Consider the following 260,038-nt stretch of genomic DNA (forward strand, 5'->3'; position numbering starts at 1 on the left):
CTGAGACAGAGACCCGCAAATGTCCAAAGCCGGAATCAATTTTCGAACATTAAATGGAATGCGCCAAAAACCTTCACCATCGACACTGTTTGCGAACTGGGACTTTGATGTAAGTGGAAGCAAAACTTTCCTTTTTTTTTTTATTTCTCCATGGAACCCTGAACTGACTGTGAAATCTTTAGTACGTTTATGAACTGGGAATGATTGTCAGTGAAAGAGAAGTTTTACTATTTTATATTCTCCTTGAAACCCAGAACTGATAGTGTATCTTAAGAGATTTTGAGGGGAAATAGACTTCTGATGAATGATCGAGCATGAGTTGTTTAATCTCTGCAGCATCTTGTGTTTCTGAGAAGTTGCCCAGGAGCTTTGAATTCTTTGAAGTGGGTCATGACTGATGAATCGTTTTAATGGATGATGTTGTTATTGGGATTTTGAGGGGCCACTGGACTGGATCTATGAAAATGATGCCTAACTGCCTGCCACCACCATCTGTTTGTCTTTATGTCTAGGAATAAATCTGATCTAGGTTCAATTTTCAAAAGAAAAAGAGAACAAAAGGACTTGCTGCCTTTTTCTGAAAGTTTCTTGGACATTTCAAGTTATTCATGAATATGCTTGTCAGAACACTTAGGCTAAGCTTTAGATATCAGAGAATCCTTACCCCAGTCTTATATTCCTTGCTTTCATCTTGTTTTAATACTCGAATTCTGAAATGGAAATGGTAGACTGGCAGTAATTTGGAGACAGATGTGTGATGAAAAGGGGGAGGGAAGATTCTGGTTACCAGTACCACCAATCAGCATGAATCTTTCTGAACAAGGAAAAGAGCAATGTCAAAAATCAGTGCCAACCTAATGGTGGACCGTCTCTGCATCCCAGTCTTTCTCTCAATCAGTCTCCTCATTCTTCAATATTCTTCACATTCTCTTATCTTTTGGCTTCCTCTCTTTTTCCCCACTAATGATAAAAGCTGTCCCATCTCAGTGGGTTTCAAGATGCACTTTCCTGAAGCATAAACATGGAGAGAGATGTACTTTCTTCAAATTCCAATTCAACAAAGATAGCAGCTTTTCTGTACAAGTCTGTTAGGTGGGAACTGAAGAAAGAAAAAAAGTGGATTATCTCTCTTTCATGCAAGGACTCGGGAGAAGATGGGAACAAGAAACAGTGTTCTAAATAAAAGAGTTGGGATTTGCAAGAAACAGTACCTGAGAAATCCATTTATAGGATTAAGAGAAAGGGTCCTATTCATGGAATCAGTCCCACAGGAACTCCAGTCTTGAGTACCGCAGATTATAAACTAAGTCCACAATCTTAAAATAGTGATTCCACATGAAATGGAGATTTCTACTTAGTGGGACACTTGGCTTTTCTCTTCTGGGAAGTTTCTTAATTCAGCAGTAGGTGGGTCATGACATTGAAGGATTTCAATGATGCCTTAACTGCATTTTGGGGGCACCTGCTTTCAGTAGAGATAAAGACAGAAAAGAGAAAGAAAGCAAAAAAGCAAACCCAGATCTTAACTCAAAGATCGTGAGTGCTCTAAAGAAAACTTTGCCATGCAATGATTTGTCCCATCCCAAGCCAAGAATAAACACCGAAACATTTGGCTTCCCTTTTTTGCTTTCAGAAATAAGAAAACTTGTCCATAGCTTGTTTCGGAATCTTCGGACTTTTGTTGACTGTTTCAATTTAGACGTTAAAAGCTAATTTACCCCTACATTATTTGGATACTACGATTTGACATCTCAACCTCATTGCGTCCACCGATCGAGCCCAAGTGATCCGGCAAGTGCAGGAAATTCTCGATCAGGCTCACTCGAATAATGACTGTGCGACTGGTTAGGGTTTTACAGTCTCTTCCCCTTCCGTTCGATTGCTTCTCTTCTGTAATCTCCGTGTTTGTGAAGAAGTCAAAAATTGCCACTGATTGTGTCGGGTAAGTTGAGCTCTATATAATTTAGCCTTCAATCCATTGTGTCATTTTCATTTTTTTCAGTTCTCTCTTCTTCGTCTTCTTATTGTTAATTCGATATGCTGATAGCAGCCGTCGTTCTTTGTTGGCTAGGCGGAGAACACCACCGCGTCAGAAGATGCTGCCGGTGCAGTAGTTTTCTCAATTTTCCCCCTCTTTTCTTTACCTAATCCGAACTCCGGAGCAAGGCAGATGGATCCGGAGGCTGCTCGCAATGCCCGCGAGATCCTGGACTTGGCGTTCCACATGTCCAACATTCTTGAGACGGGTCTCGATCGCCACACCGTCTCCATTCTGATAGCGCTTTGCGAGCGAGGTTTCAACCCGGAGGCGCTCGCGGCCGTAGTGAAAGAACTTCGGAAGGAGTCTCCCACGTCTCCTGCTCCGCTCCCCTTCTTCCCGTTAGATGCCCTCTGTTGTTTTTTGTTTTATTTGAATAAAAGGTGCAGCTTTCAGGTCGTGCTTGTTTAGGTTTCAGGTCGTGTCTTTGAACCTTCTTGTGTATGTGTGTGGGTGGGGTTGATTGGAGAACAAAAGAAGTTCAGAGGGATTCAAAGCAGCTTGTTGAAGGAAATTCAAGGTTTATCCTGATGCAAGTATTTGAAGAAACTGGAAGCAAATGCCCGACAGGGTTCTAGCTGCTCGATTCAATAGAGACCGAAGAGGCGAAGCAGGGCCGTTCTGCCTAAACAGACCTGCTAGTGCAAGCTGGGAACCTCTAACTGTGTTAGAGTGCTCCATTCCTCCAACAAGTCCATTTTTCTGTAATAATCATGTACCTGTGGGTGAAGTTGTGATTGCTGCTCTAACAAATGAGACTCTTTGAAAAGAGCTTTTGGATCAACAACCTCATGTTGTTTCCCCTTCGCTGAGTTTCCTTTAGCCAGATCAATCAAAGATTTATTTTCAGCTATCTAATTTTGAGGTTAGCTGACACCTCAAAAATTGATCATTAAGTCATCCATTCCTCTATTTCTTGAGGTAAATATTTTCTGTGATTTCTAATAAATTATTTCTAACAATTGGACAAGCCCGTGTTGCATGCCTGAAATATGTTGAAGATGCAAATGACCTGATGATCCAAAAATTTCAAAGACTTAAAAAAATTAAATTCTCAAGTTAACATGCGGTGGGATATTTACCTTAGCCAAACAACCCACTTCTTGCTTATTCACAAAAAGCGGACTAACAATCATAGATCATCGTAAATGCTTTGATCAATTAAATTATGTAATGGCTATAATTTTTGTTAGAACTAACTTCTAGTTAGGGAGACAACACTCAATTGAAAATGCCTCGCGCCCCCCCCCCCCCCCCCCCCCCCCCCCCTTTTCCGAAGTTTACAAAACCAAATATATCAAAAACTGAAAGAGTTTACAATCCATAAAAATCACTGATACTTTTATGAATTATCTCTCTCAGCATTTGTGTATTTCCATTTTGGATGTTCAATTTTTTTTTAAAATCCAAACATGAGTATGTAAAAAATTGAAAAATATAATAAATATAAGTAAAAAAAATATTTTCACGCACTAAAAATGTATACCAAAGTTTTGTTATCCATGTTTGGGAAATTCCACTAATACAACCCCTAATACCTTGGTGGAATTTTATAACAAAGAGATTTCTAATTGATCCTAACAATTTGACCTTAAAATTATTTCGAAATTTATCAAAAATACAAATAATTTCAGGGTTTTGATAGTATTATGTCTGGCAAGTCTGCTTGAGCAGTAATAAAAAAAGAAATATTCAGCTTAGTTGTCAATTGCCATGGTTGGGATTCCAGAACGGAAGTTTAAAATTAATTTGGCGGTTTAGTGTCTGGACTCTCTGGACAATCCTTTTGTTTTCTTTCATGGTGTATATGATGATTTTCCAGTTCCAGGCCTGCAGCCTCATTATTGTACAATATCAGTGTTTCCCAACCAGTGTTTACCGATCCTCAATTTTCATTTTTTTAATGATACCTTGGACTTTTTTGTTTGGTAGAGATGGACATTTTTTCCTATTAGAATTTTCTCTACCACTTCAAACTGTAGGGGCCGCAGAGAATGGACGACTTGGTCGCTTCTCTCGCAGTTGAAGAAAGAAACCAATCATCATGGACTTAACATACTCTATCGTCATCATCTCCAAACCTTCATATCATTTACCCTTTCTCCTGCTTACGGCAAAGAGAAAACAAAGGAACAGAAATTTCCTATGTGCTCTTCACAGCCCTTATTATCCATCAGTTGCAAACCGCTTAGAAAAGCCTTAAACTTCGTACCAGAGCTCAAACATTTGTATTTTCGAGGTTTCTTTGTTTGTTGAATTCGTTCATGGACTTGAGGCGTTTACTCACACGTTTCCTTCTGTTTTATGCCGTCTCCAAGGTGGCCCTGAATGATCAATTTCTCTGAGAAAAAAAAGTACTACTGTAAGCTAACTTAATGATCATTTTACTCACACTTTCCCGAGGGCATCCAAGAAACCAAAGAAAAAATATGTGCAAAATTCAAAACAGAAGATCTTGGACTACTTAAATATTTTTTGGGTATTGAAGTACTACTGTCCAAACATGGGATTGTACTATCTCAAAGGAAGTATGTCCTTGATCTACTGGAGGAGACATGAATGATGGGGTGTAGTCCAGTAGAAACCCCTATGGACTCAAATATAAAGGTCCGTGCAGGTACTGGAGAAGATATGGATATCAGAAAATATCAAAGGCTTGTGGGAAAACTTCTTTATCTCAGTGTAATAAGGCCAGATATATCATATGCAGTAAGTGTGGTGAGTCAATACATACACAAACAACAACTTAGTCACTGACAAGCATTAGAAAGGATATTATGATATTTGTAAAAACTAACTTTATATGCAATTCTAAGTTTCTCTACCTAAAGGGATAGAATCTATGAGTGTTTACCTAAGATTTGCTGATCTTCCCCGGAATTGGTCGGAAATTTTGCCAACTTCTCTCTACATTCTTCTTGCACCTCTTTAGCAGCTTTCCTTTCTGCACTTGGGATTGGAGGTATATCACCATCTGACCAGGTAGGCAAAGTTCGTGCAGCAGCTATTACAGATCCATCGACAAAAAGTCTTCGCCACTAGAATGCCAAGCTTCACATGTAACAAGAGACATGGTTATTCCACAGCATAATAGCCGCTTCTACTAGGGATAGGGGATACAGAACTTGATTAGTCAAACTCTGTGGATAGTTTATAATGTATTGCCCTTACTATTGTGATAAAACTCCTCAGGCAAGCCAGATATATTGAACACTGATAAAAAAGAGTCCAAGTGAATTTGTGCATTGCCAGAAAACTGTATGGTGTCCCATGGGTTCTGCATACATGTGGAAAATCCATGAGTGAATTCACATGAAAACTAGTCAATGACACACACGATGAAAGAATCTAGGAATTTGGCCTCCTAGTGTGCCTTATAATCTATACAACTCTCTTTTAAGCAAGCAGAGGCAATGATAATGCCAACTAGTTGAATAAATACACACAGCATATGGGTAGGACCTCCCCAGTTTCAACCTAAAATACAATGAAAATCATGAAGAGCAACAACTACTATCTGAGTTCAGTGTGCCTTCAGCTGGCAGACATTTACAAACAATGGTACAGGCATGTACCATCTGCTTCTTCACATCTAGTTAATGTTAGAGTGCAAACCTGCTAAACTAGCACACAAGTGATGGTGCAAGCAAAATAATTTTTGTCGAGGAGAAGCCCACAACAATGAAAGAGGATAACTGTTTCAATAAAATAAACAACTAATTTCATGGGGGATAATTCTTAAGTCTTCAATTTACAACTGCTCCTCTCAGTTGTCCAGAAGAAATACAGCTTTTACAGTTCAGAAGAAATAATTTTCTTTCGTGAGAGTGGGAAACAGAGGTAAAGAGTATTACTAAAGAAAAGGAACGCTCCACTTCAACAATTTCAGGGCTACACTACAAAGACTTATCCTGATCAAGGTGGGTTTCAGGAGCAAATACCGTTGATGATGAAAAGCCATATCTTTCCATGAACATGTTGCTCTTCTTCCCATTCATATAATTGATAGTCATCTGCAAAGAGTAGAATACAAAATTGATGTCAATCCTATGAAACAGGCACAATTATGCAAGACAAGAACAAAGGGACTAACAGGAGAAACATTAATCTTCATAAGAAAGTTACAACTTAAAAATAATCTGAAAGTGGATTTCACTTGCTGATGCTTTTGGTGTTTTAAGTGCTAAAATCATGACCACCACATCCCTAACCATGTTTTGAGTGAAAAAACAAAACCCTAGTTTCTTGAGGAATGAAAAGATAGTGGCCAAGACATTTTCAAATCACCCTCACTAGAATTTGTTACTATCGCCATTCCAAAAAATAAAATAAAATCAGCCACCAGTAAAGAAGATGGGTTGAACTTAGAAGGTAATGTGTACCTGATCTCCTTTCCTTATTCTCTGCCCAGCATTTATCATAACCTCAAGCATGCGGTCCTTGAAACGCCAGTGCAAGAAACAATTTGGCTGGAAGGAATGATTGAGCATATCTAACAAAACGAGACTTCTAATTTCAGATTCTTACCAATTATATGCAGCCAAAAACTTGTTCAGATGTTACACTGAAAAAACCTTTTTTGTTTCTAAAATACAGGAATGAGTATGCGACGTATCAAATATGAAAACAAGAAATCTGTTTCTGATAAATCACTAAAAAAGAGACATCCTAGTTATATATCACTTAGTGATGAAATATTCAGATTTATTAAGCCTTAAGTTACTACGAAAAGTTGAAAAATTTTAAGAGCAGAAAGCTTACCTGCATAAGGTATCAACATATTAGAATCTTGGATAAGAGCCCCAATCCTCATCTGCAAATTGATACAACGTGTTTGTACAATACCCACTGCCCAAATGAATCTTTCAGGATCACAAGCAAGTCTCTTTATCTTAAGAGGAACGGCAGAATGCTGAAGGAAGAGTACAGTATCGACTTATTGATGTTATTGGTAAGGAAGCAAGTACAATTAATTATGTGCATCATTACATACAAGAATAGTGCATAAAGCAAGCTAGTGCATTCATCTACACTAGGTAAGAAGTCCCCATAAAGCTGCCAGAAGTTACCCTCGCATGCCAATCTCAAGTCCCAATCTGTCTGATAGAGAAAGGGCTAGAAATTATTAAAAGGCAAGTACGAGAAACATTAAACTTAAAAAGGGGACTAAGGAAAGAAATTTTTTTTTGAAATATTTCTTTTTTCTACAACTCAGAAAACTAAAAATCAAAAAAAGAGAATTGATTATATAGTGATATAAAAGGCAGGAGCACGTTCTTCCATCAAATGCAGAGACGAGAACATTACCGCTGGATTGGTTGAGTTGATTATATCAAATATAGGATGACCTATAGGTGTCAGGGAAAAACATTCAGGGGAGCTTTTGACTAATGGTTAACATCAGCTCTAGTGGAATCTCCATGATAACCTGCATTTATGAAAAAGCAGACAGGATGCTCATGTTTCTCATATATTCACAAGGCCGAAACTTGCAGCATCTAAAAATCTTTACTTCTTTTTTTTTTTTTTAACTCTAATGGTGACTTAAAGCGATATGCATCTGTCCGCCAATTTAATAGTTAAGGAGAAAATTCACACTTTGTAGAGCAATTTTGGGAGGTTGGGAAACACAGTTTAGCATCAATGCACTCACTCGAGCTCTTCGAAGTGGTTCAACATCTTTTGAAGCGTACACTCCGAATTCACTGGGACCTTCCTTAAATTCAACACCGTAAGCTCGAAAACTTCGAGCATAGCCTATCTTGTAGAAGTCAGAATCAGCCGGTACCAACTGACAACAGCCAAACATCAAATACATCGAGAAACAGGGGCGACAGAGAGATAGAGCAAAAGAGAGATAGAATGAGAAATATAACGCTCATGGGTACCTCTGAAGATGAGTCGTCAACTTGAGGAGGCTCAAATAATCTGAACGGAGGCGCCTCAGCAGTTGCACAAATGGGTCTTACACTCTTTCCTCTGTCACTCAGCGAAGAACTCTTTGGTCGCTGCCAGCAATCTTTTCTGAAACCTTGACACTGTTCCAATTAAGAGCAAAAGAGCCCATTTGAATGAGGAAAGTAAGAGGAAGAAGAGTCGAGAAGAAAGTTCAGACAGAGAATGGAACCTTTTGGTGGAGGACGGCAGTTTGGCTGGCGTGCTGAAGAGGAAGAGGAGCCATATAGAGCAAACGACGAAGCGGGAATTGAAAGAGCTACCTCGAAAGCTTGGATGAACACGAGCGATGAGTCGGAAACGTTATCCTCTTCTGCAAAATGGTGCTTTCTGTTCGAATTCTCTGGGGAGGGGCATCAACAATTAACGAAGATCCATGCCATTTGGCATTTATGACCAAATTTTAATGGATTCTCAATTTAAAACAATGAATTAAAAGGAAAATATTATTATATTTATAATTTAAATATTATATAATATTTAAATATTACATTAAAGCAAGGGAAGGTCCTTGAGGAGTTGGTGCTTAGGGAGAGAGGGAGGGCTTCTCTAAAAACGTGAACTGAAGCCCTCCCTTACTTCCCTCCTCTTGGATTTCTTAGGGTTTTTTAAATATATTTTTTTAAATATTTTCAAAATTTTCTTTTAATTGTGAAATATTTAAAATATATGTAAGAGATGTTCTTTATTTTAATCTACATAACAAATACTATAATACCTCTTATAAGTAAACGATAGTTTTGTGAAGAGGTAGATAAGGATAGGTATGGCACCTAATGCCTTGATTTGACTATATATGAGCTTCATCTGCGAGCAATCTTCGTAAGGAGGATTTATGATCATCGAGTCATTTCATGCGTCTCTGGGATGACGGACGGTAGACGCCCTCCGGTGAATGACGAAGAAGGCTTCATCCGCGCTTTTAAATCTCTTTAGTGAGGGTGGGAAATGGCGGGAAGTCTTTTCACTCTATCATCGCATGAGAAGCGATGGGTTCCAACCCGATACATTCAGCTTCCCAGTTCTCCTGAAATCCTGCTCCGCCGACCCCTCCTTGATCCCCCTTGGCCGATCCGTCCATGCAAATGCTCTCAAGCGCGGCTTCGGCGTGGATCCTTACGTTAACAATGCGCTCATCACTATGTATGCGAAATGTGGTTACCTTCACAAGGCACTCCAAGTACTGGATGAAATCTCTGAACCAGGTCCCGCATTATGGAACACGGCCATATCGTGCTTTTTTCACGCCGGGGACTGCAACAGTGCTCGCCAGGTGTTTGAGCGGGTGAGGGAACCGAATGTTGTTACCTGGTCGGCGATGATTTCGGGTTATACCCAGAATGGTCGTGCAGATGAGGCTCTGCTCGTTTTCAAACGAATGAGAGGAGAATGGGCTGGAATCAGCGATGAAACGGGTATTTGCCTGTTACCCAATGCTAACACGGTTGCGGGTGTTCTAGCCGCTTGTGTACAGTTGAGGGATATAGGCTCTGGTATGCAAGTGCATGCATATGCAGAGAAGATAAGCACATTTACTGAAAGTGATACCTTTGTGGGTAGTATTCTAATTGATCTATTTGGCAGATGTGGGAAAATTGAGCTTGCCCAACGTGCTTTTGATTTCATGGTTGAAAAATGTGTTGTGGTTTGGTCTACATTAATTTCAGCTTATGTAAACAATGAGTGCCATTTTGGTGCAATTGAAGTTTTTAGGGGGATGACACGTGGGGAGATTAAGCCAAATTACTTTACCCATAGCATGCTGATCAATGCATGTGGATCCATTTTAAATTTGCAGTTAGGAAAAGAATTGCATGGTTTTATTGTCAGAAATCAGATTGGTCCTGACATTGTTGTTTCAACAGCTTTAATAGACATGTACAGCAAGTGTGGTTTGATTGAGTATGCTAAGCGGGTATTTCAAGTAGATAGCATGTTCTTCCAGTACAACAGAACTCCAATGTGGAATGCTTTGATGGTTGGACAAGTAGGGAATAACCGTCTTGTTGAAGCATGGGACCTTTTCCGATCTATGACACATTATACAAAACCCAATGAGGTGACCATGGCCATTGTTCTTCCGACATGTGCTCGTTCTTCTTTGCTACAATGTGGCAAGGAAGTTCATTGCTATTGTATCAAGTATGGTTTAGATGTAGAGATACTAGTAGGAAATGCATTGGTGGACATGTACTCAAAGTGTGGAAAGATTGAATTAGCCAAATTTCATTTTGACAGAATGCCCAGGAAAAACAGGATATCATGGACAACAATGATTGATGGATTTGGGATGAATGGAGATGGAGAAGGTGCAATTAGTATATTTTTAAGCATGGTGAGTGACAATCATGTTGAGCCTGACCAGATCACCTTCGTTGCTCTCATCTCTGCTTGTAGCCATGCAGGTCTTGTTGACAAGGGCTTAGAGTACTTCAAAATTATGACAGAAGATTTTGGTCTCATACCTTCAGATGAGAATTATGGCTGTGTAGTAGATCTTCTGGCTAGAGGAGGACGCATTGATGAGGCCAAGAACTTAATTGCTTCAATGCCCAAAAAGCCTGGTCCAAATGTTTGGGGAGCATTACTTAGTGCTTGTAGAATACATGGTGCTATAAATGAGGCTGAATTAGCATTAAAACATCTCTTAGAACTTGATGCAAATGAAGCTGGGTTTCAGGCCTTAATGTCAAATATATATGCTGACGTGGGGAGGATGGAAGGCGTTCAGAAGGTGAGAAAAGCAATGAAAGACATGGGAGTGGGGAAAAGGCCTGGATGCAGCTGGTTGGAGATTAGTAGTGGTACTCATGAAATTGATGGAGGAAGACATAGGTCTGTGGAAGGTGTTGGTTAGAGTTCAAATTCTAGATAGAAGACATTCTTCAGACAATCTAACAAGGAGAAGGAGTTGAGCAATTGGCCATCCAAAGGGAAATTGGGATCTTTTAAAAACAGTTGTTCAGTAAATGTATTGACTATAATTGGTCATCCAGTGAGCCCTAGGGTAATCGAGGAAACAGTTGATCATACTTGTAAATGTGTTCAGTGATTATCTCTGGCTCAAAACAGGGGACTTGTTTGCCTTTCTTGGGAAGGGTAGACCAGCAATATCTTTACTGGCATAAAGTTCATTCTTCTTGTTGCTGGAAATAAAACATGTTTGCCTTGTTCTCAATTCTTAATATACCAAGCATTCGGACTTGTCACTTGTTTTCGTTTTTATTCATTTAGTTCAGACCTGGTATTTAGATCTGAATTGTTCATGCTCCATACTCATTTGTGACTGAAGAAAGACGAATATCTAGTACAATTGCCTTGACTGAACAGAAGCTAGCATTTGTAATAGGCAACATGACCACCACTAGGTGACCATGGAAGTTCATTCCCTAAACATCTGTTTCCACTTTCTGCCCGTGATTGGCTCTTATTGTACCCAAACTGAAAGCCACTAAATTGGTGCTTTATTTTAACTTGTAAGTACCAAAATGTAGTATTTGAATAATAGACTCGCTTACAGGTGTTTCATGTCTCAAAATTTGAGTCCTAAAGCACATCAACACTGATGAAGGATCTCCAAATCCTAACCAAGTTACCTAGCAAAAGTTTTACATACCAAAGTATCTAATGGGCTTTATACTTCTTCTATTATATCGTATTGTACGTCGTCAGACATTTGCCCGAGTCACAGAACAGCCGAAGACCTACTTTTGGCGCTCGCCGGCGGATTCGCTTTGCTACACGTATCTTTCTAAGGGTGCGGCTACCTTCCATGGCACACCGCCTCCGGTGGCCTCAACTGGTCCGTCGCTTCTCTTCTTCTTCTCATTCCTCTGCCGCTCCTATCCTCTGGAAGCCTGCCGAACCAGAGCCTACAACCATTCTCCAGCTGCTGTCATGGGGACGAGGCAGCTCCGGCCAGCTCGGCGGCGGCGTCGAGGAGACGCGTTATTATCCCACCCCGGTTACGTCTCTCCATCTTCCTCCTGATTTCCGCTTCTCTCCGATCTCAGGTCGACTTCCTGAGGCCACAAAGGCAGAGGGGGGCGTGGAGGTTGGCATTTCATGTGGGCTCTTCCACTCGTCTCTTCTCGTCGATGGGCAATTTTGGATTTGGGGAAAAGGAGATGGGGGACGTCTTGGGTTTGGTCATGAGAGTTACGCTTTTGTGCCCACTCTAAATTCGAACCTTCATGGTGTCAGGAGCCTTGCGCTTGGTGGCCTCCACTCTGTGGCGCTAACTCGCGATGGCGAGGTCTTCACCTGGTCAGTAGGTTTCTGTTCCTTCGTGATTATTTTCTCTGTCATGAGTCAATTCTGGAAGAAAGCTTGTTTCTTTTTTCGCTTTACATTGTCCAATATGTTTTCGATACATCGATATGAAAAGTATTGCTTTTTTAGTCTTATTCGTCGTTCGAATTTATTTTTGAGGATAGTAGTGATTGGCTGCGTCCCTGTTTCTTCATAATATGATGGCTGCAGGTTTGAGCATATGAAGTAATACTGCATTTCGAATTCAGTTGCATCACATCTGCATTTGTGACAACGCTTTTCCTTTTGTGAAAGAATAAAAATGAAAACTTTGCATCAGAAAAAAATTCAGTTGTTGGCCAGTGGATTCATTGATCAGGGGTGACTAAGGAAAACTGGCAGCCATGAGCTGATCACTCAATTTCCTTCAGAATTGACCCCTCAGCCACTTGGCTTATTTGACTTCTTTAAATAAAACGAAATAAAATAAAATCTGGCATACGGATTCCCTTGATGGAGGGAGATCTTGAGCCCCAGACCGAGATAAGTTGGTTTTAGCTGCTTTTAGTTAAATTTGAACTCGCATTTTATTTTCTTAAAAGTGAACCTCAAATTAATTACCCATGTACTTTTCGAGATGTGGAAAATGCTTGAAGTAGGCAGTTAGTTGATTGAGGTGGTTTGGTCATTTCAATTGAAGAAAAACATGCACAGTTAAGAAGATATTGCCATTATTTGGGTTGGAAAGGCACAAAAAATAGAGGAAACCCAGAAATTATGTAGAAGGAAGTGGTGAAAAAAGGCTTAAAGAAGTGTGAACTTAGCAATAATGTTTTTAAGGATAAAGCTGGATGAGGAGATTCTTGTAGCCACTGCCTGCAGCATGGTTGGGAGGCTCCAATAATGATGATGGTGTTTTTTTTTTGAATATTCATGATGATGGTGTTAATGTAGCTATTTATGTAGTAGTTTCCCATCATGATGGGCTTGCTTGCCCACAGTCTTTAGTGAGGCTTGTTAGAGAGGGCCTTCTTATTTTTAGGAGGAGATTTGTAGAGAAAACTTGATGGAGAAGCGGTCACAAGTAAAGTAACTCAATGGAAAGCAATTTTTTTTCTTTTTCCTTTGACCAATGTAAGAGACTTGTCTTATTGTAGGTCATTCACTAAAGTTGAGTTAAAATCAGGAACCTGTTGCCTTTGGATGAAGTGAAAACAAACTGTGTGGAGACACTTAAATTGTAATTCTATTAAAGACTTGAATTTTTTCCTCTCTGATGGATCTTTTTCTTTTGTTTTTCGGTGGAACTTGTGATGTTTTATTAGAAGAAAAGTAATAGAATGTTAAACAAAGTCTCTCAAGGGAGAGCAATCTCCCCACTACAAGGCCTGGACAGGAAACCCCTTGGCTACTTTATTTGCAGTGCTATTGGCAGAACAAAACAAGTGCTGCCAAACAATTTGAAGAAGGATACAAATTTCTTTGATTTCATCCCGAGACATGCCTAAGCTTCCATTGGGAAGTTGTTCTTTTGAAACCAGTTTACTGCCAATGCTGAATCTCCTTTTATCATCACTGGGTCTGCGAAGTGCTGAACATATATTCTTAGACCAGCTAGAAGAGCTTTTATTCTGCTTCAACAGAATTGCAAAGATACGCTGGTCCAGAATAGGCCATGAGAAAGTCCACTACCCCAGCTGATCTGGGGTTTCCATCCGAGCTTCAGTCGAAGTCAAGGGAATTTTTCCCCCCTTTCTTGACTACCATGCTTTCCCAGTCTTTGGGCTTCTTTTTATTCATTTATTTAAGGAAATCATCATTATTTCAAAAATAAAAAAAGGAAGTCAAAGTTAAACACCTGTTTTCATGGAAAATCTCCCTTACTGTGCATATAAGAGCTCCTTTGCCCCAAAGATCTTAGGCTGTGCATGTTTAATTATTTTGGTCTTAGAAGGGAGATTTTCTGCTCTGACATTGATAAGTGGATGAACTCTGCATTAGTTGTCTCTCAGGGGATTGTGACTGTTAAATTAATTTCTGAAGGCATCCCATATTTATGCGGTGTTTGAACTAACAAAAGTAAAAATATTTTGCTTCTGTCTTACAGAGCTCTACTTCAAAATGAATAAGTGTCTCATACTTCACTTCAGTGACTTGTTCATTCTATTGACTGAAGTTTGCAGGGGTTATGGCGGATTTGGAGCCCTAGGGCATTCAGTTTACCACAGGGAATTGTTACCTAGACTTGTGATAGGTCCTTGGAATGGAAAAATCTGCCAGATTGCAACTAGTGGGACGCATACTGCTGCAATTTCAGATTCAGGTCGGTGCATTGCAATGCATTAACTAATGAATTTTCCATATTAGGCAGTTTGAGTGCATTTATGTATATACATGTAGCAAAAACACTTCTGCTGCAAGTTGCAATGTACTTACTATTATCAATTTTATGTACTTTCTACTTTTCAAGGTATCGTTAGTGCAAAGAAGAGAAAGAGAAATTTTAGGGAATATTCAGATCTGAGATTTGCTAATTCGTTAAATTCATTGATACATGATTAAATCTCATTTCTATGTGCTACATGTATGTTCATGATCAAAACATGGGTGACTCATGTAGGTGAGCTTTATACATGGGGCCGAGATCAAGGGGATGGTAGATTGGGACTAGGTGGTGGAGGTGGGCCAGGTGAAGGTGGTGCATTTAGCACTCCCACCAAAGTTAATGCATTACCAGTGCCTGTTGCTGCAGTTGCATGTGGTGGTTTTTTCACAATGGCTCTTACATTAGAGGGACAGGTTTGGAACTGGGGAGGTGAGTCCTGAAACTCTTTTATTTAGCACATGTTACTTCTAAATTATCTCTATTTGATTGATCACTTTTCACTTTTACTTAACAAAGTTCGATGTTAGATATCTCTTTATTTTAGTGAAATCTAGCATATTTTGTTTGTTGTGAATGCTAATCCCCTGGAATTCTTCTCTTCACATTTGTATGTTCAAATCTTTTTTGGCATTGACATGGTGAGAATACTAAGGCTATGTTTGGAACATAGAAAGTGGAGAGAGAAGAAAAGAAAGAGAAGAGAAGAGAAAGAGAAAGAGAAAAGAAAAGAAAAGAAAAAAGGTTTTTCTTCTCTTGTTTGGATGCCTATGGAAAATGAGAGAGAAAATGGAAGAGAAATGTAGTTTCTCTTGTTTGGATACACATGGAAAATGAATGAAAAAGAAAAGAAAATTAGTAATATTTTAAAATTTTCTCTCAAATTTTTATTTCTTTTCTTTTCTCCCCAAATTCTATCATTTTGTGAGAGAAAATTTATTAACTAAGCTTTCTCTTTTATTTTATTTTTTTTCAATGATTCTTTGCTGCCAAACAACAGAAAACATCTTTCTCTCCCCTTTTCTTTTCTGTGGATTCTAAACAGGCCCTAAGGAAATGTTGTATTAACTCACATGTCATTGTTGAGGGCGTGAGAGTTTGGCTCTGTTGGGGTATGTGCATATTAAGCTTGTCAGAAGCTCTGTATCTATTGGGCCTCCTCTGTCTTGGATTTTGTTGAAATTAATGTATCATATTTTGGTTTAATGTAGTATCCTGTTGACCTATTTGGCACGTTTAAAGTAGTAATATTTTCTTTAATATTTTACAGCCAACTCCAATTATGAACTTGGAAGAGGTGATAGGAATAGTAACTGGAGACCAAAACCTGTTCCCAGTCTTCAAGATGTTCGTATTATTCAGATAGCTGGTGGAGGATATCACACTCTTGCCTTAACAGGTAAAGTCCTATCCTGTAATATTGCTTCAGTTGATGGAACTCGTGTCCTCTTGTGAGGTTTGAATTAATTGCAGAACGTCGAGCACTTGATTTTAGTCCATCATAATAGAGAGAGAACTGTTGGAGCTCTTTTTTTTCCCCTCTTTGTGACATGTTCGTTATAATACTTGCCTCTATGTCAGATGAGGGTAAAGTTTTTTCATGGGGTCATGGGGGGCATGGTCAGTTGGGTCATGGTTCTCTAGAAAGTCAGAAGGTCCCACTAATGATCGATGCTTTATCTGGCGAACGTATTGTCTCCATTTCATGCGAAGGCTCGTCTTCGGCTGCAATCACAGGTAACTGTTTTGATTCAACTTATCTAGGTTTATTGGTATATTTTCTTTCAAAATACATTATTATTACTTCATATTCAGAATTTTCTTTTCTTTTTTTAATGTACTGCAACATTTTCATATTTAGATTATAAAGTCATGTTCTGCGAGATGTGTGCCATTATTTTTACCCATTGCAGCCACCAGTGCTTGTGAAGGATTACTTTTTAATCTTTTTTTAATTTTTTTTCAGGGAACCGGTAAATATTTTTAGATAAACAGTTATTTCACTGTCAAAGCAATGGTCCAAATTTATATATGATTAAGTTTTGATTCCTTGTGGTGTTATGAACTGTGATATGATACTCACTTTCTAGTGCTGGCGTTTGATATTCCTCAAGTGAAGGTTTAAACAAGTTTTTCAATAAAAAAGGAAAGATTTAATAGAAGATGAAAAATGTTCAAAACAAGATCGAATGAAATAACACTTCAAGAAATTATCAGAAATTTTCAAGTTGAGACTATGTAATCATCTCGTCTCTGTGCTCAATACACGAGTGTTCTTAGGCTCTCTGGTGTTATTTATTCTCTGCTTCTTCATGCAGCAACTTTATTGATCTCATAACCGGAATCTTATTTTCTTTGATTTTTGTACAGCATAGAGTTAATGATGATTATTTGTTGAAATGACAGATAAGGGGAAATTGTACATGTGGGGAAATTCGCAGGACTGCCAACTCGGTGTTCCTGGGCTCCCTGAAAAGCAACCGTCACCTGTTGAAGTAAAGTTTCTTATGGATGAGGAGGAGCTGGGTGAGCATCATGTGCTCGCAGTCATTGTTGGTGCATCTCATGCAATGTGTCTGGTGTCAAGGACTCCAGCCTAGATTCCAAAGCTTGTTTAAGCTTGTCCATGACCAAATTTTCAGTCCACATGAATTGAACTTCATAATGCAGCTATAAGGGCAAAAACAACAGTTGAAAAATAAGTATAGAGGTATTTTGGTTATCTTATCTTATCTTTATTTATATATTTTGATGTAATCTTGTTCCGTATGTCCACCTATGTCTATGGACCAAGTTTAATGTAAGAGGACATGTAGAATAGGAGATATAGAGATATTAGGGTTTACACTTATGTAATGGCATTTTTATGATTATACCAAACTTTTATTATAAATAGAGGTTGATTGGCATCCAAGTCCTTTGTCACATATCTGTTCCTACTTTTCTCTCATCTCAACTTTCTCTCCTTCTCATTTTCTTCAACCCTCTCTCTTCTTAATTTTTTCATGGTATTAGAGTAATAAATCACATCTGGGAAGACTTTTTGTCAAGTTTTTTTAATCATATTGAAGTAGACTTTTTACATAAAGGAAGAGTCTTTATCAAGGTTTTTGGCTACTGGTTAGTAAAATTCAATTTTTTTTCTCCTTTTTTCTTTGCTATAACCCTAGGGTTACTAGTTCTATTATTCTAAGAATGGGATTTTGATGTTCTAAAGTGACCAAATAAGGTTTTTTATGTTGATCTTGAGATGGGCACCAATTTCTAGACCTGTCATTATTGACATCACCTTTGGCATCTATTGATGTCAGCCCTAATGCTACTCTCAGTGCACCGTATCTTCTAGAATTTGATCTTTGTGTTAGATTTGTTTGGATCTCTTAACATGTGCACATCATCTATCGGCCCTAATTGTAATTTTATGTGGTGGGGCTCACTTAAGCTGGTTGATTTTGAACTTTTTGGAAGTTTTATTTGATCTATTTGGTATTCTTATATATATGATTTAATTGATTTTGGTGAGGTTTATAATCTATATAAAGAATCATATAATCCAAATGGTAAAAATATTCTTACTATCACCTCTAAAAAGTTGAATGGTGATAATTACCTTACTTGGTCTAGATCTGTTAGAATGTACTTAAAAAATAAAATTTATTAGGGATGACCTTCTTGTTCCTCAAAATGATGATTGTGAAGCTGAAGACAGTCAAGTGATGACTTGGATTGTCAACAACATATAATCTAATATCAGGAGCCAATTTTGAAACTGCTAAAGTCATGTGTTGTCTTTGGAAGTCCTTTGTAGACAAGAGAACAATCTTTCCAAGGTTTATGAACTATATACATATTTATTTAACTTTAAAAGGAGTAATAGAACTATGAAAAAATATTATAGTTCTTTACTAATGTCTTTCATCCATTTACTACGAATGAACGAGAACTCCGAAAACAACAAAGTCAACTCCTTATGGCAAAGTTTTTGGATGGTTTGGGTGTTGAATTTGACAACATAAAGGTACAAATTTTGGCCTTGAATGAAGTACCTAACCTCTCTACTACCTTGAATAGGGTATAGATACCTGAAAGACAGTTGTACTTAAAGCTGGAAAAGATACCAAAGTAGGTGAAGCTACAACTCTTAATACATCAGCTACAACATCTAATTTCATTGAGACATCCAGAGCACACACAAGGATTGCCAGAAGTAGAGGCAGAGGCAAAGATAACTCAGGCAAGAGACGAGGCCTAAGAGATGGTAAATCTGAGCGCAAGTGTGTTCATTGTGGATGCACAAATCATTACTCGTATATTGGATAAAGTTTGGGAAGGTTGTCTGGGCAAACATTATCGCATGGGTACAACCCCAGGGTCTGAAACTAGAACATCAGTCTCACTTGGTACTCAATATGAATTACAAAAATTAATCCAAGAACAACAACAGATCTCACAACAACAACAATAGATCTCACAATGTATCACACAGCTATCTTTTCTTTTTTTTTGCATCCTTGGTACGTACGAGTCCTCCCACTTGTATGTCTGCATTCTCAATGTCTCATTCCCCATCTTTGGATCCTTGGTTTTGGCGCCACAAAACACTTGTCAGGAATGTCCTCACTATTTTCTAACTTAAAAGAGTATAGTCTCATTAAGCATGGTAACCTTGTTGATGGATCAGTTTCACCAATACAAGCAGTGAGTAATGTTACTCCTACTCCTTTTCTTTTCCCTCAACCTGCACTGTTAGTTCCAAAATTTCCTTTAAATTTGTTGTTCATCAGTTAGGTGGCTAAGTCCATGAATTGCTATTTCACCTTTTATCCAACTCATTGTGTCTTTCAGGATCTCGTGACGAGGAAAATGATTGGTTTTACTCATGAGAGAGGGGGGTTTTACTATCTGGATATCCACAACCCAAACACTACTTTGTATGCTCTACTCACAATTGATTCACTTTTTTAGTGGCATCTCAAACTCAGTCATCCATCTCCTACAAAACCGATTCAAGTAATTCCAGACTTTCCTTCTAGTATTACTTTTCAATGCGAGTCATGTCAATTGGGCAAGGATCACCTGAGCTTTTTTCTGTTTCATCAAGTAAAATATTTGAGCTTGCACTCAAATGTCTTGGGTACTTGTCTTGGACTAGTCAGTTTGGTCATAGATATTTTATTTTTTTTATTGATGATTTTATCAGATGATCTTGTATTTATCTTATTCGAGAAAAATCTGAAGCCTTTGATGTATTTTAACTATTTTATAATGAAATAAAGAATCAGTTTGCAACCTTTATCCATATCTTGCGTACAAACAATGGTCTTGAATTTATAAACCATAAATTTGACTATTTTTGTCAATCACAAGGAATCATTCATCAAACTTCTTTTGTGTTCTCTCCACAACAAAATGGAGTTGTTGAATGCAAAAATCGTCACTTACTTGAGGTAGCTCGTACTATGTTATTTTATATGAATGTACCTAAGTCATATTTGGTGTGATGTTGTTCTTACTGCATTCTTTTTTATAAATAGAATGTCGCCTTCTGCTCTTGATGACAAGATTCTAATTCAGATTGTTTTACCCACCACACCTCTTTTTCTTATATTACTTTGTGTGTTTGAGTATGTATGTTTTGCACATATTTTTTATCATTCCAAGGATAAATTGTCTCCTCATTCTGTTAAATATATATTTCTGTGATATTCTCGGACACAAAAAGGATATGAATATTACTATCCAACTATGAGGAAAATATTTGTATTTGTGGATGTTACTTTCATCAAGGATGTTTCATTTTTTTAATCTTCCAGGTCTGAGTCGGTTCCTCCTGTACTTTATGTACTTAGTCCTATTATTCCTATTCTAGTTGATGAATGTGTTCTGATTTCACTCGATGCTCTTATTGAGAAACTACTACAGGTATATCAGCGCCGACAACAACCATCTCATCCTGGTCCAAATCCTCCATGCCCACCAAACCATGATTCTTCATTGTCTCCTAATCCTGGGCAAATGATCTCCACCATCCTATCGCTCTTCTGAAAGGTGTTCACAAATGTACTTGCCACCCTCTATCTCATTATGTTTCTTTTGATTTCTTTTCTGATAATTATCGTAAGTTTGTTTTGTCCATCTCCACTTACACTATTTCTTCTTCAGTGCAGGATGCTGCTCTATTGACTCCTCAATGAAAAAAATCATGGATGTTGAGATGGAAACACTAATTGATAGAGGGACTTGGGAGTTATGTGATTTACCTCTAGGTGATGCTATGGTTGGTTGTTGTTAAATATAACTCTGATGGATCTATTGAATGATATAAGGCTAGTCTTGCTGCCAAAGGATATACTTAGACTTTTGGTGTGGATATTTTTTAGACTTTTTCTCCAGTTGCCCGCTTGTCTTCTACTCGCATACTCATTTCTATTGTAATCCATCAAAGTTGGTCTTTGTTTCAACTGGATATTAAAAATATCTTTTTATATGGTGCAACCTCCAGGGTATGTTACTCAAGGGGGAGACACATAAGGTATGTCGACTCGAGAAGACCCTTCATGGCTTAAAACAGAATCCACGAGTGTGGTTTGAGAAATTTAGTTAAGTGGTTATATCGATAGGATTTTGTGGAAGCCACTGTGATCACTCACTATATATTATGAAATGAACATCTAGAATTATTATCTTATTGGTGTATATAGATGAGATCATCCTGTCAGGGAGTGACAGATCATGCATTAAAAAGTTAAATCTCATTTGACAAATCACTTTTAGACTATAGATTTGGTTCAACTAAAATATTTCTTGGATATTGAAGTTGCAAGAAACAAGGAGGGCATGGCTCTGACTTAGAGGAAATATGTCACTGATATAATTTAAGAGTATGAACATCTAGGAGCCAAACCAGCTGATACACATATGGAAGTAGGAGTTTATCTTCATGATGATCAAAATTCAGAATTGAAAGATAAAATAATGTATCAGAGACTAGTAGGCAATTTTGTTTATGCTATAGTTTCTAAACCAGATATCTCATTTGCAGTCAATGGATTGAGTCAGTTCATGGAGTATCCACGTAAGATTCACCTAAAGGGCTGCACGGAGAATAGTAGGATATCTTAAAGGATCACCAAGAAAAATGTCTCCTTTTTAAACCTAATAATCACTTGAAGATTGAGGCGTTATCTGATGCTGACTATGCAGGTTCCAAGCTTGACAAAAAATTAACCACTACATACTATGTATTTCTGGGAGAAAATCTAGTCAGCTGGATGAGTAAAAAGTAGAATGTTATTGCTTGGTCCAATGCAGTAGCTAAATATAGAGTAGTGGCACTGTTAGTGAGCTAATGTGGGTAAAATCTGTTATCCAGGAATTAAGCCTCTATCAAAAGGATCCTATGACTATGCATTATGATAACCAAACAACAATCTTCATTACAAACAATCCGGTATTTTATGAAAGGACAAAGCATATAGAGGTAGATTGTCATTTTATCTAAGATGCAGTAATGAAGAAAGATGTAACATTTTCATATGTTCGGTCTAGTGATCAATTCGGTGATACTTTAACTAAAACACTGGGAAAATATGAATTTCTGAACATCTAGAGAAAGCTAGGACCATTTGACATATAGACCCAAGTTTGAAGGGGAGTGTTGAAAAATAAGTACAAATGCATTTTGGTTATTTTGCCTTAACTTTATTTATATGTCTTGATGTAATGTTGTTTTGTATGCCCAACTATGTCTATGGACCAAGTTTTATGTAAAGAGGATACATAGAATACTCAAACTCTTATTACAAATAGAGATTGAAGGACATGCATGTCCTTCAACACAGATCGGTTTCTCCTTTTCTCTCATCTCCACTTTCTTTCCCCCTCATTCTCTCTTCATCCCTCTCTCTTCTTAACTTTTTTCAACAACTCTCGCCATACTAAACATTTACATGTTTTCTACAATTACTTGTGTTGCAGCAAACTCTGAGTAGGGAGTTTGTTGTGAAGCATGTAAAATAACTACTTTTGTTCTCTTTGAAAGTCGGCATTGGTGGCCTTGTCGAATTTTTTTTCCAAATGAATAATAGTGTATTCAACTTTTTCATGTTATATTAATTGACATGGTAGTAATAAATAGATATTGTTAACTTTGTAAAAAGTATTTCTATGAGAATTTTGGTGGTTATCCTTCCAACAGCTCTTCCCAATTTAATCCCTTCTTACTAAGTTTTTGAGAAATAGGGTGGAATGAAGGCAATTGGTGCTTTAGAACAAAAAAAATCTTTGTGAAATTCCGCAGGCAACATCATTCTCCCTCTTTATTAGCTTTTTGTAATAAGGTTTGTGAAGGAGCAATGCTTACCAAGAATTGCTCTATTCAGTTTGGATTTTTATGTTCTCAGTATGGGTTGCAAGAGTGACTATTATGAGTTTGATTGGTATGTGAGATTATACCTTTTTTCCAAGTTCATGCATTTTGCAAGGGTTTATAAGTTCATGAGACTTCCTGTAGATTTTAAAATTTGTTGTTAGTGAGAGTCTAAACTAAATTTGAGGATTTCAATCATCCACCGCCTATATTAAGTTGAACTAGCTGTTATAATAAATAAGAAGAAGTCAAAACTAGATGGTTCAACATCACTCATGTAGGTCTACATTGATCAACTCTTGTCCATTTTAGAGAGTCATAGTGTTTGTTTATAGAAGTGTCCTTTATATACTATTAGTGTTAGAATACTAGTACGAAGGTATTTTGGTAATTTCATTTATCTCATATGGGCGTCATATGTTTGCAACAAGCTAGACTATCTATCATGTTTTTATTGAGTGAGTTTAAGTGTTTTTGTTGTTATGATCATTGTTACCTTTTTACTCTAAACTCAGTTAAGTGAAATGATAAAAGGGAATTAAGCTTGAGTTGTTGAGACTGATTTCACGCAAGCCTCTTTTGGGTTGCTTCCCAATCTCTTCTTCTTTCTCTATTTTTCTCTTAATCTTACACCTTTTCGTGGTATCAGAGCAGTAAACATCGATTTTGGGAGGTTCTTGTCATCATCTTGGGTTCTCTCTACATATTTTGTCAACCCTATGGAAAGGGATCAAATCGAATTTTCTCTTGGTAGGTAAAACTCCATTTTTTTCCTTCTTTTATCCAACCATAACCAACTAGTTGATAGCCACTACTGTTAATTGAGCAATTATTATACCATATTGCCCTTAAGAGGTCCTCATTGAAGTTTTTTTCTTCCATCTTACATGTGCAACCATCATTGTCCCTGTGTCATCCCTTCCATGCCTATGTCATCATGCCAATTGATAATTATATCTTCTGTTATAATATTCAATGGCTAATTTGGAGATTATATGTGTTATTGTTGTTTGACGTGAGGTGGTTGTGCCCTAACTTCGTTGTGTGGGGCTCACATGACCTTATTTGGGTGGGTTTAGATTATTGATACTTTGGATTCAGAGTATCTTTGGGACATCTTCTATTTGGGATGTATTTGAAGGATTAAATGGCAGATTTCAAGAAACATGTTGCAGTCTTACTTGATTCTATTTGGATTTCTTCATAAGCCACGACTTCAGATCTTTTTGAGTGGGGAGATGGACGCATTCTGTGTAGTTTCCTTATTTCCTGTGTCAAATTTTTTTTTGGACCTTGAGGGTGGATTATAGAGATTTCCTAGGTGAAGCAGTATTTTGAAGTGTTTAGACTAATCTAACTATGGGTCTCGCCATTAGAGCCTCACTGATTCATTGATGTTGTAATTCTTCTTGTATTTACTATACATTATAAAGAATCTTAATCTCTCATTTTTCTCAAAATGGCTTATAGATATACGTTTGCTTTAATTGCGTCATGTGCATATATCAAATAAAAGGGGGTTTTAGTTTCAGTCATATATCAGATAAAAGGGGGTTTTAGTGATTGATTTTTAGCAACATGATGAGAGATAGGGCTTCATCTAGCCTGGTATAAAACCTCCCGACTCCAGGAATTTTAACCGTAGAAAACTAGGAGCTATAATAAAATTAAGAGGCATCTGAGAATTTATACTAGACAATTTATTCGGCTCCCTTTGTATAGTTTGAATTGAATTCCAAAATCCCTCGCATTTAAAAGCTCCTCTCAGTTCTCTCTTTCGATTGCATGTACAAAGGGAGTACCAAACAGATCACCACCCCAAAATCGCATTGATTAGGGAGTACCAGATAGATTATTCGTTGGAATGTCTTGGTCCCCATAGAGAGGAGGTGTTGATGCCATTTGGGTAAGTACCCAGTTTGTCAATAAGTTTTTTTATTGGAAGAAAGGCAGGCAACTTATTGGAATTTTTTTTTTTGGTGGTGGTGTTTTAGCCTTGGAGATATCGGGGCAGAGGTGACGGAAGGCAAAAGTTTTTGTTTGGTTGAATTTGTTGGTTGAAGCTTCGAAGTTGAATTACCACTCGCTTGAAGGTACTGACTAAATTTTTAAAAGGATCCTCATTTAATGATCAAGAATCAAGACTTAGGATAGTGTGCACTTAGGAATTTAAACTAGGAAGAATAACTAGCAGTTTTCAGTACTGATCAATTTTTTTGTATCTATCGGTTTCAATTGGGGCTTAAACACAGTTTACATGGAACTACTAATGTTGTTTGGATTTTTATTTTTTTTTAATTTGTAATTTTTTTTGAAGAAGTAAGAATGTCAACACCTCTTGCTCAATTGACATCAATAGTTAACACTAGTTCTAGTGTGGCCATAGATAGTTACTCAACTCCACTAGAGTCATATCCCTCTAGAACTAATAATGTAACAGAAGTGAGCCTAGATGAAGGTACACTAAATGAGGAAGAAGGTGACCCTACCCATGGTCCAAAAACACAAAAAAGGTCTCATGTGTGGTTGAAATTCAAAGAAGCCTCAGTGATAGATGATACAAAAATGGCTCAAAATGTTCATTCTAAAACCAATTTGAGTGTTACTAGTAGTGGAATGGCCACACATATGATTCGACATTTGAAACATTGTTCTAGTAGAAAAGTGACAATGAGAAAACAAAAAACTATAAACTTTAATTCGATGGGGTCTAATGTTGATCAGAGTCTATCTGGACTTCCTCTTATGGATTTTGGAGGCAAATATGATCAAGCTAAAATGAGAGTACTCATTTCTCATTGGATTCTTATGCATGAGCATCCATTCCTGATAGTAGAAAATGAGGGATTTAATTTTGTAATGAAGATGGCAAATGAGAATTATGAAAAAATATCACATAAGACCATTAAGAAGGAGTGTATGGAGGTGTATGAGGCAGAAATAAAGAAATTTAAAATTTTATTAAAAGATATTAACAAGATTAGTCTTACCAAAGATCTTTGGAAGTCCCAGAATCAAAAGATTGAATACCTGGTTATTATTGGGCATTTTATTGACAGTAACAGGAAGCTACAAAAATGAGTCCTGAGTTTTGTGCATGTTCCTCCTCCTCGTCGTGGTGGTGTCGACATAGCAGATGCTATTTAAAAGTCTTTGAAAGATTGGGAAATCGAAAATAAAATATTTAGTATCTCAGTTGATAATGTTGTATATAATGATGTTTGTCTAAGAGTTTTGACAGAAGATTTTTCAAGAAAAAAAAATTGGTTTGTGGTGGAAAGTTATTCCATGTGCGTTGTTGTGCTCATATTCTAAACTTATTATTCCAAGATGGTCTTGTTCAGATTAAGAATATCATTGAGAATTTGCGTGAGAGTGTCAAATTCATAAATCTGTTTGAGGCTAGACTTCACACTTTTTTTTAAATTGTACAACAACTACAACTAGGTGAAAAGAGGTTGGTTATTGATTGTCTAACTCGTTGGAACTCCACTTATGACATGTTGACTTTTGCATTAAAATTCAAAGATACATTCCCTATATTTCAAGATAGAGAACCAATTTATGTTTGTTGTTCAAGTCTTGATGAATGGGAAAATGTTGAAATGGTGTGTGAGATTGTAGAAGTTTCTAATGTAGTCACTAATATAATTTCTAGGAGTGACTACCCTACTTCTCTTTTGTACTTTAGTGAGGTATCTAGGGTAAAAGAAGTTCTGAATTTTCATTCTACAAATGAAAACGTTTTCATAGGACAATGGTTAATAGAATGAAAGAGAAAATTGAGAAGTACTAGGGTGAATGCAATTTGTTGATGATTGTTGCTTCAGTTTTGGATCCAAGGGTCAAATTAAGGTTGATCGAAATATGTTTTCCAGGGATATATTCTGAGGAAGAAGCTATAATGAATATAAACATAGTTCGACAAACCTTATATGAGATTTGCGATGAATATGTATCCATATATAATGTGGAGATTAGTAATGAAGGGATTGCTACATCTACTAGCTCTATGGGTGTTTCCACAAGTCTTAGGTCACATTCTTCATCAAGTTCAGGTTGGTCAAAGTTAATGACTTATGTGAAACAAGTGGAAGTAGTCAATTCACCAAGGTCAAAATTGGAAAATTATCTTGAAGAATGGGTGTATATTTGTGAGAAAACTTCACAATATGATTTTGATGTTTCAGAATGGTGGAAAGTGAATCATATGAAATTTCGGGTATTATCTAAGATTACAGCAGACATCCTTATAATTGTCACATTAGCTTTAGAGTCTACCTTTAATATTGTTGGCGGAGTAATAGACCCATATCATTCTTCCTCGGCACCAAATACAGTTCAACTTTTGATTTGTGCCAGTGATTGGGTTCAAGCTCTTCACGGTGTCAAGAAAAATCAAAAGGTGAACTTCTATTGAATAATTATTTATTATGATATTTTTTAGTTTTATTTATTAAAATTTTGTTTTATGACTACAGCCTGAGAAGAAGATTGTGGAGATAATGCTACAATTTACTTGATTTTTCAGTAGTTTTAATATTTTTAACTACATTAAGTAATTTGTGGTGGAAGAGTATTTTTTTATTAGACAATAATAAGTTTTATTTTTTGGTTTTTGCCATAGGTGGAGATTTTGCTCATATTAGGGGACTTCATATATTGTTTCCTTAGTACAAAAAGAAAGAGTAAGAGTTTATAAATTTATACTGGATGTATAATTTTTATTTGGGTGATTGCAAATTGATATTGATATTTCAATGATGTTTTTGTGTTTGATTATTGAATAAAGTTTATGTATAATTATGCAGCTTTTATAAATAATTTTATGCAGAATGTATAAATAATTTTATATACAACTTATTTGACATGTATTTTATGTAAAGTTTTAAATATAGGTGGAAGCTCGAACTCGGCTCGAGCTCAAGTTCAAAATATTTAAATCAAGCCCGACTCAAACATAAGCAGGTTCGGACTCAACTCGATTTTATGCCACCCCTATATTTGCAAGCACCCGCAATCAACATGTTACAAGAAGGTGTTTTAATTATGTTAGTGTTTTATTTATGTTCAATGCTTCAATTGTTCTAGGACTTATCTTTTAGTGTTTAACTTTGGGTATAATTGGGATAATGTTAGTTTAATTGTAATTGGATTCTACTTGTTTTCTCTATTATACATAGAGGCTCATATACTAAAATTACAACAAATTAGTGAAGTTTTTCTCTTTTCCAAAAATTTACCTCTTGTTGCCTAATCTCTTAATTTTTCTATTTTAGCGATTCTCAACCATCTGTATGCATATGAATTTCTTTGTAGTACCCTAATTTTGTGATTTCATATAAAACTAAGCATGTGGCTAAGTTGCTAATGAAAACAAAGTTCATCGTGGGATGTGCATTGGACATTATAAGTTTTTTTTCAACTTGAAACTAGTTGATGAATTGAATTGAGTAGGTTGAGAAGAAGTTGCTTATACGCTCGCTAACTTTTTGACAAACCATATGTTATATCTTCTAATACAACAATCATAGCATGCAATATTGACATGATTAAAACCATTACAATCATATGTTCTAAAAATTCTTACTCTTGTAATCTTTTACTTAATTAGATGATTCATGGGTCTAATATATATATACAAAACTGATCCAATACGAAAAACTATTTGGTGTGAAACATGTGAAACGGCTAACTCAGTTGTCCGATTAGATAGTCGTTGATCAAGATCAGATGGCTGAGATAGTTGTTGATCATAATCAGACGGTTGTGATAGTCGTTTCTCATGTTTCATACTAAATGGTTTTTCGTATTGAATCAGCCGTTTATATGTATATATATTATATAACCATCAATCTAATAACATAATTAATTAACACCATATTGTAAACAATCAAAACTATTAGTTCCATCAATTGAGTTTTCATTTTATGGGAAAACATTCATTATGACGTTAAAACTTATTTCATGTATCATTCTCATTGTTCTAAAAAGCATTTTTCTCGTATGAACTAATTTTGCTTCAATAGTTTATTGGCCCCTGTTTTCTCCATTAACGATTAAAATTCATGGTTAAACTTGGGTCATAAATAACCAATGCAATCACCCATCATCTAATCTCTTAGGCTTGAAGTAAAGGCCCTGAGAAATCTTTCCTTTCAAGATTTCTTGAGCCGTGTCTCAGCATAAAAGGGTATCAGATTCGACCTTGATGCTGATACAATCTCACTCCAAGACGCAGCTGGGAATCTCGAATCAGAATCCTTCTCTAAAATACCTCATTTCACGCTTGGAGATGGATCAAAGGGACGGGTAAGAACGGTTTTGAAGTGATCCTATGTTCAAGAAAATCATCATGTAATCACCATGTGGAAATCGAGAGAAAACGAAAGACGAAGTACTCTCACTTCTTTTTGTTCTCAAAGAGCAGTCGAAAAAATCTCTTGTTTCCCTTTTCTTTTCTGGTTTTTCCATTATGGAATAGTGATAAACCCAGAACATATACCAGAGAATGATCATATTGATCAGAAAATAACAAAGACAGATGAATTAAAGTAAAGGAAGCGAGCTGCGTCACTCATGATTTAAACCCAGGCCAGCTCTTTCGTGCCTCTAAAGCCGTGAAGAAAGAAAACCAGTCCCCAGTCCCCACTTAAGAAGCAAAAGCGAAGGAAAGAATTGGATGGACAAAAGAAGCTTCCCCACTGTACTTTCTTCGCCAACAAAATTTGTTACAGAACCAGCAGGGGAGTGCAGTGAAGGGACAGAATCCGAGGTGGGTTCTGCTTTTGCAAATGATTTTCGTCGGCAAAAGAGCCCTATCACACTTTGTTTTAGAGCCGTATTTACTCATGTGCATGGCCATGGTCTTTTAATACGGCTCTCTTCCTTCCCTCAGGCTGCTCTGCACTTCTGAAAGGCAGAAGCTTCCTCGATAACTGCACGCATGGGAGTGCGTAGTAGTATTCCTTACACTTTATCTTTTAAGCTCCCCTCTTTCTCTCTCACTCTTCCTCTCTCGATCTCTCGCTCTGTGTCCAACTTGCAGCTCTTGATTTCCCTGCAACCGATAAAGGCGGGCGCGGCACCACCATCTTTTCCCATAAAAGGAAGTCTTCTTCGTGGATCTGGGCAACAGATGGGCTATCCGTGGAGAAAGGGAATTCTCCCTCAACGTTCCTCCATTGGACAAGGAATAGGTTATGCATGAAAAAAGAAAAAGGAAGAGCAGATACTTCTTGTCGGATTCTCATGACAAAAAAAGCGGAAACCATTCATTTCTAGGGTTCTTCCAGACAAAACCCAAAATTTGCATGGCTCCATTTGTTTAACCTGGGCTGTGTCTCCATAGGGTTTTGTGTTGTAATGATGGGGGTAACTAACGATGAGCAACTAACTTAAAAGCAGCTCTGTTAAAGGTGACTGAGAAGGCAACAGTACTACCCCCAAAAAAATAAGCAGACCCACATGAAGAAATCTTCAAAGTAGCAGCAGATCACCCACATGCAGAAACCTCAGATATTCCAGAAATTGATCTAAGAGAAGTAGTACTACTACTTGATGTCTTTCCTTCTTTCTTATACACGTAAATGCTTCTCTAATATATAAGTGAGGTTTGAAATGCTTGAGAGCGGACTGTGTTAATAATAATTTGGTGAAGATTGGGTGAGTGTCAATTAAACAAAAACAAGAAAAGAAAAAAAAAAAAAAAAAAGAAAGAAGTTCTATCACCCATGTCTCGGAAATTTGATATAATGATGATTAATAGGCTTTGGGATTCACCCATAAGACAAATTTCTATTTGAAGGCAAAACACTCCCTTTGATCATTGAATTAATCCTGTCCACCTGAAGGGGAGGTCTTCTAGGGGATGGCTTCTCAAGCTTGTTTAAAACCTCGAACTTCTTCTCCCCCATCACTTCGCCTGATAAAATTGGTTTGGATTCATAAACATCTCCCATGGAGTCCATGTCGTTATCGGTTTCCATCCCTGCTGGTGCAAGTTGAATCTGCTCACTGTTGAAAGCATCCTCCTGGGAGCCCATACAGGCTGCCGCTGCTGCTGCTCCCAGCTCTTGCAGTCTGAGATCATCAACCCATATTAAGGGACTCTTGCCGTTGCAACTATAGGGGTGAGGCCTCTTCTTTCCCAGACTGATACTATCATCAGCTGGTATGATGCCTTCAAGGGCACACCGATCCATTTGCTGCTGCAAGTCGAGCTGATCCCCTCCAAACAAGTGCAGGTCTTGGAGAGAAGGGAAATTGAAGGGGGAACACATTTCAACCATGCCTTGGCTTCCCATGCCCTTATAGCTGGGAGGTCCCATGCTGTCTCCTGTAAGGGTATGACATGCTTTCTCCAGAATGGTCTGCATATACTTGCCTTGAGCCTCAATCCTTAGCTGGAGGTGTTTCTGCACCTGCTCGCCACAAACTATCTAGGGCTTAGCAGAAATTTACTCAAATTTATGTTCTGGGCGCTTTTGAAAGGAGGATAAACATGGTTTAATTTTCTGGGGGCGCTTTTGTTGGTTTTACCTCTAGTTGTTCATGTAATCTTCTCTGGACTTCCATCTGCATCCTAAGGGCTTCTGTGAGATGAGCGTTCCTACTGAGCAACCACAACAGGAAAACCCAAAACAACTTAGTTCAGCTCACTGTCCGAGCACATTTTTGTTGATCAGATAGTTATCTCAACATTGCAAACCCAGAGAGCATTATAAAGCGATCTAAGAAAAGAATACGATTCAAAGAAAACAAGAAATAAGAGACTACAGATATCTCTTACTCAATCATGCTCCGACCCATTATGCCAGAGGAAGAAGCAGCGTTTCTTTGCAGATCTAAAGCTGAAGCTGCCACGGAAGTTGCAGGAACGCTTCAGTTATCAAGAGAAACAAAGAAACACATAACAACTCTAAGAGCTCTCCTGATCAGTACCTCGCTCACCGTCTTTAATCGAGTGATCATTGAAATCCTTGTGTGGTTGCTTCCCAAGCCTAAATTTCTTCAACAAATTAAGCAACACCAACATCAAAAAAATCAGCAATAGCTGAAGAAATTAATCCAACCCCATACAAGAAACGATCAAAGAGTCTTATGTACATTAGGGAATGAAAAAGAAAGAAAAATCATTCACAGTTTTGAGTACATACTTGAAGGTGGCTCTTAAGATGATATAGAGTGAGACCCTTTACACCCATAACTCTCATGATTGTCTTTGGAGTTGCCTCTGCAAATTTAAACGCTTACGTAAGCAAATACTTCGTAAACAGATGAAAGTGGAATAAAGGAACCCAAAACATATGTAACAGTGAGAAGAAAGGAGGAGGAGGAGGGGAAGGAGCAGGGGGGAGAGAGGAGACGTACTGTCAGGGCCTCCTAGCTGGGTCACAGCATCAACGAATCGGTCATGAAGCTCGACAGTCCAGCGAAGGCGAGGCTTGGGGTCAGTGGTGAGCACGAGCCCGGAGTCGCCCTGAACACTCATGGGTCTGTCATGTGAATTCATAGGAGGCTTCTTGGGATGGAACATTCTCTTCAGAGCAGCTCAAGAGAATTGGAAGAGATTCAAGAACAAGAACAAAGGCGACGCATATAGGGAGGAATAGGGTGCGTTTTTGAAGGAGCGTAGCTCTCCTTCTGCCTCTTTCTCTCTCTACCAGAAAGCCATTCCATGGGTGGTCATCTCCTCACCTATAAAATTAGAAAAAAAAAGCCACCGACTGCAACTCACAAGAGACCATCCTTTGCCAAAAGATACTCGGCCCCTCAAGACACAGAGAAAGAAGAGAGAGAGAGCATAAATGTCTCTGTTAGATTATTCTTCGGTCATAAACAACCTTTCCCTTTCTTTTTTAGTCTTTTGTTATTTTTCCTGTTCTTTTTTTCGAATTAGGCCGTCTTTCCATCGTATTATTCTTCTGCAACGACTAACTTTTCCTTATTTTGAAATGGGGAAATGATCCATACAATCATGCATGATTTGTCCGTACGTTAAACACTGTTGGGTGACAATGAATCATTTATAAATCCCAGGGAACTTCAATCACTCGGACAAGGACAGGGACGTTTCAATTAAATAGCCCTAGTTCATCACGTCAATACTTGATTCCAACCACTTGTTTTCATCTTAAAAACTCTGATTATTTAATCCTAAACCACATAAAAGCATGAGTTCAAGACCCTAAAACCAAGCAAATGAAGTTCAAATGTGATCAAATAGTAGTAAGGGTGTCTAATCACCTCTATTTATATTTAATCCAAGCAAAAAAATGCAACTTGTAATTTCTTTTATTTATAAAAAAACTATAGAACTAGATTCTTAGTGATAAATGCTGCCAAACTCGGACTACCCATTGAGCCGGTTGTTCTTATGAGGTTCGAGTTCAACTAGGTTGATTAAATGGACTGCATCTTAATCTTGGATGAATCATGTTTCACATTAACTCTTTACACAAGTAAATAGAATTGGGTGACATTAAACAAGTTAGACCTCCAGTTCTAGTCCAACTTGGTTAAATTGACCAATCTTATTTAGTTTTTCACAACTTGCTTGTGAAAATTAGGGTTTTTCACCCTACCAGGTGAGAGTATACAAAAGAAAAATTAGGGTTTGTAATTAAGCTGTCTATAGTTTCATAGTATATTTAGGGTTTGCTTTTTTTTATTATTATTCAAAAGAAGAATTAGGGTTTGGAATTAGAACAGATGTAAAGCTAAATTTGGATTACTACATTGAAATGTTCAATCTACATTTCTTTGGATTAGAGAACAAACTCAACCTGTGTAACCCTATATTTGAAGGGGGAATAGCCAATTAGCCATGACAAGGGACCTCCTTTTTGCCTTCATGGTCTCATTTGTGTTGCTTTGCAATGATGAACCCAGCTATTTGTAATTTGGAAGTAGGGCACCAAACACAAGAAAATGCTTTATGTCTCTAGCACAAAAAGTTGCCCATAATGGCTGGGGCCAAAGACTAAGAGCAGGATATAGGCCCTGCATCTCCTGTAGATATCTTTGCTAATCAAAGCATTCCACTCCTTCCTCACTAATTTTCATGCACTTTATGAGTGAGAGAAACTATATATAACCAGATTAACATTCTCCAAGGTTGATCATGAAGATCTTAAACATGGAACTGGCGCGTGATGAAGTCCACTGTTGGTTGAAATGACAAATGTGTTTAATATTAATCTTTGTTTTGGGTGAATATCTGTGTATCTTCTTTTCATTTACTGAATGGGTTCTTAAACAAACACCTACATCATGTTGGTACTTATCTTTAAATCTTTGGGAAGCTTTAAAGAGGATGAAAGGAAGCATAGATATGTCGAGGATTCAAAACCCATTTTTTATTTAGATTTTCTTAACAGATCAGAACCTACAAATGGTTTGATTTAAATTCAAGTTCAGACGGTTTTAAAATCATTCACTTCAATGTTTGCAGGTTCTGTGAGTAATAATGAAAGACTTCTCTTGGGAGCTAATAAATATTATTTAGAGATATAAGCTTCTCTTTTCATAAAGGCCATATCTGTGGGAGCCATGACAGGTATTGCTACCTTTCTTCACTTAAAAGTCTGCTGGAGCTGTTCATTGGCTTTTGTAGAATAGAAGATTGTCTCTCCCTTGCATATGTCATCAAACCATTCCCATCTCAAAATCCAAACAAAATTTTCAAATATTAAGTCAAACCAATTTATCTCCACATCCAGGGCCCTCACCCATGACAAGAAAAAACAAAAACAAAAGTGGTATTCAAGATGAGTAGGAACAATTTAAAGCAAAATCAATCTCTCTCTCTCTCTCTCTCTCTCTCTCTCTCCATAGAAATCTGTCTGCTGAAGATGAAGGAAGAAATAGGAAACTGAAATTACCCAATTCCTCAAGGGAATAGATGCTTTCGTCTTTTACAATCAAGGGAAGATTCCCTTCTTCTAATTGCCTGAAACTCACCAGCTCTGCCTGGTTTATTTTACAAGAGCTTCTATTAGAAGCCTTTATGGACCCAACAAACACTGCAGAAAAAGGGATTTATAAAAAAAACTCCAACGGTTAGGATCATCTGTTGTTCATGGCGTCCACTGCAAAAAGGGGGAGAAGCTTCCTGTTGATCTGCATTTTCATCTTTGCTTATTAGTGTAAATGAGATTCCTCTAAAGCTTCACGTGCTGTTTATTTCTCCCCATTTAAATATCTTTCTAAAAGCTGATTCTTAACTCTTACACATTCCAAGTTCTATTAATCATAATTGTTGCTCAGGTGGGGAATGTCTGGTTTAGCCAAATCTTTTCCACCCAACCTGGAGAAGACTTAACATAAGAAGACTTAAAGAGTTATAAACATGGAAGGTTTTACAAGGGTTTAGGGTTAACTAGATCTTGATTATTCATTAATCAGTTTAAACAAGGTATTTCAGTACCCGATTACCCGAAATTGAGGCAAATATCGATTTGATTTCTTCTTATTCGGAATCAGATGCCATTTGTAAAGTTGGATCTTTGTATTAACACTAAATCAGATATTTTATCCTTTCTTTGTTTACTTTCTCTCTACTCAGGACCTTTATCATTCCCGTTAGGTTCCCATCTTGTCATTAACAATCTTGTGTTCGTACTAATCGGATCAAACGGGTATTCGGATATTCAGAACCATATATAGATTTACCCTAATGCATTTTTGCCTTCTCAACCAGGTTTCATGTACCTTCAAGGTATCTCGTCTCTGGCAAGATATACAAATAAGGGCCGGCACCCGGTCAGGTTTTACGAGGAACCCAACCTGATCTGAGCCCAAAAACCCGTGTTTGGTTTCTGATTTCACCTTGAGGGTCGAGGATGGGAAGGAAAAAAAATGACGGGTTTGGATCAAGGATGGGTTTTTATAAACCCAACCCGAACCAGAACAATAGACGAAATAAAGATATAAAAGAAGGTTGAGACGGGTGGAGTTTAAGTCGGATTTATGGGAATAGAGCATGGTTACTAAGACGGTGATTGAGTCTAGATTGGATTTGACAATTCAGATTTTTTGTAGGTTCAGGTTTTGGGATAAGAGATCAAGTTCAGATTTGGGTTTTGGTAAACCCAACCTCGATCTACCCCGTGCCCACCCTTAGAGATGACAAGGATGGACATATAAGCTTTACATAGGATGGTATGCCCTATACATCCACCTTGGAGTCCTTATTGAGGACCCTTAGCTTGAGGGAAAATGGAAACTAAAAATAGGATGGCATTTGTTGTAAATTTGTTGAAGAAAGTTAAGTGGGTGCAAATCAACACGTTTCATGGATGTGACAAGATGTGTTCCACGGTGAAGATGAGGGATTGTGCCAAGGGGTGGTGGTGTTAGCTTGGATTTCAAGCAAATTTGTGATTTGTCGAATAATTCTCTCTAGAAAGTTATTCCCTTTAGGTTAAGTTTGATCAGCTGGGCCCCCTCCCCCTGTTTTTTTTTTTTGTTTTTTCAAATGTTAAACTCTTTTGACTAGCTGAATGCATGCATGTGAGTCATGTACAATTCCATAGGGTGGTACTTGGCCTAAATTTTTCATGTGTTGCTTGTGCTAGTGTGGATAATGTGTAAATCATTGCTTTAAAAACTAAGACTTGAGTGAAGATTAAGATTTAATTAGGTGAAATAAGCTTGATTAATTACAATTTGGTTTAATTTGTTCAGATTAGTTAAGAATTACAATTTGTCTAATTTATTTATTTGCAGGATCCAAAGGCTTTGCTCCTTTAACCACAGGAGGCTATTTGTGAGGATGGGGTACCTTCCTCCTCATGGAAGGGCTTGCTGGTGCCCCTCTCTCCCTCACAAGATGAATAGGTTGTCACCTTTGTGGCCTATAAGTCCTCTAGGTCCGACTGTTACAACTTATTGGTTTCTCCTCATAGAAGGGCTTGTAGGTGCCCCTCTCTCCCTCACAAGATGAATAGGTTGTCCACCTTTGTGGCCTATAAGTCCTCTAGGTCCGACTGTTACAACTTATTGGTTTGTGGTTTTGGGTTGTACCCATTATACCTAGGGTTTGTTTGGAACCCCATAAAAAAATGAGAATTTAATCATTATTATTTAAAAAAGTATTTAATAAAAAAAATTATTATTATTACGTTTTTATTAACTATTTTTTGAATAATAATGGTCAAATTCTCGTTTCCTTTTCTTTTCCATGGGTTCAAACGAGAACTACTATGAACTATTGTTCCAAAATGCATAAAAAATTGGCTAGCCCATTAGCCCCTATCTTCTCCTGTTAAATTTATTATTAGTAGTTGTATTGTCTATAAATTTATTGATTAAAAATTATAATATATGACAGAAATTTCATTTAAAAATTAATCATAAATAGATTAGAAGGGTTTAAAAGTAATTTCACTAGTTTTCAGGGTGTAAATGGACTTCTTATGAGAAGTAGATTTCTTGCAACCTAAGTCTAATCTCGATAACCAAAAGTCAGAGTGGCGTCAACGGGCGTTATCCTCAGCTTCAGACGCCGGAAAACGGAGGACTCCATTTTCCTGTAATCCCTCTTTCGCTTTGTTTTGATAGACCGTTGGATTACGTATCGTACGCATTATGAAAGGCATCTATTTTGTTCAGTCAGTGCAACGCGAGTCCAGTGAATTGGTGTTCCACCACGGCGACACCTCATTTTTTCTTCGATACCGCTGCGACCAGCCACGGTTTTTTAAATGTCGGAAAGAGATGCTCCGGTAACCAAGGGAGCTCCCCTGCTCAACCTCCATTGTTTTTTCTCACTGCATTACGGTAAACAGAGAAATCAGCAGCTCCGTGGTTCGTCCTATCCCATTTTTTGTGCGAGTTTGGCTTCTGAGTATGTTATCAGATCCTTTTGTGCGAAATTGCTATTTTTCTCTGTTTCTTTTTTAATTTTTCAGCCGAAATTATGGTAAGTAGTTGAAAAGTATCAGGCTTGCTTTGTGGGTTTCTTTGATAGTGAAGTATTGTAGGCTTTACGGTGTATATGATGAGCTTGGGTTTTCTTTTTTGTGATGATTGTTTCCGGAGAGCTGAGTGTTCGTTGGAATGTCTGTGTTCTTCCTGCATGTACCTGGCATTGTTGTTTATTATGCTGAGGTTTCGATGCTGCTTCTTGCGAAATGGAATGCTTTAGCTTGAGTGCGGAGAGGCTTGGTTTGGATCTAGCTTCTGGATTGGATTTTGCCATCTGTTTGGAGTTTTGATTGTTGAAATCTAGCTGGACTCGTTTATGGGAAACTTATGATTTTAAATCCGTAGGAAGGTGGAAGTTGATTAACTGAAAGGATTGTTTCTTCAATTATTTTGTTTGAGAGTCCATGCTATGGTTTTCTTCTGGAGTCGAAGTTGGGGTGCTAAAAAAATTCTTATTTTGCAGCTTCCTCCTATTATTATTCTCTCTCTCTGTAGTGTGCTTAGAATGGGGAGCACTGGTAGAGGTGTTCACAAGCCTAACATATACTCGCCTAGTTATATGCCTTTAGTTAAACTATGCTCTGGATTTAAGTGAATAGCCATCATTTTAGAATGTCTGTAGAAAATGTTTTAGACAAGGAACGTCGTGCCTATACCCAAATGAGTCCATACACAACAATTAATTATAGGAAAGAGAAATACTAAGCAGAAACCTAATTGAAATTCCTCTACCGGTGCCTTCACTGCACAGCATGCAGAAGTTGGGTGACTTCTTTACTCTGTTTCCAGAGTTACTTCTGTTTTTGTAGGACAAAACTGCGACATCTTGAGCTTTGACTGTGATCAAGATTCAAGAGAGTATCTTCCTCGACTGCCTGTATCCAGTTTTGTTTCGCCATGGAACTACCTCATGCATTATTGGGCATCACAACTCTGATGACCTTGATACCTTATGTCATGTGATCCTTGTATAGTTGGAGTTGTTAGGCTTTATTTCTTTCAGACTTGAAGGTTCTTGTACTTTTATGAAGCAATTGTGGAGCTTTGCAACTATATGTTTGTGAGGAAGTGAAAGGTTTTATTATTTTAAAAGCATGGATCACTATACAAGCATGACTCTATTATAAGTAAAAATCACTCTCGAGTACATGGTACATGGATCCTCATTAGGAATTTGTACAGTGCAGGAATAGGAACTATTTCATATAAGAAAATGCTTTGGCATTGTTAATTGCATCCTGCTTTCATTTTCTCAAGGGCTCCATCAATTTTGTACGGGGTCTAATGTTAGCAAAGTTCCTTTATGTATGTTAGATTTTCCATTTATGCGTATACCTTCTAGAAAACAAAATGATAGCCTGTTGAGCTGTTTGGTGAAATTGAGTTTCAATTTTAAAATTTTGATCTGTGGGTAATGCAGATTTACTTGGCTTCAACATCTGATGGGCTGGTAACGGCTCATGACCTTATCTGAGCACTGGCTATGATCAGGTGAAGATTGTCTTTTTGTTTGGGATTTCCTCCTAAGAGTTACATATACTCTGTTATTTGCACATTACTAAAGTACTGGATTGCCAAGAAGTAGCAATACGATTGTTCCACTACAAATGTCACTTCTATCAAAGTTGCGTTGCATCACTGTTGATGTCACCGGCACCCTCATAGCATACAAAGGAGAACTTGGAGACTACTATTGCATGGCAGCTAAATCGGTAGGACTGCCATGTCCAGACTACAATCGTATGCATGAAGGCTTCAAAAGTGCATACACTGAAATGGCTAAAAAGTATCCTTGTTTTGGCCATGCCGAGAAAATGCCCAACATCAAGTGGTGGAAAATGTGCGTGAAAGACTCTTTCATTCGGGTAATAATGACCATATATTGCTGTGGTCCATGAACCCAAGTCTTTTCTGCTTGTTGGTTTTCCATTGTGTTAAAGACTGTAGGAAGTTAAATCAGTCCAGAATGTCTTGATAGTTATCAAGCTTCTGCTGAACCTGTCGGGCCACACTTGCTTGATTGAGCTATACCAGTTATGTACAACTCTAATGGTTTTCTTATGTACTATTCATTTCTTACGTTTGCTGCAGGCTGGCTATGATTATGATGAAGAAACATTTGAGAAGGTATTCAGGCGTATATTCTCGACTTTCGGCTCTTCAGCTCCATATACCATTTTCCCAGATTCACAGCCATTTTTGAGATGGGTGCGCAGAAAGGGCCTCAAAGTTGGAATTGTCAGCAATGCAGAGTACCGCTATCAAGATGTCATTCTTCCTGCTTTGGGACTGAATCAGGTATACCATTGGGCCGTTTGTCTGCTCCTAAATTTATTTTTCTGCAAACGTGAACAATTTTTGATCTGTCTGTTCAATGAAAGTGTGCAAGACTGGTAATTAGTATGGAGGATTTGCACACACATCACAAAAAACTTTGCTCTGATAGAAGAATGCTAACGATCTGTGCAATCAAATTATTCAAGAAAATCAGCTTTTTAAATTGGTTGCTTGTGATGGTGCTTTTATTCGAATTATTTGCACATTATTGCTCGATTTTTATTTTTTTTATTTTTTTTATTTTTTTGGCAGAGAGCATATCTGTGTCCAATTAGAGTTTACTTTCACTATTTTTTCGTAATGCAGGGATCTGAATGGGACTTTGGGGTGTTCTCTGGACTTGAAGGTGTAGAAAAGCCAAACCCAAGAATATATGAGATTGCACTGGAAAAGGCAGGAAATATAGCACCAGAAGAAACACTTCACATAGGAGACAGCATGCGCCAAGACTACATTCCTGCTAGAAAAGTGGGCATGCATGCCTTGCTGTTAGACAGATTCAAGACGCCTGACGCTGAGAACTGGCAGAAATCCGGTGCCATTGTCCTCCCTGATCTTGTAGCTGCAGAGGCCTGGCTTACCAGAGAGGAAGAAGAAGTCATTGAAAAGTAACATTAATATCTTTCAAAGTATAGAAGGAAAAGAATATAGTAGCCTCTTGCTGTTTTATAGAATACATGTTTCATTCAAATACACAATATTATATATGGCTCAAGAATGATCTTATACTTCAGGTGTACCATACTTAGATATCTGAGAGGGTAATCCGCACTTAAAAGAGTGAGGAACCTTAAAACTTTGCCATGTTGCTTGGGAGCAAACTTCAATTCCCAATTAACCATAGTATTAAATGTGACCCATTGAGTTGATTTTGGAGGCACTCAGCCTTGTCCCTTTCTGCCCTCACCGAAGTTTCAGGAAAATTTATGACTGATTGAACTACATTTGATTTGTGTGAATTAGATATGGATCATATGAGCTTTTAAGAGATCCAATATCAATACAGGTTAAAGGTTATTTTATTCCTTAATTAAATGAAATTTATTAATTTTTTTCCATCGATGAGGTTTTAATCCAAGATTTCATACTAGCTTTTTGCTTAAAAGAAAAAAAAATGATAAAAACGAAATTAGAAAACAGAAGGTGAGAACAATTTATCATGTTCCAAAGAGGAAGTGAAGATGGAGAGAGAGCTGGTTACTTTTGGAGGAGGAATATGAAATTCTCGTTAATGGTTTCACTGAGATGATCATAATGATAACAGAGTAAGTATCATCGGTTGAACATATGCTTCTCTCTCGTCATGGAGTTTGGATCCACCCCATTCAATTTCTTCCTACACTCTACAGTAACTGCGTTATTGCTCACGCTGGAGATCATCTCTGCCCTCTCATAAACGAAGAGTGCTGAATTTTACAGTAACTGACGTTTACACTAAAGTGATTGGGTGAGCTGGGTATAAAACTCTTAAAGGAAAGAATAGAGGAAGGTTACAAAATTGGAGAATTTTACGAAATGAAGACAGCTCAGTTACTCCATGGAAAATATGCATGGAGTTTGAAGGATACACAGCGTAAAGTCGGCACCTATTTGAGAAAGTAACTGATGATATTTTGTTTAATACTTTGCAGTTCAAACTATTATTTTTTGCTATTTTGTGCTAGAAATGGCTCGCAGTTTGTCATTATGTTTTTGGATTTGTCTTTGTTGTTTGGATTTTTATTTTTATTTATATTTTTATTTGTATTTTATGTTTTGTAAAAGTAGGAATGTCAACTTTTTCTGGTCATTTAACATCTATTAGCTAATACTAGTTTTAGTGTGGCCATAGATCATTACTCAACTCCACTAGAGTTTTGTCTATTTCAAACTACTAATACATTGGAAGAGATCCTAGATGAAGGTATAAAAAATGAGGAAGAATGTGACTCTATCCAGAGCACAAAAGATAGATAAAAAAACAAAAAGTTTCATATTTGGTTGGACTTCAAAGAAATCTCACTTCTAAATAATACAGAAAATGCTCAAAGTATTCATTGTAAATCATATCTGAGTTATAATAGTAATAGAGTGACCTCACATATGAGTCGGTATTTGAATCACTGTCCTAGTAGAAAAGTGACAATAAGAAAGTAAAAAATCATAAACTTTCAACCAGTGGGGTCAAATATTGATCATAGTTCAACTGACCTTCATTTTGTGAAATTTGAAGGGAAATATAATCAAAGCCCGTTCATGATAGTAGAAGATGAGGAATTTAATTTTTTTAATGAAAATAGCAGACGTGAATTCTGGAAAAATATCTTATAAAACCATTAAGAAGGAGTTTGTGGAGGTGTATGAGGCAGAAAAAAAAATTGAAAACTTTATTAAAATATATTAACAAGATTAGTCTTACCACGGATATTTGGAAGTCTAAAAATAAAAAAATTGAATACATAGTTGTTATTGGGCATTTCGTGGATAGTATTTGGAAGTTACAAAAACGAATCTTGAGTTTGTGCATGTTAGTTCTCCTCATCATGGTGTTGACATAGCATAGGCTATTTATAAGTGTTTGAAAGATTTAAAATTATAAATAAAATATTTAGTATCTCAATTTATAATGGTGTGTATAATAATGTTTGTTTGAGAGTTTTGAAAGATGATTTTATTAAGAAATATAAAATTATTTTTTGGTCAAAAATTGTTTCATGTGTGTTGTTGTACTCATATTCTAAATTTATTAGTCCAAAATGATTTTAGTGAGATTAAGGATATTATTGAGAATGTGAGTGAGAGTATCAAATTCATTAATCAATCTAAGGCAAGACTTCACATTTTTTTTCAAAAATTATGCAGTAACTACGATTAGGTGCAAAAAGGTTAATGAGTGATTGACCAACTCGGTGGAACTCTACTTTATGACATGTCTTGTGTATTGAAACTCAAATACACTTTTTAGACTTTGAGATAGAGAAACATCTTATGATTGTTTGCCAAGTCTTGATAAATGGGAAAAAGTTGACATAGTATATTCTGGAAATTTTTAATACAATCACTATTATCATTTCTAAGACTGACCATCATACTTCTAATTTGTACCTTGGTGGGATAAATAGAGTAAAAGAAGTTTTAAATCTTTAACATTTTCAGTAGGATAATGGTTAGTAAAATGAAAGGAAATTTTGATAACTATTAGGGTGAATGCAACTTGTTGATGATTGTTGCTTCTATTTTGGATCCAAGGGTTAAATTAAGATTGATTAAAAATATATTTTTCAAATATATATTTTGAGGTGGAAGCTAGAATCAAAATAAACTTAGTTTGTCAAACCTTATTTGAGATTTAGGATGAATATGTAGTCATATGTAGTGTGAGACTTTATAATGAAGAGACAATTTTGAGTATTAGATCTTTATTTGTTTCTACAAGTTGTAAAAAGTTAATGATTTATGTGAAACAAGTGGAAGTAGTAAATTCACCAAAGTCAAAATTGAATAATTATCGTGCAGATCAAGGTGTGCATATTTTTTAAGAAACTTTACAATGTGATTTTATTGTTTTAAAATGGTAAAAAGTGAATAACTTGAAATTTTGGATATTGTCTAAGATAGTAAAGTAATAGACACATATCATTCTTCCTTGGCATCATTTTATGGATAAAGCTTTGATTTATAGAGAGGATTGGATTTGGGTTCTTTATTGTGTCAAGAAAAATCAAAAGGTGAACTAATAATGAATAATTATTCATTATGATATTTTTCTTGTAAATATTTTAATTTTATTTATTAATTTTTTGTTTGATGATTGTAGCCTGATGAGAAACCTATGGAGTTAATGTTATCCCGTTACATGACTTTTAAAATTTTTCTCATCTTATAAATTTTAATATTTTTCATTACATGAAGTAATTAGTAGTGGAAGAGTATTTTTTATATTAGACAATAATCGGTTATGTTCTTTTGTTTTTGTCTTAGGTAAATATTTTGTTCATGCCTTTGAGGAACTGTTATTTGATTTAATATTTTATGTTTGATTATTAATAGTATTTATATACAATTTTATGCAAAGTTTATGCATAATCTTATGCACAATTTTGTCTAAAGTTTGTACAACTTATATGATATGGTATTTTAAGTACAGTTTTAAGTATAGGTTGGACATTGAACCTAGCTCGAGCTCAAGTTTAAACTCAGTTAAAAATTTTGAACTCGAGCTTGAGTCCAATTTATAGTCGAGAATGAGTTCAAACTCAGTCCAAATTCAAATCAAGCTAAGTTTAAACCTGTTTAGGTTTGAGCTTGGCTCGACTCGTGCCACCCCTACTTACCCTCCATACTCATTGATTCCTGAATTTCCTGAAATTTTCACAAATTTTTGGTCGGTCGAGGCTCGTTTTGCCCATTTAGCTGGATTTACACCAGGAAGGTTGTTTCAGCTACAGGTAACAAGATAAGACCAACAGACTGTTGATAATCCAATCCTCACTTAAATAAATTCAAACGAGGATGTTTCGATTCTCCGAACCTTTCCATAGTTCCTCTGAATCTTATCCTAACAAAAATCTCAACAGTTAATCCCCGGAAAAGCTGTTGCCGCCCCATTCAAATAGAACCCCAGTTGCTGATTCGTCTCCAAACATCCAATTTTAACACCACCCAGTAGGTTTCTCTTTGAGCCACAGTACTGGTTCAGATAGGAAAAATGAAAGTTGTTTCATGCTTTCTGCTAGCAATCGTGCTGGCAACATCCCATTTTGCAGTCTCCACTCCCCTTCCTCGTCGATCTGTGAAAGAGCATCGTAGGTTGTTTGAAGAGAGATCTGCAGGTCGAGACATCAGCTGGATCAAGAAGGTGACTGAAAATTTTATCCTAGTTTGTTTAATTCCTGGTTCTGGTTATCTGTTTTATGAGCTGCGTTAACAGAGTTTTCTTCTTCCTCTTCCTCTTCTTCTTTCTTCATGTTGTTGTTGATAGAATGGAAGAATTTTCTACCCAGTGGGCTATGGTGCAGACCCAAGTGGTAAGTTAGATAGCAGCGACGCCATTATCGGTGCTGTAAATGATGCATATAAGGCCAGAAGTGAGATCACTATGTTGCCAGGGATTAGTGATCTGGGTGGTGTTGTAATCGAATTACAAGGAGGACAATATAAGCTCAGCAAACCCATCAGGTTTCCTCCCAATGCTGGAAACATTGTGGTAATCTTTCTTTCTTTCTTTCTTCCTTCTTCATTCTGCAACTTGAAAAATCTCTTCAATCAGTATCTGAAAAAAAAAAAAAAAATCGCAAGAGTTTCATTAATCAAGCATCAGTCTGCACTACTCGATTTCCCATGGATTCAAGAACAGTTCATTTTCAGGTTCGTGGGGGAACTCTGCGAGCCTCAGAAGATTTCCCGACGGATAGGTTTCTCATCGAGCTCTGGGCGCCCAGCTCCAAACCTGTTGAGACAGTTGACCATGTCCACGCCACAGATGCCGGGAAAACCATCCCAGATCCTCTGCTGTACCACTACGAGGACATCACCTTCCAAGACATCCTCTTCGACGCCGGATACCGCGGCGGCGGTCTTTTCGTTATTGACGCTGTCCGCATCCGCATTGACAACTGCTTCGTCATCCACTTCGGAACAACGGGAATCCTGGTTGAGAAGGGTCACGAGACCTTCATCAGCAACTCCTTCTTGGGACAGCACATTACCGCCGGCGGGGACCCTCACGAGCGCAACTTCTCCGGCGTAGCCATCGACCTCGCCAGCAATGACAACGTGATCACAGATGTCGCCATCTTCTCCGCAGCCACGGGAGTGATCCTTAGCGGGCAGGCCAACATGTTGACCGGTGTCCACTGCTACAACAAGGCCACCTTCTTCGGCGGCGTCGGAGTGCTAATAAAACTGGCCGGATTGGGTCAGACGAGGATCTCCAACAGCTACATGGACTGGACAGGGATCGTGATGGAGGACCCAGTTCAGGTTCACGTCGCGGACGCATTTTTCCTGGGGAACGCTTACATCCTCCTGAAATCCATTAAAGGACAGATCTCGGGACTGAACATCGTCGACAACATGTTCACTGGAGATGGGAGTGGTGTTCCCATCATCCAGCTTGATGAATCCAACGGACCCTTTACAAATATCGACCAGGTGGTGATCGATAGAAACAATGTGGGAGGAATGCAGCTTAAATCGACTGTGGTTAGGAAATCCGTGGCAGCCAATGGATCGAAATGGGTGGCCAATTTCTCGTCGGAACTGGTCTTCCCTAACCGGATCAACCATGTGCAGTACTCTTTGTACGAGAGAGGTCAGCAGAGACTACTTCCAGAGTACGCAGTGACCAAGGTGAGCAATAACACAGTAACAGTAGAGAGCCGGAAGGAAGTAGATGGGGTAGTTTCAGTGGTGGTGGATCAAAACCTCATGTTGGGAGAGACTATGTTGATGTGAACTGCCATTTCTTCCATTACTACTTTCGACGACTGCCACGTTTAGTTAGTTTGAATTACCATTTTCTTTATGAATTACCACTTTAATGTAATTTCTTAATTTCTTTAATTCTCACATATATGTCTTTTATGCTTTAAATTAATCGGAATTTTTATTGTAATTTCTTAATCTTAGGAAAAAAGAGAAAGAAAAAAAAAACTTTCCCACACGGTTCATTGAACTTGGACAAGAAGGAAATATCTTGACTCAGTTATGTCAACTGGAATCGGGACAGGTGAGCCAGTCCTTCCGACTACTCCATCTCAACCCATCCGACCTGGAAATTTGAGAGACCACATGGCCAATACCCAACGAATTCGCCTGCCTCGAAAAACCAAGCCAACTCACCCGAGTGGCGACTCGACTCGGCGAGACGCGAACCGCCGAGCAACGGAGCAGGTCCATAGACCCCCCCAATTTTTTTTTCTGAAATCCCTTTCGACCATGGAAATCTGAAACTGGGCACAGCTCCAAATGGCTTTTCTTCTGCCTCATCTTTCGCCTTCTCTTCTTCTGCAAACCTCCGCTGTTAACAGACCCACCCTTTCAGTTATCCGCCGCGGTCCTCTCCCCTCCTCCGCCTGCGGAGCAGACCACTTTTTTTCTATCGCCCAACAGACCAAACTCGAGCCACCGACTGTTCGGAGTGCGCCCAATAAGGACCGCCCTGGCTCGCAGGATAAGCGTAAGGATGATTTTTACCTTAATCTTGGAACTGCCGTGCGGACGCTTAGAGAAGATTTGCCGCTCTTGTTCTTTAAAGAACTCAATTACGACATTTACAGGTACTAGTTCTCGTTATTAGATTGCAATTTTTCCTTCTTTAATGTCTGGCGCGTCTTTGATCGGGTGAAGGTTTCACCCGATAATTAAAAATTTAATAAGTTGAAAGGAAGACTAGCAGTTGCATAGTTAGTGTACTCTGAAAAATAAAAACTTGATATCTACAATATAATTATCCTTGTTCTTTAATGTTTATGATGTTAATTAAAAGATTGAAACTGTTGATGGGTCATTTTTTAGTTCGCTAAATTACTTTTGGACCTTGTTAGGGAAGCTAGGAAAATACCATTAATGGTCAACGGAGTTAAATTAATCTGTCTTCTGTGGGGCGTATCTATGTGGAAAGGTAAACTAGAAGTTGCATAGAAAGTGTATCCTGAAAAAGAAAAGCTCGATATCTACAACGTAATTATCCTTGTTCTTTAATGTCTATGATGTTAATTAAAAGATTGAAACTGTTGATGGATCATTTTTTAATTCGATAATTGTTTTTTTGGACCTTGTTAGAGAAGCTAGGAAAATACCATCAATGGTCAATGTGGAGTTAATTTAAGCTGTCTTCTGAGGGGCGTATCTATGTGGATTTCAGATTTCCTGAGGAATCATATGGCTTACACTGGTTTGGACTTGCTGGCACACTGTAATCACTAGAATCCAAACGTAATAAGTGAAAAGTCTTTTGCTTTCTTAATCAACTATATAAAGAAGGTCACACTGCTACTTTTCTAATATAATTTGATGGTAATGAATAAATAGGTTGATCCCAGAGGATCTATTTCCACAGAGGTGTTATGATCATTTTTAACTGAATGACAGTCCCTCTGCCGAATACCCTAAAGTGTCATTCATGTATGTTTACAAGTCCTTAGTTTTATTATTTGAGTTCACAGGAATGTGAAATGCAAAGAAACATGCATATGTGAGTTGGTGTCAAAAGCAAAAGAAATTTTATGAGTTGGCTAATCACGGTAGTTCATTGGGACAAATAGTTTGCAGGTAAGCTGTATGAGTACTAAAATCAAAGCCCAGATGTGTTTTCCGTTGAATTCATGCTAATCTGCCTTTGCTTATGCTAGGAGGTTTCAGCTTTAACCCTTACTGACTTGTGAACAATGTGATAAAGGGCTGAAAGGGCCAAAGCCTATGAACCTGCTCACTGTGATGTTCTCTGTCTTGCATCAGTCATGGGTTTCATATATGTTTTCCCAAACGAATGCAAAGATCTTTCAAATGAAGTATTCCTTTTGTCAGATTTTAAACTATTATTCAACTTTTGATGATTTTACTTTTTGCCCATTTTCATCTTTTCATATTTATTGCTGAGGCATAATGCTGTGTTGATTGATAAAAAGTATAAGAAGTATCTATTATCCTGGTACCACTCACATCTAAATTGTTATACAACTGGATATTTTATGTGGTCTTATGGTTGTTTTGCTGCCTCAGTATTTAATGATGCTTATCTGTCAACTGGAGTCATGAATGTGGTTGAATCTAGGCATCTATGCTGTTTTCTCATTGAATACAAAGCAATCCTCTGGACTCTGTTTTAATGTATCAATTGTTTTTCTTCTTGCTGTAGTGATGATATAACATTTTCTGACCCTTTGAACACCTTCCATGGAATTGAGAATTACAAATTGATATTTTGGGCATTGCGTTTTCATGGCCGAATTTTGTTTCGGGAGATCTCTCTTGAGGTGTATAGGGTCTGGCAACCATCAGAAAATGTAATTCTCATCAGATGGAATTTGCAAGGTGTCCCACGGGTCCCCTGGGAAGCAAGCGGGCAATTTCAGGGGACATCACGGTATAAACTAGATCGAAATGGTAAAATCTATGAGCACAAAGTCGATAATTTGGCATTTAATTTCCCTCGGTCACTCAGACCTGCAGCTTCTGTGTTGGACTTTATCACTGCCTGTCCCGCCAGCCCAAACATGTCATTCTTATGGGATTCATCCAATGTGTACTCGTCTTCTTGGCTGAAATTCTACCGTGCAGTGAGGGAAACCTTGGACCAAGAAGAATATGTGCTTGGCCAAGAAGGATTGGTCACTTGCTTGTAGTTATAGTGGTCTCATTTGTCAAAGAAACAACAATCATACAGTCACCCTTCATTTTTTGTTTATGTATTCGTAGAACATATTGTATATGTACAGCACCCTAGTGAGGGAAGGGGAAGTACAGAGGCAGGCAAAAGTGTTTGTATATGGGCTCCTTCAAAGTACTAGGTTTACTTGATAAGTCCTACAGTTGGAAAATATCTGTTATATTGTATATACAGGGACAGCTATTTACCGTTCACACATTTTGTAATGCTCAGTGTATGAGAATAATTAACCAAATTTTATTCCAGAATATCCTACATTATCATATATGGTAGGTTATTCTTTTTCTTCTTCTTGAGATACCAAATTTTGGGTAATGTTTCTCAGTTTGTAACTCAATCAAGTCTTGTGAATTTTTATTGGGCCTAATCAGTCATCTAGTATAGTGGTTATGCAAGTGTTTGCATTAGGTTATCTTGCTCATGAATCACATTTGAAGATGTTCCCACTTAAGAATGCTGTATGTAAGATCTTGATGGGACAAATAATGGCTTCATTGGCAGCAAACGTGGCAACTTTGCAGGTTTTGTGACTTGATCTTGTTTTATTGGGAAACAAAGGTTCATCTTTGTAGATTCCCTTATTTAAGTTGGTTATGAATACCTAAAACAAGAAAGCAAAAACTCGTGGGAGTTACACCAGTTAGATGCAAATATTATGTTCATGCACAGTAGTGGATTATAAATCAGGTAAACTGACTGAATAAGAATCAATAAGGACCTCTTCTTATTGTGCAGGCACTGCACGTTATAAATTTCCCAATCTCCAAAACTCAAAGTTATGTTCCTGATTTTATATATATATATATATATAAAAACAATAATCATTCTCTTTTTTTTGAATTTTTCCTTACGTTTTCTTCAACTGATAGTCGGTTTTCTTTAATTCTTAGATGGTCCACTTTAATGTAAATCTTGAATTTGCTTTTAAGATACTTTTAAGACATTTGGGGCTCTCTCATGGATTAGAATTTTTTCTCTGCAAACAGTTTTTCTGTAATTCATAGACTCCAACACAATAGAAGTCTATATTTCTTCTCTTGAACTCTTATGTAAATGCATTGGGTGTACTTGATAGTAAGTATTTATATCTTCTACTTACTCAAATATCCTATTTGAGGGTTGAATGGTTCCCATTAACTGAGCTCACCAGGACTCTTGTCCCTCTCCTTCATGTGTCCATATTTCAACTCTCCCCAGGTATTGCTTGCATTTGCCATGATTTTGAAACATCATCTTATACCTGCTCAATTATCCTATTGGGTTTAAATATTTCCATTAACTGAGCTCACCAAGAACTCGAGTTCCTGATAATTAACTGCATCTACCATGAATCCGACCTTAGAGAGCTTACTTACAAACTACTAAAATATGGTTCATAAGTTTATGATTTTCCATTTGCACTACTAACAGTACAGAATAGTGGTTATGATCTTGATAAAGCAACATAAAAAATAAAAATAAAAAGCCAACCCGGGTATTCTAATTAGTGGAAAATTCCTATGAAATTAAAAGAAAGTCTCTTTATTAAAGTCAACCCGGGCCTCTACTGAACCTCATTCGGGTCACCCACTAAAAGCCGAATTCTGGTCCACCCACACATATATCTTAGCCGGAACCGCAGAGTCCGTCTCCACCACAACCCGGTTCCCCGACGTGGCCCTCATCGCATGCCCAAAGAAAGCCGATGAGCTGGTCTCATCCGGCAGCAACGTGTATTGGGCATGCTTGATCATGTCAGGGAACAAGAGCACGTCCGAGAAATCGACAGCCATCATTGTACCATTCCCTTGCGCCCACCCCTTCCCAACCGTCGACCGAACCCTCATCCCCCGTGCACTGTTCCGGTCCACCACGACTTGGTTGACCGTCGAAAACGGCACCTTCGATTGGTCCAACTGCACAATGTCCACCCCCTTGTCACTCCCGGAGAACACATTGTCCACCACCGTGACACCACTGATCACACCCTTAACGGACTTGAGCAGTACAGAGGCGTCGTCCAGGAAGAACGAACCGGATATCACGAGCTGAACCGGGTCCTCTGCGACTACCCCGGTGTAATCCAAATAACAATTTAGAATCCGGGTCTGGCTCAACCCGGGCAACCGGACGTAAATCCCGGTTCCTCCCCAACCGGTGGCCTTGTTGTAACAGTGCACTCCGGTGAGAGTGTTGGCCTGGCCGGCCACCATGATCCCGACGGCAGCGGAGAAGATCACGACGTCGGTGACGACGTTGTCGTTGCCGGCGAGGGTGATTCCGACGCCGGAGAATTTTTTCTCTCCTGCGTCGCCCCCCGAGGTGATGTGCTGGCCGATGAATGAGTTCTTTATTAGAGTTTCGTGGCCGCCTTGGACGAGGATGCCGTCGGTGGTGAAGTGGGCGATGTAGCAGTTGTCGATGGTGGTCCGTAGGGAATTGATGACGGAGATGCCGCCGCCTCTGAAGTTCGAATCCAAGAGCAAGTCCTTGAGGGTGATGAATTCGTAGGAGGAAGAGAAGGATTCTTCTTGTGGAGATAGTGAGTCTTCGCCGTCGAGCTTCAGCTTTGAAGAAGAAGATGGCCAGAGCTCGATCAGATGCCGGTCTGTGGGGAAATCGTCTGACGCTCGTAGAGATCCTCCGTGAATCTGTTTTTTTTTTTTTTTTCACTAAATTAAATAATAAAAAACAGACCAGGCCCTGATCCCGCGTACCAAAACTCCAAAAGCCAAGTAATTTTTCCAATTACCACAAACTTATTGAGATCATGAACACAAAGAATTTTTGTGAATTTTTCAACTGATTAAATAGAAACATAAAAATTAAAAATTAAAATTAAAATAATTAAATAATTAAACTACCATGAAATTTCCACCCCCGGAGGAGGGGAGTCTGAGGGGCTGGCTGATCTTGTAGGTCCCACCTTCGAGGTGGACCTGAGAACCGCCAAGATCAGGGATGCCCGGCATGAGATATCGACCGTTGGGAGCTTGGAAAGCGTCCGAGATTGCTTTCAAGATCGCATCCGTGCTGTCCGATTGTCCACTGGGGTCCGCACCGTAAGACGTTACATGGTAGACGCATGGACTTGCTGGGGCCTACGGGAACAATTTTACTTAACATCAGCTCGGCGGTAATGGCGATCGTCGGAACCGGAAAAACCAGGCGAAGAGTTTACAGCAGAAATGAAGAATTTCGGATACTGAAGAGACTAAATGAACAGAAACTGTAAAAGCCGTTAGTACGGGTAAGGAAAAAGAATTTTTTTTTTCCAGAAATGATGATGAAAAGACAGAAGAACTAGTCCGAGTTTCATCCTTCATGGAACACCAGAAAAGCAGAAACGTGGAGCAGAGAGAAAAAGACGTGGCTGCAAGCGGAACCCTTCTTCACCCTTGTATTTCTCGGAGTCTTAGAAGCAACTGGAAATGGATAACAGATAAGAAGAGGAGATCGCAGAGAATAAGAAAGATTACCGTGGGCGAGCTCGCGGAAGGCGATACTGCATTCTGGGCAAGAAATGCGGCCTTTGTCGCCTCCAGTTTTCGTATTTTTTTATCAAGAAATCTGCAGCGGAGGTCTTTCCCACCTCTGGAACCCACTCCATAGCCATGAATCGGAGCCAAACCAGAGAAGAAGACAAGGAGGAGACACAACACGGCAGCGGCTCCCCCCATTGTTATTCCCATCCTTCGCTACTCTTCTTCTGGGTCTCGAAGAGAAGGAAGAGAAACGCGGGACTTAAAAAGAGCGAAAAGAGAACATGAGAAGAGAGTCTTCAATTTAGATTTTCAGACGAAACGAGTCACACGTACAGTACCGATTACTTCTTTATACGCGAGACGAGGAAGAAGAAGAAGAAGAATCCCCTTTCCCACTCTCAACACTTTTAAAATCTCTACACCATTAAAGCAGAATAAGAGAAAGAAATAAAGAATTTCCCGAAAACAAAGACGTCCTTACAACTGTCAAAAAGAAAAAAAACCTGTAAGAAAATGGGTAGAAACAAGGCATCAGGGAGTCGGTCGGCAACTGCTCCTACCCACCATGTAATTCTTCTCTCTGCCCCCTTATGTTTTTCTAGCCAAGCCACTGCGGAAAAACTAACCAGAATTACAGTCTCCGCAACCGCCCACTCATGGAAGAGGAAAGGGAGGTTCCTTTATTATTGGAAGATGTTCGTGAAATTCTTGTTAATGATGCAGGCAACCATGGAAAGTCTTGCTTGAAGAAAATGACTAATTTATTGAGGAGAAGGGAAAGGGTAAGAATCAATGCTTGAATTAGCTCGAGTTTTCAGTTGCTTCAGCTGGTGCTTTTAGAGGTTGGAAAGATGAGAAGGAAGCTTCCCTTGTGCCTGTAGCACGTGGCCATTCATTTCTTAATAAAGTCACTTGCATAATAAAGAAGATTGAAAAGAGGGAAAAAAGAAAAACGCTGAGAAAAGGCACAAAGAGCAATGCCAAAATAACTTCTGTTTGGGAGAAGGGGACACCATTGATGAAGTGACAGACATTCCCACATGGGAAGGCAACCAAAAGAGGTAATGCCAGAGGAAGTCAAGAACTTTCAGATTTAAGACTCCCAAAAAAAGTCAAAACCATCTTAAAATCACTACGACATCATCCAAAGAACGAAACGCAGTTAGGTCAATCGCCTAACTGGAATGCGAATTACAAACCCAGATAGATACCCTGAGATTTTAGAAGATGGGAAGATGTTGACCTGGAAGAACCCAGAGGAAACTGATGCCTGAGCTTCTTGCTTTGTCAAGCACATTAGCCATCTTTGCATCCCGGCCATACACCAAAGTAGAGCTGCGTTGTCGCAAAATTGTGCTACCCATCTGATGTTTCTTTGAAGCAAATATTTTTAAGGAGGATGAGCTACAGAGAGAGAAAGAGAGGGTCTTATGAATCAACATAGATACATGAAAGCAAACACATCAGTGTTTCGTAACAATCATCATCACCTCGCCCTTGTAATAGACCATTACTACAAAAAAAAACGAAATAATACATGGCCAATGGTGGTGGTGGTGGTGGAGGTGGTGGATAAGGAATTAGACCCCTGTACATACAAGATTAGTAAGGCTGGAAAAAGGGGACGACTAACACATATACATACCTCATGTTGGGTCCCCCCGTCACAAATGTACATATCAAAACAACATAAATTTGAAAACCCTCATCTTTTATCCTTCTAGTGGGATTGGCGGTGGCGACCAACTCGCACCACAACTTCATTTACAATATGAAGAACCCCATGAGAGAAAATTGTCAGCTTCCAACTGCAGAACCACAGTCCCTTTTTAATTTGTGAACTACGCACATCAACACAACAAGTTCTACTAAATCTTTTAACACAAATAAATATCCACATTGCATGATGAAAATACCGCTGTAAAGAAAAGAAATTTGAACAAAGATGTGACAAAGATAAATGCTTCTTGGATATCCGATCATAACAATAAATTATGCAAGCAGGTATAAAATTATAAAAACTTAAAGAACATCTAAATTACTGCAGAAATACATGAAGTAATTCAGGAACCAGAATCACATATCCCATTAATTTACATAAAAGCAGCAGAAATACTACCTGAGTCTGGATCTAGACTACACACAGCAGGTACATAACAACGACGTGAATCACCTATTTAATATTTGAATATGGAAAAAATGGTTACTTGTAAACAATCAGATGTCACCCACAAAATTGAGGAATTGGGAAAGAGAAGCTTTTTAAATAAGAAATATGGATAACACAAGTAATTATGTTTCTTATATTATTTCTTCATGCTCGTCTTACCTGGCATCAAGCTATATGCCCAAAAAATTCAGTAGCAATAATCAGAATATTAAAATCAATATGATCCTTAGAAGGATATGACAATATCATCAGTGCAACAGACACTATGCTAGCATTAGAGTAACAAAGACTATGCAAGCATTAAGCAGTGAGACATTCAACAAAGAATAGAATAAAGAAAGACACTGCAAAACTGATGAAAGCTCTAATATGGATTAGTAAAGTATCAATGGGGGTGGAAGCATAGAATATAGAAAGACACTGCATTGCTGATGGAAACGCCAATATAGATCAGTAAAGTTTCAATGAGGGTGGAAATAAGATGCTTCCCCAGAGACCTAAGCATGCAAATTCTGATTCAAAATCAAACTCTGAATACCACAACAATCTAAATAAACATTTTCAAGCGAGACTAGAAGAGCTTCAGCTAGATGCTTACCTATACACTAATTGTACACATGCATGAGAACACGAGCATTGCCCAAGCAGATTCTCCGCTGGATGCCACTCAACCTGGCCCCAAGTCTTAGCCTTGGCCAGAATTTGATGTCCGACTGTATAAATTTCCTTGTGCATGTCTCTGCTGTTGTTGCTGTTGCTGCTGCTGAGGTAGCTGCTGTTGTGGTGGGGTTTGTGGCTGTTGCTGCCACTGACCACCTATGTTGTTCCCATGTGCAGGCATTGTACCACCAGACAACTGTCTCTGAACCAATGGTTGGCATGGTTGCGGCCCGAGTTCAGACCCAGCAGAACTTGTTTGAGGTGAATTCCCCACACTTGTCAATTGAACCACAGGAGTACTACTATCATACAATGTTGGTTCTGCCTTCCATTGAGAGGGTGAGGTGGCAGAGGAGGAGACTGAGTGACTTATACTTGATGCATCAATACACTGAGAAACAGCTGAACTTGCTCCCATTTGGTTAACTTGAACTTGATCTGTTGGACCTTGAACTGAGGCCTCAGAAGAGGCCGATTGACGATTACTTTGTGGAAGCATTCTCTGCATTGACTGCTGTGACTGACTAGCCTGACGAGGCAATGGAGAAGGAACTGCTTGCTGGGTCCGTAAGGTCTGATTGGATGTAACTTGAGGAACCTGACCCTGATTGTTGCCATCCATATGAGGTGGAATTTGTGGATGCTGCTTTTGTGTAGTACGAGGAAACAGCTTTTGCTGTTGTGTACTTGGGTTTGAAAGTTGAGGTGCCAACTGTTTCCCAGGTTGAACAAGGCCTGGCCCTGAACCACCACCAGAATATAGCCCTTGGCTTTGCATCATGTGCATGGCTGGTTCACCTTTCTCAGACAATTGACTTCCAGGGGAAAGGCCATTTGCATGGGACGAATCCACAGTGAGATTTTGATGCATCATCACGCTACTTCCTCTGCCTAACCCTTTCACATGTTTAGGCTGCTGCTGGGGGTGTGACTGCTGCCGACTTTGTGGGTGTGGCCTCGGGTGCTGCTGTTGTTGCAGCTGCTGAAGTTGTTGTTGTTGTTGTTGTTGTTGTTGTTGTTGCTGCTGCTGCTGCTGCTGCTGCTGTTGCTGAAGTTGTTGCTGTCTCTGACGATGCTTCAACATCTGATTGGGGAGAGTCCCAGTAGGTGGAGAGTTCCGACTCAAGCTATGAGTATGTTTTGCCTGAACAACTTGAGACGGAATGGGATTCATTGGGGAAGAAGATGGGGTTAAAGGGTGTTGAATGTTTGGATGGGGAATTGATGCAGGCGGCACAGAGGCAGGAGACCCATTTTGTATAGGAGATATAGGGTGTTGAGACTGGGGAACAGAAGAAGTGGACGTAAACTGTTGCTGTTGTTGGTGCATGAGTCGCTGTTGCAGATGCCTTTCCTTGGCTAAACGAAATGCATAGGCCTGCTGCTGCGGACTTGATGAGTTAGAACCTTGGAGATGAGAGTGGTGGGGACTATTAAGAACATGTGGCTGCTGTGCCATCTGATGCTGAGGTGGATGTTGCACAGGGAAATTCTGGACTGCAGTAGCGACTGTTTGATTGGTGTAGGCAGTGCTAAGGCCGTTGAAATGAGTGGATACACTCTGACCAGTCACTTGTGGGACCTGCATTTGAAGCTCCTGCACCATCAAATGCCTCTGATCTTCTGCATTCTGACCAGGCTACAAACAGAAAAGAAGAAAACACATTCATTTTACATAAATGAAATCCACAAGGTAATTAATAGCAAGTAATAAATAAATGGAACAAAACACAGTATTAGGATAATAAGCTCACCCTGATCATCGCCAATGTGTCACGAGACCTCAACATTGAATTTGCTTGACCAGATATGGGCCCTGTATGCAGATTAACTGGGCTCGGGATTCCTACTCCTGAGGAGGAAATCATGCCTCCGGAGGAAACCATGTTCAGCATGCCTGGGGAGCCCATACCCTGAAACCCTGATCGTGGCATCCCCATGCTCCTATTCATTCCACACATCATGCCCATCCCATTTCCACCAGGTAGCATGCAAACCCCACGGTCATTTCCCACTTGCACTGCACCAGAAGTAGATATAGCAGGCTGTTGAATGTTCCTGCCAGAAATCATTTGGCTATACTGTTGAAGTCGTTGTTGTTCATCCATTGGTAAAGAGGCGGACCTTGGCACCCCAAACCTGTGAGCATCTCTGGCAAAAGCATGTTCTAGTTGCCTTAGCACTAATTAAAATATAGAAAGCACTCTTAAGTTCTGTTAACGTTAATACCTTGGAGACAGATTGAGTGAAGTTGATGAAGAGGGCACTCCATTTCCAAGAACCATACCAGATGTTCCTTGTATCATAGAATTAGCACCAGATGTAGGCAGCCCAGTCCCCACAGACCTTTGATTATTTGGAACTGCTAAGCTGTTAGGATGAGAACCCTGATACCCCAGGGAGAGAACATCTGGGCTTGATGCAGGTGCATCACAAAAATCAAGTGGCCTTCATCACATCAATAAGAACCAGTCACAGATTTCCAATCAGGAACATGTTAAATTCAAAACATGCAGGAAAAATAAGTAGCAGCAGAAAATGGGTACTTACGTTGGAATTGCATTTGAGTTATTCGAGCACACTTGAGAAAGAGTATGAAAATGTGAACTGTGGACTGGGGTCAATTGTTTCCCTTCCTGGTTATCATTCTGCACATCAAATAAAACTGTAAGCAGCACTTCAAAAATCTTAAGTAAAATACATAAAACAGTAAGCATAAAACTGAAATGCCTATGTAGAGTCTAACAGAAATCAACTGCTCAACCATTATTCTGACAAGAGAGAGAGAGAGAGAGGGGGGGGGGGGGGGGGGGGGGGGGGATGAGAATGAGAGAATTCATGGCCTCATGTTCAAACTTCCTTCTCATTTTTTTCTTTTCAAACAAGACACTCCCTTCTCATAAAACCAAATAAACAAATTGAAAAAAAAAAGCCAACTAAGAACTCAACCTAGTCAATTCTCTAATGGATTTTGATTCAAGAATCATGCAAACTAGATCTCGTCAATCCAACTTTGCTCCTTTTATGTTTTGAATGTTGATTACACAGGCACATATGAATACAATAACCTTCTCCTGCAGAAACTCAAACCGCCTTGCACTAGAAACCCTCCATGTGGCCATTGAGCCAACCGCTCAATCCACAAAATAACAATTAACACTTGTTTTTGGGTGGGGGGGGGGGGGGGGGGGGGGGGGGGAGAGCTCACTGGACGTAAAATTAATTAATGAATATTGCAGAAGATGTTTTGCAACTGAAAAAGAAGAAAAGAAAACGCATTAGACATAATCTAAAAAATAGCAAATCAGGAATTAACCTTGGTTCTACGAGTATGAAGTTGCTTTCCAATCAGAATAATTTTCTCAAAGTGAGCTTTAAGCATATCCTCTTCCATAGGTCCCTGCAAATGTTGAAACAACTGTCTTGCACTGCCCTGGTGTAGAGTGCCACCACCAACACAAGACTGGATGGATTAGTTTAACCAGGCAGGCAAATTATCAATTAGTGATATATAGAGCCTAACAACAAAAAATATTTTAGAAATATAAACAGAAGGGATTTAAAGAGTTATGAAAATAATTATAAACATGCCTTTGGGATGCCAGGAAGAGTGGATGGATAAGGTTGAGATGAGCCGGAATCTTCAACACTGTCGGCCCCATCACCAGAATTTTGATCCATTAGTATCTTGTGCCTCTCCTTGCATTCTTTAGGTTTACGGAATGTACACTGACAATTTCAGGAGGGAAATAATATCACTTACAATTTATTACCAAAAAATCCATACAAAAGATATAAACTACAAAAAGCCAAGAAGTTGAATAAATCCTTCATCACAGGCAAACAACCAAAAATTTGAAAAACTTCACCTTGAAATGCAGAGAACTATTCATAGCATCACTTACTAGCTCCCAGTTGGGACCCATATCATGCACTAGAACAACGAGTGCCTGAGAAGATACAACCAGACATTTAAGATGATTATAGTACATAAAAATATAATCTCAAAACAAAAGTAAGACAATAACCGTAGATCAGAAAAAAAGTGCTCAGTAACCTGATCCTCCAAATTTGACCATGGGCTTCCAGAGCCTGAAGGAGTTGTCGAGATTATCTGTGAAGTATCCACCGAAAGCAATTAAATGTAAAAATCATAATACCTCGACCATAGAAATATTGTGCTAGTTAAAAATTGGATCAATGACCAAAATGGAGTAAAATACCTTAAGTCCTTTAGCAGCTTTCCTCCCTGGCGCTCGATTAGCAATCATTCTGATAAGCTTATTGGGATTGGACATATTACTAATGTGAGAAGCAACAGGAGAAGGAAGTGACCCATTCAATGGACCAAAGGCCTCAGGAGATACTTCTGTCACTTGCTTCAAGAGCTTAGGCTTCTTAGCATGTGGACCATATATACCTTTAGAAACAAATACACAAAATTAGTAATAGAAATTGGAAGATTTTACATTGTTAGTTTGACATGCTCTATAGGTAGAAGGAAGACGAGATGTTTACCTATGCTCCCATTAGACTCAAACTGATGATTTTCCAGTTTTCTTTTTGAAAGATCTCTCTGCACATTCAAACGTAAATCATAAAGAAATTTAAACAACCACAATGATACATGTACAACACAAACTAGCATTTTTTTTTGAATGACAACACACTAAAATCTTTTTCATTTTTGACAGCCACAAACTAACAAGTGTGATCAAATAATTTAGATAAATTGCAATATCAATTAAGAAAACCAGCAAAATAATTTTTTTAAGTTTCTGCTGGAATATAATATTTGTCATATATTAGGTTATATACCCACTTTAACAAACAAAAGAAAAAAATTTAAGTCTCTGCTGAATAGTAATACATATGTAGTGTCTGTGAAGACAGAGAAAAGGAGAGAGAAAGAGAGAGACAGAGAGAGCAAACAGGAACAGTTAAACTATAGAACAGCACAAACACCCTTTACATGTTTGTAAACAACCAACACAAGAGTGGCTTTTAGTTCAACTGCAAGTACAGATCAGCAATTGTTTTTGGAATGGTAAATGGTCTTTCATAAAGGTTCATGTACACTTCCATTCACATCATGTGAGAAAAATAAATCCCAAATTAAGATCTTTGAAAGTCTTTGATACCACTTTGATTCTCAACGTTTTTGCACTCAATAGTTGCATACACTATTTCCTAGAAAAACATCAATAGTTGCTACCCTGTCTTAAAACTCACCAGATCTAACTGACCCAAACTGAAAAGAAAAAAAGACCGAATCCACACCAAGACATAATTAACATGTTGGACAATTTTAAGAAAAAAGAAGAGGACAAAAGCCAACCTGTTCGCGTTGAGCCGCATCCATCTGAAAGGTCTGGTCAAATGTAGATCCCTAAAATATAATAGACCTCAGGGAAACACTTACTACAAAAAGTAATAAATCAAATTCTGTAAAGAAAAATACATACTTTCCCAGACATAACAAATCCCCCAGACTCCGCTGAATTTAGAGAACTTCTATAGACCAAATGCTTGGACTTTTGCTTCTTCATAGCCTTTGGAGATGTATCAGCACCATCAAAAGGAAACTGCTTTCCAAACTCTCCAGTTGACTCAAGTTCTGAATTTTTCCTAAGCTGGGACACACCATGCAATGAACTCTGGTCATCTTGCAACGAACTAGTATCTCCACTTGATGCATCAGTTTTGCTTGCCACTTGTGCACCAGAAATTCCACCAACAATAAAAGGCCCCACAACCCTTTGCCTTGCTGCAGTTCGTACACGTTTTGTAGGGATGGATCCAACATTTAGAGCACTAGAAGGTCTTTTTCCAATTGAAACTTGTTGACTACCAAATCTATTCTCTACGCTGTGCCTGTAAGGTAATTCATGTCCCACATCATAAGATCTTGCAGTCGCAGCATATGATCTCGGCAAGTTTTTCTTTTTCTTTTGAACAAATTTAGACGACTTTATGCCTTCATAACCTCCAGGTAGGTAATAGCTGCCAGTTTCCCCCTCCTCTTCAAAAGGATTGTCTTGAGCTCCATACTCTAAAGTGAAGGGCAGAAGGGTGAGAAAAAGAGGTCATCAGGAACATCAAGTATAACAGCAGCTACAAGAACATAATTGATTCATTTGTACCTGATACAGAATCCATCAAAGATACTTCATATTCCTGCTGCCGTGCAGAATCACCAATTTTCTGAAATAAATTAAGTTCAAACGATCAATCATTATCATTCTATTTTTCTCAGTGACCGCTATTAATTACTGATAACATATTTAATCCATGTAGAACAGTTCAACCAACTGAATCAGATTATTTTCAGAAAATAACTCAGCAGACAAAGACATCTTAATAAAATTGGCATGACCTAGAAAAGAAAATTGAAAACTCAAGTTTACCTCATATTCAGCCCAAAGAGATTCCACAGATCTCCGGTAGTACTCCATTGCACCAACAGGGACGGTGTAGATGAAGCTTTCCTGTAAATAGAAAAAAAAATTATATTGCTTTCCAGGCATGTCCTCAAATAAATAGAGACAGACAAAAATTTGACTCATACTTCAGAAAGCTGATCCTCCCATGATACTTCCAAGATGCCTGCGTCCGATATCCTGTCAGGTGTTATAGGTGCTTCAGCTTGAAGGGGCTGATCAGAAGAACGACTAATGTATTTCAAGAATCTCACAGCATATCCCCGAATAGCCAAATTTTCTTGCCCAGACTTCTGCTCCTGAGAGGAATCGCTTGTCTGCTGCACAATCCACCAAGAGATATCGGATGAGTATAACATGTTCAGCTGTCTGACGAAACAATTGAATAAATTTAAACAAAGTATTGACGAGTAATTTTGTAATTTCCAAAAATTTGTGATTGAATGTAATTGTTAAGGAATAGTCCCACATGGATTAGTGAGATCAAAGATCTTAAGTTTATTAGTTGGCAGAAGAGGTTTCTTAAGTGGCTAGTCATTTTGGGATAGGCCTTGGACCAACTTAACAATAATCCTCCAAAAGGATTCAAATATTTAGAACACTAACAACATATTTGACATCCTACTGCCATAATATCAACTGATAAATATGGTACCAAGACATGCAAATAACCTGTTTAATGGCATCATCCTTGTCCTTGATGGCTTCATGAAAATGAACTTTCTGTGAATCAGACACGGCTGAATTACAATCATCACTGGTATCTTCTCTAAAAAGAACCTCAGCTGATTTCCAGAACTGGATGATAGCTTTTGCTAATGTACGAGCCACTTTTTTCTGTTTCCGGTGCAAATTCTCCTCATTAAATTTCTTAAAACCGCCAAAAGCAACCGAATGGGACATCTGGGCAGCAGTAGTTGACTTCCAAAGTCGCTCCTAATCATATTACCAATAGATTAATAAGTAAAAATAGATAGAGACAGTGGAAGTGACTGACAGATAAAGTGAATGACAGAAAACCTGCATAAAGTCATTCGCCAACCATGCCATTTCCTCGAGGACAAAGTCCCAGTGAGACTTTTTACATTTCTCTGGATGGAAAATACTAACAGATAGCTCGCCAAGTCTCTTACGGTTAGCCTGCTCAAAGAAATGCGAAAAATTTAGAGAATTCAGATAAGTGTATTCTTTGGTTAGCTGAATTCAGACCATTTAGGTAGGAGCAGTTAGATGCTAACCTCTATTATTCGAGCTTTTTCCAAAATCTCATCTTTATCAGCCTGGTTCACTATCTTCAGCATGTTCACTAAAGTGTTATGAACCTCAGGAGCAGTGGTGCCAGATTCCTTCCCAGAAGAAACAGCATCCACAACATTTCCACTGGACAAAACCAGACGGCTTGGAGATCTTGCCTGTGAACCCAAACTTGCCTTTCTGGAATTTGATTCATCACATAATGAAGTATCCAGTTTTCTATCTGACTTTGAAGAAAGTTGACCGCTAGATTCTGCTTCACTTTGGAGATCACATCTACTCCCATTGTTTTCCTCCATCTTCACCTCAGTAGCCTCATGATCATCTCGTCTGACACTGTTAACCTTGACAGTGATAGGGTCTTTAACCTCATTGTTGACAAGTGGAGTCTGCTGTTCTGTCGTAAGTGCCATAGGGTTCTCCAAGTAACCACCATTAACATTCCTCAATTTTGAACACTGATCCCCAGCAATAACCCTATCCAAGCTGGAAGACTCTGAATCTACACCTTCAGGATTAAAAAAACCATTTTCTTTATTTTTAAGTGGACTTGGAATAATGTTAGCATCGCTTTCCAAGAAACTACACCCATTTGGTTGATCTGCATTAGTATGTTGTACAGACTTCTCTTTTGCATCTGCATCTCCATATTCTAGACCAACTTTGACTTGCTCCTCTTTTTGGCTGGCCAAAGCAGCAGCACTAGAATCTTTCTCCAGCCCCACTTGAGATAATTTTCTTGGATCTTTGTCCTTGGTATCCGAACCCTTTTCTGGAGGTCCAACTGTCATGTGTTCAGCTGATGTCTGAGGGACCTGAATGGCATCTACCTCCATATCCAATTGATTTTCAGTAGCCGAGGTCCTAACAACTGCATTAACATTCAAACTTGTTGTTTTCGAGTGGCAGATAGAAGAACCAGTAGGTTCATTCTCCCTTTGTGACTCGTTAAATGACCCCTTAGCACCCCTCGAGTCACGACGAGAAGGCACAACTAAAGAAGTCCCAATGCCATGAGCGGATTGACCTAAATCAGTAGCGTTTCCATGACCACTATCACGATTTGATCTGGACCTGTTTCTTCGAGCATATGCCTGAGATTTACCAAGACGAAATACTGTTGAGTCTTCTGATTCTTTTGCATTAAGACTTCCATCCAGCTGAGATGATCGCTCTGATTGAGCAACTTTACTCCTTTTACTAGGATGCATGGAATTTCGATCTGCATTAACCACATCATTTTCACCGTCAAGAAGCAAAAGATTATCTGCAGAATTTGGATCTCTGGCAGGAGTAGGTCCTGGTCTCCCACTACTATCAACAGAGTCTCCATGAGGTGAGGCAGCCAATGCAAAGCTACCTTTTGCTTCACTGAGAGGCCATAAAAGAACTATTCAGCCCGTAAGTAAGACATTGCGCTTGCTCAGGATACTTTAAGTTTGAAATCAAGTCAACTGCTAATTACAGGGCATGCCAACAGAAAGTTCCAAAAATGATATACCTGACCACATACTGCTCTCCAAGCTGATCCGTGAAAGAAGTGGACTGGACACTGATTGAGATTGCAGGACCAAGTTTGAAATCCAAAGGATTGCCACCCTGAAAGAGAGAAGCAGTGATATCAAATTATGTATGAAGCATGGAGACCCAAATATGAGGCTGCAACTATTCTTACTTTTTCAAGGAATTCAAGCTCTCGTCTTCGTTCCTCACGCACATCAAACTCCTGTCTGTAATGACCAAAGAATAAGACGTCCTTCAAATAAGCTGGCCAAATGCCTACTAAATTAATAAGATGATGCCCATATTCCTCTGTAAACTTAGAGATCTTCCAATATCATTTCACATGAAAAGTACACTGTGAACATAAAAGGAAAAGAAATGGATGCCAGTGCTACCTAAGCTCTGCCTGAGCCTTCTCAATTGCTGCACGCCTAGGAGAGATCTTTGTATCAAGACTTATACCACCATCAACAACCCCTCCCATGGAATCCACCTCTGCATTTACTAAGAGAGCAGAGCCTGGGCTATGTCCATGCATAATTGTTTTATGAATATCTGTCAATATGAAAGTTTACTATCTCCATCCATTATTTTTGCAGCTGCCACAAATCCCTGAAGAAGTCAAAAGATGAAAGTAGTGAATTGCAATAAATTAGAACAGAGGTGGGTTCAAACAAATAAATAAGAAAAGAGGTAATTCTTTAGAAAACTAATAAACATATTTAGTCAAAAAAGTTAGATCATTCTTTTTTTTAAATGAAAATTAACTTAGCTAATTCTTAACAACTATGTCTATAGATGTGGAATGAGCCTTTAGCTTAATGGCCATGTCATACAGGTTTTCAGAGTGAAGTCTTAAGTTCAAGTCTCAATGAGGGAAAGGGGTGTAGAGTGTGTGTAATCAACATCTAGAATAATTAAACCCAAAATGAAAATGAAAATGAAAAGGCTGGTCCTGTTCTCATAGTTAAAGCAAATGTGCTTGTTGGTCAAAAATGCAAAATGCAAGTCATGCATCCCAATTTATCTTTATTTTTATTTTTTTACCAATTTGAGAATTTTCGGTCAAAGATCACTTAAGTCTATCCAACTAATGTACCAAAGACTTCATCAGTTGCTCCAAATGTGCTTTTGCAATAATATATAGAAAAAATGTTTGTCAATTGTAGTTTCTTTTGGAAACAATGAGGTAAAGGCTTTTGCTTTGGGCATTTAAAAGGAATATTAAATCTCAAACAAAGCTTCTTTTCGCCAATGAAGGAGATCTCCTCCAAGTAAAGTACGGTAACATATGACTAATGAGTTACGGTTACAGTAGTCTCCAGTGAAAGACCAATGACTAAAGTCCTTCTGTTCTAGTTACTTTGCATTATGGTAAAACATATTAATTTGATTTTTTTTGTTTCAAAATAATAAAATACTACTACCCAAGCACAACCTCGAAGTTGCCAATCCTCATAGATAGTGGACGGAATGTTTGTTGCTGCTTCGTATCAGGAATGCCATCAAATTAAACTGGTGTAGAATGATTCCAAACAATCTCAATGGAATGATAAGGACCGCATTCTATGAATGTGGAAATTTTAAGACACAAAATGAAAGCTAATAAAAAACCATAAAATGCAACGCGAACTCATGAACTGCAAAGACCCACACTCAGGACATAAACCGACCAAAATAAACAAAGAAAAGTGACAAAGTCCATATTTCATGTGTCGGTTAATGAAATGCTCACAAACAACAACAATTGCACTGCACAAGCAATGTGGGAAAAGTAATGGGCAAGTAAATGATACGGAATTCGACACTAAAAAGAAAGAAAACACCTCTAAAGTTATTATATTTCAATGGTACAAACAATTCGAATAGATTTCCTCCCAACTTCCCCTCCCCATTGTCTTCGAGTAATAATAAACACTCACAAATAGAAAACAAACATACAGTGGAGGAAGCTAAGCATAGAGACGAGGCACGAGTGGTGTTCAGCAGCTTATTCCTCAAAATTCACGTGGCCCGACAAAATTGAAGTTGCACTAACGGTGTTGAAACAGCTAAGTCTCCCTCAGGCGAGCAGTTCGCAGAGAATTTGAACGACTTTGAAAAAATCAACAATTCTCCCTCGAGTACACCATGTAAGAAGACCAACCCCACGAAAGCCCTCGTCCTGGCCACGTATTCGAACGCAGTTAGGGTTAGGGTTAGGGTTTTTAGAGAAGGGGGAGAAGACGTCCAGAGTGAAACCGGATGGTAGCGTTTGAATAGAAACGAGAGCGAAACGGAGAGATTTGCAGGGACCTGTTCCGTCCCCTAGGGTTTCGATCGATCGAAGACGGAGGTTTTCGTTTTTTCCTGTTCTGTATTTTTTTTTGTTTCAGTGAAGAAATTTTCGTCGTGCGTTTTGGTCGATCGTAATAATTGGAAAGCAGAAATTCAAAATAGTCCGGGAGGGGACATCGCCGTCATTTCTAATTTTTAGAACCGGGTCCACCAATAATTTGAATCCGCGAACTCCGCCATTCATCTGTGAAGATGATCAAACGAACCCACTGATGAAAGTCAACCAGATCTAATCTCTTCTTCTTTTTCGTAGAGGTGCCATATCAATCAGAAGATCCCAGCCGTAAAAAATAGCATCTGATCAAGGCATTTAAAAATAATTTACCAAAACACGACTTTCAAAATTCAAATACCACTGCCGTCGCTGCAAAAACCATTATGCATTTAATTCATATAAGATGCAATACACCTTCCCTTCAAAAATTTCAACTACTTTGATTTATCCATTCATTTAAATTTTTCTTATAATCAAAATTTCTCTTATATTTATTAAAATTTTAAAAATATATAATCTCGAAGCACGATTAATATTTATAATTTATAATTCATAATTATGAGTAATAAAAATATTATTATTAGAGTGATTTTCAACTATCATCCTCAACTTGCTATGAGATAATTCATACTTGATTCATGTTGATTTCTCTCATGCTTTTAAGAAATACTAAACAATATAAGAAAATGAATTTCCAAAATAAACCAAAAAACATTAAACTGATTTTTAATTATTTTATATATTACTTTTATTATATTTGTTACTAATAAAATTTATATTTTTTATAGTTTAAACACATAATATTATAACTATGTTTTCTATTATTTTCTATGGTCAAACAAATACAAGAAAATTGGTCAAGTGAATTTTTTCAATAAGAAAAATAGGTGAAGGGAAATTATTTCCCATCATTTTGTGTCTTATAGTGGTACAAATGGCTTGTCATAACTTAAAAGAGATAAAAACCGACAAGAGAAGAGTTAATTAATTTGGCATTTGTAACATAAAACCATTGTTATCATACTAGAACTTAACTTATTCGTTTGGACACGAAGCTTTTACTTAGGTACCATCAAAAGATTAATTTGAAACTAATTGATTACCTTGGGTTTGTAATTTTTTTAGTAGGATACTCTCTCCCTCAGGCTTCATTAAGAGTAATTGAGAGCCCATGAAGAGAGAGTGATGTCAGTGCTATCCCTCTGATATTTTTTATTTTTTATTTTTTATTTATTTTCATAATATCATAGTAATTACACATTGGTTTAATCATCAATTTTTTTTGCTATTAAATTTGACCTATATTTTGTAATCCACAAAATGAGTCGATTTAGTCAGGTCGAATTTGGATTTGATAAAAGGGTCAGACTTGCTCCTTACTAGAAGGGTTTAGTTATTATTTTAAAAAATATTTATTAAAAATGAGATAATGATCAATTGCTAACTATTTTTAGGAATAATAATGATTAAAATAGACAACCAAACCCAGTTTGGGTGATACTAGTCCAGCCCAAATTGTCATGCGCGCGAGTCGGTTCTGGTTCACGTTTAACAGCAGTCAGGTCCGGTTCGTTAAATTACTTTGGTCCAAAAGCCCTTGACATATTACTTATCTTTGATTCAAGATCAGTGACAGCATGACCTGTCGTCCACAACATTAGTTTCTGATTACATCCTTAAGCCTTAATTAGTAATTATAACCTCCAACGAGTCACGAGTGGCTGCTAAATCATGCAGCACTGGACAGTTTTTAGGAAAAGGCGACGCCTTCCATATAAATAGTATGACATCAGAGATTCAGAGTCAGTGTGCGTGAGAGCGCTGGCCATTTCGTCGTCATCCTCGAGAGGGAGCCTCGGCTGCTTGCTGCTGTTGTCCGCGGTATCAGCCATGGCTTCTCTTTGCTGGAAATCTCGAACTCTGTTGCGCTTTCTTCTTCTTGTTGTTCGATTATTCTCGTCGGGTTTGGTTTTACCTGTCGCTGCGGATCTGATTCATGGTTCGTTTTTCGTTCTCTGAGTTCGCTAATTCCTGGAGGAGGACTTTGTAGACGAAGTGTATTTTTTGGTGATAAAATCGACTACTGATATTTTTAGCTTATTTCTTCAAATCTCGTGCACGGTATGAAGTTATTGATTAAATAAATTATCCTACATAAGCGTCGAATTCGGTTTTGGTTTTAGCTGCTGCGGATCCGAGTTTTTGGTTCTTCTCTCATTTTGTGAGTTCCTGGTGTAGGACTTTGCAGAATGAAGTGTCGGTTTTGGTGACAAATTGTTTGCTTTTTTTTTTCAAATGCTATGTATGAAGCGATTGATTAGTTATCCTATCCCAAATAAGCATCGGATTCAGTTTTGATTTTAGCTGCAGCGAAACTGATTCCTGCTTCCTCTCTCATTCTCTGCGTTCCTTGAGTTACTGGTATTGGGTTTCTAGAGTCAGTGCATTTTTTAATGACAAGTATGCTGATTTAAAAATATATATATATTTTTTTTGTGGGGGGTGGTACATGAGCGTCGCACCGAGTGCATGATGTATACTTACTGCTTTTTTATTCATCAGTAAAGCCCTATGCCGTTAGCAATAACATATGACCGTCGTCATTAGGAATAGTCAGCGACTGATTTATCTCATGTCATTTAAAAGTTCTGGTCATACCTATTTGTTAAGTGAATTATACTTGCTTTACGGAACATGCATACCATGCTCCAATGGCAGAGAGTTAATTGTTTGCGGCGCTATTTAAAAGAAGCGACCTGAAAGATGTACTGCTTTTCCTGTTGTTGTCCTCATCGCTGTTCTGGTGTACGTGTATTTGTTAAATTTGATCACAACTTTTAATACTTGGATGCTTGTTCATTTGAACATTACGTTTCCTTATTATTATTCATGTATATACAATTGTCGAAACATTGTTGAACAAGTAGTTACTGGGACAGGAGATATTGAAGGTTGGAGAAGTGACTTGTTTCGAGAAATTGTGAGGGAGGAGGCTGTGACCAGATTGAATGAGCTGGGAAAGGTAACCAAAAAAACAAAAAAATCCTTTGTCTACTCCCTTGTTTGATGCACTCATCTCCATATATATTATGAACTCTGTCTAGCTTCCATTATGGATATTATTTCCCATATTACCTGTATTTGGTCTCATGTCCCTAGATCTGCAAACTTTGTTGCAGACAAGTGTGCTAAGCAGGGGGCCTCCCCCCTTGCCCCTCTTGTTAGGGGAAGGCCTGCCTAATCTTGTTTGTTTGTTTCTGGTTTAATGAATTCATCACTTTCTCAAAAAAAAAAAAAAAAAAAAAAAAAAAAAAAAAAAAAATTCTTTGAAAGTTTCATGGATTAACTTTTTCCTTTTCTTCACAGATGTCTGAAAATTTTGTCTTGATTCTGTATATAGTGGGAGGTCAAACTTAGTTTAGTAGTTGCCTTCTATTTCTGCAAGAAGCATAGTTGAGCTCTTAATTAGGAACCGAAATTAGGAACTATGGATAGTGTGTGGCTGGGTGGACCATCCCGTGGAACAATGAGAAGAAGATAAGGCAAACGGTAGTCTGAATTTTTTAAACAACCCAAGGTTGGTTTAGAGGAGAAAAACAATCTTAATCTTTCTGAACATCTTGGTAAACTTCCCATTCTTCTATGCTCTTCCAGATTTTCATGTATCCAAAATTCCTATTATAAAGTTAGATCAATGTATTCAAAGTGGAAAGAACCCTGGTCATGTTAACAGGCTCTGTAGTGAAAAGAGTATATCCATGTGATGGCTTGATATGGAGCAAGTAACTGGTATCTCTTCTTGGTTTGAAGACTTAAGACGATTCTGATTAAAAATTGATTGCCTCAATTGCAGAATACAGTAAAAAAATTGACTGCCAACAGTTCAAATCAGTCAAATTTTTTTAAATAACTCCAACGTTTTTTGCTCACAGTTAAGTGATGATGATGGTTTTCTTCAACGGACATTCTTGAGTCCTGCTTCTGTGAGGGCCAGTAGTGTTATCCTTGGTTGGATGCAGGATGCGGGATTGAGAACGTTAGCTTCTTACCCTTTCTGCCCTCTTGTAGCATTTGAAACTGTCATCTGATATTCCCTTTTGTTTCAGGTGGGTAGACCAAATGGGTAATGTACATGGTCGAGTGGAATCAACAAATTCATCTGCATCTGCTCTTTTAATTGGTTCTCATTTGGTGAGACTCTGATTCTGATTTTAGAATTCACAAAGAATGATTGGGGCAGTCAATGACACTTGGTTGCACCAGGACACAGTTGTTGATGCTGGAAAATTTGATGGGGCGCTGGGCATCGTTTCTGCAATTGCTGCTTTGAAGGTTTTTAAGACTAATGGGCAGTTGGCAAACCTTCAACGACCAGTGGAGGTTATTAGTTCTGTTAAATTTCACATTTCATATTAGAAGAAGGAATATTGCTCCTACCAAACAATATTAGAAAAATGTGGTGAACTTTGCCAAGAGTGGTCGTGGGTTTGTGGTTCCCATGGTAGTGTATATTAGTTCTATTATTTCCTCTGTTTACCCGCCAGGTGAAGTTTATTCACTTCCTTATGCTTGTTTTTGGTACTTGGGTATCTTCAGTGGCTCATCATTATATGAGATACCCACATCTGTACTGCTCTTCTAGTTCAAATCGTTTAGTCAGTAACAGTACTTGCATGAGTCGAGTTCAATCACACTGCTCTCCATTCTGTATCTGTAATGTAATTTCTTGTTTAATTAATTGGTATAAAGTGATTTCCTGGTTTTGCTTAATTATTTATGCTTATTGTGCACATTTTAATGTAATGTGTAATTATGGTGTTGAAAAACAAGAATAGGGACATTTTGTTTATTATACCTTTTTGTTATTTATATTTCTGATGTAATCTTATTCTACATGTCAAACTATGTCTATGGACCAAATTTATTGTAAAGGGGACTCGTAGAATAAGAGATATAGAGAATTAGGGTTTTCACTTAAAGTAAGGGCAATCTTGTAAATGGTATTCAACCCTCTCAACCCTAAGTTGTAAATAGAGGCTAGGGGACGTGCAAGTCCCCCATCTCAGTCTCTTTCTCAATTTCCTCTTCTCCACTTTCTCTCCCTCTCATTCTCTCTCCTCAACCTCCTTTCTTTTTACTTTTTTCAGCGGTAGATCACATTTGGGAAAGAATTTTGTACGTTTTTCCTCTTTGAAGCAGATGTCTACATAAAGGAAGGATCTTTTTCTAGATTTTCGATTACTGGTTAGCAAAAATCCAATTTTTTCTCTTTTCTTTCTGCCATAACCTTAGGGTTACTGGTCCTGTTTTAAGAACAAATTTTGGTGTTTTAAACTGCCAAAAGAGTTTTTTTTTTATGTTGATCTAGAGGTGTGTGCCAAAATTCCAGAACTATGTTTGTTGACATCATTTGTGCACTTGCTGACGTCAGTCCTAGTGCAGGTTCTAGTGCACTTTATCTTCTGAATTTGATCCTCTTGTTGATTTTTTGGATTGTTTGATCTGCACACATCTAGTATCTACCCTAATTGTGATTTTACGTTGTGGGGCCCACTTGAGCTGGTTGATTTGGAACTTTTTGGAAGTTTTATTCGATCTATTTGGTATTCTTATATATCTGGTATGACTGACTCTGGTGAGGTTTACACTCTAGCAAAGGAATCATATGGTAAAGATACTATTATTATCACCTCTAAAAAGTTGAATGGTGATAATTACCTTACTTGGTCCAGATCTATTAGAATGTACTTGAAGGATATTAAAGAACTGAATTTTTTTGAAGATGACCTTCCTGTTCCTCAAGATGATTATTGGGAGGCTGAAGACAGTCAAATGATGACTTGGCTTGTCAGCAGCATGAAATTTAATATCAGGAGCCAAATTATGAATTTTGAAACTGCCAAGCCTATGTGGCTGTCCTTGGAAATTTTTTATGGACAAGAGAATAATCTTTCTAGGGTTTATGAATTATACAAAAAATTTTGGCTTAAAAAAGGGTAACAGAACTGTAACAAATTATTATAGTTCTTTTTTGAGAATCTGGTAGGAAATTAATTTCTTCATCCTTTTACTACAGATGAAAGGGAACTCCGAAAATAATAGAGTCAATTTCTTGTGGTGAAATTTCTAGATGGATTGGGTGCTGAATTTGACACAGCATAAAGGCACAAATTTTGGTCTCAGATGAAATACCCAACCTCTCTACTACCTTTAATAGGGTACATAGAGCTGAAAAGACTATTGTGTTCGGAGCTGGAAAAAATACTAAAGTGGGTGAAGCTACTACTCTTAATACATCCGCTACAACTTTTGATTCTATTGATATGTCCAAGGGATGCACATGGATTGGTAGAGGCATAGGTAAAGATAATTCTGACAAAGGACGAGGCCGAGGAGATGCTAAATCTGAGCGGAAATGTATTCACTATGGACACACCAATCATTACTCAGATAGGTGTTGGATAAAATTTGGGAAGCCTGCGTGGGCAAACGCTATTACATATGAAGGTACAACACCATGGTCTGAAACTACAATCCTACCTGGTGCTCTAGATGAATTACAGAAATTGATTCAGCAGCAACAACAAATTTCCCAATGTATGGCACAACTATCTACTCCCTCTGCATCCTTTGCACATACAATTACTACTGCAGGTATGTTTGTACTCTCAGTGTCTCATACCCCATCTTGGGTTTTTGATTCCGGTGTCACAAAACACATGTCAGATATGTCCTTAAAGGAGTTGGTTCTCGTTAAGTATGTTAATCTTGCTGATGTGTCAGTTCACAAGTACAAGTTGTAGGAAATGTTACCCCTGCACTTTTTCTTTGCCCTCAATTTGCACTATTAGTTCCAAAATTTCCTTTAAATCTGTTGTCTATCAGTCAAGTGGCTAAGTCTATGAATTGTTCTCTAACTTTTTACCCTACTCATTGTGTCTTTCAGAATCTCGTGATGAGGAAGATGATTGGTTCCGTTCGTGAGAGAGGGGGACTATATTATCTGGACAACCACAACCTAGACAATACTTTACATGCACTACACACAGTTGATTCACCTCTTTAGTGGTATCTCAGACTTGGTCATCCATCTCTAGCAAAACTGATTCAAATAGTTCTAAATCTTCCTTCTTATATTACTTTTCAGTTCGAGTCATGTTAGCTGGGCAAACATCATCAAAGCTCTTTCCTGTTTCATCTCATATGACAAGTAAACTTATTGAGTTTGTCAACTTAGATGTCTAAGGTCCTTGTTCTATGACTAATCAGTTTGGTCATAGGTATTTTATTTCATTTATTGATGATTTCAGTAGAAGTACTTAGATTTATCTCATGTGAGAAAAATCCAAAGCCTTTAATGTATTTCAGCTATTTTATAATGAAATAAAGAATCAGTTTGCAACTTCTATTCATATTTTGCGTACAGACAATGGCCTTGAGTTTATGAATCGTAAATTTGACTATTTCTGTTCGTCACAAGGAATCATTCATCAGACTTTTTGTGTGTTCACTCCACTACAAAATGGAGTTGTTGAGCATAAGAATTGTCATTTACTTGATGTAGCTCGCACTATGCTGATTTACATGAATGTGCCTAAGCTTTATTGGGGTGATATTGTTCTTAATGTATGCTTTTTGATAAATAGAATGTAGTCTTCTGCTCTTGATGGCAAGATTCCTATTCAGATTGTTTTACTTACTACACCTTTGTTTCCAGTGTCACCTCGGGTCTTTGGGTGTGTATGTTTTGCACATGTATATGATCGGTCAAAGGAAAGTTGTCTCCAAGGTCTATTAAGTGTGTATTTTTTAACATAGAAAGGGTACAAATATTATTGTCTATCTATGAGAAAAACATTTGTATCTGCTGATTTTACCTTCTTTGAGGATGTTTTATTTTTTGAATCTGCTAAATCTGAGTCGGTTCTACCTGAACCCTCTGTAATTAGTCCTGTTATTCATCTTACAATTTATGAATGTGCTCCTCCCTTACAAGATGCTCCTATTGAAAAACCAATGCAGGTATACCAACGCCGACAATAACCATCTCATTCTAATCCATATCCCTTCCTCACATCCAACCGTGATTCTTCATCGTCTCCTGATCCTAAGGTAAGTGATCTGCACCTTCTTATTTCCCTTCAGAAAGTGTTCGCAAAGGTACCTGTCATTTGTTTTGTCCAATAACTATCGTAAGTTTGTTTTGTCCATCTCCACTTGCACTATTCTTTTTTTAGTGCAGGATGTCTTGTTGCAACCTCATTGGAAGAATGCCATGGATGTTGAGATAGAAACATTAATTGATAGAGGGACTTACCTCCAGGTGTTGCTGTAGTTAGGTGTCGATAGGTCTATACTATTAAATATAACTTTGATGGATCAATTAAATGGTATAAGGCTCGTCTTGTTGCCAAAAGGTATACACAAACATTTGGTGTGGATGTTTTTGAAACTTTTTCTCCAGTTGCTAGTTTGTCCTCTGTTCGTATACTTATTTCTGTTGCAGTCCATCAAAGCTAGTCACTTTTCCAATTGGACATTAAAAATCCCTTCTTCTATGGTGACCTTGAGGAGGAAGTCTATATGGAGCAACATCCAGGGTATTTTGCTCAAGGGGAGACACATAAGGTATGTCGACTCAAGAAGACTCTTTATGGCTTAAAACAGAGTCCGCGAGCTTGGTTTGAAAATTTTAGTTAAGTGGTTATATCCATGGGATTTTGTAGAATCCATTGTGATCACTCATTATTTACTTTGAAATGACCATCTCGAATTATTATCTTACTGGTATATGTAGATGATATCATCCTATCTGAGAGTGACAAATCAGGCATTGAAACAGTTAAATCCTGTTTGGCGAATCACTTTCAGACTAAGACCTGGGTTAGTTGAAATATTTTCTAGATATTGAGGTAGCGAGAAGCAATGAAGAAACAACACTGACTCAAAAGAAATATGTTACTGATATGCTTCAAGAATATGGTCTTCTGTGGGCTAAACCTACGAAATACACCTATGGAATTAGGATTTGATCTTCATGATGATCAAAGTTCAGAATTGAAAGATAAAACAATGTATCGAAGGCTAGTAGGCAAACTCATCTATGTTACAGTTACTTGACTGGATATTTCATTTGCAATGAGTGTCATAAGTCAGTTCATGGAACATCCACATAAGATTCACCTAGAGGCTGCACAAAAAATCTTGAGATATCTAAAGGGAGCACCAGGTAAAGGTCTCATTTTCAAATCTAATAATCACTTGAGGATTGAGGCTTTATCTGATGCTGACTATGCAGGCTCCAAGCTTGACAAAAAATCAACCATTGGTTACTGTGTATTTCTGGGAGGAAATCTAGTCAGCTAGAAAAGTAAAAAGTAGAATGTTGTTGCTTGATCCAGTGTTGAAGCTGAATATAAAGCAACGACTCACATCGTCAGTGAGCTAATGAGGATAAAATCTGTTGTCTAGGAATTTGGCTTCGATGAGAAAGATCCTATAATTATGTAGCATTCTTCATTGCAAACAATCCAATCTTTCATGAAAAATCAAAGCATATAGAGGTAGATTGTCATTTCACCCAAGATGCAGTAATGAGGAAAGAGGTAACTACTCCATTTGTTCGGTCTGGTGGTCAACTCGGTGATATCCTAATTAAAACATTGGGAAGGCGTGAATTTTTTAACTTTTGTGGCAAGTTGGGATTGTTCGACATGTACTCTCCAACTTGTGGGGGACTGTTGAAAAACAAGAACAGGGGTATTTTGGTCTTTTTATCTTGTTGTTATTATATTTCTTGATGCAATCTTTTTCTACATGTTAAACTATGTCTATGGACCCAATATCATGTAAAGGGGACGCGTAGAATAGGAGATAGAGATAGGGTTTTCACTTAAATTAGGGGCAATATTGTAAATTGTACTCAACCCTCTCAACCCTAAGCAATGAATAGAGGCTGGGGGACGTGCAGGTCCCCCATCTCATTTTCTTTCTCAGTTTTCTCTTGTCCACTCTCTCCCTCTCATTCTCTTTCTTCTACCTTCTTTCTTCTTACTTTTTTCAATTACTAATATTTGCTTCCTAATAATGGGTCTGCTTTCTTCAAGAACATCTGGAAAGCATACTAAAGTCCTTTATTTTTTGTAGTTGTCTCTTTTATTTTATTATGTTTCATATCAAAACATTAAAACTCCGTAGTTGAGTCCAAACCTCTGTTCAGCTCCGCCCCTCCGTTCTCGTCCTTGTAGTTTGTGGTACACATTGTCCTCTTCATCTGTATACATTGATCATGCACCACATAAGATTGTACCATATTGCAAAAATTAAGATATCCATGTACCATAGAAGGGGGGTATAAAGAAAAAACTTGTCAAGAAACGAGAAATAGAAGAATGAGAGAAGAAAGGAAGAAGAGAAAGGAGAAATGAGTGCTGGAAGAGAGTCTGAGAAGAGCTCTTGTTGGGGTTCTGAATTCGACCCCTAATCCTTCTTATTCACTTAAGAGGACAATTACACATTTACCCCTCTTACAATTAACTCCTTATAACTACCCTTCTACACCTCTAAACAACATAAAAATGGACAATAGACACATCTAAACATTCTGAACATGATAGTACTGTGACTGAAATATACAGACCATGTAAAAAGACCACACTGCCCCTTATATTACATTTTAACAACACTGTTAAAGGCAATGACAAAAAAATTCCATGGGCCTCTTGTTCAGTCTCCAGTTGCTGTACGCTCATGCTTGTATAGACTTGGAAAGAAGAATTCAATTAACTAAGGATGTTATGCTGAGGATCATTTTTGCAGAAGGTGCTTCAATGAAAATGAATCTGCTTCTCTGTTTCTAATTTCATATTTCCTACTGAAGGATGAATGATACTAACAGCTAAATCTTGTCCATGAGGATCATCTTTGTGTAGATGTTTTGAAGAAAATGAATCTGGTTGTCTTGAATACTAGGCTTGATTGAAAGGTAATTCTGACTTAGTACTTTACTTTTGCTTGGATGTTATAGGTAATTGCATTTAGTGATGAGGAAGGCGTTAGATTTCAATCCACCTTTCTAGGAAGTGCAGCCATTGCTGGTACTCTACCTGCATCAGCACTACAAATTTCTGACAAGAGGTTGTATTTATTTTCCCTTTTGTGATTAATTGTTCTCTGAGGTTTCTTGATAATGTTGTAAGTGCTATATTCATGATTTTAAGGGATATTTATCTAGTAACTGACATGTGAAGCCTTGGTCAGTGGTTTGACAGTAGAAGGCATTCTTAAGCTATCCTCCATTGAAATTACAGAAGAAAGCTTTCTTCAGCTTAAGTATGATCCAAAGACAGTCTGGGGTTATATAGAGGTTAGTGCTCCTAATTTTTACTAGCTGCTCCTGATTTTTACTTACTGTCTTATGATATTTGGCCCTTTTATATGTAACCATGGGATTCCATAGGTTCACATCGAGCAAGGCCCAGTCTTGGAGACACTTGGTTATCCTCTGGGAGTGGTGGCTGGAATTGCTGGTCAGACTCGGTTAAGGGTATATAACATCCAAAAACTTTCTTTTTCAACTATAGTTGGTGAGATGCATGTGAAGATAAGAAGAAACTGAGACTGCCAGCTGGAACAGTGGACAGAATGCTCACAAAACAATGACAAAAGGCTTAAGTCGAAATTTATAGTTGATTTTTTTATTATGTAATATTGGCCTCAGATGTGAAAATTGAGTTTCTCTACATGCCGATATTTAGAGACATTTTGTCATTAATACATGTGATTTACTTCTTTTATGACTTTGTCTCACATTATGAAGCATAAACTACTCTAAAGCTTGACGTTGAAAAAGCTTTCGATTGGATCAAATAGAACCTACTTGATTCAATGAAGATGGACTTTGGTGGAAAGTGGAGATTTTGGATGAAGAGCTGTGTCATGTCGGCATCCTTGTTTCTCCTCCTTAACAGCACGGGCTGTGGCTACGTCAAAGGTACTAGGGTCATAAGACAGCGTGACCTCCTTTCCCCCCTCTTCTTCAATGTCGTTGTGGAGTTTCTGAAAGGCTTGGTTCATGCAGCAATGTGAACTTGGTAGCTGCAGCCAACTTCATGGACTGCAAACATGGACATACAAATCGTCCAATTTGCATATGATACAATTGTTTTCTGTGTTGACATGAAGACCTAATTGTGAAGATGGAGGAGTTCTTGAACTGTTTGAACTTGCTTCCTGCTAGAAAGTCAATTGGATGAAGTCCTCTCTATTCAGATTTAACATTGATGAGGAAGAAGGAAGAAAACTGGCTGCAATCATTGGATGTCAGTATGGTACTGTCCTTGCAACTTATTTGGCACTTCCCTTTATTGCCTCTAGACCGGATAAGCATGTTTGGGCTCTGGTAGTTGAGAAGATGGAGCTTCGGCTCTCCACTCGTAAGGGTAACTCTTATTGAAGGCTGGAACATGTACACTATTTTAACTCCAGCTTTGGCGAGTCTCTTGATGTATTTCCTCTCCTTTCAGCCTTGCTCAGCTAGCAGCAAAATAGGATTGAGAGGATTAAGCGATGATTTCTTTGGAGGGGAGACTGTGGCAACTTTAAGCATCACCCTGCTAACTGACTGAGGTTTGCAAACCCAAGAGTGTGGGAGGGTTAGGAATCCGCATCATCAAGTGGACCGATCGTTATGTTGCTCAAATGGCTGGAAATTTAACATGTGCAATGAGGTTGGTTGGTGAGGCATTGTTGTGCAGAAGATGGGTGTCTTCACCAACTCCTGGTGGCTGGATGGCAGAAGGTGCGAGGGCTATCTGCTATTTGGTGCTCTCTTTTCTCTTGTCTGCCTCTTTTAAAAAAAGAATCAAATTCTATATTGGTAGGGGTTATTTTGTTCAATTTTGGGGGATTGGTGGCTGGATAGTTCCATTCAGGAGTCTTATCAGCTTCTCTTCAAACTATCCATGAAGCGCACCATGATGATTAATGAAACAAGAAGGCTAAAGGCTAGAGTCTCAAAATGTGTGCTAGGACCTCTGTATTCGTTGGGGCATGAATGATGAGGAGGCGGCTGAAGCTAGGAGACTCATGGGGAGCTGGATTGCTTTAACATGTCAAGATGGAGTGTCTGGATAGAATGATGTGAACCGTTGATGATAGCGGGGAAATTGCTGTATCATCAGCCTTTGCCAAGATCAAAGAAAGGGATCAGGCTGTGAGACGCCCTCTGTCTATTGCTAGAAACTTTCTGCCCTACCCCCCCTCCATAAAATTAAATGTTCATTTGGAGTACAGCTTGGCGGAGGATCCTCACGTTTGACAACATGAGGAAAAGGAGATTGAATATACCTCACACACTCTGTACCCTTTGTGGTTTTGAAGAAGAGAGTATTAATCATCTGCTAATCCATTACCCTTTGCCCTTAGAATTTGGGTGCACTTCCTTAATGAGCTGGGTATCCAGGCTTGCCTCCCCCAAGTGTATCAATGACCTTATTGTTTGGTCCTTTAGTTGTAGGTCTCTCCAAGCTTGATAAGGCTCTCCTCTCGGCTTGCATTTCCTGTATCCCCTAGGTGTTGTGGCTTTAGAGGAACTACAAAAGCTTTGAGAATAAGCGCAATATTCTGAAAGAGTTATTGAAACCATCTCTAATGTTATTCTTTCTGGGATCAGCACTTGGAAGCTCTTCAAAAAATTTACAGGAGTAATAATCAGAAACAACTGAGAGTATAATTCGGCAAATGTCGGCCCAACACTTTGCAAATGTCGATGTCCCAACACCGGAAACGTAGAATGGAGTCCTCCCCTAAGAGGAGTGATCAAGCAAATTTTGACAGCAGTGCCTTTGGGAATCTAGTTCTAGCAGGCATTGGCGGCACCTCTAGAAATCATGAAGGGATCTCCATTCCCTCCTACTTGAGACATCTGGGTACAATTGATTCTACCACTGCCCAGCTTCATAGCCTTTGGCAAGGTCTCATAATCCACAAAAACTCCATTGTTGGACCTTTTTGGATTGAAGGAGACTCTGTCAATGTCTTTAGTTGGTGCTGCACAGCCAAGGGGCTCCCTTGGAAGCACTAGCCAGTTTTTCGTGAGATAGTAGACATGATTCCTAGTTTTGTAGTTTCATAGCACAATGTATCAAGATTAGCTAATTGTGCTGCTGACTCTTTAGCTAAAGAAGGGGTTATCCTTGTAATCCCTTGTTGTAAGAGGACACCCTTAAGATTTTATTCTTGTAAGCTTTGCTCTTGAATAAATTTTTCACCTTCTTCTTCTTCTTAAAAAAAAAACATAAACTACTAAATAAACATAAAATATGGCAATGTGATGGAAATGTAATGCATTGGATAATATGTGGAAGGACTGTTTGCAGTTTTTTAGGTGAACCCCTTTCTGGAGGATGCTGTAAGAGAGTTCTCTCTCTCTCTCTCTCTCTCTCTCTCTCTCTCTCTCTCTCTATATATATATATATATATATGTGTGTGTGTGTGTGTGTGTGTGTGTGTGTGTGGTCCTCTCATTGTTTGATACATCATGGAAGTTTGTTGAGCATTTTTTTTTTGAAATGATGATAATTTTTTTTCAAAGAAAGGGAAGATACATCAAGGGAGACCTCTCCTAACAACAAGAGATTGAAGGGGGGGGGGGGGGGTGTGGCGGCGGCGAGCTTAGCACACTAATCAGTAGCTGAATTGGCTGATCTAATAACATGAGACCAAGTACACGAAATGGTGGAAGCAATGTCCAAAATATCAAGAAAAATCTGCCAGTGATGCCATGGGAGGAAGGATGAGGTTGACCACCATCCGAGGATCTACCAGTTAGAATACAAGCCTCAAGCCTTCTAATAGTCTTTCTCCTCTCTTTTCAAGCTCCTTTAAATTTTGCTAGCTAAACATTTTTAGTAACAGAGTGAGAAAGAGCAAAATTCATTTTTAGCTTAATCTTTTGGTTAAGTTGAGTCTAGGTCCATGCCAAAAGGGCCAGTAAATGTTAGACGATCATTTCCCAACTAATAATCACTTTTGTTTTCCAAAATTTACCTTTGTCGAATTATTCTAAGTAACATTCTTTCTCACATCCAGAGCTAAATAGACAGACAATAAGGCAGGAAACAATGAACCAACATAGATGATATCATGATATGAAATCATTTAAAGTTGGGTTTAAATCTACCCTAAATGACTAACAGAAGTTAAACGGCCTTTTTCCAACTAATTACCACATAATTCCAGATCTTAACCTTTTAACACTTGACTGGTAATTAGTTTTATCTGCTTCTTTGCTACAGGTAATTGTGAGAGGCACACAAGGTCACGCTGGAACCGTTCCTATGTCTATGCGCCAGGATCCCATGGCTGCAGCTGCTGAACTTATTGTATTATTGGAGAATCTATGCAAGCATCCAGACAACTTCATTACTTATGATGGAGAATGCAGAGGCTTCACCACAGAATCTCTTGCAGACTCTATTGTCTGTACAGTTGGAGAAATATCTTGCTGGCCAAGTGCGAGTAACGTCATTCCAGGCGAGGCAAGGGACATCCTTGATCGGTCTAAGAGTGGATGCTTTAGTTTTAAATTAGGGCATGAGTGTCATTTGGTTTGCATTTTGTGGGAGACTAGTTGCTTCCTTTGCTTTGGGCTCTAGGAGTCTTCTTTGGTGAAATAAACATGGGCTTCCTTCTTTTCATTCAGCTGTTATATAAAAGTTCGAACTCACACTTCCCTATAAGAAGATAAACAATCCTCTATACTTGCTTTTCATGCTTGCGTGTGTCATATGTTTCTGGAGACATATCTACCACTTGTTTTCTCAAACTTCTTCATATAACCTGTAACCCGTGGCTCATTGCAGGTGACATTCACAGTGGATTTACGTGCAAGGGATGACATGGCACGGGAAGCTATTCTCTACGAGTTATCAAATCGAATGTACCAAATATGTGATCAACGATCTGTGTCTTGCATCATTGAGCACAAGGTCTGGAATTCATACCCCAATTTTGGAGGAACATTGTTTTAAATGGTACTAATTACTGTTCCACACTGATGCTTGTGAGGGTGCATTATTGGTCCTATAGCTATTACTCATTGATGGTCTAAATGTTTCTCATGACTGATTATCTAGTCTGATTTCTTTTCTACGTTTCTGTTTTGGCCCCTTTCAGCATGATGCAGGAGCTGTCCACTGCGACGAAAATCTAACTTTGCAACTGAAATCTGCAGCTCATGGTGCAGTGAAGAGAATGGCCGGTGATGTCCATGTTGATGTGCCTGTACTGATGAGTGGTGCAGGGCATGATGCAATGGCCATGTCACATCTAACCAGGGTTAGATCACTTTGTATACTTCCTATATTTCCCCTATTACCAAATCATAAAGTTTTGCTTCTTAAACATGTATCTCTGTGTGGAACCACCACTCCCTGCTCTGAAATCACAGAAGTTTTGAATTAATGCTGCTAAGTTTTTTGTTAGAAGATAGGAAAATAGATAGGAGATGATGAAGAAGAAGGAAAAAGAGAGGAAGGATAGGGAGGAGAAACACAGTGTGAGAAAGGCTGCTCGATTAGGGGAAAGAGATCGACCCCTAATCTTATCTATTTAACTTAAGTGAGAAGGACTAAAAAGACAGAAATGTGCCTCTCCTACATTCTTGCATAATACACTTAAGACAAAGCAGAAAAAGAAAATAAAAAAGACCAGAGATGGAGATGGAGATATTTACTAACATTTTGATTGTTTTGGAGCATACCAAGTGAAAGTCAATGGAGCGAATGAAATGCAACTTTTAACCCTTGGGAAAATTTTGTCTCAAATTGAGTCATAAAAGGAGTCTTTATTCATTAGATTTTATCTACTGATGGAGCAGGTTGGGATGCTATTTGTCCGTTGCCGTGGTGGTATTAGCCATTCACCTGAGGAGCATGTTTCAGATGAAGATGTTTGGTCTGCTGGTTTGGCACTTGTGACATTTCTTGAGGCCAACTTGCTGTAAGTAATTATTTTGAAGCGGCCTAATAAATTATTGCAAACATTTATGTGTACAGTGTCATCGCTGATAGATGTAAATTGTAGGTGTAAATAATCCTAGTAATTGTAGGCCTTCGATGGGGTCGTCCAATGTCATGAGGCTGATTATCTATTGCTTTCTTATTGCGATTGCATTAAGGTGTTGAGAGGTAATTGTCAGGAGTTACCTAATAACCTTGGTCAGATGCATTAAACGCAAGTGCTGAGAGACAGATTTGCAACTTGCAAGTGCCTCAAAATCATCCACATGTATATTTGTTAAGTGGCAGCCCGATCTTAACCAGCTATGGAACGACTTTTTACAGTTCTTATATACCAATTATATTTAAGAGAGAACTTAGGGAAATAGCTTGAATGTTCTACCCAAAGCGAATGGCCTATATTTATAATTTTTTAGATGTACAATGTCCATAATGCCTTTAGAGTTACAAGCTTTACATAAGAAAAGACTTAACCATTGATTATTTACATAATTGTGCCATCTTTATAAGAAATCTTCTTATTTACAATGATGCCATATTTTTTGGACGTGTGGGCTTTCCTTAGTCAGGTGGGTTTGAACCCATCTTTTACACACTTGGATGCGTGGGCTCGGGCCCATCTTCCAACAACACTAGTTCTAGTGTGGTTATAGATAATGACTTAACTCCACTAGAGTCATATCCCTCTAGGATTACAAATGTAACAGAAGTGAGCCTAGATGAAGGTATTCTAAATGAGGAAGAAGGTGACTCTATCTATAGTTCAAAAAGACAAAAAATGTCTCATGTACTGGGGCGAATACAATTTGTTGATGGTTGTTGCTTCAGTTTTAGATCCAAGGGACAAATAAAGATTGATTGAAATGTGTTTTCAATATATATATATTTTGAGGTGGAAGCTACAATGAATATAAACTTAGTTCAATGGATCTTATGTGAAATTTATGGTGAATATGTATCCATATATAATGTGGAGATTAGTAATAAAGGGATTGGTTCAAGTATTTGCTATACGGGTATTTCTACAAGTCGTATGTCACATTCTTCATCAAGTTTAGGTTGGTCAAAGTTAATGACTTATGTGAAACAAGTGGATGAAGTGAATTAACAAAGACCAAAATTGGAAAATTATCTTGAAGATGGTGTGTATATTTGTGAGGATACTTTACAATATGATTTTGATGTTTTAGAATGGTGGAAAATGGATAATTTGAAATTTTAGATATTATCTAAGATGGCATGAGACATCCTTGTAATTCCCATATCCACATTAGATTTAGTGTCTACCTTTAGTGTTGGTGGTAGAGTAATAGATCCATATCGTTCTTCCTTGGCACCAAATACAATTCAAACTTTGATTTGGCGGTGATTAGGTTCGGGCTCTTCACGGTGTCAAGAAAAATTAAAATGTGAACTACTTTTGAATAATTATTTATTATGATATTTTTAAGTAATTTTTTAGTTTTATTTATTAAATTTTTGTTTGATGATTACAACCTGAAAAGAAGACTATGAAGATAATGCTACCAATTACTTGATTTGTCATCTTTTTCTCATCTTAGTAATTTTAATATTTTTTACTACATTAAGTAATTAGTAGTGGAAGAGTATTTTTTTATCAGACAATAATAAGTTTTATTCTTTTATTTTTGTCATACGAACGGGGACTTCGTATATTGTTTTATAGCATGAAGAGAAAGAGCTAGAGTTTATAAATTTATACAGGATGTATAATTTTTATTTGGGTCATTGTAAATTATTATTGATATTTCAATGATGTCTTTGTGTTTGATTATTGAATAAAATTTATGTATAATATTATGCAGTATTTATGAAAAATTTTGTGCACAGTATATAGACAATTTTATGTAAGGTTTATGTACAAAGGTCATGCCTATGTATAGGTCATGCCCAGTTTTATGTAAAATTTATGCATAATTATATATTAAGTTTATTTGATATATATTTTATACAAAGTTTTAAATTTAAGTTGGAGCTTGAACTTAGCTCGAGTTTGAGCTTGAACTTGGTTAATATTATTGGGTTTGAACTCAATTACAATTTTAGGCTCGAGGCTGGGCTTGACTAGTGCTCGAGTTCGAAATATTTAAATCAAGCCCAGCTTGAACATAGGTAGGTTCGAGCTCGGCTCGACTCGATGTCATCGCTATCCACAACGACCACTTATCTTATGTGACAACAAAAGTGCAATCTTCCTGAGCTCCACTCCAATTTCTAACAGGTAAACCAAACATGTTGAATTCGATTATCATTTCCTTCGCGAGCTTGTTGTTGTTGACAAATTTCGCATGCAATACACGTCATCTCACCTATAGGTTACCAACAATTTCACCAAAAGTATTCCATGCCCTCTTTTTGAAAATTTTCACTCCAAACTTCACGTTTGTTCTAATCCGATATTCAGCTTGCAGAGGTGTGTGGAAGATACCACACCCATAACAAAAGGCAAGGCAGAAGAGTAGTTCTAATTAGAAAATCACGTTGTAATTGAGGATACCAAATTTATATAAATTAAATACAAACTCACCATCAATTCTTGGTGATTACAAAGATTTAATTGAATCTTTATAGATTCATCATCCACCAAAGTTTCAATCACCTGAACGTTGTCTAATTTTTTCCATTTAAGACAATATTTTGAACAAGTTTCTTGCAACTACACAATAATCTTAATCCAATATTAAACTATTTAATTCCATAGAAATCTGTGAAAAAACTGATAAAAGAATCAACACCCGAGTTGCCTGCCTCCAAATGTCTCCGTTACTGATCTGACTCGCAAATAAACTTGAGAGGTTTCTGCTCTTGGGACGAAGTTTTCTGGGATCACTTCCAATCGCCATCTTCAAACAGTTGAGAAATTCAGTAAATGACGCTTTTGAGAGTTTCGAACTCCAGAGCCTGTCGTCACCGTGTGTCAAAGCTCTTTTTCCACTCTGAAACTCCTCCGGCTACGGGTCAACATTGACGATCTCAAGTCCAAAATGTTGACATTGTGGCGACACCCAAGTTTTCAAATCCGCAAAAATAGTTTCTGGATTAAGAACTAAATCATATAAAAAAAGAAGCTCTGCTGCCCTTTTTCTTTCTTCAATTCTTCTTAATCGAGCTTTTTGATAAAGTCTCTGCAATTTTCTCTCTCGCGCTCTGAGTCTTTTGTTTTTGTTTTTCTCTATAACTCTCAGACGTATTGCGTACTTTTTTTTTTTTTTGAGCTTTCCCTGTTTCGAAAATGAAGCTCGCGAGGTTCGTTCTGTTTGTTTGCACGTGTTCTTCTGTACTGCTCTCGGTTTTTGCAGAGGGGGAGTGTGACTCGGGAGATACGGACAGAAACAAGTCCGCGGCCCTTAAACTGAAGTTGGCTGCTATTGCGTCGATTTTGGTGGCCGGGTCGATTGGAGTGTCTCTACCGTTTCTGGGTCGGGTGATCCAGGCTTTGAGTCCAGAGAAAGATTTCTTCTTCATAATCAAAGCCTTTGCTGCAGGGGTGATTCTAGCTACTGCGTTGGTTCACATTCTTCCGGATGCGTTTGAGAACTTGAGTTCGCCCTGTTTGAATGAGATTCCGTGGGGGAAGTTCCCGTTCAGCGGCTTCATCGCCATGCTTTCCGCCATTGGAACGTTAATGGTGGATTCTTTTGCTACTGGGTATTTCAATAGGACCCACTTCAACCAGGCTTTACTAGTGAAGCAAGGAGAGGAGGAGCATGTGGGTCATGTTCATATGCATACACATGGGGCTCACGGCCATGGCTCCGTCTTGCCGTCCGATGGTGAGAATGCTCTCGCCGGCGGGAGTGATCTTACCCGTCACCGGGTTATCTCTCAGGTAAAAACCATTCTTTCTTCTTCCTTCTTAAACTAGTTTTGAGTAATGAATGAAAAATTCTATTTTCTTGTAATCAGAAATTAAATGTACTTGAAATTTGATGTTGTTGACAGGTGCTGGAGTTGGGGATTGTGGTGCATTCAGTGATAATTGGGATTTCACTGGGAGCTTCTGAGAGACCCGCCGACATTCGACCTCTTGTCGTAGCTTTGAGTTTTCATCAGTTCTTTGAAGGCATGGGACTTGGAGGGTGTATTGTTCAGGTAAAAATCTTAAACCAAGTAGTAATCTTGTTGGGTAACGGCCAAATAATTTTGAGTATTGAGTAAATATTTATGACGTTCTTGATTGGCAATGCAGGCAAAGTTCATGTCGCGAGCAGTAGCAACGATGGCTCTTTTCTTCTCCCTGACCACCCCACTTGGGATTGCAGTTGGCATCGGTATTTCTTCTGTTTACAACGAGAACAGTCCTACTGCTCTGATAATAGAAGGAATTTTCAATTCAGCAGCAGCAGGGATTCTGATCTACATGGCACTCGTTGACTTACTCGCCGCTGATTACATGAGCCAAAGACTACAAACACAGGGAAGGCTTCAGATCTGGGTCAGTCTTTCTCTCCTTCTCGGAGCAGTTTGCATGTCCCTCCTCGCCATATGGGCCTGATTTTCTACTCTTCTTCATCTTCTTCTTCTTTATTTGTGTATCTACATTTATGCCTGCAAATGCCAGTCTCTTCTCTCAAGGAGATTGTAAACAAGCTAGGAGATATTTTCTGCTGTAACGAAGAATATTTGCTTTACCAATACCAGTTGCAGAAGAATTGAAGTTATTAAAGAGTGTTCTCAAGGAAAAAAAGGGCTTAAAAGCAGCTGAAGGTGCTTGATCAAGTAAAAATGCTCTGAGAAAAACACCGTTGACAGAGAATATAATATGAGATCTGCAAGTGAAACCATATCCACCCTTCATTTGCAAAAGGAGACGGAGACAAATTCCAATTTTCAAAGCTTTTACTCTTGGAGCAATCGGAAGGATAAACTCTCAAAAATCTACTTTAAACTAATTATTCTCGAAAATATCTTAATTGATTGATATGAGGGAGGATATCGAGCATGGGCTGATACCTATGGGGTTTCAGCATGAATCCTTCTTAATCTCAAACTTTTAAATTTAAGCCTTATACAAAAATATTTAGCTATTTGAATTTTATTTTTCTGCAAATGATATTTTTACCAATTATTTTCCATTCTTTCCCTTTGGAACCCCAAGAAAAGAAAATAAAAGAAAGAGAAAAAGAAAAGAAAGAGAAAAGAAAAGAAAATAGGTTTTTTTTTTTCTTGTTTGGATGCCCATGGAAAATAAGGGAGAAAACAAGAGATAAATGTGGTTTCTCTTGTTTGGATGCACAAGGAAAATGGAGAAAGAAAAGAAAATTAATAATTTATTTTTTTGTAATAATTAAAAATATATACAATCCTAAGATATAATTATTGAAGTATTATCGATAAATTTTATTTATCAACTAAGATCAATATTATCTATAAAATGTTATTTATAATTTTATTATAATAGTAATAAAATTTATTATTCTAAAATATTATTCCTAAATAATATTTAGAGCCTCTATTTATAAAATACCTCGATCTAACCTAAAAAAATAAATACTACACATAAAAACGTTGCAAGTTCAAAGTTCGAGCCTACTCTCAAGCTCAAGTCTACTAGGCACATGTCAGGTTCCTCAAAAGCCTGAAAACGACCTCGATCCTTGATCCAAAAACCCAAACCCAATCACCATCCCTGCAAGGCTGCAACCCCGTCCCCCATGCTCTTGAAACCTAACTTAAACTTAATCCATCCTCAGACTGTCCCCATAAACCTGCCCCACTAACACATTCATAAGAATAACATTTGTAATAAGAAGAGATTTATTCAATAAAATCTATCTTAAACATGTGTAATAAAAAAAATATTTGTAATAAGAACAATATCAACACATTCATAAGAATAACATTTGTAATAAGAATAGATCTATTCAATAAACCCATCAAAACATTTATAGGAATAACATCTATAATAAGAAGAGGTCTAATTGATAAAATCTATCTTAAACATCATGTGTTTAATCAAGTCACTTCATCATAAAATAAGTTAATTTCTAAAATACTCAAAGTAGTCAAGACAACATTGCTCAAAATTGTTTGAAGTACTCAATTCTAAAGTAAAACGATTAATTATCCATTTTCATCATCAACCACATTGATTGATCTTCGGGAGGACACCCCATAAAAGTAACTGCTTTAGTTGAACTCTCAACAAAAAAGTTACATGCTTTCATCTTTACACGTTTGTCAAGTTTGGAATCTTCATCACTTCATTGTACAACTCACGTGCTTGAGAGGTTTGAATGTTTCCTAATGAAATAGTAGTTGCAAGTCCATCAATACTCTCCTTGAATGATTTCAGATCTTCATCTAGAACATCAAAAGCCCGTCATTTTTTTACGCTTTACTAGTTCTAGACGAACTAGATGTTTTAGGAATTGTTGCCTCTAGGAGAGTTTGTGGTATCTTCCACTTCATTAGTACCAAATTCAAGGGAACTAAAACTATATCCCAAGTTTGATATGTTAGGCCCCTTATCCAAATTCATTGCCTCTCTTTGGCTGTAATACCACTAGACCCAGTTGTATGATCTTTTCCGAAAAGAAAATGTAAGTCATCATAATTTAGAACAAACTTATATCGATATTATTTTGCATCTGGATGGGCCTACACATTCAACAAATTATAAACAAAAGTATTATACAAAGGTTAGTTAAAACATTAAAAAATAAAATATTTATGAACATACCTTTATGTAACTATCCCACACTTGTGTAAGTGCTTCAAACATCATGGTTGATTGATTGAAATAAAATCGACTACCATTATTATGATGGAGTTCCTAAACTGTAGTAAAGTTCTTCTTCAACGTCTTTAGCCGGTTTTTAATGTGTTGGACATATATACATTGCATGCCACAAAAAGATCCAAAATTATTTGACAACTCCAGAAGCTATTGAACATGCAACTCCTTTAAATATCCTATCAATTTTTTTGGCTCTTATTTGATCTATAAGAGTCTACATAAGACAATTATCCATATTTTGACTCTATATAATGTTCTTTTTATCATTTCCACTACTATCCATTTTCCTAAAAACTAATAATATCATATTTTTTACGATTAAACACCAAATACCAAACATTTAAAATACATGCATACATGGAAATTAAAACTCCAATTCAATTAAAACTTGAAACTATTAAAATTACAAGTCTAACTTAATACATACATACTTCAAACATAAACAATTTTCAAGAAGATATCCCATGTTTGTACAATGATATAACATTCAAATAAGTTGTTTTCATTGCATCTCATCATGCCACATTTTTAGCTATTTTTTTCGTCAATCTTTTTGCTTGTTGACACTCTTCAAACAAATTTGTAATTAAGTACACTTCCTCGTCAATCTTTTGCTCCAAAAGTTTTTGATCAACCTCTTTAATAAGCTCTAGGTTTGGATCAACCCCCATAAGATAATTGTGAATAATACCTATTGCTAATACAATATCCGTCTGAGTTTGAATTGGATAATTAGGTTTTGTCTTCAAAATGAGAAATTTTTTCTTTAATACACCAAATGTTCTCTTCGAAAGGAGCATCCAACAAAAAATGTGTTGGTTACATGCACATTTGATCTAAAATTAACATATGTTTTGGCTAGTTGGGAAGGGCTGCATCTGATTCAAGGATTTTGAACAAAACATTAACAAGAGAAGTAGAGGAATTGATCGTACCTAAAGGTAATCTCTAAGCTACAAAATAATTATTTTTAGAAATTTAATTGTAATAACTTAAATCTTTTTGCCTTCATGTAAATATTATGTAGTTGATGTGGGGTTTTGAGAACTGGTTTTCTTCCACCATCTCGAGGTAAACGCTATCACATTAAGGAGTATTTAGTTTGTGGTACTGATAATTTTGAAGAGATGTTTAATCGTAGACAGACCTAGTTGGGAAATGTGTATGGCTAGTACTTATTGTTGTTTTTTATTTTTGAGGGAACTTCTAGTCTATCAGGTTGCTTGAAAAAAAATGTTTCCAAGGATATGATTGCTTGGAGGACTTGATGGAAGTGACCACTAAATGTTTCTCCTAATTTTACTTATAGTTCTTCCAATTATGGCCAACGATATAGAGAAACTTTGACACTTGGTCCTCTACGGTACTATACACAGTATCTTTAAGACGACATGTTTCCCTCAAAATGTTAACAATGTCAAATGCCTAGCTAATTCAACCCAAAAAATCGGTCTGTTAAGTGCAGAAAGCCAAGTACCTAACCCAGGTGGACCAGGGGTGGATCGGAACCACCTAGCTCTGACATCCACAGTTCCCGTTCCTTACCATTTCCGCAGGAATTCGAATGCAGAACGTGGTGCCCAGCTCTGATACTATGTCAAATGCTTAGCCAATACAACAAAAAAAACCGGTTTGTTAAGCGTGGAAAGCCAAATACCTAACCTAGGTGAATGGAACCACCTAGCTCTGATATTAGCAACGTGTGTTATTCACAATTATCTTATGGGGGTTGATCCAAACCTAGAGTTTATTAAGGAGGTTGATCAAGAGCTTATGAAGTAAGAGATTGGCGAGGAAGTGTGCTTAATTTTAAATTTGTCTAAAAAATGTCAACAAGCAGAAAGAAAATGAGAGCGAAAGGTATTTTTTGTTGTTTGACAATAAATAATTATTGAAATAAAATAAAATAAAAGAGAAAATCACTCTTTTAGTTACTAATTTTTTTCTCACAAAATGATAGAATTTTGGAAGAAAAAAAAAAAAAAACTCAAGAGAAATTTTTAATCATCAAAATTTTAAAATATTACTAATTTTTTTTTCTTTTTTATTTTCCTCATGTATCAAAACAAGAAAAACTATATTTCTCTTTCATTTTCCAAGGGCATCCAAACAAGAGAAAAAACAAATCTCTGTGTTTTTCTCTACTCTTCCCTGTATTTTTCTATCCACTTTCTTTGTTCCGAACCCGGCCTAATCGGCTTTTCTTCGTTCTCGTGTAGGTTCTTCACTTTGAAAAGAGACGACGTTTGATCCCCCGGTCTAATAGTCGACCGTCCCCTTGAGATCAAATACTAATCTAAACCCAAACCAATCCCAGAGCCAATTAATTTATTGTTCATAATGGCTGCAGCGTGGTTCACCGGTCAGATTTATAGCAATGGCTCCGGTTGGGTATTCAGAAATAGCGGTCCGATGTTTCCCCCACAACCTTGAGTGGTTCGTCGTGGCGCGATTTGCAGGGTTTTTGCCTTCTAGGGTTTTTAAGGCAGAGAGGGAGAGAGAGAGAGAGAGTGTTGAAGCGTTGTCTGGGAGCGGGATATTCGAACTCGTTAAGTAAGTCTGAGCCTGAAAAGTCATTTATCCTCGTCAGTTTTCTCTAGTTTCCTTTTAATCTGATCGTGTTTGCCTTAGTCCAAAGTCGTACCACTTTCTATATTGCAAGTCGAGCTAAATGTATGTGGTCGCAGTAGCTTCGTCTATTTATCTTTCTTTTACCTTTTTTCTTTGTGTTACTGCAACAAGTAAACCCGAAATTTGGTATTTTCTTTGCATAGGTGTTCGAATCGATTTTTTTTTTTTTTGTTTTTGTTTTTTCACCTGTAGTTAGAGGTGGTCAGTGTATTCCCCATACTAACGTTTCGTCACTATACCGGCTTACTGTTAGTCTGTTAGTTGTTGTAGCTGTCGTGTTCTACGTTTGAAATGCTGTGGTCCTAACTCCGTTGCCAAGTGTAACGAACTCGTTTGATGTCCGTCATGGTGTTCTTGTTTCTGGACTATGATTTCCTCTTTTTTATTTTTTCAGATGAAAATCCTAAAATTTGATAATTTGTTCCCTGTTGCTTTGAGCTATAACTGTGGCGAATCAACCTGCCTTTGTTTTATTTTTATTTTTTATTTTCCGTCAATTTTGATGGTGAAGAAGTTAACTTTTAAATGCACTCAAGAGATCCAACTATTACGTGAATATTGTGAGATTAGATGGAAACATGACTTTTTCAGAGTTCTAATGTGGAATTTTTTGCTATGTAACAGTGATGGAGATTGACAATGAAGCATCTCGGCAGATACGTGTCCGCTTTATCACAAAGCTTCCTCCTCCACTTAAAGTCCCTAATATGTCCATTGCAGTCCCTTCCAACCTAACTAGAATGGGACTGTCCGAGACTGTTAACCTTCTTCTTAAAAATGGTACGCTTGCTAATCCATGAACACTTGTCTTGTTTCTTCTCTGGTAATCGGGATTCCTGGCTGTTAAACATGAATGACAAGATGCAAGTATAGCCTTTCAATAAAAAAAAAGAATATTCTAGTATATATTATAAGAAACAGATAGATGCAAATATACATGCACATTTCTGTTCCTTCTTTATAATTCTTATTATGATTATTATTGTTGTTGTTATTGTTATTATTGTGTTATTATTTCAGTTTCAAATATTGAACAGCAAACTTGTGTTTGTTTTGTATTCAATACAAGTCTCTGAAATTATTTACGGAAACATGCGGAAATTTGAAAACTAAATTAACTGAGTCAACTGCAAAGAATAGTCTGGGTCCTCAAATTGCTAGATACATAACAGAGATTGATTTATGCCAGTGAAACATATTTTGTCATATACCTGAAGGTTTTGGCCGGTGGAATTTTCAGTTTCTTTTTCTTTGTGGATTGTCTAATACTTATTAATTGTTCTTATCAGGAGATCCTGATTGTGAAGATCAACCTTTTGATTTTCTAATTGATGGTGAACTGGTCCGCATGTCACTTGAAGAGTTTCTTCATGCCAAAGGCATTTCTGCGGTATTAATGTTTGCTACATGTACTTATTAACTTCCAAATATGTGTCTAGCCAAAATTAATACATGTGTATGCACACACACACAGTATATTCTTTACCATTGCTTATTCTCATATTCTTAAGCATATCTATGGTCCAAGATTGATGAGTAGTTAGAATAAGAAACTCCAAATCACAGTACTGTGTTTATAATATTTTGTGAATTCAAAGCTACAAGGCAAAACAAGGGGCTCTTTACCTGATAGGATCATAAGAAGGATGGCACATGCGCCAACTTTAAGTTGTTTGTGGAACCTTTAGAAGGATCATTCAACTTGAGGCCTAATTGTTTTTTTCGGAATAGTGAATGGCTTTTTATTACTGCAAAGAAGAAAAAGGCCAGAGGCCAATAAGATACTAATTTCCCACAATAAGGAATGAATGGGAATCCTTTTGTAGTGGCAAACCTCTAAAGCTGTTTTGCTAGAAGTGCTCTCTTCACTGATTTCAGCTCTTTATACCCTACCCTTCTTTGCCTTTAGAAACATTTCCCTGTTTTACCAAGGGGTAATGAAACTTCTTTGAGGCTCCCTACACAAGAATTTGTGGTAGATGGCATCGATGCTATTAATTAAGGGATTAGTGAGAGGCAGTAAATAGAAATTCCGGTTAGCGTTGACTTGATTAGGGTTGATATCTAGCGAAAGAAACCTGCCTTTCCAGAGAGCTAGCCTCTTCTTTATCCTTCTCGGCATCTGGTTCTGCAGAGCTTTATTATGTTGGCCATAGAAGAAAGGGAGACCCAAGTAAGTTATAAGGGAAAGCAAGAGTTTTGCAACCTAACAGTTCTGTGTTTTTTTTTTTTTTTTTTTGTTTATGAAATATCTACTTCAATTATTGATTTTACATTTTAGGGGCTTTAGGTTTTTCCCAGCTCAGCTTGACATCACCTTGGCCCTCTGAAATTGTTGGAAAGAACTGTGCCACATGAAGAAAATGAGTAAAAAAATCTTGGGTTTATTAGTTGGGAAAGAGAAATTTTAACTAACTAGTCATTTTGGGATGGGCCTTGGACTTGACTTCACAAAGTACCAAGCATGTGCTTAGGCATGGGCTGCCACCTTGGACTGTCCACGTGTAGTAGGAGTTAGAGAAAAGGGCTCACACGTGAGGGGGAGTATTAGAAAGGATTGTTCCATATGGAAAAATGAGTAAAAAAATCTTGGATTTATTAGTTGGGAAAAATGATTCTTACTTTGGTTAGTCATTTTGGGATGGGCCTTGGACCCAACTTCACAACAACCAAATCAGACCACCATTGCTTTAGGAGGAGAGAAAATCCTTCTCATTTGACCAAATTAGCTCAAATCTAAAAGGAGGGGCCCACGAGTTTGGCTGAGTTTTGATCGAGAGTGAGGCATGGTCAGAAATGGGCCTAGATTGAACTTTGGCTGCATATGATAAGAACATATTTAACCAATCTCGGTGAGCTAGGAAATTTTCAAAGTTACTTAGGATTGGGTTGCATTGTCCATTTTTTTAGTTGAAGGAAGTGCAAGACATCGCGATATCAATTATACTATTGTTCTCAATGCAGTTAGAGAAGTCTATCATGGCTAGAGAGACAAGCCCAGAGCTAGAGGATTTTTCATTCACATACCTCGTGAGGTTGAAATCCCCACCAAGCAGTGGAGTAGGCCAAGCTGAAATAGTTTGGGAGAGCATTTCTAGAAATGCAGTTTGTGGCTAGGATTTTTGTGGACCATAAACAGGTGTTACGACCCCAGTGAGATGATGGGCTTTTGATTCAAATGTAATTGCAACCAAGAAGCTTGACTTTAAGCAATCAATTTTATCCAGCTTATTGAAGTCCTAGACAATTATGATGCCCCCTGCAATGCTTCTAGCTTCCAACACCACCCTCCCAACATTTGATGAGTACCATAGGTTGTATGTCATTTCCCTTAGAGGGATTTTCCCACATTGTTTCTTGAATAAGGGCAAATGTTACTTTGCTAAGTCTTCGGGACTTCTTTTAGAATTACTCTATTGCTAAAGGAGCCTAGGCCCTGGATGTTCCAGGATAGGATATTCATTGGTAAATCTTGCTTTGGTTGTGAGAGACTTGGAATTTACTCAAGATATCCCTTAGTTTGTCACTTAGGTTGTAGTGGACACCTAGTGTGGCTGCATACTCATGTAACCCGTGTCAAACAATTTGCTTGATTTTGTTACTTCTTTCTGCATTGAGACGGAGTCTAGGGGATTTGTTAGAGAGATGGGGTGGGATGCATCATACTCACTTGGCTCCATCGTCGGGGCAACATCGTATGAGACCAAGGAGGCATTAACTTCATGCCTTCTTGCATACGTGAAGCAAACGGTCGCCCTACTTGGAAGGGATGGGGGAAGTGGTGATTTCTATGAGATTTGAGGATGAGCTTAATCAGGTCTGTTCAACAGGTCCGATTCTATCTTTTGTCATGCCTTGAGATGCTTGAGGCTATTTCACTACGAATGGAAGCTTCAATAAGTGGGGTTGATGTGGGGCCCTTCAACGGTGGCCAATGAGATGCCATGCTAAGGATCGGCCAATTGGGTATCATGTGCTGTTGCTAGGTGAGTGTAAGTGGTGGGGAACTCTAGCAAGGAGGCACCTGATCTTGAGGTGGGGGCTAGGATGATGCCTATCAATTTAGCTAGGATTCCATCCTCAACCATCCGATTAGGATCAAGACTATGGTTCGATTTTGAAGTCCTTGGGTATCTTCTGGAGCAGCTTGCAAATAGTTAGCAATACGTACTGTGGCAAGGTGAAACTGAGCAACAACTGACTTATATGACAAGGGACAATTAATGCTCCTGCTTCCTCAACTCCAGTCATTTGAGATTGGCGGGTGGTAGTAATTTTTGCTCGGCCATGCCTAGCTTTCTGTTGCACATTAAATCCTTTGCTTCTTCTCTAGTTTGTCAAGTTTGTTGATTGAGGCATCCTTTGTGCTGAGAGAAAAGAATGTTTCACCCTTGGAACCCATAGGGAGCCAAGGTTATCCAGAAGCTGATGTGCTGTTGAGATTTTGAGTCGCACCCGATCCAACCTTCGACCTGCCATTGCCTCGGGATAATTTTTTGTGACCTCACCGAAGACACATGTGATTTCCTTGAAGTCCTCTTTGCACTAGAGGTGAAGGGGGATGTCTTCCATTGTTCATGCAACTGGGCTAGCAACAACTTCTCCTCATCTTTTTCCTTTGTCTTTTGCAACTCTCGGCGGGATTGGAGAATGCCTTATCTCTTTTGCTGCTGCAAAGGTAGAACCTCCAGCTTGGTTCTCCTTGAACAATCGACTGCCATTGTCGATTCGGGCTGCATTATTTGAAATGAATAGTGTTGCAAACCATAGTGAGGGAACAAGATCTTGATCTGGTTGTGTGCCACAAGGAGCCTGACTAGCTGGTATGGTTGGCCAAGTATTATTAGTAGTTGTCGGAGGCTGCTGGTGTGGGCTAGGCGAGTGATTTAATATTTTAATTCAAATGGCTGCGAGACCATCCGACAGTATTTCCCTCCGAGACATGTTGCTGGAGGAGGAAGACCCCTTGCTCATTCTTCCTTTGTTCTATGATTCTACAAATAAGAATGCTCTTATCCTTTGCTAGGGAGAAGCCAAAAGTTGACTCTGTTGTCCAGAATGTTTTCTTTCATCAGGCTTACGAATATGAAGTTCAAATGAAGCGCAGAAGGCACTAAAGCTTTCAGATGGGACTAGTATGAATGAGAGAAAATCCGTGGACTTAATCACCATTTTTACAGCATATCCACCACTGAATGGAACTACATCAATGTCAATGAGCATCTCTTAGCATCAGGGTGGTTTTTAGATTGTTAGACACCTCTCTTCTTTCTTTGATCAGAGTGACCAGGAGTTGCCGAGATTGCGGTGGTTGCCATTTCAAATAGCAGCCAGTTTGTTCTTAGCCCTCATCACCTGAAAAATTGGACATCTTTCTTCTTGTCTTCTCTCAAATTGAGGCCTAATTGTTAGTCACATTGGGGTTATCCCACAAACCGAATTTGGATATGGATCTGATCCAGGGGGTTTTCAGATTGTCTAGTAAATATGTCATGTTTATATGTATCTATAGCACATCCCTGGTGCTGCTGTGAAATGATAGTGTTAGAGGGGTGTGAAAAAGTTACGTTTTACTATTTCACCTTTTCTAAATGTTAACTTAATTTTCTTTATATGGACCAGGAAAAAATCCTTGAGATTGAATACATAAAAGCTGTTGCACCATGGAAAAAAGAAGCTTGTGTACATGATGATTGGGTTAGTGCTCTTGATGGTTCTAATCCCAGGTATGGTTGGTCCTAGCTTTAAAAATGGAACTTCATTATACATCTTTGTTATCTCTGTATTTTTTTTGAAAACTTCTATCTTTGTTGCTTTCTTTCATTCAGTTGTGTCAGGTCTGTTTTTTCAAACATGTCCTCGTGTTTTGCTGATATCAGCAGTCATCTGGGTTCATGCATGCCAAGTATTTTGTCATTTTGAATGTGTATATATTTTTTTTTGGTTGTGTTATAGACCCTTATATGTTCAAATTAAAGTAGAGGCTTTACGGGTGCCCAACCCTCATTTTCATCTTTTTCCTTCTTCTCAAGTAAGCATCTTATGCTTGCTCCTTTTTAGCCACAATGATTCAGATGGCTAGATTGTTGAGGCAAAGTGCATACTATACGTTCCTTCTAACTTATATCGATTGAAAACCCCCAACTACTCTGTTCATTTTATATTTCCTTTGTTTTCCGTTCTTTTTGGGAATAACATTATCTGTTTTTATCTCTACAGCTTCATACTGACAGGGTGCTATGACAGTCTTGGCAGGTGAAAATTTTGGATCTGCTTTTCATTTTCCTTGTGCGTGGTGTCACTTCATATGCATTTTTGTTTCTTGAATTCCTTTTCCATTATAGAGTTCATAAATTTGAGAATGCTGGAACCATGATGTCATTACTGCTCCTTTTCTTCAGGATATGGAAATCTGGTGGCTTGTGTACCCATGTTTTAGAGGGACACAGTGGTTCAATTACATCTGTCTGTATCATTAACTCAAAAGGTAACCCTTACTGAGAAGTTGATTAACAAACTATATAATAATCTTGTAAAAGGCATTTATCAAGCTCATGTTGTGTAACTTTCATGCTGCAATCATATATTTTGACATCTGTGTTAGTATTGCTGATGGCACGTGTATATAGTTTATATGCCTGTATTATACATCTGTGTTAGTGTTGCTGATGACAAGTGCATATAGTTTATATGCCTGTATAATATTCATTGCAGTTTTCAAGAAAAACAAAATTTATTGCAGCAAAGGGCTTGCCATAATTAAAACACATGACAGTTTTGTTAACATTAAGCTCTTCAGTTTCCCTTGAGTTGCTACACTTGGGAGAAGGCAGCTTCTCTTGGTGGGCATGATTTTATAAGGATATTTGTGAGAATCATGTTGCTTTTCAGGTGTTGAAAATGATAGCTGCTTCCACTTAGCCACAGCTTCAAAAGACCGGACATTAAGATTATGGAAGGTATTCATAAACTGGTATTTCATGGATGTCATTGCCGGACTGATAAATGGGCTACAGTTATTCATTGTCATTTTGCTATACTTGCCTATGCTTGCCATTGTGTACAAAAAGAAATAGTAAGACCTTAATATGAATAACTACTTGGCTAATATGTTGAAGAGCTTCTGCTAAAAACACTATGCTACAGAGGTTTATGGGCTGGTAGCATTGTCATGCACCCTGATTCCAGGTACAGGGGACTGCTTTGATCGGTGGCCCTTAGAAATGCCACTTAAAAACTCCACTTAACAAAGGAATTCATGGGACCAGGGCTTGCTTGTGCAACTGTCCCATTTTTTTTTTTTGTGTTATGAATTCTCTGCATTTTTTTTTTTTTTTTACATTCAAACTAAGTTGGCCTAAAAGCTATTTCCCAAAAAAAAAAGAGCTCTTTTCATTTTTCATTTGTGTTGTTTAAATCCATATGCATTTTACTTGACTTGTTTCAATTCTTATGCTTGATCATTTGAAAGCTTGATGCTGCTGAAACCGTTACTTACCCAGCGAAGCTTAGACCGTTTAAAATCCTAAAGGGACATGCATTGTCTGTACTAAGTGTCTCATCAGGACCTTCAGGAGATATGGTGGGTATTTGCTTTAGGTTTTAATTCTTCACTTTTCTTTTTTTACATGAAAATAAGCAACAGAGGACTGATTTTAATCATTTGGAATTGATTATCTTGTTGTTTTCATTAGATTTGTTCTGGTTCTTGGGATGGTTCCATTAAGCTGTGGGAAACAAAGGAGTCTGGTGTAGAAAGTGATCTCGTGTCAGTGAAGAAAAGAAAAGTGAATTCTGACTCAACTTTGTATGAAGAATCCCAACTTGAGGTACTTTATCTTCCGTTATTCTTTGATATTTGTGCTAACAAAAGTTGTGTATAAATCTTCTGGAACACTGAAGATAAGAAGGAATTTTTTGGTAAATTTCTTTGATTCATGCAATAAAAAAGCTCAACAAACTGGAAGTAGGCACGAGTCTGAGGTGAATAGTAGAATGACGTAGTTGTGTTATGCATGTAATAGTCAAGTGGTGTTATTTATTAGTACTGCATTTTTAGGTTGCTTTTTTCAGTCTGGCGTTTTTGTTTGTTTGATATTGCAAGACTAGAGGTTGCTTTTTTCAGTCATCCTTGTGCTTTGGTGCAAGTGTGTTATTCTGATATATATTGAGCTTAATTTGATCTACAGCTTAGCCAACAGTGCCGTAAGATTGTTAGTCTTGAAACTTTCAGCCTGTTCGGTACATCTGTGTATTTTCAAGTCATATATGCTTTCCCTTTTTGGTTTGTATATTAAAAAGAAAACAAGTAACACTATGAATAAATCTAAGACAATAGATCTTCAGGGATAAGCGACATTTTCTGTATTTTAGTTTTTCAAGCCATACATTGCTGACACCCATTGCCAAATGTGCACTTTTTCCATGTGATAGTTTTATTTCTTTGTTTATGTTTCATAAAATTTGAGATACTTTTCTATTATCTAAATTTTGACAATCTTGACTCTGATTCAATTATGTCATTCAGGGGGGTGCACTGTCCACACTTGTGGGTCATACACAGTGTGTATCTTCTGTTGTATGGCCTGAACGTGAAATCATATATTCTGCTTCATGGGACTACTCTGTAAAGAGGTGGGACATTGAATCAGGCAAAAACACTCTGAACTTGGTATGTGAAAGAATTATCTGATATCTACTCAATTTCAGTTTATGAATTGGAAAAGGAAGTTTCACCAGTATGAAAACAATAATAGTGAACACTGCTATCCTCAAACAAAGAAGAAAAAAAGTGAAAACTGCTTTTATTTTCTTTCATAGAGGTCAAAGGTGATGTTGTCATTGCTATTAATGTCCTTATTACTCTTGGTATCGTTGTTGTTACATCTGTTGCTCCTCATTCTAAGGTCTTTGCTTCAAGCCACAAGTTTCTTTTATTGTCAATTGAGTTTGCATCTCAAAAAAGAAAAATCTTATGCTGTCACACTCAAATAATAATAGTTATACTATTAAAATAATACTGTTGTCATCGTATTCTGATAAATTTTCTTTATTAGTTCTAAATATAATTATTTATGTCTTGTTTGAAGGTATCTGGTAAAGCCCTCAACTGTATTGATGTTGGAGGTGAAAGTTCTGCACTCATTGCTGCTGGAGGCTCTGACCCTATTCTTAGGATTTGGGACCCACGCAAACCGGGTGAGTATGCTATAAGGGAATTCTGGATAATTGCTGGTATGTCTTGTTAGATCTAGTATTTTATAGCCCTGGGTCTATCCTAATTTGGTATATCCTTCAGGAACTCTGGCTCCCGTGTTCCAATTCTCATCTCACTCTTCTTGGATAACGGCTTGCAAGTGGCATGCCAAATCATGGTTTCATTTACTTTCTGCATCACACGATGGCAAAGTGATGTTATGGGATTTGAGAACAGCGGTATGGTTTACTATTCATATTGTATTTTCATAATGCAAAAGTTGGATTAAGTTCAGAACACTTGGATTTAGCAAGAGGGAGTTGTAATGCTATATTCTACTTAGAGGACCTGTTTGAGTTTAAAGCATGAACTACATTTATTATTTTGAAGAGTTTTTGTTAAATTTGAATATGGCCTTTGCAACTTCTTAAAATGTGGTTAATTGTATGCATAATATAATTAATGATACATTTCTATGACAGATATTTAGTGATCTAGATCCGAGTTAAATAAGGCTCTTTAGGTTAGCTCGTTGGAATTTTTTTTATTTTCAAATAAAAGAATTTCTTCTCATTTGTGGTGTTTCCTTTTTTTTTTCCCACAAATTGACGAATGAGGATGTTTTAATTGTGCAGTGGCCTCTTGCAGTAATGGACTCTCACAAAGACAAGGTAGCAGTTTGTTAGTAATTACTAATAATTTAAAATTGCTCCAGTTTATTACATACTGCTGACTGGGATTATCGTGGCTTTGCCAAAAATACAGGTACTGAGTGCAGACTGGTGGAGAGGTGACAGTGTGATCAGCGGTGGGGCTGATTCTGAGCTTCACATATTTTCTGGAATTACTATTTAGTGGGGTAAGAGTCGAATGTCTTTTACTGTAACTTTTAATATTCACAGTGGAGCAAATTTTGTCTTGATTTTTTGTACTTGTAAAGATAAAATTAAAAGAGAGAGCATTCAAAGAGGGTGTATCTTTTTTTCATTTTCTACTTACGGTGACTGTTGCCTCCCGGTGTTCCTCATTCAGATTGGAATATGGATACTGGTGGTGGGAGAGGGAAAGATCTTCCAACGAAAACTCAATTCTATGATAATTCCTCACATAAGACTAGTTGTTAGCTACTTTTCTTCAGAAAGAGGCTGGTGGAATTGCAGTTAGGCTAATTTTTTCAAACAATCACCCAGTGGTTTCTTTCTCCTTGATTGCAGATACGCTTACAACTGGATGGTTGCTGCCCTTTGCGTTTATACATTTTAAAAAACCAAAGCCCCACAATTTTTCTTCTGATCTACGATTGCAGAATATACAATTCAATCTACGATTAACCCTTTTTTAAAGATACTAAATGAGAATGAAAGTCAATATAAACGTTTTATTGTTGTTTAAAAGAGTGAGCTGATGATCTATTCTAGTTCATTTGACCAAGATGTTTACATGAATAAGGCACTGGCAAATGGTCAGGTTTGAACTAGTTAGGCTAATTACCAGTGCCTTTGAGCTATTGTGAGAGAAAAGGGAACAATCAAACATTTATAACCATGGGCTGGATAATTACACTTTATTTTTCTTGATACCGGGATTCTTTGAAAGTAGTGTTTACAACGAAACTCTATAGAGTGGTGTCATACACATGTGGCGCCAAGCGACGCTGGGGCTTCACCTGCAAAGGCACAGCCCGTTGCAAAGTCAGCCCATATGCCTCCTCCATGTCCAGCTGCTCCGGCATCTGATCCTCCGGCAAGGTCCAGTTAAAAGCGTGAACAAGACTTGCGGTCATGAATTGTACCATCCGCAACCCTAAGCTCATACCGGCGCAGATTCTCCGGCCGGCACCAAATGGTATCACCTCAAAATCGTTTCCTCGTACGTCTCTGTGTGCTGCTTCACCACCGGGGAGGAACCGGTCAGGCCGGAACTGGAGGGGGTCCTTCCAAACATCTGGGTCCCGGCCTATGGCCCACACGTTCACAAGTAGCGTCGAGTTTTTCGGAATGAAGTAACCGTTGATTTCGCAGCTCTCGGAGGCTATCCTCGGTAGAGAGAGTGGTGTCGATGGGTGGAGCCGGAAGGTTTCTTTCACAACAGCTTGGAGGTACGGGAGTTGGGGGATGTCGGTCTCAGATACCAATCTGTCCCGGCCCACAACTGAGTCTAATTCTCTCTGGGCCTGGGCCAGGACTTCCGGGTGGCGGATCAGCTCGGCTATGGCCCACTCCGTTGTGCTCGATGACGTGTCCGTGCCCGCTGTAAACAAGTTCTGCATTTCGTACTTGCGTCAAAATTTAATCTCCTGATTTTTATTCCAAAAATTTCTAACATAAAAGGGTATTTCGGTCATTTAAATATCTTTTATGTCAGGGCAGTTAGCTGTCAACCAAGGAGTCATGTGACAAAGGTCACGTGTCGTGCATTGACTGTCTAACTTCGGAGTTTAAAGTCCTCTTCACTAAACCCGTCCAAAAGTCATCGGAGCCGGCGGCGTTGAAGAAGCCGTAGATCGTTTTCCTCCATGCACATAGCCTCTGACAATCGAGGCTTTTAATGCGTGGAATTTCATAAACCCACTTACCCGCCCGATTTTTGCAGAGTTTGCGGAAGATTAGATCGTGGAGTCGCTTTCTTTAAAAAAACAAGAAGACACTAGACTCTGCATCATCAATAGTGGGTTTGTTGCGCTTACCAAAAACAAGGCCTTGATTTCGGTATCGGTGATGTAGACGCCCTCGACGGCTGTGCCGTCATCCTTCAGCTTCATCAGCACCGATAGCAGATTGGTGTGCTCGACGGCCGGATCCTCTTTCCGGTGCTCTTCGATGATTCCGTCCAGGAACTGGTCGAACCTCCGGTGTAGAGCCTTCATCTTCCGGACGACTCCCTGGAGATCCAGCCCGTGCAGCCACGGGATGAAGTCCCCGACGTTGAACACCCCCGCCAGCACCATCACCTCCACCACCATCTCCTTAAACACGTCGGCTTTGCGGAGGTCCTCTCCCTCGATGTCCCCGAACACGCGATTCCCCAGCAGCACTCGGCCCAGGGCGTTCGTTGTCGTTACGTTTAACAGCTGCGCGAGATCCACCGCCTCGGCGGTGGAGGAGGATTTGGCCATCGCGGTGGCAAGGCGACGGACCTCCTCCTCCCGGACGTAGCGGAAGTCGTCCATGGCCTTGGCGGAGAAGAGGTGGAGGGCGCAGATCTTGCGCAGTGCGCGCCAACGGGGACCGTAGGGGGCGAAGACGAGGTCCTGGTAGTTGTAGGCGATGTACTTGGCCCCGGAGTTGGGCGGCCGGGATGAGAAGTTGGCATCGTGGATCTTGAGAAAGAGGGCGGCGACAGAAGAGGAGGCGGCGACGATGACGTCGACGGAACCCATTCGGAGGTGAAGCATCGGACCGTGCTTCCGCGTCATGGCTGCCATCGCCTGATGCGGTTTCGTCCCCAAATGCGGGAGGTTTCCCAGGACTGGCCATGGCTTCGGTCCCGGCGGCAATGGCAGGCGGTGACGACCCCCTTTCAACAAAAAACTCAAAAGAAGAGAGATGAAGACAGCAATCGCTAACGACAACAGAAGAAGAGACATCGAGTCCATTTTGTCTATTTCCACGTTCCGTGTTAGAGAGCTCATCAGTTGCTGAGAAACAGCATTTGGGTAACTACTATATAGGAAACAAAACTCTGTACCTACCTCCGAGTTCTAAACTGTGCCGTGGAAAGGTTGGTTGGAACGTGGAAGAAGCTCCTTCTGGTAAAAAGGGGTGAACATCAACCACATATTCTCCTTGAGTTACTGTGTTAGACAGTACAGAATTTCTTCGCTTCACAGGCGATTATTCTAAACCGACAACAGACATAGTATATCCGATGTAACCCAGAAAAAAATCTTCAAGACACGATCGAATTCAATTGACGGAGACAGTAGCCGGAGTTCCGGTCGATTCTGATTGCGGAATTTTGTAATGAGGCGAGACTGGGAAGTTCACCGACCGCGTGCCCAACCAACGAAGAACTGCCCCCATCTATCTCGTTACCATACTCAATCCATGATTCCCGACAAATTTAATCTATTCTTTTTTCCCTTTTGTTGTCATCTTAATTTTTTATTTTTATCATCTTTTTTACTATCATTTAAAGAAAACAGAGGCATTATCATCACATAAAACATATACGTATATCTACCTCGGGTTTGGCCAGATTATTTAGGTCTAACTCTGTCCCTAACCTGATTTTACCTGGTTTTCGTGGGGCAAAACCCGTTATTATTCCATGGGTATAATAACAAAGAGGGTTCCGCAAGCAGGTTGGAAGATATCTATCAAGTTTTCGAAAATTACATAACACCCTAATGTAATGTCCTGCAAATACCCCCTGAAGTTCGAGACTTATCATCCAGTTGGCTTCTGATCTCAGAATGCGATGACTTTTCTGTTAGTCTGTTCACTTCTACCATCACCCATGAATGAATGCATTAAAAGCAAATGTGCTGACTCACGTAAACGTGAGCACTCTTCTTTCCCTGTGTGGAAAAGAAGGGAATCACCGTCTTGGCTCTTCCCTTCATGCCTTAATACTCAAGCGCTTCCCTGTATTGGATTCGTTTGGTGATCAACGTGATGACGAACTTCTTGTTATTTCTAATTCTCTCATATCCATGTATGCCAAGTGCGGTCAGGTGTCTGATGCTGAGAAGATCTTCGAAAGTATGGAGAATAAGGATACGATATCCTGGAATTCTATTATCTGGGGTTTTTTAGCTGTGCAAGAACTTAACAGAGGGATGGCATTCTTCAACCGAATGCGGGAATCAAATATGTACCAACCGGATAAAGCGACTATAACCACTCTGTTGTCGTCTTCTACTGAAAGGCACCTCCTTTATGTGGTCAAAATGATACACTCGGTTTTAATCTTTAGTGGGTACGAAAATGAAGTTCCTGTGGGTAATGCGCTGCTAACAGGTTATTTTAAATGCGGATGTCCACAGTCAGCACTGAAAGTGTTTGATGAAATGCCTATTAGGAATGTAGTTACGTGGACTGCTGTTGTTTCTGCTCTTTCACAGAATTCTTTATGCAGGGAAAGTTTCTTGACATTCTCTAAAATGCGTCGCTGGGTGGATGCAAATGCTTTGACGTATTCGAGCTCGCTTCAAGCTTGCTCTGGGATGCAGGCACTCGTAGAAGGATGGCAGATCCATGGGCTTGTCTTGAAATCTGGATTTAATTCAGACATGTGTGTTGAGAGTGCACTAATGGACATGTACTCCAAGTGTGGCTGCTTGGAAGCTGCCCTTGAGATTTTTAAGGCCGCTTGGGAACTAGATGAGATCTCCATGACAGTCATTCTAACAGGTTTAGCGCAAAATGGTATGGTAGAAGAAGCGGTTAAGCTGTTTGTGAAGATTATGAAAATGGGAGTTGGGATTGATGCTAACATGGTTTCAGCTGTTCTGGGGATTTTTGGATTCATGACTTCACTGACTTTAGGCAAGCAGGTCCACTCTTTTGTCATCAAGAAACAATTTTGCTGTAATCCGTTTGTGTGTAACGGGTTCATTAACATGTACTCCAAGTGTGGTGAATTTGGCGAATCTGTCAAAATCTTCTACCGAATGAATAACAGGAATTCAGTTTCATGGAATTCAATAATTGCAGGTTATGCTAGTCATGGTCATGGTTATGAGGCACTTCAGGTTTTTGAAGAAATGATACTGGAAGGTGTGGAACCTACAGACATAACATTCATATCATTGCTTCAAGCTTGCAGCCATGTCGGGTCAGTTGAAAAAGGCATGCAGCTGTTAGAATCTATGTCTGGAGTTCACGGACTTCGTCCTCGTATGGAGCACTATGCTTGCATTGTTGATTTATTAGGGCGAGCAGGGTATTTGGAAGAAGCAAAAAAATTTATAGAGGGTTTGCCAGTTGAACCGACTGCGTATGTGTGGCAGGCACTGCTTGGGGCTTGTAACATTTATGGGAACTCAAAAATAGGAGTTTATGCTGCCAGTCAGTTACTTCAGTTGGATCCTAACTGCACTGCAGCTTATGTATTGATGGCCAACATTTATTCTTGTCAAGGAAGATGGAAAGAGAGGGCATCTTTCATAAGAAAAATGAAAGAATTGGGAGTGCAGAAGGAGGCTGGAGTGAGCTGGGTGGAAGTTGAAAACAAGGTTCATAGCTTTGTTGTGAGGGATAGGATTCACACAAAGTCGGAGGTGATTTATGAGTTGTTGCATTGCCTCTATGTTCACATGGGAGATGCTCCTGAGTTCTCTTCTCTGTGACAATCCCTTCCCAGACAAAACCGTGGGTTGTTTCACTGATGATGCTACAATGCTACAACTTCCATGTCACTCTGTAGCAACTGCTCCTTCATCAATCCTCTTCCGTGACCTTCGTTGCTCAGAGAGGGTTTGACCTTCTTCCGTTCTCTGTGAAATGGCAGTAGCTAGAAAGCAAGAGAGAAAGGTTACACGGGGTGTCCTCTATTGGTCTCCTTTCTTTCAGGTACGTTTTAATCTCTATTTTTCCATTCTTCTTCTTTAGGATCGTTAAGAGTTCTTGATAACAAGATATTTGAAGATTGCAAACAACGAGGAGCTGTTACTACTATTGAATCATCTGAGCAAACACTATGGATACAAAATTTTCTTCGTTTAAAAAACATCCTTTGTTTGTACAAATTAAACAGTAGAATAAGACAACAAAAACTTCAAGTGCTTGGTCTGATCAAATTTTGTTTCTCTTTCCGAACTTTCCCTTTCTCCGTCGCCTATTCTTCTTCAGCTTAAGCTTACTTTTCAGCTTCTTTCCCACACCACCAACAGGCTTTAAGTTCTGAGTGCCACTACTGGTTCCGTCAGCCATTACTACATCTGTTCAGATAAAGGAAAGCGCAATGCAAAGTCAGATTATCTTTAAAATGTCTAACATGGTCCAATGACAACAAGGTCATGCAGTATTTTCATACTACCAAATGTATAAGAATTTCACAAAACTTCCATAGTTGTTATGTAAGATTCAATAACTTCCAAATTTGCTTGGCTATTTAGGAAGTTCAATCAGATCTTATCACGTTGATTATGATCAAATAGTAATTCCAGTTTTGCTTCATTACAAGATCAAAATAAGAAACCAAATGGCGAAGAGCAGATGTGAGTAGTATTGACACAAAACTTTTGGTATAAGGTGATCAATTAACAGTAACATTGTTGGTGTCCCTCTCATCAACAAAGTAAAAGAAAAAGGAAACTCAAGACCTTCCAATATATTTAGCCTTTCATGAAAATCACTGAAAGAGGGTCTAAAGAAACCAAGTCCATGTAGCCAATTTACTGAATAAAACTGGCCATACCTTTTAAATGAAAAAGGTCTAAAGATCTTTCAAGTGCACCATTCAGAAAATAGACACGACGGGTGTTTTATGTACCTACTGGAGTTGGTTATCACGTTCTAGATTAGCTTTTGGAGAGTAAGTCTAAAGACAGTACAAGGTTCAACAAATTTGGCATGATCTATGCTAAAAAACAACAATGAAATGTCTCTTTTCAAGGAAAATATTGAGAAAATAGATAAGAAGCACGCTTCATGATTCCTGTCAAGTCATTCAGATTCATGCCATAGAGAACCAGAATGCTTTATCAATGGCATACCAACTCAAAGAAGTTTTGCGAAATTTACTCCATGTTGCTTGGTTGATCAGTTATGAACACAGATTGGAACAAAAACTATATTTTTAGAAGGCATTCTTACCCAATTTTGGTCTAATATGCCAGTATAAACTATAAACCGCTTTGTCTTCGAATTTCCTAATTACTCTTCGTCCTTCTCTACTTTTGGTTGGACAGGTTGAAGATGAGAAGTGTTTAAACTAAAGCAAACTAGGGCAGCACATGCTTTTAGTTAAGAGAGAGAGTTACATTGGCTCAGCGAGCTAATTGTCTCGGCCCTAATCAGTAAAACAGGAAGAACTAAACCATCAGAATTAAGCAACACAAGCCCAAAGACAGAATATTAAGCACAGGGCGAACTTTCCGAATTTAGTGGTGTGAATTTTTCTTCTCAAGCGCAGAGCATGTAATTCAATCCGCAACAGAACTCACGAGATTATCAGAAAAATTAACCGTGAAGAAAAAGGGAAAAGAGAAAAATACCCATGTCGGACTTGTAGTCTTGAAGCGCACTGGAAGAGGGTGCCTGTACCTTCGGGGCATTGAGTGCAGCTTCCTGAGCGGCAAGCTTTGCCGCTTCTTTAGCGTCATAGAATGGCTGTACGATTTCTCTGCGTATAGCACGCAGACGCTTCTCTCTCTTGCACCTCAAAGACTTGGCCATCGCGAGCCGAAGGGTTTAGGCTCCCTACCTCTTAGGGCTTTGGAAGAGAGCAACGGCAACGAGGGAGATAACCCTTTATATACTTACCAATGGCCCGCCCCGACTCAACCTCGATTCCCAACCTCAACTCAGTAACCTACAAAACAAGGCCATAGGAAAGGTGGAAAGGATACCACAAAGAGATCAATCCATTCTAGATTTCAAAATCCATTCCTTGGGGTTAATGTAGGCGTCAAGAAGCTTCCATTCTTCACTTCCTTCTTCTGGGGCCTGCAAGACATAAACTATGTTTAGTTTATGTTTGTGAGATAGAACACAACAAACAAAAGTGTTGAGGGTCGTATTCACTCCCATCTTGCAGTCAGTGGGAGAGAAACAAGAATGCTCTCAATCCAAATGTTTGTATCTTTGCCACAAACACACACACACACAAAAAAAAAAAACAGGTTCACATGGCTCACTGCACCCCAATTATGTCCATCAGACTATCAAAAAGCTACTCGTATGGGAGAAAGCATGAAGAAATTGGATTTATGGAAGCCGTAATTCAACTCATTAACGAATCAACCCCTTGTCATAAAATAATTCTAAAGTACATTTTAAGATGGTTCTAAATCTAACCCACAAAGCCAAGTTGTTGATTTTAGAGCCAACACATACATACAAGAGAGAGAAGAGAATAACTCTAGTTCAAGGAAGAGAGAGGTAGAAACCAAATGAGAGAAAAGAAGATGAAAATAAATAGAGGTGTAAGGACAAATTTAACACAATAGGAATAAGCTTGAATGCTCTACCCCATATTTATAGTTGTGTGTAAATGTTTACAATGATTATAATGCCCTTAGGTAGGGGTGGCATCGAGCCGAGCCAAGCCCGAACCTGCTTATGTTCGAGCCGAGCTTCGCACCTCGCCTCGAGCCTAAAATTGTTATCGAGCTTAAGCCCAATGAGTTCGAGCCGAGCTCGAGCCTTAACATACATTTAAAATTTTTTAAAAAATATATATTGAATAAAATATATATAAAATTATGCATACATTTTACATAAAATTGGGCATAACCTATATATATATATATATAATACGTGTATAAAATTGGGCATAACCTCTACTTAAAATTGAACATAATCTATATATATAATACTTTTATAAAATTCGACATGACCTCTACTTAAAATTGGGCATAATCAATATACATAATACCTGCATAAACACTCCATAAACACTCCATAAAATTGTTTATACATTCCATAAACACTCCAGGAAATTGTTTATACACTCCATAAATACTCCATGAAATTGTTTATACACTCTATAAAATAGTCTAAACACTCCATATACTACATAACATTATCAATAAACTCCATACAATAATCAAACACAACAAAATTAAATGAAATATCACTATCAATTTATAATCACCCAAATAAAAACTATAAATCCTTTAAATAAAATCCTATTACTATTAGAGATTTACTAGAAAATTATAATAAATATTTTAAATTTTTCTTAGGAAAGTTAAATGGACCTCTTATTGCCTTTTCTAAGGAAATAAATAAAAATTAATAGTTAATCTAATATATTATTATACTTATCGATAAATTTTTAATCACATAAAATGTCAAACACAAAATTGTTATGAAAATTGCCTCATGCTCAAAGTATTATATCATCAACTGTCAAATACTTATTCAAAAATTTTCTATATGGTTTTCTAACCCATCTTGGCAAGAAAATCTTACTTAGAAAATTATATGATTTTTTAAAAATAATTTATAATTAGAAAAATATTTTAAAAAAAATATGAGGCTCTAATGGTCCCTATATTTCTACTAAAAATGTCTTTTCAATATTTACTGAAAAAACCACTAATAATCTCTAGAAACGTATTTCTACTAAAATATCTTTTCAATTTCTTTAAGAGCCATGAGGAAGGGACAAATAATTTTTTGTTTTTTCCTTGTTTATGATCTCGCACGTAGGGGTGACTTTGAATAAATTATATATAAAATTATGCATACATTTTTAAAAAATATAATGATAGGGGAGGTTCAGGATTGAATTTCAATAATTGATTAAAATGCACCAATATTAATATTTTTTACTCCAATTGTTGTCTAGCTTGTTTTGTAATTTTTGAATCTAGCTATAATTTATTATGACCTCCTTAGTGCCCCTTGATGAAAATTTATATTATGGGGAAAACTAAAAATATTTTTCCTATGATACACATTCCCAAAAAAACCTTTAAATAAAATCTTATTACTATTAGTGACTTATTAGAAAATTACGAGAAATATTTTAAAATTTTCTTAGGAAAGTTAAATGGACCTTTTATTGTCTTTTCTAGGGAAATAAATAAAAATTAATAATTAATCTAATATATTATTACACTTATCGATAAATTTTTAATTAAATAAAATATCAAACACAAAATTGCAATGAAAATTGTTTCATGCTAAAATTATTATAGCATCAACTGTTAAATACTTATTCAAAAATTTTCTATACAGTTTTCTTCCCCATCTTGGTACGAAAATCTTACTTAAGAAAATTATATGATTTTTAATTAAAAAATTTAATTAAAAAATATTTTAAAAATATGAGACACTAATAGTTCATAGAAACTTATTTCTATAAAATTTATTTTTAATTTTTTAGAGGAAAAAGTTTTTTTTTGTTTACTTTATGATCTCGAACGTGCAAAATCATCTTCGGGCGGGGGAGGGGGGAGATTATTTCCTCCCTAACTTCTCCCCTGAACTTAGGTTCAGGTTTTTCGCCGAGATGACGCGGAGGGAAGGGGTTACGGTGCCGGGTAGGACCTATCGCCGGGGATGACGGCTGTGACGAAGGCGGCGGCGACAGAAACAGAGGCGATAGCGAGGAGAGGAAGAAATCGAACGGACGACCGGCAAGTAGCTGCGACGGCGGTAGAGACGGCCGACAAACAACTGCGACGGTGGTAGATACGGCCGGCAAACAACTGCGACGGCGGTAGAGGCGACGACAACAGCCAACGGGAGGGGCTCGACGGTGACGAGGGGAGGAAAAATTTTTTCCCCCCTTGCTCTCGATCCCGCTCCCAATCCGACTCACTTCGAGCCGGCTTGCGAGCCGACGAACCGAACCTGGCTTCGGTCAAGCTCGGCTCGTTAAGGTAAACGAGCCGATTTCGGTGCTCGAGCTCGATAGATAACGAATCGAATCGAGCCGAACTAGAGCAAAACTTGAGCCGCTCGCGAGCCGGCTCGGTTTGAAGCTACCCCTACTCTTAGGGTTATATACTTCAAAAGGAAAAAAAATAAGATGATATACACCAGCTTGCATAATTACAATTGTATATCATTTCTATGAAAGTTCTCCTTATTTACTAGCCATGTCACTCCTACACACGTAGGTGTCTTTTAACTCAAATGAACCAAGACAAAGGCCCAAATTAACAATCAAAGAACACATTAAAAAACATATTGTTGCCAACAAATCAAGCTAACACGTTTCTCTATCCAACCAAAACAAAAGAAGATTAAAGAATTGAAGTAACCTCTTCAACTTAATCAATTCTAATCCAATAGTATTTGTTTCTTTATTTTTATGAAATCAAATGAGAAAAATAATATTTAGCTGATCACTGAAGTTAAGGTTATCTTATTGTGCAAGTGGATGTGACCTTAAATGAATGTCAAGAAGAAATCAAGGCCTTTAGAGACCTTTGCCTTGCCTTGAAAGGGCAATTCCATCTCTAGGGAAGTTGACAACTTTTGGAATTCTAAAAATAAAATGTTAACTAAAAAAATTGAAATAATTTTGAAGAAATCAAGGCCTTTAGAGACCTTTGCCTTGCCTTGAAAGGGCAATTCCATCTCTAGGGAAGTTGACAACTTTTGGAATTCTAAAAAGAAAATGTTAACTAAAAAAATTGAAATAATTTTGAAATTCAAAATTTTTTTGTACCAATAAAAAAATAGTTAAAATAAGTTTTGGTTTATATTCATGGCAAATAATATCGTATACCATAATTAGACATAATCCCTTGGGATTTTTTTATTCTTGTATTCGTTCATTCGTGTAGGAAAATTTTACAAGACCAGACTTGCGAAATAAATTAATATATATTAACCAATACAGAGTAATTCATCCTCTGATATTTACCTGGTCAAATTTGATAATATCAAAATTCAAAGTAAAAACTAAATTTCTACAATTGGTGCCTATTAAATACGTTTTAATGATAATAAAATCACCTAATTTATAGTACTAATAAATAAATTAAAAAGCTAACTTTAGAATGACTTTCTACATATGAGTCCATGTTGCTTAGAATATGAACTTAAATAGTGACATCTTACGAACTCCCTCATTTTTCACACCAAACTACCTCAAATTAAACACTGTTATTAAAAGCCAGAGAATTGGAATCCATTCTTTGAGATCTGATCCGAGTTAAAAGGGACTAGACAAGATTTATTTGCAATAGTCTTCCTTCAAAAGTGGGAAGAAAGAAAAAGAAAAGAAACATTAATATATCGCAAGTTCATTAACTGTGAAATTTTGATCAAATGGAATATCTTTACAATCCGGAGACTGATTCTTGGGTTATTAACTGTGAAAAATGGAAGAATAGGATCTATATCTCATGGAATGACTTAGAAAAACGATAAAGAGTCCGTGTGGAAAAAATTAACAATCTTGCTTATCGATTTTCAATGTTAGTTCAGCTTACTGCGTCAACTATCTCCCTCGCCATCTCTGGTCTTGTTTTACGTACTGCCCAAGGACCTTGACGCCAAGTCTCCTCTCATCCCTCTCTCTCTCTCTCTCTCTCTCTCTCTCTCTCTCTCTCTGAGCTCCCCACTTGTAGTCCTCGGCACCTACACTTGTCGTCTTTCTTCTTTCCGTGCCGAACCATTTACAAATTTCTGGGTCTAATTTTCGCTTTGTCCACCTGAAGGTGGTTGCAGGCAATCCATTTTTGTCCTCCTCTTGCTCCTTCTGCTTCTCCGCCGGCTACCCTTTTCGCCTCTTTGTCCGTGGGAGGTCCAGGAAGAGTGAAATAGGAGAAAAGCTGAAGAGCTGGCAAACGGGATGTGGAATTTTCAGAAACTCGTCACTCTTCTGTTTATGTCAGCTCTCTTGGTTTCTGTGAGAGCTAGATTTATTGTGGAGAAAGGAAGCATAAGCGTGGTTTCCCCTGACCACCTTCGAGGCGGACATGACAGTGCGATAGCAAATTTCGGTGTTCCTGACTATGGCGGGACTATGATGGGAGCCGTGGTTTACCCCGAGAGGGGCTCTAATGGGTGTGAGAGCTTTAAAGGAGATATGTCTTTTTCATCCTGGCCTACTCGCCCTGCTGTTCTTCTTCTTGATAGAGGAGGTATTTATCTAGCTCTAGTTTTCTCTGTGCTGAGTTGCTTCTTCATTACGAATTAGTTTTGAACATTTTGCAGTCGATTTCCAGTTACATGCGAAGGTTATTTCTTGGTTTGATCTTCGAATAGTCAGAACGATCGTTTTCTTTCTCCATACACGAATTTTTGCTTAACTTGGTTGGCAGCGATGGTATAATTTGATTCCTCCGTTTGGACATGCAAATTTGAATGATAAATAGTTGTCTGTCTTGGTGGTTTAATCACGAATCTTTCATATTTTTCATCCAGCTCTGTTTTTCCATCCTTCAAATCGTTCAGTTTCTATCTGTTTAAAGCTTCTGAAAATTTGTGATGGTATTCAATTACTGGAACAGTACGCTTCTGTCGGGCTCCAGCTTTGGCAAAACGAGCATTCTTTAGTTCGTTGATACTTCCTGAATACTTTTGGGCCTAATCAGACATTGCGGTTAAGCTATTGTCTTCCACAATACTGTCAGTAGCGATGGGGAATGTCTCAGTTTACATGGCAACAAGACTCTTTGTTGGCGATTTGTATTAGAGTGATAAAACCATTTGAAATTCTTCGAGTTTTTCCCATTTTCACAGTTGGGTTCTAAGGTAATCGAAGGGAGGCAGTTCAGTGAAAGTTTTGATCTCAGGGAGGAAACACAGAGTCTCTCTTGCATATTCAAAGGGAAATTACAGCGAATGTTTGGGTTCGTTGTAGGTCTACACTTTTAGGGTGTTTTCATGATGAAAACTGAAGTTTCTTCATATTAAAGGAATTTTCATTTTTTCAGTGTGATATATCAAGCTTCTACTCTTTCTTTTTCTCCAACCACTTTTTTTACTGTGTAGATAAATATGTATTTTTTTTCTCCCAATATTTTAAACTCTAAAGTTGCCCATTGGGTGAGGTCTCTTATTAGATGTGAGTGTTTATATATATTTTCAGAATTCATGATTCATTTCTTGAGCTAAACTCTCTGTTTCTATTTGACTTTTTCATTTGTGGAAATTGTTATAAACCTAAATATATGAAATCCTTCATTCAAATTATCATATACCACTTTTTAAAGAAAAATCATATACTGTAATAATCAATCTTCTGTTCCTACTCATGTAATCTTACCCAATGAACATGGGTGCTTCAGTAAAACTTGGGGGCCTTAATCCTCCCTTTCTGTTCCTTGCTGTGTTCTAGATTCTATTGAGCAACATCATTACCTATGTTTGCATTGTCTATGAATCTCAACAACTTCCATCATTCTGTTTTAGACTGCTACTTCGCGTTGAAAGTGTGGCATGGGCAAGAAGCTGGAGCTGCAGCTGTCTTAGTTGCAGACAATATAGATGAACCTCTGATAACCATGGATACTCCTGCAGAAAGCTCTGATGCTGAAGGTTACATTGAAAAAATCCGAATCCCATCAGCTTTAATCAACCGATCTTTTGGTGAGAGCCTTAAGAAGGCTGCACAGAAGAATCAGGAAATTCTGATAAAAATAGATTGGACTGAATCCATGCCTCATCCTGATTCAAGAGTTGAGTATGAACTCTGGACCAACAGCAATGACGAATGTGGTGTCAGGTGTGATGAACAAATGAATTTTGTGAAGAACTTCAGAGGTCATGCACAAATTCTTGAGAGGAGGGGTTATAGCCTGTTCACACCTCATTATATAACATGGTATTGTCCTGAGGCCTTTCTTCTTAGTAAGCAGTGTAAATCTCAGTGTATCAATCGTGGGAGGTATTGTGCACCAGATCCTGAGCTGAATTTTGGTGAAGGGTATGAAGGGAAGGATGTCGTCATAGAAAACCTGAGGCAGTTATGTGTTCACAGAGTGGCAAATGAGAGTGGTAGGTCATGGGTTTGGTGGGATTTTGTGACCGATTTTCATATAAGATGCTCAATGAAAGAGAAGAAATATAGCAAGGAATGTGGTGAAGAGGTGATCAAGTCTCTTGGTGAGTGGAGCTACTCTTTGTGTTCACTTTCTATTAAGGTGGCTGTGGGTTGATGCTTAATATTTATTTGAATGCATCAAATCAGGTTTGCCACTTGAGAAGATTTTAAAATGCATGGGAGATCCTGATGCTGATGTGGATAATGCGGTGTTAAAGAATGAACAAGAACTCCAGGTATTTGTGCCATCTTGGGTGCTTCATCTTCTTTAAAAACATGTATGTTATCTCCGTTACCATCATTCTTAACTAAATTATAAAAGGTGCTAATTTGTGCCTTTTCCTTTTTTGATTGGCCCAATTTGTGCTATTATCTGAATTTGCACTGTTGCATTTGAATTCCAGATTGGCAGAGGCTCTCGTGGTGATGTGACCATCTTGCCAACTCTTATCATTAATAATGTTCAGTATAGAGGTTTGCTGCAAAACACATACTTTCTTCTGTGACAAGCATATTATCAACTTTGTGGGTTAGAAAGTTCTTCTATTGGGGGAGCTTTTAAGTAAAAAGAAAAATTCTTTTTGCTATAATGGAGTTTTTATAGTTTCTCATTAACTTGAAACATCGGAGAAACCAAGTTCTTGACTTCGGCATTTTTCATTTAAGACCAAACTTTTGCCTTGTTTATGAATATTGAGATATATCTAGTTGCTATTTCTAAAAAGTAGTTATGTATTTGCTATTTTTTAGGAAAGCTGGAGAGAAATGCAGTGTTGAGGGCTGTCTGTGCTGGATTTGAGGAGTCAACTGAACCGTCTATTTGTCTTAGTGGAGGTTTAAATGCCTATCTTTTTGATAACATTCTTTCTCCAAATTCTTCATACCGTTCCAAGCTTAACTTTTAACTGAATTTTAATTATATGTGCAGATATTGAGACCAATGAATGCCTAGAGAGGAATGGAGGTTGTTGGCAGGACACACGATATAATATAACTGCTTGTAAGGTAAATATTTCAGAAGATATTCCTGCTATTTCAGTATTTGAGTGATATCAACTAACAGGATTGTGTACAGTATTGAGCTGACTATATGGTCTATTTAGGACACTTTCAGAGGTAGAATCTGTCAGTGCCCAGTGGTTAATGGTGTCGAGTATAGCGGAGATGGGTACAAATATTGTGAAGGTACTCCTTTGGCCTTTCTACTTTTTCTTGTCTATTGTGGATTCTTCTTGTAAAACAAAATCAGGACCATTGTCTGCTCTTCTATTACCCTTCTTGGCTGTGAGGAGAAAATACTTTGCTATAAATTTATATTCTGAGGTCATACTCCTTTGCAATGTATGCCAGACACCATAGATTGTTTTTCTCATCTTTGAGGAATCTTCATCAGAAAGTAGTAGTGGTCCAAGTTCTTCATGAAATATTTAGATCTCCTCAAGTAGCACAGGTTACAGGAGGAGAAATTAATTACTTCAGTATTGCTTCAACTATAATGAATGTGAACATCTAATACATATTATGGTTAATTCCATGAAAGACTTTATGTTGAATTTATGGAAAATAGAAAAACTTCACTAACTTGTTGTAATCTGAGTACATGAGCCCCTATTTATAATAGAGGAAAGTAGTAGAGTCCAATTATAATTAAACTACCCTTATCCCAATTTCACCCAAAATTTAACACTTAAAAGATAAGTCCTAGCATAATTAAACAACTCAAGATAAATAGAAGACTAGGATAACTAAAACACCTTTAAACTGATACTTTTCTGTGAGACTCTTATACGACTCCATCATATTAATTCTGGCTCTGTGAGACTTCTTACTATGAATGTCATGTAAGAGCCTTTCATATCTTCTCTTCAACACTTTAACAAAAACTTGCATGAACTTTTGATTTTATTTTCCCTTTGTGGCAGCTGTGGGACCTGCAAGATGCACTATCAATAACGGGGGTTGCTGGTCTGATACTAGAGATGAACGAACCTTCTCTGCTTGCTCAGTTCTGTGTTATTTCTTGGCATTTGATTCCACTTTTACTGGTTGTATTCACCTACCTATTGTAATTTCTTCCACTCCATCTCAAATTAATTTGTCTCCGTGAAGGAATTCGAGATCAAGGGTTGTCACTGCCCGCAAGGCTTCCGTGGTGATGGGCATCACTGTGAAGGTGCATAATTTTGTTATTTATCTTGTTTAAATTTACCTATGTCGATATATGTATCATATAGTGCTAATATGGTTTTATTTATCTTTGGATTGGTATCAGATATTAATGAGTGCAAGGAAGGACTCGCTTGTCAATGTGATGGTTGTACTTGCAAGAATACTTGGGGTGGATATGACTGCAAATGCAGGGGTGGCCTTTTGTACATAAAAGAACAAGACACTTGCATTGGTAAGTATTATTTTCAGTTAAGATGGGACAATGTCATGGTCCAGTTGACATCACCAAGTCATGAGAATCACCTTATTTTATAACCATGCTTTATCCTTGTGATCGATACTCCTTTTGAAGGATAAAGCTGAATCTTATTCCTGAAAGTTCAATCCCATTGTCTCCATCTTATGATTTTTCATGGGCAAGGAATTCTAATGCTCCTTATTCTTATCATTTTTCGTCTCATGAAGGTAGAAATTCCTCTAGATTTGGATGGTTTTTGACTCTCATAGTACTTGCTGGTTTTGCGGGGGTTGGTGTTGCTGGCTACATATTCTACAAATATAGGCTTCGGGTATGTTGAATGAAGTTGAAAATATTCATCATCTAGTGAATTACTGATCCAGTATCGATAATCTATTTTCCACTTATGACAATATTTTAATTCTTTGCAGTCTTACATGGACTCTGAGATCATGGCAATTATGTCACAGTACATGCCTCTTGACAACCAACAGAATGAGGCTCAACCTCTTCGACAGGGTTCAGTATAACAAGGTATTCTTCATCAATTTTCTCATAATTTGGCATAAACAGAAAAACCCATTTGCACAGTCAAGGATAGATGCATACTCTTTTGGTAAATAAACTTTATGTGAAATTATATTAAGGATATGCGTAACTGTACATTGATCTGCTGAAGTACATACACATGTTCTTCTTTTGCGCTATTAGAGTTCTTTGCCTTTCTAAACCTCTTCTGACTAATTGTTTGGTAACGTGTGGAAGAAGTGTAGAATCCAAAAAAACTTATACAAGGAATGACCTCTAGCCTGTGAGATAGACAGCATTTGCCCATACTCTGGACATATACTCCCTGAAGCTGAAGGTGCAGGCGTTTGTTCAAATGACACTTCGCTTTACCCCACAGATGAAGGAAATGTTGTTCGTGCTGTACAAAGAAAATAATGTAAAGTAAATGCTTGTTGAGACGACACAGGTCGGCGATGGTTTTGGTTTATTAATACAAATGAACAAAGAGAAGAAATGTAGAGGTCTCCATGACCCATGTTATAGAAAACTGCTTGGTGGGTGGAGATTGATCAACGTCGTTGCAGGATATAAGAGAGTACTGGTCAAGCAAGAAATATGTAACCCGCGAACAATCTGGAGATCATAAAGTTTATCTTGTTCAACGAATTGTTAATTGGAAGTGTTCATAAAATGTTTTCTGTAAGTTAATAATAAATTTCTAATTAACTGCATGAAATTCATGGAATAAATATAAACTGAGGCCCAAAATCTTACCTCTCTCCATACGATCAGATTCCGTAAAATTCACCGGCGGTCTTTGTTTCTGTTTGGCTCTTCCGCTCTTTGATCACTCTCAGTGTTGGTGTAAGCTGAAGGTTTGAGTGAGTGAGTGAACGAGATTGGGGACCAAACACTATATTTATAAGCCGAGCTTCCATCAAGCTTATCAGCTTCCTGTAACGGCCGATGGGAGGGACATGGGTCATAAATTTTTGAAACGAAAGTTGCTCCACGTTTCTCCATGGGAAAAATTGGGCCAATGCCTTTGAAATTTGAGTTTTTAGGTATCTTGCATATAATACTGATGTTCACATCCCTCATAAATTCGCTCTTTGAGTTAAACGTTGTATTTTTCTTGGCTATCCATTTGGTTAGAAAGCTTAAAGTTAAATGATCTTACTTTTCATCATATTCACAAGTCGTGATGTTGTTTTTCATTAAACTATTGTTCCTTACGAGTCTATTCCATTCCATCCACTTCTTCAAATTCAGCCCTTGTTATTCCTCTTTTTGTACCTGATCCTTCCCCACTAGTCCAACAACCTTCACCACCGGAACCAGTTTCTTCTAACCAACCATCCTTACCACAGACTCCAGTCTCTCCTCAACCATCATCTCTGATAGTCCTCCTCCCGAACCAATTTTACGCCATTCTCATTGACCTAATAACCCTCCCATGACTTTATGTGACTATGTTTGCAACCAAGTGATGACTCTCGACCATTTGTTGCCTTTGTCATCAGGTTCACAAAAAGGTACGCGCTATCTCCTTAGCAATTTTGTCTCTTATCATCGTTACCCACCACAACATTGCTCTTTTACTGTTGCTATCAGTTAAGATATTGAACTTACATCTTATACCGAAGCAACTTCTCATTCCCATTGGCAATGCAATCTGAATTGGCCACTTTAGAAGCCAACCACACTTGATCCCTCACTTCTCTTCTTCCTAGTAAGAAGCCTATTGGTTGTCGTTGGGTTTATAAAATCAAACGACACTCAAATGGTACTATTGAGCTTTTCGAACTCGTTTGGTTGTGAAAGGTTACACACTATTGGAAGGTATAGATTACCGTGACACTTTTTCTTCCACTGCTAAAATGATTATTGTTCGTTGTTTATTGGCTTTAGCAGTTGCCCAGAATTGGTTTCTTCACCAACTTGATGTCAACAATGATTTTCTTCATGGTGATCTCCATAAAGAAATTTATGCCTCCATCTCTTAGTCTTCGGCGACAGGGGGAGAATCTCGTGTGTTGCCTTCACAAGACGTTATATGGCTTAAAGCAAGTTTCCCGACAATGGTTTGCCAAGTTCTCTACAACTATTCAAGCTATTGGATTTGTTCAATCCAAAGCAGATTACTCGTTATTCACTTATCGGAAAAATTCTTTTACAACTTTGTTGATACATGTTGATGACATTCTTATTACAAGTAATGATGTCAATGCCATATTAACTCTCAAGAAATTTTTGTATTTCCATCTCACAATGAAAATATACTTCTGAAATTTTAAATACGAACATTCCCATTGAGCAAAACATAAAGCTTTTAGATTCAAGTGAATTGCTTAAAGATCCATCTCGATATAATCAACTTATTGGATGCCTAATTTATTTGACTATTACCCGACTGGATATCACCTATTCGGTCCATGTGTAAAGCAGATTCATGCATGCACCAGACAAACCACACATGGAAGCTGCCTTGTGTGTGTTGCGTTATTTGAAATGTAATCCAAAACAAGGTTTGTTTTTCTTTCTCATAACGATTTATCCTTGTGAGCTTTTTCTGATTCGGATTGGGTTGGTTGTCTAATATCTCGTAGATCCATTACAGGTTATTGTGTTTTTTTTTTTTGGATCTTCTCTTATTTTCAGGCGGACAAAGAGGCAAAAAATCATATCTCTCTCCTCAACAAAAGTAGAATAAAGAGCTATGATAGGTACATGCTATGAATTATCGTTGTTACACTCATAGTTGAGAATACTATATCTGAAGCTAACATTGTTATATTGTGACACAATTACCTTACATATCCCATTTTCCATAATAGAACAAGACGTATAGAGATGGTTAGTCATTTTATTTGTGACAAAATACAAAATGGTTCGGTTGCAACCAAATATGTTGCTTCAACAAATCTGCTTGGAGATGTGTTCACCAAGCCATTGGAAAATGAAATTTTCTCAACTATGATGCACAAGTTGGGAGTTTTTGACATTCATTTTCTAACTTGAGAGGGAGTGTTGAGAAGGTTGAGAAGGTCAATGATAATTGTAAATAGATTGTATTAGTTGTATAACTACCTACTAATAGATTTATGAGATTTGCGTTATTATAAAAAAATTCTTGTATAAAACTATGTCTCATAATTCAATAGAAAGAAGATTCATAAAGGCAAATACTCTTTTTCCTGATTTCACAATTATCTTATCAAAATTCGGGATACTTTTATTTGTCAATTTAGTGGTTCACATGCTGGTCAAATTGCTAGTCAATTCTAGTTAAGTTTTTGAACTTTTATGATCAATTCTTATCGTCTAATTTCTTGGTCTAATGTCCTAGTTCAAGTTTTGGTCGATTTTTTTGGTGCTTTATTCTTAATGTCTCTTATCTTTGGGTCTTTGAAGTAGTCATGATGATTGTACTTTTGTTATTTTAATATATTTAAGTGACCTTTATTATTGCCTTTTAAGTGGGTTTGCTATTGGGATTGCACCAGGGAAGAGAGGTGTGGGGACAGGGCAATCAGTGCACTTGCACTTGCTCTAGGGAAGAGCTTATGGGCATGGAACCGACCCAAACGGACTTCAGTAGTTTCTGAGTGGGACTTACAACAGTGCAGAGCCCATGCTCGCCGGTCTGCCTTCTTCTTCCTTCCACGCCGACTCCCTCTTTGGCGGAGCCCCCCTCGGCACCCTCGTTGACTCCTTGATCGAAAGGGCTTGCTGCTTCTTTCTTCTCTGATCAAGTCCGGGTGTGGCCGCATCTCAGATTGGAACATTGGGTTTCTTTTGTTTAACCCTGGGTTTCCTCTCCCTGCCTCTGACAGCCTTCCTGGGTAGAGATTCTTCTTGGCGGACGCTTCATCTGTACACATCAGTTCCAGGACTCCGTTACTGCGAATTGCAGTCCCGGGTTGAACCATCAAGAATATTTTTGTTACTAGATTAAAATTTCTTCTCCTGCAAAAGTTTTTATAAGAATGTTTTGGCTGTCTGAGATGATAACAGCATTAAGTAGGATTAAAGGTTACTTGTATAACCAGAGAGGTTGTCAACTGTTTAAGATTTTTGTCATAGACTTGGATGTGGAATTGTATCTGAATGGATGAGATCCATTTAAAGACTTTTTTTACACAAGCCAACAAGATTAAGGGACTGATATTTGAAATGGAACTCAATCCAGCTGCACAATTCCTCAAAAGAAGCTACAAATTAAACGAAGGAACAAGAATCCATATTGTTTTTGTAAGCAAACTGAAACCAGAGTCACCAGATGTGTGATATAAAGCCAGACGCATAAAGAGATAATGATGTGCCAATCAATTCACCTGCACAAATCCAAACTTCATCTCTACCCATATGCTTCAACAAAATGCACTCATTATCACTGGCCTACGTAGCTCAAAATCCAAAGCATCAGCAGGGTGGAATCCAATCAGATCTGACAACCATATTTAGAATAATTGAGAAGTAACACCATATTAAGGCTCCAGTGGAAGTCATCAAGCACTGAATCCCAACTGCTTCACTTGCCACCCACTTGGAAAAGAGATGATTTTACTGAGTCTTTAAGAGTAGATTTCTTTCTTTCTTAGAACATGTTTAGCTGTAAATGTTTTTTTAGAAGGGAAATGAAAGTAGGTCCAATCAAGATAACACAAATTAAGAATTGCTGACCCAACATCATCAGGACAGACCTCTGATGAGGATCGAAATTGTACTTCAGGATGTAACTTGCTGAAAGTGTTAGGTTTGACAGAAAACTCCACTAACATACTTGGGTTTCATCACCCTGACTCAATCTACACTTGAAGAGAGAATGTAGGAATACTCCAAAAACACCAGGACTACACAGGCTGCTTTACCTCAATAACATCCTTGTGCTACAAAATATGTTGCAGTGGTTCAGAGTGCATTCTGCAGTCACAGTCTAGACTCTTGGGTTCATAAAAACAACTAGACTTGTTTATCCTGATCCCTTAACTAAGATTTATTCCAAGGATGCAACACCAAGTTGTGAAATATATAACTCACAATCAAAAACTTAGAAGGAACACATAAAATGCTTCATTTAAGATGTATAGCAGAAGAATTCCTCTATTAGACATCTAGCAGAAGTACTTAGGCAGTGATCAACATGTTTTAAGGGAATACAGAACAAACATGGTGTAAGCAAACAAAGCAGCGCCACCATGTTTAAGATAAACAACATAATGTCATCTTAATTGGACAACCAAGGTTCCAGTTTAAACTACTAACCTTTTTAATATAAACACAATATTTGAATGAAATGAAATAAACTTTTACCAGCACCAGACAGATGTGTATCCTGTTCCCATGTCTGAACAAACCCTTTAATGTTAGTCATATCTTTCGATGTTGCATAAACACTAAGAATTAGTTAAAGGGAATATACGAAATGCTGAGCCACGAGATCAAGATATAAGCTGGCAGCTACATATTAAATTGAAGAACTAGTAGAAAAAAGATAATTGTATGCGTATGAAAATAGGTGATGATTTAAGAACCATCAAAATGAAGAATATATCTACCATAGAAACTTCTTAGAAAAATCAATTTTGATACAATGCTAAAAAAAGCAATTTTGATACAATGCTAAAAGAAGCAATTTTGAGAAGGCAAACCACAAAAGGCGTAAGAGGATTTCTTATTCCTGTAAACTAAAATAAATTATTGACCAACCGTGTATGACTACAGTATGTACTGCTAGTAAGATAAGCATGAGAGACAATATATTCGCGTTGAATTTTCCTTCCTTCTATTGATTGATGTTATATAAAACAACCTACCACAAGACAGTATATTTCACCCAAGGACAGACTGAATATCCCAAAGAAGTGCTGATGGTAAAACAATTATCATAAAACAATAGCATCCAACTTTCATTACTCATACAAAACTTAAGATAGTAAAACCTCGATCTTTCATAAAACTTAAACCACCTACAGAAGAGTCCATTAACCAGGGCGTACCACTAAAATCGTTCTCCAGTTACATACCATGGACAGAAGTAATGACCCTCTAATCGAATTGAAGAGATAAGCTCCCTTCTCGGAGAGTATAGATTGGATCCACATTAACAAACTTCTATTCTTGCCCTTCTTCAGCATTTTTCTTCTTGTTTTTCTTGTCTTTCTTCTTCTTCCTTCCACTTTTTTCTACTTCACCCTGACTTCCATCTCCATTCTCAACCTCTTTACTCTTCTTTTTCTTCTCAGACTTTTCTTCATCAGATGAAGGTGCTTCACTTTTTGTCTTCTCTTTCTTCTTCTTCTTCTTCTTCTTCTTTTCTTTATCCTCATCAGAGGACACTGCCTCAGCATTCTCCTTATCCTTCTTCTTTTTCTTCTTCTCACTTTTCTCAACTTCAACCTCTTCAACCTCCTTCACTTTCTTCACTTTCTCCACTTTCTCCTTCTCCCCTTTCTCCACAATTTGCTTCTCAACTTCCTCAACCTTCACCTTCTTGGTCACTACCACAGCAGGACTGCCATCAGCTTCTTCAAACTTTCTCTTTTTACCTTCCCCATCTTCTTCGCCGTCCTTATCCTTCTTATTCTTCTTCTTTTTCTTCTTGTCATCCTTTTCTTCATCAGCAGCATCATCAGTTGCAGCAACCGGAAGGCCTGAAGCGGCGAGGCTCGCAATCATCGAATCCCCGCCATTTGGCAGAACAACATTCCTTAACCATTCCGCAGGGGTCTTCTCATTTGCCTTCCCATGCTTATCCAACAAACCTTCTGCTACTAACTTCTTCTTCATTGAAGCCCGTGGACCCAAGCCCCACTTTCTTGGATAAGTATCCCTATCCATAACCACCCTCTTAATCTTCGCTACCACTCCATGATCACAGGTAGCCATCACAGCAGTGGTCATTTCAGCGATACCCAGGGCAATAGCCTCACCTTTTGTTGTCATCAGAACGACCTCTTCTCCGTTCTCAATGTCATTCTCAAACCTCAAAAGCCCGGGAATCATCAGCTTCGCACCATAACAGATAGCATTAACCGCAGAATCTTTCACAACCAATCTCTTGTAACTAGTCAAAAGCACCTCAAGCGGCATAATTACCCTTCTCAAATAGCTCTCATCTCTGTAATTATCATAAACCCACTGAGCATCCATCACATCATGCATTGTCACCATGTTATCCTTCTCTCCCGATATCCCAGATCGGACTCTCCGCAGCTCCTGCATATGCCCTCCGACGCCGAGAAGCAGCCCCAAATGAACACAAAGGGTACGAATATAAGTACCCGCCTCACAAGAAACCCAAAAAACGACCAAATGCTTATCAGGGTCATACTCAAGCAGCTTACTTTCGTAAATAGTACGAATACGGAGCTGGCGCTTGACCGCCGAGATAAGCGGGGGGCGCTGAAAGACGGCCCCGGTAAGGGTCTCCAGCGCACGAGCCACCTTCGCAACCTCCGGCACCGCCGAGTGCAGGCGCGCAACGCAGACATACTCCTTCCCGGCGCCCTGCTGCGACTTCACAAGACGAGTGGCCCGATCAATGCAAACGATGAGATTCCCAGTCACTTTAGGATCAAGGGTCCCGCTATGCCCCGTCTTCTCCACCCGAAGAATCCTCTTAATCCACGCCACGACCTCATGAGAAGAAGGGTTAGCGGGCTTATCGAGGTTCAGCACGCCATAGCGGATATATTCCTGGAGGGGGCGCTTCAACGGGGAGTACCCGGTTGGGAGAGGGGTATAGTGGCCGGTGCGGACGTTGAGACGGTCGTAGTTCTTGAGAAGAATGGGCCATTGGGAGGTGTCCAATGCAGGAGTGAAAGACTGGGGCTTGATCAGGAAGTCCTTACCGGCAGGGTCGTCCACGACGACCGACGCCTCGTGCCCCTGCTGCGGTTCTGGTTCCGCGTCCTTGAGGTGTTTCTTTTTCTTCTTCTTGTAGTCGGAGGACGGAAGCGGGGACGACATGGCTTGAGTTTCGCCGATTCGTTTGCAGACGAAGTATAAGTAGAAGAAGAAGAAGAAATGAAAGAAAACAAGCGGGAGTGGGGTTTAGGGTTTTAGTCTCGGAGAGACGGAAGTGATGAAGAAGAGTAGTCGCTGTCAACCGTTGATCCTTGTGGGGCCAACTAGTGAGAGTGGGTCCACAAACACTTCTTTGCCACTTGGCGATCCAAGCAAAGGTATAGTTGTCAGCTAGTCATTGGTGTATAAGTTTTTTGATACAACAGCCTGCAATTGCAATGGATACACTCATTTCCGGTTTTAACAAGTACAAAAGCAACTTCAATCTTCTTCAACCAACCAAATCATACTCAAGCTCAGGCCTATTTGTTAGAGGCTCAAGAGCCTGCCTGCAAACACTCGATTCAACTCCTAATTGCTGCTCTCCGAGTTCCAACCGAGTGAAGCTCCTGTGTCCTGACACTAGTTCGACTTGGATATCTTGGGAAAGTGAATGGTGTGGCCCAAAATTATAGTTTTGTCAAAGTTGGATCTCTAATTTCACGACTTACAAACGAAAAATCGAGCTGAAACGGATCCAAGACGAAGTTAGGATTTGGCAATTCAGGTTAGTGTTTAGGTAAAACCCGATCTCCACTCCTAATTATACATATCGTGTTGAAAACATAGAGGTGGTTGTTGGATTACCCGTATTCTGACCCTCTACAGCGTTAGTTTGGAATTTTTTTCTGCTATTTTTTAAAGATTTAATCAAGAGAATTTGCTAAGTTGATCGGCAAAGCTAACGGAGACATAAAAGCAAACAGAGCATCCCTCATTGCAAATTCTCCACAACAAATACATAAAAGCTGGAATACAGCAAGCAAACTCTTGTTCTGCAATTTACTACCCAATTACAACCCGAATTTGATGCCCCTCCGACGAAAAGTTTTCGATCAAATCACCATAGATTAGTGTTGTAAACAAAAATTCTATATTTTATTTCCGAATTCCAGACTGGACCAAAGTAAAAGACTTTGAAAAACTAAATGCCTGGCCATGGCAGTGGCCAAATGAATGGGGATTTTGAGAATTATTCCGGAATCTCATGTAAGCAGTGCGAGCCACAAGATGAAAAACAAGCAAGCAGGCGGGACTTACATTCTAGGCAGGGACTGCTCAAAAGCTCATTGAGAACATCAACTCCGGGAACAAACAAAAAGAGATTTTCAACTCCATAAAAAAATCTAGCCAGAATGCCATCCGACCTGCAAGCCTGCTTTGGATATTCTTCTGTCTATTGCTGCATCTATGGAATTCATCTGAAACAACAAACCAGTATTTTCAAAGTTAAAAACCATGAGGTAAGGTTTGAGTAAATTACAGGATACATTTATAAGATAGAAGAGCAAAATTAGTATGCAATCAGGAGATATTCAAAACTGTTAGGCTGAAATGGAAGCTGCTGACCTGTGCCACGTCTGGCTGCATTGCGTGACGTAAAAAGATAACAACATATGCAACGAATTGGCAAAAGCCTGTAGGCAGTTTTCTCGTTCCACCCAAACCCCCACGCTTTGTTAAGAGCATAGGGAGAATGAATACCAACGAAATAAATTACAAAATTTTAAATAGAGAACAATACATACATCTATTTTCAGCATGGCCCGATGCTAGGCGTAGAACCCTCAAGTGTCATCTCGCAATAAGCTTGTCAGATTACTAGCTAACAGAAAGAGAAATGTGAATACCTACTTGGATCTTTTGGTTGCCCACAAAATAGGCAATGTCGGCCAATAGTTTGAAGATGACAAGATTAATGAAGCATACACCATACCCCATAAATCATCAACTAAAATGGTGCAAATTATAATGCTTGATTAAAGGGCCAAAAGCTCCACTGAGTTATGCGGCCCTGACACCTTTCTACATTTTTTGCCATTTGCCAATTATAAAGTCTAAGATGCATATGAAAAAAAGTGGGAACAAGGAAAATGGGAAAGCAGTATGAGACAACAGATAAAGCCTACCCATCCATTTGCATGTGCAAAGCAATTTTGCACAGCCAATTTAAGTTATGAAAAGAAGGATAGCTTTGACTTACCTGGCTAGTTTCATCATGCACCTGATACTTCGGTAAGGACAATCTTCTTTCCTCCTGTACAAATTCACAAGCAATAAGATTTTCTTTTCTTCCATTAAGACAATAGAGACTCATACAGGATAACATCAAACTTAAGGCACAACACCTACCATGGACATTGCTTCATCATCCCATACCAAATAGACCTCATTAGTGGCAGGCTGAACAGCAGGGGCTTTGTTAGCTATCACTGGTGGTGGACCTATTGAGGGACCACCAGTATTTGGACCAGAAGCATAAGAATGCACAACACCTACAATAAATAATCAAAATCAGATGTCATAAGCATGCTCGTGACAACATATTCCACATATGTTGAGTTGAGGGATGCAAAAAACCCAATAGTCAAAATATTAATGAAGCTCTCACATGAGACTCCAATTGTAAAAGGTTACCCTAGAAGCTTGTTAATAGCTATCTTTTTTACAATTTCAGTTGGATATTAACTACACAACAACATGAAAACTCTGACACTGCAGCAGTGCATTATGAACATTGCAGACAAGCTCCAATCAGAAAATACCCAACAGGATTACAAGCACAAATCAATATGCCACTATTATAAGTCACAATGTTCATCATATTATAGGAGTCATTGGGAAAAAAAGCCAAATAAATGAACAACCAAACAAGACCTTTTTGTTGCTATAATAGCAGAGACAAACCTTGGTTGTTAGGAGGCTGATAACCACCAGCATTCGTATCAGTTGTGCTGGTAGTGCTAAGTGTTGAAAATGGTGCAGTGTGAGCTGTAAGATTACTGGCAATAGTAATAGGGAACAGTGGTTGAGACACAGGGGGAATATGAGGCATTGATGATGTCATTAATCCTGGTGGATTTACTGCAAACGAAGAAGTAAGAGATGGAGGTGTTGTAGCGTCTGGTACGAGAGGAATCACATTCTGAATAGGGAATAAAGGCTGTGATTGAGTGGCTCCAACAGGCATAACAGGAGGTACTGAAACTGCAGGCTGCCGCGGAAACCATGGCTGAGGATGACGAGGAGGAACAGGCCATCCAGATGTCTGAGCAGCTAACAGATTGCTGGTGTAGCTAAGTCCAAATAAAATAAAAATGTAAGTATGCATATGAGACAGAGAGAGATAAAATGTAAAATGAATCTTTAACAATGCCCTGTCTCTTTAGTAAGAAAGATTCTGGATATAATATGAGTGGCATATGAAAGACATATAATTATCATATGCTCTCATCTTTCCTTTAGGTTATTTTTTCTTTAGTTACCATAGGAGTACAGCATAAGAGAAGAAGGGAAGCAAACTGATACTTTAGACATCTACCAGAATTTCCCATACCTGTTCTTCTGAAAAGTTAATGATAGTCACCACTGCATCTTTCAAAGTGTGGCACAAGACCACATTAATGATATTATTAGTTTCCTTATTTATTTGGATGTTGAACCCCATACCCTAATGAGACTTGAACACAAGACCTCACAACCACCCCCCACCCGTCCCCTCTTCATGTAGCTTTTGGGCCAAAGGCCTAATCCACAATACATAATATGACCTAGTTACAAAAGTAGTTTGATTATTTCTCAGATCAAAATCCTAGAAATAAGTTTTCAGTTGAAATGGGAAGACGTAACTCTGGGAACACCCAATTTCTTCCGCATTTCCAAAATTTCTTTTCTTTATTTTTTTTATTAGTGAGAAAAAGATTCATTAGAAAGAGTGATAAAATTGCTTTAACTTTACAAGGATTTGAACATAAAACCTCCTAATTTTACCAATATTTTCTTTTAACTTCAAATTCGGTTTCAAAAATACCTGTTTCTGATGAATTAGGGCTCTGTTTATTGCCACGAGAAGAATTTATATCGTGAGGTCTTGGGTTGAGGTCTCAAAGGAGGTATTGGGTGTAATTTACATATGTAATCAACATAAAAACATACTTGTTTGCTACAATTTCTTTTCTTTTTTTTGAAAAAGGTAATTTTCTATTAAAATACTGTTATAATTAATAACAAAGAGAAAGAACACAAATTTCCAGGGTGTGATGAAAATACATTGATGGTATGGCACCACCATATGCTGACTGAGGAGGGAAACCAACACCAACTGTGCCAGGAAGAACACCACTGACAAGTCTAGTTGGAGTCTCTACCTTCACCATCTTTGCTGGAGCATCTTCATCTGCATCACAATAGGTTTTATTAATATAGTTACATTAAATAGTCAAAAAAATGTAGCCGCAAAGCTCCCAGTAATGAAGAATATCAAATCACCCCTATCCACCTAAATCAATTATAACTAATACACAACAAGTGTGAAAACGAATATGAAATTGTAACAGATAAACAGCACATAAACTTGTTCCTCTAACTGCTGCTGCCAGAGCAGGGAACTTAACTGGCCTGTCCATCAAATCCTAATCAGAGTAAAGTCCTCAAGTATACCACGACTGATGGTGATATAAAGAAGCTCACATCAGAATGATGAGTCTCATAAACTGTTAAAAATAAAAAATACAAATTGGAAATTGGAGCCATAACTGACATGTTCGTTACTGCACACCCATCCAATTTTGGCCTAAGAAAACAAAGTGAACAACTTATTACATATTCATATTCATATCGAGAAACAGGTATCAGATCAATACCTTGCTCTCCATAATGTGCCGCTAAAATTTCAGGAGGAATTCCTTGCATCCCAAATATTTCGATTTCAGTCGATTCTCTATCCGGTTTCGCATTAGGAACCCTGAAACATAAAAAGACCACAAAAAAAAAAATTAAAAATCCCGCATACATGCATATAAGACTAGGAATCAGGCAGATGCGAAAAGAATACACATTAACACAAAAGAATTCTCCACGGTTAGGGAAACTCACTTTGTAACGGCCTCTTTATGAACTTGCAGAACATGAATGGCCATGCCCCCGGCGGTCGAAAGCTTCTTATGACAGACATGGCACTTAAAGTGCCTCGCTTTCTGGTGCTGAACCAATATCTTCTCATCGTCAAACTCTCTGTCGCAGTAGTAGCACCAGACTTTGGAGGAACGCTTCTTCTTCTTCCCCATTACAACCCTTCTCCTAGGATTAGGGTTTTTCTCCCGTCTCTTCTCTTAGACCCCCCTTCCGCCAGGCAGACGAACCCAATAAAAACAGGATTTAGGGTTTTTCTCTCTGTACCAAGATACTAAGATAGTGCAAAGTACACTCCCTCGCCCTCTCTCCCTCTCCTCTATCGGGCTTCTGGGAACCGCAAGTGGCTCTCCAGTTCTGGAGCGGCTGTGGAGAAGGAATCAAATGTAACGCCAGTTTCGGTCTCTTCCCTCTTGTCCTTCTCTCACTCCGACACGGAAATCTTAAAAAGGCAAGTGAGTTGATGATCTCAACCGTTTGTTGGAGACCATTGGCCCACCTAATTGACGGGGCTATCCGATTGGATTGATCAACCAATTAGGTGATTAGGAAAAATCAAAAGGGTTTATCAGCATAATCGGATATCTGCCTTTAAAGCGGGTCAGTAGCTTGCTCCAGTCAAACAAACCCAACCTTGAAGCCAACACCCAGAAGATTCAGCCAAAAGCCGCAGCATGGAAAGTGAGCATCTCTTTACATGACAATTGAGAACCATCCATTGCAGACACCTTTGCTGATATTCAATACCCCCCCCCACCTCTTCGAACATAACAAGGATCTTTGACAAAGGCAATTGAAAATTTGAAAGAAACTACTCTTTCCACTAACGAAGGTTCAGAAGGTAACGGATCTCAAAAAATGCTCTACCTCTTGCTCTCGGGAATTTATTCGAACATCATGTCAGCACTTAATCTTCTGTGACCCAGAAAGGGCAATCGACAGACAAGAGGAAAAGAGATCGTTTCTCTCTTTCTGCCTCCAAGTATCTACCAAATACGAGACATCAAATAAAAAAGAAGCCACCATCTTCACAGCTTCATCCGGTCTATGATCTGTGACGACCACTGCTCAACCTCCCAAAAAACAAACTCAGCCGACGCAAACGGAGAAATATGAGATCCACAATGACATTTACAAGTATTTTGCAATCTCAATATCAACACTTTCCACTGATCAACTTCCGTGCAGTGATCCTCTGGTTTAAACCCATTATCGTCTCGATTGGTTCCTGTCAATCCAGGGATGTCAATTAATTGCAAAACAACGTGATGCTCCTGGTGTTCTATCGTAATGGACGGGTACCCATGCACAGTGTGATGCCCACATCAAGAGTGGAATTATTAAAAAAAATCTATTAATATATAGATAAGTATCATGAAATATGTGACACCCCTTGTGACCCACGAACATATTGAAAGGTTTGGCATCTTTGCAGTCTTCGACTCGTCATTGAATAGGACCATTGACCTTTCATTCGAAGGTTATCCTTACCCCATTGCCCATGAAGATAGGAACCAGTCCATGCAAAATAATTGCCAAATACAACAAAAATCAGTACCACTTAAATCCAATGGCCTTTGACCTTAAGCACGAGTTGTCCAATATGGGGAACAACCCCACCATCACAAATAATCTTTTTTTTTTTGGAATTGAGTTGGTTGCAAGAGAGTAGCTTAAACTAGGTGACCAAAACTGTTAGTGGATTTTAAGGATCTTTGTAACCAAAGCAAATGTTAGGCCTCACTAGTGCCCACTTTTAGCATAGTCTTTCCACATGAGCTCATGTAACATTTTTGTGATACTCCAAAAAATAACAAAAGATGACACAACTAAGGGATTGGGAAACACTTAGAAGTGGAACATGATTTGGAACCATTCACTATAGGGTCCCACCAATAATTAGGTATTGCTATTTGAATCCGTTACTCAATTTAAACACTTAATGTGCATCAATTTCTGATTAATTACACTGGGTAATCACTTGATTATAATTAAAATAAAAATTTCCATTCTCTATATTTTATTGAATATTTGAGTACTAAATATGATAATTTATACTAATCTAACAATAGCATTTCGTATGGAGATCGTATGTTATATCGTGTTTTCTCAATAATACACAAATTAGATGTCAGGGAAGGCCGTAACTCCACCCATCACCTAATCGTTAGTATTTTAACAAATCATGATGTATTTTATCGAAATTGTCAATTACCACAGTTTGATGCCTATAAGTTGTGCCTATAAGGACATGAATTAGAATTACGAGTATTCGATATCAATACATCAAAGATTTTATCAAAATATAGTGAAACCAAGGGTGGAGATCAATTAGCTAAGGTATGGTACATTAAAATGTTACATAAGGGTGGCCCCAGGGTACATGAAATTTGTGCAGAGACGTCACCCCACCATGACAACATAATGTCACCATCTCATGTTACTTTAAATCCGCATATAACATTACTCATTTAACTCGTCTGTGTTCTCTAATATCTACCTACCACAAAAATGACCACATTCTATGCTTCACTACATGAAATGACTATGATACCCTTGCACTTTTTATGTTTTAACCACATCGAGGAAGATTACTTGTTATCTTTTGAGGGGTATTTTGGGAAGATAGGGAGGGATCTGTCTTTTTCCTTCTATATAACAACAGAATGATTGTAGCCGTTTCTCTGCAAGCTTCTGCAATGAAGAAGCTCACCGCGCTGCTTCTCTGCACTGCTTTCTTCGCTCTATCGGTGGCCGCGGAGGAATGTGAGCAAGAGTCGAGAGAGAAGAACAAGACGGCCGCGCTCCGGCTGAAGCTTGGGGCAATTGGGTCCATTCTGGTAGCTGGGTCTGTGGGCATCTGTCTCCCCGTACTGGCTCGGTCGGTGTCGGCTCTCCGGCCGGAGAACGACGTGTTTTTTGTGATAAAGGCATTCGCGGCGGGGGTTATACTTGCGACGGGGCTGGTTCATGTCCTTCCGGAGGCCTTTGAGAGCTTGAATTCGCAGTGCTTGAATGAGAACCCATGGAGGAGCTTCCCCTTTGCTGGGTTCGTGGCGATGATGTCTGCTATTGGTACTTTAATGGTGGACGCCTTCGCGACAGGGTACTACAAGAAGGCGCATTTCGGTAAATCTCAGCCGGTAAAGGAGGATGGCGACGAGGAGGCGGCAGGGGAGCACGCCGGGCATGTGCATGTGCACACGCATGGGGCTCACGGGCATGCCCATGGGTCTGTGGTGCCGGACGAGAGAGGGGGAACATCTGTTAGTGCGAGCGAGCTTATTCGCAACCGCGTCGTATCGCAGGTGAGTGATTTCCCAGTTGCTCGTTTCTGTATTGTGCTTAAGTTGCTCAAATTGCTGGTTTGTTACAACTTACAGGTTGAATATGAAAACTTTGTAGTTTTTGTTTTTTAATCCGTTCTTCGTATTGGGTACGTGAAACCTGAGATGGAGATGGGAATTTGTATTGGAGAAACGGGAATAAGCTGAAATGTATGAAGGATTTGATCTGGGTGTTGAAGTTTGAAGCTCTGTTTCTTCTCAATTTCTTCCTTCTGAAATGAGGAAAAGTAGGAAATATCGACATCAAGGAAATTAGAAAATGTCTTGTCTGCCTCTCTGCTCATACTTAACCTTTACCTTCTTCCGTCTTTTCAGTGGGAGAGAAAAGCATGCCTTGTTGATGAGGAAGATGGTTTAGGAAATCTGGAACTGGGAATGTCCTGCATGAACTTTATGGACTAAATAATCTGCTTAGAGTGCATCTCTCATCTGTTTCTTTATTCTAATTCACTAAAAACTAGAAATTTGATTAGTATATGGTGAAATATGAACTGTCTCTTACGAGACATAGTTTCTGCAAATTATTGAGCTACTCAGTTTACAAGACCGAGACAGGAATGTCTCTCCATCTGTCAAGACTTTTAGGTTCTTGTCTCTTTTACCAGAATAAAAAACAGGGCTATGTCGTCATTGCTACAAGATTTGATAAATTCATGGAGTACCTTTCATGCCACAATAACAAAATATTACATCTATAACAAAGATTGTCTCTTGTGACTGTCAATGGATACTCCTCCATTGTTCATTTCATCAAAGAGGTGCACTTGTGATGCAGGTTATTTCTTCTAAACTATTCCGTGATGGATTGATTCGAATGAATTTCTTTCAGGTTTTGGAGTTGGGGATTGTGGTTCATTCCGTGATAATCGGAATTTCTCTAGGGGCTTCGGAAAGCCCCTCAACTATCAGGCCTCTTGTCGCTGCCTTGAGCTTCCATCAGTTCTTTGAGGGCATGGGACTGGGTGGTTGCATTGTTCAGGTAAATTGAGCTAACAATCCTAGTGAATTCTCCAGTATTAGATCTACCCTGTGCCAAGAAACCGCAGACAGTAGCAGTAAAACCTGTGAGTTTTACTTTCCAAACATTTCATGAATTAATGTGGACCACCCGTTTGAATTGAGCAAGATACGGTGGACACATCACATACCCGCCCATTAGGGACAAAGAAAAAACATTAGTTGACATTTTTTATTTATGTTGCAATGATTGGAGCAAACAGCAAGCTTTAGAGTGCTTAAACTCATACCGGGTTGAAACAGGCAAGCTTCAAGCTTAGTACAATGGTGGCCATGGCTGTCTTCTTCTCCCTGACCACCCCAGTTGGGGTGGCCATTGGAATAGGAGTTTCATCCGTTTACAACGAAAATAGTTCGACTGCATTCTTGGTTCAAGGGCTGTTCAATGCGGCATCAGCAGGTATTTTGATCTACATGGCATTGGTGGATCTTTTGGCTACTGATTACATGAACCCCAGGTTGCAGAACAATGGGAAGCTTCAGTTGTGGGCAAATGCTTCTCTGCTCTTGGGAGCTGCCTGCATGTGCTTCATGGCCAAATGGGCCTGATTCTACTTTATAAATAAAAGCTTGTGTTGCTGTTTGTTTTCTTCCTTCTTTTTTGGCTTTTGTAAATAAGCTCATGGTGTTAGCTAAGTTTGAGAATGTTTGGATTGACTGATGAAAGTTGTTTTTTTTTTTTTTTACTTTCTGTAAAATTACTTGGTTATTTTTTAAAGGAAAAAATTGCTCTTTGGAGCAGCTATTCATGAGAGCTAAAAGGGCAGAAGAGTATCAAAGAGCAGTAGCCAAAAGGCAATCCAAACCCTACCATGAACTGAACTGCTGATGGGGGTTATGAAATGGATAGAAGGGGTCCTTGCCTAAAAAGACAAACTTTTAAGAGATTACTTGGTTTGCTTTAGAATCTTATACTTTGTGGGTGCAGGAAAAGTATGGGATTCAAACAAGTGATTGAGAGAATGTTTGAAGAATTTTGATATCGTTTAGGGTTCTTGTTTTCATGGCCTCCGTAATTTTTGTTTAGGATAATTTTGAGTCATAAATGAGAGTGTTTTTGAAGCTTTTGTTGCTCAGAAAGACGATTTCACTCTGTTTTATGCAACTTTTCTAGGCTCCCACCGTTACGGAAACTTGGTTAAACTCTCAAATATCCCATTATTCCAAACAAGAACGTCTCTATGCAAATGCTTAAGAGAATCCCAGTGTCTATAAATGAAAGAACCAGGTTCGGGATGATCAATCGTTTCTTACAAGAGGCATATATGTTTGGGGTCTGATTCTGAACGTTTTCCATACTCGAGAAAGCGATTGGCTTCGGCATCTCGGAATGCCAGAGATTTTTTTAACCATTTAAACGGAATTAGAATCATTCGGTCACGTAAGAACTCGCATAAATAGATAATTCTGACTCGTATTAAGATTATTTTATGTACGCGGAGGAAGAATTATAATAATCTAAAATATACCCATTCCCCCTCTTGAATTTATTTCTATGCTGGTACATGTATCCAAACAAGATAAACTATATTTCTCTGTCATTTTTTCACTTATTTTCCATTGATATCCAAACAAGAGAAGGAAAAAAACTATGAAAATGATCAAAAGATGCTTTAAAAACGTGTTATGGACACTATCATTTCAAAAAAATCCTCATTTCTTCGGTCAATGAGTGGAGGGCCCTTTCCTTCCCTTTCACCATGTGGAACACTCCCTCATAAGGATGGTGGGTGGGGGATAAAACCTCCAACAATCCATAAATTTTTAATTTAAAAAAAATGTTTAAAATTATTATCTCAACTCTTATTTTATTTATTATTTTATGTATTCATGATTAATAATCATCTTTTTTTAAAATTTTAACCAAAGAAGATGTTGATATATTCTCTACCACTCAAACATATTCTAAGTCTCTGCAACGCCAGAATTGGAAGCAAACTTGAACTGATTCATTGATCAAGAATCCCTGCAGAGAAAAGCTTCTTTTCAGAGTGAAAATTTTAAGTGAACCACTATCCCCAACTCCCAGCTTCTACTCAGACAATTTCAATACTCTAATCCTGTTTCCTGCAGAACATAAAAGATCGAACAGCAAAACAATCAAATAAGACAAATTGCTTCTGGGTTTTCTGGGTTTCCAATAAACAGAATATTCGCGGACAACAACTTGTTTGATTTTTGAGTTGTATTATCTTGCAACTGTTTCTTTCATAATTGTCGTCTTCTTCTGTCTGCACACACTGTACTTCTTTGATGAAAGTAGGAAATGAAACGGAAGAAAAAGAGAAAAAATACAGAAACAGAAAAGCTCACCGACACCGTTGTGTCACTTTGTTAATATCATGGGCTGCCCCATTTTCCTTATCTTTCTCCCGCCCCCATCCTCGACAAGCGCGGGGCCAACATAAGTGGGTCACACTGAAATCCGCCATTCGAGTCCCCCAAGCAGCTCTGGAACCAGTCAAGAAGAAGGCGTGGATCGACAGGGCGACAGGAACCCCGTTTACGGCGGTGATGTGAGATTTAAGAGTTCAGGGAAGATGAAGACACGTTAAATGGGAGATTAGAAGTCCGGAAGGAGAAGAAGGTGCTCACATAATGTTGTCATGAGAGAGGGATTGGGAGAGAAGAGCAGATTAATCGACCATCCGTCAACAAAAGTCGTTTACCTTTTTGGCAAAAGCTTCTGAGGTGTTGTCATCGTGAGATGGACCCACTCGCATGTTTCTTCAGCTGATCTCTTGAGCTCTATCACACACTTCCTTGTGTTCATACCTCCCAAGACTTTTGAGCTCTATCACACACTTCCTTGTCCTCAATGAGGGTAAACTTAATTTAAAATTTCTACAGTATTCCTTTCAATGACTTGGGAAAGATTGGAAAATAATTGGTAAAAATATCATTTGCAGAAAAATAAAATTCAAATAGCTAAATAGTTTTGTATAAGGCTTAAATTTAAAAGTTAGAGATTAAGAAGGATTCATGCTGAAACCCCATAGGTATCAGCCCATGCTCGATATCCTCCAAAGGGATCAATTAATTAAGATATTTTCGAGAATAATTAGTTTAAAGTAGTTTTTTGAGAGTTTATCCTTCCAATGGCTCCAAGAGTAAAAGCTTTAAAATTTGGAATTTGTCTCCGTCTCTTTTTACAAATGAAGGGAGGATATGGTTTCACTTGCAAGATCTCATATTATATTGGGAATTTTACCAAAATACCGGTTTTAAACAACTTATTTATGAAAATAACGAAGATCTTAAATTATTTACAAAACTACCGAACTTTGACCGGTCCACTGTATATGTGGACAGTCAAAGGTGACACGTAAGCTTTGACTGCTTACGTGTTGCTCCATCATCATAGCGATGTTGTAGATGAACACATAAGTTGCCATGTCATAATTATTGACACGTCATTTGCCATGTCATTACATGATAAAATTTTGAATAAATTTAAAAAAATTAAAAAATCAAATACACTTTTTATTACCTTATATCTAAAATAAAAAATTATTTAAAAATTTTTAATAAACAATTAAAAAATTAACTCTTACTTATTTAACACCATTTAATATCAATTAAAATATTTATTAATTAAAAAAATTATCGTTACACTTTTTATTTCTTCATATTTTAAAAAATAAAATAAAATAAGTAAATTAATTAGATTTAAAATATTTATAAATTAAAAAATATATTTTAGAGTTTAAAAATACAATTTATTCGTATATTTTTATCACCTTATTTACGAAATAATAATATTTAAATTTTTTAAATATTTATAAATTTAAAAAATCTTACTCTTAAGTCTTACCCATATATTATCGATTTAAAATATTTAAAATTTTAAAAAAATATACAAAAAAACTATTTTAGAGTTTAAAAATATAATTTATTTGTATATTTTTATCACCTTATTTACAAAATAATATTTAGAAATTTAAAATATTTATAAATAAAAATAATCTAACTCTTACCCATTTACTATGGATTTAAAATATTTATAAATAATTTTATTTTTATTTTTAAGTCTTACCCATATATTATCTATTTAAAATATTTATAAATAGAAAAAAATTTACTCTTAAGTCTTACCCATATATTATCCATTTAAAATATTTATAAATTAAAAAATATATACAAAAAAGTTGTTTTAGTGTTTAAAAATATATTTTATTTGTATACTTTTTATCACCTTATTTACAAAATAATAAATTATTAAAAAATATATTATTTAATTAAAAATATTACAAAACTTTACAATAATTTTAATTTGGCAAAATTTTTATTAACATAAAATCAGAAATTAAACAGTAAATCACATAAAAATCAATACAGTAATTAAACACCTAAATTCAAATCAACATTATAATTAAATACAATAATTCTATTTAATTAACAAAAACCCTAAAAAATCACCCCTAGGTTTCGAGGGAAGGGGCGGCGAGAGGACGAACAAAGGGAACAGAGAGAAAGAACGTTGGCAGCGAGAGGATAAACAGAGGGGAACGGAGAAAAAGAACGAGAGATAAGGCTGAGACGAAGAGAGAGTGGTTGAGCGGAGGGCGTCGAGGGCGAGGCTGAGCGGCGGCAGCAGGGGCGAGGTCGAGGCCGAGGCAGAGCAGCGGCCGCAAGCGAGCGGCGACAGCAGGGACGAGGCCGAGGCAGAGAAGCGACAGCAGGGGAGCGGCCGAGGCAGAGAAGCGGCAGCAGGCGAGTGACGAGAGGAGAGCAGTCGAGACGAGAGGCGAGGAGAAAGTCGTGGAAGAGATTAGAATTAAAAACATATGTGAGGGCTGACATGGCGCGTGCTTACGTGGTCATTGATGACATGGCAAAAATAAAATAATAAAAATGACATAGTAAGTTACGTGGCAGATGATGTGTCAATAATGATGATGTGGCAGACTCTGAGTTTTTATTTTGATGACGGGGCGTAAACAGTCAAAGCTTACGTGTTGCCTTTGACTGTCCACATATATAGTGGACCGGTCAAAGTTTGGTAGTTTTGTAAATAATTTATGGTCTTCGTTATTATTATAAATAAGTTGTTTTAAATCGGTATTTTGGTAAAATTCCCTATTATATTCTCTGTCAACGGTGTTTGAAAAGTCAGCAACCCGAGTAGTTTTTCTCAGAGCATTTTTACATGATCAAGCACCTTCAGCTGCTTTTAAGCCCCTTTTTTACTTGAGAACACTCTTTAATAACTTCAATTCTTCTGCAACTGGTATTGGTAAAGCAAATATTCTTCGTTACAGCAGAAAATTTCTCCTAGCTTGTTTACAATCTCCTTGAGAGAGAAGAGACTGGCATTTGCAGGCATAAATGTAGATACGCAAATAAAGAAGAAGAGGATGAAGAAGAGTAGAAAATCAGGCCCATATGGCGAGGAGGGACATGCAAACTGCTCCGAGAAGGAGAGAAAGACTGACCCAGATCTGAAGTTTTCCCTGTGTTTGTAGTCTTGGGCTCATGTAATCAGCGGCGAGTAAGTCAACGAGTGCCATGTAGATCAGAATCCCTGCTGCTGCTGAATTGAAAATTCCTTCTATTATCAGAGCAGTAGGACTGTTCTCGTTGTAAACAGAAGAAATACCGATGCCAACTGCAATCCCAAGTGGGGTGGTCAGGGAGAAGAAAAGAGCCATCGTTGCTACTGCTCGCGACATGAATTTTGCCTGCATTGCCAATCAAGAACGTCATAAATATTTACTCAATACTCAAAATCATTTGGCCGTTACCCAACAAGATTACTACTTGGTTTAAGATTTTTACCTGAACAATACATCCTCCAAGTCCCATGCCTTCAAAGAACTGATGAAAACTCAAAGCTACGACAAGAGGTCGAATGTCGGCGGGTCTCTCAGAAGCTCCCAGTGAAATCCCAATTATCACTGAATGCACCACAATCCCCAACTCCAACACCTGTCAACGACATCAAATTTAAGTACATTTAATTTCTGATTACATGAAAATAGAATTCTTCATTCATCACTCAAAACTAGTTTAAGAAGGAAGAAGAAAGAATGGTTTTACCTGAGTGATAACCCGGTGACGGGTAAGATCACTCCCGCCAGCGAGAGCATTCTCACCATCGGACGGCAAGGCGGAGCCATGCGCATGGCCTTGAGCCCCATGTGGATGCATATGAACATGACCCACGTGCTCCTCCTCTCCTTGCTTCACTAGTAAAGCCTTGTTGAAGTGGGTCCGATTGAAATACCCATTAGCAAAAGAATCCACCATTAACGTTCCAATGGCGGAAAGCATGGCTATGAAGCCGCTGAACGGGAACTTCCCCCACGGAATCTCATTCAAACAGGACGAACTCAAGTTCTCAAACGCATCCGGAAGAATGTGAACCAACGCAGTCGCTAGAATCACCCCTGCAGCAAAGGCTTTGATTATGAAGAAGACATCTTTCTCTGGACTCAAAGCCGGGATCACTCGACCCAGAAATGGCAGAGACACTCCCATCGACCCGGCCACCAGAATCGACGCAATAGCTGCCAACTTCAGTCTAAGAGCCGCGGACTTGTTTTCGTCCGTATCTCCCGAGTCACACTCCCCCTCTGCAGAAACCGAGAGCAGTACAGAAGAACACATGCAAACAAACAGAACGAACCTCGCGAGCTTCATTTTCGAAACAGGGAAAGCTAAAAAAAAAAGTAATCAATACGTCTGAGATTTATAGAGAAAAACAAAAACAAAAGACTCAAGAGCGCGAGAGAGAAAATTGCAGAGACTTTGTCAAAAAGCTCGATTAAGAAGAATTGAAGAAAGAAAAAGGGCAGCAGAGCTTCTTTTTTTATATGATTTAGTTCTTAATCCAGAAACTATTTTTGCGTATGTGAATTGAAAACTTGGGTGTCGCCACAATGTCGACATTTTTGGACTTGAGATCGTCAATGTTGACCCGAAACCGGAGGAGTTTCAGATTGGAAAAGGAGTTGCAAATATACATCTGGATGATTTTGAGGCATTTGCAAGTTGCAAATCTGTCTCTCAGCACTTGCGTTTAATGCATATGACCAAGGTTATTAGGTAACTCCTGACAGTTACCTCTCAAACCCCCTAATGCAATCGCAATAAGAAATCATGACATTGGACGACCCAATTACTAGGATTATTTAATGAATAAATAGCAACCCGACCTGCTAATAAATTCTAATGAATAAATACCACACTTATATATTTATGATCCTCCCCACTTCTAACCAATGTGGGATTTTAGTCGTATACCCAATAACTCCTTTTATGACTCAATTTGAAATAAAACTTTCCAAAGGGTTAAAAGTTGAATTTCATATGCTCAAGTGGCTTCACTTGGTATGGCTCCAAAAACAATCTGGTCTTTTTCATTTCCTTTTTCTACTTTGTCTTTAAGTGTATTATGTAAGAATGTAGGAGGCACATTTCTGTCATTGTAGTCCCTCTCACTTAAGTTAAATAGATAAAATTTGGAAAACACACGTGATTATTAGTTGGGAAATGATCTTCTGACCTTTATTGGCCCTTTTGGTATGGACCTAGACTCAACTCAACCAAAAGATTAAGCTAAAAATGGATTTATTTCTTTTTCACTGTGTTACTAAAAATGTTTAGCTATCAAATTTTAAAGGAACTTGAAAAAAGAGGAGATAGACTATTAGAAGGCTTGAGGCTTATATGCTAACCGCTAGATCCTTGGCAAACTCGGATGGTACACCACCTCATCCTTCCCCCATGGCGTCACTAGTAGATTTTTCTTGATATTTTGGACATTGCTTTCACCATTTCTTGTACTTGGTCCCCCCCTCCTCTTTCCCTTTTTTTTAAATAAAATTATCATCATTTAAAAAAAAATCCTCGACAAACTTCCATGATGTATCGAACAATGAGGGAACCACACACACACATAGAGAGAGAGAGAGAGAGAACTCTTACAACATCCTCCAGAAAAGGGGTTCACCTAAAAAACTGCAAACAGTCCTTCCACATATTATCCAATGCCCAGTAGAAGGATTTAACTAAAAAATTGTAAGTTTTCCTTCCAAATATTATCCATTACATTTCCATCACATTTCCATCACATTGCCATATTTTATGTTTATTAAGTAGTTTATGCTTTTTTTTAAGAAAAAGAAGAAGGCGAAATTTTTTGTTCAAGAGCAGAGCTTACGTGAATAAAATCTTAAGAAGGGTGTCCTCTTACAACAATGGATTACAAGGATAACCCCTTCTTTGTCTAAAGAGTAAGCAACACAATTAGCTAATCTCGATACATTGTGCCATGAAACTACAAAACTAAGAATCATGTCCACAATCTCACGAAAAATCGGCTAGTGCTTCCAAGGGAGCCCCTTGACGGTGCAACACCAACTAAAGACATTGACAAAGTCTCCTTCAATCCAAAGAGGGCCAACAACGGAGTTTTTGTAGATTATGAGACCTTGTCGAAGGCTATGAAGCTGGGCAATGGTAGAATCAATTGTACCCAATGTTAGAAAATTCACATTTTCTATTCTAATTTGGGTAACACATTTATTATGTAATTATATTTTCTATTTTTAATAGAATGGGCTGAAATTAAGTAATCTAATTTTGTCAAACCTATTAAGGAATGTGTCATGGATATGGGCCAATTGAGTAGATACCATAGGGAATTATGAGAACCCTATATAAGGAGACACAACATGGTTATAGTCCCCAATATACTAAATTACACAGTTTCTCTTCTCCCCATACGGAAGAGAGACGAAGGTCCCATTGAAGAAGACCACAACATCAATATCCGTTCTTATCGTTTGTCATAGTAAATTCCGGATAAGAAGACAAAAATCACGGAATGGATCCAAGTATATTTTCAATCCTAATATTCTAGCATGTTATAAATTCTGGATTAGAATTTACTATTGCATAATCTAACACCCAGATATCTCTAAGTAGGAGGGATAAGATCCCTTCGTGATTTATAGAGGTGCCGCCAATGCCTGCTAGACGTAGGTTCCCAAAGGCACTGTTCCAGAGAGTTGGGACATCGACATTTGCCCAATTATACTCCGGTTGTTTCTGATTGTTCCTCTTGTAAAACAATTGAAGAGCTTCTTAGTGCTGGTCCCAGAAAGAATAACATTAGAGATGGTTTCAATAACTCTTTCAGACTCTTGCGCTTTTTCTGGAAGCTTTTGTAGTTCCTCTAAAACCACAGCACCTAGGGGAAATGCAAGCAGAGAGGAGAGCCTTATCAAGCTTGGAGACCTACAACTGAAGGACCAAACATTAAGGTCATGGATACACTTTGGGGAGGCAAGCCTGGATACCCAGCTCATTAAGGAAGTGCACCAAATTCTCCAGGCAAAAGGGCAATGGATTAGCAGATGATTAATACTCTCTTCTTCAAAACCACAAAGGGTACAGAGTGTGTGAGGTATATTCAATCCCCTTTTCCTCATGTTGTCAAACGTGAGGATCCTCCTCCAAGCTGTACTCCAAATGAAACATTTTATTTTATGGAGGGGGGTTAGGGCAGAAAGTTTCTGGGCAATAGAAAGAGGGCGTCTCACAGATTGATCCTTCTCTTTGATCTTGGCAAAGGCTGATGAAACAGCAATTTCCCCGCTATCATCAACGGTCCACATCATTCTATCCATACACTCCATCTTGGCATGTTAAGGCAATCCAGCTCCCCACGAGTCTCCTAGCTTCAGCCGCTTCCTCATCGTTCATGCCCCAACGAATACAGACGTCTTAGCACACATTTTGAGACTCTAGCCTTTTTGTTTCATTAATCATCATGGTGCGCTTCATGGATAGTTTGAAGAGAAGCTGATAAGACTCCTGAATAACCCCTACCAATATAGAATTTGATTCTTTTTTTAAAAGAGGCAGACGAAGGGAAAAGAGAGCACGAAATGGCGGATAGCCCTCGCACTTTCCGCCATCCAGTCACCAAGAGTTGGTCAAGACACCCATCTTCTGCACAAGAATGCCTCTCCAACCAACCTCTTTGCACATGTTAAATTTCCAGCCATTTGTGCAACATAACGATCGGTCCCCTTGATGACGCGGATTCCTAACCCTCCCACACTCTTGGGTTTGCAAACCTCAGTCAGTTAGCAGGTGATGCTTAAAGATCTCCCCTCCAAAGAAATCAATCCTCTCAATCCTATTCTGCTGCTAGCTGAGCAAGGCTGAAAGGAGAGGAAATACATAAGAGACTCGCCAAAGCTGGAGTTAAAATAGTGTACATGTTCCAGCCTTCAATAAGAGTTTACCCTTACAAGTGGAGAGCCGAAGCTCCATCTTCTCAACTACCAGAGCCCAAACATGCTTATCCGGCCTAGAGGCAATAAAGGGAAGTGCCAAATAAGTTGCAAGGACAGTACCATACTGACATCCAATGATTGCAGCCAGTTTTCTTCCTTCTTCCTCATCCATGTTAAATCCGAATAGAGAGGACTTCGTCCAATTGACTTTCTAGCAGGAAGCAAGTTCAAACAGTTCAAGAACTCCTCCATCTTCACAATTAGGTCTTCATGTCAACACAGAAGACAATTGTATCATATGCAAATTGGACGATTTGTATGTCCATGTTTGTAGTCCATGAAGTTGGCTGCAGCTACCAAGTTTTCCTTGCTGCATGAACCAAGCCTTTCAGAAATTCCACAACAACTTTGAAGAAGAGGGGCTGTCTTATGATCCTAGTACCTTTGAAGTTGCCACAGTCCGTCATCCAAAATCTCCACTTTCCACCAAAGTCCATCTTCATTGAATCAAGTAGGTTCTATTTGACCCAATCGAAAGCTTTTTCAAGGTCAAGCTTTAGAGTAGTTTATGCTTCATAATGTGATACAAAGTCATAAAAGAAGTAAATCACATGTATTAATGACAAATGTCTCTAAATATCGACATAGAGAAACTCAATTTTCACATCCGAGCCCAATATTACATAATAAAAAAATCAACTATAAATTTCGACTTAAGCCTTTTGTCATTGTTTTGTGAGCATTCTGTCCACTGTTCTAGGTGGCAGTCTCAGTTTCTTCTTATCTTCACATGCATCTCACCAACTATAGTTGAAAAAGAAAGTTTTTGGATGTTATATACCCTTAACCGAGTCTGACCAGCAATTCCAGCCACCACTCCCAGAGGATAACCAAGTGTCTCCAAGACTGGGCCTTGCTCGATGTGAACCTATGGAATCCCATGGTTACATATAAAAGGGCCAAATATCATAAGACAGTAAGTAAAAATCAGGATCAGCTAGTAAAAATTAGGAGCACTAACCTCTATATAACCCCAGACTGTCTTTGGATCATACTTGAGCTGAAGAAAGCTTTCTTCTGTAATTTCAATGGAAGATAGCTTAAGAATGCCTTCTACTGTCAAACCACTGACCAAGGCTTCACATGTCAGTTACTAGATAAATATCCCTTACAATCATGAATAGAGCACTTACAACATAATCAAGAAACCTCAGAGAACAATTAATCACAAAAGGGAAAATAAATGCAACCTCTTGTCAGAAAGTTGTAGTGCTGATGCAGGTAGAGTACCAGCAATGGCTGCACTTCCTAGAAAGGTGGATTGAAATCTAACTCCTTCCTCATCACTAAATGCATTTACCTATAACATCCAAGCAAAAGTAAAGTACTAAGTCAAAATTACCTTTCAATCAAGCTTAGTATTCTAGACAACCAGATTCATTTTCATCAAATCATCTACATGAAGATGATCCTCATGGACAAGATTTAGCTGTTAGTATCATTCATCCTTCTGTAGGAAATATGAAATTAGAAACAGGGAAGCAGATTCATTTTCATTGAAACATCTTCTGCAAAAATGATCCTCAGCATAACATCCTCTGTTAATTGAATTCATCTTTCCAAGTCTATATAAGCATGAGCGTACAGCAACTGGAGACTGGACAAGAGGCCCATGGAATTTTTTTGTCATTGCCTTTAACAGTGTTGTTAAAATGTAATATAAGGGGCAGTGTGGTCTTTTTACATGGTCTCTATATTTCAGTGACAGTACTATCATGTTCAGAATGTTTAGATGTGTCTATTGTCCATTTTTATGTTGTTGAGATGTGTAGATGGGTAGTTATAAGGAGTTAATTGTAAGAGGGGTAAATGTGTAATTGTCCCTTAATCTGTCGAATTCAGAACCCCAACAAGAGCTCTTCTCAGACTCTCTTCCAGCACTCATTTCTCCTTTTTCTTCTTCCTTTCTTCTCTCATTCTTCTATTTCTCTTTTCTTGACAAGTTTTCTCTTTATACCCCCTTCTATGGTACATGGATATCTTAGTTTTTGCAATATGGTACAATCTTATGTGGTGCATGATCAATGTACACAGATGAAGAGGTCATTGTGTACCACAAACTACAAGGACGAGAATGGAGGGGCAGATCTGAATAGAGGTTTGGACTCAACTACGGAGTTTTATTGTTTCGATATGAAACATAATAAAATGAAAGAGACAACTACAAAAAATAAAGGGCTTTAGTATGCCTTCCAGATGTTCTTGAAGAAAGCAGACCCATTATTAGGAAGCAAATATTAGTAATTGAAAAAAGTAAGAAGAAAGAAGGTTGAAGAAAGAGAATGAGAGGGAGAGAAAGTGGAGAAGAGAAAACTGAGAAAGAAAATGAGATGGGGGACCTGCATGTCCCTCAGGTTCTATTCATAGCTTAGGGTTGAGTACAATTTACTACATTGCCCCTAATTTAAGTGAAAATCCTATCTATGTCTCCTATTCTACATGTCCCCTTTACATGATATTGGGTCCATAGAAATAGTTTGACATGTAGAATAAGATTGTATCAAGAAATATAATAACGACAAGGTAAAAAGACCAAAATACCCCTGTTCTTTTTTTTTCAACAGTCTTCCACAAGTTGGAGAGTATGTGTTGAACAATCCCAACTTGCCACAAACGTTGAAAAATTTACGCCTTCCCAATGTTTTTATTTGGATATCGAGTTGACCACCAGACCAAACATATGGAGTAGTTACCTCTTTCCTCATTACTGCATCTCAGATGAAATGACAATCTACCTCTATATGCTTTGTTTTTTCATGAAAGATTGGATTGTTTGCAATGAAGAATGCTACATAATTATAGGATCTTTCTCATCGAAGCCAAATTCCTAGACAACAAATTTTATCCTCATTAGCTCACTGACAGTGTGAGTCATTGCTCTATATTCAGCTTCAACACTGGACTGAGCAATAACATTCTACTTTTTACTTTTCTAGCTGATTAGATTTCCTCCTAGAAATACACAGTACCCAATGGTTGATTTTTTGTCAAGCTTGGAGCCTGCATAGTTAGCATCAGAGAAAGCCTCAATCCTCAAGTGATTATTAGATTTATGACATTCATTGCAAATGAAATATCTGGTCTAGTAAATATTACATAGATAAGTTTGTCTACTAGCCTTCGATACATTGTTTTATCTTTTAGATCTAGACTTTGATCATCATGAAGATCAAGTCCTCTTCCATAACTGTATCCGTAGGTTTGGCCCCTAGAAGACCATATTCTTGAAGCATATCAGTAACATATTTCCACTGAGTTATTATTGTTCCTTCCTTGCTTCTCGCTACCTCAATACCTAGAAATATTTCAGCTAACCCAGATCCTTAGTTTGGAAGTGATTTGCCAAATAGGATTTAACAGTTTTAATGCATGATTTGTCGCTCCCAGATAGGATGATATCATTTACATATACCAGTAAGATAATAATTCGAGATGGTCATTTCAGAATAAATAATGAGTGCTCACAATGGCTTCTACGAAATCCCATGGTTATACACCCCCCCCCCCCCCGAGTAACATACCCCCCTAGTGGTTGTTCCATATAAACTTCCTCCTCAATGTCACCATATAAGAAGGTATTTTTAATATCCATATGGAAAAGAGACCAACTTGGATGGATTGCAACAAAAATAAGTATACGAACAAAGGATAAATGAGCAACTAGATAAAAAGTCTCAAAAACATCCACACTAAATGTTTGTGTATACCCTTTGGCAACAAGGCGAGTCTTGTACCATTCAAGTGATCCATCAAAGTTATATTTTATAATATAGACCTATCGACACCCAACTACAGCAACACTTGGAGGTAAGTCACATAACTCCCATAACTCCCAAGTCCCTCTATCAATTATTGTTTCTATCTCAATTTCCATGGCATTCTTCCAATGAGGTTGAAATAAGGCATCGTGCACTAAAGAAGGAATAGTGCAAGTGGAGATGGACAAAGCAAACTTACTATAGTTATCAGACAAGAAATCAAAGGAGATAAAATGCGATAAAGGGTGGCGGGTACCTTTGCTAACACCTTTCTGAAGGGCGATAGGAAGGTTTAGATTACTTACCTTAGGATCAGGAGACGATGAAGAATCATGGTTGGATGTGAAGAGGGGTTTAGATTGGAATGAGATGGTTGTTGTCGGCGTTGGTATACTTGCAGTGGTTTTTCAGTAGGAGCATCTTGTGAGGATGGAGCACATTCATCAACTGAAAGACGAATAACCGGATTAATTACAGAGGGTTCAGGTGGAACCGACTCAGATTTAGAAGATTCAAAATATAAATCCTCAAAGAAGGTAACGTCAACAGATATAAATGCTTTTCTGATAGACGGACAATAATATTTATACTCTTTATGTGTTTGAGAATATCTAAAAAATACACACTTAATAGACCGTGGAGGCAACTTATCCTTTGACTGATCAAATACATGTGCAAAACATATACACCCAAAGACCCGAGGTGACACTGCAAACAAAGGTGCAATAGGTAAAACAAACTGAATAGGAATCTTGCCATTAAGAGTAGAAGACGACATTCTATTTATCAAAAAACATGTAGTAAGACAACATCACCCCAATAAGGCTTAGGCATGTTCATGTGAATTAACATAGTGCAAGCTACATCAAGTAAATAACGATTCTTGTGCTCATCAACTCCATTTCGTTGTGGAGTGAACACACAAGAAGTTTGATGAATGATTTCTTGTAACTAACAGAAAGAGTCAAATTTACGATTCATAAACTCAAGACCATTGTCTGTACGCAAGATATGAATAGAAGTTGTAAACTGATTCTTTATTCATTATAAAATAGTTGAAATATATTAAAGGCTTTGGATTTTTCTCACACGAGATAAATCCAATTACTTCTATTGAAATCATCAATAAAGGAAATAAAATACCTATCACTAAACTGACTAATCACAAAACAAGGACCCTAGACAATTGAGTGGACAAGCTCAATAAGTTTACTTGTCTTATGAGATGAAACAGGAAAGGAACTCCGGTAATGCTTGCCCAGCTAACATGACTCTCATTGAAAAGTAATATAAGAAGGAAGATCTGGAACTACTTGAATTAGTTTTGCTAGAGATGGATGACCAAGTCTGAGATGCCACTAAAGAGGTGAATCAACTGTGTAGTGCATGTAAAATATTGTCTAAGATGTGGCTATCCAGATAGTATAGTCTTCCTCTCTCACAAGTGGAACCAATCATCTTCCTCATCACAAGATCCTGAAAGACACAATCAGTAGGGTAAAAAGTTAGAGAACAATTTATAAACTTAGCTACTTGATTGACAAACAACAAATTTAAAGGAAATTTTGGAACTAACAGTGCAGATTGAGGGAAAAGAAAAGGTGCAAGGGTAACATTTCCCACCGCCTGTACGTGTGAAGCTGACTCATTAGCAAGATTAACATGTTTAACGAGAACAAACTTCTTTAAGGAAAAAAAATAGTGAGGTCATACCTGACATGTGTTTTGTGGCACCGGAATCAAGAACCCAAGATGGGGTATGAGACATTGAGAATGTAGACATACCTGCAGGAGGAGTCGTATGTACCAAGGATGCAGAGGGAAGTAATAGTTGTGCCATAAGTTGGGAAATCTGTTGTTGCTACTGTGATATTTGTTATTGTTGTTGAATCAATTTTTGTAATTCATCTAGGGCATCAGGTGGGATTGTAGTTTCAAATCCTGGTGTTGTAGCTTCATGTGTAATAAAGTTTGCCCACACATGCTTCCCAAATTTTATCCAACACCTATCTAAGTAATGATTGGCGTCCATTGTGAACACACTTGCGCTCAGATTTACCATCTTCTCGACCTCGTCCTTTGCCCGAATTATCTCTACCTCTGCCTCTACCAATCCTTGTGTGTCCCTTAGACTTATCAATAGAATCAGATGTTGTTGCTGGTGTATTAAGGGCAGTAGCTTCACCCACTTTAGTATCTTTTCCGGCTCTAGGCACAAGTCTTTTCAGCTTTGTGTACCCTATTAAATGTAGTAGAAATGTTAGGTATTTCATCTGATGCCAAAATTTGTACCTCCATCTAGAAAATTTGCCACAAAATGTTGACTCTGCTATTTTCGGAGTTCCCTTTCATCTGTAGTAAAAGGATGAAAGACATACTCAAAAAAGAACTATAGTAGTCTGTTACAGTTATGTTACCCCTTTTTAAGCAAAAAAATTCTGTATATGATTCATAAACCCTATAAAGATTGTTCTCTTGTCCATAAAGAGCTTCTAAGGATAGTGTTAAGTTGTGGAGCCTAATTAACACCTTACCCCTTATGCGGATAGCTGTGTCGTAGATCGACCTTCGCGGTAAGGTCATCATGGGGGTTGGAAGGGGGGCAGGGAGCCCCCTGAAAGGTCCACGATATATTGACTGCTGTTTCATTAAGGGTAGTTTGGGGATTTCACACTTGTATTACGGTTGCCCTAGTTTTCTCTTTATATTTAGGGATGCCGTTGTTAGGGTTATCATTCGGAGTATGATCATCAGTTGCAGATTGAGAGGTTAGAGAAAAACACGATTGTGTACAATTTCTCTTGTAAACTATTTCATCTTCATAGTGGATTACTGCATCGACGGAAGACAGGACGTAGTCTCACCTTAAGGCGAACCTGTATAAATCTTGTGTTCTTCGTGTTTGTTTTTTCTTCTTCTGCGATTATTATTGCCCTCATTAGATTTGAATTAGGGTGTCTAATTCCTAATATTCAGTAGATGAAATTGGGATGATAGGTATTATATCAACGCTTCTATTCTCTGGCTTGCTCTTCAAAATCCAATTTTGGCCTGGAATAATGTAATCGGGATTTCATTTATAGTAATAATATCTTTACCATCCAGATTATACGACTCCTTTGCTGGAGTATAAACCTCACCAGAGTCAGCCATACCAGATATATAAGAATACCAAATAGATTAAATAAACCTTCCAAAAAGTTCCAAATCAACCAGCTCAAGTGGGCCCCACAACGTAAAATCACAATTAGGGCAAATACTTGATGTGCACATATAAAACAATCCAATAGGAGGATCAAATTCAGAAGATAAAGTGCACTGAAACCTGCAGTATGCTTGATGTCAGCAAGTGCATAGATGATGTCGACAGTCAAAGTTCTGAAATTTTGGCATACGCCTTTAGATCAGCATAAGAAAAACTCTTTTGACTGTTTAGAACATTAAAATCTGTTCTTAGAACAGTAGGACCAGTAACCATAGGGTTATGGTAGAAAGAAAAGGATAAAAAGTTGGATTTTTACTAACCAATAGCCGAAAAATTGAAAAAAAGATCCTTCCTTTATGTTCTGCTTCAAAGAGGAAGAACCTACGAAAATCCTTCTCAAATGTGATCTACTGCTTCTTTACAATGAAAAAAGTAATAAGAAAGAAGGTTGAAGAGAGAGAATGAGAGGGAGAGAAAATGAAAAAGAGGAAATTGAGAAAAAAGACTGAGATGGAGGACCTGCACTGCACGTGCCCCAACCTCTATTTACATCTTAGGGTTGAGAGGGTTGAGTACAATTTACAACATTACCCCTACTTTAAGTAAAAATTCTAATTCTCTATATCTTCTGTTCTACGTGTCCCCTTTACATGAAATTTGGTCCGTAGATATAGTTTGACATGTAGAATAAGATTATATCAAGAAATATAAATAACAGTGAGGTAAAATAACCAAAATGCCCATGTTATTGTTTTTCAACACCATAATTACACAATACCTTAAAAGGTGCATAATAAGCATAAAAACAAGTACTGTTACTGATTAGATGGTTTGAACTAGAAGAGCAATACAAATGTGGGTATCTCATATAATGATGAGCCACTAAAGATACCCAACCACGAGGCCCTTGTCGGCACTGGAGGCTCGAACTGGTTATAAGAGCCCACGTGCCCTTCAAATTGACTGGCTTATCACATAAACGTAAACGTAAAAAAGAAAGGAGCAGGAGACGAGCCTGTCATGATATCATTTTTATGAAACTGTTTCTGAAACTGTTTCTTATTCCTGGAATTGTCTATTTTCTGAAATTAGATAGTGGGAAACCTGATTTTTTTGGGGAATTGTTTGTTCCATGAAATTAGATAACTGCATTCTTTTTCTCCTTTTACATGTAGGCAAGGCTTATCCATTTTGTTGCATTCTCTTTCGTTTTATTTCTTCCCCATTTTTTCTGATATTATTTCGTCTAAAAACCTCACGCATTCTCGATGTATCAGCCCTGTCCTACATATAAAACAGCCAACACATTTTATTCTGCATTCGGAACCTCACATTTCCTTCCTTCCGAGTGATGATCCATCTTTTCTGAATTCTGATCTTCTTACATTCACCTGATCTGATCTCTTTCGATCGAATGTGTAGAGATGATGGTATGGGCAGGTTCGTGGGCACCACAGTCTTTGAGCTTCACTTTTCTTTTTGTTTTAAATATTTCTTTCTGTGTTGGGATTGAAGTGTTTGGCTTGAGGTTGTCAACCTGAATTCACAACCTTGCTTAAAACTCCTTGCCATGCAATTTCTCTTTTTTTTTTTTTTTTGTCTGTTTGAAAATGGTTACTGTACTAAGCACTGATGTACGATGTGATTCTGGGAGGTGTGAGGATAATTTGTCAGTTGCTGTAAATCAGAACAATTCTCAGTTGCTATTAGGAAATGTGACTCGCTTCTATCCTGTCTTCTATGTTTTTTATTGAAAACAAGCGAGCTCTGGTTGTTTTTGTTACGAAGTATTTTTGAATGTCCCTTTTTGTATGAGATAATCTCATTTTAATTATCTCGTATTATCTTAGTAGATTTCATGACCCTTCAAGGTGTAACTATTATTCTTTTGAGCAAGAAGTGGCTCGTTGTTCTTATTTGACTAAACTTCTAAAAACAATGGAAAGTGGCATAATTGTCCAAATGCCGGATTAAATCTCATTTTATTTTTTGTATAAGATTTTATTTCTTAGTATATATTGGTTGCTTGTTTTGACGAGATAATGACTTCGGGTGGAAATGCGATAACTCTGGGAAATAATTATTATGGGTTTCCTGAGTTTCCCATGCCTGAAGTGATCATATCTCATAATTCAAAGCAGAGACACTATCCTACTTCTCTTTAATACTGTTCCATCTTGAAATGTGTTTTCCCTACTTGTTAGTTCTCTGGGAACCATATAGTGTTCCTGTAATACTTCTTTTACTGGAAAGAGAGCTTTATCAAGGTCCTGCTGCTTGGTGGTTGAGTAATTCGAATAGCACTGCTTGGTAGTTGTGTAATTGGAACAGCAGGAACGATTAACCAGTTTTCTTCCCCTTTTTCTCGTTCCTTCTTTCTTCTTCTCAATTCGCCCCTCTCTAGATTGACTACACTCACCATCTCTTCTCTGTCCAACTTTTTTTTTTCTTCCTTTTTTCTTCAATCTTTCACCCCTCTCAATAAGCTACTCATTTCCATCTCTATGTTAGTGCACTTACTTAGTGTAAGTAAAAGTGAAAGTGAATGTGAAAGAGGACTATGAGAAATTCAATAAAAAAGTTCTCTGAAAAAAACTAATATAAATTTTAAATAAAATTTCTTATTGACATAAACACACCCTGTCTATAATCAGCTGAGCCCATGGTTTGAACAAATTTTCAGGCAGAGTCCACCAATTTGATGCCTTGGGGTTGGGGAGCTTGTGAGCCGCACCAAAGACCTCTTTATTCTAGGATTTTATTTCAGTCAAAATATTATTTCTGCTTGCTTTAGTAAAGTTAAACGAAAAAACAATGTTAGTTTACATCATATGGCTTGTTAATCTCATGGTGATTCTTATCATGTTCTTCATTTAGAGAAAAAAACTGCCTTGTTAGCATCGTTTTCTTCATTTGCAGCATATGGTTGTTGTAAATGTAACCATTTTCATATATTTATAGTTAACTGATGGTCTATTATTCGGTTTAGCTATTCTTTTTTTATGGTAGCTTTAGCAGTTGTAGGTTTTTTAGGTTTAAAAACCTGTATTTAGGATGATAGATGTATGAAGAAAATAGAATACAACTCACATTCTTAAATGAAGCATCACTAGGGGCAGTTTCCATTGTTATATAACTGCCACTTCATAATTCAAACAGGAGGTCCAAAGCCTGTTGTTTCTCTTCTGAGAGGGATGGTTTATTATTGGTTTAGCTAGTAAAGTTATTTTATGTGACAGTAACACTCAGTTTTGATTAAAAAACTTCCTCATTACCTACATGCCATTGAAATATTTTGTAAAAACTTACACGTGTTTCAAATTAATATTTACGTGCTTTGTCATTAAATTCCATCATTTACTTTTATCTCTGAAATAAAAAAGATAAAAAATTTCCTCATAGAAATGGTATTATGATATGTTTATTTGTTAGCTATGAGTCGATCCATTGATTTCAATGACCATTTTTTTTTTTTTTTGAAGCAGTGATAATTTTATTTCAAAGAGAAAGAGATACATCAAGGGATGCCTCCCCTAACAACAAGAAATTGAAGAGGGGGGGGGGGGGGGGGGGGGGGGGGGGGGGGGCAATTTAGCACACAAATAAATAATCGAATTGGCTGATCTAAGAACATGAGACCAAGTACAAGAAATAGTGGAAACAATGTCTATAATATAAAATAAAGCTGCCAGTGACGCCAAGGGGGGGAGGATAAGGTAGAGCACCATCCGATGATGACTTTGGAGTCTCCTTCCACAATGAGTGGACCTCTGAAGCAATCCTGAAATATGCACAAGCCGTGGAGGGGCCCGGAGAGCTCAGCAATGTTCGAGTCTGCAATGTTGAGAGGACCAAAGTAAGAGATAATAGCAATGCCTATGAGATAAAAAATCACCCGCCAAAACCAGCCAAACTCGGGTTCCCAAAGGTACTACCATCAAAGTTAAACTTATAATAACCGGTGGGAGGAGGCGCCCAAGCAACAACTCGGCGGAGAGCTGAGGGAACAAACATGTGAGCAATAATCTTCCAGTTGGTGGGGGAAGGGGCACAAGAGAGGTGAGCGAATTCTTTTCGAGTGCGGATCTAGGTAGAGATGAGTCCCGTGGCAGTACAGGATACCTCAACAGCAGAGCGGGAAACACAGTCAAACCATTTTGGAGTTCTTCTCCTTCCAGAGACACCAAGGGACGAAAGCCATGCAAGCAGATAGCAATGGCTTGCCAAGACTAGGAAAGCAGGTCCCAAAGGAGAAGTGACACATGGTACTCAGGTCGGGCGAGATGCAAAATTGAAGCCCATACTGTCGATCATATAAGTCCAGACCTTCCAGGCAAAACCATAGTGGAGGAGAAGGTGGCTAATAGTCTTAGTCTCCGTCCCGCAGAAGGGGCAGAGAGGATCGGGAGTAGTGTTGCCACGCCTAATATGGTTGTTGGTAGTGAGGATCCTGTTGCAGAAGGCCGAGGAGACCGAGAAATGCCCGTTGTCGTTAGAGAGCCAAATCAACTGGTCAACCATCTGGGGATGGACCTTAATACTACCAAGACTATCAATCAGGCCACCACAGACAAAAATGGCCTCCTCATTAGTAAGGTTGCGCCTTAGATGAATATCCCATGAGCCATTTCCCCAAGCATCAGAGATAGATAAGTCATGGCAAGTGGTGAGCTAAAGAAGTGGTGTGTATGATGAGGCAAGAGAGCCATCGCCCGACCACCAATCTGTCCAGAAATGCAGACTGGAGCCATCCCTAACAAAAAACTGAATGACAACACAGAATGAGGAAAACAAATGGAACATGGCCTTCCAATTGGGGGAGAGGTGACGATAGTTACCGTCAGTAATCCATCTATCTCTGAGACACAGAAGCTTGGAGGCAATCATTGGTTTCCAAGATGCCCCCGAGGTGGACTTGAGCTTCCAAAACCACTTGAGTGATAGAGCTTACCCCATTTCCGGTTTGGTTGACCAATTGATATGATATCCATCTAATAGTGATAGATTAGGATTGTGCCCACCACTTTAATATGTGGTATTATGATATGTCTATTTGTTAGCTATGAGTCAATCCTTTAATGAGGGAGACAGATTGATATGAGATCCATCTAATAGTCATAGACTAGGGTTGCGCCAGCCATTTTAATATGTAGCAGTTATTAGGTTAGTGTCACATCAATTATGTGAAGCAATATTGAAGAGCGACATGTGGACCCACATCATAGAATGGTTACAATCTCAAATCTATAATGTATTTTGTCTTTTCTCATTTCATGGTTAGAGTAACTGAGGAAATTTAAAGTTTATGGTGTATAGGTATTTTAGCTGATATATTGAAGTAGTTATTAATTTGAATACCAGAGTTATATAGGAAATTATTTCTGTGGGAATGTAGATCTAACTGACCTCTCATTTTCTCTTTTACTTCCTTTAAGCAACCAAACGAGAGAAATTTTGTTTTTCTCATGTTTTTGTATTTTTTTCTCCATTCAAAAAATTATGAAAAAGAAATGAGATGTTTTTCTCTTCTTTTTTCTCTTGGTCATTACTTTCTTTTCTTCTCTCTCAATTTCTTTTGGGTCGAGTGAAGCATAAGTGTATATGGACAGACGAGGTGGAACTTCACCTTATTAAGGCTAGAATGAGAAGAAAAAGACTTACTCTGGAAGGGTGGAAGTTCACTCTCTAGGAAACGGTGCAAGAAAGGAACATGACTTGAAGTTATTGTTAATTACAACCTCAGATCTTATCAAACTATCAAGTAGCTTTGGGCTTTCCACTTTGCCATGACTAACGCATCAAGTGTTGATTCTTTCATGAAAAATACGTTACCCTGGAATTCACATTTTCAGAAGGTTGACTGTATAAAGAAAGTGAATCTCTTTCAGGAAGACAAAATCAATGTGAATTTCAGGCTAATGTTCTTTCATGATGAAATATGTCTTTTTGTATCAGTGGTGGTGATTTGGAAAGTATGGTGTTACCTAATATTTTAAATAGACTAAGGTTGTGATTGACAATGCCATCATGTCACTTCATAATACCTAATCTTTCTCTTGAGAAGCCTAACTCCACCTTGCAGGTAAATGATTTTTCTTATTTTTGGCTTGGGTAAGGTAAAATGAATTTTCTTAAGGTGAAGTGAATTTCAGTAATCAAATTTCATGTGCATTAAAAAGTTTGGGTTGATTCCCTGGAGAAAGTTAATCTTGTAAGGCACTCTCTGTGTTCAATAACAAACCTATTTTACTGTCCCCAGTGATTCCATTGCTCATGCAATGGTTATGTGGAACTGAAGCCCTCCTACTGGACCCACTATTCTGGTAGGATTGGGATTCTTTATAACCTTCTCTTGGATGTGTTTGTTGGTAGTGGATATAATGTATTTTGGATGTTGCAGTTCATCTACTAAAGAGTATAAATGTGTCATTTCTTACTGAACAGCTGCACCGAACTGGCCTTGTTTAAGTATGTATTATAAAATAATGTTTTGTTTCATAATTTCTATTAGCAATTTGATCTCTAACAGACCATTTCATGTTGGCAGTGCTGATTTGTCAAAGATTTGTGAGTCCAAAACTTTCAAGTATCTAATATGCTGCTTTTAATTGAAAATCAGTCATGTAGGCTTGCAGTTTGAACTCTAAAAGTTGTACAAGTTTATCAGTATATACACAAAAAAAAAGAAATCTTTTGAAAGGATAAACAGCTTCAGAGAATGCAAATTGCAATTTTTTAAGTTTCTTCATAGAAAAAGTAAATTGCGAGATCAGCATTTCCATATTGATGGTCACTTTCAAGATACATTTTAACAGGACTTGTCAGTGCATACCATGGATTTGTATTTCCTGGGGTAGGAAATAAAGCGTAAAATAAGCATAACAGAATTTCCTCTGAGAGAGGATTAGCGATGGCCAAATTAGTCATTTCTTTCAATGTCTGTATTTTAATTTTTTTTTGAAACGGTGGTGATGATTTTATTTCAAAGCAAAGCAAGAGAATACATCAAGGGAGACCTCCCCTAACAACAAGAGATTGAAGGGAGGGACCCAATTTAGCACACAAGTTTGCAGCTGAATTGGCTGATCTAAGAACATGAGACGAACTACAAGTCATATGTCATGTTTTATTGTTTGGCTTGTCAGCCCAAGACCTATCGAAAACTTTAAAAAATTGTGCCAAATTACATGAAGGCAAAAGTTGAGGATTAATGATTTGAGTGCATAACTTTTTTGGTTACACCTTCATTATTAGCTTCTACATTTGTTAAAAGCAGATTTTTTTCTTATGTTTTTTTGTGCCGACCTCATCAAGAAACTGAGTTCCCTTATTGTCATGGGTTTTTTCTTACAGGTAGAATTCTTTGATCGACGTTTCTTACCTTTCAGGAATGAGATTGCTGAGGAGTCTTGAGGTCTGGAAAATGGGCCTTGTGAACTACTTGGATGCACTAAAGCTTCAAGAGAAACTAGTTGCAGATAGAAAATTGGGTAAAATTCCAGACATGCTTTTATCCTTGCAGCACCCTCCCACATATACACTTGGAAAAAGGCAGACATATCATAATTTACTTGTAACCGAGTCTGAACTTCAAGCCGTGGGAGCTGAGCTTCATTACACAGAGAGAGGAGGTGACATAACATTTCATGGTCCGCATCAAGCCATTCTATATCCAATAATATCTCTCAAGGAAATTGGTTTGGGTGCTCGAAAGTACATTGAGAATCTCGAAACGGCCATGATCAACTTGGCAACACTATATGGTGTTCAAGCAGAAGCAGGAAAAACAGGTCTGACAGGGGTTTGGGTTGAAGACAGAAAGATTGGTGCCATTGGTGTTCGGATCTCATCGGGTATCACTTCTCATGGGTTGGCTTTTAACATTAATCCAGATTTGAGCTATTTTAGGCACATCATTCCTTGTGGGATTGCTGATAAAGGAGTGACATCTTTGAGAAAGGAGGTAGACAAGGAACTGCCAGCAGATGGTGTGATTCATGAGCAGCTGGTTGGTTGTTTTGCAGATTGTTTTGGGTTCAGTAATCTTTCATGGAAAGATGTGCCAAAACTGTGTGAAGGAGAAGTTAATTAAAACGAATTATGATTTTGTATTAATTAGCTAATTTATATGCTCTATCCTGTTTTCTTCCAACTGATGATGTGATTCATGAACAATTGGTTCCCTTGCAAAATTCTTTTTGGGACAGTAATCTTCATTGACGCTGTACCAAATTTGTGACTGTAGGAGAATTAAGTTAGAAGAATAATAGTTTCCCTCTAGTAATCTTCATTTACGCTGTACCAAATTTGTTCAATCTGTGTTTGAAATGTCCTGCTGACTTAGTTCATATTTCGATGTTTGACAAACAAGAGATCTGGAATGCTTATTTTGCAATGTGCAAGAGGAAATAGCTGATCACCTGCCCATTATTCCTTTCAACTTTACTGTTTGGATTGTGACTATGAACAGATTTGCCGGTACATATGCCTGCTTCCCATGGTGAATTTTGTGAACAAACACCAAATTCGCTCGTTTCAAAATCTTTGAAAACTCCATAAAAAACTGCTCTAGTTGCAAATCCTTGGAATCTAAAGGAACTGGAGGACATTTCAAATAAAATCAAGCTCCATTGAAAGCATAAGTAGAGCCGTTTATTTGCTTCTCTTTTGGAAAGGCAAAATAATGATCTAGGGGCTTTTACCAATGCCATGAGTGCCTTTGACATCTAAATTGTTTCCTCTAATAGAAGGAATGTTAAAGCCTACTGCTTCGTTGGTTCCTCAACCTTCTAATTACTCTAAAGGTAATCTAGCGCAGCAGGTAGTTGAGGCATTCTTGGAGAACAATTTTCTTTGCTTTTTTTTATGTGGGATCTCTTAGGATCTACTGTGATTCACATGATGTGGAGGGTTGTTAAGGAATTAAGCTTTTAATGATTTTCAAGAAGTCCTCTTCTACTGGACAGATTCTTTGATGGAAATAAGTTGAATGAAAGGAAAAGTTTCCCACAGATACTTGAGCATAGTAAGCCTTTGACCTCTCTAAGCAGAAAATAAGTTGGATGAAAGGAAAAATTCTCCATGGGGGCTTGGGCGTTGGAGGCTTTTGACCTCTCCAAGCAGATTGCTGTTGTTCCAAAGCAGGTGACTCAAAATCTTGTTGTCACCCCCTCTATTATGACTTCTTGAATCTTGATTGAGCCAAGACCGTCAGTCAAACCGCATACAAAGATAGCTTCCTCATTAGTGAGGTCACGTCTCAAATGAAGATCTCAAGAGCCGTTTCCCCAAGTTTCGGTGACAGAGAGGTCTTGGCGAGTAGTGAGCTGTAAAAGTAGGGGAAAAGAGGAGATGAGGGGGCCATAACCCATTCACCAATCAGTCCAAAAGTTCAGGCTGGAACCATCACTCACAAAGTATTGGATAGCAGAACAGAAAATTGGAAACAAATGGAACATCACTTTCCAAACGGGGGAGAGGTGGCACCGGCTGCCATCGGTAATCCATCTAGCCCCAATTAGACGAGCTTAGAAGCCATCATCGGTTTCCAGGAAGCAACAGAAGCTGAGTTAAGTTTCCAAAACCACTTGAGAAGAAGAGCTGATCTCACTTCTTTAGTGTGCCTGATACCCAGTCCACCCAGAAATTTTGGCATACAAACTTCTTCTCACCTGATTAAGTGATAATGAAAACTCATTACTGGTGCCACGCCACAGGAATCTCCTCTTAATCGCGTCAATGGACTGCCTAATTGAGGTAAAACATAAAAGGAAGTAGTTCGTTGTGCCAGCAAAGTAGGAGTTGAAAAGGGTCAGTCTGCCAACATTGGAAAGGAGCATACCCTTCCAAGTGGACAGCTGACGCTCGAGCCTCTCAATGACCGAGGCCCAAAGTCCCATCCTAGGTTTGCAATCGATGAGGAAGAGGCCGAGGTAAGAAGAAGGGAGTGTCACGATTGAGCAACCGAATGTGTCAGCCATGTGCCGGAGAAGAGAAGGATCAATGTGGAGCCCCGAGAGAGTCGTCTTCTGACCAAAAGTAACTGAGTCCGAGTAAAGCCTTTATTCTATGAATTTGATCAAGCGCACCGGTTCCCAAGGAAAATAGTATCATCTGCGCAACTGGAATAATGGAATATCAAAATCACTCTGATTAGAGATAACATCAAGCCACCCGAGATACTTGTTAAGAGTAGAACATGGAGGAAAGTACTCGATGAAGAGGTTAAAGAGGAGCAATGAGAGGGGTCCCTTGTTTGATGCCACAAGAGCCTCAGATGGTCCCATCGAGGAGCAAAGAGTCGGATGCTGACGATGTGCAGCTACAGATCCAAAACTTCCACTGGTCGAAGCCCATGCACTTCATAACATGAGAAACGCCTATTTAACACGATCAAAAGGTATTTTCAAGGTCAAACTTGAAGACGAAACGAGGGAGACCCAACCTGGAGAGATGATCAATAATTTCATGGACTACCATGGCGGAGTCCAAAATGTCCTGACCATGAATAAAAACACTTTGACCCCTGTGGATGATGGTGGGGAGGATAAGTTTGAGACGGTGAGCCAGAATGTGGGCAATGATCGTGTATGGGCTAGAGACAAGATTAATCGGCCTGAAGTCATACGAGTGCTCAACATTGGCTTTCTTCGGTACCAATGCAATAAGGGAGGCCGTGACACTCTTAAAAGTGATGTCAAGGTCGTAAAAGCTGTGAACCATGTAGAGGATGTTCGATCTTTAGAGTAGGCTAGCAGTGCTTGTAGAATTCATTGTTGTAACCATCAAAACCCATGGTCCTATCACAGGGGAGACCCAAAACAACATCCTCAATCTGGAAATCCAAGAAAAAGAGCTCGATGAAAGCAACCAAGACGGGAGAGATCGAGGAGAAAAGGAGGTGAGGAAGCCGAGGGTGGTGGTGGCATTCTTCCCTATAGAGATTTGCGAAAAAACTAAGAAGAGCGACAGTAATAGAGGCCCTATCTAAGGTGACTTCATTATCGATGGACAAAGAAGTGACCCGGTTAGTCTTTTGGCGGGCCAAAGCGATAGCATGGAACAATTTTGTGTTAGCATCCCCCATCAGAAAAGAACACTTAAGCAGAAGGAAATATTCGCTGGTTGCTTGTTTTCCTTTTATGTTTATGAAATGCTTTCAATACACTTATTTTTTATCTTTTGGTGCAATATTTAGTTTTTGGGTTATTTGCAATGTTCTGTCTTAGGTCTGTTTATACATGATATATTTGTTATGCTATTCGTTATGGCTCTGGCATTATTTGACCAACTGTTTGATTGTGAAGGATGGAGAAGTTATTTTGGGGCAGCAACTATACTATGGAGACATAAAATGTATGGACATAGACATAAGTTTCTTTTTCTAGTAGATATAAATTGATGATCATGTTTTTACTTTAGGCTTTATTTATTTACTCTACCACTTATAAAACTTTTTACAGGCTACAAGACTGTTAGGAATTAGACACCCAAATTCCAAACCAATGAGATCAATAATAATAAATACGGAAGAAAAAAAAAACAAACACGAGAACAAATAAGATTTATACAGGTTCGCCTCAACGTGAGACTACGTCTTATCTTCCGTCGCTACAGTAATCCTCTATAAAGATGAAATAGTTTACAAAAGAGATTGCACACACTTACAGGTATTATTTTTTTCTAACCTTTCTTGGCCACATCTATTGCTCCTCGGATGATGATAAAACCCTAATAGAAGTGCCCTTCAATTATAAAGAGAAAATTAGGGCAAACACGATACAAGAGTAAAATTCTCAAACTGCCCTTATAAAATAGCTATTAATATATCGTAGACTGGGTGAAGGCTCCGCCCCCACACCTCCAGGAGGGGGGCTTCCCGCCCCCATTCCAACCCCCACAACGACCTTACTACAAAGGTCGATCCACGTACCGACTCATCATAGAACATTGATTAAATTGCACAATTTAACAAAGACAAGCAGCGTGAATCATTTGTTATGTGTGTATCAGCCTTATCCATTCTATGACTATTAATTCAACTTAGCTCCCCTGTGAGGGCCTTCGTTTGTTGAGGATTACCGTAAATAATTCAATGTCGGTGATGAGATTTCAATCAAAGAATGAGGAACTAGAGAAAAACCTTATCTCGCTTTGCTGCCTGAAGTAGAATATCGAGCTTAGAATCAAGCATGTACACCACAAGTATAGTGCAAAGAAGATATCTGCTTTATTGCAAAAGAATTTCCACAATTTACATCTTTAAACCCCACCCAGGAACGAGGATCCAAGAAATTAAAGCCTAAAATAGAACTCCTTTTAGTAAAAAAATCACAAAAAGAAAGCAGTCCATATTGAACACGGTTATCTCCAATCATAGATCTCAAACCTCAAAATGCGTCATTAAACAAGGAGCTCTTTAGTGAATTGGGCTAAAAAATAATGTCAAATGGTCTTTCGTTGAGGCTGTCCTTTAGAATTGTTATTTGACCCTCCTTGAGAAGAATGTCTTCATCAAGGGTTTCTATCATCTTTTTCAAAGAACTCACTTCACAATTGAGTAGCATATTCTTCTCACTGTACTGTTTAACTTCTTCCCACATCAAATCCCTCTCTCCAGAAACTTTTGCCAACATACCTTGTGAAGCAGTCAATTCCTTCATATTCTCCTCCAAATCCATCTGTAGCTGATTTATGTTCTCGCTCTTTCTCATCATCTGTTCAGTGAGACTCAGATCATTATGAAAGTCCATTAACACTTTCAGAATATTTATTAAATTATCACTAACTTATATTTGCTGTAGTCTTACCTGAAGTTCAAGATCTTTCATTTTGTGCATCAAGGAGGAAAATGCATCTTGAATAATCTGAATTTCACATCTTAAGATGTCATTACCTCTTACTGAAGTTGCTAAATCTGCTTGTAGTTTCTCAAGTTCAAGTTGTTGAGAGTGAAGTTTTTCCCGTAATGCCTTCGTCAGCAGAATTTCAGCCTTCAGCTCGCGTTCCACTTGATCCTCCTAAAAATAAAAAAGTAAGAGTCAAACTAAAATTAGTAACAATAAAAATTACAATAACAACAACCACTACTTTGTTTCAGTCATTATAAAGTAGTTCTTTGCATGAAAATATGAAGCACAAATTACCTTCAACACTTGAACATGTGATCCTTCAGAATGAAATCCTGAAGCATCTACCTCAGCTTTTTCTTGCAATATTGAGGTTAGACTCAGTAAACCTCTTCTAAGGTTCTCAACCTCCCTCCTAAAACTCTGGAACTTCATGTCATACTCTAAAACTACAAAGTCGTCCAATCCACTCTGTATTTCTTGTCTCTTTTTTATTCCTTCACCAATGACACTCATTTTCACCAATGTTAACAGCCTCTCTGAAATCTGGCTAGCCTCAATGAGCAATGAGAAGCACTGACTTTGGAAATAGTCGACCTGTGCTTTCAATTCCTCTTCAAGCCTAAACGATGAGAACATCCCACCATTTAACCGATTTAAGAGAGTAATATTTTCTTGCCTAAGAGAATTTATTTCAACTTTGTAATGATCTATATCTTTTCGAAGATTTTGTTCCACACTGGTCAGTCTCACTTGCTCCAGTTGCAATTTAACCAACCCATCACAATTTTGTGAGGATTGCACGCTTATTTCTTCAAGTAGTCCTTGTTGCAACCCAGAAATTGTCTTCTCTTGTTCATTGCAGATCCTTTGTAATCTTGCAACAGCTTTATGCAAATCCTTAATTTCATTTTCCTTTTCTTTATAGCTGCTCACAATGCTATCCATGTTAGACTCTGCATCTTTAAATTGGTCTTGCAACTCTGATACAACTGCTTGAAGCTTGCAATTGTCTAATCCCATTTCTTCCAATCTTAAAGTTGCATTATTTAATTGTGATTCTAAGTCCAATATTTTGGTTTTAGCTTCCATATCTTTGCTGTTAGATGATGAGACCTCTCTTTGAAGTGAGACATTTTGTTCTGCCAGTTCCCTTATCCTTTCTCTCAATCTCTGCTCTTCCAGTAGGAATTTTTCAAGCTTGAAGGACCGTTCACATGACGTTCTATCCAATTCCTTTTCCAAAATGGACTGCAATTCATTCTTCTCCTTCTCCAATCTCTTTGTTCTTGAATTAAATTCAATTTTTGCATGTTGAAATGCTTTTCCTGCACAGGCCCTCTCTCTTATCCGACTCTGTATTTGACTTAGAAACTCAAAAACCAAGTTACGCATCTCATACGTGATGTTAACATTTGTCACCTTCCCCTCTTCAAGCTGTTTTGACAAATGTAAGACATGCTGCTGAACCTCCAGCCCCTTTCTTTGCAATTCCATGTCTACTCCCACATCCTCTTTCAAATGTGAAAATTCATAGTGTAAACACTCTGGATCTTCCCCACCAAATATATTTTGTTCTTCATGAGTTGAAGTCACCTTAATGGGATACCTATCTGTTGCTCTATAATGTGCATCTGATGATCGAGAACTGCGATGGGGGAATTCATTCGAGTAAGTTACAGGGTGAATCTCTGAATACTCCTCATAGATGTCTTCCACAATAGTGGAAGTATCAGAATTGAAATCTTGAGATTTAAAGGTGCACTTCTGAGGAAAACTTTCAGTTAGTCTTTCAATTACGCTCCTGGCATGTCTTTGCGAGGAAGAAGGTTGAACCTCATCTCTTGCACAATCTCTGGAATGTTGAAGATAAACGTCTCCAACCTCCACATATAAATGGGACTTCAAATGCTCAATACAGTCTTTTTGGGAGGCTGGTCCTTTAGACTGAACCAGTGGTGGATACCATGAGCAAGGAAGTAGTCTGTTCCCCATTGGAAGATCATTCTGTCCAGAAAGCAGGGAGTTCATTTTGGAAGTTTCAGTTTTGGGTCTCGTAATTCTTTCTGGTTGCTCTCCATCAATGTAACGATCCAACACTTTGTTTGGGACTTGATTTATGCGAGCAGCATGGCACTTTAGTGGGACTGGAGAGGTGTAATTTGAGTGCCATGATGAATCAGCATATCCTGTGGAGGTGCCAGAAGAGTTGATCTTCTCCACTCTCTCAAAAACCTCCACCTGATCAACCTTTCTCGACTTGGAAATCCTTTCTGGAGTAAGCGACGGACCCCTAATGAAGTTAGACAACAGGAAACTAAGAGGTAAGTGGGCTACGATTAAAAATGAATTTATAAGCAAGAGATCAGTTTAGAAGATACAAACATTTACCAAATAGGATAATTGTCTTGATGAGGATAGTTGCTTGTGGTAGGAGAAACATTGGGGTCCCTTAAATCCAAATGCCATTCTGGACCAGAGTAAGTGATTGGAGATGAGAAGGAAAGACTTCTTCTTAGGCCTGACTCGTAAGTCTTCCCATGCTTTCTTGGTCTGGTGCTCAAGTCTTTTAAACTATGAGAATTACGTTGACATCGGTTACCTGCATCAGTTTTCAAGTTGTTTGGACGAAGTTTCTCCCTGTTTGATGGTGGAGCTGGATTGCTATTTCCATTACTTGATCCAGAAGATCGAAAGGAAAATATCTTTCTCATTTGAAAATTCAACTGAAATTAATTGATTTGTCAGTTACAAATATCTTGTTGTCAGATCTTGAAAATGACTACTCAAAACTCTGCTCGAATCCAGGCTGCTTGCTAGAACTGCTGACAGGAATTGCACAAGGATCAGAGAAGAATAATTAGAAACAACCATTATGCGACAAATGAGCATCATTTGTACATCTTTTAAAATAATATTTCAAATTCATATTTGTGACAGTCTACAGGAATTGCACAAGAATAGTAGAAGAATAAATTAGAAACAACCATATATGTGATAAATGAGCATCATTTGGACTTCTTTTAGAATAATATTTCATATTTATATTTGTGACAGTCTACAGAAATATGGCTTTCTTGTATCATTCAATGCATGATCCAAATTTATGAAGGGAACATTTGCGGAATCACTCTACGCAATCAATAAACTGTTTTTTATATAAATAATGTTTTAGAGAGAGATCTTTAAAACCAAAAACATGTAAAACAGAGTAAGCTCAACCCAGGAACGTCTAAACAACAATCAAGAAGAAAGCCAACACTGATCTTTCAATAAATACAAGAAGGTTTCGTCCCACCACACGCTCTTAGAAGAGCTTCAATGGCTTCTGGACTGAACAGAAATACAAGAGAAGAAACTAAAATAAAACAGAGTAACAAGGAAGAGGTCTGATTCTGGATGGCTCATGTTGCTGAAGAACTCCTCTATTTATAAGCATTGCAGCACTCAATGGCTGCTGCATGCTATGGCTGCTTCACGCAATGGCTGCTGCACGCAATCTAGTTGATCTTCATGAAGCTTCCCTAGTTCTAACTTGGGTGATGCAATCGTGACAAGGGCATACCATCGGGCCGAGGGGCCAGTCCCCGGACCCCACCGCCAGGGGGCCAGCCCCCTTGGAACCCCGTCTTCCTTATTCATTTTTCAGTTTCTTCACAAATAAACATTGCGGTCACAATTTGACCTCATCAGCGTTTAAGCCGGAACCGCTAACTAATTTACTCACTATCGATATTGGCGCTCCTCATAATTGGGGGCCAGAGAATACATTACATTAATGGTAACTTGTGAGAGGTGGGCATTGACACACTAACAAAACATGACACAAGAAATGGAGAGGGGAATGAAAATCAAGTGTACAAGAAAATAAGACTAACCAAAGATGAAAGAATAAAAAATTCCTGTCACATAAATTTTACTTGAGAAAAAAATACTGAACCTTATACAGAGCTGAAAAGCAGGAGAAAATTTTCTTCAAATAAGAGGAAACTATATTTTCAATAGGATAAATATGAAAGGAAGTTTGACAACAAGAAAAACCAGCAAAAGAAACAGAATTGTATGTTGGTATACAGTAAAGATTGTTCTCAGAATTTTTTTCTCTTAAATCATATAAAATGGCAGCCAGGGACAGCAAATAAGAATGAAAACAGATTTGAGGAAAACAACTTCAAAAAATATATACCGTTCAAGTGTGCAAAAATTGGTAAGGCCCTAGAAAAGAAACTCAAAGTTAGTGATGAAGTGAATGTTCGGGTTGCATACAAAGACAAGAAGGAAGATAAGGGACATCAAGACTTTTATTTATTGAAAATTTTTCAGAAGCTGAGAGAGTGGGGGTACCGAACAATGAACTCAAAAAGATCACATGGATATGATCGTTATGAACAAAGAAAATTGCAAGGATAAGATACTGAACAAAAGCAACATGAGAAAATTCCAAACTTCTCCCTCCAAATATCCTCTCCTACATAAAAAAACTCAGCTCAGTAAATCAAATATTTCAAAACAGAGTAGCATCTATAATCTCCACAAAGACCGCACCTTTCACAGCATCGGAACTAACTCAATACCCTAAAGAACTCAGAAGAAAACAAGATAATCTTGATCTCTGACCCAAAGTCAAAGATATAAACAAGCAAGAAAATAGCAAGCACTCAGTAGAGAATGCAACCAAATCAACGACGTCATTAAGACAAAGAATAGAGTCCATAGCAGTGGACCTCAGAGAATCAAAATACCGATATCCTGCTGTTTTTATCGCTGTGGCTCCTTAAACCCCATACCCACATCACCGGTGCATCAGAGAGATGAGACGGTCCACGACAAAAACCACACGTCTAAAAAAAATTGATTTTCCAAAATAGCCTGACGCAGAAATACTCACTAGAAAATACTAGCGAATAGATTCTAATAATCAACTTGTAAAAGGCTTTTACAGATTGATGAAGCTGTAGCGAGCTGCAACTAGCTCACAGAATCGTTTAAAAACTTATCTGCGTCCAGCCAATAAAAATTATACATCCTCAAACTGCAGAGACGAAGAAACAGATAGGAAAACTGATAGCACTACCAAAGCTAAGGAAAAAAACAGGAGAAGGGTCGCGGACAAAATCGCAACGACCAGAAAAGTACAAGAGATAACCATTCGTACTGAAGAGAACCAAACAAAGCACCCCCATAAACGAAGAGAAGACGAACAAGTGTACCGTACTAATTACTATCGACGGAATCCGGAATCTCGCTTGTTTTCCCCAGAATCAAATAAACTCTCACGTAAATTTTCATTTACTACAAAAAATAAATAAATCAATCGAATAAACAAATGTCGTTGAGATTACCGTCGTTTGAAATAGAAACGAACACAAACATCAGTGCTTACGAAATGATACTAACCTTCCAACTCAAACTTCCCAATGGATCGGTGCTTCAAACATAAGGATTTTTCATAAATTTAGTCGATTTTCTGGTGAAAACGAAGAAGCAGAGCCAGTTGGCGGGCATCGGCATGAGTGACACGGGAGCTGAAAGAGGGGTTTAGAAAAGTATTACAAAGCAGAAACGAAGAAATGACCCTGAATTACAGGAAAATTACAAAGTTATCACAGTCACAGACCATAAAATATTTTCTTTTCTTTAAATTTTAAGAAGTTAAATCAATTTTTATGTTGAAATAAGATTAATTATGTAATTTTTCCCATCTTAGGATATTCATGTGAATGAATGAATAGTAATTAATGATGTGGGTTTCATGTGAATGAATGAATGGTCATGATTGTCTTTCCGACTAAGATGTGTATAACAAAGTTTATGCAAATTGATGATGAATATTTGGAATAATTTATATAATTTTTTAAAAATAATTCAAGATAATTTGCAAAAATATTCCTAATAATCACTTAAGCGGGACCCATGTGATGTTAAATTAAGGGAAATCAGATTTGGTTTTCCTGAATTCAAAAAATTTGCTCAGCCCAGTTTTAAAGTTGAACCCTTTTTAACTTGATCTGCCCCTTCCAAATCCACGTCGACTAGACTCGGGTCATAAGCTACTTTCATTTTGAAACTAATATTGTTTAATTTTTTTCATGGAATTATTTATAGAGATATATGGGCTATGTATGAAACCAAGAACCTGCACATTTCATGAAATTATTCAAAAGTTTTGGGTATACCGAGTCGACTAGTGACTCAGGCAAATCATCTCGAATTTGAACTTAAGTCTGTGGATGAGGAGTGTATGGAACTCAGTGGGACATTGATTTCGAGTTTGCTTAAATTAGTTTGACACACTGTCCAATTCGGTCCGTCTCAGGCAGATCCCATCTTGCTTCTCAACTCGGCTGAGATGGAGCGATTTAACACTATAAACTCAGATTTTGAGGTCACAATAGGGAGGGAAATGTTGGTGTGATCACAACACAAGATGAATCGGGAGGGGAAAAAAAAAGCAAGCTTCTTTAGTATTTAATTGCCACACCTTCGTTTTCATTCTAATCTTCCATCTAAGCAAAGCTTAATCATGGCTGGAATTGGACGTTCGTACAAGAAATAAAAACAGACATAATCATCATCCATGTTATCCCTTACCTGTTCGACCGGCAAACATGAGATTAAGAAAATTAAAAAGAGTAATAGAGATGACTCTAGCCATCATGAGATTAAGCTTTTCTTATAGCGGAATTTAAGTAAGCAGCATTCAGTTGGGAGCTTCGTTTTGAATGACTGAAATGAAGGGATTTGTGTTTCTTTGAGGAAACAAAGCATTTCCTTTTAAAAGCTTTGGGTATTGCCTTTTGGTGGGGATTTGGGATCAATCATGCTTTCCTCACTCTTCTCTATACGAAATAAAGGTCCGATGTTACATGTTAGGCATTTTATGTCTAATGATGTCTTCCATGATTGAATGGATGATAAACGTAATGCTATTGTGACCTGACTTACTGAAATTTGGGTGAAGTTACCTTGAGTCAAGGTAATTCTCTCGAGCCAAAAAAGTTAATACTTGAAGGGAATCAGGAAGAAATACTAGAAAAATACAATTCCAAAATAACATTTACTCCCCGCGCTGAGAAACTACCGAGTACACTGCACAATTTTTCCTAGATTAAAATTATAAACATTTTTATAGTGTTCAAGTTCATCAAGCATGGGCACCAGTACCAGCTATTGCTATCCTCTGTTGTAAGCTTGGATCAGATAGTCAAGTAATCTGGTTAGAGATTTTCGATAATATACAGCAAGCCGCTTTCTGTACCAACAACTCCCAAAGTAGATAATCAGTTGCCAACTGCACATTGTAGTATAATATAATCCTCATTCCGGAGGTGGTCGGACTGCACAGATTTAAGATTTAGCTGCAGGCTGCTGATTCCCGGACTCCGACATGTTGTCCAGAGGGTACTCTAGCTCATATCCTAGATAACAGTCTGAAACCACAAGAAGCTTCATACCCTGAAAAAAACGGCCCCACCAAACAATTAGCATAGAAAATGACAAAGTAGTCTTGTAGACAGAGAAGAAGAAGAGACAGAGTTAAATGTTCATGTTGATACAAACTATTTCTTAAAGGCCTCAGCAATCAAATTTTCGTCCATTGATGTGATTGGCCAGATGTATTAACTTCACGCTAGCTACCTCAGGTTATCAATTAAAAAATGATAACAAAAGAAATAAGAAACTGGCCAGCTGGTTTTTTGAAACATTCCCCTATAAAGATGGTAACCTTTTCAACATAGCAAAATGGACAGAAGAGATTTTTTTTTTTTTAAAGACTAAAAGTGCAATATCCAAAACCTCCGTTATGTATTGTTCACCTCAAAATTGTCTCGTGTTGATGGAAGGTCCATATTTGTAATTAATCGATCTGAGAAGCTAACTCTTTTCAGAGCAAAAAGCTCAGAGGTCATGACATTCCCAAGAGCCAGCCACCATGCTTCATCTTTGACCTGGAAAAAGGAAGAATATAAATATTAGAGTTAAAAGTTCATCCACGAACGAATTTCAGTTGAATCTTTTTCTACCTTTGGGAAACGAGGTGTAAAGGCTCTTGATGGACCATGGCTTTTTGTTTTTTCTAACTTAATATTGACAATCCAGGAGCTCACTCCTTCATTTTCTTTTTTCTGAATCTTCAATTTCACTTTAAGGCAAGGGAAACGTTGCAGATCCTGAGGAAGCAGAATGGTGGGATTTGGATAAGCAAATGAGTCATAAATTTAGTGTATTCTGCCTCAAGAAACAAACATTATCATATGGAAGATATAGCAAACATTATTGAACTTAATATGATCAATGGGAAAATGAAAGTAAATTCTATGAATTTAACACTTTAGGCCTCAATACACTGCTCAAAAGCGCATTCCACTTGGCTTAGTAAGCCAAAGTTCATCCACTTAAATAATGATGAGGAAAAATAAACTTTACGCCAGATTCCTCTTATATAGGATTTTTGCCTCAGTGAAGTCACCAATTTCCCCTCTTGAAAATTTTTATTTCCAAAAATATTCCAAATTTAGAGAAAGACCAGAAATCAACCTTCTCTCATATTGAACTGAAATGTCAAACCCTTTTTGTTTAAAATGTATAGACGATTTCTCTATATCAATGCAGAGCAATCACCCACTAATTAAATCCAGCCAACTGTTGGATCCACAGACCTTCTCACTCTTTGAAATGAGCTGTGGCATGAACAAAGTTATGATCTTCTTTATCGGTCATTATCTTCAATGTTATTCATTTGTTATTTAAAAATAAAAAATGAGTACATCATGCATAAATGCTTACGAATGAAAAAGTCTAAATCATGGATTCAATGATTAAGTCGTTAAATCTTCATCTAATGGCTGACTGGAAAGTGGTGCATTAAACTCATATGGACTTCATATTCATTTTCCCATAGATATATATGAAAGAACTTTACACAGGAAAAAGAAACGAATTTTACAGTGTCAAACATAAGAAACAGTTGTATGCAGAGGTTCCAAAAGTAAATGATGAGCTTTTTAAAGAAGATACATTGGACATACGCCTCTATTGACAGTTCATTTTGCAATTATAGTTGAAATGATAGATCTATAGTACATAAAGTTGAAAATAGATGAGAGAGCTACCTGATATAAGTTTGGAGCAGGGTAATTTTGGAGCAACTTTTGAAATGGGATCTTGGAGAGACCCACCAACTGTTGCACATTTGAGATACCCCTTTTATTGAGGAAACTTAAGAGTTCTTTATTCATGCTTGGCAACATCCACAGTGGAGAATCTCTCTCAAACCATAAACCCTACAAAATTTTCAATGAGATATAGACCAATTAGGCTATGACTCTTGTGCAATTATTGATCTAGGTATATAATATTGAGAATAGAAGTGGCCAAACAAAATTTAAGCAATGTGTGAGGTAAGAATATAAATGCAAGCACCGAAATGAACAATGCCCCATCCTTATCTGCATTTGAAGCTCCTCCATCTTATCACGGTACACAGTATAGCCAATGATCTTGTTCCAACATAAGATTATGGCTACAATTCCTTGTCATAGTTGCTACTAAACCACCAAAAAACCTTGGATCCAAGTTCGAATGATTGATGGGCTCTAGAAAGATGAACTAAAATCTGCAAACTTTGGAAGCTCCTTGTATCATAGAATTACTAGCCTTAAGTTCTCTTGAATTGGACAGCTCATCCTCATGTCTCTAGAAACTATTTTTTTTTTGGTCTATGGAATCTGGGGCTGGCTTTTTTTGTGATGATTGTGGCCATCTACATGCACCCCAGTCAATGGGCAGACTCAGCTGTAGTGAAGCTCAAATCTTACTTCACAGCTGAAAAATGTATAAAAAGAGTCTTCCCGCAACCCATTCAACAGCCTCTTTTTAATGGCAATGCTGTTCACAGTGTAGGAGCTCCATATAGATGATAAAAGGTAACAAAAGCAGAAAGTACAGCAACAAATTCACCCAAAGAATAAACAATGAACAACTAGCCAGATTACAATCTCATAGACAGTGAGAGTAATTGAATTTCCATCAGCAGGTTGTTTTTGAAGAGCTCTCTCTTGCAAAAAAAAGTTCACAACTTGATTATTGTCAGAATGAAATATCTATAGCAATAAAAATTTTGTTCATCATTGAAGCAACTGTGCGAGGCAGTAATCAGATGCAACCCATAGATACAAATCAACTTGGAGTTATATCATACTTCAGATTTCTGAACAATCGTTTTCTAAGCAGAATATCTTCAATTGCAAAGCTTGTGTTGGCCCAAAAGAGCAAATTTGAATTAAAGGCTCAGCATGAAGGAGGAGTTTACCTGCATGACCATTTGAAGAAGATGCATACAAGTGACTGTGCTTGAAAGCCATCCACTGTTGGCACATATATCAATCATAGCCTGTATAATTCTTATACTTTGATCTAGGACAGACTTTAAATCTGTTATATAGTCACTAATAGGTAACTCCAACTGGGCAAAGTGTGCCTGAAATGAGAAATTTATGGTAATTATAAGATAGTACAGTTGCAGATACTGCAGATGCATAAATGGCATCATGACAAAAGATAAGAAAGCAAGTAAAAATGGCTGATAACAAGTGAATAATAAAGTTCAGGACACTGCTAACCTGAAGAAGTAAATTTGCTTTCACATGAGGGTCATCAAGTCGTTGTTTGTCGACAAGATAAGGAACTTTTTCAGATAATGCCTCGTTGTAATTTTCCTAAGAACAAAACCAGAAAATATATAAGAAAGGAATGCTACATTTCGGGAGTTATAGATAAAAGTAAGCTTGATTAATCTGTAATTTAAACCAATCTGTGAGTACAGATAAACATATCTTGGAAATCAGAAATCGGAAGATATAATCCAAGTCGAGAATACTAGTTATCTAATCCCTGTGTTCAATTACACTTCACTCTATTTGATGCACCTATACATTACACTTGATTATGTTAACCCAATTTCAATGCTCAACACTCAGAATACTTTGATGTGTATTTATCCATATCATGTATAGACATTTATGGGCCTGACTAACCTATTGGGCTACCTTCTTTTTGAATTATCTTAGCCTCGTCAAGGCCTCCACACTTATTTGTGAATTATGTGTTTTATTTGCATATCTTTGTTATTTTGAAACACCATCGGCCATAGTCACAATACCAGGCCTAGATTTTGTGAAACACACTGTATTTCATTGTTGGGGATGAGTGCAATGTACACCCCATGGAAGAAAAAGATAAACTTGCTATTTAGTGCAACAAGGAGTCTAAAGTTTTACTTTATGCATTTCTTTGTAGATTTATAAACTTATTTGTAACTTTCACTTTTCATTCAATTGGGTGATTCATTATTTGAGATGTATTTAGTTCAGCCTTGTTTGGAGCTTTGGGGCCAATGGAAGATACCTTTTTACATCTTTTCTTTACTCTTGAATTATTTTTCACTAATTAACAAAGAGAATATGAGGGGAAATCTCAAAAACATATAAGGGGCAAGCTATGCCCTGCAACTAGATTTTGATGCAAGCACCCTCTTTTGCAAGGGAATCACAATAGATTTTCTTTCCATGATTCAAAATTACACTAAGTAGGTAGTGTAGCAAGGCTCTGTAGTACTTACAGTAGAATATTCTATTGCAAAGTACTATAGCGCAAACTTCAATTTTTAGGTTTTTATCTTCCTTTTTCAGAAGCCTATTTCCCTAATTTTGGTATTCTTTTTCTCCCCTAACTATGTTTTTTATTCCACTTTCTTCTCCAAACAGAGGTCTTTTCAATTAGGTGATTAAAAGCAAATTGTGGCAAACTTAGAGGTCCTGAACTTTTACTCTTTTGCTCAAACCATATTTCTATTTCCTTATCAAACCTGTGTACGTTGATAAGGAATTGGGATCCTATCATAATTCTCCTCTATAAAGGTGTTTTCTTCACTTATAGTGTCATAATAGATGCCTCTATGGTTTTTATTTTTGTTTTGTGTTTAAATTAATATTTTTATGAATTAGCATGCAATTACATTTTGTTAAAGTTTAAACAGCCTGTCTATATCCTCCTGCCTCTTTAACCTAAATTTTAACTTTTGCCAAATTAAATTCCTTGTGGTCCTCATCATCCATTCAATTTAGGGGCTTTAATAAGTCACAGGTTGTCTGCCCTATGGAGGTCTTTCACCCCCTTCCCCAGTCCTGGGGAAGGGGTGAATCGGAGAGAGACCCATCAAGGAAACATATTGCACTCTCCTCCCAATCACCCTTCATCAGGACATTCTTATTGCTGATGCCTTTAACACCAATGCCTGGAACCTCCATCTTCGGCGTGGTCTCAATGATGCCGAAGCCGCTGATATGTGCCGCCTCATGTCTGATCTCAAATCCGTCAAAATCAAAGACCACATACCTGACATGATGGTCTAGCTCCCTGTGGACAATAGCGGACAATGGCCACTTCTCGGTCGCTTTGGCTTTCTCTCACATTGGGGGATAGACCTCCAAAAATACTGATCATGATGCTGCTATCGTGTGGAAGTTATCAGTTCCCCAAAAATTAGATTCTTCGTTTGGACTGCTCTCCTAAACAAGATCCTCACCATGGACAACCTCCACAGTGTGGTAATCTAAGCACATACAGTCTCTGCCCTCTCTACAATGAGGATGATGAGACCGTCTGCCACCTCCTCCTCCGCTTTTCTTATTCCTTGAGAGTATGGATGGCCATCTTCCATCGCATCAGTGTCTAGGTTAGCCTCCATAGCAACCTCATTGGGACCTACCGGCTCCTGCTATAGACTTCAATCCCCAAAATTGGTAAACTCCTCATCTCTGCATGCCTTGCCCACACTCCCTGGTGCCTTTGGCTTGAGAGAAATAACCGAAGGTTCAACTGAAAATTTGGGAGAATGGATGACATGGTCAATAGCATCATTGATCTTGTATCCACTTGGCTCCATGCCAAGGAATTCACCTCTCTCACGGATGTCCCCCTCTGAATCAATTGGTGCACCCTCGCCCAAATGTCTGCCCCCCACCCACCCCCCACCCCCAAGACTTCCTGCCATGTTAGAATAGACTCCCCCTACTAGGGGCATCATCAAGCTTAACTTTGACAGCAAGACTCTTGGCTGCCCCGGCATTGCTGGTTTTGGACACGTTTTCCAGGACTCAAATGGCTCTACCCTCATCACTTACTCGGGCCCCATAGGAATTGTTGACTCTACTTCGGCTGAAGTCTTTTGCCCTTCTCCAAGGCTTATAATTTTCAGGGATCACCACAATGTCCCCCTCCTCATTGAAGACGATTCTAAAGTGGTTACTGGCCGGTGCCCAGCTCAGCGTCCCCCCTTGGGGGCACTGAAAAAACCTATACTCTATTTTTTATACCACTTCTGTAATCGCTTGTTTTTGGTCTCATGTTCCTAGATCAGTAAACTCTTCGCTGGTAAGCTTGCCAAGAATGGGGCCTCCCTACAATCTCTCATTATTAAGGAAGGGCCTCCCTAATCTTGTATTTCTGTTTTGTGGTTCTGAATAAAATCTCGTACCACTTAAAAAAAAAAAGTCATAGTATTGCCTTTTTGCAGTCAATCAAAATGCATTTCACAGAACCATGATGGCATCTATCACTCTTAATGTTAATTTTTGGGAAGATCAGAAATTTCTCGTTCGTGTGCTGAGTGTAGCACAGGAAACAGATCCTGTGATATGGTGTGCAGCATTTATAGCTCTTCATAAATCACATTCTGTTGCAACAACAAATCCACATAGCCAGCTATGATGTCTCTGCTTTCAAACACATGGCGCCACAAACAGGTACAGAAACTTGAATACAATGGCCAAAGCATCTATGAATATGACTACATAAAATTACCTCATTATGACGCACAGGCAGCTCATCATACTCAGAAGCGCCAGCAAGAATGTGAAGAAAAACCTATGTTTGGGGGCAAATTAAAGAAAAATATTCATTACTTATAACTACAAATCTTAAAATAGAAGCAAGATGAGAACCTCTGGGAAGTGGAAATACTTACTTCAAGTGAAGTATCTGGACCTATGTTTGATCCAAACATGGATACTGTCATGAAGTTAAGGTAATATTGGGAAGCTACAGTACCCAGCATCAGAGGCATAACACTCTCATCTTCCATCTTAACACAACCACTGTCTTCCAAGTCTTCAAATGTGTTTTGCACTAACCTGGTTTAAGAAAAGTGATAATAGGATTCTATAAAAAGGGAAAATTAAAATTTTCTCAAAAGTCAGGTTATAACATGCATTACCTTGACAGGTAGGAATTCAAGGTTTTGGTTTCAGTGTCCTCCAATCTGTAGTAAGCTGGATTTACAACCTGTTGTATAGCAACAACGATCTTAGGGGATATAATACTTCATTAAAAACGGTTCAGGAATGTTTATCAGTAGCCACTTGCCTGGCTGCCCCTTCCCCTGTATGTGGCAGGAGGAAACAGCCCCACTTATTTGTGAAAATTCAAAAATTTTAAAAAGAAAAGAGCCTGAAGGCCTAAAAGGCTAAGGGCCTGTTAGGTAGCGCTTCACTCAGAAAACTCTCTTGCCAATCAGCTTGCAAGAATGGAAGTTGAGGGCCACATTTAAAAAAAAAAATTATTTTCTTAAGAACATTCTTGTCTTTTTTTATAGACAAAAGAGGAAAGGTTTGAGAATAAAAAAATTTTAAAATCAAGGGGGTAATATAATTTTCTGTTTTCTAAAAGAATAGGGGCATTGACCATTGAATCCTTCTAACTTCTACATAATACTTGAATTAAATAAACTTGCTATTGCAGCTGTCTTATGGTGCATTTTTGGAAGTGAAATAGGAGAATATTCGAGGGGAGGACACGATTCAGTTGTAATATTACTGAATGGCTTCTCCACCATAGTTTGTTATGGGCCAATGGATTCTCTAATGGATTTATATATAGGTACACCATTTTGGTAATTCCTGCCAATGGATCATGATTAAAGATTTTCAAAATTTATGATAAAATATTTGAAAAAAAAGTTAAGCAAAAGAAAACAAAAGGATGTATAATAAAATCTCACCAATCTACGGAACAAGTAAGTCCACGTGAGATAATGAACTGCATCCTCTTTGTGGCATATTGTGCCTGACACTATCTCCGCATTGATGTGATCATGCAAATGTTCTCTCAGATTACTCTCTACAGGGAACGGCTCATATAGAAACTGTGAAATTAAGAATAGATTAGGCTCAACCTTCACAGTCAAAGAATAATATTATATGCTTTTTTTAGTGAAGATAGAGATACATAGAGAGATCAAAAATATATTTGTATATGTATGTGTGCTAGTGCATATAATGTAGAGTGGGAGAGAGAGAGAGCTCCTCATAGAAATGGCAACCTTAGATTTCTCTACATTCTTCTAGAGTGGCCTACATTAACTTAGCATCAGTGTCACCCCTTATCAGTGGGTGTAAATGCAAACAAATAAAACATAATCATGATATAAATACCCTTTTTAAAAAATGTGAACCATAACTAGAGAATAAAGCTTTTATTATGAATCATCATCGCTTCAAATAAGCAAATCAGTACCACACAATCAATTAGTAAAGGATCTCCATAGATACACAAGAATGATAATTTATAATTCTCAAATTCTTAGAGCAGCATCTGTCACGTCACTACCACCCACTGATTAAGGGCTATGTTCATGCTCATCTGATGTAGGCTCTCTTAGATATTCATCTAGACAGCCTCAGTAGTTTTTCCAAACAGGGCAGCCCATACATACAAATATACGTGCACACAAAGATGATTCAGTGAATTTGAATGTTCAGTGGACAGCTCACATCCCAAAATAGTTAAATGTTCCACAGCTAGCATCTCGTCTAAAGCAATAATTCATAGACATTTGATTTTTCAATGTTTGTGCTGAGGGGATCTTGCAATTCTAATTGGATTGAGTTCCCATTTATAGCACATTTTCTTGGAAAACTGGAAAGATGTCTGACAGACATTATCTTGAAATAGATGCACAGGTACATCAATCATGATCTTATATCATTTGCATCTACAGCTAATTACATATGCAAAGCTTGACAAGCACAGAGAAAAATAGAGATACACAAACAGAGAAAGGCTTCCACCTTCTTGTAGAAGCTCTTTTTGGGTTCATGAACAAGAATGACTGCTTTCCCATGTTGATCATATTGTGGTCGACCTGCACGACCCATCATCTGCAAGATATCTGTGATGGGAAAATCAACATACCTTTTTGCTTTGCCATCATAATACTCTGTTCCCTACAGGATAGAATCATTTTCGTATATTAAGAGAAACTTGATTGTAAAAATAAAGAAAAAGAGAGAATTATGATCATCTTAAGCATATCAGACAGAAAACCAGGTATTACACCATGAGGACCAAATTGCAGATATACCTTACCTTAATGATAACAAGATGAGCAGGAAGGTTTACACCCCATGCTAATGTGCTGGTACTTACCAATACCTACAGAAGTTTGATCAAGTATAAACGAATAGAGCATTAATATGCATATTTTTTAAGATAACAATGTGGTTCTAATGTGTATCAACATGAAAAGTGGAATAAGAATCATTTGGTACTAGTATTTTTCCCCCTATTTTAACAATATTAATGCACAAATATAGTCCAAAAAAATATACTGAACGAATCAGTGTCAGTAACACAGTTAATGGGACCAACTGACAGAAAAGTAGAGGACCATCATCAGTGCTTTAGTGACAGGAAAGGTAGATCCAAAGCATCTCAAATATGTAAATGAAAACCGGACCTGGATTTTATTATTTGCAAATAATTCCTCGACCAAAGACCTGTCCCGATCATTCAGCCCAGCATGGTGCAACCCAATACCAAACTGTAATGTGTGCCTCAAGTTGTTGTCTGTGACCTGAGAAAGTACCATCTCCAATGCGTCCTCTGGCATACTGAGGAACTGCCTTGGACGTTCATCTGAAGCTGCAAACTATAATATTCAATACTAAGTAAGTAACCGCAGAAAAAAGGAGTGGAAGGTTGAAAACATAGTTGATGTTGGATGCACCAGAAATTGTATCTCACCTGAATTAGGTCTAATGCAGTTAGTCTTGTTTGGCGGCGCGAAGAGACAAAAATCAAAACTGGTTTTGTTGGAGAATGAGTAGCTATGGCTGCATACGTAGGTTTGTTCATGCTATTCATTCGAGGACAATAGAATTTCCCTGGGTATCCCTGTTCACAGGCAGTATATTCCATAAGGCACCAAATTAAAAAGGTACAACCTGTCACAATGGTTACCCATCCAATTATAGATTGCAATAAAAGAATGACTTTGCTCCTGTGCATCCTTTTTTATAACACTCAAATAACTATTTAAGTGAAGTCATAGAGGAGGTTATTTATATGTATCTGAGCTCCAGAATGAAAGATGAGCCTGATCCAGTCTGATTTACAAGCTAAAATTCAGATCCTGATCCCATGTGAGATCCGCAGCAAAAAATCTCAAATCTAAATTTGATACAACGTTAGTTCAATTACTGATTAGTATCTTCCTTTATCTTGTTTTGAGAGACAACTGATTAAAATCTCTAGTAAAATCTTCACATATTTATTAGGAAAAAAGTTATCCAGAATCATTATCATAGTATGTGAGATAATCCACAAGAAAAAAACTACCAAAGTTCATCTGTTTTTTACATGAAATGTATCATATTTTATTGCATTCCCAAAAAACCAACGACCTCAAAACCAGTCAGATTGTATTCATATCTTCAGGTTTGAGAACCCTATTATTTTGGAGTGAACAATGTGGTAATCAGGATCCAGTGATAGCTACACATTTTAGCCTATGAAAATTATTTATTATTTGGTTAGGAGACAAAGAGTATGGACCTAAATCTGTATAAGCTCAGGTGCACCCAGTTGTCATTTCTACTAACAAATTTGAATTATAAATGACCTTAAATTTGATATCTTCTTATTCTGCATTAATTTATCATTTTATCAACATGTTGATGTTAAGTTGAGATTTCTTATTTTTATTAATTTTTAATGATATATTGAGATAATAGAAATGCTGTAAAAACAATGAAGTGAATGCATTCTTGTTATCTAGACTTTTGACTCTGTGGGGAAGTTCTCTGCTGCCTCTCTATACAGAAAGCTTTAGGTAACCTCTTCTCTAGAAGATTCAAAGAAAATGTCATGCTCTTGGAGGCTAATAAGCTCTCCTAAGTCGCTATGTTTTATTAGGACAGCAGCTCACAAAAGGATCCTCACTTGCTCAGAGCTGCAAAAAAAGAGGCTGCCCCATGGTTGATTCTTTATGCAAATTCAGTGGGAATCTTGAAGAGGAGGTAGACCTCTTACTGTTCCGATGCCCATTCAGTTTAATCTGGGAAGCCATTCTATGGAAGTTTGACCTTCGTGGATGTTTCCCAGCCTCAATCACAGATTTTATTGCACAAAGCTGGGTCCAAACGATATCTCATGCTGGTTTAATCCTATTGAAGTCAGCAATGGCAGCAGTGTTATGGTGCCTACGACCAAGAGAAAAAGCAGGACCTTCAATGTCTCAGCCACGTCAAAAGGGAGGCTAATTGAGAAGATATTGCATATCACTCCATCTTGGGTGAAGGCATACAAAGGGCCTTCTTCCAATTCCACTCTCTTTGATCAGGAAGCATTGGAAAATGGTGGCAACATTCTCAAGTCCCGAAAGATCCTCCTGTGTAGCCTGGACCCCTCCTATTGGGTTAATAAAGCTAAACTTCGATGGGAGCTCCATTGGCAACCCAGGTCCAGCAGTGGGCAGGGGAGTTATCAAAGATCATCTCTGCACAATATTAATTACTTTTTTTTTTTTTTTTGAGAAGCAATATTACTCCGGACCTCTCGGTCACAAGGACTCAGCTGAGGCTGAGATCAGTGCATACAACATGGTATTAGGATCTATTCACAAAAAATTCAGGTCAAAATGTGGTTGAAGGTAATTCAGAAGTGGTGATAAGTTAGATGAAGGTAACACTGAGCCGCATATACTTTCCAGAAAATTAAAGATTTTTGCAACTTGTTGCAGGTTTCTTGGCTGCATACCCTAGAGAAGCAAAATAGATTTCTGATGGATTGACAAAAGAGGGGTCTTCTGGCCCTTCTATTGTAGTTGGGAGCTCTTCCCTATTGCTTAGGGTGATGGCTCCTTTGTTGTATTCTGTCTCTGATTTAAATAAAGCTTCACCATTTCAAAAAAAAAAAAAAAAATGCCATTCTTGCGAATAGTATTTTTCTAAAAAGGAAAAAACTGGGTGCAGCCAACTTTGGCTCGACTTGAATCCAGCCTCCTTTCCTTCATTTGGTTAAGCAGCAAAAGTATTTTTTGTCAACATAAAAATTGAGCATAGTCATAATGATAAGCCTTGCCTGTATGTGAACTTCAAGGGGCACAGGCCTCACACTAGGCTTGAAATTGAATAGTCCAATGTCTCCAACACCAAGCCAGTCAGCCAGATCACTGAAGCAAGTATTGGTGAATTAAAAAAACTTCATAGAGATAAACATCCGGGTAAACATTCATGTTTAAGAATACAAGATATGCAGACATTTCCAAAGGCTGAGAATTTACCGAGCATTTGCTAATGCTGTTGAAAGACCAACAAATCGCACAGCACGCTCCGTTTGTGATGATATATATCTCATCCTTGAAACAATTACCTAGAAAATTGAAGTTCTTAGCAGTGTGAAGAAAGAGAAGTACTTAAACTAGGTGTACATGATAATAGTTGTAAAGTAAAATGCAGGACTAATAAAACCAAACAAATTTGAGGTGTCCTATCCGCAATTGGCATTTTTTTCCCTTTTCTATTGGTATTCAAGATTTTCCATTAAGCCTCTTAGATGGGCTTTCCATAGAAAACTGACTGTAAACATCCGTTACTGTGTCCTCAAAAGTTCTTGTCATGATGGATATATAGAAGACATGCAGTATCCAAAAGTTTTAAATCACTTAGAAGTCTTTAACTTAATATAAATAGTGATTGTTTGCTTTGTCTATTCATCTATAGGAGTTAGAAATTAGTTGACAGTAAGTTTCCTATTTTAAGACAGTTTCTAAGTAAGATTATTAATTTTAAAACGACAAAGTAGATGAGCTTTAAGACTCTTGTTTATTCTCTCACTCCGTGTTGCTCCTATAAGTAATGGAGACTGCACTTAAGGTCTGCTTCTCATCTAGATACCTGTCAAAAAACTCTTCTTCCTTCCTCTGACAGTGTCTTTTTTTTTAATGTTAATTACACATGCATGTTACACCTCTTTCGTGGTGAGACTTTAACCCAAGACCTCACAATAGAACCCAAGACCAATCCACAGCAATTATTTCTTCTCTCATAAGTTTCATTCTTTTCTTCTCACTTTCTGCACTGTGTTTCTCTCTTTCTGAACTTCAAAACATAAGTAATGAGAAATATGTAGCATCTAACATTTACATTCTAATATCCTGCTAAGTCACTCTCAGTTTCCAATGAATATGATAACATCCTCTTTTTGTTAGAAAACCAAGGTATAAGAATTGCACTGGTACCAACAAGACTATGCCCAACAGCTGAAAGAGATCCTGAAATCCTATCAAAAGGATTATGGAGAAGTACTTTACACACCCTAACATTTACATAATTCATGTTTTACAGAATCCTGACTCATTTAATCCCTTCAACCCATACACAAGTCTGACCAATTCTAAACAAGAAAAATAGGTTTTTTATGTACTTTTTAGTCATCAAGCACAAAAAGGAACTTATTCTATATAAATATCATACATAAAATCATATAAAGGGTACTGTAGTCTTTTTACCTTACATTATCCCTCTAGAGTAGGAAAGTGTTTACCTTCATATGGCGCTTATATGTTAAATTTTCAGTTTTTTGATGTCATAATTAGGGAGATAAAAGGAGTTGAGTGTAGGGGTATTTCTGTCAATGTACCTTATTTTACACTTCAGTGATATTTAATACAAGAGAGATTGATTACAGACCTGTCAACAAGTGCCGGAACTGCCACAGTATTTCTCTCTCGTGCCTTCTTTTCTCTCTCTTTCTTCTTAATTTTACACTTATACATGCTACTAGAGCAATAAGATCCATTGTAGAGAGTAAATTGTTGGCTATAAAAACTGTTGGCCGATCAGAAAAGATGACCTTGCTGCAATGGTACACAACTTCCATCAGAATGACATCACCTATAGAGCCACGGGGGCTTCCTTCATTGCTCTTGTCCCTAAAAACTGAAAAATGTGGAACACCCCGGGACTTCCAACTGATCAGCCTCATGTCCAGCCCATACAAGGTCATTGCCTGGCTGCTCGGCCACTGGCTCAAGTCGGTGCTACCCACTGCTACCCACTATCATCCACCATGGGCAAAGCACCTTCGTGAAAGAAAGGAATATTCTTGACTCAACAATGGCCACACATGAGATGCTTGATTACTTCAAACAATCTTGAATCCCTAGATTTGCCTTTAAGCTTGACTTTGATAAGACTTTTGACCAAGTAAATTGGAAGCTTGTTGACAACCTTCTCCCATGCATGGGCTTTGGCAACCATTGGAGATTTTGGATCTGAAGCTACATCTCCTTTGCCTCGTACTCCATCCTCCTCAATGGGACATCTTGCGGCTACTTTTGTGGCTCATGAGACATCCGGCAAAGGGACCCTCTCTCCCCCTTCCTCTTCAACATTGTGGTAGAATACTTGTCGGTTATGATCTAATAAGCAAAGAACAATGGGTGGCTTGTTAAGTTGTGGAGCCTAATTAACGCCTTATGCTGAGTCGGTACGCGGATCGACCTAATTAATGCCTTACGCTGAGTTGTGGAGCCCCCCGAAAGGTCCACGATATATTGATTGTTGTTTCACTAAGGGTAGTTTTGGGATTTCACACTTGTATTTCGGTTGCCCTAGTTTTCTCTTTATATTTGGGGGCCCACCTGTTAGGGTTTATCATTTGAGGAGGATCATCAATTGCGACTGAGAGAGGTTAGAGAAAACACGAGTGCGTGTGATTTCTCTTGTAAACCACTTCATCATCATAGTGAAATATTGCAACGGTGGAAGACAAGACGTATTCTCACCATGAGGCGAACCTGTATAAATCTTGTGTTTTTCGTAATTGATTATTTCTTCTTTTGCGATTTTTTTATCGCTCCCATTAGAATTGAATTAAGACATCAAATTCCTAACATGGCTCACTCCTATCTGCAACCAAGATAGTCTTGACATCCCACTTCTTCAATTCACCGATGACACTCTCTACTTTGGTGTTGGCACCTTCGAACAAGTCAAGAAAGTAAAAGCACTGTTGGACCTCTTTGAGTTGACTTTGGGACAAAAAATAAGCTGGCAAAAAACAACAAATTCTAGGATATAACATCAATGGGAATGACCTCGATCAGATGGCCAACTACCTGGGGTGCTCGACTGCCAATCCACCCTGCTTGTATCTGGACCTTCCACTATTGGCAGCATACCTCGGAAAAATTTATGGAGCCCTATCATCGAAAAATTGGAGAGGTGCCTCGCTACTTGGAGAGGGAAATTTCTGTTAAACACTGGAAGGATGGTACTCATCAAGTCTTGTTTGGCTGGCCTCCCAAACTACTTCCTATCCTTCTTCCCCTATCCAGCATCTATTTGACAACACATTGAGTCCATGAAGAAAAGATTTTTATGGACGGGACCGAATGGTGAAAATAAATATATTCTTGTTCGTTGGACTGAAGTCTGTAAACCAGTCCAGCTTGGTGGCCTTAGTATCCAACTTACTGCTGACATGAATTCTGCCCTCCTACAAAAGTGGATTTGGTTGCTGTCAAGCTCAACTAGATGACTGCTGGTGGACTAAGGGCGGCCATTGCTACAGCCTCTCCCCCATTTGGAGGTTGATAGATGCCATATTCTGACATGAGAACTAAGTTAATTATAATAGAATAACCTTTATAATTGTGTTATAGGTGGTTATTTATCGGTTTTCAAATGAAATGAGCATTTATTGAATTTGACATTAATCACTGTCGATATTGCATATTTTTCTCTCCTGAATTATATTTCATTGTTTTTAAGGTTTATTTCTTCCTGAAATACTTTTTATAGATTTAATTATGGAATTTCAGGAGAATTTTGGTGGAGAAGGAGATATTTACCAAAATGCCCTTAGTGAAATGGAGGTGATTTTTAGGTCAAATCGTTTTAAAATAAATAAGATGGTATTAAAGGAGATGGGGAGAGGGTCGAACAAGGGGGGACCCGAGAGGGGAGACCCAAGCGGGAAGACAAAACAGAGCACGACCGTCGACCGAAACAGGGGAAGACCCGAGAGGAGTTTCCCTCCGTCGGTCGCCGCGCCACCGCCGTCCAGCAAGCGAGAACAAACCCGAGGAGAGCTCGAGAGAGTCTCCGTCGAGGTGAGTTCGACAGTTTCTGTTCGCCAGAACAGAGCACCGGAAACAGGGGAGACCCGAGAGGAGTTTCCCACCGTCGCTCGCCGGACCACTGTCTTTCGCCGCGCCACCGTCGTCCACCGCCGTCCAGCAACCGAGAACAAACCCGAGGAGAGCTCGAGAGAGTCTCCGTCGAGGTGAGTTCGACAGTCGTCGCTCGCCAGACCGAGAAGTGATCCGAGAGGGCTTCTCCGGTGCAACTTCCGCTTTCCGACCATCCTCCGGCGTCGTTTACGTATTTCCGACCATTCCCGGAGCTATTCCGACTCCAACCGAGACTCGAGAGAGCTGGTTAGAGAACGTCAGCTCTGTTTCGTTCTTCGCCGGACGTTACCTCTGTCCGTCGGCTTCCAACCTTCGTCGCCAGCGTCATCTCTACCTCCGGCCACTCACTCTTGCCAACCCGAAGCCACCAATTTCGGGAAATTGCAGCACCCGTGAGAACGAGTTGCTGCCCGAGCGAGAAGAAGAAGAAGGGGAGTAATTCGTCATTATTGAATTTAATTTTTTATATAGTTTGAACTTAGGTTTTGAATGTTAATTGAATCTGATTTGATAATTAATATTTCTTTAAGATTTGTTTTTTGGATATTTGATTAAATTAGCTAATTAGGGTAGGATTATAATTGAGGTTGGATTTTGGTATTTTAATCCGATTTCTGTCTTTCACTCTATGCGCCCGAGAGGGGCTAGACGCAAGGATTGAGAAATCGGATTCGTGATTACATGGCGCTCGAGAGAGGCACGAATCACGGTAAAATCCAGAGTTGATAATTTTAGCATCATCACAATAGGAAATTGATTCTCTGCATTCTATTGTAATCCGCTCTTTGTTATTAACTCTAGGCGCTCGAGAGGGGCTAGATGCAAGGATTGAGAATCCGGATTCGTGGTTTCGTGGCACTCGATAGAGGCACGAATCACGGTAAAATCTAGAGTTGACGTTTCCTGTTGTGCAAGTAGTTAATTACGATTCGTACGCTTGCGAGGTATTAAAGCCGATGTAACTAAATTTTACATCAGAGGTCGCTCTTCCTTTTCCTCCCAAAGTTTGGCTCAGCAACCTGGTGCTTTGTTGGGAACAAGATGAAAACAAAATTCTGGTCAGATTGATGGTTGGGAGACAGGCCCCTTAGTGTCTCCTATCAAGCTCTTACAAATGTCACAAATCTGCTTCTCCTCCACTGTGGCTGCTGCATGGCAGGGGAATGGCAACTGGGACCTACAACTCAGATGTGGGTTGGCCGATGATGAGACCTCTGTTGTCTCTCACATCATCTCTGACTTGGCCTCGATCAAGATTCGTGTCACATCTCGGACAAATTGATCTAGCTAGCCGACCCTAGCGGTTTTCCGTCTCCTCATCTTACACTAGTCTTCATGAATGGAACACCACTTCTAATCAAAGCACTGCAGTGCTGGCCAGGCGCCTTGCTGCCTCGCCTCGAGTCAAATTTTTCCTTTGGATGGCCAGCCTTTACAAATCCTCACGACAGATAACTTATAGCGCTGCGGAAACCTGGGCCCTGACCCCACCTGCCTGCTCTGTAATACCAGAATGAGACAGCCAGCCACATCCTCATCCACTGCCCATATGCTTGGAAAGTCTGGTCCCTCTTTCTGAGCCAGATCGGCCTGCAATGGTGCGACTCTGACATCCCATCCACACTCTAGTCTCTTTTGGGATCTAGGCTTCCTCAGATGGGCAGGATCCTTCTCTCTTGCGCCTTGGCTTCATTCCGTGGTGCATCTGGAAGGACTGGAAGGAAAGGAACAACCAACGGTTTCAATGCAAGTTCAGAAGTGCCGAGGAAGTCTCTGAAATAATTGCCAGCCAAGTCTCTTCTTGGCTGCTCACTAGGAAGGAATTTCAGCACCTTCATGGCACAACTTTGCGCCATAACCAGTGTCTCGTGGCTTAGATGTCTGTTCCATCCAGACACCCCCCCCCCCCCCCCCCGCTGGCTCCCTCAAACTGAATTTCGATGGTAGTGCTCTGGGCCTCCTAGTTTTGGTGGTGCCATCCGCAATTCTGAGGGTGCAATTCTGACTCCACCACTACTAAGCTTGTCAGTCTTCTCCATGGCCTCATTATCTACCGTGACCAATTCTCAGAGCCATTGATTGTGGAAGGTGACTCGAGTAGTAATTGACTGGTATGCAAATGCTAAGGAGCCGCCTTCGAGACATTGGACAACCCATTAAGCCATTTGTACCATTTCCTCCAGCTTAGGTTGTACATGGAATAACATTCCCCATTCAGCAAAGAGCAAATTCCTTTGCTGACGGCCAAGCTAAAATGGGATCCTCCCTCCAAAACCTTGTTGTAAAGGAGAGTATCCTAACTTGTAATTTTCTCTTCTTTTAATAATATTCACATCATATTCAAAAATATATATATATATATATATATATATTTATATATAAAGACATATTAAGCGCTTATTGAAGAAAAAACATTGGAATTATTGAAACCTAGAAAATACCTCAAGAATGGGTCCACGATCAGCTCCAAGCAAGTGAATCTCATCCAAAATCATAAGCCCTACCTATAAATTAACTCACATATCAAAATAATCCATGAAAATAGTTCTGCTAGTGCAAGCATCAGAGGAAATAAGTAAAATTTACTTAAGTGGTGAGTGCAAGGAAATGCCGATAAAAAACAACAACAACCTACCTTCATCACATAACTACGAGTGTGCCAATTCCGACTAATACCATCCCATTTTTCAGGCGTGGAAATTATGACATCCGCTAACAACAGAGCTGTGAGATCTGGGGTAAAATCCCCAGTCATTTCAACCTAACAAAAAAGATAGTTGTGCCTTAGGATAGCAGTACATTTTTCCTGCAAACCATGAAGATCTTGTTTAACTAAGAAGAGGGCAAGGCTCCTATTGACCATTGATTTAATGTTTCATAAATCGAAAGGAAAGAGCGCTACAGAAATAATGGGAGCTCTCTCTTTTGCAAGTTATTGGGGGAAGACTAGCTGATCTAGCAATCTTGTCATATGAATAAAACCACTCCAGTTCGTACAAATAGAAAAAGGAAGGCTTTACCATCTTCTTTCCAAGCTGAGAAACTAGCCTCTTCTTCCAGTCATTCATTCTTTCTCGAACAAGAGCCTTCAAAGGTGCAATATAAATAACCTGCACACATATGATCATCTTCAAGTATCACAATAAATATAAGGTGACAATAAATGCAATACTAGAATGCACCCTGTAAAAGAACCATTTTTCTACCAATCTGTCTAAATACCAGAAACACAAATGGAAGAAGGCATATATGTTGTGATGTGGGACAAACATGCAAATTTTAATTAACGAGTCGGATTGTTGATTAACTGTTTCTGATGGTGGAATTAGGAAGAGAAAGGAAAAGACACAGAGAAGGAGAAGAATAGAGAGGAGAAGAAGAAGGGAAAGGGAGAAGGAGAGAAAATAGAGAGAAATTTTATTGATTCATCTTCAAAAACTACATCCAATGTGCTGTTTTTTTTTTAGAGGGGCGTAGCGCGATTCGAAGTCGCAACCTGGCGCACCTAATGTAAACAGAATACCACTACATCCAACGTGCTGTTACTGCCTATTAATAATTAAGATTGAGATTTAAAACTCAAAACAGATAAGATCATATCTAACAAAATCCAGTAAGATCAAGAAAGATAAACTAAAAATAAAATAAATAATTTCAACCATAATTGATGGGTTCACTAGAGCCCGATGGACATACTGACGTCCCCACCATATGTGTCTATAGTCTATTAATAAACACTGAATTGATTTAGCAAGTTACATGTATTCACCTTCATATCTGGCTGAGCATTAAAAAGACGAAACATGGCAAGTTCTGCAGATATAGTTTTCCCACTGCCAGTTGGAGCTCCTAACAGAACATTGTTATCCGTGTGATAGAGCACATGGAAAGCCTGAAAGATGAAGTCAGTCAACAGCTTTCGTAAAAAATTAACAAAAGTTGAGGAAGCTCATGTTCTGTAACCTGAGTTTGAATCGGATTGAAATGTGAAAAGTTGAACAGTTCTTCATAGCTTTTATTACCCAGGGCAGTCACAGGAAGAGGTTTCAAGTCAAGAAGTTCTGTGTGCGTCATATGTGTCTGCAACAAACAGATTATTTGTGTCAGTTTTTCGCTATTCATCCTTTATTTTTCCTTCAAAGTAATAGTTATCAATTATTTCAATCAAAGCCAAACAGTAGAGATTTCTTTTCAGAGATATTGTCAGTAAACTAATATTCTCTTCACTTGAGACTGACCTGTGGCAGTTTCAGATTCTCTAGAGATATTGTGTAAAAAGTCTCAGCATGCAACCAAGAATCAGAAACAGCTCGAATATAGTACTGGGGTGGATGAGGTTCAAAAATTGGTACAGTGAAAGATAGCTTTTGGGGTTCTCCTCTAGCCATCCTCTTCGTCAATGTGAAGAGTTCAGAGTGATAAATGTGGTCATTCTCAGTATCCTGTCCAAGAAGATGAAAAATTTATTGAAATCTAAACACAAATCATGTCCTTATAAATGCCTAATCTAATTAAGTGATACTAAAAGCACTCCAGTATAATAAACATCAAGAGAATCACTACAAGTGCTCATTTAACATGGTCATTCCTATTGGCAGGAAATTGTCGGAAAAGGAATATAAAATGCTAAAATCTGCAAAACTATTACAACCTCAACCAGAATCCACCAACGCTGTGAAGAACCATGAAACCGCTCTTTCCATGTGAAGTCTGATGCAATAAGCACATCCACCTGAAAAAATGAGGCAAATTTTGACATGAATTGATTCTCTGACCCAGAAACATTTCAAGCTCAAGGAACATTTATCAAGAACCATATCCTCACCTTAAGTACTGTCCTCGTGATTGGACTAACAGTGGCAGATAAATTGACCCATGGAAAATATCCTAGATATTGTTTCACCAACTTCAAACATAGAAGAAACATATTACAGTTATTATCTAATTAGAAACAAAAATTAAAAGGAAGTAAAGTAACAAATACAATTCCTACCTTTCCTCCAGGATGATAACGAATTAGGGCACCGATATCTTTTTCCTCCATATCAACAAGTCGATCTAAGTCAGCTTCTCTCTCCTCAAGCTTTCGAAATATCTTCAACAGATTTACATCTCGTGTTAAAACAAAAATTAGCAATAAAGAGAAAATTTGAATTATGAAATTGAACTCCGAATTGTTTTTTTCTTTGTGATTAGTTCTTCTTTATTACAATCTCTCATTGTTTGGGATGGTTCCCCCTCCTTGTAATCTTGCTTTTTTGAGCCATTTAATATAACTCAACACTATTTCAAAAAAAAATAAAGTTTTCACAACATTCATATAAAAAAAAAAAAAAACTAAAAGATGTGAGACAAACTTCTGCCGATAGATCTTTATCAAACTGTCTGAGAGGATGCTGATGGGGCCAAATTTGGTGATCAACTGCCTTGCAATATTCTAGCATGAAACCTGACATATCACACCAGCCTCTACGCAAGCAAATTTCAAACAAAGCACGCATTATACGGCCCAAACTAGCACTAATGTATGCTGCATCAGAGAGTAATGAAAAGCTTTCTATATGTCCACGTGATATGTACAACTGCAATAAAATATATGTACAGTAAGTCTCTCTTGATTGAAATCTATATCAAGCTGGGTTCGCAGGCAACTGGCCTTAAAAGTTGGCAGACAACTACCTGAATGAGAATAGAAATTTTCCCATGTTTGTCAGTGGGACCCCCCTTGACTTCTACTGGGCAAGATGTGCGGGCCAATGTTTCCAGCTCCTCTTGCTCATCATCCCGTACCATAATATTGCCAAATTCAGAGGAATGTGCAACCATGTTAATTACCTGTTGACAGATAACAGAACCAGAGTAAACTTAAACCCAAAATTGAGTGCCTCTCTAAATGCCTCATTTATCTGAACACAAAGTACCTCACTGTCATTCATGTGAGGTCTAAGCATTTCATTGTAAATTTCAACACTAGAATACTGAATATAAAAGTGACTAGCAATCCGGCCCAGCTCTGTGCAATAGAAGTTTCCACTTTTCTCATCAAATCGCATCATTTTTGCAGTATCAAGAGCACGAGCTGCATCTGTAATGAATGATCTCTGTTTTGAGCTTAATGAAGGGTCACTCATGACCTAACAAAACAGAAAAAGGTCAGTTCCATAGTCGGTTTCCAGCAAGTACTTTTCGAACAAAAGTAAGCCAGTTATTGCGTTGTGAAATAAAGAGAAAAGCATGTTGTCAATATTAATAAAAATATAAATGCCCAAGGAGCTCAACATTACTCATTTACTCCATGCAATTAAAAAATGCACAGTGAGTTTCCCAGTATAATTTGAGATAAAATATTCAGATCATAATGAAAAATCAAAACATCAGGGATGACCCTTAGCAAATAAATTAAGAGAGGAAAAACAACTTGAAACATCTGCAACAACAAGATTTGGACTTTGGACTGTGCCATAATATTTGCAGATGGAACATCAAAATCTGTCAACTCTCCAGCCAGTTCCCTGGCTAAGAGTGGAGCTTCTCATATATTTCTTCTTCTGGAGACTCCATAAGATTGTAGGTGCTTTTGAGTTATTATGTATTGCCCTACAAAAGTTTCTTCTACTTTCTGTTAGTCCATATCTAAGCACCACAGCTTCTTGTATCATAATGCTTATCAACCCACAGTTTTAATGGATGATTGCATATTTCATTTCAGTTTAATGACATTCTCATTCTTTCAACAACCAAAAGAAGAAGAATCTCTCTGGAAAAAAATAAAGAAATAAATCATCAAGATGTACCTCATCCCACCCAATCCCATACACAAGTGGGTTAGCCTTCATCCTTATGAAGAGATATGTATATCCAAGCCAAGCACAAGCCTCCTTAACATTAGTTACAGTGCCAAGAGCTACCTCAGCATTCAAATTGTCCTTCAAGGAGCTAATAAACTGTAAAAGAAAAGGATGAGAACAAATAAGAATCGGTGCATGCAAAACATTGTTCACAGTCTTCTTAGTTGATCTAACAAGCACTTCCAATCAACCCAATCCTCAAGATGCTGTAAACAGACTGGATACAAAACTGACAGGTCAATCCAACTCCAACTCAGGTCCACTCATCAAACCTAGTAGTAATCAGATCAAAATCCAGTTTTAAACTAAAAGAACACAATCACTGTTGACAGCTTAACCACAATATAACCTTCCTCCAAAACTACTGAAGCACTCATCTTATCCAACATCAAATGTTTAATCCAAAAAGTATTTACCTGACTTTCAATGGGGAGTTGACTAGTCAATAGTCTTAAATAGTAGCTCAGCTTTTCATGAGATGTAATTATAATGCCCTCACCACTTTTATCAAATTGTGGCCTCCCAGCACGTCCAAAGATCTGAATAAGAAGACAGAAAGAGAGTTCAGAAACTTCGGGAGCTGTATAAATGACAAAACATAATATTCTGGTGCCAAATGGCGACCACGTCTTACTTGCATGACATCAAGCATACCAAGGTCCCTCCATCCACCACACTTAGGATCATATAACTGAGTCCCCTGTAACAGTAAGAAAGAAATACAACCAACATAAACATAAACATAAACTTCAAAAAAATGCACAAAGACATGACACAAAAACATCAAAACCATCCTACATGGAGATATGCAAATGCATCAATAGAAGTTACAAAGAAGCAAATGCTTCACAGCCTCAACTGTTTCAAACAAGGAAGCCATAAGCAGAGAAAAAAATCCCTACTTACACAATCTATAGGCAATCCAATTTTGAGCTCTCATAAGGTTAAAATACCAAGAAGATTAAAATTATAAAAAAAAAGTGTTAGAAAACCTACTGAGGGTATTTATGTCATTTTACCTCTGTATATGTTACAGATTTCTATGTTATCTTTCTCTACATGTTTTATTATGTTTATAGACTGAATTTCATGTAATTTGACTATGTAGATGGGAGATATAAGGAGTTAAGTGGTTTAAGTGTGTGAGGGGCAATCTTGTAGATGTACCATAACCCACTTAATTAATAGAGAGGGGGGGTTGTGAGACTCAATTTTTAAGTTCTCTCATCTCCTCTTTCCCTCTCTTCTCAATTTTCACTCTTCTCCCTTCAATCTTCAATTTTTACATGGTACCAGAGCAGTAGATCACATCTAGGAAGCCTTATTTGTCATCAGACCACTCTATTGAAGGGTGTGAACTCCTAAAAGAGGGATTCCTCAAGCTTTGTGCCTGACTGTTTGGTAAAAAATCTTCTTTTTCTTATTCTCTCTCTGCCATAACCTTAGGGTGCGATCTCAACGTCGGTGGGAAATCGACAACGGAAGAGATGCCATTTGTGTTTCTCTTCGGACTCTGCTGTAGGATGCGACTGCTGGCTTCTGGAGTGGATATGGAAGCTCCTTGGTGAGATTGAAAAAAAAAAATACATTTTGGGTAGTTAATGGTGGAAAAAAAACAGCTAGTGATCGAGGATTTCAAGGGAAAGTCAGAGGAAATAGCATGCATTTTGGTTATGTTTAATGAAATGGTTTGACAAAGAATAGAGAGAGATATTTTCACCTATAATACGCTTCTGGATGCGTTCTGCAAAGGTGGGCAGATGGATTTGGCAATGGAGATCATGGCAGAGATGATGGAGAGGAATGTGGGGCCAAATGTGATCACTTACTGTACTGTTATTGACGGATTTGCCAAGGCTGGGAGACTGGATGAATCTTTAAATTTGTTCGAGAAAATGACGTATGCAGGGATTGGACTGGACAGGGTCTCGTATAATACACTGGTTTTAATATACACCAATCTTGGGATGTTTGAGGAGGCTCTGGGTGTTTGTGCAGAAATAGAAAGTGCAGGAATAAAGAAAGATGTTGTTAGGGGCGGTAAAGTTCTTTTTTCAGGTACAGGGAGCAGGAGTAATGGAAAGTCTCATATAGTTTTCTTGAAAGTGAGAATTGTGTTACGAGATTCATGTATTCAAACTGATGCTTCTCTAATTTCTTGTGCTAGTATTTTCCATGTAGAAAACCAGAAGTCCTGAGGCAATCTGCGTGAGCAGCAACATTTTATTTTATTTTTTTAAAATGATGCTGATTTTTATTAAGACAAAAGCTCAAGAGAGCATATTACAAAGGATGGAAGTCTTCCCAAACAATGAGAGATTGTTGGGAAGTTCCGAATTTTGCCAATTTATCAGCCAAAGAGTTGGCTGATCTAGGAATGAGATTCCAATTACAATGTGTAGAAGATACAATGTTAGCAATACTATCAGTGATGGGCCAGTGGCGCCAAGGGGGGAAGTTGTCTTTGGAACACCAAAACTAATAACCGTCTTCGAGTCGCCTTCAATGATTAACTTGCCATGGAGATGATCCCTGAAGATTTGGAGGCCGAACAGCAGAGCACTAACTTCAGCAATATTTGAGTCGGCAATGCCCACCGGACCAGCATAAGAAAGAATAGGGTCTCCATTGTGACCTCTGAACACACCACCTACTCAGCTGGCCCAGGACATCCAATAGCAGTACCATCAAAATTCAGTTTTATGCAGTTGCAATGGGGAGGATCCCAGATAGCCATACTCGGAGTTCTGCTAGAGCCAGACATATGAGCGATCAAATTCCAATTTTCCCGAAGGGAAACCCCCGATAGAGTGGTAAAATCCTTCTTGGTATGAAGCTAGCTCGAGATGAGGCCAACGGCATGAGAAGTCATGTTGTCTGGGGTGCTAGCTTTGGAGTTGAATCTCCGGTTATTCCGCTCGAGCCAAATGCACCATGGAACATGCGCAAGATAGGCTGAAAGAATTAACTTGCCCAACCGAGAAAGGAGAATCCCTCGAACCATCTCAAAGGTGCCAAAGAGGTCCTGATGTAGCCCCACTTGGAGCCCGATTTTCTGAAAGATCTTCATCCAAACTTACCACGAAAATCCACAATGTAAGAGGACATGCTAGACTGTCTCTTTGCACTCACCGCAAAGGGGACAAGAAAGATCGGGGGCAGTGAAGCCTCTTCTATGAAGGTTGTCTGAAGTAAGAATTTGTTCTTTGATGGCTGACCACACGAAAAAATTGATTTTGCTTGGCACTGAGAGTTTCCAAGCCAGATTTGCCTTGTGCTCATGAGTATTTTAGCCTTGCTTTCTAATATGAGAGTAAGCCAAAGTGACAGTGAATCGGCCATTATTACTGGGCTTCCAAATCAGCTTATCAACTGAGTGCTCCCGGATAATAGTACTGCTGAGTTTGGTAAGGAGAGAACAAAAAGCCAACGATTCCTCATCATTTAATCCCCGACGAAACGGGAGACTCCATGAGTGATCACTCCATGAATCAGTCACAAAGCAAGAGAGGTCGCTTGCCACCCTATGCAGCCCTCGGAAGTCCTCCGAGAGGGATCGGGGGCCACACCATTCGTCCGAACAGAAGAGAAGGGTCCTTCCATTGCCCGTGTGAAACAAGGTAGCATATCTGAATACTGGAAGGAGCTTGAAAACTGATTTCCATATCGGGGATAGGAGTCGAGTAGTGCCGCCCTCTCTCCACCAGGCACCCAAAAACTAAAGATAGAATTTCATCATATTCCTCCATAAACTGTTATGCTTATTGTTGAATTTCCAAATCCATTTGAGCATAAGAGCTTTGTTCATTCCTCTTGTAGGCCGGATGCCCAATCCTCCCCTATTATGAGGCCAGCAAATATCCTTCCAACTAACCAGATGCTATCTGAAGGTATCTTCCGAACCTCTCCATAGAAATCATCGACGGATGGCATCAATTTTGGAGCAAACAGAGGTTGGACAGTGCATGAATGATAACAAATAATTTGGCAGTCCAGCCAGACAAGACTTGAGGAGAGTGAGATGCCCCGCTGTTGATAAGAGTTTACCCCTCCAAGTGGCTAGCCTCTTTTCAAATTTCTCAAGGATGGGGGACCATAGTGACGCTGACGGCCGAGAATCCAAAAGTGGGAGCCCAAGATATGTAGTTGGCATATTTCCCACAGAGCATCCCAGGTAGTCCGCCATATCCCGAAGCCCAGCTAGATCAATGTGATAGCCAAGAAGAGTGGTTTTTCCCCGGCTTATGTTATGACCGGAAGCCAATTCAAATAATCCCAGCACGACACGCAATTTTCTGATCTGATCCATAGTACCAACCCCAAAACAAATAGTATCATCCGCAAACCGGAGAATCGGAATATCAAAGGTTGTGCAATCAGTCATGGGGAGGAGTCATCCCATGCTCTTGGCCGAGTAGATCAAGGAGGATAGATATTTTGACACCACATTGAAGAGCAGGGGGGAGAGGGGGTCTCCCTGTCTGAATCCCTTGGTTCCCTTAAAATACCCACAAATTGTTCCGTTGAGAAGGATGGAGTAGCTTGCAAAGGAGATGCTGCTTTGGATCCAGAAGCGCCATTTTTCTCCAAATCCCATCTTCCCCAGGAGGGTGTCCAGAAACTTCCAGTTAACTCTGTCAAATGCCTTTTCGAAGTCAAGCTTGAGGATGAATCTGGGGAGCTTTCGGACCTTGAAATAATGACTAAGTTCATGACATGCCATGGCTGAATCAAGAATGTTTCTTCCCTTAATAAAAGCACGCTGGCCATTGTGAATGGCAATAGGGAGGATTGCCCTGAGTCGACTAGCAAGGAGGTGCGCAATCACCTTATATGCACTAGTAGTGAGACCGATCGACTGGAAGTCGAATGGGAGCTCTACCCCATCTTTTTTAGGGATGAGGGGGATGAAAGAGGCTCTGATACTCCTATATCTGATGCCATGTTGATAAAAGGAGCGGGCCACACTGGAAATGTCTTCTCTGATGAAGGGCCAGCAACAATGATAAAATTCCCCGTTGAATCCATCCGGGCCCGGAGCACGAACCAAAGGAAGACCAAGAGCTGCAATTTCAATTTCCCGACTAGAAAAGGGGAACTCGATGAGACTAGCAGCAGCTGATGGAACAACCTGGAGGTTAACCCTTTGGAAGAAGGGGCAAAATGGCTGGTGACCAGAGTATAAATCTGCAAAAAAATTCACCAGTGAGTCGGAAATAATGGCTCGGTCCTAGGTGGCCTCACCGTTGACGCTGAGCATGGCAATGCGGTTGGCCCTTCTTCGTGCAGAGGCGACTGCATGGAAGAATTTAGTATTAGCATCCCCATCGGAGATCCATTTGAATCTTGCCTGTTGCTTCTAGTGCACTAACTCGCTGTGGGCGAAGGACTGCAATTGCCCTTGAAGAGCATACCTCTGAGAGACTTCCGGAGAATAGAGACCTCTGACTTCCTCCTCAGAGTTGAGAGCAGCTATCTGAGCAAGGGCATTGGTTCTCACAGCCGAGGTAGAAGCCATCTTTTCAAAGGCCCAGGACCTTAGCAGCGGTTTCAACATCTTGAGTTTGATTGGGAAGGCCCACCCGCTCGGGCCAGCAACGGTCATATTCTCCCAAAAGGATTGGAGAGATAGATCAAAAGAGGGGTCCGCCACCAATTATTGTTGAATCTGAAAGGGGGGGCGGGCAACTGCCAAAATGGGTATCAACCATAATCGGCCAATGATCATGATGTACCCCCGATAGCGATGATGTATTCCGCTAACAGTAGTGAAAATTTTCAAATAAAAAGGAAAGAACGCTGAATATGCACTGTCGAAATCACTAGAAATAAACCAACCTACCCACTGGTATTCGAGAGATCAGCACTCTCCCTGAGCCAAGCTCTAAAGAAACAAAACCCAAAAATTGACCCCCCGATACTCTCTCTCTGTTGTACCTATATTCCCCCATGATCCCCATAACAAACTGAAAACCGTAAAATTCCACATCAGAAAATTGCCCCGACTACTCAACCGATGGTATTTCCAACATTACCCTTGTCCTCACTAATCTATCATCAATTGTTCAACCGATGGTATTACCAAAAATACCCATGTCCTCATTAATCTATCACACTGTTATTTCTTTTAATTAGCCTTCAGTTGCTGCTTACTCCTTCTAAAGTAAAACGAACTAGGGGTCTATCAGATCAAAGACGACTCGATTGAGCACTTTGTCGGAGACGTTGCTATAGAGCTGAAGCCAATCATTACTGGCTAAAAATCGGTCCAGCTTTGAGAGGACAAGGGACTGCCTGCCATTTGATCAAGTGAAGGTCTTCCCAGATAGGGTAATCTCATCCAGGTCCCAGCTGCCAATAAAATCAGCAAATAGCCTCATGGAGGTTGTGATTCTCCGAGACGGCGGGGATTTCTCGTGGCAAAAGCGAGTGACATTGAAGTCACCCACAAGCATCAGAAGAATAGGCCACATCTGACAAGTCCTCGATCAAAATAGGTGGCGCTCATGGTGTCTGGTAGGGCCGTAGACACCAAATGTTCCCCGAACCTTTGTCTCGCAGCTTGATGCCAAGGAAGTAAAAGCCACAACAACGATCAAGCACCTTAGTAGTACTGGTGTCCCACATCAGTAGGATACCGCCAGCCAATCCCACTGCATCAACTGAAGCCCAGCCGAGCTCCTTTAGGTGCCACAACTCATGGATGTATCCAAGGGGTAGAGAAGCCACCTTGGTTTCTTGGAGAACAACAACATTTGCCTTGGTAGAGGCAAGGAGGTCTCGAATGGAGGTGCGGCGACGCCAGGACCCAATTCCACAGATATTCCAGGAGAGAATAATCCTTGATCATTATTCATCTTCTTTGACTTCTTAGATGGGTGGTTATCTCCCGGGAGAGGCTACGTGAAGACGGTGCCCATCACCTTGGCAAGTTCCACTATCTGGGTCCAGGTTTCTGGGTCGTATTTGTGTTGTTCTAACTGGAGAGCTGCCCAAACACTTGAGCTCGTTAACCCGGCTCTGGAATGACGAAATCTCCTGTCTCTAGGTTACATGGGTATCGAGTGGTAGCACTAGGTCCTCCCTGTAGAAGTTGTCTCTGTTGACCTCTAGCTAGGCATTGGTAGGTTACAACCAAAGGGGGAGAACTGTTTTGCCTGTGGGCACGAGAAGCACGCTCACTACTTTCGGACTCTGCATTGGAGAGATAATTTTCAGGGTGGGAATTTCTCGGGGGTGAGCTAGGGGGGGATTCCAATATCCGGGGGGAAGTTTTTGGAGTGTGGGTTACAGGGACGATTTATAGGAGGGTCTGCGAGGGTTTTAACGGGGGGGGGGGGGGGGGGGGGGGCGAAGGTGAGGGTAAGGTTATTTCTGGAGTTAAGACAGAGGGGTGAACGACATCAGGATCTAGGCCAAGGGTATTTTTTGTGGGGGACTGGAGTGAGTGGGTGGGTAAGTGATGTGTAGGATAAGTAGGGGGGGAATGCCGGGGGGTCAGCGAGTATAGTTCCCATGCCAACTATAAAGCTGCCTGGATTGGATCGCATCTATTGGAAGGGGCAAAGTCGAGAGGTGCACTTCCCAATGCATTGACTGGCTGTGTGATTTCCCGAAGTTTGATTGTGCTTTCAGGGACCACATCTCTAAAATCATCCATCACAGCGATGCTGATACAGATCCAATATCGCGCTTTATCCACCATAATGCATCTGAAATATTGCCCTTCACATGGGTGAAGAGGATTGATGAGGATCCGGGCCTCATCCAGACGGTGTCAGTGCTCCGTAAGTGGATCCAAAGCAATAATAGAGCCAAACTCAGACACGACTCTCGAAAAGACCACGTTCTACCATAGCTCAGCAAGAAGTCCTGTAACTGTGACCCATTGGCCGTACTGGCTGGAGGGTGCCAAGGGGAGCCACTCTGAGACCCCGATGATGCCAAAGCTGGTGTGGGGTATGATGGTAAGAGCCGCAGAAGACCCCTACTGGGTTCCGAAATGAACAAGCCAAGTTTGGGGACTGAGATAGGTGATTCTGGGAGTATAACGGAGGTGAAGTTTGTCAATCAGCCAGTGAAGAATGCTGGATTTGATGACGTCGGGGGATGTTTGGACGAGAATGGAGCGAGTCAAAATTCTACGCCCGTCATGGAAAAGGTTTGGTGGAATTTGGATGATTTTGGCTGTTTCTGTGGGAGTAGGGGGGACTGAGGTTTAGTTTTGGGGCAAATCAGGAATTTTCGGGGAGGGGGTGCTGTTAGGAGTAGGAGGGGATATCAGGGGGGGTGTTTTGGTGGTGCTGAGTTGCTGGGAGGAGAGGTGGAAATCTTACTCTGGCATCACCGGGGCGGATTGGCGCTTCTGCTGTGTCTAGCACCGGGGAGAGGCTCTGGAGTGCAACGGCTAGCTCATTCCAGCCAAAACCTGAGTTTATGGCCTCGGGTATGAATAATCTGGCTAAAATGGAGGTTTCACTTCTGTGGGTGGCCCAACATTCCCGGCAACCACTGAAGATAGTCACCGAGAAGAGGAAAATCGAGTCTTGTGACCAAAGTTCACCGAGAAGAGGAAAATCATTTCTACTGGGATGTAGATGAATGAAAGTTTTGATCCGTCAGCTAAGGAGATACTGATCACTGGACCAGATTTTCGGACGATTCTCTCGACAGTAACTCTGCATTTTCCGTAGTTGAAGCAGAAAAGACTATTTTGCTTCTTCCGGCAAGAGATCATCGTCCAACGAGCTTCGTATTCCTCCGTCAGAGCCTCAGAAAGCTCGTCGGAGCGGTGACAGGATGGATCCAACCATCTGTGCATTTTTCTTCCTCACCTTGGAGAGACATTTCCTCCATTTTTTCTCCTAGCAGCATCGTCAAGTCTTCTACCGGCATCGGAAAGGCTCACGATAGCCTTGCCTGAGTGGCGGTGATCGTCAGGGGTGGTCCGGCCGCCGGTTGTAGGGACGATGACCATCGAGGGAACTCTCTCTCTCTCTCATTTTGGGGGTTTTGACGCACATTAGCAGTTTCAAAATAAACGGCGCACGATACGATCGCTAACGGCGCATGTTAGCAATCGGCACACGTTAAGCGAAAAAATCGCCTAAATCGCTCCTCTGTCTATCGTTTTTTTCAAACATTTAATTTTTTTAATTAATGTCTTCCTTATTACCAGCAAAGCCAAGATAACATAAATATAAAATGTAGCTCTAATTAGTAACAAGGAATGCTCATTTTGGTAGCAGTCCTTTAGCCTTGAAGTACTCCACCGATTGAAGATCTTTTCTATCCCAACTTGAAAATAAAACCTTCTTTGACAGAAAGACTTTTTTTTTGGGAGAATCTCTTTAAAAGTGTATCCAATTTTATGTAGAAGTTATGCCCAATTTTAGGTAAAAATTATGTATAATTTATATACAATTTATTTGACATGTATTTTATGCAAAGTTTTAAATGTAAGTAGGAGCTCGAACCGTCTCGACCTCGAGCTCGAATTTGGTTAAAATTACTGGGCTTGAGCTTGATTCCAATTTTAGGCTCGGAGTTGGGCTCGGCTCGAGCTCGAGTTCGAAGTATTTAAATCAAACCCAGGTCGAACATATGCAGGTTCGAGCTCGGCTCGACTCAATGCCACCCCTAGACAGAAGTGATAAAGACAGAGTTATAAGTGTCCATTCAGTTTTCAAACTGTCAGGTAGTTTCCTAAATTTTCAGTATTTATAATGAAGACTACAGCATTGTGCAGTTTTTACTAGCCATAAAGTTATTCTTTTCAGAGAAAGAGAAGCTCAAGGAATAAGAAACAATTTGCTCTAAACTGAAACAGACAATAAAAAGAAAAAGAGAAGTGCCCCCATAGAATTATGCAGATGGAGACTTACATTTGTATCTAAGAAATCTAACCAGAAGAAGAATATGCACCATTAGTGCAATTACTTGCAACTTTATACCTCTAGTTCCTATTTGACAACTTTACATTCAAGATCCATTAAACTTACCCTGAATTCCAACTGAACACAGAAATTGTCTAATGCATAAAATAACAAACTTTTTTTTATTTTAAGTAATCAACATAAATTACCAAGGTAACTAAAATCATGAGAAGTCTTTCACGTTATTCTAATCTCAAAACAGAAATTGGATTTTATACATGACAAGATCTTCCTTGACTTCAAAATTATGGAACAGCTAGTAAAAAAAATTTAAAAGATCAAAGGAAGTGCAGACCTTTATGATAACAGTGTGGGCAGGAAGATTTACACCCCATGCTAATGTTGCAGTGCAAACAAGGACCTAAAGATCAAGCTTCTTTCAGACAAAACTTCATGAATAAAGTCACAGTTTCCAACTAAATTTTTTTAAGAAAAGGCAGGAGAGGAGGGAAGAAAAGAAAAAATTACATACTTTCAGTAGACCTTCAGAGAAAAGGCGCTCAGTCAGGGTCCTGTCAGCACGTAACATCCCAGCATGGTGTATGCCAACTCCAGATCCAAACAATTCAACAAGGTCTCTGTTTCTTGACTTCATAACTTCTTTCTGCAGTATTTTAAATGCCTTGGGTCTCAAATTTACTCCCAAGAATTCATCAGATTGGAAGATTACTAATAAAAAGACAACAAATATACCAAGAAAGAGCATTACCTTTACCAGACCATATTGTGGATGTCCTTCATTGTCAAGCAGTTGTAACTCACCCTTCTGTTGGGCGATCTCAATCTATTACATCATGTTACATCCATTAATTTTTCTTTGAAGAGATGGGCCTTATTTCATTGCAGAAATGCTAAGTGCACATATTTATGTTGAATTTTACAGGGTTGTTTTAAGAAAGATATTTACAGGAATTTATAGCTGTCATTAGCACAGAGTTCGTAACTCACACAGATTCCACTTTCTATGGCTTTACATCTTGCAGGTATTGATTGACACATAAATGTGCCCTCATGATCTAAACAGCAACATCTCTAACAGTGAGGTCTATCAGAATATAAATAGTATTCTCCAGGGGCAGCATCTCTAACAGTGAGGTCTATCAGAATATAAATAGTATTCTCCAGAGGCAGCATCTCAAACAGTGAGGTCTATCCGAATAGAAATAGTATTCTCCAGAGGTCTTAAGCTAGTTTCTTCTTTCGTAACTTGCTTTCTTCAATGAAATACTTATCATGTTACCAAAAAAAAAAAAAAAAAAAAACTATTCTCCGATGGGGGCAGAAAAGCTAGAAAGTGCCTGTTGCTATAGAATCTATTATCAACATGGACGCCAATACAGTTTAGAGCACAAGAAAGAAAGAGAGAGGTAGGTCAACAGAAACACTTCCTTATATTGTTCAGCCTTTAGGAGTCCTAGCCCCTTTCATAGGTACTTGATTGCAATTGCTCAGGAAAAAAATCAGCTTGGAAATGCCAGACATCTCTACCCGGATAGTCATTAATTAGGCCCACACCCCTGGATCTGCTAATTCAATTGATGGTACTTGTTAGAAAATCAGTAGAAAGGCATTTTGGTCATTTTACCTTAGCTGTAATTTCTGGAGATGATATTATACAAATTTCATGTTAGTTTGGTAAGTCAATTGGGAGATTTAAGGGTTTATGTAATATGTCACTAAAAAGGGGTAGTTTTTGTAACTGTCTAACACTTTAAGTAAATCAGAAGAAGTGGGGGTCAAGCAGAGAAGTTTCTCTCATGTTCTCTTCTCTGTTTCCCCTCTCCCTCATTCTCTCTCCAAAACTCTCAATTTTTACTTTATTTTTTTCAGTACTATAAGAAGGGTGCTGCTCTACAATGACTAGTTGTAGGCAGCTCTGTTTTAGTTTACCATTGTTTTTGTAAGTTTTCCTCGATGAAACATCTCTCCCCTTGAAACTTTTTAGGGAAAAACACATATTTCCTAAGGAGAATATAAATTTAGAGAAGAAGACTGCTTATTCCATACAAAATCTTACAGAAATTTCCAGACAGAGAAAAAGGAAAAAAAAAGACAATACAAATACTTACAAGGGTCTTTGCTGTTTTACTTGTGTCCTTCCGTGAATGAACAAAGACCATTACCTGATTCCCTTGCCTCAGTGAATCTGCCAACTGAAGAACAATCATTTAATACAAACAATGGAGAGAGATTACCATCAAAAGTCAATTTCCTGAGGTTTTCATCTTATCTGCCAATAGCTCAACAATGCAGAACAACATATCAAGCCAGAAAAAAGACCTTATTGTAGCAAATCTCATTCAACAGGTTGTTGCGCTCTAAGTACTTCCGCTCAGTTATTCCAATATATTGCTGTGCAAGAGGCACAGGACGGTAGCTAGAATCAAAAAAGAACAGGCCCGCGTCTGGGTTGACCCTTAAAAACTGTGCCACCTGGCCATATAGATGATGAGGTTTAACATAACAGTGATCATAATTACAGAAGAATGGGGAAAAAAATGGTGCATGGTATGTATAAACTTTTGATTCACAAAACCTCCAAATAGTTAGGCAGGGTGGCTGAGAGGCCCACTATACGTATCATAGTTTGTGTGGATTCAACCTGGAAAGGAGGTAAAAGTAAGACTTAAATTCAAGAAAGAAAAGACATTTCCCATAATCACAAGTTTAATTGTTAAGCATTTGTTGCAAAGGTTTCCTCTCTATTAATCAGGATGGTATTGTGACAGTTAATAATAACAAGAATTAGGTAATACACATGAAAAATATGTCAGTATAATTTATATAACAAGCTTACTATTTTTTATTTTGAATCTTTTCAAAACTTCATTTATAAAATCATTTGCAAATAAAAATGATGGTACCTGCATTTTAAAAAGATGTCAGGAATACGATTGAAACAGATTTCAGAAAAGAGAAAAAGAAGATCGCATTTTGGATCAAGGGAGTTGGAAGATATGATGTAATTAGAGTGTCGTTGATGTAATTAGATTAAGTTTTCTGTCTCTTCTTCACTCTTACAAGGGTGAAGGGTATAATTGTACTATTGGTAGTTTTATCATTTATAAATAGAGCCTAAGGGGGAGGGTTTGGACTAAGTCCATTACCCTATTCTTCCTCCTCTTTTCTCCAAATTTGTCACTCTTCCTTTCTCCTCTTAAAACCTTCTCTCCATAATTCTTCTTCTTCTTCTTCTTCTCTCACCCCTTAATCCTCTTCTACTGTGATTATACATCATGGACTCCTAAGTTTCAACATGGTATCAGAGCGGGAAAATATCTGAGATGGAAAAGGAGAAGAAGATGGAGAAGAAAGGAAGGAAGAAAAAGAAAAAGAAAAAGAAAAAAGAAGAGTTACTCATTTTTCCTTGAGTCTTTATTTCCCAATTCCTATTTTTTATTAGATGTTTTACTCTCTTACCGCATGTTTCCTATAGCAAATTATATGCCGTTGGAAAGATATTTGAGTCTAGTTTCCAACTCAAAAAGAATCGTTGAAATCAGATTTTTCTAGAAAGAGAAATTGACATCCGAAGCAGCAAAGGTCAAGTAGCAGAAAAGTTTCGTGCAGCAGCAAAAAGCTTCAGCATTTGAGTTGTTTTATGCCATCAAGAATGAGACTTTATATCAGCCACACCGATGTCTTGCTTGGTAGGGCTTTATATCTCCTCAAGTCTTGCTTGGTAGGGCTGCCAAACTATCTGCTATCATTCATGCATTGTCTGGCCTCAGTTTGCTCCAAGATTGAAGCCATCTGTCAATGCTTTCTCTGGAGAGGATCAGACGACACTTTCAGATATCATCTGTTGAGTTGGAAGGAAATATGCATGCTTCTCAATAAGGGTGGGTTACGCATCCGGCCTACGAAGGAAATGAACAAAGCCCTTATGCTCAAGTGGATTTGGAACTTCAATGTCAAGCACAACAGCCTATGGAGACATATGGTCAAGTTCTACTTTCAATTTTCGGGTGCTTGGTGGAGAGAGTGTGGCGTCACTCGTCTCTTATCCCCGTTATGGAAATCAATTCAAAAGTTTCTCCCAGTATTCAAAGAAGCAACTTCTTTTTACACCGGCAATGGGAGGCCTCCTCTTCTGGTCGGATGAATGGTGCAGCCCCCGTCCCCTCACTGAGGCCTTCCCGGGGCTCTCTAGGGTGGCTAGAGACCTCTCTTTCTCCATGGCAGACTCTTGGAGTGAACATTCGTGGAGTCTCTCATTTCGCTAGGGATTAAATGATGAGGAAGTTGCAGATTTTTGCTCTCTCCTTTCCAGACTAGGCAACATTACTATTCGTGAGCATGCAACTGATAAACTGACATGGAAGCCCAGTATCAATGGCCGATTCACAGTAGCTTCCGCCTACTCTCATATCAGAGAACACGACTACGGCATGCCTGAGCATAAGGCAAACCTGGCATGGAAGCTCTTAACGCCTAGTAAAATCAAATTTTTCATGTGGACTGCCATCAGAGACCAGATCCTCACCTCCAACAACCTCCACAAAAGAGGCTTCACCGCTCCTAATCGTACTTGTCCCCTTTGTGGTGTGTGTGACGAGACAGTTTAGCATGTTCTCCTACGATGTGGCTCTTCTTGGCAAGTTTGGATTAAGATCTTTCAGAAGATTGGCCTTCAAATGGGGTGGCACCAGGACCTCTTCAGCATCTGTGACATGGTTATGGGGATTCGCCTTCCTAGATTGGGCAAGTTAATTCTCTTTGCATGCCTTGCGTATGTCCCATGATGCTTATGGCTTGAGTGAAATAACCGGAGATTCAATTCCAAAGCTAGCACCCCGGATAATACGGCTTCTTATGTGGTGGGCCTTATCTTCAACTAGTTACATGCCAGAAAGGAATTTGCCTCTCTATCAAGTGTTTCCCTTCAAGAAAATTGAAGCTTGATCGCTCATATGGCGGGCCCTTGCAGGACTCCAGTTATGGCTACCTGGGATCCTCCCCCAAGCGACTGCATCAACCTCAATTTTGATGGTAGTTGGAGCAGGAGGTGTTTTCAGAGATAGTTGTGGAGTTTTTATTCTCTCTTATGTTGGGCCGGTGGGCATCGCTGACTCAAACACTGCTAAAGTGAGTGCTCTTCTATTTGGCCTCCAAATCTTCAGGGACCGTCTCCATGGAAAGTTGTTTATTGAAGGAGACTCAAAGGTTGTCATCAATTGGTGCTCAAAAGAAAGCTCCCCCTTGGCAACACTGGCCTATCACTGACTGTAGTGCTGACATTACGTCCTCAATTCATTGTAATTGGAATCTCATTCTTAGATCAACCAATTCCTTGGTTGATAAATAGGCTAAGTTCGGAACCACCCAGCAATCTTTCATTGTTTGGGAAGGCTTCCCCCTTGTAATCTGCTCATTTGAGCTTTTGATTTAATAAAATTCAGCATCATTTAAAAAAAAAAATTAATCATTGATGCAGTAAGCGTGGAAGCAACATCCATTACTGATTTATCCACTCTTCTCTGTTTTTGAGAAGACCTTGCAGCAGCTCTCGGAACCAGTAGCACTCAGTTCAATTATTCTTTTGGAGAAGATTAACAGCATTCGGTTCAACTTATTAGCAGCTTATTACTCGGTTCCAACTTATTATTTGGTACACATCTTCCTTATTCAAAGATGAACTTGCTGCAAATTATCTCATGTGTCCTTATTACTCTTAAGGACTTTTACCATCTACTGGTTATCCGTTGCTATATAACAACATATTTGGTATGTTTTATTTGGGCATTGACTCATTACCGTAACTGTTATTGTGTCTCTTTGTTTGAGACATTATTATTGAAGAAGAAATCGTTGATTGCTTGCCTTGGGTTCATTATTTGATAACTGTTGTCGGCATAGGTTCACATGATGAAGAATTTGAATTACTTCGGAAAATAAAGCACATGATGGTCCCAGCTTCTTCATCTTATCTTCCTATTGATTCCCCATTACCATTACTATTTTGTCTTTTGGATACCGTGGTTCAGTCGCCGTCATCCTCTGTATTTTTAGGGACAACTGGGTCTGTTTGATATTTATTCCCTAGCTTGAGGAAGAGTGTTAAAATTCACATACAAGCATAGTTTGTTCATTTCATATAAGTGTAAGTTTTTCTTAAGGGTTGCAGTAAGTTAGGCTACATGGTATAAGTTTGTTTCAATTCATTCTGAGTTGTGTTTAGGAAGTTATGAGGAGTATTGTAATGAGGAGCAATGTTGTCATTTTGTATTATTTTCACTTAAGTGAAGTATTTAAAGAGGAGGGCTCGAATTCTGAGCCCTCAACTCTAAGCAACCTTCTTGTTGTTTTCCCTCTCTCTTTCATCTTTCTTTTCTCTCATTCTTCTCCTTCTCAAACTTTAATCTTACGATTTTACAAAATCATTTTCTTATTATTATAAATAAAATTTTAAAAAACAAAAAAAGGTTCCCTCCAGCAACATGTAGGTGAGAATCATCCTTTGTAAAGAGGTTTCATTAAGATTTTTTCTCCTCAGATATGTGCTCTAGTCTCTCTGGAAAAGAAGGATTTCCATGTAACAGCTATTGCTGAGAAACCTGCAACATGAATAGGACAGACTACAGAAGCACAATGAAGCTTCATTCCTCAGAGGAAAGCTCCATCTTCTTTTTCTGCAAAATCCCCTACTACATTTCCACCTCTCCACACTACTTGTAAGCATGTCCTACTTTCAGCAAACCATTCAGCGAGTGAGTACCAAGAGCTGACTGTCAGCAACTTGGTTTAGGTGACCCTATCCTTGCCTTTGTGGGGCTGCAAGGAATGGCTATAGGCTATTCAGTAACACATTCCATAATCTTATCCTTACTTCATCATCTATTTCATTTGAAACCACATGGGGTATAGTTTAACATAAAATTAACTAATCTTTAACCAAATATCTTAAAAAATAAATCAACAACTAATTTAAGCCAAGTAATTACTCCTTATCTTGGGAAAGAGCAAAAAGAAAGGCCTGTCTCAGGGTTAGAGAGGGTGAGTAATTCCCAACCACACTATTTCTTCTGTCAGCAACTTCTAGTTTTTTCCACATACTGGAACCACGTATCAATTTTCTAACTTTAGTTTAAAATTTTCTAAATTTTAATCCAATCTCAGCATCAACCCAGTTAAACAGGAAGTTTGTACCTGTTTCACCTAGACAGGGCCACTGGGTCAAAGATTTTGCTCATACATGGATTAAGTGACAACCTCATCACTGTGAGTTGCAAACTAGCACTCATACAAACTTTCAATACTTTCATTACCATCTTTTTGTTTAAGATGAATCTACATTACAATTATCCAGAAAAGATAAGTGGGGGAAAACCCACTGTTTTCTACAATTGGGATAGAAGAAAATACGGAACAAAACATGTTCAGAAACAAACCTGACGAAGTGTTCGAGCAACTAATGCTTCAATGACAGGGCCCCTGTCATCATTTAAAAGATGCACTTCATCAATAATTAATAGCTTAACAAGCATTGACAGTGACATGTCACTGCTTTTCCGAGTAATTACATCCCACTTCTCAGGTGTTGTGACTATCATCTGCATGGCATAAAATTATAGTGTGATGAGATTGATGAATAAACATGGAACCATGTTTCTTAGTTTGAAGGAAAACAAAAATTAACAATAAACTGTTCTATAAACAAGAAAAAGTAAAGAACCTGAGTCTCTTCAAGTTCATGCCTAGAAAGTTGCATATCTCCAGTAAGTTCTCTCACAGTCAAATTTAAGGGCGCTAAACGATGTCCAAAAGTTGATGTGACCTCAGCGGCTAATGCCTATCAGAGAGCATTCATCAGACGCTAATAACTTCAGATCAAAGCCAAACAACCAAGCAAAAAAGTAAACAATAACTATACCTTCATGGGAGCAACATAAACTATTTTGAATTCATTTTTGCACAAAATGCCATCTCTAAAATGTTGTCTGATCTGAAACATTGCAGAAAAGTTCACATGTGAAGGTGTGGAAAAAATCAGAAAACCACCGGAAATTTAAAGGTACAAGTTCATTTCAACTCCAACTCTGTATGCCCCTTATGCATCTCTTACTACATTTCCCTTTCTATCTCCTAAATGCTTCTCTTTTACAGGACAAAAATGTTAATGCTGAAAGGGAAAAAAAACTCTCTGAAGAAACACATATGTCTCACTTATGACTGCTTACCTCATGAAGAATAGATATCATGGCGATATTCGTCTTTCCAGCCCCAGTTGGCGCACAAACCTGGAAGTAGATCCAATTTATCACCAGTTTAAAATGAAAAAATGCTATCCCCATTGGAGCCATATCCTAACTATGTAGGAGAACTCTTATCCATCCTCCTCTACTCCAGTATTATTTTTTAGTTTCACTGTCAAGTTGGCCTATAGTAAGTCTTTCCTAACCATTTCAATGTGTGTCAACTGTAGCCTCCCCATACGTACTGCTGGTCCCTCAAGGAGCAACAACAAGACCCTTCTAACAATGCAACATTGGGTCTTTCTGACATGCTCAAACCTTCTCAAACAACTTTACATCACATCTAGTGGTACTGTCAATTGCTCAGTGATAGTTCCATTTCTAGTGTTGACTTTCCTTCTTGTATGACTCTCACCTCCACCATTCTCATCCTCTACTCACTTTTCATCACTTCATTCCATAAACCGTGGACGGTCTACAAGCTGTGTTGTAGAAATTTGCCTCCATCCAATTTATCATGTGTACCTATCACATGATATGACACCTAGACGCTAGGGTCCACTTCTGCCATACAGCAGAAGTATTTATTCTACATCCTCCAGCTACATTCTGCCTACTACATTTAACTATGGTTTACATCCAACCCCATCTCCCGCTTTTTTTGAAAAACTAAGCCTAGGTCTCCGATCTGATGAATCCTATTGGAATTTTCATTAATTATGGCTAATATATTGAATCTTAGATCACTTAACTTTGAACCCTAGTTTTTATTCAATTAAAATAAAAACAGATAAATAAATGTTTAAGCCATTATTCAGTTTGTGTGGATGAGATACCAGTATATTCTCATTTGTGTGATATGTGGTCTGAAATATGCGGCTCTGGACTCGGTTGAGAGATTTGTAGCCATGAAAAGCAGCCTGAGCAAACTCATCTAATTCTTTTATCTCAATCTGATAGCAAAGTGTCAGGAAATTTTTTAGGTCAATAATAAAATAATAGTAAGGAAAGTAAAAACACAAAAATAATAAAAACAAATAATTAACACATTAACAATAAATATCTAAGAAAACATCAAAACAAGCTTTCAAAGAAAATCCCTCTAATCCGTTGCTGTAAAGGGAGTGCTCCTTTGATCTGTATTCTCGTTTGCTGAAATATAGGCACACTCATTCTAAAAAGAAAAAAAAATGACAATTGCATTGAATAATATAAACACCAACAAGGAGTATTTTTTTATTTCAAAAAAAAATATAAACACCAACACAAAACAATCAGCAGAAAATAAAGATTACCAGTCTCTCTCCCGGTTTCATTTCTGCAGTTGGCATAGGTGGAATTCTAACTTCTTCATAACCTTTAAAATGTTTCCTAACAGTTCCCTGTGGAAGAGCTGTAACTGAGAAAGACCCATCCCCTATCATATCATCAAAAGCGCTTTTTTTCTCACTTGCTAGAAGTAAAGAGGAAAAATTCCCTGCCAAAATATCAAGCTCAAAACCATGTTCACTTCCACGTTTATGCCGTTTTTCTTCCTTGCGCCGAAGTTTCTCAATTTGACGCTCAGATTCTGTTTGAACAGTGACCTGTAAAAAAATGAAGATAAATACCAAGCATTTGTGTAAAAATATAGGAAAAAAGCTTCAGTATATTCACTAAATTACCAGATACCTGTGTGCCATAGCTTGGCATCCATGACTGAGTGCTAGAAACTGTTTTCTCAGATTTTAGGACAAACAACCCATGGCGGATGGCATCAACAATTTCTTTCAGATGCTGTAGAGAAATCCTAGTAAGACTTCCACTACAAAGTTGACAAATAGACTTACTGGGTCTTTTTTTTTTAAGAAATGGTGACAATTTTTTTTTAAAATAAAAAAGAGGTACAAGAATAGTCATGTGCAAGGGGGAAAGGCAGCTAAAACAACCACAAGAACAAAAGGAAAATACAAAATTTATTAAGTCACGTGAGGACTAAAGGGGTGGCCATTAACAACAAGAAACCTTGGCCCCCTTCTCTAACTAATGTAGCTATGTGAGGAGTGTGCAGAGAAGTGATAAAAACGTCCTAGGCTGAATCTTGGATTTCTCCAAAGAAGTGTTATAAGTGCCAAGGTGGATCATTCCTTGAGAGCATCAATCAATAACAACTCCACTACAAGGGGAGAGGCTGGCTGAGACAGGCACAATCCATGGAGGTGAGTTCAAACCTCAATCTCAGTAAATCAATAAGACCCATAGGCCTCAAGTAGTTAAGAATAGTATAGCCAAGGTAATCCTTGAATGTGGTCCCACAACCAATCCACCTAGATTGGCTGCACATGAAAAAAACTAAGGAATAGTTTTCTCCATGACTGTCCAAACAAGGCAGAATTTGAAGGAAAGTCTCTCTCCTCTCTTTCCAGATGCATCAAAGAATAGCTACCATAGATATGCACAAAAATAACGTCAATAAGTTGCTTGATTAAATCTCCAAATTTTATGTGGAAAATACGTTAAATGCCAAATTTGTAGATGATGAAGCCCCATACTAGGAGGAGGAGCAACAAAATAGGAGATAGTTGATTTTTTCCGTGTGCAATAACATATCATCTGTAAGGTATGATAGCTGCCTTCCACATTCAACTAATTTATTAAGGTTAAAATTTTCCCCTTCAGAGCACATTAAATGAATAAGAAAATCTCTAGAGGGCTTTGTTCTTCTAGGCAAGAGCAGACAACTGGTCCCAAGACCAACTATTCATAAGAAGCGAGTCATAAAAGGAAGCAAAAGTGGATGCGGAGATCTGTTGCTAATGAGTAAGATGCCTCTAAAGGTTTAGGTTCCACAAACTCTGTTGCAATCAAAAGTTCTGGATGCTACCATCAAAACATCCAGATTGATTGCCATACAGAAACCATGTGATTACAAGAGAGGAGAATGTCCAGTTCAAGCATGACATTAAAGACCCAATTCTGTTACCATTTACAGTGGAAGAGAACTCAAGATCAAAGAGAGGCTTTTCTTCCTTCGGGAGTTTGTTCTACCTTTTCATCTTAATGAAATGTCTTTCTCATTGAGTTTAAAAAATAAACAAAATAAGATAAAATAACGATTAAGAATATACATAAAGTGGCAAACTTCCTGCATAGGCACTAATTTATGAAGGATTTACTTATCCGAATTGATGCTTGTTTGAGTTAATCACTAGAAAAAATAACTTACTATAACTTATAAGTAATGAATCCTTTCTCTCTCAACTTTCCATGATCTCTACCATTCACCTCTTGTCTTTTACATTTGTTATCCCTGTTTTTGGAATTCCAATATGGTCTTAAGTTAGAAGGTCATCCAACCAAAAATATTGCCACAGGCACTCATGACAGGATGTGTTCTGAGCAATCTCACATAGCTTTAGATTTAAAAATATTTTGTGATGACTAGTTGGAAAGTGATCTCTTAACTTCAAATAGTTATTTTTAAGTGGATGAGACCCAATTAAACAACAATAAGAACAACAACAACCACAATAATGAAATTTATGACAATAGATGGGGGTAGTAGAAGAAACTGTCACCCGTCTACTTGGACACAGATGATGCTTTTATTGTTTCTTCAAAAAACTTACAATAAAAAGGTCCTTTGGGTATATCAGACTCCACCTCTGCAAAACTTGTCGGTCTGCTTCATAGCCTTACAATCTTCCGGGACCGATTCCCGGGTCCCCTTATCATTGAAGGGGACTCCAGGGTTGTTATTGATTGGTGCGCCAAATTCAAGAATCCCCCCCCATGGCGGCACTGGGATGTCTTCCTAGATATTTGCAGCATCTCCTCCTCCCTCAATTGTACTTGGGTGCATGCACCCAGATCCGCTAATCACCTTGCAGACTTCCATGCTAAATGGAGATCTTCCCTCCAAACCCTTATTGTGGAGTGTGGCCCCACCATATACGTTGTATTTTTCCTCTCTTTTCCTTTTCTAAAATTCACACATTCTATTAAAAAAAGGACCTCTACACCCATTCACAAGAAATACTGAAGTTTACGGTTCCTTGGGCACTTTTACATCATCATGCTGGTGCGAAAGAGCAAAAAGAAGTCTAGAGGTGAGAACATGTTGGTGCACTACATTCTGTGCTCAGACCAAAGTAATCTAAACAATATTCTCCGGGTCCCTTCAGCCACTGATGTCAGGCAGATGCTCTGGAGCATTTTTTTTTCCTCGAGAAACCTTGATATGTATTGCTCCATCCTCCTGATGCATCTTTAACTTAGTATGATGGGTTTGTTAATAACGAACACCCACCCTGCTGGTGTTATGTGCCTTGTGATGAATGCAACAGGGGCATCTCCACATTTTCTTTTTGGAAGCATCATTCAAGGGCAGAGGACCAAAGGAGAGAGGTCAAGTCAACACTTCCAACTCTGTGACCTTTTCATTTGTTAGCCAATTGCTTGCCAAGCTGGAGGAGACATCATAGAAATTACTTTCAAAGGGCAGCTTTGAGTACCTTTTTTTTATTGCTTAAAGGTTAGTTTCGTGTATATTTTGCAAGATTGCATGTGTAAAAAGGAAGAAATTGAGGAAAAAATAATGGAGACAAGAGAGAATAGAGAGATGAGGGGAGAGAGTGCAGATGACGCACTCACTCCTTGGAGGCTCAAAAAGTCAACCTCCTCTTCCTTTTATTTTACTTAAGTCATTACAAGAGTAAAATTACAACAATGCCTTATAGCTTCTAAATATATAACTTCATGTATACACATCGGAATTTAACCAAAACTGAACCATAGATTCCCAACATGATATATAGACTACTGCTAACACCAGAAGTAAATACTAGTAACTGAAAATAACCAAAATGCCCCTCAATATATATGTTTGTCTGCTTTATTGCAGGCTTAGGAAAAAAATAAAAAAAGGATTCACAATCCATACCGACAAAAGGTCCTGTACTGTTTCAAAAGCAGTATCCCCAACAAGATCCAGTAATTCAGCAGCAATCTAGACAAGGAGAAGTCTCTGTTGGTTTAAATTTTTTTCATATATTCTATGTAGCTTTCAAATATGCTATAGAAAACTAAAAGGAAAAACACCAACATATAGTACCTCGTCGCCAGCTTTATCTGATATAAGAACCTGACAGAGGGCCAGTGCCAGTTCATCCCCTGAAAGCTGTGAATCACTTTGTTGAACTATCAGATCACATAAATCCTTTAACCATCTCAAATTGGAATTTGCCCTCTCAACAGTATTATGATGTACAGATAGAAGAGAAACATTTGATTCCACATTTCGTGGAATAGAATGTATATAGCTTTCGCTAGGAAAATCTAATGAACCATTTTCCAGTGAAATGTCCACAACAAATCGAGACGGCACTTGAAATGAAAGATCTGTACCAAACTCACTCAACTCATCAGAAGATCCAAGCTGGAAACTTTCATGGTTGTGTGGGTCATCATTTTCACCAGCTTGCAATGCATAAAGCCTTTGAGCTAAAGAAGCAACTTTCTTGTAGGCAGAATCTGAAATAGATGAGCCAAGAAGTCTGTGCAATTCTTCCCTGTTACAAGTTTCTCAACCAATCATAAGATTAAAAAAAAACATGGGAAGCTTCAAATAAAATGAGCCTCTATAGTTTTGCATAATATTTATTTACTATACTGATAAGCCATACAACTCAAGCTTAATGGATGCACTTCAACATACTTCTGCAGCAAATTTACTGTTAGATCTCACAAATAAGAGCAAGTGAAATTACTACACATTGTGTGATTTTTATTTTTCTTTGAATGTGGCTTATAAGGAAGCTGACCTACTTAACTATGACTCACCCTAAGTTTGCTTTAATGATTGGAATCGTAAGTCAATTTATAGAGAATCTAGGACAAGTTCTTGAGTGTTGGGTTTGAAGAGCACTCCTGCGAAATCTTAACACATGAGTGTCATGGACCCATGGAGATCCCAAGTCTTTTCTTATGCAGATTATGTCAGGCCTCGAGTGGATGAAGATGCAATCTAGGACACTAGGGCTTTAAATGTTTTTCGGAGACATTTTGGTAACATAGAAGAGTAAAGAACAAATAATAGTGGCCAAGTCGTTACCAGAAGCCAAATACAAAGCAATGCTTGTATATCTTGTGATTTTATGTGGATTATATCGATGATGTTGGAGTTCATCCCTCAATTACTACCCATATGAAGTTAGCAAGTGACTATTGGGGTTACCTTCAATGATTGTAAACCGGTATACCATGAACTTAGAGAACACATTCAAACATGTTGTCATTTTATATGAGATTTTCTAAAGAATGTACTCTACATGTTAGATCAGGAGACCGACTATGAGATATTTCTACCAAATTTTGTCTCACAATTGTTTGATAACTAACTCAGTATATTGGGTATTTATACTCTAGCTGGAGGGGGAGTGTCAAAAGATGTTAGTAAGGGTATTCTGGTTAGATTCTTTATTGGATTTTTTTTTTTATCATTATCTCTTGTAATTTAATATATTAGAGAAGAATACAGATAATCACTTGTTGGCCAAACACTATTTTTTTTTCTGCCATTTCTTCTATCGTTCTTCTTCTTCTTCTTCCTCTCTCCAAATGCTATGTTATTGTATCCTTTCTTTCTCATAATCATTTAAATTTAGAACAGTGAAACCAACAATGCAGACAAACTATACAGAAGCAAAAGCATACATTTCATAGGATGAATAGTTTACCAGAAAGGTAGTCATGGTAACCATTAAGATGGAGTCTAATCTTAATGTTGATGATTAGATTTGAATAACAAAAAATAGCACAACAATTAGACAAGAGAAAATTATATATAAAGGCGACTGCATACATAAGGTTTAAAATAAATATCAAATATAATGATTGACATTCTCCACTTGGTGCTTACTTTTTCTCAGATATCTTTTGACCAGTATCCAGTTCTGTTGCTAGATCACTGAACAAATCATAAACTGCTTTTGCTACGTCCTGAAAATCTTCTGATGCAATCTCACCAATCAGTTCCACAACTGCAGCGGCAAATTGTTTATACGCTTGACGTATTTCAGTTGAGGCTGGAATGAAACAGATAAGTGTCAACAAGAAAATCACCATAAAGCATGAATCCAGAATGTAAGAAAAGATTCATTGAAGAGCATGTCTTGTTCTCATTATTGACAGATAGCATTCACACCTTCTGGCCATCGACGAATTATTCTTCGTGCAAGCTCTGAATCATCCAGGGAATTAGCATGTCTGGTTAAAAGGATAAGAAAAAAAAAAAAAGGAAGCCGGCATAAGGAATCACATAAAATATTATATCCACCATATCTCACCAAGCTCCCAACAAAGGAAATCATACTAGCAAAAGCCAAATATCTGATTGCTCCTGTTAAGTGCAAGATTCCAATGTACAATCACCACTAACAATTATACACAATTTAACACTGCATTCTAATGAGATAATTATCTTAATTAACAGGTTGAGTGAATGGAGGGGCAAGGCACCAGAAGTAACCTCAAACTATTGCAAATAAAATAAAATAAAAAATAGTGAAACATCTAGATGTTCCGACTGAACAGTACAGCGTTAAATGAATTATTACGCCAAAGACACAAATGCATGATGAACGGCCATATGAACCAGGATTTGATATGAAACCATTAGGTAAGGAACTGATCGCGGCCAGCCTTTCGGTTCAGAATAAAATGAGTACAGATAAAACAGAGAAACATTATACTTGTGAGGTTTGAGATTTTGAAGGATGAGTTTTCTCTGGAGATAAGCCTGATCGACATCGTAAGGATCTCTGAGAGAATTTGCCAAGCGAGGCAGCTGAACCAGCATCTTCGAGTGTTAGCACCGAGAGTAATTGGGAGGAGAAGAATTCGGCGGGCAATGGAAATGCGCCTGTTCGAGCCCGCTGTTCACGAGTACACTAGAAGTCCAGAAGTCGGAGGAGGCAATTTTCACAGAGAAACCAGAATTATAATAGTATTATTCTACGTGTTTTGATTGGATAAAAGTGGTGGGCCGCATTTGGCTTGTTAAATTTGTTTCCCCTTGCTCAAGAAACGCTGAGTAGGGGGGTAGGTTCGTAATTTTAAAGGAGTGATAGGGCTAATAATGGCAGGGGCAGTATGCCGTTTATTTATTTTATTAAAAAAAAAAACTGAGTGTATATAAAATAATTAGGGACAGTTTCCAATTACAGTCATCTTTTAATGAGGGGCAGTTTCTAAACTTTGAAACAACTTACATAAAAAGTTTTAACATAAGAAGATAATACATACATAGTAAATAACCACAATGCCCCTATACATATTTCAACCAATGCATCAATAAGAGGAGGGGAAAGTCATAAGAAGAACGATGTTGCCAAGGGGGGGTTACTCAACAAAACAAAAATTTAATCTTCATCTTCATCTCGTGTATCTACATGATTTTCATCTTCTAAATAGGTAGTGTGGACAAGTTCATGTCCACTGGAAAATAATCTCCAGTGTTAGGGTTCCCAAATAAGGAAAACGTAGAAAATAAGAGAATTAGTAACTTGTAAAGTATACTTAATTAAAATATAATACTTAAACATTAAATTAGGTAAAATAAACATTATTACTACACGAATAACTAATTTAATGTATAACTAAAATATATTAATGTACTAATTAATTTAATTATATATTATATTAGTTAAAGATTACTGTTTATTATACATTAATACAGTAATTACGTGAGTCAATTAACTGTGCATATCATTAATCATAAAAAAATAAAAAAATAACATAAACGAATATAATACATTTAAGTTATTAATTTACTGATAATATATGGTGTTCTTTAACATAAAAAAGTGGTGATTAAAGAGGAAAAATCTATCAAATACTAACTTTAACACACTATATATTTTTACATATTATTAGTTAAAAATATTTTTTCCATTAAATTTAAAACCATTGATTTTATTAGTTATAAAAATAAGTTAATTAAACTCGATGCTCAATTAAAATTTTCAACTTAGGAAAAATTGATGAACAGTGTTTCGTCTTCCTCTTCCCGGCGCCGAACAATTCGGGAGATCAACTTCTTCTTCTCCCTCTCGCCTAAGCAGTATTTTGAGCTAACTCGGACTAGGTTGAGGCGGCTCGGGTAGAAAAGTTTTTTCAACAAGATATTGTCGTCTTCGAACAGTGCAAGGTTGTCTTCTCTTAACGGCAACTCGGCAGAAGATCACGGAGAAAAGCAGCTATCGTCTTCTTCTATAACGACGCCAATAGCATCAAAAACTATTTGCCGAATGGGGAAATCGATGCCTAATCGAAGTAGAAATTACGCAATTGATGCCCAAATGTCAAAATTGAAGAAAATTGAAATCAAAATGGGAAAATTAAACGAAATCGAAAAACCGAGAGAGGGCAAGTTCAAGAGAAGACCGAAAGACCGAGGGCGGAGAAGAGAGGGAGCAAAGACGTCAAGGACACAGGGAGATGAGAGTGTTAAAGTCCTAGGCAAGAGTAATTCCTAAGAGGTCACCTATCCTAGAATTACTGCTCGCTTAACTACGAAGTTCTGAGTCAAATACCTAGCCAATACAACCCGAAAAGACTAGCCGTTTAAGGTGCGAAAAACCAAGTATTTAACTCAGAACACAAACTCTAACAAAAGTGGACGGAACCACTCTGACATCCACCCTGCCCATTCTGGAGCCGCCTTCTCACGGGATACGAACGCGGGAATTAATAGATAAGAAACTTCAATCATCATTATTCAACAGACATTCATACTTAGCTCATCAACAAATGAAAAATTTAAAGTATCGAACTTGAAATAAGGAACAGTCTTCTGCCCAATTCCCAAAACGATGTTACAGCAACCCATGAGTCACTTTGTACAAAATGACAAAGCCCCAAGCAGAGACACATCTGACCAGGAGAGAGAAAATTACTCAGCATTACTCGCTGTCAATTTTATAGAGCACAATGGATATCTTTCATCAACAGTGTATTAGTTCTTCACATATAATGGTACAAAAGAGTTCTTGCACAAGTCGCATAGGAATCCCCAGCTGATGAGATCTGGTGAGAATCTTCTTTCGGTCTGTAATCACGATCACGATCAAGGGTCTCCGGAGCAGTTTTTTTCTGTGGTTTTGAAGGGGGAATCGAGCTCAGCGCGAACAGTGGAGATGCGTGGATGGTAAGAGAGATCGGTTCTCCTGGCATTCTGGGTTTTGGGGAGCTTCGGGAGGAAGGGCTTCCCGATCGGACAGGAGCGGGAAAGTGGAAATTATTCCGTTTGCTAACTGAAACGCCAATATTGGCCCTAACTAGGAAAATGGTTTAAAGGCTTAATTTTTTGTATTTTGTCCAATATTATTAAAATCAATCAGATTATCACATTCGAGGGCTTTACATAATATACATACTTAGGGGGGGTTAGTGCACTGTGAGAAGGGTGAAAGTGAAAGTAATTTTTTTTTTTTTGTGGTTGTGTGTGCCATGAAAAGTATAGTGGAAAGTAATTTTTTGTGTTAGTGTATTATAAAATGTACATAAAATTTTTATTAATAAAATAATTTAATAGATTTAAGTTTTATAATGTAGTTTTTATTTAACTTTTCTATAAGTTAAGATAGATTTTAACTTGTCTGAATTAATAAATAATTATTTATTTTAATTAAGTTTTTATTTTTATAATATCCAAATGCTTATTCAAATAGTTACTTTTTAATATATAAATTATCACTCTTAAAATACTGATTAAATATAATATTAAAAATCATAAATTTATATAAATAAAAAATAAGGTATTTTATTATACAAATTATATTTATAGATTTAATTTTATAATATAGTTTTATTTAACTAAACTATATATTTTAACTTTTGAAAATTAATAAATAATTAAAATAAATTAATTTTATGTATTTATAACAAATATAAAAATAAATTAATTAAAAATCCTTACTTTTATAATATCCAAAAGGGTATTTTATTATATAAAATTAATTTAATAGATTTTAAATTTTATTTTAGATAGTTTTATTTGACTAAACTAAAATAAATTTTAACTTGTTTAAAATTTATCTTTAATTTAAAATTTTAATTAATTATTCAATTAATTATATAAGAATTAAATGATTAAACAAATACTTACTTTTATAATATCCAAACACTTAATTAAATTGTTACTTTTCTAATATCTAAATTTTCACTCTTAAATTAGAAATCAAATATAATATTAAAATCATGAATTTATTTAAATAAAAATTAAGATATTTCATTATATAAAATTACTCTGATGTTGGCACTTTAATACTTGGGTCATGTAAAAGTGTGAAGGCAGTATAAAGTAAAAATAAAGAATGCCCAAAGTGCCGACAGCTTCTGTTCTCTTCTCCGGTCCTCACATTAATCCAAAAAAAAGAGACGTTGGATGTACGGAATAAATAGCACGGTTGGTCAAAAAGGTTGGTCATATCCCAACATTAAATATTTATCGGATTTTGTAGTATCACTTACCTTTGTATTTACTTAAACATGGAATTAACTCTATAATTCTCATATAATTATATATAATAATAATTATTATTATTATAAGTTAATAGGTTGCTGAGGTAATCAAACTCAAAAGAATTTTCAAGGGTAGAATAAAAAAGCATATGACTAACTCAAGATCCAAGGAAAAAAAGGCTTTATTGGCACCCCACATGGGTCACTGATAGCATCCAAGACCCTCCTCCACCTGAGACTTAAGGGCCCTTTTTCCTGTTTTTTGCTTTAAAGAGTGATTGAAGAGGTAATTATGCTGATCAGTGATCCCCTGCACTTGCAAGAGGTAGGCAGGCAATATTGGCATCACTCTATAAAAGAAATCTTTTCACATTCTAGGGAGAATAGTTTAGATTAACTCCTCTTCATTCCACTCTTTTTGTCCTTAATCCCCTTTGGAATGTTCTTACAAACCCTTTTATAAAATCGACCATACCCATATTAGTTCACAAGTAAACTTATTTTTTGTTTTAGATATTTATGTTTTTAAATAAGAAGTTATCTTTAAAATTTTATGTGTGTGCAAGAACCGTTTAGGCTCAAATATTTGATTAACAAAATCATGAGTTTGGTGCATTAGGTAAGAACTCCAGACTTGTAAAAGAAATTCCGCCTATCATTTTCCAAGCAAGCTCTCCCTCTCAACTGAATGAAAAATTTCAACAAACCTATCATTGTTTGTCACGGGAAGAAATTAGCCACTGTGAAATTATAAAAACAGAAAAGAAATCAGGGGCAGATCAGTAGTCCTTCGATACTAGTCTTAACAGATGTCCCCTACAAGCATCTTACAGATCATCTCAGCAACAATCCAACCGTAAATCGGTGATGCTCAATCAGGCAAGACAAGGACAACGTAATGTTGACCAGACATTGACAGCACATCAGAGGAGGAGAGGGAACCAGAAAAGAGAGCAGGAGCGCGGGGTCCATCTTCACCAACCAGGTGGGTTAACCTCTGATCTCTGCGTGAGTTTAGGACCGTTTTAAATCTCTGCTCTGCTCGTTCCCCCATGACACTCTCTCGGGAGAAAATAAAGAAAGGATTGGGAAAAAGTAAAAACAAAAAAACAAAACAAAAGGATTACGGAAACGGACAGCCACCACCACCACCACCACCATATACATCACCACACCTCACAGGCTCGCATACGCATTATTGTCTAGAAATCGCTATTCGCCACAAGGGTTCAGCTTCTTTCCTTTTGTTACTCGACTCTAGATTCAACTCTACTGGCCTTGCCTCTCAGCATCTCTTGTTGGGAGAGCTTGGTGATCTTTTTCTTGAGATTTCATTCATGGGTGCTTTAGTGATTCTACTGTTCATCCTGGGCATGGCTGGTGCCAGTTCTGGTGAGTTTTTGGTGATGGGTGTGTTATTTTTTTTCTTTCTTCTTCCGTGTCTGGTGTTATTTCACTGTTTGCATTTCTTGAATTTCATCTACCCATGGTAGAGTCTGAGATCTCTCTTTAGCTCTTTGCTTCTTCTTTTTTTTTCTTCTTCACCTGATTTTGATCCAATGTGGAGTAATTTTTTTGGGTGTCTGAAAATGGATTTTTCTTTTGATGGGTTGCTTTCTATGAGCGGAAGTTAGTTGCAAGAAAGTGGACCGTGGTCTTTCTGTGAGATTTTTCACCGGGGCTCATCTGTATTTTTCTTTTCTTGCCTTCTGTGAAAATGGTGTGCAGCGTTGTGCACGTGAAGGCCTCTTCAAGGCTGATGGTTTTGGTTAGCAGTCGGCTGCTCATACTTATTTTCTGGGATGCCAAGTTCTTATCTTTTCATGGATTTATCTGTTCATTTTTTTATTAGATTGCTTCTTTATTATCTTTCTATTTTAGGTGTCTTCTCCTTTCAGCTGAAGCTGCGTTTCTAAATTTTCTACGATTTTAGTCGGATTTGCATCTTTGCTTGGAATCCCAGATCTTTTGGAGGCACCAGATAACTTCTGTTCTTTTAACCTTTGTTTTTTCAAAAAAAATCTAGTCGATTTTTGTATTTCTGTGAGTCCTTCTCGAGTTTTAGTTTTGATTTCTTTGGAAGTTGAGATTGTCTTCTAATCTTTCCTTCCTGTTTGAGTTTCTTGCGGATTCGTTGGTTCTTCCCCTATCTAAGGTCAACTTTGTTTCTTATCTTTACCTGGTTTAGTTCTAATGACTTTTCTGCTACTCTCTTGAAGGTACACAATGGTGTGTCTGCAGGACTGATTTGAGCGACGCCGCTCTTCAAAAGACCATAGACTATGCTTGTGGCGCTGGGGCAGATTGCAAACCAATTCTTCAAAACGGCGCTTGTTTTCAGCCCAACACAGTGAAAGCTCACTGCTCTTATGCTGCTAACAGCTATTACCAAAATAAAGGCCAGGGTCCAGGAAGCTGTGAATTCTCAGGCACTGCCACTGTTGTCACAACTGACCCAAGTAAGTCGCAAATGGGAATCCACCATTTCCTTTTCAAGCTTCATTTGAAGAAATATCTCTTGCAGTAGCCTATAAAGAACACAAGATTACAAAGACTCAATTTTCTTTCCTCTGCTGGCTTGTCTCTTTTTCAGGCGCTGGTGGTTCTTGCTCCTACCCTACAAGTGCCAGGTATGTTTGCCTTCTCTCATCCTTTTGTTTTGCGTTTCATTTACCCATCTCTGAAAGGAGATTTCTTCATTACTTATCCGTGTTAGTGAGATTCTTCCTCCTCTTGGTCGATTTAGTAACATTTCCTCTTCCTCTTCTTCTCCAACGATATGTTGCATTTCCTGTTTCCATTAAAAGTTATAATCATGGGATTCATAGTGTGAATCTACTGTGCTCCTCCACCCACCTCTCATAGCTTTTTTCGGTCCAAGGAGATGTCACCGTGTAATCTTTTTCCGCTGTCTAAAAACACATTTGTTTTTATAAATTCCGCTCCTTTTTTTTCTGATAGAGAAAGTACTGTGTCCCTTTTTCGAGGTTCTCCTCTCCACTCATTCCTTTTGAAACATCATCTGTACGCAGTCGATAGCTGTCCAGTAGAATCCGATACCCCTTTCCATTACCCATCAAGAATTTGCTTTTTCCAGTTTCCTCTGGCGCGATTCTGTTCTTTTATGTTAATTGTTAATAAATTTCTCTTAACAACATATCTATATAATTTCGGGGGATGTATGTTTGGTGGAAACTCATGATCTCTTTCTCACCGGACATACTTTGCTGTTTGATATTCTATTCTTGGGTTGGATGGATTTCATCTCGGATCATAAACTTTTATCTTGGTAATTGCCAGTTTACGTCTGGTTTGTTAGATCTACCATCCACCATTTTTGTCCGGGAAGATCATTGGAATATCGCCCCATGAATTATTTCTGTTGCCTGCATTTGAAGAATTGAAGAACTGATCAATTATAATATTCATTCTTCTTCAGTAGCTCCACACCGACAACCGGTGCACCAACGACCGTGGGCGGCACGCCTGGATCTTCAACATCACCCACCTCAACTAACCCTGGAACATCAACTCCAAACACCTTCACCCCAATAGGAGGAGGCATCAGCTCTGGTGGTCTTGGCCCTACTGGTACTGGCATAACCACTGACCAGAATAGTGGCATTATTGGAAAGATGGACAAGGGTCTTCTCTCTCTAGCCCTCTTAGTTTCAGGCATGTTTTGCTTGTGGGCTTAAACGAGGAAAGAAGAAAAAAAAAAAATAGTTTGCTGGACAGAGGAGAATATGCTTGGCAGGATGAGGTTTTGGCACAAGATAAAAAAACTGGAAATGTGGGGTGCTACAACAGGGAATCTATCATCTAGAGACATTCTCTTTTACCACTTGGGTCTGTTTTATCTTTTTTTTTTTTTTTTTTTTTGTCCTTGGTTGAAAACCCAAAGGAATGGCGTGATTCCTTTAATGGTTGTGGGCAAGTCTAATCTTTGGTAGGATGCCAAATCTCTCTTTTTTGGGATTTTTGTTTCTGTATATGGGAGGGGGGGCAGGCTGGCAAGTAGGATTTATTAATTTGAAAGAGACTTTGGCACCTTTTCCTTTGTTATGCTTCTATCGAAATCTCTCTTCTAATTTCTTCCCATCTTGATCAAACGTATCTCTCCTTTCTCCTTGACTGATGTGAGATGTGAATTATCCAATTAAATTACGCTTTTACACGTTTCAGTGAGATCAAGGACAAGGAGAGATAATATTGTGGCAAGTGTTGATTACAACAGAAGAACTAAGATTTTTTTTTTTATTGAATATTTTGTAGTATTTTTACTGAAAAGAATGATTATTTAAATAGTTTGATGTCCACCGTTAAATCCAGTTAGTGTTCTTGGGTAATTTGATTAATGCTCTGGATGTTAATAATGAGAGATGGGGAGGGACCTTTGTCCCTGCTTTTCAAGTGAAAATGATCGCTATTAATCATCCATTCTGAAAAAAGACTAAGACTGCCACCTTGGGAGATTCCACTGTCGGAGGCTTGGGAGCCTGGGAGTATTTTTTTTATTTCATCTTCACTTTTCGCTTTCTGAGAGAAAAAACATATGAAAGCGTGATTTGTTCAAATCTCTTAAAAACAGGAGAGGAGAGATGACTGCCACCTTTTCTTCTTCTTTCTTTTTTGCTGGATTATAAAATTTAAGGTACACATTTCAGTGAGAAATGTATTTTTTATCCAGTTATAAAATTCGTTCTCTTAAACTATTAGCTTTAACTAAGGTCTGAAAACTTTCTAGTCGAATGTAGAAGGTTAAACATTTATATGAGTCTCTATACAAATTGACATTTTAGCACATTTAGCCTTAATCCTAAATTGTTCCTAGAGCTTTCATGGGCTGTGTCTTGGTAAGAGACCAAGATAGAAGATATGAAGGGATGACCTTGATGTCACCTCAGGAAGGATTCCTTCAAATAATACCTTGTGACCTCAAGGGGCAGATTTTCCATGTAACACACCCTGTTGTAATCCTTATGTAAAACCAAGATTTGGATGGAGGAACAGGATTAAATTGAGAGAAAAAAAAGACAAAAGACAGGAAGAGCTATCTTTTATTTGACTCTCACACACATCTTTGGGCCAACTTTTTGCGTGTTACTGCGGTTGGGAGTTTAAATCCATCATGGTTGGGTGTTTTAAGTCCATTAAGACTTTTTTATGTACCCGTGGGTCTTTTATCGCCATCTTGTGAATGATAAGCATTACTCATTTCTCACGTCTTTTATCGTCGTCTTGTGAATAACAGACATTTATCATGTATCATGTCGCTATCTTGTGAGTTACAAACATTTACCACCCATTTCTACCTGTGAGAGTCGGTGCCTGGGTTGGGACACCGTGACAGATGAGCTTATTACTACAAAAAGGAAGTCAAAGTAACATTGCCTACTCCTTAAACATGAGTGGTAGAATTATCTGTAGGATTAACATGTTTGACACAAAAACTCTTTTAAATCGAAAAACAATGACAACATACCTAACATATGTTTGGAGGCTCCTGAGTCAAGAACTCTGGACGGTGACGAGTAAACATGATAAACTGTCATACCCAAGTCAACACTGGTGGAGCTAGGAACTAGGATGGAAGTAGGGGTGGCTTTGAACCGAGCCGGTTCGCGAACGGCTCGTGTTCGGCTCGGTTCGATTCGTTATATTTTAAGCTCGAGCCGAACTCGAACTCAGAAACAGCCTCGTTTAGGTTAACGAGCCGAACTCGAGCAGAAACAGGTTCGGCTCGTCGGCTCGCGAGCCGACTCGTTAATTTAACGAGCGGCGGGATCGGGGTCTCTCTCCCAAAAAAAAATTTCGGTCTCTCCCGCCCTCGCTCTTTCTCTCCCGAAAAAAAATTTTCGGTCTCTCTCCCGCCCTCGCTCCCTTCTCTCCCGAATTTTTTTTTCGGTTTCTCTCCCCCCCTCGCGCTCTTCTCTCCCGAATTTTTTTCGGTCTCTCTCCCGCCCTCGCTCTCTTCTCTCCCGAAATTTTTTTTCGGTCTCTCTCCCGCCCTCGCTCTCTTCGCGAAATTTTTTTTCGGTCTCTCTCTCGCCCTTGCTCTCTTCGTCTCCTCCTTCCCTTCTCTTTTTCCTCCGAAATTCCCTCTCTCGGCCTCCATCTCCCTTCTCCCTCTCGCCGCCGGTGCCCCTTCCGCCGCCGTCACACCTAATCCTTGCCCCCGCTCATCGCCTTCTTTGCCTCTCATCGTCGTCGCCGTCGACTCCCGTAGCGTCGCCCTCACCTCGTCGTACCCCAACTAGAGCGGCTGCTCTGGACCCTCTCCTGTCGTCGTCACCCCCCTACCACGGCCTGCTGCAGCCGTCCAATCAGCCGGCCACCTCTCTCGCCGGAACGGGAACCCCCGGAGACCTAAGCCGAGGGGGGGAGATTATTTTTCCCCCCTCGACGCTCCGTCCCGCACAGCGTGCGAGTTCACATATGCGAGTTCGCACGTGTGGTTTTTATAAAAAAAAAAAACTTACAAATCCTATTCTCGTTTTTTGTCCGGAATATGCAATAATACGTAAAAATATAATATGTTAAAGTTAGCATTTGATCAAATTTTTTTGTTTATTTTTTTATTTTTTATAATTAATCATGTACATAGTTAATTGGCTCATGTAATTATTGTATTAATGTATAATAAACAGTAATTAATAAATAATATAATATCTAATTTAATTAATTAATATATTAATTACACATTAAATTACTTATTTGTGTTGTAATCATGTTTGTTTTACTTAATTTAGGGTTTGTTTTAATTAAATATACTATTATAAGTTATTCATTTTCTTGTTTTTTATATTTTTCTTATTTTGGGGCACTAACACTGAAAATTGTTTTCCAATGTATATGAACTTGTCCACACTAACACTAAGTTTGAAATTGAATTTCATGTAGAGGAATTAAATGAATTTGAAGCAAGAGATGAAGATGAATTTCAAATTTTAAGTTTGTTGACTAACCCCCCTTATAATTCTCATATCCACAGTAGTTTCAGAGTCATTATTTAGTGCTGGTAGTAAAGTAATAGACTCGTATAGTTCTTCCTTGGTACCAAATACATTTCAAACTTTGATTTGTAACATTGGTTGGGTTCGGACTCTTCAAGGTATAAAGAAAAATCAAAAAGTGAATTTCTTTGATTAATTATTTATTGCGATATTTTTTAGTTTTATTTATTAAAATTTTGTTTTATGATTACAGCATGAGAAGAAGAGTGTAGAGATAATGCTACCAGCTACATGATTTTTCATGTTTTTCTCATCATGGTAATTTTAATATTTTTAATGACATTAAGTAACTACTAGTGGAAGAGTATTTTTTTATCTGACAATAACTAATTTTATTTTTTGTTTTAGTCATAGGTGGAGATTTTGCTCAAGCAAAGACGTATATTATTTTCTAGCATAAAGAGAAATAACTATAGTTTGTAAATTTATAATGGATTTATAATTTTTATTTGGGTGATTGTAAATTGATAGTGATATTTCATTTAATTTTGTTGTGTTTGATTATTGTATGGAATTTATTTATAATATTATGCAGTGTATGGAGTGTTTAGACTATTTTATGGAATGTATAAACAATTTATTGGAGTGTTTATGAAATGTATAAATAATTTTATGGAGTATTTATGCAGGTATTATGTATGTTGATTATGCCCAATTTATATAGAGATCATGTCGAATTTTATACAGGTATAATATATATAGATTATACTTAATTTTAAATATGCGCAATCTTATACATGTATTATATATATAGGTTATGTCCAAATTTATGTAAAATGTATACATAATTTTATATATATATATATATATATATATATTTTATTTGGTATATAATTTTTGAAAAGTTTTAAATGTATGTTGAGGCTCGAGTTCGGCTCGAAGCTCGACTCGAACTCGTTGGGCTTGAGTTCGATAACAATTTTAGGCTCGAGATGAGGCTCGGCTCGAAATATTTAAATCAAGCTAGGCTCGAATATAGGCAGGTTCGGGCTCTGCTCGGTTCGATGCCACCCCTAGATAGAAGCATGAGCTACAAATGTTGAGGTCGAGGTAACAAAGATTTAGGCCATGCATTGAGAAATTTGTTGTTGCTGCTATATCAATTGATGCATCTCATCTAGAACACCGGGTGTAATTGACATAGAAAAATCTACACTCTCACTTCCACTATAAGGAGTTGTAGAATTAGCCCATGCAGGCTTCCCAAACTTAACCCATCATCTAATAACAATAATGATTATTTTTGTTACAATAAACACACTTCATTTTTTACTTACCATCACCATGTCCTCTACCTCAGTCTGGGCCCTCTCTACCTTGGCCTCTCTACCTCTTACTTTTAAAGGAATCTGTAAGAGTTGAAGTAGTGTTGGAAGCATTAAGAGCAGTGGTTTCTATTATCTTACCTCCTTAACCTGTTCCAGGTACAGTAGTCTTCTCAACCCTCATAATCCGATTAAAAGTGGTAGAGAGTAAAAATTTCGTCTGAAGCTAACACTTAGGATTTAATGGCATACAATTCAGCACCTGAACCGTCTAAAAATTTTGCAACAAACAATTGATTTTTCAGTTTTCTCAACTCGTTTTCATCCACAGTAAACGGATGATATACATTGATCTTCTGCCATATGCCAAGAAATGCACTATAATATTTTGTAACAGTTTGATTTCCTCTTTTTAACCCAAAAAAATCTGTATACAGCTCATAAACTCGAAGGATTAAAGGGGGCCCAGATAATCAAACCACCCATTTTTTTTTTTTTTCCAAACGTGCACATGGTAATGGCATTTCAGCTTTTAAATTTTCTCCCAATGATCTAACACAATAATTACTTAACATAAGAGCTAAAATGAGCTCTCTCTACAACTAAATAAACCTTATTTACATTATTTTTAATTGCTTATTGTATTCAAATCTAATCAATATAATCACTCAACTAAGCTTCTTAAGATGCCTGAACTCCCGATCCATTTTGCAACTCTTTATTATGATGAGAAGTTGTTCAAACCTGACCTCAATTTTATATGATACATTCCAAAAAAAAAAATTAGAAAAAATAAAATAAAATAAAGAACATTTGGACACATGCTGAAGTTTTTTATAAAAACTGGTTAAAAAATAAGACGCTAAATAAGCACACACAGTTGTTGGCCCAAATAAATTGTATAAGTAGGTATATTTACTGGTTTTAAATAATTCACCATAATATTTGTATTATTATTACCTATTCATTTATTTAAAATTTTACATAAGTTTCTCAAACATTTCCAAATTGTTCTAACTTTAACATTTAGCAACACTTTTTTTTCACCTTGTTTACTGCTATGTAGGTTCAAGACACATTTCACCTTTGATCAGATAATGAAAGCAGGTAGAGGGGAAGGAAACACAGAACCAAGAAGCATCAGATTTAGGTAGACTCCCTTTGAACAAACTCCAAGAGCAGCTTCGCCACAGTTTCCGGTTTCTCCACATGAGGTAGATGGCCACAATCAGGTACTTGGTGCAGAGTTGAATCCATCAATTCTTTATGTAATCTCTGCATAGTGCAGTTTTGTTGGACAATCACAATTTGTAGTAGAAAACACAATTACATAAAGATTAAATTGGTAGACTTCATGCTGATTTCAGAGGAACCGATTCAACAGAGGATTTTGTGTAAGAATTGAACTAACCAGTGCAAATTTGTTGCTGATAATCTGGTCATTCTCGCCCCAGATGATCAGACTTTCCTGTTTTAACTGTTCAGTGCAACCATTAGTACTGTTAAGAATAAGGAGATATGAAAGTCCCATGACACCTCTGTTCTTGGCAAAATCTGCTAAAAGCGGACTCCGCCTAACTTCACAGGCAATGAGGAATAGAAAAGTTGCGATAATTTTCATACTCAGCAGATGAGAAAGGTGAAAGAACTGTTATAAGGACTCCATTCTCCTGAAATGAAGGTTGTTTATCTACGATAACCAAAGAAATTCAGACAACACAAGCAGAGAAGGCTCAGTAATTACTAGGCTGTATGAGTCTGAGCTGAATCAAGCCACAGTTTCACCAGGACATAAGACAATGTTTAGCTAATCTGTACTCTTTTCATGCAAGATAAAACTGCAAATAGAAGAAACATAACTAATTCCATTATGAAACGAATAGACCTAAATCATTCTCAGTCTACGTGATCTAGTCTCTTCTCTTGTCTTTCAATAATCAAAGAAGCTCTGTTACCCAATTTTACTTCCTTGCTATCATTTTCAATTTTACAAGACTTCAGTCCAGGTGGTGCAGTCCCAAATGTTATTAAAGATCAAGAGATAGGGTATGAAATGTCAAAAGAAAAAGAGGTGGAAAATGAACAGCTTGAAGAAGAAGCAGAGAAGATGAACTTTGAAAAAATTAAAGCCAAGCAGATCGCACCATATTGCAACGAAGGCGGCTTCTCAAACATAGAATTTTTTTATTTTTTTTGAAGAGATTCTCAAACATAGATATTTGATATGTTTAACCTTTCATCAGGTCGATAAGTGCAAGTCGTTAGTTTCCTGGCAAAAAGTATCTTGGTTATTTGCCTTTAGTTGCTAAGGTTATTTATGTCTTTATTTCTGTTTTTAAGTTCTTAGTTTATTAGTTATTAAAGGGGGCACCTCTGTAATTTTAAGTGAAGAAACTCAAAGTGATGGGCAAAAGTGACATTTTGTAAGGGACTAGGAGGTTGTTGGGTTTAATGCCCTAATCTTAAACCTCTCTGACACTTCAGTTATAAATTTTGAATCAAAGTTGCGGCCTTTTTCTCTCCCACCTCAATTCCTTTTGAGTTTAGGTTGGATTGACAAACCCTAGCTTAGAACTACAACAATTTTCTAGGTCAGAGTACAATTGAGGTGAAACTTGCTAGATAGTTATTTTCCCTACAGATCTGAAGTGCAAACTTGGTTTTTATTTCATTCCATGTCAACATCACCTAGTCTTTCTTTGACATTTAGGAAGAGGTTCCTCCAAATTCATGACATTAATTCTGGAGCTATCCGACCAATCACTGAAAATGTGATGTTTAATTGTTATCTGGTTTAATTTGCAACTCAAAAATATTCTTTGCTCAACAATATTCCTTGCTTGTTGGGGCTATTATCCCTAAACTGGGAAAGATGTTTATTTCTGCTTATGCTGCTTTCATACCTTGAGGTATTTGAAAGAAGCGCAACAATAGGCCATTCAATGCCAAATATCTATCCCAGGAAAAGGTTGCCTCCTCCATCATTGGTCTCATATCCTCTGGGCTCCATTCCAGAAAGGAGTTCTCCTCTCAGGGACAACTGGAGTGCCCTTGTTCAGATGGGCTCTCCGATGAGGCCTCCCACTATGCAGGAGTGGCAGCCTCCGATATTGGACTTCATCAAGCTGAATTTTGATGGTAGCTCCTTCGGCAATCCTGGCTTGGCGGGCTTTGGTGGTGTTTTTCATGACTCGGATGGTAATCACCTCTTGTCATACTCTAGGCTATTGGGCATCTCCGATTCCACTTTTGTAGAGCTCCAGGCCCTCCACAGCAGTCTCACCATATTCCTGGAGCACCTCTCCGGCCCCCTCCACCCCGCCGTGGCGGCATTGGAACGCTTACTACTCTGTTTTAGACATTCTTCCCCACATCTCTTATACTCGGTCTCATGTTCCTAGATCTGTTAATTCTGTAGCTGATGCTTTTGACTAACAGGGAGCCTCCCTCCAATCCTTTGTTGCAAGGGGTGTGCTTCCCTAGTTTGTTTGTTTGTTTCTCTTGCTTAATAAAATTATCACTTTCTCACAAAAAAACAAAAAACAAAAACAATATGCTATCTGTAAAATCCAGATTTGGGTGAAGGAAGAGGAGAAAAAATTTCTAAAAAGCCCAAAAGGCTTCGTTAAGTTTTTACTGTGCACGAATTCCCAAACTTCTTAAATAGGTGTTTTGAGTTACACATTACAAAAATACCCCTATACACTTAATAAGCCTTAATCTCCTTATATCTCCCCAACTACACATCTTATGTACATGAAATTTAAACACTGATATAATTTAACATGTAGAACAAGATTACATAAATAAAATTAACCATTGAAGTGGTAAAATGACCAAAATACCCCTGGATGTATTTTCTAACGCTCCCCCTCAAGGTGGAGCACATATATCCAGGAGTCCCAACTTGTTGCAAAATGATATAAATTCTCACTTGCTAAGGGGCTTAGAGAAGGTATCTCCCAACTGATCTCCTGACCGAATAAATAGAGTCACTACCTCCTTTTTCACTATCGCATCTCAAATGAAGTGGCAATCCACTTCTATATGTTGTCCTCTCATGGAAAACTGGGTTACTTGCATTAAATATCGCAACCTGATTATCACAACACATGCTCATCAGCTCATCTTGGTTGAAACCCAACTCTCATGAGACTGACCTGACCCACATCAACTTGCTCACTGTGTGAGCCATCGCCTTGTATTCAGCTTCTGCACTAGACCGGACTACAACATTCTGCTTTTTACTTCTCCAACAAACCAAATTTCCTCTTACAAAGACAATATCCAAAGGTTGATTTTTTGTCCAGTTTGGACCATGCATAGTCTACATCAAAGAAAGTTACTATCTTCATATGATTGTTAGGTCTAAAGAAAAGATTTTTTCCTGGTGCTCCTTTCAAATACCTCAAAACTCTTTGTGCAGCTTCTAAGTGTATTTTCCGAGGACGTTCCATAAAATGGTTCACTTACTACAAAAGAAATGTTAGGTCTAGTAACAGTTACATAAATTAACTTTCTCACTAACCTTCGATACTATGTTCTGTCATTTAATTCATCACTTTGCTCATCATGGAGATCATGTCCCACTTCCATTGGGGTATCTGTTAAATTGGCTCCCAACAGACCATACTCTTGAAGCATATATGTGACATACTTACGATGTGTCATCACAACGCCTTCTTTACTTTTTGCCACTTCGATGTCCAAAAAGTATTGCAACGGTCCCAAGTCTTGTAGTTTGAAAATGTGCATACAAACGAGACTTGGTAACCTCTATACCAAAAATATCACTCCCAACTAACATAATGTCATCTACATAAACCACAATTCCAGAGGACTTCTTTATCACAAGCGAGTGATCACAATGACTCGTTAAGAACCCCATAGATACCACAACCTGGCTGAATTTTTCAAATCAATCACGTGAACTTTGCTTCAGCTCATAAATAACCTTCTTAAGTCTGTATACTTTATGAGTCTCCCCTTGAGCAACATATCCAGGAAGTTGCTCCATATATACATCTTCTTCCAAATCACCATATAAGGTGTCTAATTCACTGCAACTGAGAGTAAAGTACGGATAGACGACAAACAAGCAACAAGCGCAAAGGTTTCAAACACATCAATACCAAAGGTTTGAGTATACCCATTCACAACCAACCGAGTTTTATACCGTTCAATAGAACAGTCTATATTATACTTGATAGTATAAACCCAGGGGCAACCAACAACTTTGGCCCCAGATGGTAGATCACATAGTTGCCAAGTGTCTCGATCTATCAAAGCATCCATTTTAGTTGGTTGCATCCAATGAGGAGATGAGAAGGCCTCCTGCACTGAAGAAGGGATATTGCAGGTAGAAATAGACAAAGCAAAATTTTTAGAGTCAAATAAGGAACAAAAGAAACGCATATTGAGATAACGGATACCGTGTACCTTTACCTTTCCTAAGTGCAATAGGAAGATGTAGATCATTACCTCCAAGATCTTGAAATGAAGTAGAGTCATGGTCCACTGAGAGAGTTAGTGGTGATACTTCTTTCCAACGTTTATATACTTGTAATAGGTTTTCGACAGTGACAACTTGTGACGGTCCAAAGGGATCATCCATTGGTATAGGGATAACTGGTGCCGATTCAGGTGAGACAATAGGATTAGAAAGTAAAGACAAATGAAAAGAACGGTACATCCTCAAAAAAAGTAAAATCAGCAGATACAAATATTTTTCTAGGAGATGGGCAAAAACATTTGTACCTCTTTCGTGTGCGAGAATACCCCAAAAATATAAACGTAACTGCTTGAGGAGACAACTTATCCCTGGAAGACCCAAATACATAAGCAAAGCAAATACATCCAAACATGCGGAGAGAAATAGCAAATAATGGCATGGACGGCAAAAGAACTTCCGCAGGAATTTTTCCTTCTAACACAGACAAAGGCATTCTATTAACCAAAAAACTGGTTGTAAGAATAGCATCACCCCAATAAGGCTTGGGCACATGTATATGTATCATCATTGTCTTAGCTACTTCCAGTAAATGACAATTCTTACGTTCAGCTACACCATTTTGCTAAGGGGTACACATGATGTCTTATGAATAATTCCATGTTTTTGACAAAATATTTGGAATTTATGACTTATGAACTCGAAGTCATTATCAGTATGCAAGATATGAATCGAAACAACAAACTAATTTTTTATTTCATTGAAGAAAAGTTTGAATACATCAAAAGCCTTAGATTTTTCCTTAAGAAGGTAAATCCAAATACACCTACTAAAATCATCGATAAAGAAAATACCTATAACCAAACTGACTAGTCACAGGACAAGGACTCCAGACGTTTGAGTGTACAATCTCAAATAGATGGCTAGTTTTATGAGACGAGACGAGAAACGAACTTTTGTGATACTTGTCCAATTGACATGACTCGCACTGAAAAGAAGAGCTAAATGGAAAGTATGGAAATACTTGAGTTAGTTTTGCTACAGATGGATGACCTAACCACAAGTGCCACTGTAGAGGAGAATATGCGGTATGTAACGCATGAATACTATTTTATCGATGGTTCTCCAGGTAGTATAGCCCATCTCTCTCACGAGCGGAACCAACCATCTTCCTCATTGCAAGATCCTGAAAAACACAATGAGTAGGATAAAATATGAAGGAACAACTCATTGACTTGGCTAGCTGACTAACCAACAAAAAATTTAGAGGAAACTTGGGAACAAAAAACGTTCACTGAGAAGACACAAATGAAGCAACAGTAACACTGCCTACTCCTTGAACAGAAGACGTAGAACCATCTGCAAGATTAACATGTTTGACACACGAAGACTTTTAAATCGGAAAACAATGACAACGTACCTGACATGCGTCTGGAGACTCCTGAGTCAACAACCTCAGATAGCGATGAGTGAACATGATAAGCTGCTATACCTGAGTCAACACTGGTAGAACTAAGAACTTGGATGGAAGCATGAGCTACAGATGTTGAGGTCATAGCAACAGAGATATGGGCCATGCGCTAAGCAATCTGATGCTATTGTATCAATTGTTGCATTTCATCTAAAGCACCAGGTGTAATCGACATAGAAGAATCTACACTCCCACTTCCACTATCAAGAGTTGTAGAATTATCCCATGTAGGCTTCCCAAACTTAACTCAGCATCTATCAGAATTATGATTATTTCTGCCACAATGAATACACTTTTTTCTGACTTACCATCATCAGTCCTCTACCTCTGTCTGGGCCCTCTCTACCTTGGCCTCTACCTCTACCTCTAGAGGAATTTGTAGGGGCTGATGTAGTGTTGGAAGCATTAGGAACAATGGCTTCCATTATCTAACCTCATTTACCTGTTCCAGGTACAATAGTCTTTTCAGCCCTCATAATCCGATTAAAAGTGGTAGAGAGAGTAGGGATTTCATCTGAAGCTCACACTTGGGCTTTTATAACATCAAATTCAGAACTTAAACCATCCAAATTTTTTGCAACAAGCAGCTGATTTTGCTGTTTTCTCAACTCATTTTCATTCCATATGCCAAGTAATGCACTATAATATTTTGTAACAGTTCGATGTCCTCTTTTTAACCCAAAAAAATCTGTATACGACTCATAAACCCAAAAGAGATTACTCTCCAGTGCATAAAAATATTCTAAAGACAGTCACATAGTCTTTGCTGTCTCACAGTTCATCACCTGATTTCTAAGAATAGAATCAATACTATTGACAATCCAGGTCATAACCTGACTGTCCTCTACTTCTCAATCATCATCTGGAGGCACTGGAGGATCGTCTTGGATAAAATTCAACTTCTTTCTACCCTTAAGATACATTTGACAAACTTTGCCCATTTAAGATAATTAGGCCATGTCAATTTTTTTTAAGTAATCATGATGGCATCCTTTCTATCAAACCCAGAATTTACTCTAGTCTTGGTATAAACTTCTCCTATCTCAGCCATAATACTGATATTTGATAAAAATAAATAAAAAAACAATTTAAGCTTCCAGACAATTTTCAGATTTATCACCAAGGTGGACCCCACTCACAAAATTAGGGTTAGGGCACAAAAATAGGATATGCGCACTTCAACAATCTAATAACCAGTAATTCACAACTATTTTAACCAATATCATGCAAAAGTGGTAGCAATTAAGGCTGACATCATCAATTGGGTGATGATGTAGGCATCCAACACTGGGTTGGGTCACGCAGATCTCAAAAAACCCAATTAGGGCAACCAAAGTGTAAATAATTTTTCAATGATACATAAAGACCAGTAACCCTAAGTTTATGGTAGAGAAAAGAAGAAAAAAGTTTAACTTTGATGAATTAGTATCAAAACCCTGTAGTTTTTCTCCTTTCAGTAGGTCGTCCTCTTAAAAAATGGCAAAAATCTGCAGTAGAATGCTCCTAGCAACGATCCCCCGCTTTGATACCATGTAAAAATCCAGATTTGGGTGAAGGAAGAGGAGAAAATTGAGAGAAAAAGGAAAAAGGAGAAGAAGAAATTTCTGAAGAGCCTGAAAATCTTCGTTGGGAACTATGCACGGATTCCCAGACTTCTTAAATAGGTTTTTGAGTTACAGATTACAATAATGCCCTCATACACTTAATAAAATTTAATCTCCTTATATCTCCCTAACTACACATCATGTACATGAAAATTTAACCACATATATAATTTAACATGCAGAACAAGATTACATAAAGAAAATTAACCACTGAATTGGTAAAATGACCAAAATATCCCTGAAGGGTAAAATAACCAAAATACCCCTGGATGTATTTTCTAACAGTGTCCTTTTGCTTTGAGCTCTTTTCATGAATTTAGAGAAGCTCTCCTCGACACGACTAGCATTTGAGGGAGTCAACGTGTTTATCTCATAAAATAGTACAGAAGTAACTTCAACAAAAAGGATGATGAAGTTCAAAGTAACCTGTTTGAGCAGCGAACTAACATCATAGCCCCCACTGAGCATAAAGTTGATGGTGGCATCTTCCCACCATGGAAGTAGGCAATGAAGGCGGCCCACCTAGAAAACCATATTATCCATATCATAGAAAACTAAATGGATGGATGTTTTGACTGACTGAAACCAATAATTCAAATAAATTTTGTCAACATTGTTAAACACTAGAGAAAACAGTACTTACATTCATCCAATCAAAGCTGGAGGAGAGAGAAATTTTATTGAAGGCCAAAAAATTTGCATATAACCGTACAGGAATGCTCTTCAATAGACGGGCCTGACATCCATCTAGTAGATTAATGAAAGATAGAAAGACCAAAAGAAAAATAAAATAATTGAATAAAAGAATATCACAGATTGATGTATTGGGGAAACCACCAAAACAAGAACACAGGATAATAACTAAATATAAGATTGATCATGCATGGAATCCACCAGCGACAAATCCTTTAACCATCAGAAGATAAGTCATCTTACCCCAGCATAGGCAACTGCTCTTGGTAATCTCATCATGTTTCCTGTTCCCTCCGCAAACACACTTGCATCAATCAACACCAGCTTTTTGACCTGTAAAAAAGAAATGGCATAGAATTTCTCAACTATGTACACTTTAGTTTACAATTTACATATAATATATAGCAGTCTTTTTTTTTACCCACATTGTTTTTAAGAAACACATGCCAGTTGAGACAGTTTTTATAGAGCTTCAAAGTATAACTCTCTCTCCCCCTGACCCCCGTTTATAAATTTGTAAATCAATCTTTTTGCTAGATAATCAAACAACTGGAAAATATGATAGTTCTTCCTTGAACTATACAGTGATCAAACCATCACGACTAAAACATCTTTTTCTGTGAGATTGGCAATTAATAACAAACCATAAATAAAAATTGCATAGAGATCATGACTCTTGAAAGAATACTTACAGCTTCTGAATGATTAACAGCAAAGTCAATTGCAACAGCAGCACCAAGGCTTGGTCCAACTAATATCATGGGTCTTTTTATGTAGGACTTCCAGATCTATTATGATAATGGGAGAAGTGATTAACTATCAAGTAGACAACATATAAATCAGATGAAAAAAACAGAAACCTCTTTAGAGTAAGATAATAGTATTACTAAATTTAGCTACTATAGAAATAATTAGAATTGTAGACTGGTTTGTGGAAGACTGCAATCTTAACACAAGTTCATATATATTTTCAGTAGGCCATTCTCTTCATGAATCATGATTAAAATATATACTGACATTAAAGTAAAAAAATAAAAATAAAACTGTCTAACAGCTTCATGCCACTTATTGTGGATCCTGTAGTTTCTTGGCTCAACTGATGCCTTCTACACCACCAGGTTATGCACAAATTGGCACTTTCAATAGATGAAAACTATATTAACTGATGAGTAACATCTTTGGGGGCTACAAACAGCCCATAGAAAGATTTGAGTAAAGAGCTTCGTTAAGTAGCCAGCCATGGTGACAAGCTAGAAGATTATGTACAGTTTTATGAAACTAAAAGGTTGCAAATACCTGATATAGATGCTCACACTTGGAAGCCACATCACATCTTGGAAGTTGTTCTAGTGCATAAAGAAAAAAAAAATGAGATGAATATAGAAAAGTTCATTAATTGACTAGAAGGTGGCACACTAACGAAACAGAAGAAGAGCAAGTAAACAAGGGAGAGACCAACCTAGATCAGAGAATCCCCAACCAAGAATATCCAAAGCCCATGTCTCCAGCCCTGCGTCCTCAAGCAATGGGTATGTGAATCTCCATTCTAAACAGGAACTGCAGACCAGTAAATATATGGGATCAATTTTACTTGGAAAGAGACAGGTCTACCCTAAGATGTTCGTGATTTTAGTATTAAACAATAATTTAATACCTTCCGCAAGCTAACAAGAAAAGGATAAGTTAGGTTTAAGAATTCGGCAAGCTACCTGTCAAATCCATGAAGAAGAACAACAGGGTTAATTCCACCATGGAGCAATGGCTTCACACAACTACTCATAATGGGAGTCTCCAAGAAGCTAACCTTCATTAGGAAAAAAATTGTAATGAGAGACCATCAATTGATTTTCTTTTAAATAGCAGAGAGGCAAAGTAGTGACATCAACAAAAATTATAAAGTCAAGGTATGTTTCTAACTGACAGACATCATCAATTGATTGAAATATGTTATTCTTTCATGAGGTTATTTACATATTGCCCTCATGAAAAAAAAACAAAAAACAAGTCCTACCTCACATTTTCATGCATTCTCCTCTCCCAATGTCACATGACTAATATTGTATATATAATACTGAAAGAAAAAATCAAACCCCATAAAATTTTCAAGCACAACTTTGCTCAGAGTGGGAAAGGAAAAAGGACTCCAAGGCTTAAATTACAAAAGGGAGGGATTCACTACATTGCTGAGAAACCTCATTACCAACTAAAGAATCAACTACTGCTGACAGATCTCGTGGTATGCATCCATTCAATAGACAGCTGCAGAAGCCCATAATCTCACAAAATGTATGGCAGAGACACAAGGGGGGCAGCTGCCAACTACGGCCCAATCAATAACCATGCAGAGCTATCCTCAGAAATATAGGGACAAGGGTCATCCCAAGGAGTACCCAGAGATCACAGAGGAGAGCCTGTCCTCAACAACAGTCAAACTCATGTGCCCCAAAAGAATCCTTAAACACCACAATTACTCTGACTTTATCTCCAAAGACCAAAAAGCTGTTCTTCAGACCTACTGTTGCCTTACGAACACCTGCCCAAATTCAACCTCGTTGTGTTTATGGTGGTGCTGACATGCATTTGTGATCCTAAATTTGCAGAAGATATTTGAAAATTTTGGAAAACATCAGCGAAACATAACAATTTTCTGAAACTCAACTTAAACCTTTTTCAAAACTTACTAAATATAGATCCGAAAGATGATTGAAAGGCTGACACATGTCTTAAAAGCAGAACAGTTCATAGATTATTAGAATACTGAAAGTGTGACAAGAACACAGTGGAAATGATTGAAAAATCACCTAAAAACAAACTAAAATATGTGAGAATTTTGAAAGTTCTTTTAGAAAATCTTTGAAAGATCCTGTTGAAAATTTCAGAGACAAATCTATAAGTTCAATTTTAGGATGGAGGTTGAAACTGAGTTAAAAAGCAGGGATCTTAGACATTATTTGAAGGCATTTAACAGAAAGAAAAATACCATGTAAAAGTTAAATAAAAAGAAAATTAAAAATGATTTGCACAAATAGGTTATACAAATGAAGTCGGAATGATAATAATGATTGTATTATAAGTTATGAATAGGACTTTGTGCACCTATAGTTACCATGACTTTCCTATTTCTAAAATTTATCATAAGCATTTCATTGGTATCTTATTTGATTCCTGCTCAGAGTGTCCCCCCCTTGAAATTATGTATCCGAGGAAAAACTGGGTTCCTACTTCCAAAGAGTCTGCAACGTGAAATTTAGTGCCTTATCACTAGAAAAGTCATGTGCTTGCCAAAATCTCCTCATTTTTCCAACAAGCAGCATTTATATCCTTGTAGGCATAATCTTTTCTCTAATCCAAAAATTTAACCACCAAGAGCCAATGAAATTGCAGATCCAACAAAGGATACAGGAGTAAGAGGACGACGTGTATAGGTATTGGCAACACCACTTAATTAGGATAATCATTTGTACCAGTGAAAAAGGCAGACAAATGTGGCAATCGTGTCCACCACATTTAGGCGTGGGAAGGAGAGGAGACTCCAAATGGTTTTGCTCTTGGAATGAATTATAGCTTGAGATTATGCTAATCCTACTCAGAATGTCTTTCCTATTTGAGGTAGGAATGAAATTTCACAGATAAGAGAATGTCTTTCCTATGTGTGATTGGACGAAATTTCACTGGTAAGAGAGCAGTGAAATTCAGACAGAATAAACATAAAACATGGAATAAGAACATAATTATCCTCGCATTTCTCACACAATATCGAACGTTCTAGATGAGCCTCTATTGAGCAAACGACTAAAAGTTCTAGCTCGCAATATATTAAGCAACTCAGACAAACTTTAAAGAAAAAAAAGAACAAGTTAAAAATAAGCAGAAGGAAGAGATATTGACTGCCTTATTTACCCAGGAAAACTTTTACAGTCAGCAAAAGCCTACACATAGAGTTTCATTGGCTTTGAAGTAGATTTCTTTCGAAACAGTTGAAAAGGTTAGCCACGGAACCAATCGTTCTAGTTTTCTGCATGTAATCCGAACCTCAAGCATTTCATTTAACGCCATTATATGAGTAACAAGCACAGTGATATGAGAAAGATAAACACTAAGGACGAATATCAACAATCATTTGCTCTTAATTGTTTCCCCTGTCACATAACCTGGCATAAACATGGTCGCCGGTAAGTCGACGGGAACCCATGTTCCGACAATGAACAGAGCAGAACTTATTTTTAAGCACTTCAAAAAAGGAAGAAACAGAAATTTTAAACATATTAGACTGCGGAAAATATGTCAGTATTCATAGAAATTTTAAAGAAAAATATCAAAACACCGACGACTTTAAAAAAAAAAAAAGTAAATAACGATGAAACAAATAAAATAGCAAAACAAACCCAAACCACCTTCACTGGCAGCCTCTCAATCCTCACAGCGAGCTTTCGAGCAGACGGGTCTCTGATTTTCACCACTTCCCTCGGAAGAAAAGTGGGAAACTCTTCCACTGAAGTTCTGCATTTTGTCGTAGCTCTCGCCGGAGCTAGCACTAAGGAAAGCACGGTCGCCATTGTTCCAGTGTACCCGCACGTTAGTTTCTCTCACGTCCCAGCTGAAGGGGGACGATCAAGCAACCATACACGCTGCAAGTACCTTCTGCTGGCGCTCTACGGGAGGACGGATTGATCTGGGAAGAACATAATAAGTAAAAAATACAAAATTTCTCGGGGACAATACACGGATTCCCTCCCTACGGACGTATTCGATTTCTTCTGTCGGACCCAGCACCGTGCCCGAGATAAGGTTTCTAACATGTCTTTTAACTACAATCACCATGGTAAGAAATCATAGGAGAGACGAGAAACGCGTTGTCAGAGGAAAAGTCCCGACGAAGGAAAAACTAATAGACAAAATCAGGAAACTCGTGAAAAATATGTAGGAATAAATGATTATAGATAGCGAACCCGGCCGACCGAGCCTGAGCCGATCCCAACCACCAGCCTAAAATTGTTAAAGAGTTTACGCCCAATAATTTTGATCGAGTCATAGTTTCAACATTAACTTTTCAAAAAATACATATTGAGTTCGACTTCAGACATACATTTAAAATTTTTAAAAAAATTATTAAATAAATATTATATAAAATTATGCATACATTTTACATAAAATTGGGCATGACCGTTAAATAAAATTGGGTATAACCTCTACTTAAAATTGGGCATAAGGGTAGCATCGAATCTAGTTGAGTATAAACCTTCCAATGTTCCCATCGAGCTTGATTTAAATATTTCGAACTCGAGCTCAAACAGACCCTAGCCTCGAGCCTCAAATTGTAATCCAACTTGAGCCTAATAATTTTAACCAAGTTCGAGTTTAACCTACGTTTAATACTCTGTATAAAATATATGTCAAATAAATTATATATAAAAATATGCATATATTTTTAAAAAAATGATAGGGGAGGTTCGGGATTGAATCTCGATAATGGATTAGAACGCACTAATATTAATCTTTTTTACCCAAATGTTGTCTAGTTTATTTTGTAATTTTTGAATCTAGCCATAAATTTACTAGGCCTCTTTAGTTCCTCTGGTTGAAAATTTATATTCTAGGAAAAACATTTCCAAAAAAAACCTTTAAATAAAATCTTATTACTATTAGTGACTTACTAGAAAATTATAAGAAATATTTTAAAATTATCTTAAGAAAGTTAAATGGACCTCTTAGCCTCTTCTATGGAAATAAATAAAAATTAATAATCAATCTAATATATTACTATACTTATTGATAAATTTTTAATCAGATAAAATGTCAAACACAAAATTGCTATGAAAATTGCCTCATGCTAAAAATATTATAGCATCAACTGTCAAATACTTATTCAAAAAAAAATTATACGATTTTCTAGCCCATCTTGGCAGGAAAATCTTACTTAGAAAAATATATGATTTTTTAATAAGAATTTCCAATTAGAAAAATATTTTCAAAAAACATGAGACACTAATAGTCCCTAAAAACGTATTTCTATTAAAATGTCTTTTTTTCACTTGCTTATAATCTTGCACGTGGGAAATCGTGCAAGGGAAAGTTCGCGTTCGGGGAGAAATTATTTCTCCCTTTAACTTAGGTCTCTCTGGTTTTCCGTCGAGATGACGCAGAGGGAAGGGAGTCTAGTAGTGTTGGCAAGGACCTGTCGTCAGGGATGACGACTGCGACGGAGGCGGTAGCGACATAAACAAAGGCGAAGGTAGACGAGGGGAGGAAAAAATTGAATCAAGCAACGACGAAGGCGGCTGACGAGCAATTGTCAACGACGACAGAGGCAATCACAGCAGCAGATGAGAGGAGCTCCGCGGTGACAAGGAGAGGGAGAATTTTCACACCCCCCCTCGCTCTAGCTCTTGCTCCCGCTCCCGGTCCCCACTCTAGAGCCCGTTAACGAACCGGCTCACGAGCTTTCTAACCAAACCATGGTTCGGTCGAGCTCGGCTCATTAACTCAAACGAGCCTTATCTGGATCTTGAACTCGGTTCGAGATCTAGATAAATCGAACCGAGCCGAGCTCGAGCCGCGGCTCAGTTCAATGCCACCCCTACACACACACACACATATATATAAGCACAGTGAATCTAATTTTTAAACTATTATTAAAATTTAATTAAATTATTAAAAATTGGTTTACCATTTTGGAGGTTTATATGTTTGGAATTGTTGTAAAATAAAATTTAATTCCAAGTCACTAGTAATTTCAGAGTGAACACATCTAAAATTACTTCACCTTGTCTAATTAGTTATAGAATTTCAATTTACTTATCCAATAACAAAATAATTGAATTCCAATTAATGAAATAAACAAAAGACAAGGACACTCACGATTTAGAGGAGTTAATTTCCTCACAATTATCTAAAATAACATTTTTTTAATTTAACAAATTTTAAATAGTTGTTACAAATTTTATATAAGTCCCAAAATTTTTAGCGACAAAGGAATTCCAATTCGGCTATCGAAGAATTAAAATAAAAGAGAGGGAATAAAAATAGAAGAACGAAATTTAATCACCCTTTGTTTTTAATAATTGAACTATTATTATTTTAATAGTAACTTTCAAAATTCTAACTAAATTAAGTCATTTAAGTATCTAAATAATCTAATGATTTTAGTTTTAAATTGAAATTTATACAATTGATATAAAAAATTAACATAAATGATTACTTATTTTAATTTTTTGGAATCATAAATAAATTTTAGTAAGTAAATAATATTTTTCTCATTATAATAATCCATTATTATTTAATAATATAACTAATTTTGGAAATAAAAATATTTAATTATTCTTATTAAGCTAAATTATTCAATGTATCGGTTTGAAAAAAAATAAAAATATGGTTCACTATTAAAATCAATACACTAATCTAACTTAATATAATCAATAATTTGAATAACTATTTAAATATTAATATTTTATTTTTTAAATATTGTATAGATTCAATAATGTGATTTTTTACCAATAATACCTATAATACATGCATATTACTCTAATAATAAATATAATAATTAAAATCATATTAAGCATTTTTTTAAAAATAAAATAAAAATTAATTAATATATCTAGTAATTATACTAATTTTAATCTTATGTAATTTTTATAATTTGAGTGCATTAAATTTTAAATAAATAGTACTTAATAAATAAGTTAATTTTATTTAAAAATTTAGATTATGATAAAATATTATGAATAAAAACTAATTTATTTTTTACTAAGCAATAAAGATATCAATTATTTGATAGATCTAATTAATTATACTTGCACTATATTTCTATTATTTGTAAGATGTAGATAACAATTCTATACTTTTCAATATTTATTCTGAAATATTATACACCAATAATAAATTAATAGTAAAAGAGTCACAAAATACAGTAAGACCCTATTAGGTTATAGAAAATGTAAAAAATTTCAATACAACAAATTTAAAACACGCTAACGCTTCTTGTAGACACGTATAGGGTAAAATATGGTATATTTATATGACTCCCTTTTTCTCCTTAGAATTTTCATTCGTATAAAATACGTAATTTTATAGTATCAATATATCACATACCAATTTTAAGTTAGGAGGCCGGAATAGGTTAAACCAAAATTTGTTACACTTTTTTTTTTCAAATTATATTTATAAAAATATAACTTACCTCAATATTTACAACTATATCATTATTTTCATTTTATACTTAAATATTAATATAATAGATGTAGTATAAATTAATGTACAAAAACTAACTTTTAAGTCAATTATTTCAAATTTAATAGATAAATAAAAAGTTAGATACACCTAACATGGTCCAAACAAAATCAAAATTTAATCTCAAATAAATTTACTAAAGTACCCTTATATACGGAAGATTCTTACAAAAAGTTACCGTTATAGAAAGATGATTCCAAAACCCACCCGTACGAAAGGAATTCCCAAAATCAATTAATCACCAAACGCTAATCTGCGCTCGTATCGTCATGATTAACTTTAATTCTCCCCAACGCATGCAATAATACATCCATTATCCACAGCTTCTCGCGAACGTAGGATAACACTGTACACCACCCCCGCACACGTCAGACCCAAAGCGCGCACGTCCCAGTTTCCAAGTTCGGAAGCAGCTGCAGCCTGCAGCAACAGAGTTCCGAAAAGCATCCACAAGGAGAGACGCGGATTGCCCAGTGGAGACGACGACGAAGCCACCGGCCTGTGAAAAGATTTCGTAAAAGATTAATTTCATGGATTCTCTCTGGTGGCGGAAACAAAAATCTGTACCAGTTGGACGTACCCAGAATTGGGGAAGAAGCAGGAGCCGTAGCCTGCAACAAACGAGATTCAACAATGAAGCGATGAGTAAGTTTTCATGTCCGAAAGCTTTTCACCTATTGCAGAAATCGTGTCGAAAAAGCTAGAAAATGGGGAGGGGGTTACTTGGGTCTCTAGCGGTGAGGGAGGCAGTTCCGCCGAAATTGCAGGCGACGTCGGAGTTGCCGTTTTGCTGGTAGTAGCTGTTGAACGCGTAGGAGGCGTGGGAGACGATGGTGTCGGGATCGAAGCAGGGGCCGCCGGCTTGGATGGGGCTGCAGTCGGCTATGCCAAGCCCGCAGGCCCAGTCCAGGGCGTTTTGTAAATCTACCTGGGAGACTCCCGGCAGCGCGACGCACCAGGAGGTGCCGCCGAGGAAGGTCGTGTTGCCCTCCGGCGGTGTGTTTGTGCTGAGCGGCACCGTGGATTCGGCTTTCTTTCGGGGCGTTTCCATAGCGGAAGCTGGAGGTTTTACGTGGGAAACAATCAGATAATGCAGGTCGAGTTGCAGTTTAATGGCGATTATTTTTATAAATAGTATTAATTAACTGTCAAGCAGCTACGGCCATTAAAGAAGAAATAAAGAAATAGGGACAAGAATCTGGTTTTGGCGGAGTACGATCGTATTTGCTAGTTTGCGGTGAGGAATCGGGAGAAGAGAAGGGAAAAAGCTGAAGAAGCAGAGCTGTCACTGAACGCTCTAGCCTCGGTAGACACTCTTTGATCATTTCAACGCAGAAGAGAGGACGTCTGAAAAGCACAGACCTCTCTCTGTCAACGAACCAATCAACCTCTCACTCTATCTCCTTCACTCTTCTTCTTCCCTGATTGTGCAACTAAGAGCTGGTGAGAAGTGCGAGACGTGGGGATTATACGACCGCCATTGACTCAGAGATCGACTTGAACTCGTTAATGAACTCGACTCGAAAACATGGCGCAACATTTAGAGAAGATGACATGGGATGTCAAGATTGAAAACCATGCTCTTCCATGTAGAGAATAAACACAACGTCATAAGAGACAGCCATGAAACATGGAGTTTTATTTAAACAGAAAACAATAAAACATTCTTAACCAGAAAACAATAAAACGTTCAGATCGAGTTTCAGACCATCAGAGAACGGTGTTCTTCACCGGATTAGATAAAAATATTATAAAAAAAAAACTTCTAAAACAAAGGAGTGCATAGGTCAGAAAAAAGGAAGAGCAACATACCCAGATAGGAACCGAAAACCAGAAGCCCCTGTAAAAACCAGAATCTCTTCCTCATGGCAGAAGCTCTCACCACTGTGTACAACAAGTCTTCTGCAAAAAAATCGTTTCTATTGTAGAACCCAACACTGCTTCAACTCCTGCCGCCTCTGTGCCTCTGTGAGCAAACGTTCAAACCCAAAATATCCTCTTCTCTCACCTCTCTTCACCTGCCTTGCAAGGTATAAAGGCAAACATTTTCGGTTTCAGACGTTTCCAGGCAGCCCCGTCCTCTTTTTCCCATCTAGAACATACTCCCCATTTTTAATACATTTTCTCCATCGCTTTTATGGAAGCAAATATGATTTTGGTAAATAGGTTTCAAAGCCTCGGAACACTGGACAGAACATGTTGGTGATTCATTAAATTCTTCGTAGAGTCTGAACCGGTACAAACCCAGAATAGTTTCCCTGATAAAGATCCGATTCCAAAAAGAAAAACAAAGTAATCTCGATTTCCGAAAGCTTGAAACGATTAATTTGACATTTATTACATTACTGAAGGAAGAAAATGGCTGTTTGTAACAGTGGCAGCTGGGGAGAAGAAGCCGAGAATGCCCGTGAGAAGGAATAAAATCTCTTTTTCACTTCCAAAAAGCGAAGACTTGTCGTTCCAAACCGAAATCGGAAGACATGCTTAAGCTTTACAAAAGATGGATTAAACTAAAGGACGATTAAACATTATTAAAAGATGATCAAGTTTAATTTAGATTTCAGTGCGGTTTTCAGGGGAAAAAGCCAGGGGAGCAGCACCCTGGTTTTGCTCTGGACTGAAGTCACTGATGGATTCTTTTATTAATCAAAGTTGATCTATTACATCACAATCAGCTTTAAATTTATTATTGGCTTATTAAATTATTGATTTTTATAAAAATAATAATATATTTAATAAATCTGATAATAACATCCTTCTTTGATCGACTTGTGGTGAAACCAGCCTAACCCCATTCGATCAAAACCAGTCATACTATTAGTTTGATAACAAATTCAGTTATAATAACATTAATATGTAATTGATAAACTCGCTAAACTGATCTTAATTTCAACTGGGGTTAGATTAGATCCCACCACATCTCGTATGTCTTGCGAGTGAATAACGAAAAAAGGGAAAAAATGGTGTTACACCTCAAAATTCTGCTACCTATTAAGTGAATTATCATATGCGACAATTGTATACATAACAAAAATGTTCAATTTTTTACCGCTCTCACATACCACGTAAGAAATTGTACTACAAAATATGTGATAATTTACATATTATCACCTCGTCTGCAACTTAGGATTTTTTCTTGTTTAAAAATTTTGTCTGTTAAATCTTAAAAGAAAAATATACGAAATCAAATATTAAAATACGTTAAGTAATTATTTTTAAAAAAATTTACATCAAACAGGTTATGTGCATTATTTTCCTTTACTAAATTATTTATTATAAGTATAAGAGGTCATGGAAAGGAAGTAAAAGTGATTCCCATTTGGGGGTATTGCCCGCTTCTTTTGAATAACTAAGATAGTGCTTCTATGTTTTTGGAAGTGTTAGAAGATGGGCTTAATCCTACAAGCCCAATGAAATAAAGTCCACACGTCTAAGTATTGGCATATGGGTAAATAAGGAGGTTTCTCATAAAAATGGCATGAAGTTGTAAATACTTGTCTTTTTTAATGTCTCTTATTTTATAAAGTTGTAGCCCTAAAGGGCATTGTAAATGCTATAAATAGAGGCCTTGGCTAAGAGGTAGAACATTCAAACTCTCTCCTCCTTTTTCCCAAATTTGTCCAACTTCTCTCCCTATTCTCCTCCATCCAAGCTCTCTCCCTTGGTGATTGATCTCTTATATCTCTCTTCTCCTTCTTCTTCTTATTTTGGTCGAAGTTTTTATCATGGGATCCCAAATTCTACATGGTATCAAAACATAGAATTTAGGATCCCCTTTGATGAAGTAACAAAAAATATTTATGAAGATCTGTCCAAGAAATTACTCATGAAAGGAGTCCAGCCATGAAGAGATAAGTCAATTATGGTTATTATTTACATATTTTCCTTCTATATGTTGTGGTCTTGATTTCTGGATTACATCAAGATTAAATGATCTTTATATAAGAAGTTGTGAAGATTAATCCCTTGTGATTAAGAAGATGTTATTAACTTGATCTTCTTGTAGCTAAATTACAAGTTTGATCAAGATTGGTTGCTACTAGTGTTTTATCAAGATTGATGAATTGACGAAAATGATTTGCGATTCAGTTACTTACATGTAACTTGCATCAATTTTTTATGAGTTGGAATTCCAACACATGTTGCAGTAATATCTCTCACACTTGGTGTTGTTCATGGGGTCTGGTTATTTAGCTGGATGATCAACATATGGTTAAATTTGAGCATCTACTTGCCTCTATTATTCTGCTGTCCTTTCAACTGTATTGATCTCCAACGCATGGTTATTTGGAAGTTGGATTGTCCCCATGAGTTGAGAATTATAAGAGACTTGAGTTGCTACTAAGGATCTCAAAGAAAGAAAATTGTGGTTCTTAAGTGTTTGGCCACGTTTTTGGAGTTTGGATTAAAGCATAAGTTTTTCAATATATCCTCTTGAGATTTTCTTAAAGATATAAGAGGATTTGATTCATTTCTAGATTATGTCTCCACTTGACATAAACACAAATTCTTTGATGATTTAGTGCCTGATCTTGTGGAGAAAATTCTATATTTCACTTTGTAAGTTCCTGATTTGGTCCACGGATCCTTTAAAGTTGCATTAGTGGATTTTTCAGATGCCCTTTTCCAATTGGTCTTGGTGTGGTTTAAGCATTTATTTTGCTTCAAGATAGAGATTGAAGATATAAATAGTAAGAGTGACATACTCAAAATTACTATTATCCCCTTGAGGGGCCCCTCCAATTATCTTAGTTGGTCACAATCGGTACGACAAGTTTTCATTACTCGTGACCTTCTCAGTCACTTAAACAAACCCTCTCCTTCGATTGATGAAGAAGATTTATCCTACCTCAAGTGGGTTAAAAATAATAATATGGTTATTAGTTGGCTCATAAATAGCATGGAAAAACATGTAGCCAACAATGTGGTCCACTTGGAAACAACCAAGGATATTTGAGACACATGTTAAGTTATACTCTAACACGACCACTTTGCAAAAATTGTTTGATATCTTACAAAATATGCTAACTACTAAGGGGATAATATTCATGAGTTTTTTGCCCGATTTCGGGGTCTTCTTCAAGAATGGAAGATCGTTCAACCGTATTCCACCGATATTGCGGTTCGAGAAAAGCAACAGGAAGCCTTGGCAGCAGCCATTTGTTTGACGAATATCAAGCCATATCTTGAGGTTGCTAAAAACCAACTTTTTAGCTCCTCCACACTTCTA

The 260,038-nt window shown here is 38.1% G+C and overlaps 24 protein-coding genes, 1 long non-coding RNA gene and 2 pseudogenes across 42 annotated transcripts; 13 read left to right on the forward strand and 14 right to left on the reverse strand.

Annotated features, from left to right (window-relative positions):
• Positions 1–3,912: 3,912 nt before the first annotated feature.
• Positions 3,913–8,351, reverse strand: LOC137952211 (protein PLASTID TRANSCRIPTIONALLY ACTIVE 14-like; annotated as a pseudogene).
• A 537-nt stretch (positions 8,352–8,888) lies between these two features.
• LOC137951299 (pentatricopeptide repeat-containing protein At2g13600-like) lies at positions 8,889–10,850 on the forward strand. The gene has a single exon (XM_068797882.1). It carries the CDS (start codon positions 8,889–8,891, stop codon positions 10,848–10,850), a length of 1,962 nt encoding a protein of 653 aa, XP_068653983.1.
• Positions 10,851–11,693: 843 nt separating this feature from the next.
• LOC137952236 (RCC1 domain-containing protein RUG3, mitochondrial) lies at positions 11,694–17,513 on the forward strand. 2 transcript variants are annotated; one of them, XM_068799331.1, is made up of 6 exons: positions 11,694–12,259; positions 14,428–14,567; positions 14,865–15,059; positions 15,898–16,026; positions 16,209–16,364; positions 17,034–17,513. In XM_068799331.1, the coding sequence occupies exons 1-6, from the start codon at positions 11,766–11,768 to the stop codon at positions 17,225–17,227; spliced, it is 1,308 nt and encodes a 435-aa protein (XP_068655432.1). In that variant the 5' UTR covers positions 11,694–11,765; the 3' UTR covers positions 17,228–17,513. The 2 variants fall into 2 exon arrangements, with proteins under 2 accessions (XP_068655432.1, XP_068655433.1); XM_068799332.1 differs by having other exon boundaries at positions 12,151–12,259; positions 14,421–14,567.
• Positions 17,514–30,733: 13,220 nt separating this feature from the next.
• On the reverse strand, positions 30,734–32,471 carry LOC137952237 (myb family transcription factor IPN2-like). 2 transcript variants are annotated; one of them, XM_068799334.1, is made up of 6 exons: positions 32,368–32,471; positions 32,154–32,230; positions 31,948–32,005; positions 31,787–31,853; positions 31,537–31,609; positions 30,734–31,418 (listed from the first exon to the last, which is right to left on the reverse strand). In XM_068799334.1, exons 2-6 carry the CDS (start codon positions 32,208–32,210, stop codon positions 30,774–30,776), a joined length of 900 nt encoding a protein of 299 aa, XP_068655435.1. In that variant the 5' UTR covers positions 32,211–32,230; positions 32,368–32,471; the 3' UTR covers positions 30,734–30,773. The 2 variants fall into 2 exon arrangements, with proteins under 2 accessions (XP_068655435.1, XP_068655434.1); XM_068799333.1 differs by having other exon boundaries at positions 31,939–32,005.
• Positions 32,472–37,489: 5,018 nt separating this feature from the next.
• LOC137952239 (uncharacterized) lies at positions 37,490–41,095 on the forward strand. Of its 4 annotated transcripts, XM_068799337.1 has the most exons (6): positions 37,490–37,531; positions 37,612–37,846; positions 39,347–39,417; positions 39,512–39,791; positions 40,018–40,224; positions 40,570–41,095. In XM_068799337.1, exons 3-6 carry the CDS (start codon positions 39,410–39,412, stop codon positions 40,873–40,875), a joined length of 801 nt encoding a protein of 266 aa, XP_068655438.1. In that variant the 5' UTR covers positions 37,490–37,531; positions 37,612–37,846; positions 39,347–39,409; the 3' UTR covers positions 40,876–41,095. The 4 variants fall into 4 exon arrangements, with proteins under 4 accessions (XP_068655438.1, XP_068655437.1, XP_068655439.1 ...); XM_068799336.1 differs by lacking the exon at positions 37,490–37,531 and having other exon boundaries at positions 37,549–37,846; XM_068799338.1 differs by lacking the exon at positions 37,490–37,531 and having other exon boundaries at positions 37,549–37,806.
• A 3,855-nt stretch (positions 41,096–44,950) lies between these two features.
• On the forward strand, positions 44,951–46,698 carry LOC137951300 (polygalacturonase QRT3-like). The gene is made up of 3 exons (XM_068797884.1): positions 44,951–45,100; positions 45,224–45,448; positions 45,610–46,698. The coding sequence occupies exons 1-3, from the start codon at positions 44,951–44,953 to the stop codon at positions 46,696–46,698; spliced, it is 1,464 nt and encodes a 487-aa protein (XP_068653985.1).
• A 490-nt stretch (positions 46,699–47,188) lies between these two features.
• On the forward strand, positions 47,189–49,917 carry LOC137952241 (uncharacterized). Its single transcript, XM_068799340.1, has 2 exons — positions 47,189–47,522; positions 49,103–49,917. The coding sequence occupies exons 1-2, from the start codon at positions 47,212–47,214 to the stop codon at positions 49,587–49,589; spliced, it is 798 nt and encodes a 265-aa protein (XP_068655441.1). The 5' UTR covers positions 47,189–47,211; the 3' UTR covers positions 49,590–49,917.
• Positions 49,918–51,133: 1,216 nt separating this feature from the next.
• Positions 51,134–53,664, reverse strand: LOC137952232 (polygalacturonase QRT3-like). The gene is made up of 3 exons (XM_068799326.1): positions 53,092–53,664; positions 52,477–52,713; positions 51,134–52,263 (listed from the first exon to the last, which is right to left on the reverse strand). Exons 1-3 carry the CDS (start codon positions 53,302–53,304, stop codon positions 51,196–51,198), a joined length of 1,518 nt encoding a protein of 505 aa, XP_068655427.1. The 5' UTR covers positions 53,305–53,664; the 3' UTR covers positions 51,134–51,195.
• Positions 53,665–54,057: 393 nt separating this feature from the next.
• LOC137952230 (chromatin modification-related protein EAF1 B-like) lies at positions 54,058–67,502 on the reverse strand. 5 transcript variants are annotated; one of them, XM_068799321.1, is made up of 24 exons: positions 67,066–67,502; positions 65,520–65,736; positions 65,297–65,351; positions 65,123–65,220; positions 63,606–64,992; positions 63,388–63,507; positions 63,040–63,303; positions 62,496–62,687; positions 62,335–62,415; positions 62,071–62,131; positions 61,393–61,979; positions 61,266–61,316; positions 60,446–60,503; positions 60,151–60,347; positions 59,985–60,041; positions 59,797–59,877; positions 59,519–59,656; positions 59,244–59,360; positions 58,478–58,575; positions 58,157–58,375; positions 57,682–58,078; positions 55,866–57,566; positions 54,743–54,905; positions 54,058–54,501 (listed from the first exon to the last, which is right to left on the reverse strand). In XM_068799321.1, exons 2-22 carry the CDS (start codon positions 65,660–65,662, stop codon positions 55,953–55,955), a joined length of 6,015 nt encoding a protein of 2,004 aa, XP_068655422.1. In that variant the 5' UTR covers positions 65,663–65,736; positions 67,066–67,502; the 3' UTR covers positions 54,058–54,501; positions 54,743–54,905; positions 55,866–55,952. The 5 variants fall into 5 exon arrangements, with proteins under 5 accessions (XP_068655422.1, XP_068655423.1, XP_068655424.1 ...); XM_068799322.1 differs by lacking the exon at positions 54,058–54,501 and having other exon boundaries at positions 54,508–54,905; positions 62,496–62,684; XM_068799323.1 differs by lacking the exon at positions 54,058–54,501 and having other exon boundaries at positions 54,508–54,905; positions 61,266–61,298.
• Positions 67,503–69,274: 1,772 nt separating this feature from the next.
• On the forward strand, positions 69,275–84,500 carry LOC137952234 (allantoate deiminase 2-like). 2 transcript variants are annotated; one of them, XM_068799327.1, is made up of 12 exons: positions 69,275–69,455; positions 70,396–70,478; positions 71,389–71,492; positions 71,563–71,647; positions 71,720–71,836; positions 78,483–78,592; positions 78,716–78,821; positions 78,915–79,001; positions 82,753–82,995; positions 83,320–83,445; positions 83,633–83,794; positions 84,336–84,500. In XM_068799327.1, exons 1-12 carry the CDS (start codon positions 69,347–69,349, stop codon positions 84,459–84,461), a joined length of 1,458 nt encoding a protein of 485 aa, XP_068655428.1. In that variant the 5' UTR covers positions 69,275–69,346; the 3' UTR covers positions 84,462–84,500. The 2 variants fall into 2 exon arrangements, with proteins under 2 accessions (XP_068655428.1, XP_068655429.1); XM_068799328.1 differs by lacking the exon at positions 71,389–71,492 and having other exon boundaries at positions 69,369–69,455.
• Positions 84,501–87,730: 3,230 nt separating this feature from the next.
• Positions 87,731–89,089, forward strand: LOC137952238 (zinc transporter 8-like). Its single transcript, XM_068799335.1, has 3 exons — positions 87,731–88,327; positions 88,441–88,590; positions 88,688–89,089. Exons 1-3 carry the CDS (start codon positions 87,731–87,733, stop codon positions 88,991–88,993), a joined length of 1,053 nt encoding a protein of 350 aa, XP_068655436.1. The 3' UTR covers positions 88,994–89,089.
• A 4,565-nt stretch (positions 89,090–93,654) lies between these two features.
• On the forward strand, positions 93,655–104,056 carry LOC137952235 (ribosome biogenesis protein WDR12 homolog). The gene is made up of 14 exons (XM_068799329.1): positions 93,655–93,790; positions 94,493–94,648; positions 95,158–95,258; positions 99,491–99,594; positions 100,088–100,123; positions 100,270–100,355; positions 100,760–100,827; positions 101,340–101,450; positions 101,563–101,697; positions 102,396–102,539; positions 102,958–103,066; positions 103,167–103,303; positions 103,700–103,735; positions 103,830–104,056. Coding segments are annotated over exons 1-14 (1,314 nt in total). The 5' UTR covers positions 93,655–93,789; the 3' UTR covers positions 103,920–104,056.
• A 530-nt stretch (positions 104,057–104,586) lies between these two features.
• On the reverse strand, positions 104,587–106,847 carry LOC137952231 (flavonoid 3'-monooxygenase). The gene is made up of 2 exons (XM_068799325.1): positions 105,751–106,847; positions 104,587–105,327 (listed from the first exon to the last, which is right to left on the reverse strand). The coding sequence occupies exons 1-2, from the start codon at positions 106,693–106,695 to the stop codon at positions 104,680–104,682; spliced, it is 1,593 nt and encodes a 530-aa protein (XP_068655426.1). The 5' UTR covers positions 106,696–106,847; the 3' UTR covers positions 104,587–104,679.
• A 679-nt stretch (positions 106,848–107,526) lies between these two features.
• LOC137951301 (pentatricopeptide repeat-containing protein At3g05340) lies at positions 107,527–109,702 on the forward strand. Its single transcript, XM_068797885.1, has one exon. It carries the CDS (start codon positions 107,527–107,529, stop codon positions 109,354–109,356), a length of 1,830 nt encoding a protein of 609 aa, XP_068653986.1. The 3' UTR covers positions 109,357–109,702.
• A 99-nt stretch (positions 109,703–109,801) lies between these two features.
• Positions 109,802–111,406, reverse strand: LOC137951302 (uncharacterized). Its single transcript, XM_068797886.1, has 2 exons — positions 111,226–111,406; positions 109,802–109,947 (listed from the first exon to the last, which is right to left on the reverse strand). The coding sequence occupies exons 1-2, from the start codon at positions 111,404–111,406 to the stop codon at positions 109,802–109,804; spliced, it is 327 nt and encodes a 108-aa protein (XP_068653987.1).
• A 4,736-nt stretch (positions 111,407–116,142) lies between these two features.
• Positions 116,143–122,116, forward strand: LOC137951624 (vacuolar-sorting receptor 6-like). Of its 3 annotated transcripts, none has more exons than XM_068798417.1 (13): positions 116,143–116,781; positions 118,055–118,747; positions 118,833–118,921; positions 119,090–119,159; positions 119,436–119,519; positions 119,614–119,690; positions 119,789–119,870; positions 120,608–120,690; positions 120,795–120,858; positions 120,958–121,086; positions 121,320–121,423; positions 121,524–121,626; positions 121,858–122,116. In XM_068798417.1, exons 1-12 carry the CDS (start codon positions 116,490–116,492, stop codon positions 121,620–121,622), a joined length of 1,866 nt encoding a protein of 621 aa, XP_068654518.1. In that variant the 5' UTR covers positions 116,143–116,489; the 3' UTR covers positions 121,623–121,626; positions 121,858–122,116. The 3 variants fall into 3 exon arrangements, with proteins under 3 accessions (XP_068654518.1, XP_068654519.1, XP_068654520.1); XM_068798418.1 differs by having other exon boundaries at positions 121,861–122,116; XM_068798419.1 differs by having other exon boundaries at positions 121,866–122,116.
• Positions 122,117–127,349: 5,233 nt separating this feature from the next.
• LOC137951872 (H/ACA ribonucleoprotein complex subunit 4-like) lies at positions 127,350–129,650 on the reverse strand. Its single transcript, XM_068798831.1, has one exon. It carries the CDS (start codon positions 129,574–129,576, stop codon positions 127,720–127,722), a length of 1,857 nt encoding a protein of 618 aa, XP_068654932.1. The 5' UTR covers positions 129,577–129,650; the 3' UTR covers positions 127,350–127,719.
• A 765-nt stretch (positions 129,651–130,415) lies between these two features.
• Positions 130,416–135,115, reverse strand: LOC137951883 (protein SUPPRESSOR OF FRI 4-like; annotated as a pseudogene).
• Positions 135,116–137,249: 2,134 nt separating this feature from the next.
• Positions 137,250–139,692, forward strand: LOC137951303 (zinc transporter 3-like). Its single transcript, XM_068797887.1, has 3 exons — positions 137,250–137,891; positions 138,760–138,909; positions 139,191–139,692. Exons 1-3 carry the CDS (start codon positions 137,250–137,252, stop codon positions 139,494–139,496), a joined length of 1,098 nt encoding a protein of 365 aa, XP_068653988.1. The 3' UTR covers positions 139,497–139,692.
• Positions 139,693–140,874: 1,182 nt separating this feature from the next.
• On the reverse strand, positions 140,875–141,483 carry LOC137951084 (uncharacterized). Its single transcript, XR_011112099.1, has 2 exons — positions 141,261–141,483; positions 140,875–141,014 (listed from the first exon to the last, which is right to left on the reverse strand). It is a non-coding gene; the product is annotated as an uncharacterized lncRNA (long non-coding RNA).
• A 2,709-nt stretch (positions 141,484–144,192) lies between these two features.
• Positions 144,193–145,622, reverse strand: LOC137951724 (zinc transporter 8-like). Its single transcript, XM_068798592.1, has 3 exons — positions 144,987–145,622; positions 144,726–144,875; positions 144,193–144,628 (listed from the first exon to the last, which is right to left on the reverse strand). The coding sequence occupies exons 1-3, from the start codon at positions 145,587–145,589 to the stop codon at positions 144,323–144,325; spliced, it is 1,059 nt and encodes a 352-aa protein (XP_068654693.1). The 5' UTR covers positions 145,590–145,622; the 3' UTR covers positions 144,193–144,322.
• Positions 145,623–148,103: 2,481 nt separating this feature from the next.
• LOC137951806 (octanoyltransferase LIP2, mitochondrial) lies at positions 148,104–164,462 on the forward strand. Of its 2 annotated transcripts, none has more exons than XM_068798729.1 (2): positions 148,104–149,708; positions 163,574–164,462. In XM_068798729.1, the coding sequence occupies exon 2, from the start codon at positions 163,611–163,613 to the stop codon at positions 164,310–164,312; it is 702 nt and encodes a 233-aa protein (XP_068654830.1). In that variant the 5' UTR covers positions 148,104–149,708; positions 163,574–163,610; the 3' UTR covers positions 164,313–164,462. The 2 variants fall into 2 exon arrangements, with proteins under 2 accessions (XP_068654830.1, XP_068654831.1); XM_068798730.1 differs by having other exon boundaries at positions 148,104–148,359.
• Positions 164,463–168,472: 4,010 nt separating this feature from the next.
• LOC137952013 (uncharacterized) lies at positions 168,473–174,559 on the reverse strand. 2 transcript variants are annotated; one of them, XM_068799055.1, is made up of 5 exons: positions 174,466–174,559; positions 171,460–171,890; positions 169,366–171,361; positions 169,030–169,239; positions 168,473–168,936 (listed from the first exon to the last, which is right to left on the reverse strand). In XM_068799055.1, the coding sequence occupies exons 2-5, from the start codon at positions 171,780–171,782 to the stop codon at positions 168,652–168,654; spliced, it is 2,814 nt and encodes a 937-aa protein (XP_068655156.1). In that variant the 5' UTR covers positions 171,783–171,890; positions 174,466–174,559; the 3' UTR covers positions 168,473–168,651. The 2 variants fall into 2 exon arrangements, with proteins under 2 accessions (XP_068655156.1, XP_068655157.1); XM_068799056.1 differs by having other exon boundaries at positions 168,727–168,936; positions 169,116–169,239.
• Positions 174,560–176,074: 1,515 nt separating this feature from the next.
• Positions 176,075–225,515, reverse strand: LOC137951075 (DExH-box ATP-dependent RNA helicase DExH14). Of its 2 annotated transcripts, XM_068797642.1 has the most exons (49): positions 225,313–225,515; positions 224,766–224,827; positions 224,481–224,646; positions 222,675–223,131; positions 222,504–222,569; positions 219,254–219,358; positions 218,878–219,168; positions 218,419–218,535; positions 217,568–217,627; positions 217,261–217,332; positions 217,063–217,179; positions 216,779–216,940; positions 211,924–211,989; positions 211,668–211,820; positions 211,457–211,540; positions 210,097–210,171; positions 209,860–209,991; positions 209,683–209,748; positions 200,087–200,152; positions 199,869–199,991; positions 199,399–199,548; positions 198,526–198,738; positions 198,284–198,439; positions 197,962–198,186; positions 197,598–197,699; positions 197,430–197,510; positions 197,256–197,336; positions 196,843–197,046; positions 196,568–196,684; positions 196,374–196,496; positions 195,625–195,714; positions 195,236–195,365; positions 195,046–195,104; positions 188,690–188,778; positions 188,488–188,578; positions 186,151–186,300; positions 185,864–186,055; positions 185,494–185,559; positions 185,196–185,351; positions 184,127–184,270; positions 183,344–183,411; positions 183,095–183,260; positions 182,932–182,994; positions 179,691–179,786; positions 179,381–179,548; positions 178,182–178,352; positions 177,093–177,239; positions 176,886–177,017; positions 176,075–176,523 (listed from the first exon to the last, which is right to left on the reverse strand). In XM_068797642.1, the coding sequence occupies exons 1-49, from the start codon at positions 225,417–225,419 to the stop codon at positions 176,416–176,418; spliced, it is 6,285 nt and encodes a 2,094-aa protein (XP_068653743.1). In that variant the 5' UTR covers positions 225,420–225,515; the 3' UTR covers positions 176,075–176,415. The 2 variants fall into 2 exon arrangements, with proteins under 2 accessions (XP_068653743.1, XP_068653744.1); XM_068797643.1 differs by lacking the exons at positions 222,504–222,569; positions 222,675–223,131; positions 224,481–224,646; positions 224,766–224,827; positions 225,313–225,515 and having other exon boundaries at positions 219,247–219,345.
• Positions 225,516–230,132: 4,617 nt separating this feature from the next.
• Positions 230,133–233,136, forward strand: LOC137951717 (PLASMODESMATA CALLOSE-BINDING PROTEIN 3-like). 2 transcript variants are annotated; one of them, XM_068798581.1, is made up of 4 exons: positions 230,133–230,476; positions 231,304–231,543; positions 231,678–231,714; positions 232,527–233,136. In XM_068798581.1, exons 1-4 carry the CDS (start codon positions 230,137–230,139, stop codon positions 232,780–232,782), a joined length of 873 nt encoding a protein of 290 aa, XP_068654682.1. In that variant the 5' UTR covers positions 230,133–230,136; the 3' UTR covers positions 232,783–233,136. The 2 variants fall into 2 exon arrangements, with proteins under 2 accessions (XP_068654682.1, XP_068654681.1); XM_068798580.1 differs by having other exon boundaries at positions 230,134–230,476; positions 232,524–233,136.
• Positions 233,137–238,305: 5,169 nt separating this feature from the next.
• LOC137951569 (alpha/beta hydrolase domain-containing protein VTE7) lies at positions 238,306–251,289 on the reverse strand. Of its 2 annotated transcripts, none has more exons than XM_068798325.1 (10): positions 250,977–251,289; positions 248,292–248,386; positions 248,042–248,139; positions 247,879–247,928; positions 247,275–247,370; positions 246,826–246,915; positions 246,533–246,625; positions 246,316–246,411; positions 238,777–238,833; positions 238,306–238,640 (listed from the first exon to the last, which is right to left on the reverse strand). In XM_068798325.1, exons 1-10 carry the CDS (start codon positions 251,136–251,138, stop codon positions 238,512–238,514), a joined length of 966 nt encoding a protein of 321 aa, XP_068654426.1. In that variant the 5' UTR covers positions 251,139–251,289; the 3' UTR covers positions 238,306–238,511. The 2 variants fall into 2 exon arrangements, with proteins under 2 accessions (XP_068654426.1, XP_068654425.1); XM_068798324.1 differs by having other exon boundaries at positions 238,777–238,842; positions 250,977–251,286.
• Positions 251,290–254,931: 3,642 nt separating this feature from the next.
• LOC137952365 (major pollen allergen Ole e 10-like) lies at positions 254,932–256,925 on the reverse strand. The gene is made up of 4 exons (XM_068799512.1): positions 256,621–256,925; positions 255,532–255,867; positions 255,389–255,419; positions 254,932–255,307 (listed from the first exon to the last, which is right to left on the reverse strand). Exons 1-4 carry the CDS (start codon positions 256,673–256,675, stop codon positions 255,088–255,090), a joined length of 642 nt encoding a protein of 213 aa, XP_068655613.1. The 5' UTR covers positions 256,676–256,925; the 3' UTR covers positions 254,932–255,087.
• Between the last annotated feature and the right edge of the window lie 3,113 nt (positions 256,926–260,038).

Source organism: Aristolochia californica, unplaced genomic scaffold, assembly GCF_029961685.1.
Source record: "Aristolochia californica isolate CCGP_79_NKW_82.1479 unplaced genomic scaffold, dmAriCali1.0.hap1 SCAF_15, whole genome shotgun sequence".
NCBI lineage: Eukaryota > Viridiplantae > Streptophyta > Magnoliopsida > Piperales > Aristolochiaceae > Aristolochia > Aristolochia californica.

Bases quoted from the DNA above. Each gene is read 5' to 3' on its own strand.
- LOC137951299 (XM_068797882.1), top strand. From the start codon at position 8,889: ATGACGAAGAAGGCTTCATCCGCGCTTTTAAATCTCTTTAGTGAGGGT.
- LOC137952236 (XM_068799331.1), top strand. From the start codon at position 11,766: ATGGCACACCGCCTCCGGTGGCCTCAACTGGTCCGTCGCTTCTCTTCT. The intron at 12,260-14,427 runs GTCAGTAGGTTT...TGAAGTTTGCAG, and splicing joins GATGGCGAGGTCTTCACCTG to GGGTTATGGCGGATTTGGAG. The intron at 14,568-14,864 runs GTCGGTGCATTG...TGACTCATGTAG, and splicing joins TGCTGCAATTTCAGATTCAG to GTGAGCTTTATACATGGGGC.
- LOC137952237 (XM_068799333.1), bottom strand. From the start codon at position 32,210: ATGAGAGTTATGGGTGTAAAGGGTCTCACTCTATATCATCTTAAGAGC. The intron at 31,610-31,786 runs GTAAGAGATATC...GTGGTTGCTCAG, and splicing joins ATGGGTCGGAGCATGATTGA to TAGGAACGCTCATCTCACAG. The intron at 31,419-31,536 runs GTAAAACCAACA...TGTGGCGAGCAG, and splicing joins GATTACATGAACAACTAGAG to GTGCAGAAACACCTCCAGCT.
- LOC137952239 (XM_068799337.1), top strand. The intron at 39,792-40,017 runs GTAATAATGACC...CGTTTGCTGCAG, and splicing joins TGAAAGACTCTTTCATTCGG to GCTGGCTATGATTATGATGA. The intron at 40,225-40,569 runs GTATACCATTGG...TTCGTAATGCAG, and splicing joins CTGCTTTGGGACTGAATCAG to GGATCTGAATGGGACTTTGG.
- LOC137951300 (XM_068797884.1), top strand. From the start codon at position 44,951: ATGAAAGTTGTTTCATGCTTTCTGCTAGCAATCGTGCTGGCAACATCC. The intron at 45,101-45,223 runs GTGACTGAAAAT...TGTTGTTGATAG, and splicing joins ACATCAGCTGGATCAAGAAG to AATGGAAGAATTTTCTACCC. The intron at 45,449-45,609 runs GTAATCTTTCTT...GTTCATTTTCAG, and splicing joins CCAATGCTGGAAACATTGTG to GTTCGTGGGGGAACTCTGCG.
- LOC137952241 (XM_068799340.1), top strand. From the start codon at position 47,212: ATGGCTTTTCTTCTGCCTCATCTTTCGCCTTCTCTTCTTCTGCAAACC. The intron at 47,523-49,102 runs GTACTAGTTCTC...TTCTTGCTGTAG, and splicing joins CTCAATTACGACATTTACAG to TGATGATATAACATTTTCTG.
- LOC137952232 (XM_068799326.1), bottom strand. From the start codon at position 53,304: ATGGGAATAACAATGGGGGGAGCCGCTGCCGTGTTGTGTCTCCTCCTT. The intron at 52,714-53,091 runs GTAATCTTTCTT...TTGTTCCCGTAG, and splicing joins CTTCCGCGAGCTCGCCCACG to GCCCCAGCAAGTCCATGCGT. The intron at 52,264-52,476 runs GTAGTTTAATTA...AAAAAAAAACAG, and splicing joins CCGGGGGTGGAAATTTCATG to ATTCACGGAGGATCTCTACG.
- LOC137952230 (XM_068799321.1), bottom strand. From the start codon at position 65,662: ATGCATGGACATAGCCCAGGCTCTGCTCTCTTAGTAAATGCAGAGGTG. The intron at 65,352-65,519 runs GTAGCACTGGCA...TGGTCATTACAG, and splicing joins AAGGCTCAGGCAGAGCTTAG to ACAGGAGTTTGATGTGCGTG. The intron at 61,317-61,392 runs GTATGTATTTTT...ATTATATTTTAG, and splicing joins GATTTGTTATGTCTGGGAAA to GGATCTACATTTGACCAGAC.
- LOC137952234 (XM_068799327.1), top strand. From the start codon at position 69,347: ATGGCTTCTCTTTGCTGGAAATCTCGAACTCTGTTGCGCTTTCTTCTT. The intron at 71,493-71,562 runs GTTAGCTTCTTA...CTTTTGTTTCAG, and splicing joins CAGGATGCGGGATTGAGAAC to GTGGGTAGACCAAATGGGTA. The intron at 71,837-78,482 runs GTTATTAGTTCT...TGGATGTTATAG, and splicing joins ACCTTCAACGACCAGTGGAG to GTAATTGCATTTAGTGATGA.
- LOC137952238 (XM_068799335.1), top strand. From the start codon at position 87,731: ATGAAGCTCGCGAGGTTCGTTCTGTTTGTTTGCACGTGTTCTTCTGTA. The intron at 88,328-88,440 runs GTAAAAACCATT...TGTTGTTGACAG, and splicing joins GTCACCGGGTTATCTCTCAG to GTGCTGGAGTTGGGGATTGT. The intron at 88,591-88,687 runs GTAAAAATCTTA...TTGGCAATGCAG, and splicing joins TTGGAGGGTGTATTGTTCAG to GCAAAGTTCATGTCGCGAGC.
- LOC137952235 (XM_068799329.1), top strand. The intron at 95,259-99,490 runs GTATTAATGTTT...TATATGGACCAG, and splicing joins ATGCCAAAGGCATTTCTGCG to GAAAAAATCCTTGAGATTGA. The intron at 103,304-103,699 runs GTATGGTTTACT...TTAATTGTGCAG, and splicing joins TATGGGATTTGAGAACAGCG to TGGCCTCTTGCAGTAATGGA.
- LOC137952231 (XM_068799325.1), bottom strand. From the start codon at position 106,695: ATGAGCTCTCTAACACGGAACGTGGAAATAGACAAAATGGACTCGATG. The intron at 105,328-105,750 runs GTAAGCGCAACA...TACGAAATGCAG, and splicing joins AAATCAAGGCCTTGTTTTTG to AACTTGTTTACAGCGGGCAC.
- LOC137951301 (XM_068797885.1), top strand. From the start codon at position 107,527: ATGAATGCATTAAAAGCAAATGTGCTGACTCACGTAAACGTGAGCACT.
- LOC137951302 (XM_068797886.1), bottom strand. From the start codon at position 111,406: ATGGCCAAGTCTTTGAGGTGCAAGAGAGAGAAGCGTCTGCGTGCTATA. The intron at 109,948-111,225 runs GTATTTTTCTCT...TTATCTGAACAG, and splicing joins AGACTACAAGTCCGACATGG to ATGTAGTAATGGCTGACGGA.
- LOC137951624 (XM_068798417.1), top strand. From the start codon at position 116,490: ATGTGGAATTTTCAGAAACTCGTCACTCTTCTGTTTATGTCAGCTCTC. The intron at 118,748-118,832 runs GTGAGTGGAGCT...GCATCAAATCAG, and splicing joins AGAGGTGATCAAGTCTCTTG to GTTTGCCACTTGAGAAGATT. The intron at 120,859-120,957 runs GTGCATAATTTT...GATTGGTATCAG, and splicing joins TGATGGGCATCACTGTGAAG to ATATTAATGAGTGCAAGGAA.
- LOC137951872 (XM_068798831.1), bottom strand. From the start codon at position 129,576: ATGTCGTCCCCGCTTCCGTCCTCCGACTACAAGAAGAAGAAAAAGAAA.
- LOC137951303 (XM_068797887.1), top strand. From the start codon at position 137,250: ATGATTGTAGCCGTTTCTCTGCAAGCTTCTGCAATGAAGAAGCTCACC. The intron at 137,892-138,759 runs GTGAGTGATTTC...AATTTCTTTCAG, and splicing joins GCAACCGCGTCGTATCGCAG to GTTTTGGAGTTGGGGATTGT. The intron at 138,910-139,190 runs GTAAATTGAGCT...GGGTTGAAACAG, and splicing joins TGGGTGGTTGCATTGTTCAG to GCAAGCTTCAAGCTTAGTAC.
- LOC137951724 (XM_068798592.1), bottom strand. From the start codon at position 145,589: ATGAAGCTCGCGAGGTTCGTTCTGTTTGTTTGCATGTGTTCTTCTGTA. The intron at 144,876-144,986 runs GTAAAACCATTC...TGTCGTTGACAG, and splicing joins GTCACCGGGTTATCACTCAG to GTGTTGGAGTTGGGGATTGT. The intron at 144,629-144,725 runs GTAAAAATCTTA...TTGGCAATGCAG, and splicing joins TTGGAGGATGTATTGTTCAG to GCAAAATTCATGTCGCGAGC.
- LOC137951806 (XM_068798729.1), top strand. From the start codon at position 163,611: ATGAGATTGCTGAGGAGTCTTGAGGTCTGGAAAATGGGCCTTGTGAAC.
- LOC137952013 (XM_068799055.1), bottom strand. From the start codon at position 171,782: ATGAGAAAGATATTTTCCTTTCGATCTTCTGGATCAAGTAATGGAAAT. The intron at 171,362-171,459 runs GTAAATGTTTGT...TAACTTCATTAG, and splicing joins CAAGACAATTATCCTATTTG to GGGTCCGTCGCTTACTCCAG. The intron at 168,937-169,029 runs GTAAGACTACAG...CTCACTGAACAG, and splicing joins TGAAAGATCTTGAACTTCAG to ATGATGAGAAAGAGCGAGAA.
- LOC137951075 (XM_068797642.1), bottom strand. From the start codon at position 225,419: ATGCTGGTTCAGCTGCCTCGCTTGGCAAATTCTCTCAGAGATCCTTAC. The intron at 211,821-211,923 runs GTTTTGTGAATC...CTATATGGCCAG, and splicing joins CCCTGCCTAACTATTTGGAG to GTGGCACAGTTTTTAAGGGT. The intron at 209,992-210,096 runs GTAATGCTCTTT...AAAATACTGCAG, and splicing joins CACAATATGGTCTGGTAAAG to AAAGAAGTTATGAAGTCAAG.
- LOC137951717 (XM_068798580.1), top strand. From the start codon at position 230,137: ATGACACTCTCTCGGGAGAAAATAAAGAAAGGATTGGGAAAAAGTAAA. The intron at 231,544-231,677 runs GTAAGTCGCAAA...TCTCTTTTTCAG, and splicing joins TGTTGTCACAACTGACCCAA to GCGCTGGTGGTTCTTGCTCC. The intron at 231,715-232,523 runs GTATGTTTGCCT...ATTCTTCTTCAG, and splicing joins TCCTACCCTACAAGTGCCAG to TAGCTCCACACCGACAACCG.
- LOC137951569 (XM_068798324.1), bottom strand. From the start codon at position 251,138: ATGGCGACCGTGCTTTCCTTAGTGCTAGCTCCGGCGAGAGCTACGACA. The intron at 248,140-248,291 runs GTAGCTTGCCGA...ACTGGTCTGCAG, and splicing joins CTTCTTCATGGATTTGACAG to TTCCTGTTTAGAATGGAGAT. The intron at 246,626-246,825 runs GTAAGATGACTT...GATGGATGTCAG, and splicing joins GAGCAGTTGCCTATGCTGGG to GCCCGTCTATTGAAGAGCAT.
- LOC137952365 (XM_068799512.1), bottom strand. From the start codon at position 256,675: ATGAGGAAGAGATTCTGGTTTTTACAGGGGCTTCTGGTTTTCGGTTCC. The intron at 255,868-256,620 runs GTATGTTGCTCT...TAAAACCTCCAG, and splicing joins GGTTTTCGGTTCCTATCTGG to CTTCCGCTATGGAAACGCCC. The intron at 255,420-255,531 runs GTAACCCCCTCC...CGTTTGTTGCAG, and splicing joins CCTCACCGCTAGAGACCCAA to GCTACGGCTCCTGCTTCTTC.